General features: G+C 42.0%; 3 protein-coding genes, 2 long non-coding RNA genes and 1 pseudogene across 8 annotated transcripts; 4 read left to right on the forward strand and 2 right to left on the reverse strand.

Moving 5' to 3' along the window:
- Positions 1-3,362: 3,362 nt before the first annotated feature.
- Positions 3,363-29,055, forward strand: LOC123382616. The gene is made up of 3 exons (XR_006591246.1): positions 3,363-3,492; positions 13,819-13,878; positions 28,485-29,055. It is a non-coding gene; the product is annotated as an uncharacterized LOC123382616 (long non-coding RNA).
- Positions 29,056-60,163: 31,108 nt separating this feature from the next.
- On the forward strand, positions 60,164-200,051 carry SMG1 (SMG1 nonsense mediated mRNA decay associated PI3K related kinase). 4 transcript variants are annotated; one of them, XM_045047987.1, is made up of 65 exons: positions 60,164-60,317; positions 72,330-72,385; positions 121,839-121,896; positions 124,960-125,123; positions 126,794-126,949; positions 129,321-129,457; positions 130,401-130,459; positions 131,474-131,687; positions 134,555-134,680; positions 135,093-135,165; positions 136,067-136,164; positions 138,404-138,577; positions 140,276-140,500; positions 141,687-141,788; positions 142,636-142,905; positions 144,499-144,629; positions 144,768-144,929; positions 145,399-145,517; positions 146,243-146,330; positions 146,424-146,525; positions 147,002-147,142; positions 147,718-147,917; positions 148,564-148,760; positions 148,916-149,077; positions 149,823-149,977; positions 151,513-151,655; positions 151,801-152,002; positions 155,164-155,273; positions 155,961-156,108; positions 156,482-156,641; positions 157,740-157,860; positions 161,092-161,340; positions 161,656-161,940; positions 163,759-163,903; positions 164,036-164,174; positions 165,131-165,361; positions 165,464-165,641; positions 166,156-166,317; positions 166,858-167,075; positions 167,405-167,559; positions 168,984-169,206; positions 171,104-171,350; positions 171,754-171,983; positions 173,308-173,556; positions 174,057-174,195; positions 174,283-174,392; positions 174,513-174,731; positions 175,544-175,734; positions 176,929-177,101; positions 177,250-177,529; positions 177,995-178,267; positions 178,498-178,732; positions 178,997-179,223; positions 182,072-182,222; positions 182,321-182,510; positions 182,881-183,350; positions 185,939-186,076; positions 187,712-187,864; positions 188,844-189,023; positions 189,918-190,145; positions 190,799-191,010; positions 191,171-191,277; positions 192,352-192,531; positions 192,611-192,717; positions 195,508-200,051. In XM_045047987.1, the coding sequence occupies exons 3-65, from the start codon at positions 121,883-121,885 to the stop codon at positions 195,583-195,585; spliced, it is 10,905 nt and encodes a 3,634-aa protein (XP_044903922.1). In that variant the 5' UTR covers positions 60,164-60,317; positions 72,330-72,385; positions 121,839-121,882; the 3' UTR covers positions 195,586-200,051. The 4 variants fall into 4 exon arrangements, with proteins under 4 accessions (XP_044903922.1, XP_023102409.2, XP_023102410.2 ...); XM_023246642.2 differs by lacking the exons at positions 60,164-60,317; positions 72,330-72,385 and adding an exon at positions 96,976-97,456; XM_023246641.2 differs by lacking the exons at positions 60,164-60,317; positions 72,330-72,385; positions 121,839-121,896 and adding an exon at positions 96,975-97,456 and having other exon boundaries at positions 192,355-192,531.
- Positions 200,052-202,416: 2,365 nt separating this feature from the next.
- ARL6IP1 (ADP ribosylation factor like GTPase 6 interacting protein 1) lies at positions 202,417-211,009 on the forward strand. Its single transcript, XM_003998830.6, has 6 exons — positions 202,417-202,591; positions 204,997-205,130; positions 205,605-205,724; positions 208,032-208,149; positions 208,774-208,858; positions 209,253-211,009. The coding sequence occupies exons 1-6, from the start codon at positions 202,556-202,558 to the stop codon at positions 209,369-209,371; spliced, it is 612 nt and encodes a 203-aa protein (XP_003998879.2). The 5' UTR covers positions 202,417-202,555; the 3' UTR covers positions 209,372-211,009.
- Positions 206,907-212,839, reverse strand: LOC123382500. Its single transcript, XR_006590942.1, has 2 exons — positions 211,895-212,839; positions 206,907-208,976 (listed from the first exon to the last, which is right to left on the reverse strand). It is a non-coding gene; the product is annotated as an uncharacterized LOC123382500 (long non-coding RNA).
- Positions 212,840-216,639: 3,800 nt separating this feature from the next.
- RPS15A (ribosomal protein S15a) lies at positions 216,640-222,911 on the forward strand. Its single transcript, XM_003998831.4, has 5 exons — positions 216,640-216,788; positions 217,812-217,949; positions 218,536-218,615; positions 221,538-221,623; positions 222,774-222,911. The coding sequence occupies exons 2-5, from the start codon at positions 217,817-217,819 to the stop codon at positions 222,865-222,867; spliced, it is 393 nt and encodes a 130-aa protein (XP_003998880.1). The 5' UTR covers positions 216,640-216,788; positions 217,812-217,816; the 3' UTR covers positions 222,868-222,911.
- An 11,322-nt stretch (positions 222,912-234,233) lies between these two features.
- Positions 234,234-234,947, reverse strand: LOC101096692 (annotated as a pseudogene).
- Positions 234,948-254,667: the final 19,720 nt, after the last annotated feature.

The raw sequence follows: 254,667 nt of genomic DNA on the forward strand, positions 1-254,667 counted from the left end.
CTCGGTTCCTTACAAATGGCAAGTTTTGGCGAACTTAATGAGTTAATATTTGTGAAGCACTTCGAATGGTGTCCAGCATAGGGGGAGTGCTATTTGTTACAGTCTCAGTAGCTGGTAGGAAAATTCATCTTTATCTTTCTATATTTATATAAGAAATACATTAGTTTGCATAACATTTGACTACATTTATTTAGGTAAAATACAGTGATATTTCAGGATGAGACCGCACTATGCCCCTCCATCAAAGGTCATGCTCAAATAACAAAACATGCCCCACTAAGGTACCTTTCAGAGTGAGGGGTCTTACCCACAAAGGAGCCTCTGTTTTATTTAGTATCATCACAGATGATTGGATGTGGACTGGGACGGAGAAGCCCCTCCACACACTATGGGATAACAAATTTGAATCAGAATCCGAGAGAGGGCAGACACCAAGGTTGGGAGCTAGATACGAAATGCAGAGGGCAGGCTCAGTGGCATCCCAGCTGAAGGACACGGGAAGACAGAAACACCCACCACGGGCCACTAGGGGAATGACGTGGCCGGCTCAATGTGCCCCTTCTGCCCCGTGGCCCCACGACTCCTGGGTGAAGTCTATCATTTTCTCCACATTCTTAGTGTGATTGCATCTACACACTTACTGGTGTAGGGCACGGGCTCTGACTCAGAGCCTGGACGGCCGGGGTGCAGTGAGCGGGGGGTGGGGGGGTGGGAGGGGTGCTGATGTCCAGGTCCGGCCACCAGGTAAGACGCTTCCTCTGTGACTGCCACGTGGGGAAGCTGGCACTCCCTGTGGCGACTGTTGTGAGAACATCACACTCTTGGCACAGGAGTGACCGTGACAAAGGCAGCTGTGCTCACGGGCTGGGGCCGACATGGTAGCCTCTAGGCCAAAGGGATGGGTGCCCCCACTCTGCTCTGACGTCACTAGAGGAGCTCCTCAGGCTGGGTAAGTAACTGGCGTAAGCGAACTGGGCTGAAACCCAAAACGAGTGTTCCTTTTGCCTTGGGCTGAGTGGAGAAAGGGTGCGGGCAGTGGGAAGGAAAACAGGATTTGGAGGCAGGGACAAAGGAGCATATATTCTATATTCGTATATGAGCTAAGCTGTGTAGGGGCTCCTGGGTGGCTCAGCTGGTTAAGTATCACTTCCGCTCTGCTCTGGTCCCTGGTTGGTGAGTTGGAGCCCCGCGTGGGGCTCTGTGCTGTCAGCGCACAGCCTGCTTTGGGTCCTCCACCCCCTCTCTCTGCACCCCTCCCAACTCTCTCTCTCTCTCTCTCTCTCTCTCTCAAAAATAAATAAACATTAAAAAAATCTTTTAGAAAGCTAAGCTGTGTAACAAAGAGATCCCAAAATACAGTCATTTCTAGGTTTGTTCGTTTTTATTATTTATTATTTATTACGTTTATTGATTTCTTGCTTTTGTAAGAGTTCAGAGGTGAGTGGTCCAGCCTGGTAGAGCAACTCTGATTCACGCAGTCGTTCAGGGATGAAACCCCCTTCCATTTTGTTCCATGTAATGGCATTGCCAGACCCCATCCGCCATTCACCTAAGACAAAAGGAAAGACGAAAGGTACATGGCAAGAAATTTCCTTTAGAGCAAGTAATCCCGAGGTCCCCACGGCACCCCCCTCCCGGAGGGCCCCTGGTACCCTCCAACTACCACCAAGCCCACTACCTCTGGGCGTTGTTCCCATGGTGCCTTCGCTGAGACCAAAGCCATCCAGCCTGTCACAGACTCCTCCAAGCATCCCAGACCATGCATCCAAGACGGTCCCCTATGACTGTCCACTCATGAAACCAGTGACCTACATCACGAATACCCCAAGACAGGGCTCCAGCCTAATTCCAAAGCCTCGAAATTCTCCAGCAGGTATTCTAAGAGTTCCAAGGCCAAAAAGCCCAAGGTAAGTTCACATAAGCGCCGGGATTCCTCCAGGAATCTGGCCACGCAGCCCCTTAAAGCACCAAGCCCAGAACTTTTGAACTTAGTACCTCCTACCGCCTTGACCACTGCCCCCTCCCACCACAGTGGCTACAGGATCCCAGAGCCCCAGATACCCTTACACACCCCCAAGGTCACAGACATCTGTATCCCTGAGAACTGCCCAGCTGAGCTCAAGTTCATGGGTCAGTCGTGTGTACCCAGGAAGAGTCTGAACCTGACTGAGGGTCCTCCCGTACAGCCAGCCTCTTCAGTAGCCAAGAGCAAAATGGCAAGACCCAGCATAGGAGTGAGAAACCAGCTTCTGCACTGACCTGTGTCTCTTCAACCCAGACCCAGCAGCTCCAGACATTCCCCCAAACATCTGCCTATTCCAGAGGCCACATAAGTCACGGTCCCAGTGAATCCACGTTAGTCCCTGCCATTCAATAAACATCTGGCCACAGTTTCTGCCTCCTGTATTAACACCCAGAGCTGGGTGGTTTATGAACGACGCAAGGTCTAGCTCATCTAAAGGGGCATCATTCACGTCACAGAGGGGGCAGATTTGTATATCTGCAGTGACAATTTCCAGCAGATGACGGTAACACATCCTGAAGAAGGGGAGCATTTTTCTAATTTAATAAAGGCACCAAAAGGGCTAGTGGTGACCCTGCCAAACGTCTCCCTGCGTAGGAAGGCGAGGGAGGCCCCAAAGCGGATCTTCGGCAGAATGGGATAGTTCAGAGCTCAGCAGAATGGGGTTGAATCCCTACTCTGCCACTTAGACTGGCTGCCTAACCCAGACGAGTTTTTCTAACGTTCTCTGAGACTCAGTTTGCTCAAATATAAAATGGGGTAATAACGACACCTGCTTGTTGAGAGAGCAAAATGGGATATGCCATATAAAACACTTAACACAGTGCTTGGCTCATAGTAGGTGCTCAAAATGCCCTTGAAACAGTAACAGGAGGAAGAGAAAAGTGGATATTCGCTGCTTTATCTCTACAAGGCCCCACCACCCTCCTCCTCCTGGGAAATGCTCTTTGCCCTGCTCTTGTGGTGTGCTTGCTTGCTTTTTTTTTTCCAGCATTTCTGTTGCTGTTTTTAATGTTTATTTATTTTTGAGAGACACACGGACAGTGTGGGCTGGGGAGGGACAGAGAGAGAAGGAGACACAGAATCTGAAGCCGGCTCCAGAATGCAAGCTGTCAGCACGGAGCCGGAGCCGAGGTGGAACTCACAAACCATGAGGTCATGACCCGAGCTGAAGTCTGACCCTTAGCCAGCTGAGCCACCCAGGTGCCCCGCGGGGGGCTTTTGATGGGAGAGGCTCTCTCCTTTCAGGTGGGCTTCCTTGGACCTGATTGGCTTGGGGGTGTCACCTGACCTGAGCTGAACCAATCAGGACCCCTCTCTAACTTCTTCCATTTGGCACCCGAGGAGGTAAGGCTCAGGGCTCACACGGTTAAAGCTGAGCGTGAGTTGAGGGAGGTGATAGGTGCTGCGTGGAGTTCAACTACGTGAGGAAGATGGTCTGGAAAAATGAAGCCAAGGAGAGAGAAGCGGTGAGAAGGAAAGGAGGGATGGAGGGAGGAAAAGAGGGGGAGAGTGATCTGGTGGCATTTGAGTCCCTCATCCAGTGTTCCTGAAACCCAGAGAGACTTTCCCCACATTTATGTGACGATTTAGATCAATCTGTATAGCATGGCTCACGCTTGATTGCTTTGCCCTGTTGTGCAAGAACACTTCCCACCCACCTGATAAAAAATATACAGTTCTCGGGTTGGTTATCAAAGAACTCTAGGGTCTGGCTTCAACCTACCCCGCTAGCCTTGTCCCCCTCCCACCGTGTGCACCCCTGCTTGTTCACCCCTGGCCAACTGAATGTTCCTTGAACATGGCCCTTACTCTCCCACCCTTAATAAACTACAATAGTCTCTCTTCCCATCACTTCTGCTAGTGGATACTGGTCGTGCTGGCCCTCGGATCTCTAAATCCTTTTCTATCTGCTGCAACATCCCAATTTTTTCTAGGGGAGCCCTTTTCCCCCCACTACAGACAGACTCTGTAGTGTCCTCCTACAGTTCGCAGGTAAGGCGAACCTCACGCTCTCTCCCAGGCCTTAGAGTCTGAAGTCAAAGGACCTACCAACAACAGCAACACGGTTTGAACTGACAAGACTCTTGATTTGTTCCACCTGAGGATCCTTTCTGATTTTTTTTTTTTAATGATTCTTTAGGCTTCCTTATTTCTTTCTAACAAATGGCCTTTTTTCTGAAGTTAGCTAGAATCCCACAATGAAAGCACCTTCACATGGTACCTGCTGACATCTTACTCCACTTGGAGAAGACCCAGCACAAAGAGCTCCTAGGAGCGATCCCTCCTTTCAGACTGTGACTCAGAGATGACTTCTCTCTCCTTTTTCTCTTTCCCTCCCTCTCTTTGGCTCATGCCCCCCCCCCCCACCACCATCACCCTCTCCTTTGGTCACTCACAGATTCCCACCTTGGAAGGTGAGGCAGAAATTTCTAGTTGCCTACACAACATCCATTCCACCCCTTATTCCTTTCCAGAAAGCTCTGGTGACACCTGGAGAGCCAATGTGCCTGGCTAAAAAACTACACTTCCCAGCGTCCCTTTCAGGGAGCATTCTGGCCAATGAGATGGAAGTAGAAGTTGCTGGCTAGGGTTTCTGGTAACACTGTCCAGCAAAAGGGGCTGGCTCAGATGATAGTCTTGCTTTTGCGCCTGTCCCTTCCTGCCTGCCACTTGGCACGTGGATGGGAGAGCAGCGGCTGTGGCCGCCACCGGCCACCATGAGATGACCTTGAGACCGAAAGGCACATGCTTATGATGGTGGGGCAGAAAGTGAGAGGAACCTGGGTCCCTGCTGAAAATGCCAAGCTGTCTTTCCAACTCTGGACACCCACCTCCAGACATTTTTTTCATGTGAGAGACTGCGCTTTATCTTTATAAAGTATCATCAACCGGGCTTGCCCGTTTTATGCAGCTGAACCCAGTCCTGATTCAGAAGGTCAGTGAGGGCTGCACCTGGAAGAGGAATCGGCCTAGGATCAACGGCTGTACCACTGTTACCCAGTCACATTGTAGTGATAAAGAACAAAACACTAGCATGGAACTCAGGGACCTAGTCCCAGCTCTTTTTTTTTTAAGTTTATTAATTATTTATTTTGAGAGACAGAATCAGAGAGGGCGAGGGAGAACCCCAGCAGGCTCTACACTGTCAGCAAAAAACCCAGTGTGGGGCTCGAACCCATGAACCGTGAGGTCATGGCCTGAGCTGAAATCAGGGCTTAACTGACCGAGCTCCCCAGGCGCCCCAGTTCTGTCTTCTATATAAGAAAGTGTTGATATCCTTGCTGCTTACCTTCTAACAATCACCTGGCTCTTTGTAATTCTTTTGTTCCCCCATCAAGTAATGGTCCATCAGTCTCCCTCCTCTTTTGCAAACTCCCACAACCCAAGTGTCCCTTCCGTCCAGAAAAGTTCACCAAGACTCCTCCCCCACCCCCGCCAAAACCAAGCCAGCCTCCATGTAGATAGCTAGTATTCGCTGAGTGCTCATTATGTGACTGGCCCCATGCTATGTACTGTCCGTGCATCATCTCCTGTCCGTGCGCCCAGCAACCAGCCAGGTTTTCCTCAGGCAGAAACAGGTTCGTACTCAGCAGAGGTGGCATCTGAATTCACGTCCACTTGCCTCGTGTGGCTGTGCTCCTAACTGACCACTCTCTTCTGTTTGTGAGGAGGAAAGAAATGAAAACTCTTAGCTAGTAGGTGGCAGAGATGGCTAGCTGTCCCCCAATATCCACCCTCCCCTTCGTCTGTGGCAGTGGTTCTCAAGCAGGGACAATCTTGTTGTCTGGAGATGCGTCATTTGGGTTGTCACAGTGTGGAGGAGTGCTACTGGCATCTAGTGGGTGGAGGCCAGGGACACTGCTAATCACCCTGCAACACACAGAACAGCCTCCCCACACACACACACACACAACACAGAATTATCTGGCCCAAAATGCCAATGGCACCAAGGCTGAGGAACTCAACTCTGTAGGAGCAGGGTCACAATTTTTAGCTAAGCACAGGGCTGCCTAGAATAATGGCTGCCTGTGACCAAGTTCTGGCCAATGCGATACGAGTGACTTCTGTATCATGACTTCAAAGGAAGCAGTGTGCCCCTCCTTTTCCTCTTCTCCCCCTCCCTTATGTCTGGAATTTGGACATGCTGGTGGCCATCTTAGAACTTACAGATGGGGCAGCACCCAGGGAAGGCAGGCCAACAAGATGGGGGGACCCTGCACCCCCAGCCACCACACGAGCTGGGGACTTTTGCCTGAGAAAGACAAATTTTCATCTTGTTAGAGCCACAGTTATTTTTGAGTCCTGGATACAGCTGTCAACCCCTTGTGCTAACCAACACAATATGCTATTTCCAATTCTTCTGCATTCAGAGAACTTCTGGTCTCTGGGTAAAACCCTCTGGAGAGGCAGAGTATCTGCTTTGTTTTGATAGCAGACCCTGAAGGATGGGAAAGCTCACTTGAAAATTTTTTAAATGTTTATTTATTTTTAATTGTTTTTAATGTTATTTTTGAGAGAGAGAGAGAGAGAGAGAGAGAGAGAGAGCGAGCGAGCAGGGGAGGGGCAGAGGCAGAGAGAGAGGGAGACACAGAATCCGAAGCAGGCTCCAGGCCCTGAGCTGTCGGCACAGAGCCCGACTCAGGGCCTGAACTTAAAAACAGCAAGATCATGACCTGAGCCGAAGTCAGCCGCTCAACCGGCTAAGCCACCCCGGTGCCCCAAGAAGGCACCCTTTAACTGCAATGTCATCACTACCTCGTGGCATTTGCTTTGTTGGTAAATGCCCTCAAGTCACCTCCATCTGAGGACATTAGTTCCTCACGTTCCCAGACTGTGACTCAGCTCCATTATGTCTTCGCTCACAGGGCCTCAAGTGGTCTCTTGATGCACAAAAAACAGTCTCCCGAATACAGAGCAGGTGCACATTTCTGGAATTGTAATCTGTCGTCCTGGGGAGACTGCAGTGAAGGAGCCTCTGCTTATGGACTTACTGCCCCCACTGGACACCTCTGTTCCCTTGTTCTCCTGTCAACACGGAGACGGGGGCTGTGGCTGATCACCCAGATGTCATTATGATCTCCGCAGAGTCGTGTCACCCACACCGTTTGTTGAAATCCAGGGGTCACCTGGCATGTGTTTGGAACACATCAAGCACATTGAGAGGCACAGTGGAAAACAAGACTGGCCTCGTAGATACCTGGTTTCTTACTCCCAAACCTGCCTTCAGCTGTGTGATTCTATCTGTTGGCAAGTGACAACCTTCAACTGGCTTCTGCAAGAGAATAGGGAATTTACCGGCTCCTGTGACGAAGTCCAAAATCGAGACACAGCTGGGTGCAGGGACTGTGTTCACTATGTTTCTTTATCTTGCAAACTCGTTGCCTCACCGTCTGCTCTGCGTGCATAGCTGGACAGGACACACTTTGTTCTCCACAACCCAGTAACAGGCCTGAGTTCCCCGTCACCTCGCCTGGGCCTTCTGCCTCCTTTGTCCCCCTCACTCCTCAGGTGAACCCCTCCAAATGCACTTTTTGGGTACAAACCACCCAATCCAGAGTTTATACCTCAGCATCCTCCCTGATCCATTTCTCACACCCAGGCCACCATATACCTGCTCGCATCACCCCAGGGCCAGTGACAACCATCAGGGACAGCCCCAGAGTCCACTGAAGTTATCCAAACGTGCTTCCCCTGCCTCACCTGTTTTTCCTGCAGAAACCACAATAAAGGCTATTACCCACAGACCCTCCTCCCACCTCCACCTGGTGACCGACCCTGGTACTTCCCTGACTGTCCCCCCATCCTGCGACATGTACTTTCTCTTGAGGTCTGGGAGCATAACAAGTTATCTTTTTAACGGCAATCACCTCTTCTGTTGGCCTTGCCACATCTAAATACTAAGAAAACCGGGATGCAGACAGTGTCTTCAGGAAGTTCTCTGTCTCTCTCAGCCCTGTTTTGCTTGGTGCCGGCTTCATTCACAGACAAACTTTCCCTAAGAGGTGGCAGGGGTTTGCTAGCAGTCCCACTGCCCTTCTCCTTGGAGTTGGGTGGCCCCCATGGAAGGAGGGCTTCTCTTTCCACCAGCAGTCTTAGAGTTGATCGCTATTAGTGGGGCTTTGGGTGACATGCTAAGACTCTGTACCCAGTCCTAGTTGTGGTGGACAACTTCTGGCCAGTTGTGACACTATCTACCTGGACATAGCATCAGATCCCCCAGGTTAAGGGCTCATTCCCTCAAGACTGATCCTCACTGCCCCCTCCCCCCCAACCCAATTTCAGATGCCAATTACAAATCGATGTTGTCACCTGTACTTCTGACCAGTCAGCTAGGTTCCCGTGACCCCCTCCTTGGGTTCAGTGAATTTGCTGGAGAGGCTCCCTGAACTCAGGAAAGCATGTTAAATTTACTACATCACCGGTTTATGATAAAAGCATAGAATTCAGGAACAGCCAGATGGAAGAGATACCGAGGGCAAGACATGTGGGAAGGAGGGGGGGGTGGGGTGGTTTCCATGCTCTCTCAGTGCCCCAGCTCCCCAAACCACATGTTCTCCAACCCCAAAGCTCTCTGAACCCTTCCTTTTGGGTTTGTATGGAGGCTTCATTACACAGGCATGATTGATTAAATCATTGGCCCCTGGCCGCTGAACTCAGTCTCCAGCCTCTCTCCCCTCCCCAGAGATGGGGGTGAGAGAGAGGCGTGGGACTGAAATTTCCAAGGCTCTATTCACAAGATTGGCTCCCCTGGCAGCCTGCCCCCATCCTTAGCTGCTTTCCAAGGTCCCTCTTTAGCATAACAAAAGACACCTTTATCCCTCTCATCCCAGGAAAATCCAAGGGTTTTAGGAGCTGTGAGCCAGGAGCCTGTGGGTGAAAAACAAATATTTGTTGCTTATTATAAATCACAATATCACATATGTCCATCCTTGAACGAATCCCTGTGGTCAGACAGACAGGGTACTCTGTGTGATATAGGAGACTTCCAAGCCCTGGAGCTGGAGAGTGAGATCTATCCCCCCTGCCAAGAGTGGGAAGTCTACTTCTCAGAACAAAAGGGGGGTGCAGGGCAAGAGAAAACCCTGGGTGGTCCCTAACTTAGTCTGGGTTCCCTAGAAGCAGACCCCAGAGACAAGAATTTGATGCATGTCGTGTACTTGGAAGGTGATCCCGGGAAGCACCAGCAGACCCTGAGGAAGTGAGACAGGGAAGGGAAGGAAGCCAACTCCGGGTGCATTCAGGAGGGAGTTACTACTTAGGGCCCCTGGGGCCCAGCCCAGCCGGGAGACTGTACAGAACTCACCTAAAGGGTGAGGGAGTTGGGGGCATTAGTCCACCAGCCTCTATCTGTCACTGCTTGAGGCTGCCTCAAGGACACAAGTCCTCTAGCGCTTGCAGCTTGGCTAGAGTGCTCAGTGAGCAGATTCTTGGGGCCACAGAGTGGCCCAGACAGAAAAATCACAGGTGCTTTGCAGTAAGAAGCTGTGTGTGGGTCCGTACAGAATGATGAGAGCCCAGGATCTGTTACAGTCAGAGGCAAGGCATTTCCCCGTGCAGCACCTCCTAGAGTATTCTCACTGGTGAAATGAGATCATTGGACTACAGGCTCTCTCACTTCCCTCTCCGAGGGGAATCCTAAAGCTTTCGTCTCCAGGTCGGGTCGAGGCCACGTAAGGTGGCGGCTGAGTGTTCAGGCTCTGAGGTTGGATCGCCTGGTGTCTCAGCCAGGAAAACATGTGGCACACAGTACAAGGTTTATTTCAAACGAGTCTCGTGATGACGTGTTGCATCACACGCAGGACTGGCATCAGTAGGGAGCCGCACCACCCCGACGGGTACCAGAAGAGAGGCTGTGTCACCAGAGCTAGGCCGGTGGAGGGAGGGCCACTCGCCAGAGTCGTGGCTGTCCAGAACTGCAGCCAGGCGGGCAGCGGCGAGAAACAGCCTCGTCTCTTCCTGTCCTCCCAACCTCCCACCCGCTGAACCCAAAGGGAAACCAGAGAGCAAGGAAATAATAGGTCATGGAGGTCAGAGTCCCAGAGCACAGAACGGAGCAGAGGACAGCAATTGGATCCAAAGGGACAAAGGGAGAAAAATGTGCCCACCCAGATTCAACACTCAGCTCCTCTGTTTCCTAGCTGTGCAACTTTGGACCAGTTGCTGAACCTGGCTGAGCCTCAGTTTCCTCCCCTATAGAATGGTATCAATGTTAATATCTACCTCTGAGGGTTATTGGGAAGATTAACACCCATAAAAGCGCTTAAAACAGTGCTAGGTATTTTGTAAATGATCAACGGATATTAGCCATTATATTATCATATAATTATATGAGTTATTAATTGCCTCTGACTGCAGCTATTAGCATGTGATAGCCATGTGCCAAGTACATAATTGCTGTGAAGTTAAAACATGACAAAATGTGGGGTGCCTGGGTGGCTCAGTTGGTTGAGCGTCTGACTTTGGCTCAGGTCATGATCTCGTGGTTCACGGGTTCGAGCCCTGTGTTGGGCTCTGTGCTGACCGCTCAGAGCCTGGAGCCTGCTTCGTGGATTCTGTCTCCTTCTCTCTCTGAGCCTCTCCCGCTCGTACTCTGTCTCTCAAAAATAAATAAGACATTTTAAAAAATGTTTTTAAAAAACATAAAATGTGTTGAAGCATGGTGCCTGGGTGGCTCATTCGGTTAAGTGTCCGACTCTTGGTTTGAACTCACGTCATGGTTCATGGGTTCGAGCCCCACGTCAGGCACTGCGCTGACAGCACAGAGCCTGCTTGGGAGTCTCTCTCTCCCTGTCTCTCTCTCTCTCAAAACAAACTTTACAAAAGAAAAAAGAAAAACACGTGTTGAAGGGATTTGAAAATTTGAGTGTACTCCCAGATACTAAAGAGTATTCTTATTTGGCCTAAGAAGACTTAATGAAGAAAGAGACTGCAGACAGAGGGAAAAAAGGAAAGAAAAAGAAAGTGACCAGGGGCAGTGTGGGCAGCGCTCTTGATTTTTCCTTTCTCTGGGACATTCCTTCCACCTCCTGCCAAAAACTATCTCTTGCCTGTACTGCACCAAGAGAAATGTTACAGGAGCATAATATGCTCCTCGTTGTAGTGAAGTCAAGATAAATCTTTCCAGACGAATAGATAGTTATCTCTGGGAAGTGGCTGGGAGGAGTCTGGCGCTCATGAAGTTCTGCCAAAAGCTGTCAAGACCATGGGATCCCTTCCCTGTTATTCCGGAGATCTCAAGGTGCATGGCAGGTACCCCAGACTTGGGGGTGGGGTGGCGATCAGAGCCCCTTTCCTGAATGCTTGCCGAGGGCCAGGCACATAAAGTATTACCTCACTAACCCTTCCTGCAAAGCGTTACTGCGTCCCCCATTTTATAGATGAGGAAACTGAGGCTCAGAGGCTTCGAGGCGTTTTCCCAGGTCGCATAGCTAGTGAGTGGCTGGAACCAATGTCCGTCTAAGTCCAAAGCTCTTGCTCTTTCTGGGGCACCTGGACCTAATGCCAGCTCCACCTGGAATTACCCTGTAATTTCTTTCCTCTTTCATTTCGGGGAGGTCACTTGTACTCTCTGCCATCCATGGAGTGATGGAGCCGGTGGTAATCTCTCCTTCCAGCTCCACGTTCAAGGGCAGAGCCGCAGTGTCAGTGGCTTCAGCGGAAGTTCCTACCCAAGTATAACCAGACCATAATACGAACACCATGTGGCAGGATTTCTCACCATCAGCCTGCTTTATATTGTCCATGTTAAAAAAAAAAAAAAAATTTGCAGGGCAAAGTAAAAGTGCCAACCAGAACTGAACACAATCTGAACAGCTATCAGCTGTAGAATGGGTGGATAGATTGATTCCAGGGGCGCCCTGGTGGCTCAGTCAGTTGAGTGTCCGACTTCAGCTCAGGTCAGGTCATGATCTCACAGTTTGTGAGCTCAAGCCCCACCTTGGACTCCCTGCTGTCAGCACAGAGCCAGGTTCAGATCCTCTGTCTCCCTCTCTTCCTGTCCCTCCCCTGCTCGCGTGCGCTCTCTCAAAACTAAACATTAAAAGAAGAAAAATTATTTAAAGAATAAATTGATTCCATAATGGGTCTGGGTCTCACCTGGCCAAAGTCAAAGTGAGGCCGAGGTCTCCTCTGAAGCCGGGGTCCTCTTCCAGTGCTCACTGGTTGTTGACAGAGCTCACTTCATTACAGCTGTGGGACTGAGGCCTCAGCTCCTGGAGGCCTCTCACTGTTCCCTGCCCCACAGTCCTCTCCACACACGGCTGTTGGCTCCTTCAAGGCCAACTGGAGAGCATCGCTGAGGCTTTGAATTTCTTGATCTCTTGTGTCTCTGACCTCTAGACCTACATTCTAAGGGTTCAGGTGACTAAATCAGGCTCACTCAGGATAATCTCTCCTTTGGTAAACTGAACCTGTTAGAGACCTTAATTACATCCACAGCACCCTTTTACTTTGCCATATAATGTAACCGAATCGGCAGAGTGATGCCTCGCCATATTCCCGTGTCCCCCCTCCCGCACACTCCAGGGGAAGGGATTGGATAGGGAGGGCTCACCGTGGGCTCCATTTTGGAATCCTGCCTGCCACAATTCACTGAGCATTTACTATGTACCGGACTCTCTAACTGCTTTATGTGCAACCATTCACATCAACCCTATAAAGGAGTTGTAGGGTCCCTGTTGTACTGATGAGCAAGGTGAGGGGCCAAGAAGTTAGGTGACTGGTCACACAGCTCATGAGTGGCAGAGCTAGGGTTTGGACCCCCCGTCTGCCTCTGCCCCCCCTCTTTCTATGTGTGTCTGTGCATCTCTATGTGTATGTGCATGTCTATGTGTATGTGTGTGTGTTGCCTTGTGTGTGCCTTCCTCTGTTTCTTACACTTACACACTCATAGACATACACATACACATTCTCACAACACTTCCCCCAGTCCTTTCCTTCTCCACCTTTTTGGTAAACGTTTGCCTTCAGAGAGTCGTTTTGAAGGGTCCAAAGGGGATGGGGACGTTTGAGGAAAGGAAGAGACAGAGAGCATATAAAGCCCAACCTTAGGAACTGGTGTGATGACCGAGCATTTGCTGTGTCCTGTGCTAAGCTTTGCCCTTCACATCCGTCATCCCACTCCTCCTCCCCGCAACCCCACTTGACTGACAAGGAGAGGGCGCTCAGAGAGGTTAAGCTACTTGCCAAGGTCACACAGTAAGCAACCAGGATGGAGGCCCCCTCAGATTAGTCCAGCCAACGGCCAGCTTTCCCTGGCACCCCAGTGCCTCTCCTCAGGGCCCTCTGGCTTCTCTGCCATCATTGTGAGAGCTGCCAACGCAGCTCAAAACCTCAGCTCACCTGGAAAGAGAGCTGCAAGCAAGCAGAAGGCCCAGGCTCTCCCTGCCTCCCAGCCTCACGGCAAACTCGGCCCGGTTTGCATTCATGACAACATCGATCTTGTTCAAACCCCCGAGCCCATGAGCCCCACCACGTTGGTAGCCTCTGAGTCACTGCACACCGGCAGACGGTGCTAAACTAATTTCCCAGCATCTTTGGGAAGGATTTGGTTTCTGTCTCCCCAGCAAAGGGCCACGCAGACAGTGGCAGGAGACCAGCAGGACCCAGGGGCTCCCTTCTTGCTCTGGGGGAGGACTGACTGAGATGTGATAAGATCCTGATTAGCACAGTGGCTTGGACTTGGGTCCAAACTGAATTAAGGGATGGGACAGTCCAAACCAAATCACAGGGATGGTGCTAAAACATCCCTGGAAATGCAACCAGATAGAGAAAATTGTCATTATCTTTTACAGTGACTTACAAGGCTCTCGCTATGCATACAGATGACTGACTCTTCATTACAACCCTGTAAGGTAGGTACTATTTATTTTTACCATTTTACAGATGAGGAAACTGAGGCACAGAGCTCTAGGAACTTGTTCGAGGTCACAAACCTGGTAGGTGATAAAGCCAGACTTTTAACCTTGACCACCTGAGTCAACGGGCCACCACATCATTTGCCCGTCCAGGTGTCCACACATCTTGGTCGGTCCCTCCCTGGTGATAGCTTCCACAGAAGACAAGACAAGAAGTCAGTTAACATCTGTTCCTCTCTGGAATTGGTTTTGAATCGGTCCCCAGATGTGTAGTGATGCTGGGTTTCAGACCAGGCCCAGCCATCTTCCTGGTTCCCAACTTCCTGCTCCCTTGGCAAGGCTTGAGTTCCTACTTTGCACTTGCTAATTCCATCAACAGAGGCAACATGAAGTAATGCAAGAAGCCAGAGCAGAGGAGCCAAGTTCAAATCCTGGCTTTGTCAAGCCTATGACCTTGGACACGTCTCTCTCTCTCTCTCTCTCTCTCTCAGTCTACACACACACACACACACACACACACACACACACACACGTATAAGGCACACAGTCAGCCCTCAATCAATGCCAGTACCAAAAGTGACACAGCAGTAATTATTGCCAATTTAACCTGTTGGTTAAGCACACAGACTCCAGAGCCTATCTGGGTTCAAAGCTGTATAGCCCTTCAGGTTTGTCAGTTAACCTCAGAGATCTCACCCCTGTAAAGGGGGATACTGATAATACCCACCTTGTAATTAGTTAAAACCGATAAAGGTTTAAGACACCAGTATACACTAAATACACATAATATTTAAAATCATAATAACAGAAAGTCTACATGTCCATTTCAACCTTGACTTTGGCTTTGGCAATGGAAATTAAGATGCTGCCGGATGAACTACTTTTAACTAAATTCTATGACAACAAGGCACTTTGGGGCACCTGGGTGGCTCAGTTGGTTGAGCATCTGACTTCAGCTCAGGTCATGATCTCAGGGCCCATGGGTTCGAGCCCCACGTCAGGGTTTGTGCTGACAGTGCAGAGCCTGCTTCAGATTGTCTGTCTCTGTCTCTTTTTCCTCTCTTTGCCCATCCCCTGCTTGTGCTCACTCTCTCTCCCTCGCTCTCAAAAATAAATAAACGTGAAAAATTTTTTTAATCCTTTTTGACATTTATTTATTTTTGAGAGCAAAAGAGAGACACAGAGCATGAGCAGGGGAGGGGCAGAGAGAGGGGGAGACACAGAATCTGAAGCAGGCTCCAGGCTCTGAGCTGTCAGCATGGAGCCCGATGCGGGGCTCGAACTCACGAACTGCGAGACCATGACCTGAGCCGAAGTTGGTCGCTCAACCAACTGAGCCACCCAGGTGCCCCCAAAATTTTTTTAAAAGAACAGCAAAGCAATTAGTAATAGAGTGGATATTTTGAGTATAATTCAGTGACATTTAATATAAAATGGCCAATTTTATGTTGTGTGATTTACCACAATATTCTACCTATTCATTTGTTCATCCTAACAGTGTCACAAAATCTGGAATTTTTTAAAGGTTATTTATTTTTAAGTAATCTCTAGGTATAGACCCAATGTGGGACTCAAAACCCCAAGATCAAGAGTTACATGCTCTTCTGACTGAGCCAGCCACGTACCCCAGTCTGCACTATTTTGGACAGATGATAGGTGATCTGTGAGCTTCATATTATTTTTATTTATTTATTTATTTATTTATTTATTTATTTATTTATTTAGAGACAGGCAGGGGGAGAGAGCAGGGGAGGGGCAGAGAGAGGGAGAGAGAATCCCAAGCAGGCTGTGTACCATCAGCATGGAGCCCGATGTGGGGCTCAGTCTCACAACTGTGAGATCATGACCTGAGCCGAAATCAAGAGTTGGAGGCTCAAACGACTGAGCCACCCAGATGCCCCTGTGAGTTTCATATTATTGTCTTATACAAAGGATATTGCTATCCACACGGAGCTATTTGAACACGCAAGAGAGAACAGTTTTCCCAGCCTGCAGTCTTGTGAACGTGTCCTTTGGACTGACCGCAGAGCCGTAAGTAAATATGGCCAGAGAGAGCTCCGCTCTCGTCAGAACCAGGGCAAACCCAAAACGGCCTGACTGTTCATAACCCCCATCCATGCACCGTGGATGACCTGCGTCAGCAGCCATGGGAGTGGCCCTTTAGAAGCTGCCTGAATACATCTTTGAAATGATTTCTCCATGGTTCATGCTGCATCATAAATTTATAAAGTTAGACACGCCTTCTCCAAAATGTCAGTCTGGAAAGAACATGACAAGCACCGGCATTTTAAAACGCGGTTATCCAAAACGACCGAATAAAGGCTTTGGAAGAATGCCACTTGTCCCATGTGCCTTCTCTCCAGGTTAAGAGCTGCCGCATGGCTTTTGGCACTGAGAACCTCGGAGCCTCCGGCGTTAGAAAGCCGGCCGCTGCAGGGAAAGGCCAAGCGCCCTCTGTTCATCTTACTTGGCATCATTATATTTTGGCAGGGCTTCTCAGTGACTGCTCAGAAAGCCACTGGCAGTCTCTGGGTCTGGGCATTCGTGTGGCGGCAGGTGGGGATCAAACGTGCCCACTGCCACCACCTGACACCCCCGAAGCCCTTGCTGGAGCACATATGGCCTACAGGTACTTCGAACGTGACACTGGGTTTCAGAGTAAACGCTGGAGTCTGAGATCCACATAGGAAAACCTTAACATTTGGTTAAACTTTCTTTTTTAAAAAAAGCTTATACATAGCAAAGAACTGTGTCTGCCATTGCCTGAGATTTTGTTTAGTTTTGTTTTCGGAGCCGATCAAAGATTTTATTCCTTCCTCTTGGAGAAGGCCAAATCCCAGCTGAGCCCTGTTGATCCTTATCGTGCTCCTGGATCACATCCTTTTTGGATAATTGGCAACAGTGAGCTCAAATTCCAGCCTTCCTCCTGGGAGACTGGGAGCCTGTCACAGAAACATGTGGCCGTAAAAGTACTTTCTCGATTGTGTGGGGAATGCAGCCAGACTTCTCCATGAGACAGATCTTGGCCTTATCAGGTCACCCTATTGCAAATCCAGTTCTCGGCATCACTGGGAATAGCCTGGTTCCCCAGGAGTAAAGAAACTATATTTTCAGGGGCGCCTGGGTGGCTCAGTTGGTTAAGCATTGGACTCTTGGTTTCCAATCATATTTTGTGGGTTAGTAGACCTGCATCAGGCTCCACGCTGATGTGTGGAGCCTGCTTGGGATTCTTCTCTCTCCCTCTTTCTTTCTGCCCCCCCCCCCACTCATGCTGTCTCTCTCAAAATAAATAAATAAACTTAAAAAAACTTTCTTTTAAGAAGCTATATTTTCAAATGGAACCCAACAGGTCTGCAGCCAGAGGTAACCTGAGATGTTACTATTTTGTCTGTATCACCATAATTCCAATCTGCATACAACCAAGTGTTCTGGGATCAATCTTTCCTTTAATAATAGCATCAGCTACAGTGCTTTCAGCTGGAAGCATTGAAGCTGGCAGAAAACCCAATTTAACTGGCTTAAGCAATGATAAAAGTACAATCTCATCTAACAAGATGAAATCATAAACAAGGCAGCCTTGTACTGGCAGTTCTTGCCACTGCAATAAGGTAAGAAAAAGAAATAAAAGCATAAAGATCAGAAAGGAAGAAGTAAAACAATCTCTATTTGCAGATAACATGATTATTTATATAGAAGAGCCTAAAGAACTACAAAATAACTACTAGAACAAATGAGTTTAACAAGGTTGCAGAATAGGATCCATATACAAAATAATCATATAACAAGATGCCTGAATGGAGGGGGGGAGTGCCCTTAATTGTTCAACAATATCACCAAATACCTAAGTTATCTAGAGCTTTCCACATTGCCAGATGTAGTGTTGTTTCTTATGGTTGCACAATGACTGACACAGGTCCAAAAATCACAGCTCCACAAAGCAACATCCAAAGGCCAGAGCAAGAAAAGAGGACATATTTCTTCCTTGTGTCCATATATAAGATATGAAAACTTTCATAGAAGCCTAACCCCCTAGGCTTTCCTTCATTAGCCAGGATGGTATCACATGCCCATTTGTGAACCAGTCACTGGCCAAGGAAGCAGAATTACTGTGATTGGCTCGAAATAGTCAGGATTTACACTCCCCATTCAGTGGGGCTGAGAAGATGGCCAGATTCCTTAAAGCTCATGACCACAGGATACCTGAACAAAACCAGAATTTGGCTGAAAAGTAAAGAAAGGGAAATGTCCACCAGTAGCAACTAACAGTATCTTTCATGATATCCCGCACACAGTTTCCTATCATCAAGCCATTGGGGAGCTCAAAGCTGGTCATGAATAAGATCTTAGCTTCTGTCAACAGGGATGTCTGCTGCCTCTGGGTGACCTCCAGACCCCTGGCTTTCAATGCGACCAGCAAAATCCCTTTAGCTTATGTATTCCCTTTATTTATGTATCCTTGCATGATTTTTTAAAACCTTCTGTTTACAAATACATTTTGTAATTTTTAAAGGCAATTTCCCATTCTTTATCTAATCTCTCCATACAATGAACTCCAGAAGCCCCAAGAGATTAAATGATGTCCCTAAAGTCACCAGGAGCAGAGATACTATGGGGTATTGATGGCCTGCTATGCACCAGAATCTGTACTAGGCATTTAGCATGCATTGTCTTGTGTAATTCTCACTACTACCCAACAAGGTAGATTTTCTTACTATTCCTATTTTGTAAAGGAAGACTAAGGCACAGAGAGGTTAAGTAACTTATCTCTGGTCACACAGCTAGGGAATAGAAGACCCGGGATAGACCTCAGGTCTATCTAAACCCCAAACCCTATGCTCTTTAACTCCTAAATTAGATTTTTAGTTTTTTATTTTACAGAGAGTGTGCATGCATACATGCATGCCAGCAGGGGAGGGGCAGAGAGAGGGGGGGAAAGAGAATCCCAAGCAGGCCCCCCTTTGTGACACAGGACCCCAACACAGGGCTCAGTCCCACAAACTGTGAGATCATGACCTGAGCCAAAATCAAGAGTCAGTTAACCAACTGAGCCACCCAGGCGCCCCATAACTAGATTTTTTAAATCATCTTGTCCCAAATACCTATGTTCAGCTTGACTTAATTAAAGATTAACTCATCTAATATTTCCCTTGATGTTTCTTTCCATGTCAACACAAATAAGAATAGTTTTAAAAGGCAGAAACAATGGAATGAGGAAAAGAGAGGCTATCTTTCATTTCTTTAATCTGGCAAGCCCTCCTCTCACAAACTCTCCCTTCTCCCCATCCCCTCACCCCACCCTGCCACTAGCCCCAAAACCTGCAATTCACCACAGGCTTCCCATACCCACACGTACTATGCAGTCTTTGTCCATACTAGTGGCTCCAATACAGATAAATTCTGTGCCTTCCTAAATTTTCTTTTTTCCAGCCATAGGTCATTCCTTGAACCCAATTCTTGGTACTCTTTTTCTGGTCCGACACTCTGGGAACCTAGCTGTGTTGCCCTTCCCAGACCCTCAAGTCTGCCAAACCCCTGAGACCCCAATTCCAATAAGAATTCCTTTCCTGGGGGCACTTGGGTCGGCTGAGCATCTGACTTCGGCTCAGGTCATGATCTCACGGTTCGTGGGTTCGAGTCCCACATTGGGCTCTGTGCTGACAGCTCGGAGCTTGGAGCCTGCTTCAGATCCTCTGCCGCCTTCTTTCTCTGCCCCTCCCCCACTCGTGCTTGCTCTCTCCCCAAAACAAATAAACATTAAAAAAAAAAAAAGAATTCCCTCCCTGTCAGAGTGGAGAAACCAGCTGTATTATAGTCCATTCTTTGACATTCTCTGCTTAAACCTTTAGTCTGGGACTTGGCACCTCTGGAAAGAAAGATGAAAAAATGGCAAAAGAGGGTGCAGTTTGGAGATAAGAAAAGGCTGCATACAGTCAATATGTCTCTCCTTCTCCCCACGTGGAACCTCATTGCCTCCCTCCTCCTTTCTTAACTGCTCTCCCATCTCTGACTCACCCTTTAGCCAGCCCCACATGATCTTCCCCACACCCCCAAGCAGACCAGAGGCCAGGCCCCTGTAGCACCCATTTTTTACAAACTACTTCCTACCCTCCATTTCATTAAAAAGGATGATATAAAAATATTCCATGTGTACCATTTCCTATCTCTCTAGCATGATTTGAATTTCATTTTTCTAGGAGATGAGGAAGAACTCTCAATATCCCTCTTTTATTCTGATTGCCTTATAAATTGTAAGACTTAAAGCAACATAATTATATCATTTAGGGAAGGTTTTCAGGAAATTGACATGACAAGGAAATTGAAGAAAAAGAAAAAACCTGTTCATTTTTTATCTATTCAGTAAAAAATTGGAGAAAATAATACTCTGTCCCTACACCTGCCGGTTACCTCCAATAGATTCTTTTCAACACTATTTAGAAAGTAAATGACATTGGGGCACCTGGGTGGCTCAGTAGGTTAAATGTCCAACTCCTGGTTTCAGCTCAGGTCATGATCTCACGGTTCCATGAGTCTGATCCCTACATCGGGTTCCACAGGTGCGGAGCCTGCTTCAGATTCTCTCTCTCTCTCTCTCTCTCTCTCTCTCTCTCTCTCTCTCTCTCTCAAATAAGTAAATTTAAAAAAAAGAAAGTAAGTGATATCAATATGAAAAGTGGAAATTTATATCCTATATTCTTACTATTCTAATCAAAAGAGATAGTGCAGCAGGAAGTTTAAAGCCGTCAAGTCAGTGGGTGGCTCTCAGGCTGGACACAGTCCATAGACACTCTATATGGTGGGATTTTTTCAAAATTAATTTGCTGTATTTGGCTACCCTCATGGCTATTCCCAATTCCTTTCTCTCTTGCCAGTCATCCACTCTGGAGATTGGAAAAAGCCAAATCTTTGTATTGATGTGTCATTTCCTGAATTTGATCATTCTGTAGTTACATGGAAGAGGAAACTTGAACTAGGGAAATACACTCTGGAATGTGTAGAGATGAAGGGCATTCTGTTTGCAACTTATTTTTATTTGTTGTATATATACTTTTTTTAAGTAAGCTCTAGGCCCAGTGTGGTGCTCGAACTCACAACCCCGAGATCAGGAATCACACACACTACTGACTAAGCTAGCAAGGCATCCCTGTCCTTATGTTTTCAGTTGTTGATAGTAACTTGCAGCCGAAGGCATTCCTAATATGGTTGTTGTGCTCATTTTTTTTTTCTAACCTCCCAGCATTTAAACTCTCAAAAACAGGAATTCCAGGACATGTGCCCCAGAGGCTGCAACTTACGTAGCACACCTGGCATTTCAAATGGAGGTGGCAGTTGGAAGACATCAAGGGCAGTGGGACTGATAGGCTAGGGGAGCATTGCCCAATGTCCCACGGGCCGTGGTACCTACCAATGCTAGCCTTTTACTAGCTACCTCCTTGGGTACTACCTGTCTCTGTCCCAGCTGCTGGGGCTCTCATGGTTCTTGCCTGGTCTCCTGAGCCCAGCTCCCCACCTTTAGGTCAATTTTCGGAGCTAACTGGTATACCTTTCGCATTAACCCTTTGTCTGCTTAAGCCAACCAGAGAGAATTCTGTTAGCAGTTGATAACCCTGACTGGTATAATTGTACACATTTGAAAATCCAAAAATTCACATCAAATCCCACATTTCTGACTTGTCTTGAAAAGTCAGAAGATGATGCACTAGTGGGACTTAACTCCCAGGCAGGAACAATAGGCTGATGTTGATAGCAGCTACTACCCTCCTTTAAATGGCATATCTTGGTTACCTATCTGGCATTTGGGGGCTTGTGTCTTCCAATCATGGACACCCACATTAAAGGTTTTCTTTCCTTCATTTAAATCTTATCAGGAATATGCAGAACTATAATATCCAGTGAACCCATTTTAACTATGTCCAAATTTCAGGGACGTAGGTCAAGTTCAGTGACTAGATGTAGTAGGTACCAATAAAAATAGACTAGGTGGGTGAATAAAAGGATGCACAAAGGGTGACTGTAGCATCTGGAAGTATCCAGGCTGGAGAAAAGGACACTAAGTCAGTAAATAACCAAAGGGATATCAGGTGAAAGAATATGTGTTTTGGATTGACCCAAAAGTCAGAACTAGAATCATGGTGTGGAATTTATACAAAAGCGAATTTCTATTTAGACTAAGAAGGATTCAAATAATTTGAGCTGCTTATCAGGTGGCTGGAGTGCAAAATAAGACCCGTGGCTGGAGGCGGTCACGCAAAGACTGAATGGGTCTTGGGCAAGGATGTAGAAATCTCTGTGCTCTGTGGAGGGCAAAGTAGAACTTCTCAAAGTTGAATGTTCAAAGAAACCACCTGGGGATCCTGCTAATATATAAACTGTAATTTGGTAAGTCTGGAATGCAGCCCGAGGATTTGCATTTTTTTAAATTCGAGAATAACTGGGGGCTCCGGGGTGGCTCTTTCCGTTGATCATTATCAGACTTCTGCTCAGGTCATGATCTTGCGGTTTGTGAGTTCCAGTTTGGGCGCCCTCCTGTCAACATGGAGACTGCTTCTGATTCTCTGTCTCCATCTCTCTCTGCCCCTTCCGGTTCGCGCTGTCTCACAAATAAATAAACATTAAAAAAAAAGAATAGTTGACATACAATGTTACTTTAGTTTCAGGTGTAAGAGGTTCTGCATTTTTCTTTAATGTTTTTATTTGTAAGAGAGAGTGAGAGAGTGTACTTGAGAGGGACGGGGCAGGGGGGGGGAGAGACAGGATCCAAAGTGGGCTCTGTGCTAACAACAGAGAGCCCAATGCAGGGCTCGAACTCACAAACCAGGAGATCATGACCTGAGCCGAAGTGGGATGCTTAACCGCTGAGCTGCCCAGGCACCCCTAGAGGTTCTGCATTTTTAACACATTCTCAGGGAATGCTGATATTCCTGGTCCAAGGCCACACTTTCAGTAGCTGAGAGATTATCTCTGGGCCCTCTCAGGACTCTGACGTTCTGTGAACGTTCTATGAGGCTGTCTGTAAGCTCCCTACCAATAGGGACCATATCTGCCCTGTCTTTTGTTATATCCCCAATACCTAGCACAGAGCCTGACACATAGTAGGTGCTCAAGAAAAAGAGATATTAATGAGAAATACTACTCAGCAATAAAAAAAAATAACCAAATGACAGGGGCACCTGGGTGGCTCAGTTGGTTGAGCGTCCAACGTCCAACTTCAGCTCGGGTCATGATCTCACAGCTCATGAGTTTAAGCACTGAATGGGGCTTGCTGCTTCAGCCAGAGCCTGCTTCAGATCCTCTGTCCCACTGTCTCTCTGACCCTCCTCAGCTTGTGTTCTCTCAAGATTAAAAAAAAACAAAAAACAAATGACACATGCCAATCTCAAAGTATTATCTAATGTGTACGCTCACATGTATATGATATTCTTGAGAAGATAAAGCCATAGTGACACAGACCATATCATTGTTTGCCAGAAGTTAGGGATGGGGAGGGAGACAGAATGTAATTATAAAGGAAAAACAGCGGAATTTTCTGGGATGATAGAATTCCGTTCTGTATTCTGATTGTGGTGGTAGCTATAGAAATCTATACATATCGGGGCGCCTGGGTGGCTCAGTCGGTTAAGCGTCCGACTTCAGCTCAGGTCACGATCTCACGGTCCGTGAGTTCGAGCCCCACGTCGGGCTCTGTGCTGACAGCTCAGAGCCTGGAGCCTGTTTCAGATTCTGTGTCTCCCTCTCTCTGACCCTCCCCCATTCATGCTCTGTCTCTCTCTGTCTCAAAAATAAATAAACGTTAAAAAAAAAATTAAAAAAAAAAAAAGAAATCTATACATATGTTAAAATTCATTGATCTGTGGAGCGCGTGGGTGGCTCAGTAGGTTAAGTGTCATACTTCTGCTCAGGTCATGATCTCGCAACTCATGAGTTTGAGCCCCACATCAGGCTCTATGCTGACAGCTCAGAACCTGGATCCTGCTTCGGATTCTGTGTCTTCCTCTCTCTCTGCCCCTCCCCCACTTGTGCTCTCCTTCCAAAATAAATAAACACTGGGGCACCTGGATGGCTCAGTCAGTTGAGCATCTTCAGCTCAGGTCATGATCTCACGGTCCATGGGTTTGAGCCCTGCACCAGGCTCTATGCTGCCGGCTCAGAGCCTGGAACCTGCTTCAGATTCTGTGTCCCTCCTCTCTCTCTGCTGCTCCCCCACTCACATTCTGTCTCACTCTCTCTCTCAAAACTAAACATTAAAAAAAAAATTAAAAATAAATAAATGAACATTTAAAACTTTTGTTAAAAATCATTGATCTGCATACCAAACAAGGTCAATTTTACTGCATGATAGTTTTTTAAATAAAATAGATGTTAAAAAAATAATTATTGAAAATGACATTTTTTGAATCACATTAATTGAATAACTATCCTGGGCCAAGCCAGAGCCAGGTACTGAGGCTTCAAAGATGAAAAAGACAAAACCCTCCACTCCCAACATGTCTCCTTATTGTTGATAAAACTCTTCTGGGAAAATAATTATCCAAGAGTCATAAGTGACAAATGGAGGTGGAGAAAGGATCTAAGCCTTCATCAGTTTGTGATCATTATTGTTTATGCTGGGATTTAAGATGAGTGCTAATGACATTCCTTGCTTTTGATGGGCTTGGAAAAAATTCTAGGAATTCTGCTCAAATTTAGTAGCCTGTCCCCACTTAACAAGTCCACATGTTTGCCTCCAGACTTAACCTTGTAGATTGTCAAATCCATCCAAGGGGAAAGCCAATTTGCATAATCCAGTCTGGCTGCCAACTGACAGATGAAACAGATCCAGCCCAGAGCAGAGGGAATCTTGACTCAGAACTTGTAAAAATTCAAGTACAGAAGTCGAAAATGTAGAGACAGCCACTGCTACAGTTTGGTATTTATTCCTCCAGAGTTTTTTTCCTACGCACATGCTAACATCGGTCCATAAATTATTTGTTTTACAGCAGGTGATCCTACTAAGTAAACTGGTCCACCAATTGCTTGTGTTTTCATTTAACAATGTGGACAGTTTTCCATCCCAATAATAGAGGCAGACATTTTTTGTGGTCAGAGCTGCACTGATAGACTGTTATTGAAATACATCCTGTTTATTAACTTAGTCCTCTATTGACAGATATTCACATCCCTCCCAATTTCACGGTTACAAACTCTATCGGATGGGCTAGGATGGGCTGCTAAGTTAGGCTGCTGTAATTAATATTTCAAATCTTAGTAACTGAACACAAGAAAGATTTATTTCTTGCTCATGATGCATTTCCATTATTTCCAGCCACAGCCCTGCCCTGTGTCAGCTCTGCTCCAGGGGCCAGACTGATGGAGCAGCCATTATCTGAAATTTGCAGGACAGCATAGCATAGAGAGAAAAAAAAAAAAAAAAAAAAAAAAAAAAGAGGTGACAAGACATACACTGGCTTGAAGCGACTGACAGGAAGTGACACATGTGACCTGCTTACATTTTTTTTGTGAGGGCAGGGGGGACCAAACAAGTCCCATGACCAATCTTGGGTTCAAATGGCAGAGAAGTATAATCCTCCCACAGGGAAGGGAGTCAGATATTGGCAGGAAGTCAGCCTACCAATCAGCATCCTCCCACAAGCATCTGTATATTCTTGGGGGAGTTTTTCAGTAAGACAAATTCCTACACGTTGAATTGCTGGTCAAAACAAAGGCATACCACTATATGTGTTTGCTTGAATTGAACAATTAAGTAAATGGATAGTAATGGTGGAAACCAAGCTTCTCATTATTGGAGTAGGAGATTTCATTTTATTTTTTAATTTATATTTATTCATTTTGAGAGAGAGAGAGAGAGAGAGAGAGAGAGCGCAAGCGGTGAAGGGGCAGAGAAAGAGAGAGAGAGAATCCCAAGCAGATTCTGCACTGCCAGCACAGAGCCCATTGTGGGGCTCAAACCCATGAAACGAGAGGTTGTGACCTGAGCTGAAACCAAGAGTTGGACGCTTAACCGACTGAGCCACCCTTGTGTCCCTGGAGTAGGAGATTTTAAATAAACAAGCAGAGAAGTCTAGAATAATCCATGCGGCAATGGTTTACAATTGGAAAGATCATTGTGAACTCTCTCGTTGAGCTTAATATACGTTCAGATGGCGCCACGTAGAAATAGTTACTGATACACTGTATACACAGGTTAGTGAACAGGTACTTTGCTTTGTACTGTCTACCGAGGGGACCAACAGCAGGAACCCCTCAGTAGCAACAAGCACATTTGGTTCTCAGATCTCAGTCTTTAATACCATTCTCCAACCAAAGGACAGGTGGCTGATGCTAGAACAGGGCCAAGAAACATATGAGCCGAGCCTGGAGCACCTTGTAGTGCCAGAAAGTAAAAGGAAATAGTCACACAAAAAGTCACAAGGATGGGGTATGTCAAAGGGACACAGGAGCCACCTGAAGGAGCCTCAGTGGCCAAAGCTAAAATAACCTGAGGCTCAAAATAAATAAAGTATGTTTACCCAAAGTAAAGAAAGAAAGAGAAAGAAGAAAAAGAAAAAAGGCAAGTTCATACTGATATAAATAATTTCATAAATAAATAAATGGGGAGACTCAACAAGAGATTCTCCTGGGCAAGCGAATTCTGCATAATTTAGATATAGATACTTTGCCTGCAAGGAGGCAGAACAGAATGCTGCACTCTTCAAATGTGAATCACACATACTGACCTCCTTCCAGAGAACACAGTATGAAAAGGGAAGCAGCCACCCAGTAAGCCGTTCTTATTATCGTCTTTTACTAAATGAACCCCTTCCTGCATTCGGAACAGGTAAGAAATCTTCCTTCGAGGGGAGAAACAGTGTTGTGTTGTGCAGATCAGACATTTACTAGCTGTGGGATCCTGAGCAGACGTTTTATTTCTCTGAGCCTCACACAGTGCTGGGTGTGAAGTAGATGTTCAATTAATGCTCCATTCTATCGTGTGTAAGTAGACACATCAGAGAGCCTCGGAAGGGTGGCAGGCAGTGGGGTCAGCCATCAGTGCCACTGTCGTCTTGAGACAAACCATGACCAATGGGAAAACAAAGACTGAAACTTGTGAGTGGGTGAGTCAGTTGGGGGGCTTCTGTCGGCAAGTGAGAGAAAATCCAGCCGCCAGTGGCTGAAAAGTAAGAATTCCGGCAGCAGAAGCATCCAGGACCAGTTAGTTCAGTGGCTCAGCGAAGTCATCCAGTCCTTCTGTCTATCTGCTCGGCCACCCCCGCGTCTCCTCCTCTGATTAACCTGTGTTGTCACAACATGGCTGCCACAGTTCCAAGCATCGTGGGCTGGCAGGGACAGGTCCAGGGAGGAGGAACAGCAGCCTTTTCTTCTTTGTGTACCTCTTCTGAAAAGCAAAGAACCTTTCCCAGAAGCCGCCAGCAGACTCCCCTCATGTGCCCTTGGCCAGACCAGGCTCTTGCTAAGCCCAGGTTTAGACCAATCAGGATTTACTCTGAAAGCACATGGGGAGGGCTGGACACAGGGTAAAACCCAGGACTCAGGCTGCAGGAGAGTCTTCTCCAGCATGGCCTTCTGAATGCAAGCAAGAATTAAGAGGAAGCTTCCTGGGGTGTCTGGGTGGCTCAGTAGGTTAAGCGTTTGACTTCAACTCAGGTCCTGATCTCAACGTTTCATGAGTCGGAGCCCCGCATCAGGCTCTCTGCTGACAGCTCAGAGCCTGGAGCCTGCTTTGGATTCTGTCTCACTCTCTCAGCCCCTCCCCCACTTGTGCTCCGTCTCTCTCCTTCTCTCTCTCTCTCTCTCTCTCTCAAAACTAAATAAACATTTTAAAAAAGAGAGACAGAGAGAATGCTTCCTTTCGTACATAATTAGAAAAACATGTTAATAACCACGTTCCCATCACCACCACATAGAGCCCCAAAGCTAGATTTTCTCTGTAAGTCAGGCTGTATAAGGTCCTACCCAAAGGTAGACAGATGAAAAAGATTACCATTTCAAGACCCTCTAGTCTGAAGAGACTAAGATTCTAAAAGTTCCTCCGTCTCTGGCCTTGAATAAGTACTTGTTCTCCCTCTGAACTCCGGTGTCTTTGATTCTAAGATAAATGTGGTGCTGTGTCTAATTCCCTACTTCTTGAACTCACTATTTATAGATATTCCTTTTAAATGTACAGGTATAATCTCCTAATTATATTTTGTCATCAACATCATTACATTTATGAAACAAGCAGATAGCCGATTGATTAAGCATGCAGACTGTATGAATATAAATCCCAAATTTACGGTAAGTCCATCATCAGTGGCAGCATGACATTAAATAGGTTAATCACTTTAGACTTCCATTTCCTTGGCTATAAAATAATAACATTTACCTCCTAGAAGAATTATATGAGATGAGGCCTATGAGGTGTTGAAATGTGTCTGGCATATAATAAACCCTGGATAAATGTGAACCTTTGTATTTGTATTAGAATCCATACTGGCATCCATTCTCCTATTTGTATCTTCTCTTCTGCCATCATGTGGACACAAATCACAATGGTCAGGGGGCCCGTGGAGGACAGAATAAAGATGCCCACATCCTAATTCTCTGGAACTTGTGAATATGTTACCTTATAGGATGAAAGGGCTTTTGCACAGTAGCCTGAATCATCCAGGTGGGCCCAATCTAATCCCATGAGACCTCAAAGATGGCGGAGGAGGGATTCAACATGAGAGATTCAACTCACCAACACTGGCTTTGAAGATGGAGGCAGGAAACCAAGGAACGGGACAACTTCTAGAAGCTGAGAAACAGCCCTCAGCTTACAACCAAGAAGAAAGCTAGGGCTTTGGCCCTATAATCGCAAGGAACTGGCTTCTGCCAACTCAAATGAGCAGGAAGGTAACTCTCTCTTGGAACCTCAGAAAGGAACACAGCCCTGCTGACATCTTGATTTTAGCTCAGTGAGACCCATTTTTGGACTTCTGACCTACAGACCGGTAAGATAATAAATTTGTGGGGACTTTTTTTTTTAATGTGTAAAAAAACACATTCACAAAATTTACCATCTTAACCATTTTTAAGTGTGCAGTATAGTGGTGTTAACTATATATACATTGTCATGCAACAAATCTCTAGAACTTTTTCATTTTGCAAAACTGTAACTCTCCTCTTTGAACAGAAGCCTCCTCCCTCCTCATTTTCCCCTCCACCCAGCTCCTCCCCCCACCCCCACCATTCTACTTTCTGTTTCTAAAAAGCTGATTACTTTAGGGGCATCTGGCTGGCTCAGTCAGTGGAGCATGCGACTCTTGATCTCGGGGTTGTGGGTTCTAGCCCCACAACTGGGTGTAGAGATTTCTAAAAAATTTTTGAAATCTTAAAAAAAAAAAAAAAAGTGACCACCTTAGATACCTCATATAAGTGACATCATACACTCTTTATCCTTTTGTGACTGGCTTATTTCACTTAGCCTAATGTCCCCAAGGTTCATTCCTATTGTAGGTATGATGGGGTTGCTTCCTTTTTAAGACTGAATAATATTCCACTGCGTGTGTAGACCACATTTGGTTTATCCATTCATCACTTGACGGACATTTAGGTGGCCTCCACCCTTGGCTATTGTAAATAATGCTGCAATCAACATGGGTGTACAAATATCTCTTCAAGACCCTGTTTTTAATTATTTTGAACACATACCCACAATTGGGATTGCTGGATCATATGGTAATCCTATTTATAATTTTTTGAGGAATCTACATACTGTTTTCCATAGCAACTGTACCATAATTTGTGTTATTTTAAGCCACTAAACTTGTGATAATCCATTATGGCGGTGATAGGAAATATTGAACCTTTATTGATTTTCCTTTTTTTAAAACCTTTTGATGTATAACATACACACAGAAAAGTGCACCTACCGTAAGCTTACAGCTTTATCAATTTTCACAATTGGAGCACACCTGTATAACCAGCACCCAGATCAAGAAATAGAATTCTTCTACCTTCCGCCCCCACCCAGAACCTCCCTCATGCCCGAAAGGAGTCTGGAAACTGTCATTTCTGATTGCATTTTACAGAAGGGAGAATTGAGGCCCAGGAAGGTTGCAGGCAATACCATCACGTATCTATTTTTAAACTATGCACGTTTCGGGGCGCCTGGGTGGCTCCCTTGGTGGAGCATCTGACTTAGGCTCAGGTCATGATCTCGACTTGCAGGTTCAAGCCTTGTGTCTGGCTGTGTACTGACAGCTCAGAGCTTGGAGCTTTGGATTCTGTGTCTTCCTCTCTCTCTCTCTGCCCCTCCCCTGTTCTCTGTCTCTCAAAAAAATAAAATAAAACATTAAAACAATTTTTAATGAAGTATGCAGATTTCATAGGGGGCTTGGCTGGCTCAGTTGGTGGATCATGCGACTTCTGATCTCGGAGTTGTGAGAGCAAGCCCCATGATGGGTATAGAGATTACTTAAAAATAAGATCTTTTATTATTTATTTATTTATTTATTTTGAGAGAGGGAGTGCGCGTGCAAGGGGGAGTGACAGAGACAGAGGCAGAGAGAGGCTCCAGTGCTGTCAATGCACAGCCCAACGCAGGGTTTGATCCCAAGAACCAGGAGATCATGACCTGAGCCGAAATCAAGAGTTGGATGCTTAACGACTGAGCCACCTAGGCATCCCCGAAATGAAATATTGAAAAAAATAATAAAATAAATTAAGATAAAAATATGCACTTCAAATACTTGAGTACTTGAGTACTCTTCAAACATACCTAATAGAGGAGACTGTTGGAGGAAAATCATTCCCCTTCCAGGGAAATTCATGAACATTCCCATTTTTAAAGGAGTTTTAAAAGGATCCCCAAGAGGGGTTTTAATGCGCCATAAACAGAAATCATCCCACAAATTTGTGGGACCGTTTGTACAAAACCATTTTTACAAATACAAACCCACCCATGATCTCAATGAATGAGAACACAGGTTTTAGTTTTCAGCTATGGCCTAGCCTCTTGTGCCACCTGCCGGTGTATTGTGGGAACGTCGTCGCTGCGTCCTGTCGGCAGTCAGTGGTTCTTTTTCAAAATAAATACGTACTGAACACGCAAGCATCTTGCAGAGAAGGCAGACAGTCATACACGTATAACCAATGTAAAATTACAAGTGTAGTAAATTCAACGATGACAAGCGATTCTCTAACCTGGTTGTTCATCTTGTAAAAATCTTGTTAGACTAACCTTCAGGGAAAAAAAAACAAAAAACAAACAAACAAAAAAAACCCTCTCCCAGAGATTTGTGTCCATTGGCCTGGAATAGAATCCAAGAAATCTGTATTTTCTACCAGCATCCAGTAATACTTCTATAACTGTGGACACAGTAGATTGGTTTTGGAAGGGTTAGGCGTAAAAGGAACTTTTAAAGTAGAATTTGATTATAAATACACTGTGAATAAAAATCTGAGTAAAGCAAAGATGTTAGGTGGAAATCATCAGGGTAGAAGGGCAATTATAATTGGAGAAAGTGGTTTTGAGGGAGACAGAACTCAACAGAGAGTACAGGCTACAGGCAGAGAATGGAGTTTTAGGTGGGGAAGAGGAGGGAAAGAAAAAACAAGGGCGAGGAATTAGATCTTCAAAGAGACCCACAGCAGGCTATTCAGCCCCTACTACTGTAAATCACTGCATCATATATAAGGGCTCCAACAGATGGAAACATTAGCCACGCACCCCAGGAACATAGGGCCATGACAGGAAGTGAACTCCAGGATTACGGATTTGGGAAATGGTACAATATACCAAAGTCTGGCAACTTCCCCAAGACCACTGTAAACCCCACCAGGGCAGGGACCCCACATGCCATTTTCACCACTGTCTGCACACTTAGGTACTGCTAGAAAAAGCCCACGAGCAGCTGTGGAGCACACGCGAAAGTGCACAGGTACTGCTGTCCTCGTTGTTGTAGGAACAGGCACGTGAGCAAACTTTCTGACGCACTGATTGGTCCAAGGTGTGGTCATGTGACTGCAGATGATCCAATCAGCATTCTTCTTTAGTCTTTTGGAAGCCAAAGCTGTCACATATTTATTGAGTGCCTCCTTAGCACTTACCCTTGAAGGCTTCCTTCCAGCTTCAGCAGTCCGATGAGACTATAAAAACAAGTCCATTTTGAATTTCCCCACTTGAGAACAATTACGTTAAGCACTTCTTATATGCCAAGCAATATGCTGTATATATCATCTCTCAACAATCTTACAAGATAGGTAATTTCTTCTCCTCACTTTTCAAATGCAAAAAAACTAAGATTTTTTTAAAAAAATTTTTTTAATATTTGTTTATTACAGAGAGAGAGAGAGAGAGGGAGACACAGACTCCAAAGCAGGCTCCGGGCTCTGAGCTGTCAGGGGAGAGGCTGATGCAGGGCTCAAACCCACCAACCAAAAGATCATGACCTGAGCCGAAGCTGGATGCTTAACCGACTGAGCCACCCACGTGCCCTGAAAAAAACCTAAGATTTACCAGAAATAAAGCAGTTTGCCCAAACTCAAACAGCCAGGAAGCACCCAAGTTTGGAATCAGCTTAAGTTTCTTTGACTCCAGAGATCAAACTCTTAATTAATGGCTAAACTGATCTCATCTCCATGATTATGCTCTAAACTGAATTATGCCCAGTTCATCATGATTTCTTTGAAAATACCATTTCGAATGGCTACATCAGTTTCACCTTATGGATGTAGCAGTCAATTCCCAATTGTTAACTATTTCAGATATTCTCAATAGATGCTGTTATAAATGGCATTTTGTTCTAAATCTAAATCAGCAAACTATAGCTTAGTGAGCCAAATCCAATCTGCCATCTATTTTTGTAAATAAGGTTTTACTGGAACACAGCCACATGCATTCATTTACATATTGCCTATGGCTACTCTCTGCAGAATTGAGTGGTTGTGGCCGAGACCGTATGTCCTACAAACTTTTAAATATGTGCGATCCGGCTTTTTACAGAAAAGGTTTGCCAACGCATATTCTGAATATTTGTGTCACTGATTAAATTTTTAGGATAAACATAGAGAATAAGAATCAAGCTAAATTGTTTTCCAGAAGATGGGTTCTGAACAACATTGCCATTAGCAGTGTATTCCAAAGGGTCTATTTCCCATGTCTTACACTTTTGCCAGCACTGGAGGTTATGCAAATAGACATCAAGGTATTTCACTGTTCTAGGTACCAGAGAGACAGCAGTGACCAGAATACATAAGTTTTTGCCCTCAAGGAGCTTGCAATCTACTCAGGGGGTGGGGAGACATGATAAACCACCTGAAGAGTAAACCTATTATTTGTCAGATGGTAATAAGGTACTGTGATGAAAAGGACAGTGGCAGAAGGAAGGGTGATTCTGAGCAGAGTGGAGTGGAGTGGCTCCAAGGCTGCTTGCCACTTGTCCCTGATTAGATGATGTTGGGGCAGAGACCTGAAAGGAGGAGCATCCCAGGTGGAGGAAAAGGCAAATACAACGAACATGGTGTTTTCAGAATTCAGAAGGGAAGTAGCTATTTTTAACTCCACAGTACCATTGTGCTGTGGGCATAACTTCACAGAGCCTGTAAGTCAGAAGTCTTTTCTATTTGACTCTGAAGTCTTTCATATTTGTGCAATGGCAGCAGCAGCTGATTTGCTTAGAGATTAGGTTGTGCTAAAGCTAACACCAAAATTAGTTTTCATTTCCTAAGTAAACAGCAGCTGGCAGTACATTTGGGGGTGGAGAGCAGCCCAAATGAGCTGGGTAGAAGAGAAGAATCATCAGGGGGTTGGTATTTTCTGGAGAAGGAGAGGCATGTGTCAGTGGCTGAGGGGAAATACTCCCTGGGTGAGGTGTTGATTCTGAGCAGGGTGGAGTGGAGGGGCTTGTAAAGTATAACAAGCGAGAAGCGTCACTGTCATCTAAAATGCTTCCCTTGTTCTCGTCCCCTTTACTCTTTCAATCACCAAATCCTGTTATTTCTTCCTCAAAGACAGCACTTGATTTTGGAGCCTCATCTCTCGCTCTCGTCACCTCTGGACAGAGAGGGGTAGTTGTCCCTGAAAACTAATTTCACCTTCCTTCCTGAATGCATGGCCATCCAAACTAAAGACTACATTTCCCAGCCTCCTTTGCAGCCAGGGTGGTCATGTGACAGCACTCTGACCTATCAAATGTGATCAAAAATAACGTGCGTGGTTTCCAGGTTGTGCCCTGAAAGGAGAGGAGTATGCCTTCCACTGTCACCTTTCCCTTTTCTCTCTGGCTGGAATGTACACAAGCTGGCAGGAGCTAGAGCAGCTGTTTGGATAAGGTTGGAGCTGTGTTTGAGGGCTCAATGCAAAACAGGGAGATAGGAGGAGACTAGGTCCCCAGATCTCTCATCCCAGAATTCCAGCCCTAGACTCCCAACGCAGACTGGCATATGAGAGAGAAACAAACATCTTACTCTAACACGGTCCTCAGTGGCCACTTCAGCTTTAGCATTTCAATAGCAACGTGCCCAGACGGATGGGCACAGATACGCAAAGATACAAGGATATTTGCTGCTGCACTGTCATAATTAAAAAGAAGCAGTAGGGGCGCCTGGCTGGCTCAGTTGGCAGAACATGCAACTCTCGCTCTCCAGGTCGTGAGTTCAAGCTCCAATGTTGAACAGAGAGCTTACATAAAAAATTTAAAAATAAAAAAAGAAGTGTTTGAGGAGGAAGCAAAGCGCCAAACGGTACATGTAATGTGAGCCCATTTGGGAGGTGGAGGGGGAATGGCGACAGGCTTGCATATGCATAGGAAAATTCTGGAATTTTATGAAATACACGAGTGATCCCAAGTGAGATGTGTGAGCTGGTGAGAGGTGGAAACTGTTCATATTATGATATTCAAAACTACTTGAAATTATAACTGTAATCATAATTATATTATAATTATAATATGTCACGTTAGTTGACCTAGGCAGCCCTTCCTGCACCCCAAGTGGCACATGCTGAAATGGACTTTCCAGTTTAAGTGTGAATTAATTTGCGGATCCACCCGTAAATTAATTTGTGCAGCTCAAATGGAGCCTGTTCTTGGGACGGAGGGCAAGTGCCGAACCTTCCACACATGGCCACGAGAGGGCGCGCCAAAGTAGCCAAACCCACCAAGGAACCGGGAGGGCCCGCGGGAACCATCCCGAACAAAAAGCCATCTTGTTTTCAAAAGGCTGATAGGGGTCCCCACAGGGTGTTCACACTCGGTCTCTTCATAAGTAAATGACATAATTGCAATTTAATTTCTTCCGAATTGCATCAACAATTAAAGAGAAATTACTTCCTTCGCCCTTTCTATTTTTTTTGCAATAGACTCCTGGTAATTTTAGCAATTTAATGAAGTCCATTGTGGGGAAGCAATTGGATTTCAATGGCTTTCTCCCTGGAGCTCAACCCCTGGGTAGAAACTGCCTTCTCCATCTATTTTTGGTTTACTCTGAATCTCCCAACATCTTAATGCATCATTTTGCCTCTCTTGTCCAATAATAAATAACCTCCTTCCTCAGAACTAGGCATATAAATGTCTCTCTGTGGCCATCATGATTCATTTTTTCAAGTTCAAAAGGTAGAAAATAGAAAGCTTTTCTCTGGTTGGGCCCCTCCCTTCCTCCCTCCCGGTGCCTTCTACCATAATTGCTTCTTTGGTCATTTATTCTTTTGATCTCAGATCAACAAGCCTTTTAGCAATGCCCATTATGTACCAGGGAGGATAGAAATTTATAACACCTGGCCCACCTTTCATTCCTAATTCTAGGCCCTGGAAAAAAAAAGAGTGGGCCAAAAAACCCCTACCCTGTTTCACAATCACCAAAAGATAGAAACATCCAAATGTTCATTAACGAATGAATAAATGAAAGGTGGTTTATCCATAGAATGGAATATTATTCAGCCATACAAAGAAATGAAGTGCTGACACATACAACATAGTAAGTCTCAAAAACATGTCAAGAGACCAGACACATATTGGATGACTTCATTTATATGAAATGTCCAGAAGAGGCAAACCCACTGAGACAGAAAATAGATTAGTGGTTGCCAGGTCCGGGTTAGAGGGGATCATGGGGATTGACTGTTTAATGTCTTAGAACCAGAGAGAGAGAGATGATGCTTGCAAAATGATGTGAATGTCCTTTATGCCACTGAATTGTATGCTTTACAATGGTTCACTTGTGTGAATTTCACATCAATTGAAAAAAAGCCCTGCCCTTATAAGAGTTTGCATCCTATTGGGAATACATTGAAAATAAACCAATAGGCAAGTAGATAATATGTCACATGAACTTGAAGTCAGGTGGGAGAGACAGACAAGTCAAGAAATCATTCTATTCTAGTGTAAGCAGTGTCCCGGCAGACACATACTAGGGGAAGGAAGAAATTCCAGGTAACAATACTGTACTGCAGAAGTTCCCAACAGCCTCAGCTGGCACCCGGTGGTTGAGTCCCAGCCTTAGCTTATGCCTAGGTGGCCTTGGGCAAGTCTTGTATCTTCATTCATTCTCATGAGATACATTGAATCTACAGGGTTGCTGGATGCTTCTGAGTCACTCTGTTCTTTCTGCAAGTGTCTATCTGCCCTTTTTCTTTTCTTTCTTTTTTTTTTAAAGTTTGTTTATTTATTTTGAGAGAGACAGAGTCAGCACAAGTGGGGAAGGGGCAGAGAGAGAGAGGGAAAGAGAGAATCCCAAGCAGGGATTTGCTTTGCACTTTCAGCGCGGAGCCCAATGCAGGGCTCGAACTCATGAAACCATGAAATCATGACCTGAGCTGAAACCAAGAGTTGGATGCTTAACCAACTGCGCAACCCAGGTGCCCCACCTCTGCCCATTTTCAAAGTTTTACACGTTGTTTTAACCAGTCATAATTTGACAACTGTGTTGAGTGATGTTACTTTGGGACCCAGAAGTGCAGTGGGGTTTCCAAGAAATAATAGTGAGTCCTTTTTATCTGCAGGATGTAGAAAGAGAAAACAGAAGTGGATTTATCTTGAAAGCCTCATCTTCCTGATTTCTGTTGCTTTATGAGACTTGGGGGCATTGGTTTGAGTGACCTGACTATGAATCTCAAGCCACAGTGGATGCTGAGAAGCTAATGAAGAATCTTGGTCACGACGCACTAAATTGCATTCTCCCAGTCTTTAGTGACTCTGATGATGTTCATGCCTGCCCCCTTGCAATGTTGACTTCTGGTTTATTCCAGGGGGTGGGGATGACATAGCAAACAGTGGCTGCTTCTGCAGAAATTTTGTGGCCCTTGGGGGCCTCGGGGTAGTTTATATATAAGTATATATAAACATATGTTATATATACATTTAATTAGGGCCTACCCTAATGACTTCATTTTACCTAATGACCTCTTTCAAGGTCCAGTCTTCAAACACTGTCACATTCTAAGGCATTAGGGGTTAGGACTTCAACATACGAATTTTGAGGGGTTACAATTCAGCCATTAGCACTCTCTGTCATACATAAGCATCTGGTATTACTGAGTCCTCAAAATCCAACTCAAAAATATTTCAGACTCTCCCTCCTCACCTCTTTGTGGTCCAACCACCTTAGTCAGACAGTCTAGTCTCTGAATACAGCTGTCCCCAGATAGTGACCATCTCCTCCTCTTGGCCATGTCCCCAGTAATGATCAGAATGAAAGGAATACTGAAGTGACTTACTTTGAAAATTCAGAATCCCATCCTGACCATTTCCGGGCTTTTAGCAACTCTGGCTACCCCTTCCTGGAATGTATGGGTCTGGTTTCTCCAGAGAAACAGAAACAATGGGAAACAGAATAGTTTGTATTTATATAAAATATAAAATCATTGTATGTATATATGTGTGTATGTATATGTATGTGTGTGTATGTATATATATATATATATTTTTTTTATTTCTTGGTCTCCATAATTATATATAGAGAGAGACGGAGAGCCCCCATGGCCCCCCTTTAGGCTGTTGTTGTAGGGGGGCTCAGTGAGCAGGGGACTCAGTTCATTATCCTTGTGATCTAGGGCCATGTTAATCCAAAAAGAGAGTCCAGGTGGCTAAAGCACAAATGTGTGTGTGTGTATATATATATATATATTTTTTTTTATTTCTTGGTCTCCATAATTATATATAGAGAGAGACGGAGAGCCCCCATGGCCCCCCTTTAGGCTGTTGTTGTAGGGGGACTCAGTGAGCAGGGGACTCAGTTCATTATCCTTGTGATCTAGGGCCATGTTAATCCAAAAAGAGAGTCCAGGTGGCTAAAGCACAAGTGTGTGTGTGTGTGTGTGTGTGTGTGTGTGTGTGTGTGTGTGTGTATATATAATTATGGAAGCTAAGAAATCCAAGATCTGCTATAGGCAAGCCGGAGATCCAGAAGAGTGGATGGTGTAAGTTCCATTCCGAGTCTCAGCCCAAAGAGAGAAGACTGTGTTCCAGCTTGAAGTCAGTCAGGCAGAGAGAAAGAATTCTTACTTAATCATTTATTCTTTTTTTTTTTTTTTTTAATTTTTTTCAACGTTTATTTATTTTTGGGACAGAGAGAGACAGAGCATGAACGGGGGAGGGGCAGAGAGAGAGGGAGACACAGAATCGGAAACAGGCTCCAGGCTCCGAGCCATCGGCCCAGAGCCTGAGGCGGGGCTCGAACTCACGGACCGCGAGATCGTGACCTGGCTGAAGTCGGACGCTTAACCGACTGCGCCACCCAGGCGCCCCTTAATCATTTATTCTATTAGGATATTCAGTGGATTGGATGAGGCCCTCCCATACTGGGGAGGGTGATCAGCTTTACTCAGTCTACTGCTTCAGATGTTCAGATAATGTGGAAACACCCAATATATACACAGAATAATGTGTGACCAAATGTCTGGGCACCTCATGGCCCAGTCAAGTTTTCACATAAAATTAACCATCATGGGGTAGAAACCTGGCCAAAGAGGGCCAAGGAGGATCCAACTTAATTCTGCTTTAGCCCCCTGGACTCTCTTTTTGGATTAACATGGCCCTAGATCACAAGGATAATGAACTGAGTCCCCTGCTCACTGAGGTCCCTACAATAACAGCCTAAAGGGGGGCCATGGGAGTTCTCTGTAAGTTTTATAAAAATGCCCTTGTCCCTTTGCCAGCCTTTCAGACAAGAGGGCTTTGTGCGAGCAGGAGATGATTGGAAAAGGTGAGGTCACCAGAATGGACACACGGATTTTGTGGCAGTTGAGGAAGGGCAAAAATCTAGGCTGCTGGGGAGGAGGCACCTTGGACTCCCGGAGGTATGGAAAAAGAAAGGACGTTAACAATCCATTGTCTTTCAGAGCTACTTCTAGAGCTTTCCTTAGGAAAATGCCCTCCTTCCCAAACTGCTGCAAACGCCTTAAAATCTGTCTACTGGGTCTGCCATCCCCGGTGAGAAGATTCTGATAATGATTTTATCACTGTTCTCCTTAACCTTACTGAGAAGTCTGTTGCAAACAGCCAGGCTTGGTACCAGCTCCTGTACCTCCCCCACAAAACACCTGTCAGCCTCTTGTCTACCTCCATTCCCACAGCCATAGCTCAGTCACTGGGGGAATAGGGCAGAGAAATGTCCCAGCTGCTGGCATGAACAGAACAGGTTGGACTGAGTGCTCTCAGGCTGTGCCTCGACTATTCAAACTGTACTGGTGCCTTTAGGTCTACCAACTGGCCAGGAGAAGATGTTGGAGGCCCCGTCATCCTATGCCCTCCGACTGGTGTAGGTTCCATGTGTGATAGTTGTGGGAAACCCCAGTAGTAGTAAGCAACGCTCTTTCTGGGAGTGCCATGTGCACTTCTTATGTGGAAGCCAGGCATTAATTTGTCTCTCTCCTGAAAACTCCAGGACTTACACCATAAGGATGGTCATAAGAGGTGTTCAAGTATTGAGGAAATGCCACAAGTAGATCCTACAGCCTCCATAGATCTGCAGAGATCTGTCCAAAATGAGGCTGCCCTAAAATTCCCAGAGCAATGGCTGGCTCATTATTTTTCACACCCTGTGGGCAGTGATCCCTGCAGTGGAAGTCATCCAATTACAACAGGTGCTCTGAAACTTGTCCCTGCCTTTAGCTGGTGATCAAATGATACCACCTCATCCTTGGAAGACTTTCAGGTCCGTCTCAACTCACTGGCCAGAGTTGTTAGGGGTGATGTAAGCTCCCCAGGCTTCCTTTTTACAGGCCACAGGGGAATCTGTGCAATTGCTAATACATCCTGCTGTCTGGACCAATGCCTTCAGCCAAGAGGAAAGGTCAGTACAAAAATTTAAGGAGAAAGCCACCTGGCTATCTAAGGTGGATCCAGATGGGATTTGTTCATTTATGGGATTTGTTCAGCTGGCTGGGTCCAAGACCAATGGTGGGAGAATTGCCAAGGCCAATACTATTGCTTAGAGTCCTGTTGGCAGTAACCTTAAACAGTAACAGCATTTACATGCTGTTGGGGCAAGGTAAATGGGTTTGGTTCCAGCTTCTGTGGGTCAGATTAATCAAAATGGTCAATGGAATGGCATACTCATGGGAGAATTTACCAAAAGCCAAGATAGTATGGAAATGATGGGTGAACATCATTAGGAAACAATTCTCCATGGGTCTCTAGAGGTTCTGCCTATTTTTTGAACAGAGCTTTTCCAGATTGTTTTTTTAAGAATGTATAGCATGGGGCACCTGGGTGGCTCAGTCGATTAAGTGTCCAACTCTTAATTTTGGCTCAGGTCATGATCTTGTGGTTTGTGAGGTTGAGGCCCAGGTCAGGCTCCACACTGAGTGAGGATCCTGCACAGGATTCTCTCTCTCTCCCTCTGCCCCTCTCCCCGACTTGTGTGCTCTCTTCCCATCTCTCTCTCAAATTAAAAAACAAAACAAAACAAAACAAAAAAACATGTGCAACAAACAGCCTTGGAAGATAGAGGTAGTATCTCCTTCCAGAACAAAGGACAATTTTGTTTACTGTCCAATGTAGACGAGTAATGTCTCCCTCTGGGAAAAACCCAGGCAGGTTAATTGCCCATTATGAAAGATTTGGGGCCTAAGCTTAAGCTTCCTTTTCTGTAATGCATCTCATTGTGTATGCAGGCATCCCTTGTCCCTTTTGCACTGCCCTTTGGGACTGCGTCTTGGCGTGCGGGCACAAATGCTAGCTGCTAATGAGTAATAGACTTTTGTCTCTGATCTAGCAGTCTTGTGCCATCTGCTAGCATCCATGAAGACACGGCAGGCCATCGTGTTAACTCGCAGGTAGAATAAGGTCTCAGACCCTTCACAGTTCTTGACAAGTCCATCTAGCACATTTTTATTGAGAACCTATTTTCTAAGCACTTTTGCAAATGCTGTGTCTACAAAAATGAACAAAGCAAAGTATCTTCATGAAGCTTCTACTCCAGTGGGACAGAATGTGGGAAGGTAAATGGGGGCATCCTTTATGCAGGGCAGTTTAGCAGAATACATATAAAACCTTAAAAATGTGCCTGCCTCTTGGGGCTGCTGGGTGGTTCACAGTTAAGCTTCTGAGTCTTGATTTGGGCTGAGGTCATGACCTCACAGTTCGTGAGATCAAGCCCCGCATCGGGCTCTGCACAGGCAGCGGGGAGCCTGCCTGGGATTCTTTCTCTCCCTTTCTTTCTGCCCCTCCCTCACTCTCTCTCGCTCTCTCGAAATAAACATACATTTAAAAATAATGTGCTTACCACTTGAAAAATTATAAGAATTCATCCCAAGGAAAATATCAGACAAGTAATCAGAGATATGTGCCCCAGGATATTTACCACAGCACCATTTATGGAAGTGTTTTCTAAACTTCTCTTGTTCAAGCACTAAGTTTGTGGTCTTGTTCGATCCATGTGCCACCATACCATTTTGTTAGTCTTTTTAACTGACTCAAGATATTTAGTTAAATAAATTTTATCTTGAAATTAAACATTACATGACTATCAAAAAGGCTAGTTACATTGTTTCTGACTATATACAATACACATGCAAATATACATACTATGTATGCAAATAAATATATAAAATTTTTTTTAATTAAGTAGGCTCCACAACCCAACTTGGGGCTTGAACTCATAACTCTGACATCAAGAGTCACATGCTCTACCAACTGAGCCAGCCGTGTACCCCTAAATATATAACTATTTAAATATTTAATAAGTCATCAATATACTACTCAAAATCATATTGTATATCTCCAGTTATATGGATCCCATTATGAGAAGTTACGACTCTTTAACATTAAAAAAAATGGAAACAATGCCTACAGTTAAACAAATTTCAGTGTATTTGTATAAAATAAAAGAATGTTGGGGTGCCTAGGTGGCTCAGTTAAGCATCAGACTTTGGCTCAGGTCATGATCTCACGCTTTTTGGGTTCAATCCCCACATTGGGGTTTCTGCTGTCAGCACAGAGCCTGCTTCAGATCCTCTGTCCCCCTCCTGTCTTCCCCTTCCCCACTCATGTTTTCTCTCTCTCAAAAATAAATAAACATTAAAAATATATATTGGGGCACCTGGATGGCTCAGTTGGCTAACCGTCCAACTTTGGCTCAGGTCAGGACCTCACTGTTTGTGAGTTCGAGCCCTGCATCAGGCTCTGTGCTGACAGCTCAGAGCCTGGAGACTGCTTCGGATTCTGTGTCTCTCTCTTTTTCTCTACCACTCCCCTGCTCACACTCTGTCTCTCAAAAATGAATAAATGTTAAAAATATATATATACATATATTAAAAAATAAAATAAAGGAATGTTAGCAGACATTCCAAGTGATGATATAATGTATATTTCTTGCCATGGATAAGATATAAAAGGAAAATAAGGCAGATTCAAAATAATCTTATCCCACTCAAATATAAGGCTATATATTATACATATTACACATATTTATTTATATACATGTATAGGAAATATTCTAAAAGGATTAATTGTCTTTGATGAGAACCGTGCATAAAAAAATTTTTTTTATTTCACTAAAAAGAAGTTTAGTTTTTTTGTTGTTACTTTTAAGGCCAGAGAGAAGTAATTTATTACATTAAATGCTCTGGGAGAGAATATGATGGCTGTATTCATCTAAACATCAATTTTCCTATGATATTGGTTTTCCATAGATTGCCAAGTAATTGAATAGAGCTGGAAGAAGTGCTTTTTTTTTTTTAAGTTTTTCATTTATTTTTGAGAGTGAGAGTGTGAGTGGGGGAGGGACGGAGGGACAGAGAGAGAAGGGAAGCAGGCTCTGTGCTGACAGGAGCAAGCCCAATATAGGGTTCGAACTCACCAGCTGAGATCATGACCTGAGTTGATGTTCAACATTCAACCAACTGAGCCACACAGGTGCCCCCAAGAAATGCTCTGGAGAGATAACAAACTCAAACTCTGACATTAACAAGCCATGATGGATCAATGTACTCTCCAACCTCAAGTGTATAATAAATGGCTGAAAAAACTGCCAGGAGGAAGGGTCTGTGTCTTCATAAGTGACATCAGAAACCGCTTACAAAGTCACACAACATTCACGCTTGAAAAAAAAAACTGATAAAGTTACCTTTTTTCTCACCTGGACATTGGAAAGATGGAGACCCTGAGACTCACTCAGATCGGCTGAAATGTCCAAAGTCACACATTTGCGTTAGTGGTGGAGAGAAAGACCAGAATGCAGGTGTTTGGGGCCCCGTGAGTGATTTGTTATGAAATCATCATGATGGACATTGCCTTATGTTCAAATCTCCATCCTCTTACACCCTTGTACCCTGGCTGAGGCAACTTGGGTGAGTTAATTTAACTTTTCTGAGCCAAGATTTCCTCATCCTTTGACATGGGAATAATGCTTATTTCAGAGGATCTTTGTGAGATTTGAACAGTGTGGTTGCCTACCCTATGTCAGTTACCCCTTCTTCCTGAAAAGACCCTGATTTTGTTTGGAGCAGCAGTGGGCCTTTGAAGGGTATGTTCATTTCCATGATGCCCAAATGACATAGTTCCTGTCAATGACTGATAATCTGAAGAAAGCTTCTGGGAAAGCTTTTGCCTCATGGAATCAGGCCCAGTCCCTTCTTACTTCGTGTTTGTTCCTGCTGGCAATACAGAGAGAGGGCCGGAAATGGAGCAGCCATGTCACAATCCTGGAAACTTCTGCGTGAAGGCAGAATCCAGCATGCCGAAGGAGGCAGAGAGGAAAGAGGAAAGGCCTGGAGTGGCATTATGATTGAACATTTCACCAGCCACGGGCTGTCTGCTTTCAGACTCCCTGTTGGAGGAAAACATATAGCGTATTTGGCCAAGTCACAGAGGTATACTGGAAGATTGGCCCCAAGTATCTCCTGCTCCGTAGTAAAACTATCCATCCACACTAGCCTCATGGAAGGTGTCCTTCCTCTTGTGTTGACTTTGGTCTTCATCACGTGATTCGCATTGTCTAATGGGATATTGGCTGGTAAAATGCTAAGCAAGGCCTTAAAATAAATATGCTTGTGCATCTGGGCTTGCCGTCTTATGCCCCTAACCATCTCCACGAAAGGAACACAACTCAAGAAACCTGCAGATCTCAGGAGAGATGTGGGAAGTAAGACTTAAACCCATGGCTTGGTGCTAAATCCAACCGACCCCAGTCACCTTCAGCCAATTCACTGATGTGAATGAGCAAGAAAAAAACATAGCGGCTAGCATATGCCAGTGAGAGTCGATTGGGGGATTGGTCGTAATCTAGCAATATAGCTAAGGAATGCATCCATTATGGTCGCATATTGTTACTGGTACTTGAGAGAATGCTTAACAAATATAAACAAGTAACACAGGAAGAGTGCCTGGTACCTATTAGATACTCAATATCAATCACTTTCTTTTTACACTTCCACACAGTGTCATTTCTGGAAAAGGAAGACATTTCTTTGAGTGTTAGTTGGCCTTTGGTTCTGGTCTGTGCCTCTTTCAATAGGTTTTCATCTGGGATTCAATCATTTCCACTGGGTTGATCACATTATTCCAGGCTTCAAGAAAGAAATTAAAATCAGCCCTCAGCAGCATGGGCTATGGACTTAAAATTTAAAGAGCTGAGGTTTCTGGCATGGGATTAGGGTTAGATTTATGGAAATTATCAAAATACTGACTTTTTGCTCAGTCGTACAAAACAGTACCTCAAATCTGTCTGTGAACTTCCCCCTTTATTTTATTTGTACCTTTTATGTGTGTGCTGAGGCTATAATACAAGGCGACTGCTGTATAATGGGCTCTTGCTGCTTGTAAACGCCCAGGCCACACCACAGACATTGTTTGCATAGCAGGAGACATTGATCTCATGACACTGCCCAATTACAGTGACTGTGTGTATTATACTGACTGACCGAAGGAGCTAAAATTCCCTGGACTTCAGGGTTCTGTTCTTGGGCAGCTACCCTTTCAGAAGCTCAGGGGGTAAGGCTGTTGTGTTAGCGTAAGCTTACTTGCTAAATCAAGAGGGGGCTACAGCCTAGATTTGCCACTTAGTACGGACCAAGACCAGCGGTGTTGGCATGACCCAAGAACAAGTTAGAAATGCAGAGTCTCAGGCCTAGCCCCAGACCTAATGACTCAGAATCTAAATGTTAACAAGATCTCCAGGTGAGTCTTTTTTTCCTCGGTTTTGAAAATTGAGATCTAATTTGCATACTGTAAGTTTTCCTTTTTGAAATGTAAAATTCTGTGGTTTTTAGTATATTCAGAAAGATGTGCATCCATGACTACTATCTAGTTCCAGAACATTTTCATTAGCCCAAAACAAACATCATTCTCATTAACAGTCATACCCCTTTGCTCCCTCCCCCAGTTCCTGGCAACCTACTTCCTGTCTCGATAGATTTGCCTATTCTGGACATGTCACATACATAGACTCAAATATTCTATGGGGCACTGGGTGTCAGTTGGTTGAGCATCTGACTCTTGATTTCAGCTCAGGTCATGATCCCAAGGTCGTGGATCGAGCCCCATATCAGGCTCTGGGCTGACAGTGTGGAGCCTGCTTGGGATTCTCTCTTTCCCTCTCTCTCCACTCCCCACCCCACATCTCGGTGCAGCCACTCTGGAAAACAGTATGGAGGTTCCTCAAAACTCTAAAAAGAGAACTACCCGACGACCCAGCAATTGCACTACTAGGCACTTATCCATGGGATACAGGTGTGCTGTTTCGAAGGGACACATGCACCCCCATGTTTATAGTAGCACTGTCAACAATAGCCAAAGTATGGAAAGAGCCCAAGTGTCCATCAATGGATGAATGGATAAAGAGGATGTGGCATATACACACACACGCACACACACAATGGAGTATTACTCGGCAACCAAAAAGAATGAAATCTTGCCATTTGCAACTATGTGGATGGAACTAGAGGGTATTATGCTAAGTGAAAACAGTCAGGGAAAGACAAATATCATACGACTTCACTCATATGAGGAATTTAACATATAAAACAGATGAACATAAGGGAAGGGAAGCAAAAATAATATAAAAACAGGGAGGGGGACAAAACAGAAGAGACTCATAAATATGGAGAACAAACTGAGGGTTGCTGGAGGGGTTGTGGGAGGGGGGATGGGCTAAATGGATAAGGGGCACTAAGGAATCTACTCCTGAAATCATTGTTGCACTATATGCTAACTAATTTGGATGTAAATTTTTAAAAATGAAAAATAAAATTAAAAAAACATCCTATGGCTTTTTGTGTCTTGTTTCTATCACTTAGCCTAATCTTTTCAAAGTTCATCCATATTGTAGCATGTATTAATACTTCATTCTTTTTTATGGATGAGTATTATTTCATTGTATGGAGGTACCACATTTTGTTTATCCATTCATCACTTGAGAAACATTTGGGTTGTTTTCATATTTTGCCTATTAACTGCAATGAACATGTAAGTACAAGTTTTTATGTGGACATATGTTTCCATTTCTCTTGGGTATATACCTAGGAGTTTGCTAAGTCAAATGGTAACTTTATGTTTACTCTCTGTGAAACTGCCAGACTGTTCCTAAACTGGCTACACCATTTTGCGCTCCCACCAGCAGTATTTGAGGGTTTCAATTTCTCCACATCCTCAACACCTGTTATTGTACTTTTTTGTTGTTGTTAACTGTGGGAAAATACATATCACTATAGAAGTTACCATTTTAATCATCAAAAAGAATTGTTTAATGTTTATTTGTGGGAGAGAGAGAGAGAGAGAGAGAGAGAGAGAGAGCTCTAGCAGGGGAGGGGCACAGAGAGAGGGAGACAGAGAATCCAAAGCAGGCTTCAGGCTCTGAGCTGTCAGCACAGAGCCACTCGCAGGGCTTGAATTCATGACCCTTGAGATCATGACCTGAGCTAAAGTCAGACACTTAACTGACTGAGCCACCCAGGCGCCCTTATTTGTTTCATTTAGCACACTGAATTCCAATTTCACCCATGTTGCAGCATGTGTCAGAATTTCCTTCCTTATTGGGCACCTGGGTGGCTCAGTCGGTTAAGCGTCGGACTTCAGCTCAGGTCACGATCTCGCGGTCCGTGAGTTCGAGCCCTGCGTCGGGCTCTGGGCTGATGGCTCAGAGCCTGGAGCCTGCTTCCGATTCTGTGTCTCCCTCTCTCTCTGCCCCTCCCCCCGTTCATGCTCTGTCTCTCTCTGTCTCAAAAATAAATAAACGTTAAAAAATTTTTTTAATAAATAAAATAAAAATAAAATAAAATAAATAAAAAAGAATTTCCATCCTTATTAAGGCTGAATAGTCTGCATACACCACATTGTGTTCATGCATTCGTCTGTGGATGGATGCCTGGGCTGCATCCCTGGTTTAGCTATTGTGAATAATACTGCTTAGAACATGGGTGTAAAACTACCTTTTAGAGACCCTGCTCTCAATTCTTTGAAAGCATTGAAATTCAGAATTTCAGAAGTAGAATTTCTGGATCATATGATAAATTTATGTTTAATTTTTTTTTTTTTTTGAGAAACCTCCATACTGTGTTCCATAGCGACAAAACCAATTTACGTTCCCGCCATCAATACACGGTGTAATGTCCCTACGGCCTTGCCAACACTTGTTATTTTCTGTTTCCTTTGAGAATAGCCATTCTAATGTGTGGAAGGTGATATCTCATTGTGGTTTTAATTTGCATTTCCCTAATGATATTGAGCATCTTTTTGTGTGCTTAATGGCCATTTGAACATCTTCTTTGAAGAAATGTCTATCCAAGTCCTATGTTCTTTTTTTTTTTTTTTTTTTTAGTTTACTTATTTTTGAGAGAGACAGTGGCAGTGTGAGTGGGGAAAGCGCAGAGAGAGAGAGAGACAGAGACAGAGAATCCCAAGCAGGTTCCGTGCTAACAGCGTGGGGCTGGAACTCACAAACTGTGAGATCATGACCTGACCCGAAACTAGGAGTCGGATGCTTAACCAACTGAGCAACCCAGGCATCCCCGGTTTGTTCAGTTTTTAATGAGGTTGTTTGTTTTGTTGCTGTTGAGTTTCAGGAGTTCTCTGTATATTCTGGATATTAGTCCCTTGTCAGATACACGGTTTGCAGGGGCGCCGAGATGGCTCAGTCGATTCAGCGTATGACTCTTGATTTCGGCTCAGGTCATGATCTCACGGTTTGTGACATGTAGCCCCGCATCGGATCTGCACTGACAGTGCAGAGCCTGCTTGGGATTTTTCCTCTCCCTCTCTCTCTGCCCTTCCCTGGCGCTTTCTCTGTCTCTCTCAAAATAAATAAACTTGAAAAAAAAAAAAAAGATCTACGGTTTGCACATATTGTGAATTGCCTTCTCGTTCTGTTGACAGTGCCTTTTGATGCACAAATATTTTTTAATTTTTATGAAAACAATCCATTTATGTTTTCTTTTGTTGCCTGCACCTTTGGTGTCCTAGCAAAAAAACATAGCCAGATTCAATGTGGTGAAGGTTTTGCCCTATCTTTTCTGCTAAGAGTTTTATTGTGTTAGCTCTTGCATTTAAATCTTTGATTCTTTTTGTGCTAATTTTGCACATAGTGGTAAATGAGGATCCAGCTCCATTCTTTTACATGTGAATATTCTGTGTTCAGAGCCAGTGTAAAGTGCTCTGTTCTTATCCTTACGTAACCCTGACCTTATCCTTACCCCTTCAGTGGTCTTCCATGTACTACCACTTTTTTAATACTTTATTCATCATAGTTTTGTTTTGTTTTGTTTTTTAAGTAAGCTCTAGGCCCAATGTGGGGCTTAAACTCATGACCCCAAGATCAAGAGTCACATGCTCTACCCAGTGGACTAGCCAGGCACCCCTCTTCTTCATGCTCTTAAAAACCAAAAGTCAACCAAGCAAGTTGAAAGAGCAAACTGGCTTCATTCAATGAATCATGAATCAGAACACCCCTCAAACAAAGAGAAGCTCCAATGAGCTGTACAAATGGAAGTCTTTCATAGGCAGAAAAGGGAAATTTTCCAACCAAGAGTAGATGGTTTCAGGAAGGTCACCTTCTTTAGAGGGAAGGAGGCTTCTATCCTGCAGATTACCTCACTAACACTGACCCAGGTCATTCCATGTTGACTGGTTCAAGGTTACATTCCTGGGAGAGGCTGAAGCTGCAGTTAAGTTAGATATTAAGTCTTGCTTTGCTGACATGGGATTTAGCACAAGTGGCTCCATTTTGGGTCTGATGTCTTTTTTTTTTCTTTAACAATACTGATGGGATTTTAGAGTGATGGGGGTCTGGAGCCAATGGTCAAGAAAGAATTCTTGAAGACATCTTTGGTGCAAAAAGTGATTTTATTAAAGCACGGGGTCAGGACCCGTGGGCAGAAAGAGCTTCACTGGGGTCGTGAAGAGTGACTGGTTATATATTATGGAGTCGGGGGAGATAAAGTCTAGAGGAAGTTTCTTAAAGGGATTTTCATATACTAAACGAGATTCACAGACTGCTGGAGGCCTAGCTCTTGTCGAGCCAAGGCTACCCTTCCCTCCAGCAAAGCAGCAACATTAAGACAGTAGGGAGTTCCTGGATCTACCTTTCCCTCTTGTCTTTTCCCCCCACATCACTGTGGAGCGGAGGGTAATGTTGGGGCTATAGGTTTTTGGAGCTTAGTTTATTGATAAGATTGTCTTTTTCTTGTAATTTACCAAGATATTTGTAAACTGGTGGAGACTCAGTTCTTGTGAGTTCTAGCAGTTCAACCATTTAGTTTCTGTCCTTTCCTTTGTTCTTGGGCAGCCAGGAGTGCCTGAGTGACGTCAACACACATCCTACCTGGGAGGTGGAGGGGGCTGTGTTGTTACCTTGTGCTTGGCCTTCAGCTTGAGTTAGGCTCCCTCATCAATGTTATGCCCAGAATTCGTGATCCCCAAAGACCACTAGGGAGCCGAGTCTGATGTAAAAGCAAAAGAGCCTTTATTCGAGCTAGCTCGAGCTCAATCCCCTACCTGCACCGCCGCGGTGGTGAGATACCAGGGAGAGAGAGCGAGTTTCAAAAGGACAAAGGTTTTATTGGGGCCCAGGGGCAGTTGGTGAGGTAATGGCTATGGCCTCAGCCGATTGGCTGGGGAAGGGTCTGAGTCTTGTTAGGCAGGTGAGGGGGGGATTACTCAAGGGGAGGAGGTGTGGTCAAGGTGAAGGACACAGAACAAGATGGAGTCGGCCAGCGTAGGCCTGCCCTTTCAATCAATACCACTAATTACATTGAATTGTAATTGCCTATTTACTTATCTGTCTCCCCCACTAAACTACAAGCTCAATGAAAGCAGGAACCATGCATTTCTTGTCCCCTCCCCCCCCCCCACTGTATCTCCAGCACTTGACCCAGTCTCTGGAATAGAGTAGATAATCAGAAAATATGTATTAGTGTGATAGAATAAGAAATGTATTTGGGGCGTGCCTGGGTGGCTCAATCGGTTAATCATCCGATTTCAGGCTCAGGTCATGATCTTGCAGTTCATGGGTTCAAGCCCTGTGTCAGGCTCTGTGCTGGCAGCTCAGAGCCTGGAGCCTGCTTCAGATTCGGTGTCTCCTTCTCTCTCTGGCCCTCCCCTGCTCACACTCTGTCTCTCGAAAGAAAGAGAAAAAAGAAAGGAGGAAAGGAAAGGAGGAAAGGAAAGAAAGGAAAGGAGAAATGTATCTGATCTTTGTTCCAGGTTCCTTGCACAGAGCTCCAAATACTCTGGAATCTCCAGAGAGATAGGAGCATCCTTTGTTATTCATAACAAGCCCCTTTCATCAAATGTGAGTTTCTACTAATGAGGTGACAATGGATGGGGCCCTTTAATAACCTCAGGATGGGGCTGGTCATTCTAAAGACCTGAGCCTGTGATTAGAGGGTGGGAACCTCCCCTCCAGGGAGGGGAGAGGAGGGGGAGCTGGAGATCCAGCTGTATAAAAACTCTGGAACACAGAGTTCCAGAATTGGGTGAATTGCCAAGTTGGTGAACACATCAAGCTGCAGGGAGGGCGGTGCACCCAAGGAGGGCACGGACGCTGGCTCCATGCACCCTTCCTTCCATACGTTGCCTGTGCATCTCTTCACTGGTGTGTTCCTGATTTTTATCCTTTGTAATAAATTAATAAAAATAAGTGAAGTATATTCCTGAATGAAACATTCTAGCAAATTATTAAACTTCAGGAGGAAGTTGTGAGAACCCCCAAATTTGTAGCCAGTGGGTCACAAGTTGTGGGTGACTCAGAGCTTGTGCCTCACATCTAAGTTGGGGGCAGTCCTCATGAGGGGGCATAAGGCAAGCTAAAAGCCCGAGCTAACAACACCCTGCCCCGCCCCCCTCTGCCAAATGGGATCTGTGTGATATTCCTCAGGCGCTCCTGGCTGCCCCAGGACTAAGGAAAGAAAAATAAAACCAACAGTTAACTGATAAAGAGTCTCCATCAGTTTACAAATAGCTCAGTAAATTAAAGAAAAAGGCAATCTTATCAACAGCCTGGTCTCCAGGAACTCCCTACTTACTGTCTTAACGATAAAGCTTTGCTAGAGGGGAAAATAACCTTAGCTAGACAAGAGCTAGGCCTCCAGTATCCTGGGAGTCTTTAGCGTCTGAAAATCTCTTTAAGAAACTTCCTCTTGACTTTGCCTCCCCCTACTCTATCGTATATAACCAGCCCCTCTTCACAACCCCAGTACAGCTCTTTCTGCCCTCGGGTCCTGTCCCTGTGTTCTAATGAAATCACCTTTTGGCACCAAAGACACCTCAAGAATTCTTTCTTGGCCATCAGCTCCTTGACCCCTATCCCTCCAACCCCCCACCCCCATCAGTCCTGGGGCACCTGGCTGGCTCAGTCAGTAGAGCGTGCACCTCTTTTTTTAAAATTTATTTTATTTATTTATTTTTTATTTTTGAGAGAAAGTGTGTGAGTGGGGGAGGTGCAGAGAGACAGAGGGACAGAGAATCTGAAGTGGGTGGGCTCTTTGCTGTCACCAGGGAGCCTGACTTGGGGGCTTGAACTCAGGAACTGCGAGATCATGACCTGAACTGAAATCAAGAGCCATCCAGGCACCCTTAGAGCATGCAACTCTTGATCTTAGGGTTGTGGGTTCAAGCCCCACATTGGGTGTAAAGATTATTTAAAAATAAAATTTTAGGGGCGCCTGGGTGGCGCAGTCGGTTAAGCGTCCGACTTCAGCCAGGTCACGATCTCGCGGTCCGGGAGTTCGAGCCCCGCGTCAGGCTCTGGGCTGATGGCTCAGAGCCTGGAGCCTGTTTCCGATTCTGTGTCTCCCTCTCTCTCTGCCCCTCCCCTGTTCATGCTCTGTCTCTCTCTGTCCCAAAAATAAATAAAAAACGTTGAAAAAAAAAATTTTAAAAATAAATAAATAAAAAATAAAAATAAAATTTTAGGAGCATCTAGGTAGCTCAGTCTGTTTAGCATCCGAGTTTGCCTCAGGGTGTGATCTCCCAGTTTGTGAGTTTGAGCCCCGCATCGGGCTCTCTACTGTCAGCACAGAGCCTGCTTCAGATCCTCTGTCCCCCTCTCTGCCTGCCCCTCCCCTGCTCACTCTCTCAAAAATAAACATTAAAAAAAATAAAATCTTGGGGCGCCTGGGTGGCGCAGTCGCTTAAGCGTCCGACTTCAGCCAGGTCACGATCTCGCGGTCCGGGAGTTCGAGCCCCGCGTCAGGCTCTGGGCTGATGGCTCAGAGCCTGGAACCTGTTTCCGATTCTGTGTCTCCCTCTCTCTCTGCCCCTCCCCCGTTCATGCTCTGTCTCTCTCTGTCCCAAAAATAAATAAACGTTGAAAAAAAAAATAAAATAAATAAAATAAAATAAAATAAAATCTTAAAAAACAAGTGGGGACAGTCTTGTGGGATACAGCCCTTTAATTTGTGGGATCGGACACTTACTCCAGTTAGCATTAGAATTGAATTGTTGGACAGCCAGTTGGTATTGGAGAATCAGAGACCTGGTGTTGGGAAAAAAAAACTCCATGCAGCCAGCTATGTAGGGGATAACCAGTAAATACTAAGTATTTTTATAATCATTATTACCAGCCCCTTACTCCAACCAACCTTTGCAAACTGGCACAGAGATATGTGAGTATTTTCCATGTGTGTTTCCTTGTGCGCAGATTTTAAGCCAATTTAGACATTCATGTTTCTGATTAATGAGCTAGAGATAATGATTGAACCTGAGGCCAAATCTTAAGATGGCTCTTTGAACTTTTCTGAAATTGTCTACTTTAACACCTTCGGGAGGAAAATGCACCAGGGTGAGAACATCAAGGCAAAGAACTTCCTACCCATTTAGTGATCAAAATGTAAAGGATAAAAACCCATCTTAAGATTAAAGCAGTCTTCTGAATGTGGGAGAAGGAAACAGGAGATGGTTGGGGGGAGGGTGGCATTTGCAGCTGATTTAATTGAATATCTCCTTTTCATCCTTGGCTGCTAAGATTAATGTTGATTTTGAAGGCAGGATACAGTGGCTGGGAGAAAAATTCAGCATGAAGTTTGCTGGAAACAACTATAGAAACTGTAGAGAGATCAACTTAGATATCAACTGTAGAGAGATCAACTCAATTCAAGGCCAGACTAAGTCCTTCAGCCCCTTTAATCCCTTGAAAATATTGCTGCTGTAATGTCGTGTATCTTCCTGATGGGATGCACTCTGAGGGACAGGTCACCTATGAAGTGCTCTTGCCCCAAAACAGCCTGAATCGAGTCAAGGCTCTAGAAGTAACTTTCCAGTTTGCCAGAAAGACAGGGGAGAGAGTCAACACCAGGAAGGGGCCAGACACATTTGGAAGGTGGAACATCTTTCATGACAACTGACCTGATTATTTTAAAGGTAAATGTCAATCATTTCAGAAAGTTCATTGTTAGTGTAAAGAAACACTACTGATTTTTGTATGTTGATTTTCTATCCTGCAACTTTACTGAATTTGTCTGTTAATTCTAATCACTGTGTGTGTGTGTGTGTGTCTGTCTGTCTGTCTGTGGCGTGTTTAGGGCTTTCTTCCCATAAGATCATGTCATCTGGAAAAAGATAGTTTTGTTTCTTCCTTTCCAGTTTAGATGCCTTTTATTTCTTTTTTCATGTCTAATTTCTGTGGCCAGGACTTGCAGTACTGTGTTGAACAGAAATAGTAAGAGTAGGGGCACCTGGGTTGCTCAGTCAGTTAAGTGTCTGCCTTCAGCTCAGGCCATGATCTCACTGTTCATGAGTTCGAGCCCCGCGTCAGGCTCTGTGCTGACAGCTTGGATCCTGGAGCCTGCTTTGGATTCTGTGCCTCCCTCTCTCTCTGCCCTTCCCCTGATCATGCTCTGTCTCTGTCTCTCAAAAACAAATACACATTGAAAAAAGAAAGAAATAGTAAGAGTGGGCATCATTGTCTTGTTCTCAATCTTAGAAGAAAAGCTTCCAGTTTTCTAACATTAAGTATGATGTTACCTTTTCATACATGGTCTTTGTGGTGAGGTAAATTCCTTAAATACCTAATTTTTAAAAATTTTTTCCAATGTTTATTTATTTTTGAGAGACAGAGACAGAGTATGGGCTGAGGAGGGGCAGAGAGAGAGGGAGACACAGAATCGAAGCAGGCTCCAGGCCCTGAGCTGTCAGCACAGAGCCTGACCCGGGGCTTGAACCCACGAACCGTGAGATCATGACCTGTGCTGAAGTCGGACACTTAACCAGCTAAGCCACCCAGGCGCCCCATTAAATACCTAATTTGTTCATAGGTGTTTTATCATGAAAAGGTATATTGTATTTTATCAGATGCTTTTTCTGCATCAGTTGAGATACTCATGAGATTTTTATCTTCATTCTGTGAACGTGGTGTAGCTCATTGATTGATTTGGGTATGTTGAACTATCCTTGTATCCCAGGGATAAATCTGTCTTGTCAGGGTATATGATTCTTATAATGTGTTGTTGAATTTGGTTTGCTAATACCAGATGAGGATTTTTGAATCTATACTCATCAGGGATATTGGCCTGTAGTTTTCTTGTAATGTCTTTGTCCAGCTTTGGTATCAGTGATGCCAGCCTCATAAAATGAGTTTGGGAGTGTTCCTTTTTCTTCTACTTTTGGGGAAAGTTTAAAAAGGATTGGTATTAATTGTATAACCTAGATGAACTTGGAGGACATTATGCTAAGTGAAATCAGACACAGAAGAACAAATACTAGGTGTTTTCACTTCTATCAGAAATCCCAAACACTCAAACTCAGAAGCAGAGAGTAGAATGGTAGTTTCCAGGAGCTGGAAAAAAGGGGAATCCAGGAGGGTGTTGGTCTGAGGGAAGAGTTTCAGGTATGCAAGACAGAAAAGTCCCAGAGATCTATAATACAGCATGTAATGTATAGCACATACAGCTAATGATAGTGTATGATATCTGTATGATATTCTTTTTAAGGGGATAGCCCTATTTTTTGAATGTTTTTGAAAAATGTTTAATATTTATTTTTGGGGGAGAGAGAGAGAGAGAGAGCATAAGCAGGGGAGGGGCAGAGAGCGAGGGAGGCACAGAATCCAAAGCAGGCTGCAGGCTGTTAGCAAAGTCTGACATGGGGCTCAAATCCATGGACCACGAGATCATGACCTGAACCAAAGTCATGTGCTTAACTGACTGAACCACCCAGGCACCCCTATTTATTTATTTTTGAGAGAGAGAGTGGAGGAGGGGCAGAGAGAGAGGGAATGAGAGAACCCCAAGGCAGGCTTCACGCTGTCAGCACAGAGCCCAATGTAGAGCTTGATCTCTGGAACCATGAGATAGTGACCCCAGCCGAAATCTAGAGTCTGAGGCTTAGTTGACTGAGCCACCCAGCTGCCCCTGTATTATATCATTAAAAATTTGTTAAGAGGGTAGATCTTATGTTAAATGTTCTTATCACTAAATGAAGGAAGGAGAGAGGAAGCTTCTGGAGGTGGTGGTTACGTTTATGGCTCTAGTTATTTACGGGGACAGTTTCACAGATGTAAACTTACCTTCAAACTCGTCCAAATATATACGTTAAATAATTACAGTCTGTTTTGTGTCAAAAAATAAAAGTCCATGTCATTGAGAACGTAGATCAATGGTTGCCCGAGGCCAGGAGGAGAGAAACAGGAAGTTAATGTGTAACAGGTGCACGGTTTCAGTTCTGCAAGATGAAAAAGTTCTGGAGACAGAAGGTTGTGTTAGCTGCACAGTAAAGTAAATGGACTTGCTGCCGTTGAACTGCACAGTTTAAAATGATTAAGGTGGCAAAACTTGTGTGTGTTATACAATTTTTTTACATCAGTGTGAAAGAGGAGATGATGGAAAGAGATGAAAGGAGTTTTCTGGATAAAAAGAGAGTAAAGAGACAACAATACCTGCCACAGGTGAATTTTTCTCTCTCTCTCTCTCTCTCTCTCTCTCTCTCTCTCTCTCTCTCTCTCTCTGTCTTTGTGTTTATTTATTTTTTGAGAGAGAGAAAGTGCAAGCGGTGGAGAGCCAGAGAGGAGAGCCAGAATCCCAAGCAGGTTCCACACTGTCAGCGCAGCCCGATGTGGGGCTCGAACTCACAAGCTATGAGATCATGACCTGAGCTGAGATCAAGAGTCAGATGCTTAACTGACTGAGCCACCCAGGTGCCCCTACCACAGATGAATTTAAAAAAAAATTTTTTTTAATGTTTATTTATTTTTGAGACAGAGAGAGACAGAGCATGAGCAGAGGAGAGTAGAGAGAGAGAGAGGGAGACACAGAATCCGAAGCAGGCTCTAGGCTCTGAGCTGTCAGCACAGAGCCCGACATGGGGCCTGAACTCACAAGCTGTGAGATCATGACCTGAGCTGAAGTCGGACGCTCAACCGACTGAGCCACCCAGGTGCCCCCCACAGGTGACTTTTAATGGCATCCTGGTTTGAGGAAACGAAGCAGTCTTAAAGGCATTTTGAAGACACCCGGGGAGATTTGGAAGTGGATGGATACTGGAGACAGTAGAGAATTGTTGTTAATTCCCTTAGGTGGAATAATGCCCAGAGATGATGTAGGAGAATGTCTCTATTCCTACAACGTGAATGCTGAAGTATTTAGGGACCAAGTGTCCAGGATGCCTGCAACTTCCTTTCAAATGGTTCTGGGAAAAAAAAAAAAAAAAAAAAAAAAAACAAGTTCAGTAAAAACAAAAATAAATAAATGACAGCAAAAATGACAAAACATTAACAATTCAACCACTGCTACTCATTGTATCCTTTTTTGGAACTTCAGGGGTATCTGAAACTTTTCATAGGAGGATGATAGGATAAGATGATTATAATTCCTCTTCATCCTTTTTCTTACATGGTTCAAGATACCAATAAAACCAACAGTAAGGTGGTGGGAGGAGGGACGAATAGCTGAAGCACAGGGGATTTTTTCAGGCAATGAAACTATTCTGTGCGTATGATACCGAAAGGGTGTACGCATGCTGTTTTGCATTTGTTAAAACCCATAGGGCTGCACACTACAAGGAGTGAACCCTAATGTAAGTTTTGAACTTTTGTTAACAATAACACACTCACGTTGGGTTATCAGTTATAACAAAGGTCCCACACCAATGCAAATTGCTAATAAGAGAGGAAATGTAAGGGAAGAGAGAATATATGGGAACTCTCTGTACTTTCTGCTCATTTTTTTCTGTAAACCTGCTGTTTGTGTAAAGCTGCTCTACAAAATAAAGTCTAGGGGGGCGCCTGCGTGGCTTAATCGGTTGAGTGTCCAACTTCAGCTCAGGTCATGATCTCACAGGGTTCATGAGTTCGAGCCCTGCGTCAGGCTCTGTGCTGACAGTTCTGGAGCCTGCCTTGGATTCTGTGCTTCCCTCTCTCTCTGCCCCTCCTCTTCTCGCCCTCTGCTTCTGTCTCAAAAATAATAAACATCAGGGGCGCCTGGGTGGCGCAGTCGGTTAAGCGTCCGACTTCAGCCAGGTCACGATCTCGCGGTCTGTGAGTTCGAGCCCCGCGTCGGGCTCTGGGCTGATGGCTCAGAGCCTGGAGCCTGTTTCCGATTCTGTGTCTCCCTCTATCTCTGCCCCTCCCCCGTTCATGCTCTGTCTCTCTCTGTCCCAAAAATAAATAAACGTTGAAAAAAAAAATTAAAAAAAAAATAATAAACATTAAAAAAAATTTTTTTTTTTAAATCTAGGGGCAGCTGGTTGGCTCAGTTGGAAGAGCATGAGACTCTTGATCTTGGTGTTGTGGGTACAAGCCCCATGATGGGTACAGAGATTACTTAAATAAATAAACTTTTAAAATTTTTTTTAAAAATTAAAAGTAAATGGGGTGCCTGGGTGGCTCAGTCTGTTAAGTGTCCAAATTTGGCTCAGGTCATGATCTCGCTGTTTGTGGGTTTGAGCCCCACGTCGGGCTCTGTGCTGACAGCTCGGAGCCTGGAGCCTACTTCAGATTCCGTGTCTCCTCCTCTCTCTGCCCCTCCCCAGCTTGTGCTCTGTCTCTCTATGTCTCTCAAAAAATAAATAAATGCAAAAAAATTTTTAAAAAATTAAAAGTAAAGGCTTAATTGAAACAAGAAGAAAAATAAAGGTTTTTTTAATTTTTTTTAATGTTTATTTTTGAGACAGAGAGAGACAGAGCATGAATGGGGGAGAGTCAGAGAGAGAGGGAGACACAGAATCTGAAGCAGGCTCCAGGCTCTGAGCTGTCAGCACAGAGCCCAACGTAGGGCTCAAACTCACGAACCATGAGATCATGTCTGGAGCCGAAGTTGGACACTTAACCGACTGAGCCACCCAGGCGCCCCAAAAATAAAGTTTTAATAATAATCCGAGAAGTTAGCAGTCAGAAATGCATGCACTTGGGTACTGTATAATTATAAAATATGGGCCACAAATTTGGCTCTGAGCTTCACAGAAGCTAGGCAAAGAGGGAAACACATGATAAAAACATATTTACTTAATAGAAGGTAAGATGTTTTTTGGAAGGAGGGGAAGAAATAGGAAAGAAATCTCTCCCATGGGTCCTTAAAAAAAAACAAAACAAATAAAAGGTTATGTACCTGCTCATCCTTGATATTTTGCTAAAATTGACTCAAAAGCAAGTTTCAGGGCACTGGTTGTTTCAGTCAGTAGAGCCTGTGGTTCTTGGTCTTGGGGTCATGAGTTCGAGCCCCATGTTGGGTATAGAGATTACTTAAAACTTTTATGTATTTTTTTAATTTTTAAAAAATGTTTATTTGTTTTTCACACACACACACACACACACACACACACACACACACACACACACAGAAACTGAAGCAGGCTCCAGGCTCTGAGCTGTTGGCACAGAGCCTGATGTGAGGCTCGAACTCAGAAACCGTGAGATCACCACCTGAGCAGAAGTTGGATGCTCAACCAACTGAGCCACCCAGGTGCCCCAAAAATAAAATCTTAAAAAAAAAAAGTCAGGGGCACTTGGCTGGCTCAGTTCGTAGAGCATGAGATTCTTGATCTCAGGGTTGTAGTTCAAGCCCCGTGTTGGATGGTGGGGATCACTTAAAAAGAAAATCTTTAAAACTGGGAACATAATAATGGGGGGGAACCCCAGACAGCAAAAGGAATGTAAGAATGTATACAAAGTTCTCCTTTTTTCTATTTTCTCAGAATGCCACCATCGTTGCTTTTATCCACGTATCAAATACCAAATTCTTGTGGGGTGGGGGTGGGGGAGGGTATTCCCCTCTTTGGCTATTGGCCCTAAACTCTGTTGAGTAATCCAACCCTGATACAGCTCTTTTTTTTTTTTTTTTGCAAATATTCATTTGCTCAACAAATATTGACATTTTGGTATCTGTCATGTGCCAGGCATCACGTTTGGTTCTGAGACCACAAAGGTCAAAAGCAAAAATTCCAGACTTCACGGAATTTACACACTTGAGGGGAAGGAAGGAGACCGACCGGCACGTCTCATCCTAGTGTAATGAGCCCAGAGTGACCAGGTGTCCGGAGGGGATCGTGGCAACAGCACCGCGGCGGCTTCACGACTGAGGCAGTGAGTCAGTGAAGCTTGAAAAAGAGGAGCCACCTGCCAAGGCAAGGGGAGGGGGAGAGAATGCCCAGAGGAGGCAAAAGCGGGGACGGCAGGGAGGGCAGAGCGTAGACTTTGAGAACAGAAGCTGCCCTGGAGTTGAAGCTGGAAGGGTGGACCGGGACCGGGTCTGGGGGCTCCAGAAAGCCTCTTTCTAGAGTTTAGGCGCTAATGTGATGGTGACGGGAGGCTGCTGGGCAGGGAAGCCTCCCGGTCAGAAATGGGTTGTTTGGGAAAATGTCCCCTGGCTGTTTCCGAGGAGGCCAAGCTGAAGGCAGCTAGACCAGTTCTGAGCTATTGCTGCAACGAAGGAATGAGCCAGGAACGGAGCCAGAGGAAGGGGCGGCTTCGCTGGGCATTCTGGAGTAGAACCAGCAGGACTTACAGAGGGATTATAGGCTGGGGAGAACGAGAGGGAGGAGGTAGGTTGACTCCTACGTGCCACGCAGGGCCCTGGGGTGATCCTGGGTGTGGAAAGCAGGTGAAGGGCTTCCAGAGGAGGGAGGCGGTAACCAGTAGGTTTGGGAACGTTGGGGCCCAGGGCTTGCGGATGTCCGGTAGAGGTGGTGGGCTGGCCGCTGCAGGGGCAGGGCCAGAGTTCTAGAGAGAGCCTGTGGCTGTGCTGTGGGCCTGAGTGTCCAGCAGGGCACTGTGAAAGGGACACACTGGCCCTTCCTCAGCCCTGTGCATTCACACCATGGTCTGTGTGTCAGGCCCTGCCCGGGGCATGGAGGTTGTGCAAATGGACAAAGACTATCCAAAGGAGAACAAACAGATGCTCCTTACTCAGAGCTGTCTATATAGGCTATAGCAAGCGAGTCAGCCCCCATTATTTGTGTTTTGGCACAGACTCAAAGGCAGACAGAGGAGAGGGAAAGCTTTATTGTTAAAAAAAAAAAAAAAAGGTGGGGGCAGGGAGCGCTTTGCTGGCTCAGTGCATAGAGCATGTGACTCTTGATCTCAGGGTTGTCAGTCCAAGCCCCATATTGGGTGTCAAGCTTACTTAAAAAATAATAATTAGGGGCGCCTGGGTGGCGCAGTCGGTTAAGCGTCCGACTTCAGCCAGGTCACGATCTCGCGGTCTGTGAGTTCGAGCCCCGCGTCAGGCTCTGGGCTGATGGCTCGGAGCCTGGAGCCTGTTTCCGATTCTGTGTCTCCCTCTCTCTCTGCCCCTCCCCCGTTCATGCTCTGTCTCTCTCTGTCCCAAAAATAAATAAACGTTGAAAAAAAAATTAAAAAAAATAATAATTAAAAAAATTTTTTCATAAGTAAATGAAGGAAGGAAGGATCCAGCTGTGCCCCCAGTGGAGGCTGTTGGCATGGGGAAGTCAGAAGTGGGCTAACTAGAAGAAGGGCATGCCGTGTGATTGGTTAGGGGTACCCATTTGGCTTTCTCTAGCTGGTCCTAAGCTAGAAGCAGAGATAGGAATTAGGGAAGCTGTCAGTTACTAATCAAGCCCTGGCCTTTGGGGGACGGTTGTTCCAGGGGCTGTTGTTTGGCTCCCAGGCTGGTTACTGCAGACAATGGGTTGGTTTCCTGGGCTGCAGATTGAGGGTCAGAATTCTGTTTTTATATAAGGTCTGGCCAGTGTCTGTCTGTTCAGTCTCTCAAGGTGCCTCAGTCCTTGAGCTACAGTCCTGGCCCTCATGGCACTTGCGTTCCCGGAGGTGAGACCTGCGTGAAGCAAAAACAAGCAAATCTGTTATCAAGACCCTTCCACCCAGGGCTCAGTCCTTTTACTGTCCTTATCAACTGGTTCGTTTTTTTTTGAAGACACTCAGCAAGGTCTCAAAGGGTCTTGATACTAGAACTCTGACAGGTTTTCAAACCTGAAACACGTTTCAAAACATGTATGTAAATGTTCATCCCAGAGCTATATACAACAGTCCCAAAGGGAAACAGCCCAGATGTCTATCAATAGATGGAGGGATAAACAAAATGTGGGATATCAATACAATGAAATATTATTCAGGGGCGCCTGGTGGCTCAGGCGGTTGGGTGTGTTAGACTTTTGGTTTTGGCCCAGGTCATGATCTCATGGTTCGTGGGGTCGAGCCCCGTGTCGGGTTCTGTGCTGACAGCACAGAGCCTGCTTGGGATTCTCTCTCCCCCTCTCTGCCCCTCCCCCCCCCACTCTCTCTCTCTCTCTCTCTCTCTCTCTCTCTCTCTCTCTCTCTCTCTCAAGATAAATAACGTTAAAAAAAAAAAAGAACTATTATTCAGTCACAAAAAGGAACGAAATGCTGGTCCATGCTACAATACAACCATGGATGAACCTTGAAAACATTCTTTTGAGTGAAAGAAGGCAGACACAAAAAACTACACAATGTATGATTCCACTTAAATGAAATGTCCAGAATTGGCAAATTGATAGGTATAGAAAGTAGATTAGCTGTTGCCAGGGGCTGGGCTGAGGGGAACCATGGGAAGTGACTGCTTAATGGGTACCAGGTTTCTTTAGGGTGATGAAAAGCTCTGGGACTAGGTATTAGTTAGGGCTGCACAGCACGGTGAATGTCCTTCATGCCACACAATAGTACACTTTAAGGGTTTTTTTTTTTAAATGTTTATTTATTCTTTGAGAGAGAGAGAGAGAGAGAGAGAGACAGACAGACAGACAGACAGACAGAATCGGAAGCAGGCTCCAGGCTCCAAGCTGTCAGCACAGAGCCTGATGCAGGGCTCGAACTCACGGACCATAATATCATGACCTGAGCCGAAGTTGGTCACTCAAGGAACTGAGACACCCAGGCGCCCCTGTTTTTTTGTTTTTTTAAGTTTACTTATTTTTGAGACAGAGCTTGAGCAGGGAAGCAGCAGAGAGAGAGGGAGACAGACAGGTTCTGTGCTGTCAGTGCAGAGCCCTATGCGGGGCTCAAACCCACAAACCATAAGATCATGACCTGAGCCAAACTTGAATGCTCAACCGAGCCAACCAGGCGCCCCTAAAATGGCTAAAATGGTAAATGTAATGTTACGTATATTTTATATGCATGGTCAGTTCTGGAGATTTAATTAGTTTAAAAATACTTATAGGCAAGGATTTTATTTGGTCAACTTTGCTCAAACAGAAGAAAATTCATTAAAAATGTTTTTAAATGTTTATTTATTTTTGAGACAGAGAGAGAGTGTGTGTGCGGCGGTGGGGGAGGGGCAGAGAGAGAGGGAGACACAGAATCTGAAGCAGGCTCCAGGCTCTGAGCTGTTAGCACAGAGCCCAATGTGGGGCTTGAACTCACGAAACGTGAGATCATGACCTGAGCCAAAGTCAGATGTTTAACTGACTGACTGAGCCCCCCAGGTGCCCAAAATGCATTTTTTTTAAAGTGAAAATATCAGGGGCGCCTGGGTGGCTCAGTTGGTTAAGCGTCGGACTTCAGCTCAGGTCACGATCTCGCGGTCCGTGAGTTCGAGCCCTGCGTCGGGCTCTGGGCTGATGGCTCAGAGACTGGGGCCTTCTTCTGATTCTGTGTCTCCCTCTCTCTCTGCCCCTCCCCCGTTCATGCTCTGTCTCTCTCTGTCTCAAAAATAAATAAATGTTAAAAAAAATTTTTTTTTAAATTAAGTGAAAATATCAGCTCCTGGATATGGAATGAATTTCAAAAATGTAAAATATACAATACAGAAAAGACAGCTTTCACTCAGTATGGACAGTTCATTTTCTCAAGAAATCCTATTGTTATTTATGCTAACATAAATATTATTTCTAAGGTTATCTAGGGTTATTATTTCTAAGGCTTTTACATGATGACAAAGCCAATAGTTAGTAATTATGAGTATAAAGGTGATTTTGTATTTGGTCAATATCACAGTGTTCACATTTAAAAGATACCTAATGCAGAACAATGGCTCAGTTTGAATGATTGCAAAATGACTTTAATGACATAATAGTGTAACCGCTTTGAGGTAATAGCAATGAACTCTTTTTTGTTGTTGTTGTTGTTTAGGCAAATGACTCTGGTTCTTTTTCTGTTACTCATTGAAAAACAGTATCAATCTCACAAGGTGATGCCCAGTCTCACTTTCCTATGGGCTACAATTTATTCTCCACTTTCTAGGCACTGGGCTGTGGGCTATGCCTAGTGATCTAATCTACATCCTCACAATCCCCTGCTGGGTAGGATTTCTTTTCTGCATTTTACAGAGAGGTGGTATCATTTGCCCAGATTCTCTCACATAGTTAACACTGGATCCTAGCTTTCTTTCATTCTAAATCCTATTCTCTTAATTAACAGTCTTATTCTGTAAAGGGACAGATCGCACATATTTTAAAGCTTTTCAGACCATGCAATCTCTGCTGCAACTATGTACTTACTCTTCATGGTAACACAAAAGCAGCCACAGACACATAAACAAATGAGCACAGCCTTATTCTGTGCTACAATATGGGCGCCGAAATTGTATTGATTTCCTATGTGTCATGCAACATTATTCTTTTGCTTTTTTCCCCAGCAATTTAAAAATGTAAAAGCCATTCTTGGCTTGCAGGCCATACAAAAATAGACAGCAAGCCAGATCTAGCCTTATGGCTCTAGTTGGCTGACCTCCGCGTCTGATCTCTGCGGGGTCCCCGAATGCAGTGTGTACAGCAGAGGGCTAGATAATAAGGTGAATGGAACAGGCCGGGCAGTACGTTCGCAGTTAGTAGGGACTGTGACTAACAGAAGAGGCTGGGGCTTCCTAAAGGAAGCTCTCAGTCTGTTCTTAACTCTCATTGCCATGTGTGAACGCGGCCCAGTATTGCCAATCCTTGCATGTTTTCAGAGGAAGGAAGCTGGAAATTCATGTTTGTCTTTGCAGTCTCTCTGTTTCAATATTAGCGGTGAATTTAAATTTCTGAAAGAAGATAGTGTCCATCAAAGCACATCTTGGATCAGACATGGCCCACAGGGTCCCTTGTTTGTGACCTCTTCACTCCGGTTGTGTGGGTTCTCAACCCTGGCTATTCTTGGAATCACTTTGGACTAAAAAAAGCTTCAGAGAAATCACTTTGGACTAAAAACAAAAACAAAAACAAAAACTTACCCCCAGAGATCGGATTTACATGGTCTACAGTGGAGCATCTGCATATTTTTAAAGCACACCCAACCCCCTACCTCCCCTCCCCCCCATTGATTCTGAAGTGTAGCCACTACTTTCTCCTTCAGCCAATCAACACATGCAAATCCCTGGAGCCCTGTACATACACACCAAAGGAGGGCAGATTTCCAGCTGCTTTTGGTCCAAAAGCCAGTTCATTTATGGGGTTCCTGGGTGGCTCAGTCGGTCGAGCGTTCGACTTTGGCTTAGATCATGGTCTTGCGGTTCGTGGGTTCAAGCCCCTCATTGGGTTCGCTGCTATCAGCACAGAGCCCACTTTGGATCCTCAGTCTCCCGCTTTCTCTGCCCTTCCTCTGCTCTCTTTCTCTCTCTCAAAAATAAATAAAACATTAAAAAAAAAAAGTCTAATCATTTAACATATTCCTGTGCCTGCCCCAAAGCTATTGCTTCTAAACACTGGCCATAAGGGACTGGAGTCTTTCCCTGCTCATTAATCCTTCTACTTGTTAGAGAAAAATACCTCTTCTCATCAGGGCTGAGGAGCAAAATCATAATGACCATTTGCCAGAATGCAGAGGGAACCGGTCATGGGGCAGATTTGGGAATAGTCTGATGGCAATTTTTTCTGCACACTGCCCTGCTCTGTTTAGAATCCTGGGGTACTTGAATCCTGGCTGTGGTCAAGGGAGCCCCACGCACAGATGTAGGCCAGCTGCCTGACCCACTGGTCTGTGATAGCTTCTCCTGCTCTTTACGGTGGCCTACATGGTCTGGTCCATTGTATCAGTGAGGGTTCAACCCAGAATCACTATAGGTTATGGGATAAGAGATTCATTCTAGGAATTAGACCTCACAGAGCTGAAGGAGGAGTAAGGGAAGGAATGATTCAGGAGGGAAAGTAGGAGATCAAAGGAAGCACTGGCCAGTCGGTCTGAGCAGCCAAGCACATTTGGCCACCAAAATAGAACAGCCAAGGAAGGCTCTATGGCAGGTTGTGCCTCTGTGTTGCTGTTGCCACCAAGCATCTGGTGGTGGGACAGGGGCTGCTGTTGGTCAGGGCAAGAGCTGGATGTAGAGCGGAGGAGAGCAAAGGCCAGTGGAACCTGCAGGCATCTCTGTATCTTACCATCTACCACTGCATCCAACCACGATGACTTTCAGGGACGGTGCTGCTGCACCTGCTCTTGCCTCTTTCGGCCACATCGAACAGGGAAAAGGATTCTAGGAGACCTCTTTCCAACATAACCAAGTTGACCAGTACAAACCACTCATCCCTGCATTCCTCTCTTGCCTCTTCTGGCCATCAGCCTCTGTGATGGTTAATTTTGACCTGGGCCATGGGCTCTCCAGGTGGACATCTAGTTAAACATTACTCAGCGAATCTGTGAGGGTGTTTTTGGAAGAGATTAGCATTTGAATCGGTAGACTGAGTGAGGCAGATTGCCCTCCTCCAGGTTGGCGTTAGCCCAATGGGTTGAAGTCCGGAGTGGAAAAAGCCTTAGGAAGAGAGAATTCTCTACCCCTACCTGAGTGTAGAGCTGGGACATCTGTCTCCTCTTGAGATGGGGACTTATACCATGAGCATTCCTGATTCACGGGGCTTGCCACTGGCCCCATTTCACACCACTGGTTCCTTTGGTTCTAAGGCCTTCACGTTTGGACTCGAACTACACCACCAGCTCTTCTGGGCTTCCAACAGATTGTGGGATTTAGCCTTCATTATCGTGTGAGCCAGTGTCTTTCTCTGTCTCTCTTGTTGGTTTTCTTTCCCTGGAGAACCCTAAGAACTCTGTCTCCTACACAGCCCTTCTTTAAGTCCCCAGAAGTTGCCAAGTTCCTTCCTACCTCAAGGACCTTTCATTTCCAGCTGTAATGTTCTTCCCCCACCAGAACTCCTCACCTAGCTCCTTTTTTCTCATCCCCTAGGGCCCAGCTAAAGTCACTTCCCCTGGACTTCCCATGCAAGTTATCTTCCTGTTATTCTCTCATATCTACAACTTGGGGTTGTATCCATACAACAAAGAGACAAGGCTCGACACTCAGCTTGGGGTTATATATTTACTTGTAGTATTTCTTTCTTTTGCCAGCAATGAAGCTCTTTGAGGGCAAATGTTGTGTCTACTTTGTTCACCATTATAAACCCAGTGCCAGGTATGGAGTAGTTCCCAAACAGACCTGTGAAATGGACACAGTGGTTTTGTTTTTTTTAAGTACTCTCTACACCAAACATGGGGCTCAAACTCACCACCCCAAGATCAATAGTCGCATGCTCCACCTACTGAGCCATCCTGGTGCGCCTAAACGTAGTCATTTTCAAGGCCAGTGTTTGACAGTATTTTGGTGGAAAAAAATAAAAAATAAAAAAGATGGTCCCTTGCCTAATATGTGGCTTCATTCTACTATATAATTTATGGTATGTATATATATATATATATATATATATATATATATATATATCAAAACAAACCAAAACAAAAATTCTTAAAGCCTCTGCCAGAAGGCAAAAATTAACCTTACTGCCCATTAACCCTGTTGGGATTCCCCCATTGGTCTGGTAAAAACCATTAGAGGTGATAGCTAAAACTTTGTGATGGAATTAACCAACTAGCTCTCAGCAGGAGTTTTAATGGCCACCAGGGGAGGTCTAGAAAATTTCTGTGGCTTAATGGCCCACATACATTCACAGCTCTACATGTTTCTTCAGCGTCTACATTATTTTCTCTGTGAGAATGCTTTATCTGAACAGACTATTTTTCTTGAAAAAATATTTTTCCAAAAAAAATTCCAGATAGTTATAATCCCAGTGCAGAGTTTTCTACCGCAATCCATGAGCTAATGAAGGCAAATAAATTTGTGGAATCCCTGAGACATATAGGCACTTAATAAATGGTAGTTTCTTTCTCCAGGGTTATTTTTCTGTAAGGATTAAACAGACTTGCAACAGGTACTAAATAAGTCCTAAAAATCTAATGTATAGGATAGTGAATATAGACCACAATACTGTATCATAATCATCAAACTTGCGAAGAGACTAGATCTTAGTTATTCCCACCACTAAAAGGAAATAATTATAGGTCCTAATTGTCAGTATACAGTGGCAATCATATGACAATACAGGAATGTGTCAAATCAACATGTTATACACCTGAAATTTACACAATGTTATGTATAAAATTTATTTCAGTTTAAAAAAATGCTACTTAACTCAAACTACTGGTTATGAAAATGTCCCTGAAAGAAAAGAAAAAGGTAGGGGCGCCTGGGTGGCTCAGTCGGTTAAGTGTCAGACTCTTGATTTTGGCTCAAGTCATGATCTCATGGTTTGTGAGTTCAAGTCCTAAGTCAGGCTCGGTGTTGAAAGAGCAGAGCCTCCTTTGGATTCTCTCTCTGTCCCTCCCCTGCTTGCCTGTGCACTTGTGCTCTCTCTCTCTCTCTCAATAAATAAATAAAATAATAAAGTAATTTTAAAAAATAAAAAACAATTTTTTTTAAGAAAATGAATAGGTAAGTAAAGGAATGTATTTGGAGAAGATAAAAATGAATGTTTATTTTAAAGTTTATTTATTTATTTTGAGAGAGAGCGCATGGAGGGAGAGGGAGAGAGAGAATCCCAAGCAGGCTCAGTACCATCAGCACTGAGCGAGACTCAAACTGACAACTGAGAGATCATGACCTGAGTGGAAATCAAGAGTCAGTTGCTCAACCGACTGAGCTACCCAGGTGCCCCCAAAATGAGTATTTTTTAAAAAGCTGCTAGGCCTTACCTCTGCTTTGTCTTGAAGCTTAGTTGTAAATCTCTAGCATGTAATTTAATGTAAAAAAAAAAAGAATCAAAAACTGGAAAAAAAAATTAAAAGCTAGCAAAAACATTACATGGATTTGGAAAATAACTCTGGGGTAAGGAGCTCAACATTTTTAGGAACGGCCCTCGATGTGGAGCTGGCACCGCCTTCCTCTTCCTCCTCCTCTTCCTCCTCCTCCTCCCTCTCCTCCTCCTCCTTCTCTCCTCCTTCTCCTTCCCCTCCTCATCCTTCTCCTCCTCCTCCTTCTTCTCCTCCTCCTCCTTCTTCTCCTCCTCCTTCTCCTCATCCTCCTTCTCCTCCTTCTCCTCCTCTTCCTCCTCCTCCTCTTCCTCCTCCTCCCCTTCCTCCTCCTCCCCTCCTCCTTCTCCTCCTCCTCCTCCCCCTCCTTCTCCTCCTCTTCCTTCTTCTTTTTTAGTTTTTTTATGTATTTTGAAGGGAGTGGGGGAGGACAGAGAGAGAATCCCACCCAGACTCCATGCTGGCAGCAAGGAGCCTGAGCCACCCAGGTGCCCTGGGCATACTTCCATCTTGTTCCCATGAGAGAATGAATTCTTACTGCTCCCACCCCTTCTCAATGTTCCTATGGTCACAGCTGAGCTCTTCCACCCTTTGCCCAAGAAACAGAGCCACGAAAGCACCTCTGGAATGGAATCATGGGCTTTTACCAAAACAAGTGAGAATGTTCCACCACCATCCAGACTTGGTGGGAAATCTCCAGTTTGCCCAGGGCCAGGCATTCACCCTCACCATCAGCACCACCTCTCCAGGGATGAGGCCACCAGCGTCTATTCTACAGTGGCTACAACTGGCCTGAACTCTCGTAAAAGGAGCTGTCCACACAGAGTGAACCAGCTGGGGAACTGACGAGCCTTGGGGCATAAAGGTGGATCCTAGGCTGGGTGTAACTGGTTGACAATCCTCTCTGGGTGACAAGAGAAGGACAGCCAACATAGCTTCCAAGCACTGGTCATTCTTGCTTATTTAAGTACTTAAGTGAAGATCAGTTCCTCCCCACAGCACCCCTGTGTGTTCTCTCCCAGCCCACCAGCAGAATCAGCAGCACTTTGTTAGACATGCAAATTCTCAGGCCCCACCCACCGCAACTGAAACCCTGCAGGGTGGAGTCCTGCAATCTGTGTGTCTTAACAAACCCTGGGGGTGACCCTGAGATATACTAAAGCTTGCTCTAGTCTGGGGCAGTGCTTCTCCAACTGGGCATTGTACTAGAATCTCCTGAAGTTTTGAAAACTCTGAACGGCCAGGCTCCACCCATACATTTTAAATCAGAATCTGCCAAGGAGACCGAGATATCAGTAGTTCTCCGGGATCCGCTGGGGTGACTTGAATGGGCAGGCAGGTTTGAGAACCAGTGGTCAACTCTAGGGCCTGGAGGCCCAAGAGCGTGGTCTCCGGACCTGCAGCTTCAGCACCTGGGAGCTTATTAGAAATGCAGAGTCTCAGGCCCCAACCCAGAGCTGCTAAAGCTGTCTGCACTTTCACAAGATCCCGGGTGACTGGGAAGCACATAGAAATGTGACAAGCACTGACCTGGAGAACAGAAAACACATCTGAAGTGTTTCTGACTTATAGATCAATGATTTACCCAATTGGGTCCAAAGGTTGTTGCTTTTGTTTTTCTGGTTCTCTGGTGACCCTCCCTCTCCCCCATCAGTGGATGCCCTGGTTGGGGGAGGGGAGAACAACCCGGAGAGAGGAATTAAATTCAATGAGCACCTCAAGGGGGCCCTGCAGAATGAGTAAGGAAGGAAGAAACGTTTTAATTAACATTTGGATGTGTTCTGGAGGTATACAGTTCACTAGATTATTAAGCACCACATTATGTAATAACTGCTCCCAGGAGGCCTCCCCATGAGCCAGCTGGTTCTTACTCTCCCACCCTCCAGTTTCTTATTTCATTCATTTCTCACCATCGCACCAGATCACTACTGAATGATGTAGAAAGTGAAACCATGGCTGGCTCAGAACTGGAATAAATATTAACCCAGATTTATTATTTCTCTTTTTTTTAAGTTTATTTATTTTGAGAGAGAGGAAAAGAATCCTGAGCAGGCTCTGAACTGCCAGTGCAGAGCCCAATATGAAGCTTGAATCCACAAACCGTGAGATCATGACTCGAGCCAAAACCAAGAATTGGACGCTCAACCGACTGAGTCACCCAGGCACCCCTATTATTTCTTTAAACAATGTGAAAAGAGAGTTTCAGATCAGAATGGGCCAGCTTTGGGGTTCCTGGCTGGCTCATTCGGAAGTGTATGTGACTCTTGATCTTGGAGTCATGAATTCGAACCCCACAGTGGGTATAGAGATTACTTAAAAAAACATTGCTTTTTTCAGGAGCAAACTTTAAAAACATTTTTTTAAAAAAGGTTGACTTTAGGGGCGCCTGGGTGGCGCAGTCGGTTAAGCGTCCGACTTCGGCTCAGGTCACGATCTTGCGGTCCGCGAGTTCGAGCCCCGCGTCGGGCTCTGGGCTGATGGCTCAGAGCCTGGAGCCTGCTTCCGATTCTGTGTTTCCCTCTCTCTCTGCCCCTCCCCCATTCATGCTGTGTCTCTCTCTGTCTCAAAAATAAATAAACGTTAAAAAAAAATTTTTTTAAAAAGGTTGACTTTGTGACCAAGTGCAATAGAAAGTTTACTGTAATTTTTTTAACTGACAAGATTTTTGAAATTAACCCAATTTACATTTTTAGTCTTTTTCCTCGTCTTGAGAATTAGCCTTGGCTGTACACTCATCTCTGTGTGTATGTGTTTATGCACAGTCAGGACAAACACAGATTTTTAGGCTGCCTGTGCTTCCTGGGCAGCAGGGTGTGGCAAGAGGCTGGGAGTGAGGATGCTTGGACCCCCTTCTAGCAAGTCACTTTGCTGTGCAGGACCTGGCTTTATCACTTCCATAAAGGAGTGTGACAGTTGAGGTTACAAATTCAAATGGCTTCAGAAGCCTAGGTGGAAATCTAAACAGAGTTTAGGGCATCACCTCCTCAGCCCTTTTCTCCTTGTTGACCTGTGGGAACGTGAGTTCAGTATTGTCAATTTCAAGAGAAGCAAAAAAAAAAAAAAAAAAAAAAATCTGGATTGTTGTCTTCAATTTCCCAATTTTTGAATGTTGGAAGCTCATATAACTTGATTTTGTTTTGTTTTGTGTTTTGCAGAAATTGGAAACCACTCAAAACATTTCTGAGGCCATCGACCACCTGAGGCCAGCCAGGTAATGACCTGTAGACTAAATGATATCCCAGGACTCTTAGAATTCCATGTTACCCCTTTAATGAATCTGTTGTTTTTGGGTAGTCATATCCGTGTCTCTAGTTCATTCTGTCAATAAATATTTGAGCACCCATTATAAGCCCGAAACCATAGTTGGTTAAAAAAAAAGAAGAATGACATAGGGTTTCTACCTTTAGGTAAAGAAATGGGAGAGCTCAGTGAGATGCACCGTATAGAGTAAGGCTTCCTGAATAATTACGCTTGTTGAAAAGTCTAAGGAAAGGCAGACCCAGTTCTCCAGCAAGACACGCAATCTCTCTGAGGCTAGATATTTTCATTCTTTCTTTTATGTTTATTTATTTCTGAGACAGAGAGAGAGCATGAATGGGGGAGGGGCAGAGAGAGAGGGAGACACAGAATGAGATGCAGGCTCCAGGCTCTGAGCTGTCCGCACAGAGCCAGATGAGGGCCTCCAACCCGTGAACTGTGAGATCGTGACCTGAGCTGAAGTCGGACGCTTACCCGACTGAGCCACCCAGGCCTCCCCACAATTGCAATTTTTTTTTTTAAAAAAGCAGAAAACAGCACTGATGCGATGTAAATGCATCAGAGAAGCTCTTTCAGGTCGTTTCCACCAATGATGACACAAAGCCTTTTGCTCCTTGTGAGCTGTGCTTGAATTCTCAGGCAGGTTTAATTAGAATACCAAGAGCCAGAGTTGCATACTTGATGATTTTGAAGGGGGCTTATACGGATGTTTAAGGGTCTTTAACATAGATGATTCTTGGTTTTTTAAATTTGTCTAATTGCACTTCAACATGTAGAACTTTCCTTTTTTCCTGAGACAATTATTTCTAGCACTGATTTCACACTTACCCTTAAAGCATCATCTTTAGGCTGATGACTCTCAAAATTGCATTTCAGGCCACATTCTTACATATCCAGCTCCCAGCCTGGCATTTCTCCCTGGAGATCTCATACACATCTTGGATTTAACAGGCTCAAAACAGAACTTTTGACCCAAATTTGCCTCCTCCCAAGCCTTTCCTATACCAATAAATCACACACTGGTTGCTCAGGTCAAACGTTGGGAAATATCTTAATTTTTTTATATCACCCCCCACATCCTATCCCTCATGGAGGCCTATGTGCCTTGGCTCCAATATCCCATAGCATTATATATATTTTAAAGTTTATTTATTTATTTTGTGAGAGAGAGAAAGAGGGAGAGAGAGAGCGCGCGTGCACGTGGGTGCAAACAGCGGAGGGGCAGAAGCAGAGAATCCCACGCAGCACGCAGGCTTTGTGCAGCAAGCACAGAGCCCCATGAGGGGCTCCATCCTTCAAACCATGAGATCAGGACCTGAGCCACAATCAAGAGTGGGATGCTTAACCGACTGAGCCATCCAGGCCCCCCAATATCCCACAGCATCGTAGGCAAAGTGTAATCACTTCTTACCATGTGCACACGATAGGTCAGTTCAAGTCACTATCACATCTACTCCAACAGCCTGCGAACTATCTTCCTACTTCTCCCACTTCTATCCTTACACAGCAGCCAGAGTGATCTGAAAGCACAAACTCCCTTCCTCACAACCCTCCAAAGGCTTTCCGTCGCCGGTGAATAGAACCCAGACGTATTACAATGCCCCACAAAGCTCTGTGGGATCTTGTGTCTGCCTGTTTTCCCCCAGACTGGCCTTACTTTTATCTGTCAAATATGCCAGGCTTGTAGCAACTGAGGGCCCTAGCCAGAAAGTTCTTCTCATCGCCTCTCTCTTCTCATCACTGTCTCCTCCTCAGAAAGGCCTTCCTTGACCATCTCTGGCAGACACTTCTCCACCCTTGTCCACAGAAATGGAACCGCTTATTTTTAGCTGTACCCGTAATGGCCCGGCTTCCCTTGATGATTTATGACCATATGACTAAGTTCTGGCCAATGCAATCCAAGCAGAAATACAATGTGGCAGTTTCCAGGAGCCATCCTTAAAAAAAATCATTGGCACATAGCCTTCCCCCGCCCCCCCCCCCTTTTATTCATTCTACTGGCTGGAATGTGACATGATGGCTAGAGCTGGAGCAGCTGATGAGCTAACCCTAGAAATGGAGGCTGTATGCAGATCAATAAAATAGAAGTCTGGATCCCTGAGGACTTGTTGGAGCAGCACTGCCTTCACAGAACTGGATAACTTGCTTCTGGACTTCTCCTTGAGGGAGATACAAACTTTTATCTTGTTTAATCCATTGTTATCTCCTTGAGAGAGAAACAGACTTTTATCTTGTTGAATCCGTTGTTATTTTTGGATCCTGTTACCAACTTACTTCCAATTGATGTTGGAGTCTCTGGCCAAGGCAGGCTTCTTTCATATTTATCCATATTCTTTTCTTTAAAGCACTTAGCATCTGAAATTGCCCTATATATTTACTTATGCCTCTATTTATGTTTTTATTATCTATCTTCCCCCTTCTGTATTGTAAACTTCTTGAAACCTGCTATATCCCTTCCCCCTTGGAAGAGTGTCACATAGGTTCTTAGTAAATACTTGTGGGATAAAATCAGTGAATGAACACCTACTATGTGCCAGGGAGGAAAGATACAAAGATGATTAACACATGTTTCCTGTGTCCCTTATCTGAGAAACTTCACCATCTAATAGGAAAATAACTCTCTAGTCAGTCATTCTCATTAGATTCATCTAAAACAGTGGTTCTTGGGGCGCCTGCATGGCTCAGTTGGTTGAGTGTCTGACTTCGGCTCAGGTTATGATCTCACAGTTCATGAGTTTGTGCTCCGTGTCAGGCTCTGTGCTGACAGCTTAGAGCCTGGAGCCCGCTTCCAATTCTGTGTCTCCCTCACTTTGCCCCTCCCCTGCTTACGCTCTGTCTCTCTCTCTCTCAAAAATAAATAAACATTAAAAAAGATTGATATAAGATGAAACGGTGGTTCTCAGCCAGAGGCAATTTTGTCCCCCAAAGGACATTTGTGAATATCTGGAAATATTTTGATTACAAAATATTTTATTTATTTGTTTACTTATTTTTGTAATCAAAATATTTTGATTACAAGCTGGGGGCTGCTCTGGCATCTAGTAAGTGGGCGCACAGGACACTGCTAACCACCCTGTGAGGCACACGACAGCCCTCGCCTAGATAATTAGCTGGCCTCAAATGCCAATAGTGCTGACGTTGATGGACCATGACCTAGCAAAGGTCAATGCCAATTAGATTTTTCAGAAAACAAGTTGTTTGGGCTGCATGAGAGTAGAAGCCATGGGGTGTGGGAAACACATGCCATGTGGCCTCTTTGGTGTTATTAGTGACAGTGTGGAATTAAGCCCCAAGTAGAGGTTGGCTGAGTTGTCACATTCTGCAAATCTCTCCATGGAGAGGCCAACCCCAGCTGTCAACTTTTTTTTACTGGTCACAGGGCCCACATTGTGAGGACACTATAAACTCAGAGCAGGTAAAATTATGTCCAGAACTCTAGAGTTCCACGCCAGCGAAGCTCTTTGAACAGTATCATCATTAACATAAAGAACTCCGGCATGAATTTTCACTTCGCCTGATTTTCTCTGGAAGGCTGAGAGACCTCTGGAGATCTAGTGCTCTTTGTTGTAATACATCTCTTCTCTCTAATGGGTGAAACAAGTGTATCCACATTCATGGTCTTTCTACAAAATGTTATTTTCTGATGCAAGTAAACAAATGATAGATGAGAGTAGACTAAAGGGCCGGAGATAATGGAAGTGATAGTTCTGGGCCACTTCATATCTTAACCATTTATATATTTTTTAAGCTTTCCAATTTGTTAGACATCGATGCATGCGGTGACCTGGCACAGTGGACTGAATCTCCCTGAGCCCCAGGTTCCTCGTCAGCAGACTCAGGGGTTGGATCAGACCATGACTTAGTTGTCTTCCACTCTAAGTAACCACAACGATATCTATCACCTGTTACCGCCAGATAACTGATGGCTACCAATGCCTGTGTTTGAAGAAGTAAATTTTAAAATAAAGGAAAGACTATGGTGATTACTAGCATCAATGTTTACCACCACCCTCACTGCCCCCCCTCACCCTGTTTTCAAAAATAAAACATCACTGAGGCACCTGGGTGGCTCAGTCAGATAAGCATCTGACTTTGGCTCAGGTCATGATCTCATGGTTCTTGGGTTCAAGCTCCACATCGGGCTCCACACTCTTTCCCTCTGTCTCTCTCTCTGCTCCTACCCCACTCACACTTTCTTTCTTTCAAAAATAAATAAACTTAAAAAAAAATCAGCAGAGTCCTTAGAACAGTATTTCCTAAAATAAATTTATCAGAACGTAGGTCCTGAAAACGGGAACTCTATGTCAAAAAAACTGGGAAGCATACTAGAAGAGTAACAGTGAATCACTTTAATTTTTTTTTTTAATGTTTACTTACTTTTTGAGAGAGTGAGAGACAGAGCGTGAGCAGGGGAGGGGCAGAGAGAAAGGGAGACACAGAACCCGAAGCAGGCTCCAGGCTCTGAGCTGTCAGCACAGAGCCCGACACAGGGCTTGAACTCATGAACTGTGAGATCATGACCTGAGCCGAAGTCGGCCGCTTAACCTATGACTGAGCCACCCAGGCACGCCTCACTTTAATTTTTTTTTAAGTTTATTTATTTATTTTGAGAGAGAGAGAGAGAGCACAAGCAACAAGCAGGGGAGGGGTAGAGAGAAGAAGAGACAGAATCCCAAGCAGGCTCCTCACCATCATCTCAGAGTCGGATGTGGGCCTCAAACTCATGAACTGTGAGATCATGACCTGATCCGAGATCAAGAGTCATAACCTTTGGAAGCCTAGGTGGCTCTGTCGGTTAAGCGTCTGACTCTTTGTTTCTGCTCAGGTCACGATCGCTTGGTTTGTGCATTGGAGTCCCACACTGTCAGTGTGGAGCCTGCTTAAGATTCTCTCTCCCCCCTCTCTCTCTGCCCCTCCCCCCTCACTCTTTCTGTCTCTTTCTCAAAAATAAATAAACTTAAAAAAATTATAAAAAGAGTCAGAAGCTTAACTGACTGAGCCACCCAGGCACCCCTTAATTTTTTATAAACTCAGTGTTTTCACTTATTAGACTGGAGAATTCACTTTTTCTTGAATATTTCTTAGCATCCTACAGCACTGGTGTTCCTTGAAACACTTTGGAGACCCTGCCTTTGTGTATGATGATCTTACCCTTTGCTCTGTACCCACTTCAGGAGAGAATGATGGTAACCACTAGGAAAAAAATGTCAAGGAAGACAGACAACATGTTTCCCAACATCCCTGGCCTTGAATAAAAACATGAGAATTCCCATATACTTCATATCAGGCAACAATAACATACTCAGACACACTATTAATGAAATCCATGTATTGACCTCATTTTATTGTTATATAGCCTGCGATACAGAGAGAGAGAGAAATTTAAACTTGTGCCTCTCTGCTTTATTTACTCAGTCAACCCTATTCCCTAAATGATTCTATTACAGAGGTGACAAATAATTTTCTCATGACAACTTTGATCAGTGGGAAGTAGCTGCCTAGAGCTCTGTATTGAAAATGATAATAAGACCTTCAGTGGGTTTGGAGGGAGCATATGCTGTGATTGATTCTTAATGTCTGTCTTGGATATAGTCTTGTGATTGATTATTGATGTCTGTTGTGGGTTTAGACTAGCAGAATGCATTGGTTTCTTGTGTGTGTTTCCCCACCCCAAATCAGAAATTTCTATTATTTTTAATTTTTAACTTATGTTATTTTTTTTTAATTAAAGATTTTATTTTAAGTAATCTCTACACCCAGTGTGGGTCTCCAACTCACAACCTTGAGATCAAGAGTCTCAGGGGCGCCTGGGTGGCGCAGTCGGTTAAGCGTCCGACTTCAGCCAGGTCACGATCTCACGGTCCGTGAGTTCGAGCCCCGCGTCGGGCTCTGGGCTGATGGCTCAGAGCCTGGAGCCTGTTTCCGATTCTGTGTCTCCCTCTCTCTCTGCCCCTCCCCCGTTCATGCTCTGTCTCTCTCTGTCCCCAAAATAAATAAACGTTGAAAAAAAAGAGTCTCATGCCCTGCCAACTGAGCCAGCTAGATACCCCCAAAGTCAAAACTTTTACAAACTGCTCATATTGGTTTGATTGGGAAATTAAGACTTGATGCACTTACATGACAAAATGAGTGGTATAATTCCATAGGGTCAGAAAACTGAGAAGTTCCTTAAGTTCTTAGGTAAAAATAAATTATATGTAAGAGTTAATATGGGCCTTGAAGGGTAGAAAGGTTAGGTCTTATGAGGATACCTTGGGAGATAATTCTTAGCAGAAACTATAATGAACTAACCAATGACCATGGGATAGCTTGTATCTCTAGAGCTGCCCAGATACCGTGTCATCCCTTAGACAGTGCTCAATAAAGGATACATTCTTATCCTTTATCTAGCACAGCAGTGTCCAACAGAAACATGATTTGATCTACATATATAATTTTCAGCTTTCTAGTAGCCACCTTTAAAAAAGGAAAGATAAATGAAATTAATTTTAATAGTATATTTGATTTAACCCAATATAGGTAAAATAGTATCACTTCATATAATCAATATAAAAATTATTAAAAAGATATTTTACACTCTAGTTTTGGCAATAAGTCTTTGAAAGCTGGTAAATATTTTACTTACAGTATATCTCAGTGGGAACCAGCCACATTTCAAGTGCTCGATAGCCACAAGTGGCCAGTGGCTACCATATTGGAAACTATCAATCTAAACTACCACCACCACCACCCCTTTTTTTAAGTAAGCTCTAGGCCCAACATGGGCCTTGAACTCACAACTCAGAGATCAAGAGTCACATGCTCTGTAAATTGAGCCAGGCAGGTACCTCTAAGCTACCACTCTTATTTACATGTTCTTTCTTCCAAAGAGTTTGAATATAGGTAATTAGGTTTCAAAAGTTTTCCCAAACTCTGTTCTGATGGATACAACTGGTGCCAGCAATATTTTTTAATCTAAAAATTATTTCTGAAAATAATTTTCTTCTATTTCAGGCTTTTTGCCTGAAAATAATTTTCTTTCTACGTAAGAAAAATCTGTAGAGGCACCTGGCTGGTTAAGTCAGAAGAACATGCAACTCTTGATCTTGGGGTCATGAGTTTGAGACCCACGTTGGGTGTAGAGGTTACTTAAAAATAAATAAATACATACCTACATAGGAGAAATGGGCAGGAGGATGCGTTAAATGGGTGATGGGGATTGAGGATGGCACATGTTTTGTTTGTTTTAAAAAAATTTTTTTCTTAACATTTTATTTGTTTTTGAGACAGGGAGAGACAGCATGAACAGGGGAGGGTCAGAGAGAGGGAGACACAGAATCTGAAACAGGTTCCAGGCTCTGAGCTGTCAGCACAGAGCCTGATGCGGGGCTTGAACCCAAGGACTGTGAGATCATGACCTGAGTCGAAGTCGGATGCTCAACCGACTGAGCCATCCAGGTGCCCCAGTATATACAGCACATCTTTATCCATTCATCTATTGACAGCCACGTGGGTTGATTCCATAACATGGCTATTATAAATAATGCTGCAGGGGCACCTGGATGGCTCAGTCAGTTCAGCGTCACAACTTCGGCTCAGGTAATGATCTTGTGCCTCGTGAGTTCGAGTACCACATCAGGCTCTCTGCTGTCAGGGTGGAGCCTGCTTGTGGTCCTCTGTCTGTCTCTCTCTGCACCTCCCTCGCTTGCACTCTCTCTCTCACTCTCAAAAATAAGTAAACATTTTTTAAAAAGATTTAATAATGCTGCAATAAACACAGGAGGGGGGCATATATCTTTTTGAATTAGTGTTTTCGTATTCCTTGGGTAAATGCTCAGTAGTGAAATTACTGGATCATATGGCAATTCTATTTTTAACTTTTTGAGGAACCTCCATACTGTTTTCCACAGTGACTGCACCAGTTTGCATTCCCACCAGTAGTGTGTGAGGGTTATTTTTTCTCCACATCCTCTCTTTTATTTTATTTTCATTTTTTAATTAAAAAAAATGTGTGTGTGTGAGAGAGAGAGAGGGCCATTTAAGTGCCGTCAGGGACAAATAGCCTACAATTTCACTCATGTGGAATTTAAGAAACAAAACAAACAGATAAAATAAGAGACAAACCAACCCCCCCCCAAAAAAAAACCCAAAAAACAGACTCTTAACTGTAGAGAGCAAACTAATGGTTACCAGAGGGGAGGTGAGTAGGGGGATGGGTGAAACGGGTGAAGGAGGTTAAGAGTAACACTTGCCATGAGGAGCACTGAGTCACGTATCAAGTTATTGAATCACTATATTGTACCCCTGAAACTAATATAACGCTGCGTGTTAACTGTAGTAGAATTAAAGTAAGGTAAAATAAAAGTTTCTATTATGCAAGATGAAAAAAAATCATAATCAAGAAAATCAAAAATAAAAGAGATTGTTATTTTCGTTCCCTGTTGACATTAGGAAGGCAGAGCTATTAAATAGACAGTAGTGCTAGTTCCCACGACTTGTTCTTTCTCTCTCTCTTTCATTTTTTAAATTGTGCTAAAACATACATACCATAAAATTTATCATTTATATGTGTAGTCATGGCATCAAGTTCATTTGTGTCGTTGTGCTACCATCACCACCATGGAACCTTTTCATCCTCCCGTGACATAATCCACCCATTAAATAATAACTCCCCAACTCTCCTTCCTACCCTACCCACCCCTGACGTCCACCATTCTACTTTTGGTCTCTATGAATTTAACTACTCTAGGTACCTCATATGAGTGGGGTCACACAGTATTCATCCTTTTGTGTATGGCTTCTTTCACTTGGCATAATGTCTTCAAGTTTCATCTATATTATGGCTCATGTCAGAATTTCCTTCCTTGTTGTTATTTTTTCTTTCTTTCCTTCCTTTTTGAGTCTGAATAATATTCCACTGCATGTATATACATATATACATACATATGTTATATATGTATGTAGAAACATATATAAACTAAATGGTAGTTTATCCATTCACCCATCAATGGACACTTGGGTGTCCATTTGGACCTTTTGCTATTGTGAATAATGCTGCTCTGAACACAGGTGTGCACATGATCTGTTTGACTCCCCACTTTCAACTCTTTCCGGTATATGCCCAGAAGTAGAATTGCCAAATCATATGATACTTCTGCTTTTTCATTGGTCAAGTCACTCCCACGCTGTTTTCCATGGCGGCTGCTGTACTGTACCGTACTGCACACCCGCCCACAACGCACAAGGGTTCTGATTTCTCCATATCCTCACCAACACTTGTTATTCTCTGCTTGTTTGTTATTTACTTATCATCACCATCCTACTGGGCAGAAAGTGGTATCTTACTGTGTTTGTTTGTTTGTTTGTTTGTTTGTTTGTTTGTTTGTTTGTTTCAAGTAGGCTCCGCACCCAATGTGGGGCTTAAACTCATGACCTTGAGGTCAAGAGTCACATGCTCTACCAGCTGAGCCAGCCAGGAGCCCCTGGGGGTTCGTTTTGAACTTATGTAATGATTAGAGATGATGACCATCTTTGCACGTGCATTTCTTCTTTGGAGAAATGTCTATTCAAGTCCTTTGCTCGTTTTTTAAATTGAGTTGCTTGTTCTTTTGTCATGGTTGAAATGTAGGAGTTCTTCATGTATTCTGGATATTGACCCATTTTTAGATATATATGATTTGCAAATATTTTCTCCCATTCTATGGGTTTCACTTTCACTCTGTCGATAGTCTCTTTTGTTTAATCAAAATAATTGTTTTTAACATTTATGAGAGACAGAAATCAGGAGCAGGGGAGGGGCAGAGAGAGAGGGAGACACAGAATCTGAAGCAGGCTCTAGGCTCGAGCTGTCAGCACAGAGCCCGGTGCGTGGCTCGAAGTCAAGAGCTGGGAGATCATGACCTGAGCCGAAGGTGGAGGCTTAACCGACTGAGCCACCCAGGCGCCCCTGTCGACAATGTCTTTTGATGCACAGAAGTTCTTAATTTTGTAGTAGGTAGTCCAACTTAATCTACTTTTCCTTTCATTGCCTCTACTTTTGGTATTAGATTAAATTGGGAACTTTTGATAAAGAGATCAGGGTCTTCCTAGTCAATGAACTCTGCCACATATTTGAAAAGTTAAACCAACAGAGGGATCCTTCATGTTTTAATCTACTGACCCCTTTCATAAAGTCTAAGTGTTTTTTTCTGGAAAAGACTGTGAAATCTTTCTTTCTTTTCATATTTTAATGTTTGTTTATTTTTGAGAGAGAGACAGAGAGAGAGAGACAGAGCATGAGCAGGGGAGGGGTAGAGAGGGAGACACCGAATCCGAAGCAGGCTCCAGGCTCTGAGCTGTCAGCACAGAGCCTGCTGGAGGGCTCAAACTCACGAAATGTGAGATCATGACCTGAGCCGAAGTCGGACTCTTAACTGACTGAGTTACCCAGGCGCCCCTCTTTCTCTTTTTCAAGTAGATTTCATGCCCAGCATGGAGCCCAATGTGAGGCTTGAACTCGAACCCTGAGATCAAGACCTGAGCTGAGATCGAGAGTCTGATGCTTAACTGACTGAGCCACCCAGGCGCCCTTATAAAATCTTTCTAACGCATGTTCTCAATACTGTTTCCAAATAGCTTTCTGAAAGTTTGCTTATTTATGAGGACAACCTCTTCTTCCTGTGCTGAGCCTGGGACTTTGTCCTCAGCCATTCCCCACTCCTCCCCTACTCTGCTCTGCCATGCAAGACACTGATCCCTGAAGGCTGCATTTCCTAGGCTTTCGCGTGAGCTGACTCCTGGCGGGTTCAACCAATGACAGTCACTGGCACGAGACTGGAGGGCAGGAGGAGGAGAGAGGCCAGGGCATTTCTCCCCTTCTCTGCCTCTGCCCCTGAATCACCTTTGTGACTCCAGTGCCCAGCGGAAAGACCTGGCCCACATCTTCCATCAGGTGTGACCAGGGCTGTGGGCTCTGGCAGCACCTTTTGTTTTTTCAGCTCCAAGAGTGGTAGTGGCTTGTGCTGAAGTGATTGCCTCACTGTATCAGTCAGGTGCTTTTGGGAAACATATGGTAAAATCAGTCAAGGAAATAGGAAGAAAATTTAATAAAGGAACTATCTACAGAGGGGTGGGAAGAGTTCTGTTGAACTAACAAAGGAGACGCAGTAACCCAGGGCTAGTAACAGCCAGGAGCCTCTCTCACCATTGGGCCCTGGAAAAGACAGGTGGACGAAGACAGCGATGTGTAAGGAACTGTGGCCTTCAGTAGAGGGATGCAGTCACCTCTAGGTGAGCTGCAGGGACAAACCTGGAGGAATAAACATCCACATATCACTCTCCTCCCGCTCTCCCATCTGGTGGTGGCTCCTATTGGCAGAAGACAAGGACAAGGATTCTGCCATTGCAGTCCATACAGGTCAACCTCTGGGGCCCAGAGCAGGGTGGAGAAGGATGGAGAGCAGATCTACACAGACAAATGGAAGGAGCAGGTACCCCATCCTCACACGTTGTCCCCTGTTTAGGCTTCCCAGCAGCCAAGGAACACATTCCTATCGTCTGTGTGTGGAAAATGGACTGTGCATGGGGCACCGGTGTGGCTCAGTCAGTTAAGTGTCTGCCTTTGGCTCAGGGCATGATCTCACAGTGTGTGAGTTTGAACCCCATGTTGGATGGGCTCTGTGCGGACAGCTCAGAGCCTGGAGCCTGCTTTAGATTCCGTGGCCTCCCTCTCTCTCTGCCCCTGCTCCACTCATACTCTGTCTCTCACTCTCAAAAATAAACATTAAATATTTTTTAAAATAATATAAGAAGATGGACTATGCTGTGATTATTATTGTTATTACTTTGCCATAATATGTCTTTAAGAAAGAGGGTGCTATACCAGGGATAGGCATGCTGTAGCCTGTGGACCAAATATAGCCAGCTGCCTGTCATTGTAATTAGATTTTTATTGAAGCACGGCTCACTCATTCGTTGACATTATTTGTGGCTGCTTTTCCACTACTGTGGCAATGTTGAGTAGTTTCAACAGAGATCACATGGCCTGCACAGCCTGAAATATTTACTCTCTGGCCTTTTATACAAAAAGTTTGCTGACCCCTGTGCCATGCCCATTGTACCAGGAAGAACTGGTTACATAATTTTTAGGTCTTACTGCAAAATGAAAACGCAGAGCCCCTTCTTCAAAATCCTTGACGTATTTCAAGATGGCGGCAAACTTAAGGCTTCTCTAAGTGTGGGGTCACGTGGTACTGCACAGATGACACGCTACATGTGTATACGTACAGAATGCTTTCTAGCTGAATACGATGGCTATAGTAATCCATTTATCTCATTATTCATGGAGGTTTGAGGAGCAAGAGACATGGAATTTGGACTTTAACTACAGTAGGCACAGGAAGGCATCCTGTGTTCCAGGGATACAGAGATCTACCAGAAGAGGAGAATTGTTTGAGAAAGAGTTTTTGCAATGTAACAGTTTTTCAAATAGAGAAAAGTTAAGAAACTAGAGAATATAACAAAGAGACATTATTTTAACATAATGCCCTGAGCATCTGGGCAACATGCCCTGAGCATCTGGGTGGCTCAGTCGGTTGGGCATCTGACTTTAGCTTAGGTCATGATCTCACGGTTTGTGGGTTCAAGACCTGCATTGGGCTCCGTGCTGACAGCTCAGAGCCTGGAGCCTGCTTTGGAGTCTGTGTCTCCTTCTCAATCTGTCCCTCCCCCACTCATGCTGTGTCTCTCTTTCTCAGAAAAGAATAAACATTAAAAAAAAATTGTTTTTAGCTGCTACTATCCTTCTGGGGTACCTGCCACTAGTTTTTCCAGATGAATATATATCAAGAAAAAAAAAATTAAAGCCTGGTTCTCCAAAACATACTTCACTGGTAAGAGTGACTAGGTGTTTAGAATTTTACGCATCATGAAATCATCATTTCATGATACATTATAATGTAGTCAGAAAAATGGTACTCCTTATATGCCCCTTAGGTGGTTTTTAGGTAGGGGTGTTTTTGGCATCAGGTACCCCAGTTTCTGCCACTTATCAAACTGTGTGGCCTGAGGCAGGTAACTCACTGCATTTTTTGAGTGCAGTTTCTTCCTATGAAAAAAAGGATTTGATAATATTTACCTCCTAGCAGGGCACCTGGGTGGCTCAGTTGGTTGGGCACCCTTGATTTCAGCTCAGGTCACGATCCCAGGGTCGTGGGATTGAGCCCTGTGTCAGGCTTTATGTTGAGTGTGGAACCTGCTTAAGATTCTCTCTCTCTCCCTCTGCCCCTCTCCCACACTCACGTTCTCTCTCTCTAAAATAAAATAAAATAAAATAACCTCAAAGAGCTTGAGAAATAGTGGTGGTTAGAAATAAATATAGGGGCAGCTGGTGGCTCAGTCAGTTAAGCGTCCCACTTTGGCTCAGGTCATGATCTTACCGTTTGTGGGTTCGTGCCCTGCATCAGACTCTCTGCTGTCAGCACAGAGCCCACTTCAGATCTTCTGTCCCCCTCTTTCTCTGCCCCTCCCCTGCTTGTTCTCTCTCTCAAAAATAAATATAAGGGGGGCCTGGGTGGCTCATTCCGTTAAGCATCCGATTCTTGGTTTCAGCTTAGGTCATGGTCTCACAGTTTTGTGGGTTCGAGCCCCATATTGGGCTCTGTGCTTGCAGTATGGAGCCTGTTTGGGATTCTCTCTCTCTCCCTCTCTCTCTGTCCTTCCCTCACTCACACTGGCTCTGTTTCTCTCAAAATAAATAAAAATTAAATATATATATACATATAAAAAGAAATAAATATAATTAGGGTGAGTGTTCATTATTATTTTAACAAAATGGCAGAAAAGGTGGGTTCTGTTTTAAAATGGTAGCACAGGGCCAGGCTTTCTCGTTTGCTAGCTCTCTTCTCTCCCTGGTATTTGCTGAGAATAAACACTTCCCAAACACTCACTGATGATTTGGAGATTAAGCTATTATTTTTCTACATCCTATTATTTTCGAATTTGCTTCCTTTACCAAAGGTGATGTAATACTCGGCCATCTGCTTCCCCTTCATCCAAAAGCCACCTGAAATCATGCTTTTTCTGAGAAGCTTCTTCCAGGGCTCAGCAGGAAGGGTCCCCTAAGAGGTGGTATGCTTGGGGGACAGTCCAAACGCCATGCCAGCAGTGTGACCTTCAAATCATCCGAATCATTTTGTGGAAGCACAAAAGACCTTCCAGAACAAGCCTTCATTTGCTTCCTTGGCATAGGACGAAGGGATTGTTTCTGTTATGACACATACAGCTGTCCACTAACGAGGATGAAAAATTCTATTTCAGAGGTGCTCTGGAAGGAAATATTTATCCCTGTCTTACTTGGTAGGCAATTTAACTCTTACATTTTTTTTTTTTTAATTAGAGAGAGAGAGTGAAAGCTGGGAAGAGGGTCAAAGGGAGAGAGAGCGAGAGCGAGAGCGAGAGAAGAGAGAGAGAATCCCAAGCAGGCTCCACATCCAGTATGGAGCCTGACTAGGGGTTCCATCTCACAATCCCAGGATCATGACTTGAGTCAAAATGAAGAGTTGGATGCCTAACCAATTGAGCACCCAGGCGCCCCTGCAATTTAACTCTTTAACTTAAATGAATTAAACTTTGGGGCGCCTGGGTGGCGCAGTCGGTTAAGCGTCCGACTTCAGCCAGGTCACGATCTCGCGGTCCATGAGTTCGAGCCCCGCGTCAAGCTCTGGGCTGATGGCTCAGAGCCTGGAGCCTGTCTCCGATTCTGTGTCTCCCTCTCTCTCTGCCCCTCCCTCGTTCATGCTCTGTCTCTCTCTGTCCCAAAAATAAATAAATGTTGAAAAAAAATTAAAAAAAAAAATGAATTAAACTTATGAGACCTGGGGCACCTGGCTGGCACAGTCAGTGGAGAATGTGACTCTTGATGTCAAGGTTGTAAGTTCGAGCCCCAGGTTGGGTGTAGAGATTACTTAAAAATAAAATTTCAAAAAAAAAAAAAAGCAAAACAGGGCGCCTGGGTGGCTCCATCGGTTGAGCATCTGACTTCAGCTCAGGTCATGATCTCACAATTGATGAATTCAAGCCTCGCGTCCAGCTCTGTGCTGACAGCTCGGAGCCTGGAGCCTGCTTTGGATTCTGTGTCTCCCTCGCTCTCTGCCCCTCCCCCACTAGTGATCTGTCTCTGTCTCAAAAAATAAATAAGTAAACATTAGAAAAAAAAAAACAAAAAAAAAAACGACTGTGATACCTGATTGTTTTTAAGAAAATGGACTCTTCGTACAAGTTGACAGAATGAGTTGATTGTTGGCTGAAGTCAGTCAGAGGGGCAGCATGGAGACAGGCAACCACATGTGGGTTTAAATTTCAACCCTGTTCACCAGCGATGTCACCTTTGGCAACTCATGTCCTTTATAGGCCTCTGCCTATAACCAGAGCACTGAGCTAGTTATGTAAAGCCCTCAGCACTGTGACTGGCAAGTAGTTAGAGCCCAACAAATGTTAGTTACTGTTACTATGAATGGTATATCATGACCATCATCGTCAGATTTGGGTAACTTCCAAGCAGTGACAACAAAAACTCCAGGAGCCACTCTCCTTTACCCTGACTTTAACCTCCATCTGCCCACCTCCTCTTCCTGTCCCCAGCCCACATTAATATCCTTTCTCTCTTTTTTTTTTTAACGTTTTATTTATTTTTGAGACAGGGAGAGACAGAGCATGAACGGGGGAGGGTCAGAGAGAGAGGGAGACACAGAATCTGAAACAGGCTCCAGGTTCTGAGCAGTCAGCACAGAGCCCGATGCGGGGCTCGAACTCAAGGACAGTGAGATTGTGACCTGAGCCGAAGTCGGACGCTTGCTTAACCGACTGAGCCACCCAGGTGCCCCAATATCCTTTCTCTTTAACTCGATCTTGGTGGGCCCTGACTTTAGGCAAGATATTTAAGAAGGCTTTTGCCGGTGAGGAACTCAGGGAAAGACTCAGGGATCAAAACACAAGGAAGAAACCCAGGGCTAGACTGCTAGGAACGCCTACTAGAGGCCAGAGAGAGGGCCACCTGGGTGGCTCAGTCGCTTGGACGCTTGGGCATCCAGTGTTTGATTTCTGCTCAGGTCGTGATCTCCTGGGGATTCTCCGTCTCCCATTCTCGCTGCCCTGCCCTTGTTTTCTCATTCTCATTCCCTCTCTCTCTAAAATAAATAAACATTTGAAAAAAATGCCAGAGAGAAAGGAAGATGCAGTATCTCTGGCCCAACTGCACTTGTCAACGAACATTCAAAATAAAAAGTTTTGCCCCCGTTCAACCCAATTCTTCAGAAAGAAAGACATTGACATACACAGGATAGCCTTTTAAAATGTTAAAGAAAGAAACATACACAGGATAGCCTTTTAAAATGTTAAATGATAACTGTACCGACAATAGATGGCAATGACTTAGAGTTGGAAATTTTTTTACATAATCTGCATTTTATTGACATATATCCTTGATATTGCTGTAATCTTCGGAAGCAAAGGAGCGGGTTCCTTTAGTAGTGGCTGTGCAAATCCTTGGGCACCTGCAGGGCCACACTGGAGGATCTCACCCTGTGTTTTCTCCACTTTATAAGTCACAAATAGCTTTGGCTGGGCATCATCGTCCTCCCATTTAATTGTTTGGAGAATGCGTGAGCCACTGGGCAGCACGGCTTGTGCCCTGATTCATAGAAGCTTGGCCCTTGCCTCAAGCTGAGGCAGCCTGAGTGAAGATTTCAAATGTGTCATGAGTTTCCCAGCCAAATTCCTCCAAGCACCGACTTGAAAACTCAAAAATAGCCCTTAGTGAGGGAGCCTGACCTGTGACAAAGACTTCCTAGCTGGGAGCACGTATAAGAGGGCTGAGGGTTTTCTTTTTTTAAAATCTGCTTTAATGTCTCTATGCTGGGAATTTGCTTTTAAGAGTGTGTTTGAAAAATCACTCTTGTACTTGAGTCTACTGTTTGAGAATGGGGTTCCTCAATTCTTGTGCCTGATTGGGGTTAATCCTGTGCCAGATCTAAGGATCAAAGGAAACAAAAGAGAGAGAGAGCCTTGCCTTTTATTTACTCAGGATATAAATTGAAGTATCTATCTAGGAAATGTGGAAGATCTATCTAGAAAAATCCCAGTGGTTGAGGACTCTGGGTTTGGTCTATGTTTAAATTCTGATGCCAGGGTCTTTTAGAAGCTAAAGGCTCAGGTCAACTCAGTTTTTGAGGTTCTGATTTAAGAAATATAAGAATGTAGGGGCTCCTGGGTGGTGCAGTCGGTTAAGCGTCCGACTTCAGCCAGGTCACGATCTCGCAGTCTGTGAGTTCGAGCCCTGCGTCAGGCTCTGGGCTGATGGCTCAGAGGCTGGAGTCTGTTTCCGATTCTGTGTCTCCCTCTCTCTCTGCCCCTCCCCCGTTCATGCTCTGTCTCTCTCTGTCCCAAAAATAAATAAACGTTGAAAAAAAATATTAAAGAAATATAAGAATGTATAAGAAATAGCAAATAGGGCACAAAACTTATGGTCTATTTTAAGAGTTCTGTTTTTACAACTGAACACTTTTAACACAAGGGGAAAAACAACAATGCAATATAATTACTTATTCACCAGGTAATAATTATCATTTATTAGGAAGGATTCATGCATAAGCCCTACAGGGGTGTGGACTAGCAAGGTGCACTATTTTATTTTATGTATTTATTTTTTGTAAAGGTGCACAATTTTATTTAAATTAAAAAAATTTTTTTAATGTTTATTTGTTTTTGAGAGAGAGAGAAAGAGAGAGAGAGAGAGAGAGAGAGAGAGCGCGCGCGCGCGCGCGCGCGCGCGCGCGCGCGAGCGAGTGGGGGAGGGGCAGAGCTCGAGGGAGACACAGACTCCCAAGCAGGCTCCAGGCTCTGAGCTGTCAGCACAGAGCCCGTCGCAGGGCTCAAACCCACAAGCTGTGAGATCATGACCTAAGCCAAAGTCAGACCTGAGCCTCAACTGACTGAGCCACCCAGGTGCCCCATGGGTGCACAATTTTATTTTATTTTATTATTTTTTTTTAATTTTTTTTTTAATTTTTTTTTCAACGTTTATTTATTTTTGGGGGGGACAGAGAGAGACAGAGCATGAATGGGGGAGGGGCAGAGAGAGAGGGAGACACAGAATCGGAGACAGGCTCCAGGCTCTGAGCCATCAGCCCAGAGCCTGACGCGGGGCTCGAACTCCCGGACCGCGAGATCGTGACCTGGCTGAAGTCGGACGCTTAACCGACTGCGCCACCCAGGCGCCCCAGGGTGCACAATTTTAAAATCCGGACTTCTTTCCCATCAGTGTTTCTCCAGGACTCTGTGTATAACCTCATTAGGCAATAACATTCAAGATCTAAATCTGAGGCCTATGATGAATGTGAGGTCAGGACCATCTGTCTCTTCTGTCCCTGCATGTCATAGTCCTTGCCTGTTACCAGCTGTGTGACCTTAGGCAGGCTGCTCAGTTCCTGCTGGCATCGGAGATACTGACATCCTAGGGTGGTTCTGGAGAATTCCATGAAGTAACCTACACAGAGCATTCAGCTCAGTGACTGGCATTAGTAAATGCTCAATAAACATTAACCAGAGTTGGTCACTATTATTAGTGCTAAGACCCTATACCTCGGCCAGAGTTTATTTAATTGGTTTGTGTGTGTCACTGCCACACCCTGGGAGTATCCATTCTTTGTCCATTTGTTCAACACATATTTACAGAATCCCTACTTTTAACTTTGTAAAGAATTTTGTTTTACAACTACCATGTCTGTATTCTAATTAGGAAGCTAGCAATAGGAAAAAAAATCACCCATGATCCCATGATCACAGGACATCGATATTAAGTACATTTGATACATTTTCTTCTTAGGTCTTTTCTCCTTCCTTTTTTCTCTGCATTGGGATCCTTGCTGACAGAGTGGAGCCTGCTTGGATTCTCTCTCTCTCTCTGACCCTCCCTCATGTGTGTGCTCTCTCTCTCAAAATAAATAACATAAATTAAAAAAAAAAAAAAGAATTCTTGGGGCGCCTGGGTGGCTCAGTTGGTTGGGCGTCCGACTTCGGCTCAGGTCATGACCTCACGGTTTGTGAGTTTGAGCCCTGCGTGGGGCTCTGTGCTGTCAGTTTGGAGCCTGGAGCCTGCTTCAGATTCTGTGTCTCCCTGTCTCTCTGCCCCTCCCCCACTCACGCTCTCTATCAAAAAATGAATAAACGTTTAAAAAAAATTAAAAAGAAAGAATTCTTCATATCTAGGGGCTCCTGGGTGACTCAGTCAGTGGAGTGTCTAACTCTTAATTTGGAGGTCATGATCACAGGGTCATGGGATCGAGCCCTGTGTCCAGATCTGCACTGAGTATGGAGCCTGCTTGGGTTTCTCTCTCTCCTCTCTCTCTGCCCCTCCTCTGCTCCTTTTAACTATCTCTCTCTCTCTCTCAAAACAAGTAAATAAAACATATAAAAAAAGACAAACGACAACAACCACAACTATTTTTTGAGTGTTTACTGGGCCAGGTGCTGTGCTATGTGCTGAGGATCGAGGGGGAAGAGACGGACAGGTGTGGACTCTGCTTTCACAGACAGAGCTCCTATTCTAAAAGTGAGACAGATAATAAATTGTACAAAGAAACCCAATACTGGCAGATGGTGATGGGTGCTACCAAGAAAAGAAATAGGGTGTGTGACAGAATGTTCCTAAATAGGACATTGGCTAGGTTTTTGGGCAGGGAGGTCAGGGAAAACCTCTCAAGAGAATGGAGATGGACCATGGAAAACAGTGCCAGGACTAAGATGAGGCAAATGAAGTGCCTAGACCCCCCAAATTTAGGGAGGCATTCACTTGCTGGTCTATGCCTGTGCAATGTTAGTGTTTGCATGACCTTAAGAGTGAATGCCTCCTGAAACTTGGTACCCCAGGTGCTTTCCTCACCTTACCCACATCTCAACTCTGATGGGAACAAGTGTAGGAATGGCATTACAGGCAGAGGGAACAGCAAGCACAAAAGCCCAGAGTCTGGAGAGGCTCAGTGTGCTTTGCGAACAGAGAATCAGTCCCGATGACCTGAGTGGAAGGGGAGAAGTGCTAATGGAACCATGAAGCTTAGCCACCGAAAGAAACAAGATGACATTTTTTGAAAGTTTGAGAGTTGATCACATTTGGTCTATTTTTTTTGAAATATCCAAGTAGTTGCCATGGGAAAAACTGGGCTTTCACTTCTTTTCCTCCAGTGGTTTAGAATTGTTTTTATAGCAGCACCTGGCTGGTTCAGGTGGTTAAGTGTCTGACTCTTGATCTCAGCTGAGGTCATGATCTCTCAGTTCATGGGATCAAGCCCAACATAAGGCTCTGTGCTGACAGTAGGGAGCCTGCTTGAAGTTCTCCCTCCCCCTCTCTCAAAATAAATAAACTTAAAAAAAAAAACTTGAAATGCTTAAAATTTCCCATAAAAAAAAGAAAATTGTTTTTTATAGCTCACATATGCTGGGAGGCAAGGTTGGGTGTAGGGGGACACCAATAACTTTGTCAGGGCTTGAAAGTGGTGTTTCTTAGTCTTGGTTGCACATTAGAATCCCCTGCAGAAGCCTCAAAAAAAGAAAAAATACTGATTCCTGGGGACCCTCGGGTGGCTCAGTTGGTAGAGCATACAACTCTTAATCTGAAGGTTGTGAATTTGAGCCCCACATCGGGCACAGAGATTACTTTAAAAAAATACTGATGCCTGGGCTGACACTGAGAGATTCTGATTTAATTGGTCCAGGGTGCAGCCTAGGTGTGGGGAGTTTACTATGAAGGCAAAATTGATACCCACCATTAGGAACTTGTTCCAGGTACAAGCTGCCGTAGGGTGTCTGCAATGTAGGAGAAATCAGCTTTTAGGCTCATAGTTTTAATCTTAAGAAGTATAGGAAGCCATTAATGGATTTTAAGTAGGATGGTGAAATGATCTGATTTTTATTTAAAAAGAAAATCACTGGAGGGGGCACCTGGATGGCTCAGTTGGTTAAGCGTCTGACCCTTGATTTCGGCTCAGGTTGGGATCTCATAGTTCGTGAGATTGAGCCCAGAGTCCAAGCCTGCTTGGGATTCTCTCTTCCTCTGTCTTTGCCCCTCCCTTGCTCTCTCTCGCATGAGTGTGTTCTCTCTCTCTCTCAAAATAAATAAACCAAAAAAAAAAAAAAATCGCTGGAACACCTGGCTGGCTCAGTTGGTAGAGCATGTGACTCCTGATCTTGGGGTTGTAAGTTCAGGCCCCATGTCGTGTGTAGGGATTACTTAAAAATGAAATCTTAAAAAAAGAAAGAAAGAAAGAAAGAAAGAAACCACTTTAGCTGCAGCATGGGAAATTTCCTGAAGATAGATTCCCAGAAGAGGAATTACTGGGGGAAAGGTATTAACAATTTTAAATCTTTGTATACATACTCTTAAATTGCTTTCCAGGAAGTTGCTGCCAAATGACACTTACCCTGACCGTCTGTGTCCTCACACCACCCCTTTGCCAACACTGAGTGCTTTTGAGGGTTAATTATTTCTATAGGAGAAGTACAAAAAAAATGACAAACAAGAAGCAGTTGATGGAGCGACTGGGGGCAACCTAGGACAGCTACTTCCTTTTTTCTCCTTCTTCATTGATCAAATATTATCCACATAGCCATGTGCCTCAGAGAAGTTGTAGAAATCAGTAGATCTGATTTCTAGCTAACATTTATTGATTGTTAACTGTGCGGCAGGCACCGTGCCAAGCCCTTTACATGTGAGATCTCAATTAATTCTCTCAATAGTCTTAGGAAGTCAGTACTATTATCTCTATTTTAGAGACGAGACACTGGGGCACTGTGACAGTCAGGACCTTGTTGATACTCCCTCAGTTTCAAGCAGAGGAGTTGGAATCTGAACCCAGAGCCCATCCTCGAATTACTCTGCTGTTGTTCTGTAATTTGAAAAGTTTAAAGGGCCCTGACATTTTTCCTAGGGGTCTAAGGTTCTAGTTATTGTGCTGCAAATCATTTTGGAATCTAACATAATTTGGTTACTGTACCGTTGTTACAATAAACTATTTAAGGAAGTAAAAATGATTAATTGGCCCCATCAGCCATTTGCTCATGGATCGGAGGGGAGGAGAGCACTAACTCATTGGAGCATAAAAAGTACAAGAACTGGGGGCACGTGGGTGGCTCAATCGGTAAGCGTCCGACTTCAGCTCAGGTCAGGATCTCAGGGTTCATGAGTTCAAGCCCCGCATCGGGCTCTGTACTGACAGCTCAGAGCCTGCAGCCTGCTTCAGATTCTGTGTCTCCCTCTCTCTCTGCTCCTCCCCCACTCACACTTTGTCTCTCTCTCAAAAATAAACATTAAAAATTTTTTTTAAAAAAGTGCAAGAACTGAGGAAAGCAGGTCCAAGGAATCTCAGAACTTACAATTAAGAAAAGGCTTTGGGAGAGGGGCCTTTCTGGTCAGATTGATAGGTCTGGAGAGAGAGGAAATTGAGCAAAAATAACTATTTCAGTCATTTCTAAGAATAGATGTATCTTTCTGACTCCTACTCCTGGAGTTCCTTTAGGACAGAGATGGAGTCTTGATTACTGTCCTGACCCCAAATACCTAGTTAGTAGATGCTCAATAAATTTTGCTGAATGTTGAACGAAAGAATAAATCAGAATTAGGCTGTATAATATTCAAAAGTCATATGAGGACAATGTATTCATTATTGCTTATGTAATTAAACAGTAATTACAAACAAATAGAACCCAAATACCTTGTGGCAAGAATAATAGTCTCCCAGAGATGACCATACTGAGTGAGGGGACCCTAATCTTGGGACCTTATTGAAGAGGGACTTTTTCTCTCAGGAGAATAGGAAAGAGAGAAGGATAAACAGGGAAGAAAGGACACCTCTCATAGGGCCTCTTATTCCAAACAGGTAGAACACTGCCTCATATCCTCTTGTCAGCAAGAGGGAGGTAGGCTGGTATGGGCAAATTTTGGGGTGGAGTGTGTACCTGAGCTATATCCCTCTTGATGTAGGTCTTGTTCATTTTTTTTGAACACACTTCGTGACCTTGGCTTGGGTCTGACCTAGTGGGAATTTCTGTGTTGAGTCAAATATCAGCCCCAGTTCCGAGGTTCAGAGGTTTCTCCCTCCCTTCCTCCCTTCCTCCCTTCCTCCCCTCCTTCCTTCCTTCTTCCTCTCTCTCTCTCTCTGTCTTTCAAATTTAGTTATTTTGAGAGAGAGAGAGAGAGCACACATGCACGGGGTGGAGGGAGGAGTGGGGGGGGGCAGAGGCAGAAGGTAAGAGAGAGTCCCAACGAATTTTTCATCTTTTAGATCTGGCAGGATCATACCTTAGTGAGGGGTTGGTGGGCATAATAAGCAAGGACCCCAAGGTTGAGGAGGTGTGGGTGTGGAAATACCTAAGTCTTATGATCTTCAAGAACTTTAGGTAACCATTTTTTTTTTAAATTTTTTTTTTAACGTTTATTTATTTTTGAGACAGAGAGAGACAGAGCATGAACAGGGGAGGGCCAGAGAGAGAGGGAGACACAGAATCTGAAACAGGCTCCAGGCTCTGAGCTATCAGCACAGAGCCCGACGCGGGGCTTGAACTCACATACCGCGAGATCGTGACCTGAGCCGAAGTCGGACGCTTAACCGACTGAGCCACCCAGGCGCCCCTTAGGTAACCATTTTTAATTACACAGGTAGTATGTAAAAACTGACTTCTTGCAACATAAAATAGGCTAAGACTCTCTGTGTAAATGTGAAGACCCTTTTGACTATCGTCCCCAAAGGTAATTCCCCTGTAACCTGTTTGATGTGCATCTTGTTCGGCTTTTCTCTATGCATCTGCACCACAGCATGTGTCAGATGCTTTCGTGAAATCTTTCCGGGGGGACTGTGGGCAGGGGAAAGTGCTCAGGTGTGTAACCCTCTCCCTACCAGCCAGGTTTTTCTGGTGGGGAAGGTGGGCAAATGTTACACAGTGAGAGGATTTGAAAGCACAGTTCACATTGCAGGGGACAGGCATTGCGGGGGGGGGGCGGAAGGGGATTCCCTTTTCTCCCTCTACTTAGTTTAGTTTTTTACACCGGGAAGAGATGGTCAAGGTGAAAGGACTCCATGGGCACATTTCCGGAGGGGGCTGGGTAGGGGACTATCCACCCGCTCTTTATTTTTACTTTTTACCGAATAGGGTGGGGAAAGTGAGCCCACGTGAGCCTAAGGGCACGCCCGCCAGTGTGTGCGTGTGCGCGCGCGGAGACACCCCGGGTCCTTGATTGGATGTCTGTTTACACCTGACTGCCCAGCCCTCGGGGGGTCTAATGCTTTCTGGAGAGTGTTTGGGAGGGTGTGTGTTTGAGGGTGGTGGCGGAGATTCCCCTCTCCCATGATCCCCCGCGGCGGGGCCGGGACCTTGGCACGGTCCGCAGGGAGTGGAAGCTAGTCCGGAGCGCGGGAGGGCGATCCGCTCGCCGCGCCCGCCCGGCTCCGCCCCCTGTAGCCGGCCCCGCCCCTCTCCCCTGGCCTGGCGGGCGCCGACACCGCCCCTCGCTCCCAGCATGCCGTGCGGCAGCGGCGGCGCGGCGGGCGGAGCCGGGAGGCGGGGAAGCCGTGGCTGTGTGAGCGTGAGCAGCCGCCGCCACCGCCTCCTCCTCGTCGTCCTCTTCCTCCTGGGTCCCGGCGTCGCGGGCCGCGCTCGGCCCTGGAAGAAACGTCGCCTCCCCTTCCTCCGCCTCCCCCTCGCGGCGTTGCTCCCGCCTCCTCGTCCTGCGCTGCGGGCTCAGGCGGAACCCGGAACGGCCGTCCGCCTCCCCCGCCCTCCGCCGCCTCCTCCTCCTCCTCCTCCTCCTTCTTCTTCTCTTCGGCTTCCTCCTCAACCCCAGGCGGGAGCGGAGTGTCGGCGGCGGTCGGTTCGGGCGGCGACTCGCGCTTCTTTGGGCGGCGGCGCTTGGCCATGTCGTGTCGGGGAAGGTAATGAGCCGCAGAGCCCCGGGGTCTCGGCTGAGCAGCGGCGGCGGCGGCGGCACCAAGTACCCACGGAGCTGGAATGACTGGCAACCCAGGTGGGTGAGCCGGCGCCTAGCCCGCCGCCCCGACCCCGGGCCCCGCCTCGGGCGGGCCGAGGCCTAGGGCCATCCGGCTGGGAGGCGCGGCCTAGGCCCTCCACCCCCCCAGGAACCGAGCGCGGCTTCCTGGGTCCCCTCCCGCCCCTGCTCGGGGAGGAAGGCCTCTGGGAGGCGAGGCCTAAATGTCTCCCTGCCACCGCATTTCAGCCCCAGGGCTGGGGCTGAGACCAGGGCGCCCAACGAAGGCACTGGCCTAGGAGTTGGGTCAAGGAGGGTGAAGAAAGGGGCATGGTGGTGGTGGGGGACTCTGGTTACCACCCACCAAGTTGGAATTGGAGTTGGGGAATCCTGGGAGTCCAGGACCCTCTGTGTTACCCACTCACTCCCTTGGTCCCTTACACTCTCAGCACCCACGTAAAAGAGCTTCTTAACTGTGATTCTCTTCTGTGAGCCCCCCACGTGTTAATATTTCAAAAAACAAAACCCCCAAACACTCCAAGGCCTTATTGTGACTTTAGGCAGGGCAGTTGTGGGGCGTGAAATGAGATTGTGACTGTGTTAATGAGGCTGACCCACCCCGGTCCTGGGAAATGAAGTTTTCCCCAAGTGCAGGGGCAGTTCCCCTGGTGGAGAGCAATTCATACTTGGACTGTTGAGCAGGCACTAAGAGGAGTAGAGAATTTTCTCTTGCATGGAGGGCATTTGATCTCAGACTGCTTTGGGGCCTTTTTGGAATTGAACATATTAGGAGCATCACCTCTTTACATATATATATATATATATATATATATATATATATATATATATATATATATATATATATATATATATATACAGTTTTTGTGTCTTTCTGATTAATCATGGGGCACTTGTGCCTAATTTAGGTGTGAGTGCCTAAAAGAACTCCCTAAATGTATATAAGGTTTTAGGGTTAGTGGATTCATGGAGTTTTCATACTTTGAAGCGCACTTGAATTATGATTGTCCTGAAACTGGCGAAATACGTGTTAAGACACTTGGGATGACTTCCTTCCTCGTGGTTATATGTAACTTCAGTAGTGCTGGAAATAATAATTTGTTCAGATGTTAGAATGTAACATTTTAAGAGGATGGAAAAGTCTTTTGGATGAGGGGTGGTACACCTCTTACTCTGTTTAATATATCTTCCCAAACCCTGTGTCTGTTGAGAACATTTGTGTGTAAGGTTAATGCCTGACTCTTGAATTGAGATGTTAAATAGTTTTAAAAAAATTGAAAAGTACAGCTTTACTTGTCCTTTACCACTTAGGGTTTGTGAGTGCTTTATGTACTATCAACTGACTAGTTTAAGTAAATTGATAGTAATTAAATTATCTGTAATTGGCATTCTTAGTTTTGTACTTTCATTGAAATGTGTGAAGTAGTTTTTGTTTTCGAATCTAGTAAATTAGATGATTAAATGAGCTTGAATTTGACATTTGACAGCCTTAGATGGTAGATTTCCCATTATTTTTCAGTATTGTGGTCAGCATATGTAAAGTATAAAAAAGCATCCCTTTAGAGGACTAAATAAAGTGCTCACGAATAGTCCTAGAGCTTTTGGAAAAGAATAACTTGTAACTTTTAATTCTAAATAAATGGAGAAGCAGAGTTGCAGCCCCCTGCTGGGGTCAGTTGACTGCATTTGACAGATATGAGGCAGAGTGGGTTATATATTTATGGAATATGTATGTGGGTTATTAATATTGTCCATCTTCTTTTATGTGTTCTGTTTCATGGCTGTGGTGTGCTTGTTGGGGGGACGGTGGTAGCTTTCTGTGAAGCTAGGCTCTGTAACCAAGTCTCAGAACTTTATGCCTAGGTAGAGGATACTGTGAGATGTAGTTGGTTACACAGAGTAACAGTTGGTTAGGATGTTGGAAATACCTAACTTTTTTTGTAGAAGAGGGAACAGAGAAGGACGGACAGTACCCCATAGCAGAACTTGATTTATCTGTGGGGTTGCCATAGTTGTTTTGTTAAAAAGTAAAGAACCTTGTTTGTCAATCATAAATTTTCATAAGTTTGTGGTGGGTTATTCTGTCTCCTCTTCAGAAAGGTGACAGATTCCAGTTAACTGACAAATGGAACTTCATCTTCCTCTTTGTTTAAATGGAGATTTATTTTTCTAAACATTTTCAAATGTAGGCAGATTCCTTATGGTTCATGTGAATTATTTTGGTTTTTAAAAAAATTATTTGTCTTTCTATACCATTACTTGTCTGATTTTGTTTTTCTTAGATTTAGACTTTTGAACAAGTGGGATTTAAAACAATTCTTGGGGTGCCTGGGTGGCTCAGTCAGTTGAGCGTCTGACTTCGGTTCAGGTCAGGTTCAGGTCGTGATCTCGCGGTCGTGAGTTGGAACCCCGCGTGGGGCTCTGTGCTGACAGCTCAGAGCCTGGAGCCTGGAGCCTGCTTCAGATTCTGTGTCTCCCTCTCTTTCTCCCCTTCCTGTTCACGCTCTTGTCTGTTGTCTGTCTGTCTGTCTCTCTCAAAAATAAAGGGTAAAAAAAAAAATTAAAGCAATTCTTGTTGGTTTCTTTTCGTGTTAGTTTGTCAGTCTGGAAACCGACTGTTGAGTCAGTCATGGCCACACGTGATACTTCGCACATACTGACAGGAAGTGTTCCAGGTGGCTGAATAGACTAGTGTCATATGGCAACAGAACAAGCCCATCTTTGCTAGAAGCATACCTTTAGCAGAAAGCATTCATATAGCACTGGTTGATAGTCTTCCTCTTCATTCACTCTAGTGTCAATTAAGATTTATGAATGATTAGGCAAATGAGTAGTTTTATCATTGCCACTAGCCAAAGTATGTCCTTTTCTTGACTTTGTTTTGGAATATGATCTTCCAGTTGTACCAATCAAGATAGAGATCAGAATGACTTGTTTTAAAAATTAAATGTATAATTATTATACACTTTAATACTCCAAAATGGCATGACTAATTTGACATTGGAGTCAAAGATCAGTTCAAACAAGAGGAAGCATTCAGGTAAAGAGAAAACAAGATTTTGCTTCTGTACTTTGGAATCTTAGGACTTTATTTAACAGATTTACAATGGGTATCTTACAGTGCCCAAACTTGTCATCTTTCTACACTTCTCTAATGATGAAACTGTATCTTAAAAATAGCTTCCATTTTTGGTAGAATGTAGACAGATTAAAGTTCTCAAAAGTACAAATACCTTTATCCTCCATTGTCACAGACCAAAAAATAGGAAGAGTGCTGTGAAGATAGAAAAGTCAGAAACTGGGGCGCCTGGGTGGCGCAGTTGGTTAAGCGTCCGACTTCAGCCAGGTCACGATCTCACGGTCCGTGAGTTCGAGCCCCGCGTCAGGCTCTGGGCTGATGGCTCGGAGCCTGGAGCCTGTTTCCGATTCTGTGTCTCCCTCTCTCCCTGCCCCTCCCCTGTTCATGCTCTGTCTCTGTCCCAAAAATAAATAAACGTTGGGAAAAAAAAAATTAAAAAAAAAAAGAAAAGTCAGAAACTGGTATGTCTGGCATTGTGAGAAGCTGGATTTTTGAAACCAGAGTTGTCTATTTATTGTTGTTGTTTTTAATGTTTATTTATTAAGAGGTGGCACAAGCAAGGGTCAGAGAGGGAAACAAGATCCAAAGCAGGTTCTGTGCTGATAGCACAGAGCCCCGTGTGGGGCTTGAGCTCATCAACCAGGAGATCATGAGTTGAAGTCTGATGCTCAACTGACTGAGCCACCCAGGTGGTTCTGTCTGTTTAGCTTTTTATGAGTCTGTATACTATTTGATGTCCATAGGTACATGATATAGTGAAATACATAAAGGAAAAATTAAGTGGAGTTACGTATTTTATAACTAAAGATAGAGCTTTAGTTTAATAGAATGTAACGATTACCAATTCTGTACTGCAGATTTTCGAGTACGCTATGGAGGTTTATCAGGTAACTGTGTATGGGTGTTTAATTTGTGGGGAGAGTTTGTTTTTTCCATTATAAAATAAACCATATGCTTTATGAAACATTGGCAGTTATGTCTTTAAATTGAACCTCTTTTACCTCTTCTGTTTTGGTTCCTTTCTAGTTGGGAGTATAACTGGAGCGCATGTTAGTAGCAGGAGATTATGTAATATTCTAATTCAATGAAAATATTTGCTTTTAGGAAATATTGATCCTTTAGGGATTTTTATGACTGATAGAGCCACTATCTTTAAGGAGGTTATAGGTTAATATGGGAGAAAAGACTTTGAAATGGTGAAGTATTATATGGTTATGAAGTGGTATATAATTTTTGATTTAATTATTTTTATGTGTAATTAATAGGGTTTAAAACCTGGAGAGTCAGGATGTAAAGCTATACAGATGAATAGGGGGCAGTGGGGCCGTGAAATTGATTTGTACTTTTTTGACAGTAATTGGGGAGGGGTCTCAAAAAAGAAAGTAAAATAAGCAAGTGGTCCTTGGTAAAATATTTCCAGTTTGATGAGAAGGATGGGGTACTTTTGAGTGATACAGATGAGATATAGCTCAAGAGCTATATTGGAGCTGTATGGTGGGCCTTGAATCCATACCTTACAGAGACTGCTAAGGACCTGAATATTTTGTTTATAAATCATTATTTAAATTCATACAGAAGTATTCAGCCCAGTATGTGGGAATTTCCATAAGCAAAAGCCCCTCATGTGTTTTCTGGTGTTGATTATGATCACTACAGTGATACTTATCTACTCACACTTCAGTTTAGGTTAGGACACTTAGATGGAATGTTCATACACAGAAAATGGAGTGTGGTCTGTGGTGTCTTGTGAACAGTTAATTCTCACAATCTTTTTTTTTTCTCCCCTGTATTCCTTACACTATTCCTTTTATTCTGGTGACTTAATGAGTAAGTCAGAACTGCAAACCTGTATCTCCTACTCTCTTTCACCCATTTTGCCTATTCCCCCACCCTGCTCGCCTTTGGCAACCATCAATTTGTTACCTGTATTTATGGGTCTGTTTCTGCTTTTTGTTTGTTGGTTTATCTGAATTCTCACAACTTTTAGATTTGAGATTTCTTGCCTTCACTGCCTGGCATATAGTAGACGCTTGCTTACTTGCCTTTCTTACTCTAATCACCTAAAATAAATCCCTGGGGTTCTTTTCAGTGGCCCTTGCTTTATGGATTCACACAAGTAGTCATTTGGTTGGTGTCTCTTCTTATTTTGGTTACCTGTCTTTGGCTTTTGAAAGTTTTTCATTTTTTTTTTTTCATTTTTTTTTCAACATTTATTTATTTTTGGGACAGAGAGAGACAGAGCATGAACGGGGGAGGGGCAGAGAGAGAGGGAGACACAGAATCGGAAACAGGCTCCAGGCTCTGAGCCATCAGCCCAGAGCCCGACACGGGGCTCGAACTCACAGACCGCGAGATTGTGACCTGGCTGAAGTCCGACGCTTAACTGACTGCGCCACCCAGGCGCCCCCTTGAAAGTTTTTCAGAACCCATTTTATTTTGGGGGCTACAAAATAAAACATCCCCTTTTGTGTAGAGGCGGAACAGTAAAGATTACAGACATTTTTTGGTTTAATTTCCATGTGAAATACTCAAGCTTATTACATTTTATTTTATTTTTTTTAATGTAGAGTGTAACCTATTCTTATTGAGACGTTTGTATTTTTATAGTGTTAGTTTTCCTCCACTTGTATTAGTTGATTGTACTTTTTGAATACTTTTTTATACTGGACTGTTATTTTTTTAGATGAAATTTACTTATGTATAGATCTTATGTTCCATAAATTTTGACAAAATGTATATACCTGGGTAACCATGACCCCACTTAGGATACAGATAAGCATTGACTTTTCAGATGGATTACACTCCTCCCCGCCCCTCAAAACAAAACACATACACACAAACAAAAAACACCACACTGGCAGAGTGTATGGGTAGATCTTGCCTTAAAATTTGCTGTAGAAAGGAAATCTTTGAATATTCTTAGGACTTATTACCAATTTATAGTTTCTGTGGATTGGTAATCTTGTCATGTTCTTTTCTGTTCTTTTTCTTTTGCTATACACATATTTTCTTGGGATATCTAAAGATCCTGTGTAAAAACAGGGGGAGGCTCCCTTGTTAACTTTTTTAGGCATCTTAGGACACTTGAGAGCTCTTGGTTGAGTTTAGTCCTATCAGCTACAGGTTCATGGACTTTTCTCTACCATCTTGATACCTATTGTTGCTTTCTTTTTCATGCTTTTCCCCAGTCTAAACCTTGTACTTCCTTTAACCCCCCTGCCTGGCTACCTCTGCCCTCTGTGATCCCTCTTCTGTTACAACAGGTCTACAGTGAAAGCCAACTGCTTATCACTTCAGTGATTGATCTCTTAAGTCCTTGAGGGCTGAGCCTGTCTTTTTCTCCCCTTTCTGTGTCTTACTTGCCCTAAAGCACTCCTGAAGTTCATTTCTGCCTTAGGGCCTTTGCATGTACTGTTCTTGCTGTGTAGCTACTGCATAGATTGCTCTTCTCAGAGTACGGTGACCTGGATGCCCTTCTGTTGTCCCAGCCTAAATGTCACCCCCTCACTGAGAAGCAGCTTTCTCTGACATTTCATCTGGGGTTTTCTTCATAGCACTTAACAACTATCTGAAAGTTTCATGTGTGTCTTCCTCCAAAAAACAGCCTTCATATGTGCATGCGTTTTGTATAATGGTTCGACCTCTGCGTCCCTTTTAATTTACCTGCTAGTTAATAGTATACACTCTAGAGGCACCTGGCTGGCTCAGTTGATAGAGCATGCAACTCTTGATCTCAGCATCGTGAGTTCAAGCCCTACGTTGAGTTTAGAGCTTATTTAAAAAAAAAAAAGTATACACTCTATATTTGAGTGTTCTTCCTCAAGTAAATACATGAAAATGAAATTCTGCAAGTTTGTTTTTGTGTTTAGTGTTAACTCTAGCTTACAACACAGAAGCTATGAGAGGCATTTTGAAGGGAACTGTTCCTGGTATAGCAGCCTGGTTAGCCTGAGGCAGCAGTAAATTAAGCTGATTGAACGGGTTTAAAGAGACAGTGTTCTAGTAGACTGAGATGGCCAGATCTTTTACAGAAGGAAGAATATGTTCATTTAAGAAAGAATATGAATATCCATCTTGAAAAAATACCTTGCTCACATATTTGAAGTTCTTTTACAGGGGCATCAGGGTGGCTCAGTCAGCTAAGTGTCTGATTTCGGCTCAAGGTTTGTGGGTTCAAGCCCGGTGTCAGGCTCTGTGCTGATGACTTCAGATTCTGCGTTTCCCTTTCTTTCTCTGCCCCCCCCCCCACCTTAGTGGTCGCGTGTGTGTGCGTGTCTCTCTCTCTCTCTCTCTCTCTCTCTCTCTCTCTCTGTCTCTGTCTCTCAAAAATAAACATTAAAAAATATTTTTAAAAAAGTTCTTTTACACCTTGACATTTTATCCCGTATCTATTGTATCTATTTGGACATTATTTAAACAATCTGATCACTGAAAAGTTAAGCACTGGGTTGTGCCTTCTGTCATTCCAGTAGAATACCTGAGTCCTTGTGTGCCTGCTGATTGGGGAATGACTGAAATCAAAATTTTCCAGAATCAGGGGTACCTGGCTGGCTCAGTCAGTAGAGCATATGACTCTTGATCTCGGGGTCCTGAGTTCGACCCCCCACTTTGGTATAGAGCTTATGTAAAAAAAAATTTTTTTCCCCCAGAATCAACAGATTTCCCAACATGGTAAATTACTTCTTTCATATTAATTTTCACACCCTTTCAAAGAAGGGAATTGTATTCTTGTTGGAAATCATTTTTTTGGAGCTTAATTTGCTATTCATATTACATAGTATGTTTAGGATCTCATGTTTATTATTTAAAAACCTCTTAAAGGCTTTTTGTGTTCATTTAAAAGACGTTTTTTCAGAGAGGTTTCTGGTGTCAGAATTATTTTTTTTCTTTTTTGGTATGGAACTACCTCAGTTATTTTTTGTTTACAAGAAGCACTACTTTAAACACATTTTTTTAAATGTTTATTTTGAGAGAGGGAGAGAGCGTTTGGGAACGCAAGCAGGGGAGGGGCAGAGAGAGGGAAAGATAGAATCTCAAGCAGGCTGTGTGCTGTCGGTCAGCAGAGTTTGACTGGTCAGATGGAGCTTAACTGATGGAGCCACTCAGCGCCCCCCCCCCCCACTACATTTTTCCCTTATACATTATTTTAGCATCTTAAGGAACCTCAGGAGTGCTCTTATGGTTCACAAGAAATTGTTAATGGCTCTGCAGTGGCCTGCGATAATTATGTACTCATGTATTTGTCTGCAAGTTTTCAACAAATATTCTTTTGGGGCACCTGGGTGGCTCTGGTAAGTGTCCAACTCTTGATTGCGGCTTAGGTTGTAATATTGAAGTTGGTGAGTTCGAGGCCCTGTGTTGGGCTCTGTGCTGACAGTGCAGAACCTGCTTGGCATTCTCTGTCTCCCTTTTCCGCCCCTCCCCTGTGCAAGCACGTGCTTTCTCACTCTCTCTCAAAATAAACAAAAAAAATTTTTTTTAATTAAAAAATGTTTAATTTAGTATTTATTAGATCTTTATTTTTGGTAGCATCCAAAATACTTAATACCTTTCCTGTTGAATAGGGAGAAGCCTCCACTAATACATATACTGACAAATATTCATTTTTTCCTCCATGTATAACAGCATTGGCACCATTTTTTTTTTTTACTGAAGCTCTTTGAATTTAATTTTTCCTTTTTATTTGACTTTGTTCATTGAAAATTTGTTTTTACTACCTTCTCTTTAGCGTTTTAATCTTCTATTTATTTATTTATTGAGAGTGAGAGACCATGTGTGCCTGTGGGGGAGGGGCAAAGGGAGAGGGAGAGAGAATCCAGTGGGCTCAATGACCAGCTTGGAGCCCAAGCTCGATTTGGGAAACCTTGAGATCATGACCTGAACCCACATCAAGAGTTGGATACTTAACTGACTGAGCCACCCAGTTGCCCCTAATCCTGATTTGAAAAGATGGGTGTGTTTATGTGTGTGTGTGTGTGTTTGAACAAATTTGAAATGTGATCTTGGCATATTTAGTTCTTTGAAGCAACCCATGAACAACTCTTGGTGTTCAGCCTCTTGAAGGTTTCCCTAGTTTATATTCCTGATAATATGACCGCTGGAATTCCTCATCTGAAGTGTAATGCTTTATTTTCAGACTCCTTGTTTTGATTGGACATTCAGATTCATTCAGATTCATTGCCCTAATGACAAGATTCTATGCTGGCTTTCTGAGATTTGCCAGAATTCAGACGGAAAAACCTATTAATTTTAGGAAAGATGTCAAATTTTTGTCCTCTATAGAATGGGACTGTGATTAGGTTAGATTCTGATTAAAAAATCCCAAAGATGATAACCAGTATCACATTTGGTGCAGTTAAATTAATATATATATTCAATTGAAAACATCCTGGATTTTCTGTCCTCAAAAGATCGCTTTTCTTGCCTGTCCTATTCTTTGGGTACACATGAAGAAAAATGAAAATGTAGCAGGTTTCCCAACAACAGGATTATGAAACTTGATCCAGTGTTTCTTCTTCAGTCAGGTTTAAAGGACCCTACCTGGGCATCCAGCTGCCTCAGTCGGTAGAGCATGAGCCTCTTGATCTCAGGGTTGAGTTTGAGCCACACGTTAAGGGTAGAGTTTACTTTAAAAAAAAAAAGAAAAAAGGAATCTACCGTAAGATACACTTCGTATTGGGGCGCCTGGGTGGCTCAGTGGGTTGAGCATCCGACTTTGGCTCAGGTCATGATCTCACAGTTTGTGGGTTCAAGCAGGCTCTGTGCGGCGCTTGAACTCATGAACTGTGAGATCATGACCTGAGCTGAAATCAAGAGTCAGGAGGCTTTAACCTACTGAGCCACCCAGGTGTCCCAGGAAGCTTTTGTTTAAGTGGCCTGTCTTGTGGAGTTACTGTAATACTAGTATTCCGTTTTTACTGTTCTTATTAGGATATAAAAATTACACCAGTAGTGCTGTTTTCCCCACTTTGAGTTCATTTAAAAATCTGGTTTCTGTCTTAGTGTAATTGCATTGGAGAAGTTAGAAATAGAACTAGGGTGTTTTATGTTCCTCTCTCAGGTGTATTTATTTTTAAGAATATGTGCATTTTTAGTATTGATCCTTCACAAATATTTATCTTAGGAGAGGCTGGTGTCATGAAAATAACAGTGGACTAAAAACGGGTAGACAAAAGTCCTTTGTACTGACACTACCCAGCTGTTGCCCTGAAGAGGTAATTCTTGCCTTCCCTAAGATGTAGGGTTGTGAAGGTTAAAGTTTGGAAAATTACTTTCAAAATTATTGAAGTGATACACAAATGCTGTTTATGTTGCCATGTCTGATTCAAATCTGGAATTTTAAAGATCCTCCTTTTTTACCTCTTCCTCAGAAAGTTTCAGGATTCACTACACACTTGCACACACGCACTAGTTCAGTTTTCTCTTCTAGTACTTTGTATGCATGTGTGTAGTCATTCTAAGAATTTCATAAGGAGTATTTTATGAAATAACACTTTATTTCATAAAATAAATATGGGATTTATTTTCTATTTACGTGGGAATGGGATATATGAATGGGAGCACATGTCATTGTTAAATTTCTATTAGATGTGGCATATATGATGTTTGATATTATTTATATGAAATATTGTGATATATAACTGATATCTATTAAATTGGTGGTTATGCAGTTAATTGCTCTTCAGTATAATAGTGGTTCTCTTGCTACATTTTTTAGTATGCTGCCATAATCTAAGCCTATGTCAAGTTGGCTAATGAGGAATTTGACTATGAATCTGCATAATTGTCTAGTTTTTCTCTGTGTCTTACTATTCACACTTTAAGAACTTGATACCTGTTAAAATTATGAGCCAGGGGAAAAAATCTCCTCTTTGTAACTATTTGCATAAATTAGAGGGCAGGTGCCAATGGAATTAAATAAAGAAAGGTAGATTAAAAGGTAGTTTGTACCTTGCCTAACTTTTATTATACAGCTGGAATTTGAAGAACTAATTCTTTAAGAACACCAGTTGAATGCTGCGTTGCTCTCCCTTTCTCCCACCATCTAGTATTAATTTTTTTTATACGTTTATTTATTTATTTTGGGTGAGCGGTGGGCGGGGTCGGGGATAACAGAGAAAGAGGGAGAATCCCAAGCAGGGATTGAACTCATGAAAATGTGAGATTGTGACCTGAGCCGAAATCAAGAGATGCTTAACTGACTGAGCCACCCAGGCATTGCAGGTATTAATGCTTTGTTTATTTATTTATTAAAAACTTTTTTTGATTATTTTTGAGAGAGAAAGAGACAGTACGAGCAGGGTAGGGGCAGAGAGAGAGAGAGAGAGAGACAGACAGACGGAATCTGAAACAGGCTCCAGGCTCTGAGCTGTCAGCACAGAGCCAATGCGAAGCTTGAACCCACTAACTGTGAGATAATGACCTGAGCCAAAGTCAGAAGCTTACCAAGTGAGTCACCCAGGCGCCCTGGTTAATGTTTTAAAGGGGGTAGGGAGGATGGATCGTGGAATCATGGCAAGGATATATTCTGCCAGTGTAACAGTTTGGAGTACATTAAAAAAATAAATAAACCACATGTACCTTCTAAACAAAGATAGGAATAAATTTTATATCATTGTGAGACATATACATTATTATGCTATCCTGAGTTTTTACTATTTTAAATTATGGTGCGATAAATTTACTTAAAATGAGTAAATGCATCTTCTACAGAACTTCATATTTAGAAACATTGATTTTTCTCCTTTGTTGTAAAAGGGAATTATGAAAGTTTTTTATTTTAAAAACACTTAAACTGATTAATGTGTGTCTAGTGTAAAATCTAATGAGAAAAAGTCGCTTAAGTGATCATTTTGAACTGTTTCATAGTTTTCTTAAACTTAAGAGTAAATAGTTTTCTTTTTTAAGGTCTTATATCTTTTTGAGTAATCTCTACACCCTGTGTGGGGCTCAAACCCACAACCCAGAGATAGCGTGGCACATTCCACCAGCTGAGCCATCCAGGTGCCCCAAGGCTAAATACTTTTAAATACCTCAATATATTTCTTGCTACTACTGAGCACAGTGGGAGCATTGTTTCCTAGCACTTGATTGCTGCTTCTACTATGTTTCCGTAACTACCACAACTGTCTTCCTTTAATAAATTTTCCTATAGTTAGAAGAATAGTGTGATTATTCTGAAAAGTATCTTTCTTTCCCAGCTACTTGATTTAGGGGACTATATTTTTTGAGATTTGTCTATCGAATCTTTTTATTTATATTCAAGGATAGGAAGTAGTTATTTCAAGATCGCCTCTAAAGCAGAAGTCCCAGTACTTAAGTAGAGAGTTTATCGTACATATTTACCCCTGATTACACGTAGTATGTTTCTTTACTGTTGCACCCCAGGATATCTCAGGAGATCGGTCTTGTAGGTGTTATTGGAGATGTTGAGAGGAATCAGAGTCCATTTAAAATTTGCTACTTGTATTGGGGTGCCTGACTGGCCCAGTCTGTAGAGCTTCCTACTCCTCATCTCAGGGGCATGGGTTCAAGCCCCCACATTGGGCATGGGGCCCTACTAAAAAAATCTACTTGTTGTCTTCGTATAATGTTGGTAAAGTTAGACATAGAACCAAGGTGTTTTAAATTCTCTTCTAAGGTTTTTTTTTTTTTTTTTTTTTTTTTTATGTACATTTATTTTTTAAGAGGGTTGGGGCAGGGGTCATGTGTATAATATGAGAATGCTCTAAAAGTATTTCTGTTAATAACTTCCTCTTTGTTAAGAATCACGGGTGTGGAATATGAAACTCAGTAAGTGCCTTTTCCATATTTACCATCATATTTAAGATATGTTACTAAGGGGTACATGGAATATTGCTCTTCTGATACTCTAAAACCTTGACTGTGCCCAAGATTTGTAGGGTGTATCATACCATTAGGCAGTAGTGCCTAACTTGGTAATAGTTTTTTTTAACTATGTCTAAATTGCATAACATTTTCTTAATGTGTTACAAGTAATTTTTGGCAACCACATCATTTTTCTTGACCAGTGTCACCTGTAAAAAAAAAAAAAAAGGTGGTAATGATGTTTATCTTTTACACAGTACATTTATTTTTAAAAGACACCACAGTGCTTTTTAGAATTATCTTTAAAGGGAAAATTTTAAATATGTAGTTGTTGGAGAATCTCACAAGCATGTCAATCCCTTGATGGGATGTGCTTGAATCTTTTAGCTAGAGGAATTTTATCTGAATAACTCTATAGTCAGTATTTGCCTATTCTCAGGACTTTTTAAAGATGGTCGCACACATTTTTATATTAATAAAACACTGCCTTTTTCTTGATTGTAGAGTCCCATTCTGGTTTCCAGACTCTTCCTTTTAGGATTTCTATAGTATTTAACACTTAGTGATTCTTCTCTAACCTTCTCTGTCTTAATGGGCTGTATGTTTGGCATTTAACTGGAGAGCCCTGGGGGTGTGGGTGAAGAGGTGGACATGTTTCTTTGTAGACTTTCAGTTTTTTTGTCCTTCCTCTGCTAGGGAGGTCATGGAGTGAGAGATTTCCTTTCAATGTTGGCAATTTCCCAGGCTGAATGGGATGTTTCTAAAGTACTTCCAGGACTTGCTGACAAAAGGGGAGGATAAGCGATACAAATGGGAGCTGAAGCAGGGTTTCTTTTTAAGGCAGTCAGCCAGCGTTGGTTAAAAATAAAGGCCAAGAGAAAGTGAGTTAAATTAACTTGGTGCGTTAGATTCATGAGCCTTTAGGTGAGCTATTATTTAGCATAAACAAAGTTATTTCTGTTAAATACTGAACCCTAAATTCACATTTGTATTGGAGGTTCAAAGCATACCAGATTTTATAACTGCCACTATTCTTTAATACCTGGTTAGGTATGAATTTATGCCAGATGAGGTAAAGAACCTTAGAATACTTAAATTAGCAGTGGATTTCTCATGTTTTTGTCTCAGCCGATGATTTTCTGATTTTATCAGCCTTAGTGGTTTGACTCTTTAATTTTTTCCTGCTTTCTCAGTGGTCAGTTAATAAGAATTTAGCCACAATTCTGAATGGTATCAAAATGGGTAGACACTAAAATATTAAGAATTTATGGTGCATTTCCTTCCTTCCTTCCTTCCTTCCTTCCTTCCTTCCTTCCTTCCTTCCTTCCTTCCTTCCTTGTGCATTTCATTCTTAAAAAAATAGAGTGCTATAGGGGCTATCTCAGGTATTTCTCAGGCATTGATAAAGAATGAAATTGCTATTTTGTTAGAAATTTAGAAACTTTTTTTTTAACTAATGTAGGTAACATTTGTCTTTTACTGATATAAATGCTGTTGTTTCTTTCTGTACCTTGGCTAGGTTAATCCTTTCTGAGCTCTAAGTTCCTGTTCTTAGACCTGATTAATTAATTCAGACACTAACAGTCTTTGGTTTCTTTGGAAAGCACAGTGACTTAAAGCTGGTGCCATATTTTGCTTTTCTATTTAGATTGGCTAAATATGGGTAGGCAATATAAGACCTGAAATACTAAAGTATTAAGAATAAATCAACAGTCTTTTCCTTACCTTCTGTGCCTTCACTGTAAAGAACTGTTGCCTTTAAAGTCCGATTTATTGGGGTGATTGGGTGACTCAGTCGGTTAAGCATCTGATTCTTGGTTTTCGGCTCAGGTCTTGATCTCATGGGTCATGGGTTGGAGCCTCATGTCTGGCTCTGGGCTGACAGTGTGGATCCTACTTGGGATTTATCTCTTTCTCTTCTGTGCCCTTCCCCCACTTGTGCACTCGCTCTCTCTCAAACAACAACAAAAAATAATAATAAATCAATGTTAAAATAAAGGCAGATTTGGGGCACCCGGGTGGCTCAGTTGGTTAAGCATCCGACTTTGGCTCAGGTCCTGGTCTCACTGTTCGTGGGTTCGAGCCCTGTCTTGGGCTCTATGCTGACAGAGCCTGGAGACTGCTTTGGATTCTGTGTCTCCCTCTTTCTCTGTCCCTCCTTCCACTTGTGCTCTCTCTCTCTCCCTCTCAAAAATAGAATAACACATTAAAAAAAATTTTTTTTAAATAAAAAAATAAAGTCAGATTTATTGAGGTGCCTGGGTGGCTCAGTCGGTTGAACGTCCGAGTCTTGATTTCAGCTCAAGTCATGATCATAGGGTCATGATATTGAGCCCCACATTAGGCTCTGCACTGAGTATGGAGCCTGCATAAGATTTTCTCTCTCCCTCTGCCCCATCCCCTGCTTGTGTACTTTCTTTGTTTCAAAAAAAAAAAAAAAAAAGATTTATTGAGGTACAATTTACAAGCTGTATAGTTCTTTGAGTTTTGATAAATACATGTAATATTGTAAACGTGTCCACCATAGTTAAGCTATAGAATCGTTCCATCATCCTGCAACATTTCCTTGTGCCCTTGTCAGGCCTGCTTTCTGTCCTTGCTAACTAACCTCTGGTCTGTTTCTTCTTATAATTTTATCTTTTCAGGAATGCCATATATTTTTTTTAAAGGTTTTTAAATTATTATTATTATTCTTAAGTCATCTCTACACACAACGTGGTGCTCAAATTCACAACCCTAAGATCAAGAGTTGCATGGTTCAGTGACTGAGCCAGCCAGGTACCCCAAGAATGTCATAAATTTAAAAAAAAATTGTGGTAAAATGGACATAAAGTTTACCATTTTACAGTCCAGTGTGCTGAGTACAGTTGACCTAACACCCCTACACACACACACACACACACACACACACACACACACACACACGAAAATCTGCATATAACTTCCCTGAAACTTAACTACTAATAGGCAGCTGTTGACTGAAAGCCTCATAATAACATAGTCAATTAACATATCTTGTGTGTTTTGTGTATTACTGTATTCTTACAATAAAATAAGCTAGGGAAAAGAAAATATTAAAATCATAAGGAAGGCATTTATAGTACTGTACTGTATGTATTGAAAAAAAATCCACATGTAAGTGGACTGGTGCAGTTCAAACCCGTGTTGTTTAAGAGCCAACTGTACATTCATGACACTGTGCAACGATCACTACTGTCTAGTTCCAGAACTTTTCATCACCCCAAACAGAACCCCGGTACCCTTTAAGCAGTCACTTCCCATTCTGCCCTCCTCTTAGCTCCTCGCAACCACACATCTACTTTGTGGATTTGCCTAGTCTGGGTATTTTATATAAACGTAATCATACAATATGTAGCCTTTTGTTCTGGCCTCTTAGCATAATGTTTCAGGGTTCATCGGTGTTGTGGTAGGTGTCAGTACTTCATTCCTTTTTATGGAATCTTTTCTTTTTTTGTAAGTTTATTTATTTTGAGAGAGAGTGAGCAGGGAAAGGGCAGAGAGAGAGGGAGGTAGAGAATCCCAAGCAGGTCAGCATGGAGCTGGATGAAGGCCTCAGTCCTGTGACCCGTGAGATTGTGACCTGAGCTGAAATCAAGAGTCGGATGCTTAACCCTCTGAGCCACCCAGGCGCTCCCTTTTTATGGAATCTCATGTGGAATTTATAATCTTCCACTGTCTGCATATACTGTGGGTTGGTTGTTTTTTTTTTTTTTAATGTTTATTTTTGAAAGAGAGGCAGAGCGCTACTGGGAGAGGGGCGCTTAACCACTGAGCCACCCAGGCACCCCTATACCATGTTTTTTAAATCCATCCTTTGAAGGACTTTTGGGTTTCCACCTTCCTTTAGGTTATTGTGAATAGTGTTGTGGTGAACATTCATGTACAAGTTTTTGTGAGAAGATCTGTTTTCAGCTCTTAGGGTATATGTCTAAGAGTGGATTTGTTGGGTCAAAAGGTAATTTTTTGTTTAACTTCTTGAGGAATTGCCAAATTGTTTTCTAAAGTGGTTGTACCATTTTACACTCCCATCATTTATGTATGAGGGTTCCATTTTTTCAATATGTTTGCAACACGAGTTATTTATTTTTTTAAATTATGGTTAGCCTAGTGGGTGTGATTTCTTAATTGTGGTTTTGACTTACATGTTCTTAATCACTAATGATGTTGAGCAATTTTTCATGTGCTTTTTGGCTATCTTTATCTTTGGAAAAATAGTTATTCAAAATTTTAGCCCATTTAAAAATTGGATTGTTTGTGTTGTTGTTTAGTTATAAGAATTTTTTATATATTTTGTTATAGTATATACATTTTTAATGTTTATTCTTAAGAGAGAGACCACGAGCAGGGAAAGGCAGAGAGAGAGAGGGAGACACAGAATCTGAAGCAGGCTTCAGGCTTTGAGCTGTCAGCACAGAGCCCAACACAGGGCTCAAACCCACGAACTGTGATATCATGACCTGATCTGAAGTTGGACGCTCAACCAACTGAGCCACTGAACCACCCCAAGAATTTTTTATGTATTTTGGATATTAGCCTTTGATGAGATACATGATTGCAAACAATTTTGCTAATTTTGTGAGTTGTCTTTTCACTCTCTTGATAGTGTCCTTTCATGTGACAAAAATAAATAAGGTGTTAAAAGCGCATATTAAGTAGGTAAAAAAATTCAGAATTCATTTACCTATATGGCTGAAGCAAGCCCGAATCTATTTTTGGTGGCTTTTTGTGTTTATAAGTTTCTCTTAAGATCATATGCATGGATCAGATTTTAGTTATGGAAGTTTAACTTAAGATATAAATTTTTACTTAATTTAAATAATTGTAATGGAGTTTGAACCAAGGTATTCATCTAGTCTGTACTCCTTTGCCGCAACCACTATATTTTTCTCTTTTCCCTATGAAAGTTTGTGGTATAAGATAGTACCCTCTGCTCACATCTCAAACAAGCAATCAAATTGAAGCTAGTATGTAACTACTAAGTGCAAACTAATGTGGTGCACACTTTGAGAGTTTGAAGAAGGAGTTGAATATTGGGATTGTTTCTGAAATCACAGAGCATATTATACTCCTAATGGGAACTTCTACTGACTTTACAGTTCTTTTCTTTCTAGATTATAAATTCTTACAGGGTTGGAACCGTCTTAGTTTGCCTTTTAGAGTCATTAGCTCTTAGTTAATGCTCTTGTACTAAATGATCAAGAAAATACTGATTTTAATAGAATGCTCTGGAGAGGAAGTATGGGTTGAAGAAAAGTTAGTGTTGGTTTAGGTTAGGGAACTGTATTCCACGGTTGAGAGAAGGGCCTCAGTTATGACAGCAATCGTTTAGTCAACAGGTAATTTATATGCCATCTAGGCAGTGGGAATATATGATAAGCAACACGGACAGTCCCCTGCCCTTCTGGTATTTTCAGTCTCCTGGCAGAATACATTTAAATACACTTCTCAAAAGGAACTATTAGGTTCTCTGGTAGCACTTATATAGCAGGGACTATTAGCCAGACTTAGGGGAATCAGAAACTTTTCAAAGTAAAGCTGAGGCTTGGAGGATAAAGATAAATTGGTTAGTGTCACCAAGGGGTGAGGACAAAGCTGTTCCAGGCAGACTGGCTGAGCAAGGTGATTTTTTTTTTCCCTCTGGCTGTGAAAGATTAGGATGGATGGACATGGAGTATAAAAGGGGTGGTTGGTAGAGATATAGCTAAAAAGGGAAGTAAGGTACATAGGATAAGGGCAGCGAGAAGATATCAGATTTGTGTTTTATAACAATAATGTTGGAATGTGGAGGTGGGATGGAGATGAGCATTGGAAGTGGGAGACATACTGTCTGGCTGATCAAATAGTGCCATTTATTAGAAAATAGTGGTTAGATGATGGTACCATTTATTAAAATGAGGATTCCAGGAGGAAAGGAGATAGTTGTATTTGAGGCATTAGAACATTGAGATTGTTTTTTTTAAATATATTTTTTAAAATGTTTATTTTATTTTTTGATAGCTCAAGCAAGGGAGGGGGAGAGAGACAGAGACAGAGGTTATGAAGCAGGCTGTCTGCTGACAACAGTGAGCCTGATGCGAGGCATGAACTCACAAACCACAAGATCACAACCTGAGCCTAAGTCAGATGCTTAACCGACTGAGCCACCTAGATGCCCCGAGATTGTTTTTTAAACAGTTGGGTACATGGGGCACCTGGATGGCTCAGTCACTTGAGCATCTGACTTCGGCTCAGGTCATGATCTCGAGGTCTGTGAGCTCGAGCCCCACATCTGGTTCTGTGCTGACAGCTCAGAGCCTGGAGCCTGCTTCAGATTCTCTGTCTCCCTCTCTCTCTGCCCCTCCCCTGTTCATGCTCTGTCTCTCTCTCTCTGTCAAAAATAAATAAACATTAAAAAAAAATTTTTAAAAGTTGAGTACATAGATCTAGATCTCAGTGTGGACATCAGTGATGGAGGCCTTGTCAAACACTGGTAAATATTGCCATCGGTATGGATTGAGTGAGAGAACACAAAGTGAGATGAATAGAGGGCCTAAGGTCAGGCTTTGAGAAACCTTAAGATTTAGTGGCTTGGTAGAGAAGGCTGAACAAGCCCTCAGAGGTTCCTAAGAAAGTAGAACCAGGTAGGAAGAAATAGAGAGTATAATGTCCCATAAGCCAAAGGAAGAGAAGAATCTGGTTACTTTGAATTCTTGGGATCTGAGTGCCCAGGGTTATTGTAGGAATTTTAAAAAGAAGTTTTCATTCAGCCCACCTCTTCTCTGCAAGACACCTTTCTGGGGGCCACAACCTGCTTAACTCCACTTAGCAGCCCTGTGAAAGCCTCTGAGGAGTAAGATAAAGCCTGAGCTATCTTGGGTTTAGCATCCTGGAGGTCATAGTTGGTTTGGCCAAAAGTGATGGGGCAGAAGTTGAATCATTGTGGGTTGAGGTGCCAGTAGAGGTGAAGAAACAGGGTGGGAAATAGAGACAACTCTTAGTTTGCAGAAAGTGAAGGCAGATTGTTTGGTGGTGTCAGGTGGGATGGATGGAGCTTTTCTGTTTGTTTTGTATTATTTGTTAAACATATTTTTGTATTTTTAAGTGAGAGACATTAGAAAATTTTACATGTGTCGAGAGAAGATTCCATTGTTCAGTGGGAAAGGTAGATTCCACAGGATAAAGGGTATTTGCAGAGTTACGAGAAGGTGGAAGTAGATGGATCCTAATCAAGGCCTAGAGTTGGGTGTCGATGTGTTATGGTATCTTTTTTTCTTGGTGAAGTAAAGTGTGTGTGCACGCGCGCGCGTGTGTGTGTAGGAGGTTTAGGAGAGCAATTTGGAATCCAAAGGGAATGGGGAGGTCTGGAAAGTGCACATAGAGAATGGGAGATGAACATCAGAGGACCTGGGAGTGTGGTGATGACTTAGGAATGATGGGTAATTGATAACTGGGTTATTCAGGGTTGGGGTTTTAGCAGATCGGTGTGAGGAAAATATTAAGGGAGGTTAAGGTGACTGGCAAGAGTGTTGTTGAAATGATAGACCATGCTTCTCCAGTGCACTTGGAACGTTCTCCAGAATAGACCATATACTGGGACACAAATCAGCCCTAAGTAAGTACAAAAATATCGAGATCATACCGTGCATATTTTCAGACCACAGCACTATGAAACTTGAAATCACAAGAAAAAATTTGGAAAGGTAACCAATACTTGGAGACTGAAGACATCCTACTAAAGAATGAATGGACCAAGAAAGAAGTTAAAGAGGAAATTAAAAAGTATTTAGAAGTCAATGAAAATGGTAACGCCACAACCCAAAACCTCTGGGACACAGCAAAGGTGGTCATAAGAGGAAAGTATATAGCAATCCAGACCTTCCTAAAGAAGGAAGAAAGATCTCAGATATACAACCTAACCTTATGCCTTAAGGAGCTGGAAAAAGAACAGTAAATAAAACTCAAAACCAGCAGAAGACAGGAGATAATAAAGATTAGAGCAGAAATTAATGCTATTAAAACCAAAAAAACAGAACAGATTAATGAAACCAGAAGCTGGTTCTTTGAAAGAATTAACAAAATTGATGAACCACTGGCCAGTTTGATCAAAAAGAAAAAGGAAAGGACCCAAATAAATAACATCAAGAATGAAAGAAGAGAGATCACAACCAACACAGCAGAAATAAAAACAATAATAAGTGAAATGATAGACCATGAAATCTAAGGTGAAAGAAGGAAGTGAAGGAGGAAGAAAGTATTTGGACTAGGAGAAAGTAGAAAGTCAGTGGAATTAAAGTTGCGTAAAAAATCTTGAGAGAGGTATTGAGAAAGAGTGTGAATAAACAATTGTCCAAAGTAAGTCATCAGGGGATGTTGAGCAAGATGATCTGAAAAGAGATTATGGGATTTTAGAGACAAATAGGCCACAGGTGGCAGCTCCTACTTTGGTAGGAACAGTTTCATTGGAGTGCTCAGGGGGGAACCCAGGTTACAGTGAATTGAAAAGTGAATGAAGATAAGGAAGATAAATTTTTCTCAAGAGTTTTAGCTGTGAAGAGTCCAGACAATTAGGAGAAAGGAAATTAAGATTTTTTTTTTTTAATGTAGGCTCCCCGCCCTGATGTGGGACTTGAACATCCCACAAGATCTAGAGTTTAACATCCCTAAGGTCTAGAGTTGCATGCTCTACTGAGGGAGCTAGCCAGATGCCCCAAGATTTTGATTTTTGTTGTTGTTAAAAGAAAGACTTGAGGATGCTCATGTGTTGGTGATATGATGAGCAGTAGGAAAGTGGGAGTCCACAGCATACCTCAGAAAATAGGGGGAATGTGTGGATCCAGAAGGTTACTGTAGATAGGATGTTTACTTGTTCATTATGTGAGGGTGATGGGAAGAAAGGCTGTGTGTGAAGATATGGGTGAATTTGTGGATTTACTGGAAGGAAGTTGGCAAGAACTGATGGAGTGCTGAAGAACTTGAAAGTTTGTACAGAGTTTGAGGTCTTGGTCTGCCTTTTACCAGATGTGCAACTTTCGGTCAGTTATGGAACCTTAGTTACCTCATCTGTAAGAGGGGAACTTACTCTCTTTAGTAATGAGTTAATCATAACAATAAGATTATGTTAAAGATTAAATGAAATACTAGATACATGCAAACTGCTGATCTAAGTTGCCTACCAGATGTGGTAGGAGCTCAAAACTGTTAGCCCTTGCTATTGAGAGTGCTGTAGAATGGCTTGTATTTTGCATGAAGCAGGAATCTGCAAAGTTGTGTATTGGAAGAGCTCTGGGGAAAGGAGGAAGGTGCAGGAAGCTTGAAAACTGTTTGGGGAAGGAGAGAACCCTGATTAGGGAAACATGGGCAGTGTTGAAGACCTAGTTGTCGTCTGGGAACTACCTGGGGGTGCTCTGTTGATCAGTCTTTACACTGAGGATAATTGTGCCCATGAAGCAAAGGATAAAATCTGATGTGCCCTTTTAGAGTTGCTTTGTCCCTTCTGGCTAATTTGGTTAGAGGTCTGTCAATAGAGGGTGTTTGAGATGACTTGTAGGGAAATTATGCTGAAGTCAAATCTTTACTATGTTTTCTTAAGATGGTATTAAAAAACAAAATTCACAATCTAGGATTTTGGGTTACAGTATATTCAGTGATTTTAAATACAGATGCAGAGTGAGAAGGAGCAATGTCCATAAGACCACTCTTACTTCTGATACCATTTCCAAGTTCATGGGTCCCAAAGGCTACTCTTAGGTTGGTTAAGTCACCAGAAGGACTACTGAACTCACTGAAAGCTGTTATACTCATGGTTACAGTTTATTACAGGTGAAAGATTCAGTATTAAAATCAACTACTGCCTATACATCAGTCCAGGAAAGTTACGAATGTGGACCTTCCAATTGTCCTTTCCTTGTGGAGTTGTGAGCACAGTATTACTTTCTTGGTGTTGATGTGTGACAGATAGTATGCAGAGTATTACCAACCATGGAAGCTCACGCCAGCATTGGTGTCTAGAGTTTTTTATTTGGACTCCATACATAATCAGTTGCTCACATGCAGAAAATTAGTTTCCAGACCTTCTGGAGGTTGAGTGATCCATGTGACTCAAAGCCCCCTCACCCTCATAAGTCACATTGTTATACTTTCTGGTGTGTCCCAAAGCCTCCAGGTGAACAAGGACACTTTTACTAGGCACGACATTCTGAGACTTTAGAGATTACCTTCCAGAGGCTGAGGGAAAAGGCCAGACCTGTATTGGGCAAAGTGAAATTATTTATAATTTTACAAAAATAAATATATTTTTATATTTTGAGTCTTCAGTGGCTATTTAGTTGAGAGTTTGGTGATTAAAAATGAGTAACAAAGAATTCATTAATAGATAATTAAGATTTGGTGTTATAGATAATATAAGAAATTCTATTAACTGTTAATATTTCAGTGTTGCCAAACTGAAGTCAACTCATAATTTCGGCATGCTGGTTCAGTTCTGTTTTTACTAAGTTTGAATTATTTTATCTTGTGGGAAGAGTTTCAAAGAATGAAGTCGTGAGCCTCCCAAATGAATTTTGTAGCCATTGACATATTTTAGAGCATAGTTTCACCTTGTCTTGTATCCCTCATGAAAGCATGTCTGAATCCAGGTGAGTAACAGGCATCATAGGGATAACCTTGAATTTATTTGTAAAAGATAAATCATTTTCAAGTGTATTAACTTTTACTAACGATGAACTCCCAGCATATTGTACAGCTACTTTATGACAGTGACACTATCTTTGTGCACCATTGCTTTAGGGAATAAACGCATTCCCACCTCATTGGCTTAAGTGCAAATCTCATTTCCTGGTTGATATCCATTACAAATTAGATCTCACTGTGAGAGCAAAATCCCTCCATAAGCCTACTTAAAAACAACTTGAAGCAATATGATGCTTATTCCAGTGGCACCACTAGGTGTGGTGTTTGCATCAAGTCATTTTGGGGTGCTTTTGGGAAATGCTTCATGATAGGGAATTCCCTGACTTCATACTTTTGAGAGTGGTGCTTTTTCCCCCCTCCCTTTGGTTGCTTTTTAGTGCTTACAAGAACTGGATAAGACCACATGTAGCCAGGAGATACTGTCCCCTAGCACATGCTGGATTGTTGATGTGAGGTCTGAGGATGTGCGTCATTCAAAATGAATGACCTCTCAGATTTATTACTTTTTCTGTATGTTGAGAATAGTTAACTAAATGAGCGGTAACGAGATTTGCATGTGATTTGTATGTTATAGTTAACATTTAAATTCTCTTATGTAACTAAAAAGTTTTTGGTATCCACCTTAAGCTTCTCTGTCTTCTAAGGCATAGAGCGGCTTTCCATCTCAGTTTTTGCTTCAGCATATGAACCCTAGAGGGCCATAGTACAACTAAAAGCACCTAACCCATGAGTGATATTTGCTTCATGTTTGAACAACAAATGTTTTAACCCACTGTCTTCACTAATATTGTAACTACTGTCTTACAGATTGACTTGATGCAAAACATCACAAAGGCTCCATATTATACAGTATGCGATTTTTGAGGTATGAGCTTTAGAAACTTACCTCTCATGTGGCATGTACATCAGGCTTTAACTTCAGTTTAATGATTTGGGGGAAATTTATGCATTTCTTTTTTTTTTTCTCTCTCTCTCTCTCTCTCCATAATATTTTTAGAGTATTAAAGGGGCTGTGGAGGTATTTTTGGATCCTTGCTAGTATGATTCTTAGTTTTAACAGATACATTTTCTCTTATCACTAAACTGAGACACTAATGCTGGCAGATGATAGCTTTTTCAGCTCTTATAACTGGCTTAACATTTATGCCTGCCTCTTTGAATTCAAATCTGTATTTTATGCCTTTGATTGCTTCATTTTAAGTGCTCATTTCCGTTCGTTAACAGTTTTCTATTTATTGGACTGGGTGGTCTTGTTGGTGCTAACAGCCGGATACTGACTTTTTTTTGAGACCTAAGCAGTCTAGATATTAAAAAATGGAGATTTCATATAAATGCTGAGCCATTTTGTGCTTTGGGGTTCAAACTACCTATAACTTGAATTCTGGTTGGAAATGTTTTAATCAGTTTGTATTAAAAGAACTTGGCAACTAGTGAGTTTTTAGACAGTTCTGAGACAGTAGTTCCACCCCAGTGAATATCTTTGTTCTTTTCTGAAAACCCAGACTCCCAGTGGGGGATGGGGGTGGGATACTTGGTGTTCATAACTCATGGGATTTTAAAACCTGTATTTCTAATAAATTGGGAAGTTTTGTTGGTAGCAGATTGGTTAATTTGTTCCATGAAGAATTTAAAATCGGCTGCTATATATTGGATGTGAAAGCTTGTTTAATTGTATTCCTGTGCTCTTGAACTAATGTATGATTTGTTTGTTAGACTGGAAATCTTGTGTTTATTTAGTGTTATGGTCTTAATAACCTTGAGCATTCCCTGCAAGCTAAGCATGTCTTACGAATCCATTATCTTATTTAAGCCTCACAACAACTTTATGCATTAGATAGGTATTATCTCCATTTTATGCAAGAAACAGTTGAGGCTTAGAGACTAAGTACCTTGTGCACAGTCCCACTTACCTTTTCAGTGTGGAGCTGGGATTTGAGCCCAGATCTTTTTTTTAATTCATGTTCTCTGCTGCCTTATGTTTACTGCTATGTCACCAGAAAAGTGATACACATACTTAACTCTTAATGGTAAAAGTAGTATATGTAATATATAAACATAATTTAAGCAGGAAATTCAGATATTTAAATATTGGTAGATTTTTGTTATCTTGCTAACATCTTACTTTTCCAGGTTGTGCTAGGTGCCATGTGTATAGACGAGTTCAAAATCTGTCCGAAAAGCTCTTAAGCTCTCTTTTATTTTTCAATTCCCTTTCAGAAATTTATGGTATGTAATGGTTTATTATAGGTACGCACTCAGTGTGCTATTTTTAGAAACACGGGGGATGCCATTACATTCGTTTTAAAAAGCTCTCATGCTCCATTTTGTGTTAATGGTATTTGAATGCTTACAGATTTAGTATGCTTAGAAAAAAAATCCTCATACATTTTTTTTCTTGAAATTCCATAAATTTTATTTTTCCACACCTTGGAAGTACTGAGCCTTGTCGACAAGTGAACCCTGAATGTTTGAAGAAGATACTCCATTATGGAGCCTTAGTTATTGTAGTAGGCTAAGGTTATGAAATTTTATCACGTTTCAGATTAACAGACTTTAGGAATAATTTAGATTTGTGTCACTTATCCAAGTTTCATTGGACCTATTGTTTGCATTCTGTATTAACAGTGGTTTAAATATAGATCAGGGTGTTTAAGCTTATTCAGAGTTGCATGATTAGTATTTTTATGGGTGAGGGTGGAGAAAAGATGATAAATTGAAATATATACACAAACACTGAAGTCACTCTTATATATGAGGGAAGAGCCATGGGGGTTGAGAAATAGGTTAGTTACTGCTCTTGGGCAGTATCCTTAAGTTTCCCAAATAATTGTGGGTTCAGAAGGTGTTTTTAGTACATATCATAAAAGTGATTATTTGTAAGGAAGTTACTCCTTTCTGAAGTAGTATCAATAGGACAGGAGCTTCTTTCTTGGTATTGTCATATGCTGTTGTAGAGTAGTGTGGTCTTATTTCTTGATGCTTTAGGATTGATGGCTGGAGGAATAAGGCTCATGAGAAATCATGAAACACAGCTCCCTGCTTTACAGATGAGGACACTGAGGCATAGAGCTGATCCTCACGTAAGGATAAGGACTACTCTTACCCTGGCCTGCACTACTTGTTTATTAATGTCTAAGTATCAGCGATTATTCTAGACAGTACTTGACTTTTAAGTAGATTATGGACTGCAGCCTTCTAATTCAGCTTCATTGGATTACTGATACCTTATTTTTATTTTTCTCACTCTTTATAATTTTAATAGGTAGTCTCTAGAGTTTAGGAGTCTTCAGTGAAGTCTCCAGTATGTTAAAATAATCTTATTTTCTGGGTAATGTTTTCTTATATCCTATCGAGCTTGCCTTCAAATATCATTCTATAATTACTTTCCCACCAAATAATCAAGTTAGGAATTCAGGGGAGAGAGAGAGGGAATGTCACATTGCCCTTGCCTGATATATTGCCTGTGCTTTTTATTTTTACGACTGGGAAGATGGTAATTTTCCCACTGATTAACCATTCCTAGGAGGAGAGCTTAGGAAGAATTCCTTTTATCACATCATGTGAAGAGAATCGTGGACCAGGGTAACCAACTGTCTTAGTTTGCCTTGAACTGAGGGGATTCCTCAGACACGAGATTTCACTGCTAAAATCGTTAACTTTCAAGCACAGCAGGATGAGTTGGTCACTCTAATCCTGGTAGTTATGTGTGTGTCTGAATGGGTCTATAAAATGGAAGGGGCTGAAAGCTAGCATTTCATTCATTGATAATCCTTTCCCCGTTGAAAGATTCATTTGAAATTGGAGTGCTTATTTATAATAGTAATGAAAAAAATTAGAATGGTAGGAGAGTCTTGAATGAAAAGATGTATGATTTGGGCTATTAAAATATTTGTTTAAAGTTTAATCTCATGCTCTTCTCTCTTTACAGAACTGACAGTGCATCAGCCGACCCAGATACATTAAAATATTCTTCATCCAGAGATAGGGGTGGGCCTTCTTCTTATGGACTGCAACCTTCCAATTCAGCTGTGGTGTCTCGGCAAAGGCACGATGATACCAGAGTTCACACTGACATTCAGAATGACGAAAAGGGTATATATGCTTTCTTACTGTTAGAGGCATGTTTTTTTTTGTTTGTTTGGTTTTTAACCTACCAGCCTTCCTCTTGCTCCCTCTTTCCCTCTTTCTTTCTCCCCTACTTTTTTCTTTTAATATGTTTAAAATAAAAATATTGGGGCACCTGAGTGGCTCAGTCAGTTTGGCATGCAACTTCAGCTCAGGTCATGATCTCACAGCTTGTGGGTTCAAGCCCCGTGTCAGGCTCTGTGCTGACAGCTCAGAGCCTAGAGCCTGCTTCTTGGATTCTGTGTCTCCCTCTCTCTGCCCCTCCCCCACTCACGCTCAGTCTCTCTCAAAAAGAAATGAAACATCAAAAAAAATTTTTTTTAAATATAAATATTTTTACAGTGCTTTTTTTGAAACTTCATAATAAATTTACCCCTTTCATTTAGAAAAATTTAAATGTGGGGCACCTGGGTGGCTCAGTCGGTTAAGCGTCTGACTTTGGCTCAGGGCATGATCTCGTGGTTCATGGGTTTGAGCCCTGCATCAGGCTCTGTGCTGACAGCTCAGAGCCTTGAGCCTGCTTCAGATTGTGTCTCCTTCTCTCTCTGCCCCTCCTCCACTTGTGCTCTGTCTCTCTCTCTCAAAAATAAACAAACATTTAAAACAAAAAAAGAAAAAATTTAAATGTTCTTTTCGTACATTAAAACAATTTTTTTAAATGGTTTATTTTTGAGAGAGAGAGAGAACAAAGAGAGGAAGGGCAGAAGGAGAGGGAGACACAGAATCCAAGAAGCAGGCTCCAGGCTCTGAGCTGTCAGCGCGCAGAGCCTGACATGGGGCTTGAACTTGTGAACCAAAAGATCATGACCTGAGCTGAAGTCAGATGCTTCACTGACTGAGCCACCAGGGCCACCCCCCCCTTTTTTAATTTTTTTAAATTCTTTTCATACATTAGAATACACATAACGTGGTTTCCTTGCTGCCCAAAATACACTATTATCATAAAGGCTGAGGTTTCCTGACTAGTCTGTCCTCTAAACTTCTAAAAGTTTTTTTTGGTAATTTTTATAGAGAGAGCACATGCACATGAGTCAGGAGGGGCAAAGGGAGCGTGAGAGAGAATTTTAAGTAGACTCCATGCCCATTGCTGAGTCTGACACTGGGCTTGATCTCACAACCATGAGATCACGACCTGAGCCAATACCAAGAATCAGATGCTCAGCCGACTAACTCACCCAGGTGCCCCTGAAAAGTTTTTTTTTTTTTTTTTTAATTTTTAATGTTTATTTTTGGGAAAGAGAATGTGAGCGGGGGAGGGGCAGAGAGAAAGGGAGACACAGAATCTGAAGCAGGCTCCAGGCTCTGAGCTGTCAGTACAGATCCTGATGTGGGGCTCAAACTCACAAACTGTGAGATCATGACCTGAGCTGAAGTCGGACGCTTAACCGACTGAGCCACCCGGGTGCCCCTAAAAAGTTTTAAAGTGCAAAATCTGACTTTGGTTTTCATTTCTCTTCTTCCTTGGGTGCACAGAATGAAACCAAAAGGACTTCAAGGCAGGCAGCACAGGGGGAGAGTAGGAGAAACAGAGGCTGGTTGAGCTGCTTGCAGAGGGGTTGTAAGATCCTGGACTATCGGGAATTGATTGAGTAAAACAAAGAGCCCTATTAAAATAATGTAAATATTGCTGGTTGTAGGTGGCTACAGTGTCAATGGAGGATCTGGGGAAAATACTTATGGTCGGAAGTCGTTGGGGCAAGAGCTGAGAGTTAACAATGTGACCAGCCCTGAGTTCACCAGTATTCAGCATGGCAGTCGTGCGTTAGCCATCAAAGACATGAGGAAATCACAGGGTAAGATTGGGCAAACTGGGGACCAGTCACAAATGCCTCCACAAATCTCCTCTTTTTCCTGGCCACCTTATTTCTTACTAATGTTTTGCACATACATGAGTTGGTTAGTTTACTTCAAGTTGAAAAACATGTATAGGTGATAATTGTTGGCATTCTTTTGTGAACTGTTTCTTAGACTAAATTCTCATAGGAAAGGTTTTAATACTTTTTAGACTACACTTTCCAGAGAATTCTCTTAAGATTAGAATACTAGCTAAGATCTAAAGAAGGGATTTTCCTGATTATAGTAGATGATGAATGTATGGTGTGTGATGGGCTCTTACAAGTCCTTTAACTCTAGGGTCTGTAGGCAATATGGTTATAAAAGGAGTGGGCACTTTTCTAAAGTTAAATAAATGGATCCCACCTTCTGCCTTGTAACACAGCCCCGCTGAATAGGTAAAGTGCCTTGAATGATGATTACAGGTAATGATGATCATTATTTTTCTAGAAGAAATTTATTTTTTTTTTTTTAATTTTTTTTTTTTCAACATTTATTTATTTTTGGGATAGAGAGAGACAGAGCATGAACGGGGGAGGGGCAGAGAGAGGGAGACACAGAATCGGAAACAGGCTCCAGGCTCTGAGCCATCAGCCCAGAGCCCGACGCGGGGCTCGAACTCACGGATTGCGAGATCGTGACCTGGCTGAAGTCGGACGCTTAACCGACTGCGCCACCCAGGCGCCCCTAGAAGAAGTTTATTTTGTTGGTAAAGCTAAGCATGAAATTTTTGAAGTTTCTGACGTAAAAACTTTGTTGGATATAGTCACTCTTAGGTCCTTTAGTTATGACCATTTGTTTCCATGGGGTGTGTGTATGTGTGTGTGTTGTGTGTATCTTGGCAAGTATCTTTATGCATACAGCTTGTGTGTGTGTGTATGGCTTTTAAAAAATGATTTATTTTGGATAAATTTTCAGATGTGGACCCACTAGTCAAAGGGTGTGCTGATTTTTAAAAAGTGTTTGATGTCCTTGACCTTGGTATGCTAGAAGCTAGAAGGTGACCCCAAAGCTAATTTAATTTAGTCCAGTTCTTTCTCCTCGCAGGCTCAGAGTTAAGTAACTTGGCCAGTGGCAGAGTTGTAAATGGAGCTTAGTTTTCTTGGCTTTTAACCTAATGACATTTTCAGTGTCCATTTTTACTGAACTACTCACTGGGCCAGGGGTCTTAAAAAAATCCTATCCTTCTCTCAGATAATTAGTTTTATTATTGAAAATTTTTCATGCCTTAGAAATGAAACTATCAGAGCCTTTAATTTAGTTTGTTTTGACTGTACATTGGTTAATCAATAACCAATGCACAGCTGAAAATTTAAAAAGAAAAATTTAGTACTTAAATGTATTTTATTGGCAGTAACCAGCGTTGTTTGAGCTTTCTTATTTGTTCTTGTCATTAAAAAAGGGAAGAGAAGTTCTGGTTTGCCACTTCCCTAGTAGCAGCATGCCATGCACGTGGTAGCTGGTGATTAGACATTTGTTGAACTGAATGTGTGATTGCAGTTCACAAAAACTTTGTCTTAGGAAAATGATGATAATGTGACCAAGAGAATTCCCTCCACTGGTTACCAAGTGAGAAATGGAAGCATATAGCCTCCTTCTGCCCGGTCGAGACTTTATCCGTAATCTGTAGAAGTCTCTTACCTGTACTTATGCTGGATGTTGAAGAGTTTGGAATAGATCTGAAGAAAGCAATTTCTAATCCTCTTTTCTCTCTCAGCTGGTCCTCTGGAATGAGGTGTTTGCTTAGGTTTATCTTTTGAGGGTCTGCTTTGTACCCAGCACTCTGATGGAATTTGGTTTATAGTGACAAATAAAAGTGTGATGGGACCTGCATTCAGTTGAACTTTTATTGTTCAGTGTACTGTGATTTTTGACGTACTTTGAAATATTTGGGCTGGAGGGTTTCTGTTTGTCTCTTGTTCACGTTAACGTTTTTGTGAACCTTAATCACACGTTCAGTTCAACAAATGTCTGATCACCAGCTACCATGTACAAGGCATGCCGCTGCTAGGGAAGTGGCAAACCAGAACTTCTCTTCCCTTTTTTTTTTTTTTTTAATTTTTTTTTAACGTTTATTTATTTTTGAGACAGAGAGAGACAGAGCATGAACAGGGGAGGGGCAGAGAGAGAGGGAGACACAGAATCGGAAACAGGCTCCAGGCTCTGAGCTGTCAGCATAGAGCCCGACGCGGGGCTCGAACTCACGGACCGCGAGATCGTGACCTGAGCCGAAGTCGGACGCTCAACCGACCGAGCCACCCAGGCGCCCCTTCTCTTCTCTTTTTTAATGACAAGGGATGCTCACTGAGAAACAAATGCTTATTTTCACAGAGCGATCGATGTCTTATTCTGATGAGTCTCGACTGTCGAATCTTCTTCGGAGGATCACCCGGGAAGATGACAGAGACCGAAGACTGGCTACTGTAAAGCAGTTGAAAGAATTTATTCAGCAACCAGAAAATAAGTTGGTGAGTACAGTATAGAAATGTTGATAACTTTGTGTTTCCATAATAAAGTAGATAATGCTACCTGGAGTGGTTTAAGAAGGGAAAAGATTTGCTTCTAAGGAGAAAATGGCAGGGATTCCTTATTCCTGGTTGACTTGGCCTGTGTTATGGTGATCGAGAACTTAATGACCCTGCTGTGTAATTTACCTGCCATTGTTGGATCTACATTGGTATCTTCTGCAATAAAGTGCTTTTAATGTTTAGTCCATTTATTTTGTTGCCCTCAGAATTGTTTTTCTGTATGCTAGGACAGACCGTCTCTTTGTTTTTCATATGTGAAGTTGGGGTGGAGGTTACATATTATATTCATGGGTAGGTATGCCCTAGTGGCCAGGGCTAAATAAATGGAAAAACTCTTGAAAGAAAAACGTTCAGGAGCAGTTACAAATACACTCTGAGTAATTCTCCTAATGTGAAATTAAGAACTTGATGTGGAGCAGGAAAAGATTAATGAGAACGGCATGGTGAGTCAAATAATATTTGGTTCAAATAAGTTTTCTGCCTCCCCCCCATTTTATTATGAGACATTTCAAATATATGGCAAATTGAAATTGAATATCATATGTCTGCCATCTAAATTCTGTCATTAATGTGTGTCATATGTGACATGTTGCTTTGTCATTTATCTTTTCACCTCTCCATCTGTCACTTTTTTTTTTTTGAGCATAAGTAAAAAAAGCTTTTTGAGTTTATTTTTTCATTGATGATCATGGTGGTACATAGGAACGGATACATTTCAGAATCTGAATGGAAATTTGTAACACTCCTGATAATTGGGGACTGGGAATAATAAGAAAAGGAAGGTGTGCTGTTTGATTAGAATTTGGAGGGGAACATGAGTAAAAAGTATACAGTGTTACTGAAAGTATAGGAATTCAAATTTTTTATAAATTTTTTTTTAAAGGTACTAGTTAAACAATTGGATAATATCTTGGCTGCTGTACATGATGTGCTTAATGAAAGGTAAGTAACTATGGGTAATTTGAAGTTTTTAAAATGCACTTTTAGAAATTATTTAAAAATATACAAGAAGATAAACTCATTGGTGGCTTCATTTATGAATATCTACTTAATGTTTCATTGTGTTGCCATCTTTATCGGTGTTAAAGCATTTATATGTTAATTTCCATTGAGTATGAATGGAATCCACTTGAAAAGAAATGCCATTCTTTTTTTTTTTTTTTTCCCCTAATTTGTCAACTTGACTGAGTAATTGAGCATTGACTTGTGGAATGACGTAGACTCTTAATGCTGGCATGAATGAATGCAATTACCTTTTGTAAACTAGAGAATTTTGAAACTGCTTAGAGAATAGAGGTGAAAGGGAGCTTCCTTCTTTGGGCAACAGTGCATTCACACCATCTGTTCTACGAGGCTACTGGGGTTCTCCACAAAGGTGTGCAGTCTATTCTTCGTATGGTGATTCCCAAAGAATTGCAGTGTTGGAAAGCACCAAAAACTCATCTCAGCAGGTCACGAACCTTACTGCTTTTTGATGGTTTCATTTTATATAGTTATTAATATACTTAAATCAGTGCTGTTATCCTTTTAAGTTTGTTGCGTTTTTTAACTGTTACCATTTCCTATCTTATAGTCCTTACCTACTGAACACTACATTGTATATAGTTATTTGTAGTATGTTTTATCTGATCCTTTGTTGCTGCCCTTTTCTGTGAATCATTTAATGTAGTTTGAGATGGAATTTGAAGGCTGAATTTTAGTATCTCTGGCCCTTTCCTTACTGTTTGTAAATAATTGATCCTGCAAAAGAAAATCTAATGTCTAACAAAGATGCTTTTGGGCACTGGGATAGAATAGAGAACACATTTAAAGATAAAATTTCAACCTTTTATGTAGTTTGAATAGAAAAATTTGAAAAATCATTGAAGACATTCTTTTGTAAAATGTGTCATTCTTGTCATCTTTGAAATGTTAAGCCTTTTGTGTGTTTTGTTTTGTTTGCATTGAAATAAACAGTAGCAAATTGCTTCAGGAGTTGAGACAGGAGGGAGCTTGCTGTCTTGGCCTTCTTTGTGCTTCTCTGAGCTATGAGGCTGAGAAGATCTTCAAATGGATTTTTAGCAAATTTAGCTCATCTACAAAAGATGAAGTTAAACTCCTCTACTTATGTGCCACCTACAAAGCATTAGAGACTGTAGGAGAAAAGAAAGCCTTTTCATCTGTAATGCAGGTAAGAATGAAGGGGAAAACCGATGTACTGAGGAAGAAAATTTTTTAACAACTTCCCAACAATGTTTTTGGAGGGAAGCTTGGAGAAGGGAAACTTAGAAAAGGGGTTATTTACTGGTAGTAAATATGATATGAGTAACATTTCTCTTTCTGAGTTTGAGTGAAGGATACACATTAAAGGTAGATTTAAAATAAGTTAGGGGCACCTGGCTGGCTTGTCGGAAGAGCATATGACTCTTGATCTCGGGGTTGTGAGTTCGAGCCCCATGTTGGGGGTAGAGATTACTGAAATAAAAAACTTAAAAAAAGTTGGGTTTTTTTTTGTTTTTTTTTTTTAATCTTTTAGCATGTTTGAAGCTTTCCTTTGAATTTGCTTAGTAACAGAATCATTTGCTGATATGAAAATAGAGACTTGATGAGGAAGCTGGATAGGAGGACACTCAATGGTTTTTGAGGGAGACAAACTGAACAGCAGCACTCACTCTAGGACTTTTTAGGTTTGATAATGTGCCAAAAATTCTTACTCCAGGTGATATACAATAAATTTGTATAAATGAAAACCAAAACTACTTAGTTTTATTTCACTTTGGTGTATCTGAATATATTAAAAGATCACTCTCAATTTAATTTTGAGCAAAATTACAAGCAATTAAATTTTTGTTGACTAATCATGTTTTTAAAAATTAGAGTTTGGTATGGTTTGAGAATATCAGTTAACTTTTATTTATATGCGCTCTTTACAATTCATGATATGCTTTATTTTACTAAAGTCACTTTCAAAAATAGTTACATTCTGGGGCACCTGGGTGGCTCACTCGGTTAAGTGTCTGACTCTTGATTTTAGCTCAGGTCATGATCTCACAGCACAGAGCTTGACAGCATGGAGCCTGCTTGGGATTCTCTCCTTCTCTGCCCCTCCCCTATTAATGTGCTGTCTGTCTCTGTCTCTCTCAAAAATAAACTTAAAAAAAAAAAGATTATAACTATTTTTTTAAGTTTATTTATTTATTTTGAGAGAGAGTGTGAGGGTGCGCGGACGAGCGCGAGTGGGATGGACTGAGAGGGAGAGAGAGAATCAATCCCAAGCAGGCTCCAGGCTGTCAGCAAGGAGCCCAACTCAGGGCTTGATCCCACAAACATGAGATTGACCTGAGCCAAAACCAAGAGTTGGACACTCAACCAGCCGAGCTACCCAGGTGCCCCTGTTTTGAAAATTTTCAAATCCATGGGAAAACGTGGACCAGTATAATACCCATATGTCCTTTATCTAGATTTGTTACTTACTAACATTTTGCTACATTTGTTTTATTTCTGCACACACAGGAGCGCATACTTTTTTGTTGAACCGTTTGAAAATAAATTACACGCTTCACGATAGTTCACCCTCAACATGCATCTTATAAGAATAAGGCTATTCTCTTATGTAACAACAAAATTATTATTATACCTAAGAAAATTTTATTACAGAATGCAGTCCAAATTTAAACTTCTGCCGTTAAGATACCTTTTACAGCTTTTGTCTTACCTGACCCAGGATTCCATCAGGACCCGTGTATTGTTTGGTAGCGTGCCTCTGTACTCTCACTCAATTAGAATGGCTTACATCTTTTTGTTCTTATTTTTGGAATGTTCTACTTTGTGTGTTTGATTGCTCTTTCCTGACTTTAAACATTTTGGTCATGAGTCCTTCATGGGTTCATCCTTACTCTTGCAACCCACCACCAGCAGGCACATAACTGCAGATTGTCTTACTGTCAGAGGGAAAGAGTGTTCACCTGGTTGAGGTGATGACCACCAGAGTCTTCCCATTGTGGAGGCTTGTTTTTCTCCCTTTGTAATTGGTCAGTAATTTGGGCATGATACCTTGACACCTTCTGAATATCCTTTTTTTTAGTATATTTCACTCAGTGATTTTGGCACCCATTCGTATTCTTTACCCATATAGATTCTAACTGCAAAATGTTAGGTGCTTTTCCAATTCTAGCATTTTTTCTATAGTTGCAACCTCATTTTTTTTTTTTTTTTTTTTTTTTTTTTTTTGGTAAAGAAGAGCTTTTCTTTTTAGGAAAAAAAATGGTTTCTGACAGCTGCAAGATAATTGTATCAGTGGTCTGCCTTACATTTGTTTAAAAAATAGAACGGTATATAGTGGTGACATGAGCCCACATGTCTGTCATTCATGTGTTGGGGCCATGTTAATCTCTGTGTCTTTCAAATTTGAAGCAAGCGCTGATATCTTTTTTTTTTTTTAATTTTTTTTTTCAACGTTTATTTATTTTTGGGACAGAGAGAGACAGAGCATGAACAGGGGAGGGGCAGAGAGAGAGGGAGACACAGAATCGGAAACAGGCTCCAGGCTCCGAGCCATCAGCCCAGAGCCCGACGCGGGGCTCGAACTCACGGACTGCGAGATCGTGACCTGGCTGAAGTCGGACGCTTAACCGACTGCGCCACCCAGGCGCCCCCAAGTGCTAATATCTTAAAGCATAAATTACATAAAATTTGCTATGGATTTTGAATTGGAGAGTAATTGTAGTACTTTAAGGAAAAGTTTTCCAAGCACATCTTAGTTTTATACTTGAAATATAATCAAGTCCATGGTATTAAGCAGAGCACTTAGGAATAATGTGAATGGACGTTACTTAGGAAATATTTTAAGAGACATTAAATACGATGAAACAGTACTTATTTTCAGCCTAATCTTAGTGGAATGAAATGCTTTCAACTTTATTTGGAGCTAAAACTGTGAACTTTGTTTTCTTTGGTACTATAGTCAATTTTAGATAAAGTTACTAATAAATAATGAACCCAGTATGCTTGTTTTCTCTGTGTTTTGAATACTCATGATTTAAAACTTTTATTTTTTAGCTTGTAATGACCAGCCTACAGTCCATTCTTGAAAACGTGGATACACCAGAATTACTTTGCAAATGTGTCAAGTGCATTCTTTTGGTGGCTCGATGTTACCCTCATATTTTCAGCACTAATTTTAGGGTGAGTTCCCTGACCCTCTCTGTTTAGGTGATGATGTGAAGGGTTGGTTGTATGTATAGGGACCTTGGGAATCAGAGAAAACAAAGCTTCTGATTGTTAAAGTGTAATCAGTGATACTAGAGGGTCTAGGATAGAATGGTCCAGTAATAACTATTTTTGTAAATACTATCTGTACTTTCTGACATTAATGCCTTAAAATATTTAAAGAAAAAAAATACTTCCTCAAGGTCATAAACAAAGTTCCATTATTCTCTTGCCCTGCCCCCCCCCCCCCAAGTTTATATAATGTCAAATAGGTCGAACACAGACACTTTTGCTAGGATTGCTTACTCTGAAATTCTGAAATGGTCCACAGGAGGGATAGCAGTTAGACCTTAAAATGATTAGCCCTTTTCTCTGTGTCTCCACACAGGATACAGTTGATATATTAGTTGGATGGCATATAGATCATACTCAGAAACCTTCACTTACACAGCAGGTGTCTGGTAAGTTATTCAGCATATACCAATCATTTAAGTATTGTGGGAAGGAGCTCTGGTTCCTCAGAGTCCAGCTGTTAATAGTATTTCTTTCCTAATGTAAGAAAAAGAATTGCTTCCCAGAAATATTTTGGTTATTATAAATGAACATTGCTTGTTAGCAAAATCTGTCCTTTCAAAGCAAGATTGTGTACTTAGTAGTTCGTAGGGGAGGGTAGAGATAGGTTGTAATTGCACCTGTGAGAAATTGAAAGGACTTCGCCCTAGTCACTTGGGGTGGGTGCTGGTAGGAGGTGGTGTTGCAGGGGCAGTACTCCTAAGTGTAGAATGAAATCCTGGATATTTGTGACCTGTTTTTCTGGATCCGTTTGGAGAACTCTAAATGATAAAGACAAATTTTTTCATTTGTTTTGAGTTAAATGAATGACTAGCACAATTCGTTTGGACATTTTGGCTTGTTTCAGGTGCTAATGGTTTCTTTCTCTTAGCTTAATTGGTGCCATAACCTGCTGAACATAGGATATGACACTGAGAGTGGGTCTGACCCATTTCCACTGGGGAGATGAGTGGACACCTTTGGTGGGTGGTTGTGGCTCTGGAGTAGAAAGCCAGGCTGGTGGTAGATTGTGGCATTTTACTCTAAGCCACGTGTATAGTGACAATATGAAAAATAAGGACGCAGATAACACATTTTAATTTCTGGAGACTGTTCATTTTTGCAGCGTTAAAAGACATTGGTAATCATGATCAGCTTATTTAACAGTTAACAGTCCTAATTTTATGAAATAAGGTATTTTTTAAGGATATACAACCTGAAAGTCCTAACTTTTAAAACAAGGCTTTTAAGATACTATTTTTAACTTGGATTTTTTGTTTTTCTTTTTCAAAATTTTTGTATGTTTCTTAGGATGGTTGCAGAGTTTAGAGCCATTTTGGGTGGCTGATCTTGCATTTTCTACCACCCTTCTTGGTCAGTTTCTAGAGGATATGGAGGCATATGCTGAGGTGAGTATATAGAAACCTGAGTTATTTCCTAAGATTTCAGTTAAGAACAAGACAGAAATCTTAAACAGTGCTAGATTGATTGATTTATTGATTGATTTTGAAGTTTATTTATTTATTTTGAGAGAGAGAGAGAGAGAATCTCAAGCACGCTCCACACTGTCAGTACAAAGACTGAGTGAGGGGCTCGAATCCACAAGCCGTGAGATCGTGACCTGAGCCAAAATCAGAGGTCAGATGCTCAACCGACTGACCCATTCAGACACACGTAGATTTATTTTTAAAATAATTCAGACCACTTGACGTTTGAATAGAAATTACAAGACAGTTAAAATATTTTAATTTTTTTTTTTAGATGTGTGTTTTTGTTTTTTAATTTTTAAAGAGTGTGAGCCAGGGAGAAGGGCAGAGGGGAGAGAGAGAGAGATAGGATCTCAAGCAGGCTTCATACTCAGTGTGGAGCCCAAAGTGGGGCTTGATCCCATAACTCTGGGATCATGACCTGAATCAAAATCAAGAGTCAGATGCTCAGCCAACAGAGCCACCCACGTGTCCCTTACATGGTGTTTTTAAGTTACCAGCTGCATTACCGGAAAGACTGAAAGAAAAATAGCAGGACTTATTTTGCAAAACTTGAAATAATTCTGGTTGCTAGTAGTTTTCTGAAGACATTTTCTGTAGTTCATTTTTATTTTCTGTTACTAAAAGTATTAAAAGTAAAGTGAATTGATATTGTATACAAGCCTCTAAAGACTTTTCTTTCACATACACTGAGGATCTTGGGTCATGCTTTGGAGGATAAGCCTTGGCTTCAGCACTCTGCAGTTGTATAAGTGCAGTGCGTCCACTTTAAGGGTCCTGCTCAAGTCTCTGTTATTGGGTCTTGGGTTTCCTGGCCCACTGCTCATGACTTAAATCGGCCATGTCCTGTGTGAACCTCTGTGTTTCTTCTCTACTCAGAACTGCCATGATTCTTGTGTGGTGTTTGAGGCTCCCATAATGATTCAGCTTTGTCTTTGCTATTTTGAGCCTTTCAGAGAAGAATGAAGGGAGTATTTTGCTTGTATGTGTTTCTTTGCCTCCACACTTAGAATATCTTTGTTCCTGGCCTGCCTTTAAAGCTGATCTGTATCAGTGAAGCTGCCCATTTTAGTTTGTAACAGTTCTCTCCCCCCCCAACCCCCCTCTGGTATTTATAAGATCTCATTCCCTTCAATTATTTCGGTGCCTAATTATATGTAGGTGTATGTGGGTTCTAGTATCCTATTTTTTGCCTATCTTTTTCTTTGAGTATATCTTCTCTCCTTAACTAGATTTGTAAACCAGATTTTATAATTTTTTAACACTTCACTTCCCTTCGCTCTTTGTGTGCATGGTGTTCATGTAGGGATACTTACTGTTGAGTTGAGTGGCTCAAAGAATACCTGGAGTAAGATTTTGGCAGAAACCAATTCTGGAATGGCAAAAGTTTCTGGCTTCATTTATACCTGTATGTAACAGAGTATATGTACTAGAATTAATTTTTCCTCAATACCTATCTGAGTTGGTATGAGAAGTTATTTCCTTAATCTGTTGAAGTTATTTTGGCTTATTTAAATATTGGCTTGTTAATTCAAGAAGTCAAATTCATTTTTACATTTAGATTCATGTTTCTTTTTCTGGTTTCTGATAGGCTAAAATTACTTTATTTGTAAAAATCTATTACAAAATTAATTGACTTAAAAATTGGGAGTTTTTTGGGGCACCTGGGCGGCTCAGTCAGTTGGGTGTCTGACTCTTGATTTTGGCTCACGTCATGATCTCATGGTTTGTGGGATTGAGCCCTACGTCAGGTTCTGAGCTGACAGTGCAGAGCCTGCTTGGAATTCTCTCTCTTTCTGTCTCAATGAATAAACCTTTAAAATAAACTTTTAAAAATGGGAGTTTTTTGGTTTTTTTTTGAACAATGTCCTACTTTAAACATTTAAAAAACATTTTTTTTTAATGTTTATTTTTGAGAGAGAGAGCCAGAGCATGAACAGGAGAGGGGCCGAGAGAGAGAGAGACAGACAGACAGACAGACAGACAGAATCCAAAGCAGGCTCCAGGCTCTGAGCTGTCAACACAGAGCCCAACTCAGGGCTCAAACCCACGAACTGTGAGATCACGACCTGAGCCAAAGGTGGATGCTCAACTGACTGAGCCACCAAGGCGCCCTGAACAATGTCCTACTTAAATAAGAGTGCTGTGATTTCACATCTAGGACCTCAGCCATGTGGCCTCTGGGGAGTCGGTGGATGAAGATGTTCCTCCTCCGTCTGTGTCCTTACCAAAGCTGGCAGCTCTTCTCCGGGTGTTCAGTACTGTAGTGAGGAGCATTGGGGAACGCTTCAGCCCAATTAGAGGTCCTCCAATTACTGAGGCATATGTAACAGATGTAAGTGTCTTTAGGACTTTTAAGTATCATTCAAAAATAAAATGGTTGTGTATTGTAAATGTTTCTCTTTAACTTGTGAACTGTGTTATTAACTCTTCATTTATTTAGTATGTAGGTACATATGTGGCTGCTTTCTTAAATCACCAGGAAAGTAGGGAATCCTGTTGTATCCCTCTTCTTTCCCCACCCCCATATGAGACGAAGGCTACACTGCATTTTAAAATGTGCAAAGTTTTATCTCATGAGATCCTTCATAAATGCATTATTCTTGTTCTTTTAATATTCTTTTAAAATCTTTCATAAAATTAATAATTTTGCTTTTCAACTACTGAGTTTAGTTTTTCAGCATAATAAGAATAGTACATTACAGAGAAATCCTCAAAAAGTAATTTTTTCTGAGCATGGCAGAATGAAACAACTTGATAGCCTGACATCAAAGGTTATAAAGTTATAAGAAGTTAAATACATAGTAGTGTGAGATCAGTTATAAGAGGCAGTGTGATTGCCCCTCTTCACCAGCCCCAAACGTGAGCTGCACTGTATTAGTCTAGGGAGTGGCTCTGTCTGATAGAAATGAGAAGGGAAACTGTCACTGGCTGTGCTTGAATAAGAAGGGAGAAACATGCATGGTGTAGTCATAAAAGGTTAAATGATTAAAATTTTATTGTTAGGATAAAACTCTCATGTTTATTTACTTCTGTTGAATACGTTGCTAGATAAAATAGGATATTAATTGTATATGTAATTTTTGGTAAGTTAATTGTGTATTTGAGCAGAAATGTCAGATCTTGAAGATAATTAAAACCAGCATTTTGATAGTTTAAACCTGAACAAGATGATTTAATATCTTCAGGCTTGATTGTTAGTGTTGAAATAAGGGCAATAAACTCAGATATATAACAAAAGGATAGAACAGTCCTTTCCCAGGGTAGTTATATATTTAATATATTCTTTTATGAAGGTCTTTTATGAAGGTCTTCTAGGCCTTTTTAACCTATAGGTTGAAGCCTGGATGTAGTGATTATTGAATATTACAGAAAAATATACTGTGTCAATTTGTTGGCTTTTTCTTAACTTACTTTTATTAGAAATTTAGTACATTAATAGTGATGCTTATTGTTTAGTGGGGTTTTTGGTTGGAAGTTACATGATTTTCATAATCCTCAAATAGGTATTGTATGTTATGAATGAGAGTTTTGTTTCCAAAGAGGCCATCAGTACATGAACTTTCATAAGCTAAGGTGACTAGGATGTTTAGTTTTAAAAGATTGATTACCAAAAGCCTAAGTGCTTTAATGGAGAAAGATTACTTTCATGGCTGGTTTATTCCCATGTTAATACTGTTACTGTTCTCAGTACTGGTGTATTTCATGAATATAAAAATTCTGAGCTTCAGCCATTTGGTCACTTTAGGTGGGGGAGGGAGGGTGATAGAAATTGGGTATGAAAGAAATAGAGGATGGCAAATTCCATTTTCTGTCACAGTAGTACTTTAGAATTTTTTAGGCAAGATCATTGTGTGTATTTTACTAAAGATACCCTTGTTATTCAGCCACTGAGAGCTAGAATATTAAGAGACTACTGACAAGGCAGGCAGTTAATTTTCAGTTCAAACTGCATTAAATAGAAACTATTTTTTTTTACTCTGTGGAAGCATGTGAATTTTTTTAAAAAGCTGCTTGTTCTCCCCATTTGCAGGTTCTGTACAGAGTAATGAGATGTGTGACGGCTGCAAACCAAGTGTTTTTTTCTGAGGCTGTGTTGACAGCTGCTAATGAGTGTGTTGGTGTTTTGCTCGGCAGCTTGGATCCTAGCATGACTATACATTGTGACATGGTCATTACATATGGATTAGATCAACTGGAGAATTGCCAGACATGCGGTACAGATTATATCATCTCAGTCTTGAATTTACTCACATTGGTATGTGAATTCTTGTTTGTTGCTTTTTAATATGTTTGTTCATTCAGGCCCTTAAATTAGTGTAGAAGTGAAGGCCTTGGTTGTTGTTCTTTTAAGAGTGCGTTAATTAGTCGTATTTACATAATCTAGTTTGCTTTTGCTCTGTTATCTGTTTACTTTTAGTGTTTGATCTTAATATAGCTTTTTTCCCTGTCTCTCTTTTTTTGGATGAAACATTGTCCTTCACATAAGACTATCGAGTACACATGATAAATACTGTATCGGTACTTGATAGCTGTTTTGAAAGACCTTGTTCTGTTTTGTTTCCCAAATCAAACTTGTTTTATAGTGTTTATTCTTTCCTTAACCATAAATATTTCCCCTCCTCTCCGTCTTTTATTATGGACATTTTGAAGGGTATTAAAAAAATAGAATAGCATAATGAATCTTTGTATTATTTCTATAATTAGAAACACATGGTCCATCTGGTTTCCTCTAGGCCTCTGACTCTCTGTCTTCCTTGCTGTGCTTCCATCCCCAACTGAATTGTTTTAAAGCAAATTGTAGCTGATATTCTGCTGAATATTTCTGCCAATTGCCAATGTAAAAAAATGCCCATATTTAAGTGTAGATACATGTATCCTATTTAAGTGTCTCAACATTTAAATGTTACAATGTTAAGGACTTAAAATATAGTTTAGATATATTACTTTTTTAATTAATATTTTTCAGAATAGTTTTTAAGGTTTTAGAGAAAAATTGAGCGTTAAGTACAGAGTTCCCATACTCTCTACCACAATAGTTCCCCTCATTATTAACTAATCTTGTTTAGTGATACATTTATTACAATTGATGAACCAAATTGACAGGTTATTAAGTGAGGTCCATAGTTTACCTTAGGGTTCACTCTTTGGATTATACATTCTAAGGTTTTGACAAATGAATAATGCCACCATTATAGTATCATACTAAATGGTTTTCCTGCCTACAGATCCCTTGTACTCTACCAATTCATCCCTCCCGAATCCTGGTAACCACTGATATTTTTACTGTATACATAGTTTAGCCTTTTCCACGAGGTCTTATCATTGGAATCAGTGTGTAGCTGTTTCAGATTGGCTTCTTTCTGTTAGCATTTTGCATTTAAAAATGGTTTCTTGTCCTTTTGTGTCTTGATAGCTCACTTCTTTTTGTTTTATTCTTTTAGATTGTTGAACAGATAAATACAAAACTGCCATCGTCATTTGTAGAAAAACTGTTTATACCATCATCTAAACTACTATTTTTGCGTTATCATAAAGAAAAGGAGGTAAGTGATGACCTGATAAGAACTTCTGGTAACTTAGGTCATTGAAGAGTTGACCTAAGTTGCCTATTAGGCTACATAAATGAAATTGAGTGAACTAAATACTGGATTTAAAATACAATGATTACAATGATGCCTTTAACTTAGTATTTGTTGATTGTCAGACTGATGGGCAGCTATTTTTTTCATATTTCCGTAATTTGTTTTTATCAAGTTTTATTAAAATTTCATAAAACAAGCAGCTATCTTTTTAAAGTTATAAGTTCAGAAGTACTGTGTATGTCATAAATTTAACTATTAGCTTTTCAGCTGACTCCCAGTCAGAACCGCAACAGATTTTCCAAGTAGTTGTTGAAAAACCAATTTTAACAAATTGCTCTTTTTGTGTGTGTTTTGATACTTTTATGAACTCTTAATTTAGAGGACCCTTTCTCTCTAATAAGGTTTTGAAAATGTTTAAAATTTATTTAGTTTGAGAGAGCATGCATGAGCGCATGCCATGCACGTATGTTTGGGGAAGGGCAGAGAGAGAGAGAGAGAGAGAGAGAGAGAATCCCAAGCTGGCTCTGCACCATCAGCGCAGAGCCCGACACAGGGCGGGAGCCCACCCTCTGAGCTGAAGTCAAGAGTTGGACGCTTAACTGACTAAACCACCCAGGCGCCTCTGAAAATTTTTATAAACTTTTTGATGCATGTAGGTTCCTTAAGGTTGGATTTTTAAAGAAATTAAGGTCTCTGATGTTCTGGAAAGTGAATTTCTTGGTCTTCAAATTGATTTGTATCATCACATTAGGCAGCTAGTAATTTTATTTTCCATTTAGTTATCACTCTCCTGCATTCTCTTTTGAAGGTTGTTGCAGTAGCCCATGCTGTTTATCAAGCAGTGCTTAGCCTGAAGAACATTCCTGTTTTGGAGACTGCCTATAAATTAATTCTGGGGGAAATGACTTGTGCCCTAAACAATCTGCTACATAGTCTACAACTTCCTGATGCCTGTTCTGAAATAAAACACGAGGCTTTTAAAAATCATGTATTCAATGTAGACAATGCCAAATTTGTAGTTATATTTGACCTCAGTGCCCTGACTACAATTGGAAATGCCAAAAACTCGCTAATTGGGGTGAGTCTTTACTTGTAGTGGCTTTGTTTTAATCTCATTTAAGTCTCTTGTCATTGCATGTTTATTTCATTTACTGTTATCATGTCGGTGTGTCTCTGGAGTCAGTGTAGAACAAAGTGCCATATTTAGGACATGCCTGGATAATTAAAATTGACAGGAATATTTTCTTGTCGTTAGATTTCGTTTTCTTCTTCCTTTCCTTGACAGCCTTTGAAAAGATTTTTTTCACATTTGTTTTATTTTTAGGAAAATGTCTTTTATGAATTTCTGTTGACTCTAGCTTACCTATAAAAAATTTGTCAACATTTTCTACAGCTCAAATTTCTGTAGTTCTTTTAATACACAGCTCCTTCTTCCCTGCTTTACTCCTTCTGTTCACTAAAGCTAGTGCTTACAGATGGTTTAACTTTTTGACTGCCTACTTTTCTCTAGGAATACTCATATATTCTTTCTTTTGGGGAAAAGAATAAAGATAACTTTCCTTTAAGAAATTTGAAGTGACCTTGCTTTTTTTATAATTATTGCTGATATGTATATTTTCCCCTTCTGTTAGACCTTGAGGGATTGAAAAACATTGCTTCTAATAAAAAATAATAGGATATAATTAAGAGATAAAGTTTCCTAAGAGGGAAGAGAGGGAAAAGCCAACATTGGATGTTTATACTTGCATGCTCTCGTGACCAGATTGCCTTGTGTCGCTCCGCGTGTAGCTCCTCTTTTCACTGCTCCTTACGGCAGATGTTGGAAGGAGACAGTAAACTCTACTCGGACCCTAACCTTTCATTGTTGAGCACTTCTTACTGTATATAGATTTGAGGAGGTTTTTGTCTTGCACTCTGGAAACAGTATGGGGAAGGGACAGTCAGGTGGAATGGAGTATGTTGGCCGTGGAAGGAAAAGGGAAAGATGGAAAAGGCTTAGAGTGGTACCTTAGGAGGTACCTTTTTTCTCATTGGACAGGGCACCTTGCCATTTGCAGCAGATGGAAAATTGAGGAGAGGCAGTCTAGTCTAGTATGCTAAAGGGGACCGAGTGCTTTGTTTAGATCAGGAATTAGTAGACTTTGGCCCGTGAGCCAAGTACAGCTCAATACCTATTTTTGTTTTTCTTTTTAAAAAACAATGTTCATTGACATTTAATTCACATACCACTTAACATTCCCACTTAAATTCACATTCCCACTTAAATTCAAGGATTTATAGTATGTATAAAAATAGCATAGTATTGTATGTATATATATACTATATTTACTGTAGTAAATGTGGTATGTAGTAAATATGGTATGTAGAAAAAGTTTCTGTAAGGAAACTTTTCTGGAAACAGCCACTCTGATTTATGTTTTTGTCCATGGCTGTTTTCTCACCGCCCTGGCAGAGTTGAAGAGGTGACCATTGTAACAGAGGTATCACCTGACCTGCAAAGTCTAAAATACTTACTTTCTTCACAAAAAGTGAATGCTGACCCCAGGTTTAATGCACTAGATTGTTTCTGGATTTAAATCTGTGGTTTTAGACTTTAAAAATGTGTGCACATATTTTGAAGGACAGCGTGTCTTGGAGAAAACAAACATTTACTCTCTTTTTACGTCATCAGATGTGGGCACTGTCTCCAACTGTCTTTGCCCTCCTGAGTAAGAATCTGATGATTGTGCACGGTGACTTGGCTGTTCACTTCCCTGCCATTCAGTATGCAGTGCTCTACACGTTGTATTCTCATTGTACCAGGTACTGTGCTGTACGGATACTTAAAATAATTTCTTTTTAATTTTTATGAGGGAAGATGGGCACTTGAAAGTGTTGACTTTGGAACTGCTTTTTTTAAAAAAATGAGAGATGAAAGATGATTTTTCTTTTGTCTTCCAGGCACGATCACTTTATATCTAGTAGTCTTAGTTCTTCGTCCCCGTCTTTGTTTGATGGAGCTGTGATTAGTACTGTAACTACAGCTACAAAAAAACATTTCTCAATTATATTAAATCTCCTGGGAATATTGCTTAAGAAAGATAATCTTAACCAGGACACAAGGTAACTAAGTGCTAATTTCATAATATGAGGTGTTCTTAACTTTCATTAACTTAGCTACATAATTTGAGGATAAGAAATCCAGCCTTAAGGCAGTGGGGTAGAGCAGCCTCTTCGTTACGACACACTTGAAAATACAGCTTTATTATTTAATCCAGGATTTCTTGTTCTTTCCTGAAAGAATTGAATGAAACCTCCCTGCCTGCAGTTGTGTAGAAGAATGTACCTATACAGATTTTTTATATTCTGTGCTACACCTTCTGGTTTGGGGAGATTTTCTTAAAAGGCATTCAACTTTTTGACAAAGGAATTTCTATAGTTTGAATTTTTGTTTTCTGTTGCTTGAGATAGTTAAAAAGCCAAAAGCAAACCAATGTAAGAAGAATAGATTATTTTAAAGCTTTTCTTTCTCTCTTTCTCTCTTTCTCTCTTTCTCTTTAATGTAAAATCAGTTGTATATTTTGTGTTTCAGGAAACTGTTAATGACGTGGGCTTTGGAAGTGGCTGTTTTAATGAAGAAGTCTGAAACATATGCACCTTTATTCTCTCTTCCATCTTTCCATAAATTTTGTAAAGGCCTTTTAGCCAACAGTAAGATTCTGTGATTTTTAAAGATTTTGTTAATCTACACTTGAAAGGGGTCTTTAGTAAAATGAGAGAAAGATAGTCACTTGAACATTTTCATAACATGAAATGTATAATTCCCATCTCGGGGCAGATGCATAATCTGTCTTAGCTTTTGTTATTTTTTTTAATGTTTGTTTATTTTTGAGAGAGAGAGAGAGAGAGAGAGAGAGGCAGTGTGTGCATGCGTGCATGTGGGCAGGGAGGGACAGAGAGCGAGAGAGACATAGAATTGGAAGGAGACTCTCGGCCCCAAGCTGTCAGCACAGAGCCTGACGCAGGGCTTGAACACACAAACTGTGAGATCATGACCTGAGCCAAAGTCGGAACCTTAACCGACTGAGCCAGCCAGGTGCCCCAAATTTTGGTATTCTTAATACATGAAAAATAAATTGTTTTTAAGTGGTTGTCACATTTTTAATCTTACAAAAATATTTATACATTCCATATACTTTTGAAATTTCCTTCAGAAAAAGGTTTGGGTGAAGACTAGTAACTTTAAGTGGGTTTTATTGAACGTATCGTTTTCCCAGCTGTTACTGCCAGTGATGGTTCTAGGCAGGAGCAGTGCCTAGTCCGTAGTGTGGGTGCTCACTATTTGTTGAACGAGTGAGTGTGTTCAGGAAGTTATGATGTAATGGCATGTGATTTCTTGTGGCAAACTGAAAGTATCTTTTAATTCCTGTTAATAGCTCTTGTTGAAGACATGAATATCTGTCTGCAAGCCTGCAGCAGTCTACATGCTTTGTCGTCTTCCTTGCCAGATGATCTTCTACAGCGGTATGGACTAAAGCTTCTATCTTCTGACCCTGGTCCTAGTACCTTGGAACTGTTGCTGCACTTCTTTCTGTTACCTGTTTGGTTTTTTTGTAGGTGTGTTGATGTTTGCCGTGTTCAGCTTGTCCACAGTGGAACTCGCATTCGACAAGCATTTGGAAAGCTGTTGAAGTCAATTCCTTTAGATGTTGTCTTGAGGTATAACAGTTGTGTTAGAACAAACACATCCCTTCCCACTATGTTTTAACTGCCTAGTAGTCCTTCAGTTTAAGAAACGACAAATTGCCTATTAGTGAATCAGTGTCACATCTTGTGTGGCACTTCTCAGTGACTGAAGACATGTCAAAGGATCAAATTGTCCAGGTCTAGAAGAAAGAAACAAAGTTTAATATTTTTTATAAACTTAGAAGCTTATGGTAATAAGTACCGAATAATTTATATAATAGGGTGCCAAAATGTGTTTCTTAGTAGTTGAGTTACTTGAAAAACTCAACTGTAATCTTTATTTTTTACTAGGTTGATTTTGAAACTGTAATATTTCAGTGTCTGTTTTGAAGTCTGTTTTATTTTTTTACTTCTGCATTTAGTTGGCAAGGAAATAGCCCGTTTACAGTATGAACTAGCCTGTTCACTAAAACATTTTGTGTAACAGTGACTTTATTTTCTGTCTACAGCAATAACAATCACACAGAAATTCAAGAAATTTCTTTAGCATTAAGAAGTCACATGAGTAAAGCACCGAGTAACACATTCCACCCACAAGATTTCTCTGATGTTATTAGTTTTATTTTATATGGGAATTCTCATAGAACAGGGTAAGATTTTCTTTGACTCTTTCATCTGGGAAAAGCAACTTAAATGTCCTTGAATATCTTGACCCTACACCCATTTTTGGAGAGAATATGTCAGGAGTGGCAGAATAGAAAGTGATATCTTCTCAAATGGGTTATTTTAGTTTCCAGCAGTAGGAAGAATTGCTTCGAAGATAGCATCTGAAGAAACAAAAATGGGCTTTAAAATTGAGTGATGAAATATGTTTGACAGTTAACTATTCTGACTGAGTCATTAATGCTTGAGGAGAGGCCTGGGGACATAGTCATTCTGCAGGTGCTGAGTTGCAGTGAATGTTTTATCCTGATAGCCAAATTCTCATGGGCCATTTACCGTAATAATCCTTCCACATCGTACCCCATCCTGTTTTAACTGTAAAAGACCTCCTCAGCATGAAAGGTAGGGATATAATGCTTCTCAGTGTTAAGGGTTTTGCCTTTTGAACTAGGAAAAATTGTAGTCCCCTACGCCTGTTCCCCTTGCAAATTTTTTTATTTTTTATTTTTTTTTATTTAATGAAGTTGTCATTGTCTGTTAAATATGAAACTACTTTTCCCAGGAAGGACAATTGGTTAGAAAGATTGTTCTATAGCTGCCAGAGACTGGATAAGCGTGACCAATCAACAATTCCCCGAAATCTTCTAAAGACAGATGCCGTCCTTTGGCAGTGGGCTATTTGGGAAGCAGCACAGTTCACTGTGCTTTCTAAGTTGAGAACCCCACTGGGCAGAGCTCAGGATACGTTCCAGACAATTGAAGGTAAGTGGCTTTGTGCTTTTTCAAACTTGGTGATAGAAGTACCTTTAAACCCTATGTTAAGAAATGATGGGGGCTCCTGGGTGGCTCAGTCAGTTAAGTGTCATAGGCTTGATAGCGGATCTGGTCATGATCTCATGGTTTGTGGGACCAGGCCCCTCTTTGCACTCTGTACTTGTAGCGTGGAGCCTACTTTGGATTCTCTCTCTCCCTCTCTTTCTGCCCTTCCCACTTGCGTGTGCTCGCTCGCGCTCTCTCTCTCTCTCTCTCTCTCTCTCTCTCTCTCTCTCTCAAAATAAATAGCCTTTAAAAACAAAAGGGTTTCTTATCTTTGTTCAGAGATTTGAGGTTATATGCTTTTTTTATTCCTCAATAATTGATCAGTCTTTCAGATAATATTTGCTAAAATAACCTTTCATTGAATAATTGTGTTGACAACAGCATGGATGTCTTTTTTTGTTAAAAAAACTAGGGGATTTGTGTTAAAACGTTTTTCCCCCTAAAATAAAAGACCTTTAATGTTGTGAATTTTGTTTTTAAATGGTAGGTTAGAGAGGATGCTTGACAAATAGGAATTTGTGAAATTATCTCTAACTTCTAGAATCTTTAGAGATGTCTTTTAAATATGGAATTCTGTCTTTGCTTTAAGGTATCATTAGAAGTCTCGCGGCTCACACGTTAAACCCCGATCAAGATGTTAGTCAATGGACAACTGCAGACAATGATGAAGGCCACAGTAGCAACCAGCTTAGACTTGTTCTTCTTCTGCAGTATCTGGAAAATCTGGAGAAGTTAATGTATAATGCATATGAGGGGTGCGCTAACGCATTAACGTCACCTCCCAAGGTTGGTTCCAGTGGGTTGAGTGTTGCTTTGTAGCAGTTTCATGGTCAAGCCTGGCAGTGTGTGCAGAGCTGAAATCCCAGTAGTCTTGTGTATTTGAGACGTCTGTACCTAAAATTTTAACCAACCGTGAGCTCTTCTTTTTCTTTATTCTAAAGGTCATTAGGACTTTTTTCTATACCAATCGCCAAACTTGTCAAGACTGGCTGACGCGGATCCGACTCTCCATTATGAGGGTTGGGTTGTTGGCAGGCCAGCCTGCTGTGACAGTGAGGCATGGCTTTGACTTGCTTACAGAAATGAAGACAAATCTATCTCAGGTAAAGTGTATCTGGAGTTAATTTTAAATCTGTTGATTAGAAAAAGTTGAGTTTAATTCCTTGGTTGTGATTTAATCTATGAATGAAATAAGTTAAAATTTCTGTTCCAAGTCACTATTCATATTTTGTGCTTAGAACATGTCAAATGTTTAAGGGCTTGGAACTTTAAAGGTAGTTCTAAGAAACTTGTAGAAGAAATAGTTCTCGTAATCATTTTTAGTAACTATAATGTACAGGAGAGTGCAGGTAGTAGTTTTTTAATGTATGCAGAAGTGTATATAATAATGTTATAATGAATGGGAAGAGTGCTCGTTTATAAATGGGTTCAATAAACAATTGGAATCCAAAAATAACAAATGTTTCTTAATTCGATAATAGCAGTAGGCAATATTCAGACATAAAATTAATCATACTTTAGTTCATGGTTATTTATATTTGACTTTTGCTTTATATTTACTGCATATGTTACTCCTACAGATAGCACAGTTTAAATTTGGGTAACTTTTTTTTACTTTGTAAAGCCTGACACCATCTGCTGTTAAGCTTGTGTCAGTTACCTTTTGTAGCCACAGTATATGTGAAATTTCAAGAATTCTAAGCTAATAATGTAATGTTGTAAAAATAATTGTTAAATACACGTGCTTTTAAATGGGCTTCGGTTGTGAACAATGGTTGTAAATTTAGTAGATGCTTGAATTTTAATGGTATTGAGGTCTGTGGTTAATTGTTCTGAATGAACTTCCAGGGGAATGAATTGGAAGTAACCATCATGATGGTGGTAGAAGCTCTGTGTGAGCTGCATTGTCCTGAAGCCATACAGGGAATTGCTGTCTGGTCATCCTCCATTGCTGGCAAGAATCTTCTCTGGATTAATTCAGTGGCCCAGCAGGCAGAAGGGAGGTAAGTTGGAAGGTAGGAAATAGGTAATGGGATATCTTTACATTTAAACCCTCTGTATTCCTGGATAACATTGTAGTTAAATGTTAAAACAGCTTTGTTCAATTTCAGCAATTGAAACTCGCTGTGAATCACTTTACTAGGAGTCATCTTTAGTCTGTTCTTTAACAGCAAAACTTAGATGCCTTTCTTACTTACAGATTAGTAAGAAATCCTCCTTAAAATAAGATCTGCCAATTACTTGCGTCATAATTGATAACCTTTCTTGTCAGAGTCTGGTACAAACTGTCCTTCATGGCTAGAGGGCTTGCTCATTAGCCTTGTGCACTCATTCTCTAGGTAAATGAATATGTATTGCAGCAGACTGTGTATATTTATGTCCGTTTTCCCAAGTCTGGAAAATGTGGGAAAAATAGAAGAACTCATAATTACATCTGCTAGGGATAACTGTTAGTTTTGGTGTACGTGCCTCTGTAGTTCTTTTTTCTTTTATATACAGTCTTCTCCCCATGTTTCTCAGAAATGGCTGTGTTTCTGCTACTCACATCATTTTGTTTTTTCTATTCACTAACCTTTAAAAAAATATTTTGGCATGTTAAATATTCTACAATGTTATTTTTAATGACGCAGTTGTATTTTTTGTGAGTGCACCATAATTTAACTTTCCTTATTCTTGGACAGTAAGGTTGTTTCTGATGTTTTTTACTAATCTTAATGTACCATGGCACTTAATTCTTCATAGTAAGCTATAGCTTATAAATTTGTTTCTTTTCTTTGAATTCATTTCCTGCAAGTTGATTTACTAGAAGAAAGGCTACAGACCTTAAGGCTTATGATACATACTGTTGCAAAGTTATTGTACAGAAAAGAGATTCCATTTTATATCCTTAATGATAGAGTAACCCCTTCCCTTTGCTGTTGTGAATAGTGAGGGTCACTGAGAAACAACCCCCCTGCCACCATCATCAGTGAAGATAATTTGTTTTAATTTATGTTTTTAGTAATGATTAATATAACTTTCCCCTTAAGTTCTATTGACCATATGTGATTTTTAAAAACAAGAGATTTTGTCTTCGTGGCCTCTCATATTTTCCTATACTGATATGTCAAGTATAGGAAATCCTGCTATACTGATAGAGCAGGATTGTTGATGCGGTCTAATTTCTTGATTTATAATTTGTTTTTAATGTTTATGGTGTTTTTTCATACCTGGAAGTTTTAAATTACACCATTAGTATCTGTTACTTTATGAATTCTTTTTTAAAACTTGTTCTTCTACTTAGCCTTGGCATATAATGAGATCAGATACTTAATATTTTCTGTTATTTTATACTGCCTTTAAAAAAACTTTAATAGTGTGTACATTTATTTTCATTTGTTGTGAGGAAAAAATCTAATTTCGTGCACCCCACCCCACACAAAATAATTAATTCGTTATCTCTGCTCAGTTTGAGTGATTAATTTTTTTTTTTTAGTTTTTTTGGAAATGAAGTCTGTGGCTAATTTAAAAGTAAGGACTGTTTGAATTTGCATTGAAGGTTTGAGAAGGCCTCTGTGGAGTACCAGGAGCACCTGTGTGCCATGACAGGTGTCGATTGCTGCGTCTCCAGCTTTGACAAATCCGTTCTCACGTTGGCCAACGCTGGGCGAAACAGTGCCAGCCCCAAACATTCTCTGAATGGTGAGCGTCCAGGATTTAAATAAAAAGTCGTATACGCTCAGATAGTTTGTATTAATGATCCTGTTGTATAGTTTAGATTTCTCTGCTCATTAAAATATTTATAACTTCCCTGGATCTCTCTGTTTTATAAAATACATTTACTCAGGTGAATCCAGGAAAACTGTGCTATCCAAATCAACGGACTCTTCCCCTGAGGTTATAAATTATTTGGGAAATAAAGCTTGTGAGTGTTACATTTCCATTGCGGACTGGGCTGCCGTGCAGGACTGGCAGAATGCTATCCACGACCTGAAAAAGAGTACCAGCAGCACTTCTCTCAACCTAAAGGCTGATTTCAACTACATAAAGTAAGGACTGTTTTTCAGCTAAATAAATTTTCAGCAACCTTAAAGTCTGCCTCTGTGGCAGAAAAATATTAAGATTGGTACCATCTACTACTGCAGCATGTTTGAAGTTCTAGTAATACTGCTGTTCAAAAAATGACTACAACGAGAAACCAGCATTAGATGTGAGGAAGATACTCATACGGTGGAAAACAGACTTGTTAACTGTTGAAACGGTCATTTGATCTTCATTCTCAGAGCTTATGGTTTTAAAATCAAAAGGAGTGAAAGCAAATTTGTTACTGCTTTAGGAAGGGTCACGTTTGATGACTTTTCACGGTTGGTGGGCTCAAGCCCCACGTCAGGCTCTGTTCTGACAGCTTGGAGCCCGGAGCCTGCTTTGGATTCTGTGTCCCCCTCTCTGTCTACCCCTTCCCTGCTCATGCTCTGTCTCAAAAATAAGGAAACATTAGAAAAAAATGAACTTCTCAAAAATATTCTTGAGAGGACAGAGTTTATGAACATTTATAAAATCAGCTCCCTTTCTTTTCATCTCCATATTTCTCTGTGCATTTATTAATCCCTTAATTCAAAATGTAGGTACTGGGAGCCCCTGGCTGGCTGTGTCAGTAGAGCATGCAGTTCTTGATCTCAGGGTCATGAGTTCGAGTCCCATATTGGGTGTAGATATTATTTAAATAAATATTAAAATTAAAAAACAAAAACCAAAATATATGTACTGAATTTCTTAAATCAAAATTTGTGTACCCCCAAGAGGTTGGGACACAGGAGTCGTTAGCTGTCCTTCCCATTGTGGAGCTCAGCTTCTAGGGAGCAAATGGGTTAATGGGTAATTTTTCCATTGAGCATGTACTATGTGCCAGGCAATGGGGTGTAGCACCTCATGAGACATGAATTCCGACTCTTGAGGAGTTCCCTTCTAGAGGGACACACAGGCAGATAGACAAGGTTGGGAATGCCATCAGCATGACATTTGGGCGAAGACTTAAGGAAACAGATCTGATGAAAGAATAATGTGCTTTGAGTGTTCTGGAAATGGCCCAGAAAGTGGCCCAGAGGCCACTATTATTGAAGCAGAGTCAATAATAGGAGATCAGGATAGAGGGTAGATGGGGAACTGGGAGAAGGACTTTGACTCCCAGTAATATGGAAAATCTTAGGTGAGATTTGAACAGGAGAGGCATGTCGTGATTTGACTTAGTCATTCCCCCTGCTGTTGGGAAGAGACTGGAGGTGGACGACAGGGGTGGCAGCATGTAGACCATTTATCTGTGGGACAAAGGTGGAGGGAGGACAGACACTGTTAGTTGAAGCAGGAGCACACAGAACCAGGAGGTGTTTTTACGGTGTATATGAAACATGCGGAGGAGAGTAGTAAGCAGTTAAGAATTGGATTTGGAACAAAGGAGAAAAGTCTAAGCTGGAGAGTGATTTGGGGGTTCATTAGCATATAGGTGACAGTAAAAGACATTTTTTTTCTCTTCACACTTTATACTCCAGAGCCTTTGTAAGCCACGAAATCACAGATTAAGCTCTGGAGAAGGGTGAGTGAAAAGGAAAGAAGGCCAAGGTCAGAATCCTTACGAGCATCTTTGTTCCAGGAAGGGAGAGGAAGCCACCGATAAAAACAGAAAGACACTGAGGAGAGAAAAGTCCAAGATGGAGGAGAAGCAGACTGGAATAGTCAGTCTTGTCAGAAGCTCCAGAGATGACAAGCAAGAAGAGCTTTGTAGAGAGAGATCACGAGAAGCAGCTGGGTTGAGTAGTACTATTGAGTGGTGGAGAAAGTTGAAAATCGAAAGCTTTAGTTAGGTTACTTGGGTGGTGAGTTTTTCCTGAAGTCAAGGAGAGGAGGAGGCTGTGGCTGGAGGAGAATGTTGCGTAGTTACCTGAAATATTGGAGAGTTTTAGTGTTCTTTCAAGTTCACGGGAAAGAGTGACAGGAAAGCAGAGGTTTAAGAAACAGGATAAATAACATTGAAGGATCAACTGGGCTCTACTTTTTTTATGCCTCAAGGAGAGCAGCGGAAGTTGGATATAGACTGTTTTGGGAGTGGATAGATGGTGGATTAGAGGTAAGGGGAGAGGAAATGAAAGGGTAGAGGATAGATGGTTGGGCTTTTTGTTTTATGTCTTTTTTTTTTTTTTCGAGGAGTCCATCATTAGCTGACAGTGTGAGGGCATTGTAGAGTATAGTGGGGAGGGACACGGGAACCTGCCCCTGGAGAGGACTCAGATCCAGTAGTGGCCGGAATGATCAGGGTGCTGTCACCAAACCTCGACAGTTCTTCAGTTACAGCTTACGTGAGAAGCTGGCATTTACCTTAATCCAGGCTTGGAGCTTATACAGTAGAGGCAGGTGCAGTTATTGATGTCATATTTCCAGTGCTGGCTTCAAGCTGAGTTGTAAGGCAGGTGACACAGTGAGAGGGACAGGAAAAGATGAGAGATTAATAGAATAGAAAGAGATGAGAAACTAAGTCATCTTCTTGGTTGGAAATCAGCTGTAGTAGGAATGGGAACAGAGTGAGTGATCTGAAAGTAGCCGGAAGGAGCTAGGAGAAGGCCTCTCCTCACATGGATGCTGCAGGACTAAAGGGGTTTCAGAGGTGCCACCATTTTCAGATAAGGTGAGGAGATGGAAAGGAAGAATTCTCTGAAAGAAGAGAAACAGGTTCCGTGAGACACGTTGGAGAAGGGAGAGAGGGAGGATGGCCAGCAGTGAAAGGAGGCAGGACGAGGATGGAGTCCTGAGATAGTAGGATAGGAGCCCTCCAGGGGCTTAGGCTTTAGGTAGGGAATGGGGTCGCGTAGGGAACTGAGAAGTAGCTTGGGGAGAATCAGATGTTGCCATTGCCCTGCAGCGGTCTGTCAGTTTGTTGGATGGGCCCGGAGGATAACAGACTACAAAAAGAGGACAGGTGAGCGTGCTAAACTGAATGTCTATAGTTGTGGCTTTCCGGTTTGCCACTCCAATTTTAGTGCTAATTAAGTTGGTAGTCCCATCTTCAAAATAGAAATAAAATGATGGCCTGCGTAGAAGGAACTTCACCAAAAGAATGCTGTGTAACTGGGCTTTTTCCAGAATTTGTTCTGCCTTTCTTTTGAATGATTGCACAGGCTGGATAGGGTGTGATGTAAGCTAACTGATGTTTTAATTACAGATCACTAAGCAGTTTTGAATCTGGAGAATTTGTTGAATGTACTGAGCAGTTAGAATTGTTACCAGGAGAAAATGTCAATCTACTTGCTGGAGGATCAAAAGAGAAAATAGGTATTTGAGATAATAATCTTAAAATTAGGTATTTTATGGACAAGTTGCCCAAAATATTTGGCTTAGTATTTTACTGGAAAAACGGGAGGTTTTTGTACATTTATTTTGGGGCAGAGTCCCATGCGAAGGAACATATGTAGGGCTGTTTTACTTACATTTGATTTGGCAAATGGAAACAGTTTAATTAAAGTTAATCTAACTTAAAAAGACTGTCATAAGACTTGGAGATTTATCTGGCCACGTTTGAAAAAGTTCAGTGTTTAAGCTAAATATTTTTCTTAGCGTCTTAATGTGGTTCGTTAATTTCTTTACCCCAACTGGCACATTCTGTAAAATACTACACTAAAATTAGTATTGTGAGTACTTTGTGTGTTAGCATTGCTTTGCCGAATTCAGTAAGGTTTGCAAAATAGGTGTAGATTTGCCCCTTTAAAATGTAGCGTATGTTGGTTTATTGATTTTCGAACTTGGGAAATCAGCTGATTCGGGTGGGTGTGAGATGTAATTTGAATGCAGACTGTGACTTTTATATAGCTCTCAGAAATGCTTCATCATAGTGTTCAGCTGGCTGAGCTTAAATACGAAAGAATGTATTCATCAGTGATAAATTTTTAATACTGTTAAAATGTCTTATCATTCTTAACACGTTAAAAACAACTTAACAGAATTTATTTAACTTCTCTGTAGATATGAAAAAACTGCTTCCTAACATGTTAAGCCCAGATCCAAAGGAACTTCAGAAATCGATTGAGGTTCAGTTGTTGCGAAGTTCTGTTTGTTTGGCAACTGCTTTAAACCATATAGAACAAGACCAGAAGTGGCAGTCCATAACTGAGTAAGTTTAATCCGAAGGAGGTTAATGTGCGCTATGTGTACCATATGGTGAATGTACGTACTTGGCGATGAATCACTTAACAGTTCACTACAATGCTAGTTAGTCATGATAGCTTCGTTTTCCTTGTAGAAGTCGCGTGAAACGTGAGTGCCCCTTGCCAGCATATATAGAGGTTGAAACTAAATAAACTGTAGAAATCCGCAGAAGCATGTCTTGACTTGCTTGTGTCATTTTACTAAAGGGCAGACAGCTCTTCTTCCTTTCCCCTCTTTGGATGCCACTGTGGTAGCATCTTATCAAACTGCCTTATCTCTTCAGTGATTACCGGCTGGAAAATCTCATTTGTTAATTAACAGTATATATTTTGTTTCAGAAATGTGGTAAAGTACTTGAAGCAAACCTCCCGCATAGCTATTGGACCCCTGAGACTTTCTACTTTAACGGTTTCACAGTCTCTGCCAGTTCTAAGTACCTTACAGCTGTATTGCTCTTCTGCTCTGGAGAACACAGTTTCTAACAGACTTTCCACAGAGGTGTGTATGTGTGTATTTTTATCAGGATATTTTTGTGAACATTAATAGGCATTTGTGTAGAAAAAGATTTCTTTGAAAAAAATTTTTTTTTAATTTTTAAAATAGTATTTGTAGCATTTGTTGGACAAGGTAGTAAATACAGAAATCCAAAATGCCATTTTCAGGCACATTTTCATTTGAGAAGTGTATGAGGCAGACGGAGGAAGTAAAGATAGAGAGTTTTTTTTTTTTTTTTTAATTTTTTTTTTTCAACGTTTATTTATTTTTGGGACAGAGAGAGACAGAGCATGAACGGGCGAGGGGCAGAGAGAGAGGGAGACACAGAATCGGAAACAGGCTCCAGGCTCTGAGCCATCAGCCCAGAGCCCGACGCGGGGCTCGAACTCACGGACCACGAGATCGTGACCTGGCTGAAGTCGGACGCTTAACCGACTGCGCCACCCAGGCGCCCCAAAGATAGAGAGTTTTAAGGACAGCAAATTGCTTAATTTTTTCCTTTGCTTTGTTTGTTTGTTTTTGGAAGAAGAGAGTGTATGTAAATATATTTCCGTTTGACAGGTGTTACAAATTTTAGATTTGATTAGCGAAGATACCCGCAAGGTGCCTGGCTGGCTAGGTGGTAGAGCATGCAACTTTTGATCTCGGGGTCTTGAGTTCAAGCTCCATGTTGGATGAAGAACATACTTAAAAAAAAAAAAAAAAGACACCCCATCCTTCTCCCAGATAGGGGACAGTTTAACCAAAGATGGGCCCTTCCCAAGGGAATTAGAATCTTTGAAAATCTGCTAATAAAGTAGTAGTTTTATGTTTCTCTGTAATCTAACTTCTGTTTTATAGTTAATATGCTTGTGTTTATTTTTATAAAAATATGCTTTATTGATAAATTGGACTTGATTTTTTCTTTCTTTTTAAGGCAAAGCAAAGATGTATCTTAGACTGTCTCTTTTCTTCTTGTGATTAGAAGATAAAATGAAGAAAGGGGGGAGTTGAATAGACAAGTAGAGCTGAGTGGCTCGTTTAAGGGGATGCAGGTTAACTCGGTCTACAAACATGCATGGAGTCTGTTTGCCTTAAGTAGTTTTGGTTTTTCTCTGGCAGGATTGTCTTATTCCACTCTTCAGTGAAGCTCTGCGTTCATGTAAACAGCATGATGTGAGGCCGTGGATGCAGGCCTTAAGATATACCATGTACCAGAGTCAGTTGTTGGAGAAGATAAAAGGTAATTAGCTTGGATTTTTTAAATAGCTTTGATTGAGATATAATTTACACATTTGGCATGTACAGATCCATGAGTTTTGACAGATCTTTACCACCAGTTCGTTCAAGATCTAGAACACTCATATCACCGCAAAAAGTTTTTCTTATGCCTCTACCCAGTCGCCTCTCCCATGTGTCCTGTCCTGGGCAAGTGCTGATTTGTTTCCTGTCACTGTAGATTAGACCTGTCTTAACTAAAGTTTTGTATAAATGGGATCATACAACTCTGTTGTGTCTGGGTTCTTTTCGGCACTTTATTTTCAAGGTTCACCTGTGTTGCGTGTATCAGTAGTGTGATCCTTTGTGTTGTTGAGTAGTGACCATTTGATGGATGCACCATAATTTATCTGGTTCTTTGGATAGATCCTGGAGTTGTTTTAAAATGTGGGCTATTATGTGTAGAGCCGCAGTGAAATTCATGTACAGGTCTCTGGGTGGACATATATTTGTGTTTCTCTTGAGTAAATGCCTGTTAGTGAAATTGTTGGGTCGTAATGGTTCAACGTTAAAAATAAGTTGGCGAGTTCTTAGAACGTGTTTGTACATTTTACATTTCTTCTTGTGTCTCTATCTTTGGTGGTGTTGGTCTTTAATTTTAGTCACCTGGCACCAGTGTATAGTAGTATTTCATTGCGGTTTTGTTTGCATTTTCCTGATGATTAATGAGATTGAGCCTCTTCATTTGCATAGTGACCACTGTGTATCTTACTTTTTATTTTTATTTATTTATTTTTTAAATTTTTTTATATGAAATTTATTGGCAAATTGGTTTCCATACAACACCCAGTGCTCATCCCAAATGTATCTTACTTTTTAAAGTGTTTAAATCTTGTCCGTTTTTAGTCAAGTCATAAACTTGTTTATTTGTTCTGGATATGAATTCTTTGTCAGATATAATGGACTGTGGATGTTAAGTTTTAAACACTCCAAATGAGTTGACAATTAGTATTTGTATAAATATTAGTAGATCTCATTTTTAAGAAAGAAACGTCTCTTATGTTAAAAGGGTGTTAGCAATTTATTGCTTGAAAATGGAAAAGTTGCCAGAATTCTGTAGAATTGTAGTTGAAAATTGCGGTAGCTAAGATTACTGAATACATTTGAGTATTAAATTTCAGGGGGACCTGGGTGGCTCATTCAGTTAAGCTCCCAACTCTTGATTTTGGCTCAGGCCATGATCTCACGGTTTGTGAGATCAAGCCCCGTGTCAGGGCTCTACACTGACAGCACAAAGCTTGCTTGGGATTCTCTCTCTCCCTTTCTCTCTTTGCCTCCCCACTGGCACGCCCACGTGCGCTTTCTTTCTCGCCCTCTCTCAAAATAAATAAACATTAAAAAAAATAATAATTTCAAGTAAGGTAATGTTGGGGTGTGGACTCGCATTGCAGAGTGATTACTGGGAACTGTGACTCTCCTGGACTCTCAGTGCTGTATATATTTGGGTTGGATCGTTAGCCCAACTTTTGCAAATGGAAGGACCTTAGGGCAAGTCATTAAACTTCTGAGTCACATTCCCTTTCAGTTCTGGGTATTGCCTTGCTGAGGAGATTCTTGTAAGGATTATGGGAGATGAGATAAGGCATATAAAAGCCCTGATGCAGAGCATGGCATATAGTAGGACTACAAATACCATCTTCTTTCTCATCCTTCCCATATTGAACAAGTTTTAAAATTGGGAATAAAAAGTCAGTAACTCAGCGGTTATATTTGAGACAAAACTCCACTCCGCCTTGCCTTTTTTTCTTTGGCAAGTGTGCTTTGTGCCAGGTATTGTGCTCGAAGTTGGGATGTAATGGTGACCAAGACTGTTTTCTGCATTCCTAAGACCAAAGGGATTCTAGAGTCTAGCAGGGAAAACTTACGTCGTACAAGGAACAGCAGTGGTGTGCTGAATGGAAGTCCACGTACATGGTGCTGAAAGAACATAAAACAAGAGCACCGATTTAAACCTAAGAATCAGTCGGAAAAGGATTTGGGGAAGAAGTAACATTTAATCTGATACCCGAGGGAGGTAGAGATGAGAAGGAAGGTGGTGGGCCATTTGGCTGGAAAAAACATGGGAAGGCCAGTGGCAATAATGAAAGATTCTTAGGTGACTCAGTTTGCCTAAGGGAGAATGGGAAGAGAGGAAGCTGAAGGAGACTGAGATTGGAATGAAATGTAAGGCATCAGTGCCTTTCAAGGCAAATTCAGGAGTTGGGATTTTGTCTGGGCAGTGGGAAGCCTTCAGAGGGACGTTAAGTGTTCAGATTTATCTTTGTATAAGATGACTTCAGTTGCAGGTTGGAGAATGGACTAGAAGAGGAGAAGACTGGGGGCAGAGGGACCCATTAGGCTAAAGTCCCTGCTAAAGGTAACCAAGGTAGTGTGATAGGGATAGACAAAAAGTAGATGTGATAGCAGGGCTGAAAGTGAAGTCCTGTGACGGCTGCCAGGCATCTGCTCAGGTAGCCAGGTTGATTATGTTCCTCAAGAAAGGAAAAACAGGAGAAGGAAGTAGAGTGTTTGGAGGGTGGCAGGAAATGGATTTAACTTGACACAGTTTGAAGTACCCTTGAAATGCCTGACTGTAGGTGAACTGGTAGGCAGGTGGGACTCAGATGTCAGGTCTGGGCTCAAGATGAAGACTCCACAGTCATCAGCATTTGCATGGTAATTGAAACTACAGAAGCAAATGATATTGTCCAGGGAGAATATGCAGAGTAAGAAGAGTAGAAAGCCTAGGATCGACCCCTAGGAATATCAGTTTTAATGGATGGGTAGTAGAGAGGAAGGAGACTGAGGGTTCATCAGAAAGGTAGGAGTAAACTCGGAGAGAATGGCGTGATAAAAGGGCAGAGGGTACTTCTACATGAAGGAGGATGGTCTAGCTTTACCGTCACTTCCCACCCTTTGGCCTGAGCCCTTTACTAAAAAGATCTGGAAACTGAAAAGCCGATCTCTTAGAGTGAATCATTTTTACTTTTGTCAGCTTCATTGTATGCATTTATTCCAATAAACATTTATTGTCTGTTGTGTGCCAAGCACCATGCTAGCTGCTAGGGATTTAAAGACGGTGAAAAATGAGTTATCTTGATTTAAGGAGGTGGTAGGGAAGGGAAAATAAATAGTTGGGGAAGAATTTTTGGCCATGTTTCCGTGCAGTCTGCGACTAGACCCATCAAGGACTAATGAAACGTTTTCTTCTCTCCAGAACAAACAGTTCCAATTAGAAGCCATCTGATGGAATTAGGTCTAACAGCAGCAAAATTTGCTAGAAAACGAGGGAATGTGTCACTTGCAACAAGACTGCTGGCACAGTGTAGTGAGGTTCAGCTGGGAAAGACTACCACTGCTCAGGATTTAGTCCAGCATTTTAAAAAACTATCAACTCAAGGTCAAGTGGATGAAAAATGGGGGCCTGAACTTGACATTGAAAAAACCAAATTGCTGTATACAGCAGGTTAGTAAAATGAACTGTGGTTAGTATATGACAAAATAAAAATCATGTGTATGAATGTTAATGTGTATGATGTAAGGCAATAAAAGTTGGGTTTTTTTCAGCTGTGGCACAACATTTGTGTCCTGAATAATAAATTACCTGTAATTGACTTATCTCTATAATTTGGGGCTTTTAAAAGAGGTAATTTTGGTGTATTCAAGTAAGAAATGTTTCTGGAGATCATTGATTACCACTGAATTTACATTGTCACTTTACCCTGAAATACTGTTAATCGTTTGCATATAAAGCTAAGGTCTGATTTTTGGTTTTCTGTAGGCCAGTCAACACACGCAATGGAAATGTTGAGTTCTTGTGCCATATCTTTCTGCAAGTCTGCCAAAGCTGAATATGCGGTTGCCAAGTCCATTCTGACACTAGCTAAATGGATCCAGGCAGAATGGAAAGAAATTTCAGGGCAGCTGAAACAGGTTTATAGAGCTCAGCAACAGCAAAACTTCACAGGTCTTTCTACTTTGTCTAAAAACATACTCGCTTTAATAGAACTGCCATCTGTTAATACGATGGAAGAAGAATATCCTCGGATAGAGAGCGAATCTACAGGTAGGATATCTTTATTTTATTAGCTTTAAAATATTAATTTTAGGGGCGCCTGGGTGGCTCAGTCAGTTAAGCGTCCGACTTTGGCTCAGGTCATGATCTCGTGTTTCATGAGTTTGAGCCCCGCATTGGGCTCTGTGCTGACAGCTCAGAGCCTGGAGCCTGCTTTGGATTCTCCCCTGCTTGTGCTGTCTCTCTGTCCCTCAAAAAATGAATGAATGTTAAATTTTTTTAAATATTAATTTTAGAAGTTCTTTCTCCCTGCTTTAAAGTTTACAATATTATACTGGCTGTAATTTGCCACAGAAATTGTTTCTATGGAAATTTAGTGTATTTTACTGCCTGGAAGTAAGTAAAACACATTTCTGTAGTATCTAATGCTACCGTGCAAGTCACTTAAAACTCTGCCCACCAGGCCTTCCCTAACCACGGTGCTTTTATGCACTTAGATGTTTTTGCTGGCAAGACGGCCCTGCCCCAGAAAGCTAAATGTCACCACACACTAGAAGGAGCAACAAAGACAGATAATAGTAGCCTGTGGTCTCCTTGGGTGATAGAGCACAGAAACTACTGAAAGATGAAAGTTTCACATTTTGACACTAGTGCTAATAATAGGGTACTTGACAAATAGGGTAGTTAATTCAGTGTTAGAGAGCCTGTTATGGTAGGTACCGTTGTCCATGTTTTACAGAGTGGGAGATAATTAACCTCTTTGCCAAAGCATGAGAATATACTTTCACTATTGTTGTTATGAAGCATAGGACTTTGATTTCTTACATTGGTCTTATGAAATCATTCTCATCTGTATATTATATAGTCTTGATATAAGGGATATGTCTGGTGACTATTATAAATCTTACATTGGCATATGACATTCTAGCAGGTGATTTCTTTACTTCTGAACTGTGGATAAAGACATTTACCTCATGAATTTCTGATTGAATGAGATTGTATACTTATCACCTATGTATTACTTTTCCCAGAATGCTTTAGCTTAATCTAATCACAAGGAAGTAACCAGTCATATCCATAATTCAAGACGTTGCACAACACATCTGACACCTGAACTGTTTTTTTTTTTCCAGTATATGAAGTTTATTGTCAAATTGGTTTCCATACAACACCCAGTGCTCATATCAAAAGGTGCCCTCCTCAATACCCATCACCCACCCTCCCCTCCCTCCCACCCCCCATCAACCCTCAGTTTGTTCTCAGTTTTTAAGAGTCTCTTATGCTTTGGCTCTCTTCCACTCTAACCTCTTTTTTTTTTTTTTTCCTTCCCCTCCCCCATGGGTTACTATTAAGTTTCTCAGGATCCACATAAGAGTGAAAACATATGGTATCTGTCTTTCTCTGTATGGGTTATTTCACTTAGCATAACACTCTCTAGTTCCATCCATGTTGCTACAAAGGGCCATATTTCACTCTTTCTCATTGCCACGTAGTACTCCATTGTGTATATAAACCACAATTTTTTTATACATTCGTCAGTTGATGGGCATTTAGGCTCTTTGCATAATTTACACCTGAACTGTTTTTATTTAAAGTGTCATGAAAGATATTTATATGGTTTACAGGGTGATAATTTAAGCCGACTTGGGAAGCTGAGTGGTTGATTTCAGTTTATTAGCCTTTTCAAAAAGCATAGTAGGAAATGTGTTCCTTTGTCAAATTTTGCATTGTAATATTCTGGAACTTACTGATAGCTTACAGATAATAAAACCCCAAAATGTTAATGGGAGTGCCATTAGAAATTTATGAATGTAGCATTGCTGAGTTCTTTCATTATTTTTATTTTTATTTTTTTGTCCATCATGGCAGTGCATATTGGAGTTGGAGAGCCTGACTTCATTTTGGGACAGTTGTATCACCTATCTTCAGTACAGGCACCTGAAGTAGCCAAATCCTGGGCAGCATTGGCTAGTTGGGCTTATAGGTGGGGCAGAAAGGTAGTTGACAATGCCAGGTACGTATGTCAAAATGTGTAACTTAGCTAATGCATTGCAAAATAGAGACAGAAAATGTCTGCTGACAGGTTTTGGTAACTTGACATGGCATGTTTTGATAGCTGCAACTAGTGACTTGTTTATTTTTATAGTCAGGGAGAAGGTGTTCGTCTGCTGCCTAGAGAAAAATCTGAAGTTCAGAATCTGCTTCCAGACACTATAACTGAGGAAGAAAAAGAGAGGATTTATGGTATTCTTGGACAGGCTGTCTGTCGGCCAGCGGGGATTCAGGCAAGGAAAATATGATGTAGTGTTGGGAGAAATGGTGTCAGGATCACTGTTTTAATTCATTGATTTGGAGGAGGTTGATCATATATATACTTGATTAAATATTGAATAGGGTTTAGGCAGTTTTTGTTACAAATCAGAACTTTGAGTTTTAAAATGAAAGTGAGTTATGATACTTTTCTAAGAAAAATGTAATTTCTTGAGAAATCATTTCTTTAAGGTCCTGTTATTAAAATAGGTGAAGTTTGCTTTATGGGAATGAAATTTCTCTTTTAGGTGTTTTGATCAGAAATTAGGTTCTTAACACTAGCTTGGGACCTTTTTAAACTACACGAGGGCCTGCATACCACCCCAGATAGCTGAGTGGGACATGTGCGCACGTATTTAAGCTTACTAGGTGATTGATTGTACTTCACAGCCAGAGTTGAAACCTAGTGAACTAAACGAGCTGTAGGATTTATTCCCTCTCTGCTCAGAGTTCTGTCAATTCTAGAATGTCACAACTACTGAGTAGATACAGACTTTAAAAGTTGGGATTTTATTTGCTAACCTAACCTCGTCTTGCTCTGGACTTCAGCATGTATCGCTGTCTGCCAGAGCTGGTGTTCTGTACATGCCCAGTACTATGAAGAGAGCAGGGTCTGTTGTGAGTGAATTCTGTGAACATTTAGCCTCAACCTTCTGAACAGATTATGTTTAATGTTCTGCCGGCAGAACATCACATTATAATTTGGAAGCGTTTAAGGTGCAAAACACCGGAGTCGTCTTCATTAGCTACGTTAGTAAAACATCATACAGAGGAGTGTATTGATACTGGTTTAGCATGTGTAGAATTAAGTGTGAAGTAATTGAATTTTTCATCAACGAGAAAAATGCTTTTGTAGAATAGGAAAATCATATACCTTTTTTCCCCTTTTCAGTTTGTGTTCAATAGCATTTTATGCCCAAATTTTCTTCAGGATGAAGATATAACGCTTCAGATAACAGAAGGTGAAGATAACGAGGAAGACGACATGGTTGATGTTATCTGGCGTCAGTTAATATCAAGCTGCCCGTGGCTTTCAGAACTTGATGAAAGTGCAACAGAAGGAGTTATTAAAGTGTGGAGGAAAGTTGTAGATCGAATCTTCAGCCTGTACAAGCTGTCTTGCAGTGCATATTTTACCTTCCTTAAACTCAACGCTGGGCAGGTAGGTAGCACCCTGTTCTGTTCTGAGAAAGTGTTTTTGACGTCTCTCACCTAGCAGACGAAAACGGTATTCTTGTTTCTGCCTTTCATCTTTTGCCCTTAGATTCCCTTAGATGAAGACGACCCTAGGCTACACTTAAGTCACAGAGCAGAGCAGAGCACTGATGATGTGATTGTGATGGCCACCCTGCGCCTGCTCAGATTGCTCGTGAAACATGCCGGCGAGCTTAGGCAGTATCTGGAACGTGGCTTGGAAACAACACCTACTGCTCCATGGAGAGGTAAGGGTCTAAATAAAATGTTTCAGGAAAATTATTTCTGGGTAGGAGATAGAAGACAATTTAAAAAATGGTAGTTCCTTCATGTTTATTATTCGAATGTGTTACAGAGTAGCTACACTAGTGATAGAATATGTGACCTGTACGTTACATGTTCTTGTCTCCCACCTTTCAGAGAACTAGAAGGCTGAGAGGCAGGAGCTTTATGCATGCAAGATGAATTTTGGAGATCCTGGTGAAAATAACTTTTAAAAAAATTTTATATGCCGGGTGTTAAAAAATGATCTGTGTCTGTCTTTTACAGGCATTCTTAGAAAATACATTTGGCCAGAACATTGTTGAATTGCTCTGTACCCTAACCAAACGTGCAAATCAGGAGTTCTTTGTTATTAATACAGAGAGGAATTTGAGGCTCTTAGAACTGATGCTGACATATGTCAGGTTTTACACGTTTGCATCTACTGTGTTGACAGTTTTTAATAACTTTAAAGTATCTTTCTTTCTTCTTATCCTGAAGGAATTATTCCACAGCTTTTCTCACGCTTAAACCATCCTGAAGTATATGTGCGCCAGAGTATTTGCAACCTCCTCTGCCGAGTGGCTCAAGATTCCCCACATCTCATACTGTACCCTGCAATAGTGGGCACCATATCACTTAGTACTGAATCACAGGCTTCAGGTATGGAGTATTAAAACACTGCTACTGTGCTCTAAATAGAAAGTCTTTTGCAAGGAATGTCTGTTAGGTAAACTTTTTGAGCTTTATGTTACAGCGTTGGGGAGTTCGTACTTTTTTTGAGAATAAATAATAATAATAATAATTACGGTTTATTGAGATAGTAACTGCTGAGTCCCACAGTGGGGCATGTTCTTTACATGCGACCTTCAGCCTTACAGTAACCCATTCAGGCTTGGAGAAATCAGGTTCCCTGATGAGCTGAGTAAATGGTGGATAAGGAGGAAACCAAGCTCAGAGGGCTCTGGCTGTGAGAAAGCTTTGTGTGCTGAGGCTCATTTATTTATTTTTTCATTTATCTTCTATTTGCTTATAATATTAATAAATACAAGGCAGAAGATCCATGATTTTTGGCCACTTTAATGCACAGAAGGCAAATTAAAGTGAGTGCCCTTGGAGTCAAATAGATTACTGATGTTTTTCTTAACATATGTGCATAGGAGAAACTTCCAAAGTGTACCTTATTCTTGCATTTTCTCATAGGAAATAAGTTTTCCTCTGCAATTCCAACTTTACTTGGCAATATTCAAGGAGAAGAATTGCTGGTTTCTGAATGTGAGGGAGGAAGTCCTCCTGCCTCTCAGGATAGCAACAAGGATGAACCTAAAAGTGGATTAAATGAAGACCAGGCCATGATGCAGGATTGCTACAGCAAAATTGTCGATAAACTGTCCTCTGCAAACCCAACCATGGTGTTACAGGTACAGAAAAGCACAATTCATATGTTTTAAAACAGCTTTTATTATATCCTCTCCCTCCCCATAAAACAACCTAGAACCCATCCATAAACACTGTCATGGAAACAGTATTTGAAGAACAAAAAAACCTTTAGAGTTTTTACTCTAAATGAGCTTTTACAAGTCAGTACCGGTTTTATAAATCAGTACTGATAGAATCACTAATCAAGGTTCTCTGCTCGTAGAATGAATCAAAGATGCACACAGTGAACTTGTAATTCCTAGTGTTTGCAGAACTGTGCTAGGTGTGTGGACTTGTAGCTGAGCGTATTTGGATGTACCATGTGTCGCAGGTTCAGATGCTTGTGGCTGAGCTGCGCAGGGTCACTGTTCTCTGGGATGAGCTCTGGTTGGGAGTTCTGTTACAGCAACATATGTATGTCCTGAGACGAATCCAGCAGCTGGAAGATGAGGTGAAGAGAGTCCAGAACAACAACACCTTACGCAAGTACGTTTTCATACGCTTTTACTCTGAAAACAAATTTGCTCCCTGCCCCCCTCCCCGCTTGTAACGTAGAATACACAAGACATAAAGTTTGTTATTTTAACCAGTTTTAAGTGTAATTCAGTCACAGTAAGCGTGTGTCCAGTGTTGTGCAACTATCACTCCTGTTCATTTCCAGAACTTATTCATCCCAAACATAAGCTCTGTACTCATTACACACTAACCTTCCATGGCTCCTTAACCCTAGCCCCTCTTTACCACTATTCTACTTTTTGTCTCTGAATTTGACTCCTCCGAGTACCTCATGTAAGTGGAATCAAAGGTATTTGTCCTTTTGTGCCTGGCGTGTTTCACTTCGCATGTTTGGAGGTTCATCCATGTTGTGGCATATGTGAGAATTTCCTTTTATCGCCAAATAATATTCCATTGTATGGATATACCTCATTTAGTTCATGCCATCATCTCTCTGGACATTTGGGTTGCTTTTTGGTGAACATCAGTGTGCAAGTATCTGTTGGACTCCGTTTTCAGTTATTTTGTGTATGATCCAATGGATTTGCCTGGGTCATACTGTTACTCTATGTTTGAATTACAGAGGAACCACCAGAGGAAATGGTGCTGTTTTCCTGCATCAGTTTACATTCCTGCCACAAGTGCTCAAGAGTTCCAGTTTCTCTGCATACTTGCCAATATTTGTCATTTCTTGTTTTTTTATATAGTAGCCATCCTGATGGGTGTGAAGTGGTATCTGCTTGTGGTTTTGACTCGCATCTCCCTAACGACCAGTGATGTTGAGCCTCTTTTCATGTGCCTTTTGATCATTTGAATAGCTTCTTTGGAGAAATGTCTATTCAAATCTTTTGCTCAGTTTTGAATTTGGGTTGTTGGGAATTTTTTTTGTCATTTTAGGAGTTCTCTCTGTAATTCTCAATATTAACCCCCTTTCACATGTATGATTTGCAAATATTTTCTCCCCTTTTGCGCGTTCTTTTCAGTCTCTTAATAGTATCTTTTGATGCACGTAAGTGGAGTTTGATATAGTAGCCCGGTTTTTCTGTTTTGCCTTTTGTTGAGAAATTGTTGCCAAATCCAGCGGCCAGAAGCCTTTCCTCTACATTTTTTTTACCTAAGAGTTTTAAAGTCTTAGCTCTTAAGGTCTTTGATCCATTTTGAGTTATTTTTTCGCATGTCGTATAAGGAAGGTAAGGGTCTGGCTTCATTCTTTTGCAAGTGGATGTCCAGTTTTCCCAGTACCAGTTGTTGAAAAAAGCTTCCTCTTTCATGTGCTGGATATTTTACAGTGCTGTGTTAGTAAGTTATTTTGCCAGTATTTTATTTATTTAGCTTACTCTCTGATAGTATTTCCCTGCACTTGATGCATTTAAACTGTTCCATGTTTGTAAAACTCTTTATGCCTCCCTGGCCAGAGAAGAGAAAATTGCTATCATGCGGGAAAAGCACACGGCTTTGATGAAGCCCATTGTGTTCGCTTTGGAGCATGTGAGGAGCATCACCGCGGCCCCTGCGGAGACACCTCATGAAAAGTGGTTTCAGGATAACTATGGTGAAGCAATTGAAAATGCTCTTGAAAAACTGAAGACACCCTCCAATCCCGCAAAGCCTGGAAGCAGCTGGATTCCCTTTAAAGAGGTACAGAAAAATCTCAAGAATGCTACTAGGATGGGAAATTCCGTATGAGATACAGAATTTAAATATGGGGACACTCCTTACTTGCAATGTGAGAGAAGACTTTTGTAGGCCCCTAGAAGGCAACCTATGACCAGTTGCTTATAAGGAATGTGGAGAAAGAAAGGTGTTTTCTTTATTTTGAGAATTTGGCGGTGAGTGGGCCTAGGGCAGCAAACTTTTATCTGTAGAGGGTTCACACTAAGGAAGAATATACTGTAAAAAATTAACCAAGGAAGAGGTCTGGCCTCGAACTAAATATTGATTGCTTGCTTTATTGTCTTCATAAAGATTATAAAATTTAATCTTGTACCTATATAGTTTTCTTTGGGGTGGGTATTGAATATTCCTCTCTTTTTTTGTTATTAAATATTTATAACAGACAAAATGTTCACATGGAACAACATCAATTTTTATAAGTAACTGTTTTGAAATCGGTTCTGCATAGGCTACTTGGGGATGATTAGCGTTTTTAAATATTTGAGAATCCTGTCTTTTATGTTTTGGTCCCCTTCATTGTGTATTTTCTTTGACCTGGTACAGCAACAGCACCATTATTTTAGGAGAACATTTATCATGTTGTAGCTTTTTCTTTCTTTCATTCTCTCTTTCTCTATCCCTTACCTTACTCCTAATTTCCTTACTTAACTTTAGCAATGAGAAAACTATTAAAAGATAGTGTAGAAAGAAAGTCCACCTGACTTTAATGAGTAAGTGCAATCTAGAGGAAACTAGAGTACATGCTAAATTCATAGGACGTAAGCTAGAAGCACAAGGCTAGAGGGCTAACATGAAGACTGAAGTTCATTGTGTGTGTGGCCCAGCCAAACTTGTTTGCTTGTGTTCCATTAGCAGTTCCTTGCTTCGGTGTCTCCTTGTCAATAAATTAACCAAGAAAACCAGAGGAAGAGATAGGAAGAATACTTTAAAAAATAGTTTTTATTTACTGATGCATTTCTAAAGGATGTTTTTAACTTAATATAAATGAGGTTATATACGGTATACCAGTATGTATGTATGTATATGTGTGTATGTGTGTGTGTGTGTACATGGTGTATGTGTGTGTGTATGCATGTATGTTTTTATTACTTCCATAATTGATAGATTAGCGTTGGGTTTTTTTTTTTTCTTTTTTTTTAATGGTCCATCCATATTTTGTATGCAGGTGAACATTGATCTAATATGGGAAAATGCCACAGTGTACCCATTGTCCTGTCATGGATACTTGGGGTGTTCCCAGTTGTATTTTTCCTTTTATGGAACAAAGCTCGCTAAGGATTGATTACACATTTTTCACATGAAAGCAGAATCCAGAGTTCATTAATTCAGGTGCACATTATTGAGTTAGCTGCAAGCAGGGATACACCTACATATGCTATTCACTCCCTGCAAATTATTAGAGGGGGTTGTGGTGTTATTCTACATACTTTAAGTGGTCAGAGCTCTAACAGTGTATCTATTTGATAGCCAACAGCTGTCAGTTACATCTGCTCTATTGTGAGGACTTAATTGATTTGTTTTGGCACTGATCAAACATAGCTTAACAGTGGGGGGATTAGCTTGTTAGAAGCTCTGAATTTTGCTGCTGAATTAGTGCTTTCTTTCCATCTGCTGGGATTTCATTGCTTGTTCGGACAGAGAAGTTGGTCTGAACAAAGTAAAAATCACCTAGGTCACATCCGCACACCACTGTTTCCCTTCTCAGGATGGCCCAAATACATAACGTCAAATAAGTATAGGCACTACAATAAGAAGTATCTGTGTTGGTATGTTAAGTTTACTTTTATGCCAGTTGAATGTGGAAGAAAATAAGTGCTATAATGATAACATGAACTTGTTTTTCCCCATCTCCTAAATATAGATAATGCTGAGTTTGCAACAGAGAGCACAGAAACGTGCAAGTTACATCTTGCGTCTTGAAGAAATCAGCCCCTGGCTGGCTGCCATGACTAACACTGAAATTGCTCTTCCTGGAGAGGTGTCAGCTAGAGACACTGTCACAATCCACAGTGTGGGCGGAACCATCACCATCTTACCTACCAAAACCAAGCCAAAGAAACTTCTCTTTCTGGGGTCAGATGGGAAAAGCTATCCTTACCTTTTCAAAGGTGGGATTTAAAAGAAGAGCATTAATCTGATTAATCTGATTTTGTGTGTGAAATGTGATGGGAGAGGATTGTTTCAGGTGAATAGCCTGGCCGTGATTTTGAATAGCAGTGGTTGGAGGCTGTGTAGTAAGATTTTTCCATTTCCTACTGTCTCTTTGCTTAAGAACTTATATAAGCAGAAATGAGGTGCGGCTAATAATGCTAGTGTCTTAATACCTTGTGACTAAATGGAATGTTCTCTAATGCTGTCATTGTGCTTCTTTGGCTCTCAGTTTTTGACTGCCTCTGTTAACTGAGAAGGAACACAAAAGTGTGTGTTTGTAAGCCCCCATGCCCCTCCACCCCATTGCACTTTACACCCATGTGGTCACCACTCTAGCTACTTTAACTTTTGTTTCCATAGGATTGGAAGATTTACATCTGGATGAGAGAATAATGCAATTCCTGTCTATTGTGAATACCATGTTTGCTACAATCAATCGCCAGGAAACGCCCCGTTTCCATGCCCGACACTATTCTGTAACGCCGCTAGGAACACGATCAGGACTAATCCAGTGGGTGGATGGAGCCACACCTTTATTTGGTCTTTACAAACGATGGCAACAACGGGAGGCCGCCTTACAAGCACAGAAGGTTGATTAAAACTCAAATATGCATATACTTTTATTTGAATATACATAAAAAAGCATATTAGTCTCTTTCTTGTTCTGTGTGAAATGCTTACAGGCTACTGTTCTTGAGTGTTTTGGAAAGTTTATATGTTACAGAATAGATTTAAGGTATCTGGGAAAGTGTTTCTGAGGCACATTTTATAAAAACTTAAGAGGAAGAAATGGTGACATTTGACAGTCTGGTTCTAGACAAATACAGGGGGGAGCAGGTAGGATGGTAGTATGGTCATTAATCACTCAGTAAGTTGATATTTAACATCTTGATGCTTTTTTTATTGGGCTTACTAGGGTCTTTTAAGTTAAACTTATAATAAGAAACAGCTTGGAAACCCAGGTTCTTTTAAGTTAAGGATGTAAATAATAAACAACTTTATATTTAGGGTTAATTATGTGATTTTGTGACTGGGAAATTTATGATTTTGATTTAGACTAGGGATTCAATTTAGCATTAATTGTAGCTAAGTACCTGAGTGTTGAGTATACGCCAGGAACAGTACCAAGTGCTACAGACATACAAGGTAAGTTTTCTAGTCTGAACTTCAGGATTCCGTATCTAGCCAAAACAATCTAATTAGGTTAGGTATAGGAAGGAACAAGAGTTTGAAAGGAGTCAAGTTTAAAAAATAAGCATAGAAGACTACAGAACAATTATTGGGGGGTAGATTAGCGATGGGAATTAGGGACTACCTAAATATTTGTCTGAATGTTGTTAAATGACTTGATCAGTGAAGAATGAAATTTGTGCATTCATTAATGATAGATTTGAAGTTTATTTTGAGAGAGGGAGTAAGAGCGCACACGTGTGGGGGAGGGGCAGAGACAGGGAGAAAGAGAGAATCCCAAGCAGGCTCCAGACTGTCAGCACAGCGTCTCACATGGGGCTTGAACTCAAAAACCGCGAGATCATGACCTGAGCCAAAGAAATCAAAAGTAGGATGCTTAACCTACTGAGTCACTCAGGCATTCCAAATTAACGACGAATTTTAAATAGAATTGTATGTTACAAAGAAGAATGTAAATTGGATGTTGAGTTTGAATTGAACCTCGAGAAAATAGAACAGTAGACCAAGTTTCCAATAAAGTCATAGTAGTTAATTAAGAAAAAGATGTGTAGATTGTAAGAAAGATGGAACTTCCAGAAGAATTACCTGTTAGGTGTGTATAAATTGGCTAGATAGATGGAGAATGCCACTCAAAAATCAGTTTTTAACATACTACTTTATATTCCAAGTAACGTTTGTTTAAATAAAGTTAATTTTTTTTCTTAAAAAAAATTTTTTTTTAAGGCCCAAGATTCCTACCAAACTCCTCAGAATCCGGGAATTGTACCTCGTCCTAGTGAACTTTATTATAGTAAAATTGGCCCTGCTTTAAAAGCAGTTGGACTTAGTTTGGATGTGTCCCGACGAGATTGGCCTCTTCATGTAATGAAGGCGGTATTAGAAGAGTTAATGGAGGCCACCCCCCCAAATCTCCTTGCTAAAGAGCTTTGGTCATCTTGTACCACCCCTGACGAATGGTGGAGAGTCACACAGGTATGTGTTTTGTTTGCGACTGTAATCAATATTGCTGTTTCTTTGGCCTGTTTCCTATCTTGTGTGTGTTGTTCACCGTCCTTCTCTTCCCCCTTGTCTCCCTCCAGACGTGGAAATTCGAGAACTGTATTTGAATCTTATGTGCACTTATTTTTATGAGGCGTGGCCATGACTGTGTGTGGGCAGAACAGAGGGGATTATGGATGGAACGAAAGAATAAAAATTTGAGAAAAGGAAAAACTAGGGAGACTGAAAATAGTTTGATTTTAAAATCCAGCATTCTGATACTGAGCATGACCAACAAGGACCACAGTGTTGTGTGCTGCTGCTCAGCGCAGAGCCTCCGTGACCGCTCGTACAGCCCCGAGGAGTGCCAGCTAGTTAGAAATGAGGGAGCGGGGTTATGGTGTTGGGAATTTGGAAGCGTCCAGTCTGTGTTGGAAGGAGATTTGCTGATGGTGTTACAGCCTGCTCTCCCCACCCTTTACCCTCTTGTTTAGTCTTACGCCAGATCTACTGCAGTCATGTCTATGGTCGGATACATAATTGGCCTTGGAGACAGACATCTGGATAACGTTCTCATAGATATGACGACTGGAGAGGTGGTTCACATAGACTACAACGTTTGCTTTGAAAAAGGTAAAATCAAATTGGACTTTTTACATTTACGTGTGGGTCAGATGTTTTTGGTGAAAGGACAAAAATAGAACCATTTGTCTTTTCAAGGTAAAAGCCTTAGAGTTCCTGAGAAGGTCCCTTTCCGAATGACACAGAACATTGAAACGGCACTGGGTGTAACTGGAGTAGAAGGTGTTTTTAGGCTTTCATGCGAGCAGGTACGCTGTTTCTCTCCACCTTTTCACGTACCTGTTAACTTAACAGATCTTGTGGAATGAAAGACTGCATTTCAGTGAGGAAACTGGGGGAAAGCCTGATTGAAACTTCTCTGAAAACAGGTTCTACACATTATGCGGCGTGGCAGAGAGACTCTGCTGACTTTGCTGGAGGCCTTTGTGTATGACCCTCTGGTGGACTGGACGGCCGGGGGCGAGGCCGGGTTTGCTGGCGCTGTGTACGGTGGAGGCGGCCAGCAGGCCGAGAGCAAGCAGAGCAAGAGAGAGATGGAGCGAGAGATCACCCGCAGCCTCTTTTCTTCCAGAGTAGCTGAAATTAAGGTGAGGGCGGTGACAGTCACCGTCTTTTATTAGTGTTAACATGTCCATCAAAAAGTGGGTGAAACTCTGTTGATTTAGTTATTTTCATAGGAATAGTATTTTTTTTTTAATGTTTATTTTTTCAGCGGGGGGGGGGCAGAGAGCGAGGGAGACACAGAATCTGAAGCAGGCCCTAGGCTCCGAGCTGTTGGCACAGAGCCCGACTTGGGACTCGAACCCACGAGCCGCGGGATCCTGACCTGAGCTAAAGTCAGACGTGTAACCAACTGAGCCACCCACGTGCCTCTAAAGCTATCTTTAAAAAAATTTTTTTTGGAGGACTGTCATGTACAACATTGAAAGGGCAGCAAAATAGGGCGATTTGATGTCTTATTAGTAGGAAATGCTGCCAACACATTTGTGTTGTGCATAAAGGCACATGATCACACTCCCGTTTGTTGGAGATGGGTTCATGAATTGAAAAAAATTAGACCTTTTTTATACACTGCAGTGTGTTTACCAGTGACTATTTTAGGTGTTCTTTAATTAGATAGCCTCCCGTCAGTCTTAATCTTAGTATTGTGGTAGCCAGTGATGCCAACACTGTTTTGTGTGCCTTGGTGGTAACTACATGCTATTGTGGGATTTGAGTCCCCGTTTACTACAGCTGTGTGAACTTGAACGCCCTGCTTATCTTTATTTGTAAAATGCAGGTGATACCATCACCCTGTCAGGGACAGAGTGTTCATCTAACACGTTCCTTCTGGCACGTGTCATGCTGTCTCACAATTGACCCTGTAAGAATCTTTGTAATCATAATTATCTTTCTACAGGTGAACTGGTTTAAGAACAGGGATGAGATGCTGGTTGTGCTTCCCAAGCTGGACAGCAGCTTAGATGAATACCTAAGCTTGCAAGAGCAACTGACAGATGTGGAAAAACTGCAGGGCAAACTGCTAGAAGAAATAGAGTTTCTAGAAGGAGCGGAAGGAGTGGACCATCCTTCTCACACTCTGCAACACAGGTTTAAAAGTGTTGAACTCTTGTTTCTTTAAAAAAAAAAAAAAGGTTTTTTTAATGTTTATGTATTTTAGAGAGAGGGAGGGAGGGAAGGAGGGAGAGGGAGAAACAGCACGAGAGAGGGAGGGACAAAGAGAGAGGGAGACAAAGAATATGAAGTGGGCTCCAGGCTCCAAGCTGTCAGCACAGAACCCGTGAACTGTGAGATCATGAACTGAGAGCCCAAGTCAGATGTTTAAATTTTTTTTTTTTTCTCTCAACGTTTATTTATTTTTGGGACAGAGAGAGACAGAGCATGAACGGGCGAGGGGCAGAGAGAGAGGGAGGCACAGAATCGGAAACAGGCTCCAGGCTCTGAGCCATCAGCCCAGAGCCCGACGCGGGGCTCGAACTCCCAGACCGCGAGATCGTGACCTGGCTGAAGTCGGACGCTTAGCCGACTGCGCCACCCAGGCGCCCCCCAAGTCAGATGTTTAACTGACAGCCACCTAGGAGCCCCAAGCTCTTGTTTCTTAATATTTGCCATGAAGGAGAATTTTCACATTTGTGTAAACATTGTCAACCTGAATTAGAATTATTACAGCAGTTTACATAAATGATAAAAATACTCCCAAGGACTGCAATTTCAAAATGTTAACGCACAAAAATTCATTTAAATTTTCTGCTTTTTTATATTCACATGTTTGAGCATGTAACTATGGGAGATGGGTGGGTATAGTGGTTAGAATATGAACTTGGATTCAGGCAAACCTGGGTTTTCTCTCTACAGTCTGTGTCTGAGTCCTTATTCAGTAGTACAGTGGCAGGTATGTTATCCACTTTGCTGAGGTAAGCATTAAACTAGAATGATCTAAGTGAATGAACCTCGTACAGAGTAGGTAGGTGCTCAGTAAGCGGTAAATATGCAGATGCAACACATTGCACGAGTCTGTGAGATTCAGAAGATCTGTCAACCTTCTTGTCTTTTATGCTGAAGAGAACTCAAAACCTGGAAGGTATGGTAGAATTTTATTTAGAATGTTGTGAGTATAGTTGAGAGAGTTACGGGAAAAATCAGAGAAGTAAGGTATTACGTTTGAGCACTGCCCTCAGGATTGAAAAGGGAGCTTACTAGGCAGTCCCAAGTATGAGCAAAATCAAGGTTATGAAAGTACGTAGAAGAAAGAACCAATTAAAAAATGTTTTCCCTTCCTATTAGGTATTCTGAGCACACTCAACTACAGACTCAGCAAAGGGCTGTTCAGGAAGCAATCCAGGTGAAGCTCAATGAATTTGAACAGTGGATAACACATTATCAGGCTGCGTTCAATAATTTAGAAGCAACACAGCTTGCAAGTTTGCTTCAGGAGATCAGCACACAAATGGACCTTGGTATGGGTTTTGATTTATTTTAGATACACACGTGAGCCTGTGAATCTGGGGTTGTTTTGTTATGTGTGGGGTTCTGCTTTGTGCTCCTTGCAGTGACTGCTGGGTGGGAATAGTTGCACTGGTATTAATAGTCCTCTTTCACCAAAAGGTCCTCCGAGCTATGTGCCAGCGACAGCCTTTCTACAGAATGCCGGCCAGGCCCACTTGATCAGCCAGTGCGAGCAGCTGGAGGGGGAGGTGGGCGCCCTTCTCCAGCAGCGGCGCTCCGTGCTCCGGGGCTGCCTGGAGCAGCTGCATCACTATGCGACCGTGGCTCTGCAGTACCCCAAGGCCATATTTCAGAAACATCGGATTGAACAGTGGAAGACCTGGATGGAAGAGCTCATCTGTAACATCACAGTAGAGCGCTGTCAAGAGCTCTACAGGAAGTGAGTTGGTCATGCTTCATTTGCTTAACTTCTCCTGCGATTGGAAGCAAAGCTGTGTTCAAATGATTATCATTATGTGTGCATGATATTTCATTTTTTCTGCGAGAATGGGTTGATGGATGGGGTTTTAAACGGAGTCACTTTTTTCTTGGTTTGAGGAGAATCTGAGCTCATGCTTTCCCTCCTAAGACAGTGTGGTTTTCCTCATTAAATAAAGTGGATCCCAGTGTCAGAGTCTCTTTAGCCACTGACTGGGATCTGGGTCAAGAGAGCTAAACTCAAACATTGATCTGTCCCTCATTAACGAGTCATCATGGAAAGTTACTTCAGTTCCTAAGACTTGGCTGTAAAAATGGAAATCACGATTTCTCCTGTTTAAGGTTTGAGGATCATATGCGATACCCCATGTCGCCCTGGGTCCAGTGTGGTTGTGTTGTAAACAAGCGCCTCTCTCTGGTTTTATAGATACGAAATGCAGTATGCCCCCCAGCCCCCCCCAACAGTGTGTCAGTTCATCACTGCCACCGAAATGACTCTGCAGCGGTACGCAGCCGACATCAACAGCAGGCTTATTAGGCAAGTGGAACGCTTGAAACAGGAAGCTGTCACTGTGCCTGTCTGTGAAGATCAGTTGAAAGAAATTGAACGTTGTATTAAAGTTTTTCTTCACGAGAATGGAGAAGAAGGATCTTTGAGTCTAGCGAGTGTTATTATTTCGGCCCTTTGTACCCTCACAAGGTGAGTCAGCCAGCCTCCTGTGGAGACTGTTTCGTTGTCTTGAAAACATTGATGTTTATTTGCGATTTCACTGGTTTTTTGTTTAATCCCCAACTTAAGGTATTCTGTACTGTCCTGGGTCTTGCTTGACGTCACAACTGCTTTACTTCCTTTCCAGTGTTGAGGCATTCGCTTTTGTGAGTGAGGGTAGCTGGGTCGGTTTCACTGTACAGATATTTAATTGAGTTTAGGCGGAACCTGATGATGGAAGGTGCAGCTTCAAGCGCGGGAGAGCAGCTGGTGGATCTGACCTCTCGGGACGGAGCCTGGTTCCTGGAGGAGCTCTGCAGCATGAGCGGGAACGTCACGTGCCTGGTGCAGTTACTGAAGCAGTGCCACCTGGTGCCGCAGGACTTAGACATCCCGAACCCCCTGGAAGCTTCTGAGGCGGTTCACCTGGCCAACGGAGTATACACCTCCCTTCAGGTGAGCACTTTTAAGTTAGCTTAAAGTTGATGAATTTGTTTTAGATCAGTTGAACACCGTACTTCTTACATCTTTGGTTCAGAAAGGCAATTTGACTTCTCCCCTTTTAATCCTGCTTCATTGGTCACTTAAAGATCACTGAGAGGTTTGTGGCCATATGTTGGTTATAGTTGCATAAGTTCTTAATATATGGCATTAAGCCTGTAAATGTATAACTTATCTAAACTCAGAAAACATTAAAATATATTTCTCACATATTTATAGGAATTAAATTCAAATTTCCGGCAAATCATATTTCCAGAAGCACTGAGATGTTTGATGAAAGGAGAGTACACATTAGAAAGTATGCTTCATGAGCTGGACAGTCTTATTGAGCAGACCACTGATGGCGTTCCCCTGCAGACTCTAGTTGAATCTCTTCAGGCCTACTTAAGAAATGCAGCTATGGGACTTGAGGAAGAAACACATGCTCATTACATCGATGTAGCCAGGCAAGTGAATGCTAGCTGTGCAGTTTTCTTGGGAAAGAGATGGGGAAGCCAGATAAAGGGGTTCTGAGCTCTTACTCTACTCTGAGTTCAGTTTTAATTTTACAGCAGATACAATTACTTGCAAATGCTTACTTATCTTTAAAAAACTTTTATTTGGGAATAACTACAGGTTCTCAGGAAGTCGTAAAAACCGTGTGCAGGGACATCTCGCTCACGCTTCATCCCTCCTGCGGCATTAGCATCTTGCCTACTGATGGGCTGTGGCAGCACCGCGAAAGGGATGTTGCCGCGGTCAGCGGGGCTTTCTGAGGTTTCACCAGTTACTCACGCGCTTGTTTGTGTGTGTGTAGCTCCGTGCCGTTCTAACACATACACGACGCGTGCGTGGGTGGTGTTTCCCCATGTGAATACACACGGAGTGGAGTATAGTATTTTTTAAGCCAGCCCTCAGAACTCCATGAAATCACATGCGCCAGTTTAGTTAGCTAATGGAGTATACGGCTCACTTCAGGTGAAGGCTTTTAAATTTGCTTAAATTTTATTAAGTTTGTTTTAGATACTGAACGCTGTGTTTTTCATCTCATAAATCCAGAAAAACAGTTTGACCTTGGAACCTGTAAAGGTTGGGTGGTTCCTCCAGCCATGCACTATCCCCATGGTTTAAGTCCCTTTATCTCTGGTGACTCAAGACCTCTTTCTTTGGCATTCTCGTGTCCAGCTGACCCCAGAAAGTATAATTGAGAGAGTTGAAATGGATTCACCTGCCGTGCTTCCTCCATGAGAAAATTCAAAGATTAAAGAAAGTAGAATAGTAGAATGAACCTTTGTTTTACCACCTTTGGGTATTATCTGCATCTGTTTAAGTTGTTTATTTGTTTAAATTGTACTGCCCTGGGACGCCTGGGTGGCTCAGTCAGCTAAGGGTCCAACTTTGGCTCAGGTCATGATCTCGCAGTTGGTGGGTTCGAGCTCCGAGTGATGCTCTGTGCTGCTGGCTTGGAGCCCAGAGCCTGCTTTGGATTCTGTGTGTCCCTCTTTCTCTGCCCCTCCCCTGCTCTCTCTCTCTTTCTCAGAACTAAATAAACGTTAAAAAAAAATTTTTTTTTTAATTGTACTACCCCAATTAGTTTGAAGCAGGTATCTTTTCATTCTTAAATACTGTAGGAAGTATATGTATCTAAAATATAAACTTACTTTTCTTAAAAAAATTTTTTTTAATGTTTGTTTTTGCGAGAGAGGGAGACCCAGAATCTGAAGCAGGCTCCAGGCTCTGAGCTGTCAGCACAGAACCCCAATGCAAGGCTTGAACTCACAAACTGTGAGATCATGAACTGAGCTGAAGTTGGACGCTGAACCAACCGACCCACTCAGGAGGCCCTAAACTTATTTTTCTTAATCATGGTGCTACTTGACCTAAAATGTTAACAATAATTTTTAGTGTTTTCTGCACTCACAGTTTTCCTGTTTTATGTTTACTTGTAGTTACTTCACCATACAATAAAAAAAAGAGTGTAATTATTATAAATGTCAGCTAGACGATGGTTTAGATTATTTGCCTAACATCTTTATCATTTAATTTTTAGCATTATTTCAAATGTGAAATGTAGATCAGTACACCTTTCTTTCTCACTGTATTTCAGCCCTCATTTATCTCCCTTTAATATCTAATTCAGATTTCCCTTACCTCAAATGGATGATTGTCCACTGTTTTGTATGAGTTGGGTGACTATCTTCATGCTTGGTTCTGTTACAGCTTAAATTTGTACCTTGTTTTGGAGAAACTTTCATCATCTTAAGGAAAATTTTATAGCATGATGTAGCTCTTTTTTCCATTAGAAATTGCTCTGGTTAGAGAAAGACAGATACCGTATGTTTTCATTCTTATGTGGATCCTGAGAACCTTAACAGAAACCCATGGGGGAGGGAAAGGAAAAAAAAAAAAAAGAGGTTAGAGTGGGAGAGAGCCAAACCCTAAGAGACTCTTGAAAACTGAGAACAAACTGAGGGTTGATGGGGGGGTGGGAGGGAGGGAAGGGTGGGTGATGGGTATTGAGGAGGGCACCTTTTGGGATGAGCACTGGGTGTTGTATGGAAACCAATTTGACAATAAATTTCGTATATTAAAAAAAAAGAAGAAATTGCTCTGGTTAGCCTAGTTTTTAAATTCTCTTAATAGTTTTGTAGCAGTTTCTGTGTGATAAAGTTGACAATCTAGTTAACATTAGTGACATAAACTGATACTAGTTGTAGGTACTAGGAGTGCTGTTTTTGATTTTTTTTATATAAAAATTTCGGAATAGTGTCTTGATCCATAAGCCACTTTGTAAGTCTTAAGTTAACAATGATGAGCAGGGTGAATTTCTGAAAACCTATGCTCAGACTATGCATTATTCAAAACCAAGCTTGCCAAAGATGGCAGGCATCTGAGTTTACTGCCTGTAGTTGGCTCGGTCATGTGACAGTAGTGTGAACATCCTGGACAATTTTTGCTAAGTCCTCCAACTTCAGAATTTTGTGATTCTTGACAGTTATTGGGAGGCTATATTATTTTACATTCTTTGTATAAAATGAGACTGTAATATCTTAAAAAGTTCTTTTAAAAATTGTTATAATTCAAGTTTGCATTAAATTTAATCACATGATCAATTACTAATACTGAATTGGAATCATTAACTTCACATTATGGTGGACACCACATGCCGTTTTACCGTGAACACTCTTCACGCAACAAGATTTGTTTTCTAGATTACATATTAACCGGCTCTGACACTTGTTGACCTTCTGTGTGTTCTCTCTCAAACTTACTACTCTTCAGGTAGGATTTTAATTCCCTTTTCTTTTTCTCTAGAATACTTCACGCTCAATATGGTGAATTAATCCAACCAAGAAATGGTTCAGTTGATGAAACACCAAAAATGTCAGCTGGTCAGATGCTGTTGGTAGCATTTGATGGCATGTTTGCCCAAGTGGAAACTGCTTTTGGTTTACTAATTGAAAAGGTAAATATTGACTTTATGAATAAATAATGCAAGTGTAGTAAAGTAGTTGTTCACAGTACAAAGAGTGGAGAAATGAACTTTTCTTCTTTTTTACATAGTTAAACAAGATGGAAATTCCCATAGCTTGGCGAAAGATTGACATTATAAGGGAAGCTAGGAGCACCCAAGTCAATTTTTTTGATGATGATAATCACCGGCAGGTGCTAGAAGAAATTTTCTTTCTAAAAAGACTACAGACAATTAAGGAGTTCTTCAGGCTCTGTGGTACCTTTTCTAAAACTTTGTCAGGTAATACTTCACATTTAAACGTGTTGGATTTAGTTGTGTAGAATTTAGTTGTGTAGGATGGGGTAGGCTTAATTTAATTGTATGTTCATTAAGTCTTTTTTTATTTTTTTATGTTTATTTAGTTCTTAGGGAGACAGAGTGTGAGCTGGGGGAGGGGCAGAGAGAGAGGGAGACACAGAATCTGAAACAGGCTCAGCTCAGAGTCTGACGGGGACTCGAACTTACGAGCTGTGAGATCACAACCTGAGCTGAAGTCAGACGCCCGATCGACTGAGCCACCCAGGCTCCCCAAGTCTTGTTTTTAAATAAGCAGTACTGTCACCTTATTTTGCTTTGCATGAAATACTTTAAGAAGATTTTCTTTTTTTAGGATCAAGTTCACTTGAAGATCAGAATACTGTAAATGGGCCTGTTCAGATGGTCAATGTGAAAACCCTTTTTAGAAACTCTTGTTTCAGTGAAGACCAGATGGCCAAACCTATAAAGGCATTCACGGCTGACTTCGTGAGGCAGCTCTTGATTGGACTTCCCAACCAAGCCTTAGGACTCACCCTCTGCAGTTTTATCAGTGCTCTAGGTGTAGACATTATTGCTCAAGTAGAGGCGAAGGATTTTGGTGCTGAAAGCAAAGTTTCTGTTGATGATCTTTGTAAGAAAGCAGTGGAGCACAACATCCAGATCGGAAAGTTCTCTCAGTTGGTCATGAACAGGGCAACTGTGTTAGCGAGTTCCTACGACACTGCCTGGAAGAAGCATGATTTGGTGCGCAGGCTGGAAACCAGTATTTCTTCTTGTAAGACAAGCCTGCAGCGTGTTCAGCTGCATATTGCCATGTTTCAAGTAAGTATTTTTTGAGTGTGGTTTTCCCCAATGTAGGAATTTGAAAATCTGGGGAGATTAATATAAAACAATATAAGGGGGAAAAAATATAAACATCCTGAATTGTGCCAGCTTGCAGCAAACCCAGCTTTTTGGAATTTTGGTGTTTCTTTCCTGTTATTCCTTGTCTGTGTTCCGTGTAGTGGAGAGTGTTTTGTGTTTACACTTTGTGACCTTTGAATTCATTTCCATCAGCGTTGTGTGTTTGGTATTGTCTGTGTCATTAAGTATTGCTTGTAAATATAATTTCTAATTGTTGAATTTATTCGTTATGTGAATGTGCCTCCTATATGATTTAACGTGTAATTAAGATGATTTCTAAGGTGACTTCTGTTCTGTTTCCCTGATGCTCTCTTGATGTGTTACCAACTTTGTGCATGAATCTGTCATCATTTGGAAATTGTTTTTTTGAGAAGCCGGTTTTTGTCCTTGATTAGTTAGGGGGCCAGTATGATAGCACAGGCTTTGGGGGTGAGATGGATTTGGATTCAGGTATATGAATCTGAGTTTAACTTCCCTAAGGTGGGGACAGTACCTCTCACAAAGGTTCAGGACCATGAGGGTTAAAAATGTTCTAGGGGCACCTGGGTGGCTCAGTTGATCAGGCATCTGACTCTTGGTGTCCGCTCAGGTCACGATCTCGTGTTTTGTGAGTTCAAGCCCCACATTGGGCTCTGCACTGGGGTGGGCTTGGGGAGGTGCGCGGAGCCTGCTTGCGATTCTCGCTCTCAAAAATAAATAAACTTTAAAAAATCCGCCGCTCCCCCCTCTCCCCCAATTGATGTTCTATATGGAATGTTGGGTGGCTCAGTCATTTGAGTCTGACTCTTCCTTTCAGTTCAGGTCATGATGTCACGGATCGTGAGATGGAGCCCTGAATAGGCTGTCAGTGCAGAACCTGCTTGGATTTTCTCTCCACCCCCCCCCCCCCCTCAAAATAGATAAATAAACTTAAAAAAAAAAAATGATGTTTGGGACAGTTGGGTGGCTCAGGCATCTGATTTGGTTCAGGTCCTGATCTCGTGATTCGTGGGGTTGAGCCCTGTGTTGGGCTCTGTGCTGACAGCTCAGAGCCTGGAGCCTGCTCCGGATTCTGTGTCTCCCTGCCCCTCTCTCTGCCCCTCTACCATTCATGCTCTCTGTTTTTTCTTTCCTTTTCCTTTTCCTTTTCCTTTTCCTTTTCCTTTTCCTTTCCTTTTTCTTTCTCTCTTTCCTTTTTCTTTCTCTCTTTCCTTTTTCTTTCTCTCTCTCTTTCTCTTTCTCTTTCTCTCTCAAAAATAAACGTTAAAGGGGTACCTGGGTGGTTCAGCCGGTTAAGCATCCCACTTCTGCTTGGGTCATCATCTCACAGCTTGTGGGTTTGAGCCCCGCACTGTGCTCTTTTGGCTTCTGTGTCTTCCTCTCTCTCTGCCCCTTCCCTCTACTTTCATGCGTGCACTCGTGTGCGCTCTCTCTCAAAAAATAAACATTAAAAGTAAATGTTAAAAAAAAGTTATGTTCTGTTTAAGACACTAAGCACAGTATAAATTGTAGCTATTCCCCCACCCTCACCCCCACCCCCGCCAATACAGGCTTCAATATTATCAGTAGCTTCAAACAGGTTATATAACTCATAGAGTAATATTTGGGGACTGCCATTTTCTTGGGGTCTGTTTTGGTACAGACAGTGGTTTTTTGGAATCATTTATGTTGAAGCTGCTTCCCAGTGGTGGAATTGGTGGTTATAGCCCAGTGTGAGGAACCAGTGTATTTCCTTCTCTTTGCGGTTTTATCAATAGCTGTTTTTCTTAGCTCATGAATTAAGAAAACTAATTTATTCAGATTTTGAAGTTGTTTTCATTACGTATTAATAGTCTTTCCAACACGGAGGTTTTAAAATTTTTTCTTCTAAAAAGTGTGATGTTGAAAGTTTCATTATTTGATACGTTTTAGTTTATTTCCTTAAAAATTGACAGCCGTATGGAAAACATAAAAAAGCCTTTCAGTTTTGTTCATCTGAACAGCTGTCCATCATTTTAATAAAAGCGCAGTGTATTACTTTTAAATTATAGCCCAGTTGGCCTTCTGGGGTCACCCTTGAAATGGAAGGCGCTTGACCCTCTGTCAGCAACTGCCTGCCCCTTTCTTCTCCGGAGAAGTCTTTGTTCTGTGACTCCTGCCATCATTTCTTTTAATCACTTCTGTAGCCTTATGCTGGACAACCCCTCCCCACCCCCCAGTACCCGTTCTGATCTCTTAACTGGAGATGTCTTTTGGGGGAGGTTGTATACTAAACTTTTTTACAGACTTGGAAATATCTTCAGAATTATTACTTAGATGTTGCATTTCACTGATTGAAGAAATTTATCAGCCATTCTCTACATTAGGAAACCTTTCACCTGGTTGTGATCATTTTGTAATTTTGCACTTAGAGTTCTCTGCCTGCCTCGCTTTGCTGCAGCTGTTTTTTTTTTTTTTCCTTTCCCCCAGTCCTAATTCATACCTCCCATCTCTTTATCTAAAGGTTTTTTTTCCTGCTGATTTTATTACATTGCTTTTTCTTTGAACAGTGGCAGCATGAAGACCTCCTTATCAATAGACCACAAGCCGTGTCAGTCACACCTCCCCCTCGGTCTGCCATCCTAACCAGCATGAAAAAGAAACTCCATACTCTGAGCCAAATTGAAACTTCAATTGCAACAGTTCAGGTGTGTTCGGTCAGACCTTACTTGCAGCACATTGACTTTGAGAGAGCACCTGCACCGTGGTGACGTGTCGGTGCTCCGTGGTTCAGTGTATCTGCCCGTCTGTCCTTGGCTTCTGAGCTACAGGGGCACACTACTTTTCACTTTTACGGGTGATTTATCTTTTTTCCTTACCCTCCAAGGTAACCAAATCTACTCCCGCTACTAAGCTGTGTATTTTGAGCCAGGAATAGAGACATACTAAATATTTCAGGTTTTTAATGGATTTGATGATCACTCTGCCTTTGTGCATTAAGGGAACTCTGGTGATTAGAAAAATGTGTCTTCTGAAATGTACATAAGCAGTTCCATCTGGCTTACTGTTCAGACCTAAAAAACTTAGGCAGTTCTTATCCCTGTTGTATAATTAAAGGTATTTAAAGGCGATAGAATGTTTTCCTTTTATTATTGACTGTATTTCTTTGTCATTTCTGCTTAATATTTAGTCTCACCTCCCTTTTTTAAATAAGAGAAACAGTTCTTGATTATGTTTATATACGTATCTTTGTATTGTGTATTCTTATATCATGTACGTAGTAGTAACTGATGTCTTCCTGTTCATTTTATAAATTAATGTGAGTACAAAATCTAGTGTAGTCACTTCTATAATTTTTACATATTTAATGAAACTTTCTGGAGCTCACTTCTTTGAAGATCAAAGTACCTTTTCTCTGTAGCATACTAGGCCTAGTTTTCAACTGTGGAGAGCCTTTCTCACTTGAGAGGTGTGTTTGTGTGAGAGAAAGAACGGGAGAGAAGTGCAGGAAAGACAAAGGATGGGAACCCTTTGCCTGAAGTGGTGAATAAATAGTGAAATAATTTTGTTACATAAAACCTTCTTTATCATGGTAATCTGGATACATTTTTACTATCTTCCATAAGCTTCTGAGTTTCTGAGAATTAGATTTTCATCTTTCACAACCAAAAGTATAAATGGATTTTTTGAATTAAGCTTTCTATTTTAATTCTAGGTGGTTACCGTACAGTGTTACATTAGTTTTAGGTGTACAATATAGTGATTCACTAATGCGCTACATTACTCAGCGCCCATCATGATAAGGGTACTCTTCAGTCCCCATCATCCATTTCTCCCCTCTTCCCACTGACCTCCCCTCTCGTAGCCACCAGTTCTCTATAGTTAAGAGTCTGTTTCTTAGTTTGTCTCTCTCTCCCTCTCTCTTTTTCTTCACTTGTTTTGTTTCTCAAATTCCATATATGAGTGAAACCTTATATTTGTCTTTTTCTGACTTATTTCACTTAGTATTATACTCTGTGGCTCCATCCATGTTGTTGCAAGCGATAAATGGATTTTCTTCTAGATAGCACATAAAGTGCATTAGGAATTGGATGTAGCAGGTGTTTGATTTTAAAGACTACTTTATTTAAAAAGGAAAAATTTTAAGACAAACCGAAAGCCAGTTCTTCCCAGACACGTTGAACCTGTTGAAAGTGAAATCGAGATTAATTCCACAAGGTGTTTGTTAAAAATGTTTTCTGAATGATGCATGTGCTTCTTTTGAATCTCCCTGGTATTGATATAAAATGCCCAGTAGGAATTGGAGAGTGTCAGATATTCACTGAGATTGCTGGCTTTTACAGGAGAAACTAGCAGCACTTGAAGCAAGTATTGAACAGCGACTCAAGTGGGCAGGCGGTGCTAACCCTGCACTGGCACCTGTACTGCAGGATTTTGAAGCAACAATAGCCGAAAGAAGAAATCTTGTCCTTAAAGAGAGCCAAAGAGCAAGCCAGGTATTGTGACCCGTGCGTGCCATCTTTGTTTTCAGTTACATGATGATACAGCTGATTGGAAGTTACGTGTGGGATAACTAGGGGTAGCTTGAGAACCCACCCTCAAGTTGACAGTACTGGGAAGAGGGACCTGGTAGGCCTTGGTGGGAAGGGCATCGCATCCATCCTTTAGGCTGAGCTCACAGCCAGTTATTTTCCTGGACCTTTACTGCCTCCCAGCTAAATATAAAGTAGATTCAGCCTCTGTTGGAAAATAGGGAGTTGAATTCCATATTTGTCTAAGGTTCTCTTTATGCAGCTTAGGTGACCCAAAGATTTGATACTGTTCTTTCAGCATGGCAATAAAATGTCTTTATGATCTTGAATTCTGCCAGAGGTTGTGGATTAAGTTGGTTACTTTGGGGGGTGGAGAATGGAAACAAACTATTAGGTATGTCCAGTCAGGTAGATAATTAGACTAAATCAATGACATGTTTCAGTACGTCCTTAAAAGAACTATTTGCATAATCACAATAGTATTATCATACCTTAAAAGATGTACGTAATGTCGTCAAATAGCCAGTTAGTATTCTGTGATCTTTACTGTGAAGTTAGGCAAGAGGAGAAGCAGAAGGGCAACATTCCAAATTGAAATTTGGACATAGCACAAATAAGCTGCCCCTGAATATGATGATAGTTCTCTTACGGAATAAATTTTCTGTGTGAAAGCAGTTGTACAGCAGATACTTTTACCCAATTGTACTTAGGTGCTTTTAACCATCTCAGACCTAATAACATCAACCAAAAAAAAAGTGCATTTATTCATAGCCTTTCTCAGGCTTACTTCTGTTTTGTCCCAGAAGAGTCAAACATTCATACCATTTTCAGGACCAGTTTGGTCCTGAATTCTGGAAATGAATAGGCAATATTTTTTCATGTCAATTAAAATTGCATTCCCCCCTTATTGTGGTGGTTCCATTCCTCTTTTGCCTCTTCACAGGTCACTTTCCTCTGCAGCAATATCATTCATTTTGAAAGTTTACGAACTAGAACTGCAGAAGCCTTAAACCTGGATGCTGCGTTATTTGAACTAATCAAACGATGCCAGCAAATGTGTTCATTTGCATCACAGTTTAACAGTTCGGTCTCTGAGTTAGAGCTTCGTTTATTACAGAGAGTGGTGAGTCTTGAATCTTGGTGGGGTGGGTAAAGAGACTTGTTGATGAAAATGATAAGGCCAGTGTTATGTGCTCAAACTCCATTTAATATATTCACTCGGTTTACATTTATGCAGTGTGTATACTACATATATGATGTTGTTATGAGGGATATAACAATGGTTAAATCTTGCTCTTAGCTCTCAAGGAACCTATTAATTATAAATACAATGAATTAAAAAGTGAGCCTGGGTGGCTCAGTCTGTTAAGCGTCCAACTTCAGCTCAGGTCCTGATCTCACAGTTCGTGAGTTCAAGCCTTGTGTCAGGTTCTGTGCTGACAGCTCAGAGCCCGGAGCCCACTTCACATTCTGTGTCTCCCTGTTTCTCTTTGTCAAAAATAAATAAAATATTAAAAAATTATTTTAATGTATTTGTATTAAAAAAAGTGAAAAGGGTTCTCAGAGCCACAGTTGGAAGTTCTGTGGAGTTTCAGAGGGAGGAGAAATACAACGTATAGCAAATGACTTAAATGTACTGAAAATACGGTAGCAGACGGGGCTAGTGGAAGGTGAATGCTGGACAGGAGGGCTAAGTCCAAAAATAGCAAATTGATACATTTGATGTTTATAGTTTATGAGAAGACTTTAATTAGGAAGCTCTCGTGGCCTTTGAAAGCATGATTTACATTGGGTTTAGCATTCTAGATTCGGATCATCTTTGTTATTCTAGATACATTTGTTATGTCTTAAACTATTTCCATTTCTTAAACTATTGTGTAGGTCATTAGTACATGACTTGGCAAATGAGTTTGTGTCACTTTGAGTTACTAGTACCTTTTAATGGTGATGATGAAGGAAAGAATCTTCCATTATTTATTCCATCTAATGCTTAAAATCAAATGTTTATTCTGTTTAGGACACCAGTCTTGAACATCCTATTGGCAGCTCTGAATGGCTTTTGTCAGCACACAAACAACTGACTCAGGATATGTCTACTCAGAGGGCAATTCAGACAGAGAAAGAGCAACAGATAGAAACGGTCTGTGAAACAATTCAGAATCTGGTTGATAATATAAAAACTGTGCTCACTGGTCATAACCGGCAACTTGGAGATGTCAAACACCTCCTAAAAGCAATGGCCAAGGTAAGACTGATATGAGTGACACCCAGTCAGATGTCTCTTTTCATAAAATTACAAGTAGTCGTATTTGGGAAAATAACGATATAAACAAAAACAACTTCTTGGTTCACATCTTCCAATTTGTAATGGAGTTAATTTGTGTTTTTATCACCTTTTTTTTTTCTAAAGCAGGTAGTCGTATTCTGATTTTGTACCCAGAGAAACTGGGGGTTAAAGAAATGGATTAACCCAGAGTCCTATAACTTAACAACAAAGCTGAAACTTGAATATAGTCTCCAGGTGTTTAGATCTCCAATGTCTCGTCCTCCTCCCCAGCCTTATCCCTAAGCTCGTTCACCTCCAAAATGAATGAAATGTAGTCTCTTCCTTTCAGTATCCTACGTAATTTCCATAGTAAGGAAACTCAGCCCCACAAAAAAGCTAAATAACTTCATCATTACAAAACAATGAATCATTTAACTTGGGGATTTATTTTAACTTTGACTTTTTGTTTTGTACTGGAAACCAGATTCCTGTAGAAAAGGAGTTAATTATGGTAAACAAATTAAACACTTGCTGGAAAAACACATATTACTTGTTATTCAAAATGTGACTGTCTTATGAGTTACTATTGAGACCAGTACCATTTCTGTCAGTCATTAACATGTGGATTCCAGGATGAAGAAGCTGCCCTGGCAGACGGCGAGGATGTCCCTTATGAGAGCAGTGTCAGGCAGTTCCTAGGTGAATACAAATCATGGCAAGACAACATTCAGACGGTGCTGTTCACATTAGTCCAAGCTATGGGTCAGGTTCGAAGTCAAGAACACGTTGAAATGCTCCAGGAAATAACTCCCACCTTGAAAGAACTGAAAACACAGAGTCAGAGGTAAGGATGCCTTCTGGCCTAGATTTCAAATGGAAGCAAAAATCTGGTAGAGTAAGTTTTGCTTATTTAATTCATTTAAATTTTTTCAGTTTTGTTCAGATTTATAAGTAGCTACCTGGTGAAGCATTTCATAAATAAGCCATTTTATTTTGTATTTCAGTATCTATAATAATTTAGTGGGTTTTGCATCACCCTTAGTCACCGATGCAACAAATGAATGTTCGAGTCCAACGTCAGCTGCTACTTATCAGCCATCCTTTGCTGCAGGTATGACTTTTCCACTTCAGAAAAGACCTGAAACTTCATCTGTTCCTAATCTTATTTTTTTAATTTATTTTTAAAGTTTATTTGTTTATTTTGAGAGAGAGAGCACGAGCACAATTGAGTGGGGGAGGGACAGAGGGGAGGGAGAGAGAGAATCCCAAGCAGGTTCCCTGCTGTTAGCGCAGAGCCCGACATGGGGCTTGATCCCACAAACCGTGAGATGATGACCTGAGCTGATTTCCAGAGTCAGATGCTTAACCAACTGAGCCACCCAGGTGCTCCCCTCCCCCTTTTAAGTTTTGGCTTAAGTTTAAAAGTGCTTCTGTGAGAGAGTAAAAATACCTTGTGTTTAAATCTTCTTCAGATAATTTATGAATGGGGCGCCAGGGTGACTCAGTTGGTTCAACGTCCTGCTTCAGCTCAGGTCATGATCTTGCGGTTCGTGAGTTTGAGCCTTGTATTTGGCTCTCTGCCCCTCCCCGCTCACGCTGTCTCTCTCACGAATAAATAAACTTAAAAAAAAATAACACATGAATATAAAATAAATACTTGTCAGAGAAATTATAAAAAGAAAAATTTGTAGTTTCATTCCAATTAGAGGTCAGTCCGTTAATATATTTGTTGTTATACTTGTAGTTACGTATGCATAGTACATGCACAAATTGTGATCATTCTGTGAATGCAATTTTTGTTGTCTTTTCCCACTTAATACTAAATTGGTAATTTCCTCGCCACCAAATGATCTTTTAACAAGTGACTTCATGCCCAAATTTAATATGCCATTCTGTGTCTTTACCATATTAACCTTATATCGTTGGACAGTTCATACGTTTCTAGTATTTTGGTGCCACAACAAGCATCACTGTACAAATTCGTTTCTGAATGTCTAGCTCTTTAGGCTGTATTTTTCAGAGGACAGTATCTATTTGAAGGGATAAGGATTTTAAGGTTCTAAAATCATACTCACCTTTGTGGCTATATATGTGTAGTTGATGGTTGAGAGAGCCCTGCCCTGCTCTTTGTCTCCCTCCTTCTTCTGTTTACATGTGAATTGAGCTACCTACTCTTTCCCTGTAGCAGTCCGGAGCAACACTGGCCAGAAGACTCAGCCTGATGTGATGTCACAGAACGCTAGAAAGCTGATTCAGAAAAATCTTGCCACATCAGCCGATACTCCACCAAGCACCATTCCAGGAACTGGCAAGAGTGTTGCTTGTAGTCCTAAAAAGGCTGTCAGAGACCCTAAAACTGGGAAGGGTAAGTTAGTAAGAATAAGGGTGCCTTAGATACTTGTACAAAGTTGTGGTTTGACTTCTATGTTTCCATTGCTTTGTAGCTGTGCAAGAGAGAAACTCATATGCAGTGAGTGTGTGGAAGAGAGTGAAAGCCAAGCTAGAGGGCCGAGATGTTGATCCAAATAGGAGGATGTCAGTTGCTGAACAGGTGACCTTTTAAAAATTATTTATTTATTACTTTAATTATTTTTATTATTTTTTTAAAAGTTTTATTTAAGTAATCTCTGCACCCCATGTGGGGCTCGAACTTGTGACCTCAAGATCAGGAATCACATGCTCTTCTGACTGAGCCAGCCAGGTGCCCCCAGGTGACCATTTTTAAACTTGATCTACACATTTTCATGCTGCTGAAACAGTACAGGTTAAAAGATAAACTCACCCATATTCTTGGAGGTTCATCAAGAAATGAGGAACGGGAATTTATTTTCGGGATTCCGAAGATTTTGAGTAACATAACTCTGGAGTTGTCAAACATTCACCATTTTATTCTGACTACCCTGTTAGCATGTTCCTTTCTCCCCAGTCCCTCTTTTAGCAGAAATTAGAAGTGTGACTTGACCCTCTCTCCTCCACGAGAACACAGTTAATCTGCATTTTAAAGAGGACTGTCTGAAGGTTTCCAATGAAATGAGGGTGATGTTTGGGTGCGGGAATAGTATCTATAAAGTGTTTGGGGGTGTCAGTTTGTCTGAAGTCATTACTCTGAAATTTTCTCATTAGTGTTATTAAAATTATATATTTGAGAATGAATTCCCCTCTAGCTGTTTATTTTGAAAAATTAATTTTCTTAATGTTTATTTTTGAGAGCATGTATGCTCAAGAGAGAATGCGAGCAGGGGAGGGGCAGAGAGAGAGAGAGAGAGAGGGAGACACAGAATCTGAAGCAGGCTCCAGGGTCTGAGCTGTCAGCACAGAGCCCGATGCGGGCCTCAAACTCATGAACCGCAAGATCATGACCTGAGTCGAAAGCTTAACCAACTTGAGCCACCCAGTTGCCCCATATATTGAAGTATTTAGGCATGAAGTGTTACTAGGTATTATTATGTATTATTAAAAAATTAATAAATACTTCAATATATGTCTCCTAGACAAAACATTAACTCAGGAAACTTACCATTGATGCTAACATTGGTTGTTACCTAACATTCAGTCCATACTCGGATTTCTCCAGTTATCCCCGGATGGCCTTTATTGTTTAGCCCTTCTCTCTTGAACCGCCTGCTCTGCCCCCAACAAGATCTAGTCAAGGCTCATCTTCATTTCATATACTTGTTCTATTTTTTTTTTTCAACGTTTATTTATTTTTGGGACAGAGAGAGACAGAGCATGAACGGGGGAGGGGCAGAGAGAGAGGGAGACACAGAATCGGAAACAGGCTCCAGGCTCGGAGCCATCAGCCCAGAGCCCGACGCGGGGCTCGAACTCACGGACCGCGAGATCGTGACCTGGCTGAAGTCGGACGCTTAACCGACTGCGCCACCTAGGCGCCCCTACTTGTTCTATTTTTTAGTTGTCTTCAACGTCTAGAACAGTTTCTGATCGTTTTCTTTTCCTCTTTTTCTTTTATGACATTGACCTTTTTGATGTGTCCAGACCAGTCATTTTGTAGAATGTGCCTCACTTTTTATTTGTCTGATATTTTCCTCATAATTAAATTCAGAATCAACATTTTTGTCAGGAATGCTATGTCGCTGATGTGTCTTTCTCAGAATTTTACATTAAGGGACACCGGTCAGTGTGCCATCTTTTGTGTTACTAAGTTAGGTCATTTGGTCAATGGTAGTGTGTTCTCCTGAATTCTCCTTTACAAATGTACCTTTTCTTCTGTGGGTTGAAAATATGAGACTATGATTACCCTGTTTTCAATGTTTTGACATCCACAATTCAGTTTTAACATCAGCACTAAAAGTTTTTTTTAATTTTAAATGCTGCTGCACTACTGTGTAGAAACTTAAACTCTTCTTGGTCAAGAGGTACTTCCTTAGAAATTACCAAGTTTGTTAAAAAAAAAAAATCCATGGACAGGGGTGCCTGGGTGGCTCAGTCTTAGGTTAAGTGTCCGATTCTTGGTTTTGGCTGAGGTCATGATCTCACCATTTGTGTTTTGAGCCCTGTGTAGGGCTGTGTGCCGACAGTGTGGAGCCTGCTTGGGATTGATTCATCCCCCCCGCCCCCTACACATGTTCACTCTCTCTTTCAAAATAAATAAACTTAAAAAAACCATGGACGATATGGAGTCAGAGGGGTATCTTTGCTTCCGAAGCTTTCTGGTAGGTTAATAGCTTGTGTACTTTCGCGACTGCCTATCTTCGCTCTCTGTCCATTTGTTTGAAGGATCTTTGGCTATTGTGCTTTTTATTCTGATAGTTACTAAATTTTATATAAAAGAGAGTTAAGGGACTTAGAGGAGTGGGGTAAGTGTAGAGATCTTTGTGCACGGCTTTTGGTATAAGTCATCATTCAGCAGCCCTATATTGAGCATTTAATATACAATTGGATCCTCTGGATTCTCTGGATACAGAGATAATTATATCTCTTACTATAAAAGAAAATTTAGCTGAGTCAGAATCAAGGTATTTGTTGAGTACCCAACTGTATTGCAGAATGTGCCAGGCACTTTCTTATACGCTGCCTAAGCATTTACCTAGTGACTTCATGTGTTTAACCCCAGGAGCACCTGTGGGGTCAGTGGGGGCTCTCTTCATCTAAGGATTGACAAGCTTCAAAGGGATTTTTGATTTTCCCAAGACACACCTCTTGTAAACTCTGGGATTATGAGGGAAGCTCAGGTTACTTAACCTCTCCACCATAGCAATGACATGTCCTGTGGGCAATTAATTTGGGTGATTAGAAACTTACTTTTAAACAATTCTTAGAACTCATATATGTCCTTTGAAGTTTTAAATGGTTTAAAATATTATCCTGCCTACTTTTACAGGTTGACTATGTCATTAAGGAAGCAACTAATCTAGATAACTTGGCTCAGCTGTATGAAGGTTGGACAGCCTGGGTATGAATGGCAAGACAGTAGATGAGTCTGGTTAAGCGAGGTCAGACATCCACCAGAATCAACTCAGCCTCAGGCATCCAAAGCCACACCACAGTCGGTGGTGATGCAACTGGGGGCTTACTCTGAGGAAACCTAGGAAATCTCGGGGCGCTAGGAAGTGAATCCTGCAGGACAGCTGCACTCAGGGATACGCCCAACACCATGGCCTGCAACCCCAGGGTCAAGGGTGAAAGAAAGAAAGCTCACCGCCTGAACATGGAGATTGTCTTTCTGCCACAGAACAGCTGCAAACGTGTCAGGAGGTTAGCTGCAGAAAGAAATCGGGATGCCGCGGAGCACAGAGTGATTTGGAACTCCATTCCACCTGACCCTGTGTGTACAATCCAGGAAAAAACAAACCCCGCTCAGAAACAGAGAAGACTGGGGCCGCGAAGAAATCACAGCCAAGGAAGATTTGATGCATTCAGATTCTCGTGTAACACTTGTTGCTTGGCAACAGTACTGGTTGGGTTGACCAGTAGGCACAAAAAGGCTATGCGATAAGAATTTCAGAAATGGACTGGAAATGGAGAGCTATGTAACAGATACACTACATTGGAAGAACTTACTTCTGAAATGAAGGGGAAAAAAAAACTACCCATCGTCCTGTCCTCCTCCCCCAACCCCACACCATCTACCCATCCTCCTTTTACCTGATCTAGTAGATTAGCCATCTTTCAAATTTACTTTTATTTCAATCCTTACATTTCATATACTTCCGTCTCGATGCTGTTAACAACCTATTTGGAGTGATAAACAGGAATTTCTCCAAAACCACTGATAACATGGAAAATTCAAGGATTGTTTAAAGGTCTGATGATCACATACAAAATGTAATCCTGGTTATTTAAGTCATTTCTGTGATTCTATCATGTACAGTTTCCAGAATTGTTACTGTGCATTCAAAAGTAATGAATCTAACAGACATTTGATTTAATGTACACTCCCCTTTGCTTATAGTGTGCATTTTTGGGGAGGTCATTCAAATTTTCCCTCTTCTGTGATTGCTGTAGTTTCTTTCATAGAAAGTAGCTAATCCAATGTAATCTTTTACCTTTTTAAAAACCAGGATAGAGTACCCATTAGAGTTTTACATTGTTGATGACAGATTAACAATAAAGTGATGTTCTGGTGGAGGTAGAGTGAAATGTTTTTTAATTCAGTTTTCTCATTTGATACTTTTAATTTACAAAGTGTAAATTAAAAGTGCTTTGGTTTACCTGGCATTTTAGGACATGTACATGAAACATCAGCAAATAAGAACCACCGCCATCGTTTATTAAGTTCAGTTATTAATCTGTGAAGTCCTTTACTTTTTGCACAATTTTAATAGTTTGCTGTGAATTCATGATCAAGGTTTCCTTAAATTTAGTGTTGCATTTCAGTACTGTAAGCTGAATTGTTGATCCACAATAAAACACAGACTAGGATAGGATTCTTAAAATCACGTATCAACACAAAATAGAACACAAAATCTTGATTGAATACATTTTTCCTGCATTTTAGAGATTAGGACTGTGATCATTTCTGGTCGCCGGTCTTCACAGACAAACTTGAAGGGTATTAAGGAAAAATTCCACGTAGCTCTGGCCTTTTCTGTATTCTGATTGCCACCTTAATCTATAATCCTTAGGTACCCGTGAGAGAATGCATCTCAGGATCAGTGCTTTTTTTAATACTTAGGCAAGTATTGCAAGCAAGGTGGTATTTTCAAATACCCATGTGTCCAATAGCCAGTTAAGGAACCTAGTGCATCAAATTTTATTTTCTTCATTCATTTGGACCTTATTTTCACAATCGAAACAACCTATCTGGAATAATGATGCCATATTGTGTTTTGCACGCTGCTTTATTTCCTCGAGGCTCTGTGGGAGCTGCCGCGTCCATCACCTGATTACCTCTGCTCTCTCAAAAGTAAAGTCTTTCCGGCGACATTCTTTGTTGTCACAAGGGAAAACTTTTATCACAGTGATAAAACAAGGTCACACTAGTTTGTCCCGACAGAAATTGCTTTTTTTTTAGGTAAGGAAGGTAAAGGAAATAGGTGGGTTTTATTGCCTGAGAATTTCAGGCTTCAGAGGTACCTGGCACCTTATCCGAGCAAAAACAAAACAGCTTTATATCAGAAACATGTGCCTCTGATAAATTATCCATCGCTTTTATTTTAAAATGGTCCCTCTGAGAAGAAATAGTGTGGCATCATACATGTTTGGTTGTGGGGCAGATGTGACCGATGACTTCAAAGCTTGCTCTTTACTGCACTCTGCATAATAAGACCCTGATCTGTACAGTTTGCCTTCGTCTGGGAAGTCTTTCTGTAAGCAGCCTTGGCTTTTTGAACCGTTGGAAGCAAACTCAGCAGATGTAATCCGTGGTGAAAGGCCCTAGTGATGGAGCAGACTGAGAAGCCAGCGCAATACTGGGGGGATTGTTTTGTAAGATAAAGTTGAGAGTGCGGTAGTTGTGAAGTCACATGTCTTTGCTGATACAGAATACCTGTGGACAACCAGGGATCTGCTCCTCTCTTTTCCTTTCTCTCCAAGATTCAGGGGGTATACAATAACCTACAACCTCTTCTTCCATTCAAAGTACCCTTGGAAATTGAAGTTGATCGTAAGTGTTTTGTTGTCTTTGATTTTCTAAAATTGCCTGAATTTTAGTTGATATCTCTACAGAGCTGTGGAGGCTTAGTGGTTTACGGAGCTGTGTGTATTTCTCGTTTAGTCTTTCTTCGCTGTGTCTTGCAGGATCTCATTCTCTCTGGTCATGAGTTAACATAGTTTGCTAGGATTATTGAGATTCTTTTGCGTCTGGCACTTGTGGTGAGTGTTTTTGAGATACGTGAGATTTCTCTGTGTGAACTGATAATCAAGCTCTTGATCTGCTTCCCTAATTTTTTTTTTTTTTTTTTAAGAGCCCAAACCCCAAGTTCAGGGTGAGGGTTTGTAATACAAAGAAAAACTTTCGTAACTTCTGCCCTTAACACTTGCCACTATGAAGCTTAGTGTGTAGTTTTTCTTAATACTGTCCGTGTTTGGTGTCTTCTGCATTGTTTTTGTTTTTTAATTGTGGTTGTTCTGACGTGTGAAATTTAAGGAAAGAGCCATTAAAAAATGCCGAGCAGGGCAATGCAAGTACAGCCAAAAATATTAGAGTTGATGTGCAATCTTAGGTCCTTTTAAATCTGGGGTATTATAGGCAGTACTTTAAATTGAAAAGTCTTCCTGGCCTATTATCCTCCACATATTTGTAATTATTCTGGGGGCTTACTTGTTTTGGCAGTATTAAAATCAAAGGGGCTGGTTCTTCTTTTACCTAATTCTTTTCATATGAAAGGAAGCACCTACAATTAGCCTGTTAGACCGATTCATATACATCAAAAATCAGCAAATGCTTTACTGTTAGCGCACATACCTTTGTTTTACATAAGATTAGATGAATGTGAAAAACAGTGACCTTCCATGCTCTATCATCGTGGGCTTGTAAAATGTAATTTAGAGCTAGGACTTTCCCCCCTTAAATCAGGGAGGTAGACTATAGTAATGTAAGGGTCACTTAAAGAAGGTAGATTTTGTTTTCAATGTATGGGTTGTATTAGAAATTTTCCTCCTGTGGGGAAAAGCTAGCTTAGGGTTACACGTTTTTCCAAACATTGCAGAAGGGGGAGTCCCCTGTATTATGAACCCCTCAGGATTTGTTGCACTTTTCCTGCTTTTTAGGCCTGAGTAACATCACCACCATCCCTTATTTACAAAAAGGCAAATGGACTCCCAATTGAGAAGCTTTACAGGTTAAGGGTTAGTTGTACAACATGAACCAACTCAGAGTCCCTTGCTTTCTGCGGGAAATTGGGCTTACTAGGGAAAAGCTGTTTGTTGTGCTAATGTAAAAATGTCATACAATTAGTTTGATTTTTGAAGATGGTAAACTTAAGGAATTGCATGTTCTCCTGAAATGCAGGCTTGTAGAATGTTTTTCTTTCAAAACAGGCTGATTTTTTTTTCTTTTCTCTGCCTGACAGTCCAAGTTTCAGCTCCTGTTTAAAGTTGTTGTGTCAGTTATTTTCCTGTTTTAAATTTCTCTTATATTTCCACCTGTAATGTCAGTGGCAACATCATACTTCATTTGTTAATTTACTTTACCCTTATAAGAGCAAATTGAGTTTAAATGAATCTTCCTTGTCCTAGTAACATTGTATAAATAAAGTGGCTTCTCTGTACAAAAGGTTGTAATGCCTCCTGATGGATATAATTTTGTGATTGTATTTAAGATTAAAAGTTGAATAAATCACACCAGCTTCCTGAAAATGTTCATAATGCATCTTTTGGAAAACAAAAATACATGCCTACTTTGTGCATATTTGCATTAACACAGCAAAGATTGTATGAAATACCTGTTTTTCAGAAAATAAAGTCTTAAAGAAAGACATAGCATTTAAGCTCTGGATTTATTGGTTGAAGTAAGTTTCAGAAAGCTTACTTTTTCAGTATGGTTAGAGGTTTTGGTTTTGTTTTTTAAAGATTTTGTTTTTAAGTAATCTCTATATCCAGCGTGGGGCTTGAATTTAACCCTGAGGTCAAGAGTCACATTCTCTGCCTGAGCCAGGTGGGTGGACCTCAAAGTAATTTTTTAATCGTCAAAGTATATTTTTGAGCAGCAGCTAAAATTTTACTTCTGTGGGTAAGTTCTAGTATCAAGGTATAATTTAATCAGCTTGTCATTATTTAAAAACAAAACTATAGCACATTTTTAATATGTATATTCCCTGGGGTATGAAAGCTCATAGAATGAAAATGTCTGGCTTGTTTCAGTATCTGGAAATGAGATTGCATTTTGTTCTTGCCAGTTCATTTTAAGAGGATTTATGTGAACCGTGTCATCATTGGGCACATCCTATTTTTGTTGTATAAAAGATCACATCCTATTTTTGTTGTATAAAAACAAAGGGCAAAAGAAAGCCCTTGAGGGTAGGTGTTTTTTAATGATTAGGCCAACTGGAAGTTTACAGAAAGACCTTACAGCAGGGCTTCTGTGCTGTGAAGCTGCCAATAGGTCTGGGACCTCATTCCTTGAGTAACAAAAGTAACTGGGGACTGGGGCAACCTGTGCTGTTGGAGGTGCTTCCGTTTTTTTCACCTACCTCAGTTTCGCAAGCTGGTGTTGAAGTTGTACATAGGGAACTTGGCTGAATCAGACGCATTTTGTAGCAGAGGGTGATTTCCCAGAGTAGAAGTGTCATTTTTAAAGCATAATAATTCTGTGGCTTCTCCTTTGGATGCGGATGTTACCGTGTCTAGATCAATATTTTGCACACAGTGCTAAATATATTCACTAATTATGTGGCTACTGATAGGGACCTTTTAATGTCCTTTTGAAGAGGTAGGCAAGGGCCTGCTCCTCAAACTTCATAGCTTAAAATCTCCCCAAATGGGATCTCTATCAGCCGGCTCCATCTTACCCACAAAACCGATCCCCACTCCAACATTCCGCAAAGTGGCACATATATTTAAGAGTCCCCCTTCCTTTGTAAACGGTTACTTCCCCCCAAGTATTTATACCTCATCCAGATCCTCCCCCCCCCCCCCCCGCCCTCCCCCCACCTCTCCCGCCCCAAAGATTTGTGGTAATTCACACCCTTCCATGAAATTCACAATGCTCCTTTCCCCACTGGCTTGTTCTCTCACATCTCTTTATGCCTTCCCTGAACGCTTAGGAACCTGGTAGTTATTTAAGTAATACTTTTAAAATAAATTTAAACTTGTGGCATAATACAGGTGATTATAAAAGGATAAAAGGTTGTAAGTTAAAAGCTACGGTAAAGTTTCCTGAAACCTATCTGACCAGGTCCACATCTGGCATAGTTTTGTTCCTATTAATAAAAAATCAAGCACTTAATGCATTTTGCAATCCTGCAGAGAAAAGAGGTGGAAGTTATTTATCTAGTAAGTAGAGTATCTATCTAGTAGTTCATCTAGTTCTTAAATTGCTTATGAATTCCACTGCTTAGCAGACGGTTTATTTAACATCTTTCCTTGGCATGACCCTTGATGGAGAAGGAGTTCCTGGTTCCCTAAGTAACTGAAACGCCCTGCCCCACAAAGGATTTTCCTGAAGACCCAGTAAGCCAACTTCGTAACTTGGTGCATTTTTCACAAGTTTGAGAACTAAACCCAGAATCCGCCCCCTCCCCTCGTCCTTCCTCCATCAAGCTATAGGCCTTACTCTTAACTGATGGGAAAAACTGCTACAAATTTACATAAACAGCTCTTTTACTTGTGCTCAAAATCTCCTGGGGCGGGCACGAGTCTCCGAGACTCAGGGGCCTGGGTGGGGCGGCCAGAGCAGGGATTAGAAGACAGGGCCGTGCAGGGCCACAGCGAGGGCGACGGGCACCGGGCCTCTAAATCACAGCGAGGTTAGTGTCACGCGCCCGCCTCCGCCCTCCGCCCCCCGCCTGATAATGCAAGTCCAACTTCTTCAAGGACTAAAATTCCAGCAAGGCCCCTTAGCTGCTTTGAACTCCAGTAGGGGGGGGTCCGAGAGCGACCACGGCGGCCACACCCGCTCCGTCCGCTGACAGACCGAGCAGGAGGATGCGGCAGTTCAACCGCTACCCAAAGGCCTGGGCGGGGCGTCATGCGGCTCCTGGGCGCTGGTTGGTCATTCCTTGTCCCCGCCCCCTCGGCCCTGCGCCGCCTCGGTGTCCTTTGACCTCGATTTCAAGCCATGCGCTGAGCAGCGGTTGGTCCGGCTACCCTTAAACTTGAGTTGAATCCACCCAATGAGGAGCGGGCCTTGCGGGGACTGTCGGGAAAGGGGGCTGGCCTATATAAGTGGCCTGCGGGGCGTACCCTCGCGTTGGGGTCGCCGTGCAGGGCTCTGCGGAAGACTCGTTGGGAGAGTGGGCTGTGTTCGCTAAGGCAGCGCCTCAGGGACGATGGCGGAGGGAGACAATCGCAGCACCAACCTGCTGGTGAGTCGAGGGGGAGCCGAGCAGGGCCTCCGGACATCGGTTGGCTTCGCCAGGCGGTGCTGCGGCCTCGTTCCTATGCCCTGTAGCGGGCCCCGCCCTCCTCTCCCGGTTCCCGGGCGCAGACGACGCCGCCTGCCCCTTGGGCCTCTTAGGTAGCTCCAGTGTGGCGGTCGCTAGATGTATCGACCCCTAACATCCCGGGGAGGGTACGCGACGGGGGGAGGAGGGCGCGTGATCAGGCACCGCGAGTGATCACCGCGAATAGGGGATGAAGAGGAAGTGGGAGTAGGAGGGCTTTGATAAACCTGGGGTGCAGCCTGGGACAGAGGGCCGCGAGTGGCCTGTCGAGAGCTTCTCAGTCCCAGGTCCCCAGTCGTATCTGGGTTTCGTTCTTTTCTCCGCCCCCCACCCCCCCAATACTTGGGCAGAGGTGGAGGGTCAAGGGGCTGCTGGCGAGAATTTATTAGAGCTGGCACAGCTTAAACCGCAAGGAGGCTCTGAGCTCACCGCGGGGAACCGGGACTAGGAGACCAGCAAGGTGGATAGTGGGAGGACCTGGCTTTCGTCTGGAGTTTGTAAGGGGTGTGTGTGTGTCACAGGACGACCTTAGAATAAGCAGGGGTCCGAAGGAACTGCAGTGACGTTATCACAGGCGGACAGAGTCAACCTCACTACAAGTTTCACGGCATGATCTGGCAAAAACAAACAAAAAAACACGGGAGAAATCCTTGCTTCGTCTCCGTCGCTTTTCCCCAAGGAAAGACCGGACACACACCACGACCACAATGAATAGAGGAACCAAAGAATTTAGTGTTTGACGATTGATTTTTCCAAGAGCCCAGATGCTAACTAATTAAATGACTTTGCAGAGCAGTTTTGATTGTGCACGATTTTCATCTTGCGTTGGTTTTTAGAAATGCATGACCTACTCCTTTAAACGCACACACTTCTCAATAGTTGGCATAGTTAGCCCCAGCCAGGTTCCATTTAAGAGGATTGATTGAAGCACAAAGAAATTGCCCAGATTCACACAGCTTACTGAAACGACAGATCCTGCTTGACCTGGAGCTTAACTGTTCTTTCCAGCAGAGCAGCGTAACTTGAGAACAAGGCCTTGCATTTCCTCAATTCAGATCTCTTAACCTCTGCGTATCTGATAGTGTAACAATACCATCCTTTTAGCTTGTTGGGAGGATGAATTAAAGCATAAGTATATAAAATACTTGAGTTTGTGGCACATAGTAATCCCGTGTTTAACTGTGTTAAGCAGGATATACAAAGTCAGAAATGTGAAAGTCACCTAAGTGATGAGTGTGGCACAGATAGCATGTTTATTATGATTAGGCTGCATTTGCATCTTTCCCTGTGATAACATTTATAAGAACATGTGGGTTTCTTGTTTCATTTATTTTTCCTGTACCAAAACCAGTTTAAGGGCTTTTTACCACATTAGCTTATCCTAAAAGCCTACTTCGCAGAGAAATTTGAAGTCTCACCAGATGTCCTGGTAAGTGTAAGAAGCACTCCGTGTATTGAGATATATTGAGCTTAAGATGCCTCATGTAATTTGGTGAAAGTAGTTTGACTTAATTGTGCAAATGATGCCAGCATCGAAATGATTCCATTACACAAAGCTATTTTAAAAATTGAATGCTGTTCAGGGAGAGGCTTTCCTAATGGCTTTAGAAGTAGGGGTATAAATCAGTGAAATGACAAAACAACAGATCTGTTCTAACCACCCGAAAAATGAGTGAACTTAATGTGATTTAATTTTATATTTTGAGGGCTGCCACTTAGTAGTCCATGACTTTGAGAAAGCTAGTTACCATTCTGAGCCCACTTTCTTTAATTGTTAAATGAGTCTAATTATCCCCACCTTGAGGGGCTTTATAGGAATTATGTCACATTCTTTATGAAAAGAGTAGCCCAGTGCCTGGACTTGGAAGTTGACCACTGAACGATAGGTGGGGTTTGTTTGTTTTTTTACTCGTAATTAATTTCTGTCTTTGATACCAAAATGGCAGAGTGTTTTAGAAACTGATTTTTTTTTTTTTTAATTTTTTTTTTCAACGTTTATTTATTTTTGGGACAGAGACAGAGCATGAATGGGGGAGGGGCAGAGAGAGAGGGAGACACAGAATCGGAAACAGGCTCCAGGCTCTGAGCCATCAGCCCAGAGCCTGACGCGGGGCTCGAACTCACGGACCGCGAGATCGTGACCTGGCTGAAGTCGGACGCTTAACCGACTGCGCCACCCAGGCGCCCCTAGAAACTGATTTAAGATAATGATTTGGTTAAGAGCTGTTTTACATTCTTGGTGCCTTAAAAATAATTTACCTCTTAAGGAAGCACAGAGATGCCGAAAGCAGTAAAATGATCACTTTACACGTTGATCTTCTCTGCAGGCCGCAGAGACTGCAAGTCTGGAAGAGCAGCTTCAAGGATGGGGAGAAGTGATGCTGATGGCTGATAAAGTCCTCAGATGGGAAAGAGCCTGGTTTCCACCTGCCATCATGGGTGTGGTTTCTTTGGTGTTTCTGTAAGTGAGCTCTTAAATTAATATGGATTGTACTTGTTATTAATAAGGGCTCAGGTAATACCCGGCCTCCATTTTTGAAAGTGCCTTAAGTCTTTTGTATTGTGTAATCTGTAAAGAATGCGTTTTCTTAAAGCACTTCCCCTAGTTTTCAGAATTTATAGTACTTATGTAAGCTCGGTCACCTAATGCAGTTGAAAAAATCAGTGGCGCTCACCCTTTTTGGTCTTAGGATCCTTTACACTCCTAAAAGGTATTGAGGGCCCCAGGGAGCTTTTGTCTCGATATTCACATTAACCATTGCAGCTATGATGTCATGTATTCTGAGGCTTCTCGGAAAACCACTTGTGAGAAACTTAGAAGGAAGAGGGCAGATAACATCTTTAAGACTCAAAGGATTAAATGAATAAATGTCTTCAACTAGGAATAATAATGACTGTGTTTTTCTAACCTTCATTATTATTATTTTTTAAACAGGACTATCTACTATCTAGATCCATCTGTTCTGTCTGGTGTTTCCTGTTTTGTTATGTTTTTGTGCTTGGCTGACTACCTTGTTCCCATTCTGGCTCCTAGAATTTTTGGCTCCAATAAATGGTAGGTGGCTTAATGACTTGGCAGTCTAATTTCTGTGAAGTTACTGAACCTGGTGGCTGTGATTACTATGCAGCGAGAATTGTCTAATCATCAGATACCTAGAGGTTAGGATTGTTGCTTTTACGTGAAGAATTTCTTAGGTGATGCATATAAATCATGAATTTTCAGTATTTACAGTTCCATAGTTCCTTTATGGGCTAGCATTTATTTTGGCTTTTTTTTTTTTTTCTTTATAGACCTTTTATTAAAGTGATATTTTTTGAGGTAATGTTTTCTCAAATACTGCAGAACTCATAATGAACTTTCTGTAGAAATTGTTTACATTTTACATTCATTTTCTTTGATATTTAAGATAGTATATTTCGCAAGCTATTTTTGAAAGAATACGGAAATAGTAACAGATTTTTTTGTCCATTTATGTAATGAATGTCTGCTGTTAGGCACTGTTCTAAGTGCTGTGAAATATTTTGACTTTTAAGATTGATCTTGTGTTTAAGGTTGATACTGAGGCAGTGTAGTGGTAGTTAGCTAAATGCATAGCAAGTGCTTCAGAACAGATTCATTCAAATATTCTAACTTCCTTCTGATCCAAAAAATAACAAAACTAGATGGAGTAGATTTTTTGTTTGTTTTTTTGGTCCTAGTTGCTGTTCTTCCTTGGTTGTTTATTTTAATTTGATTAGTAGTCTACATGTGCCTTTAGTTTTTTGTTCAATTATAATAACAAAGTATAATACCAAATTATTTTATAATTTTATAAATTATATAATTTTTATATATAACTATAAATTAAAAATATTTTTTATAATTATATAATTTATAAATTATAATTCTGTAAAATTAAGACTTTTTAAATTAATATGCCTTATGGATCTTTAAGAATAAATTTGGACATTTTAGGGGAATATGCTTAAGTTATGGGATAATTAAGCATGTTTGTTTAAAGATGTTTCCCCTATAGCAGAATGGATTAGTGGTAGAAAATGTCCTTTGAATTGTTTTTCACATGTAACAATGCATTGCTGCTGTGTTTTGGGCAAGTTTGTAACCATGTAATGTAACAACTTAACAAAGGACATCATCCTCTGACCTTGAGTTTATTAGTCAGATGACATTCTAATCTGCTAATTCATAACTCTGGGAGAAAATTTTTCAGAAGTAAACAGTGAACGTTTCATGGTAATCAGTATGTGGCTCAGTCCACAACAATTTTATTTTTTGATCTAAATGGAGAAGGAAGAACACTGTTTCATAGCCACAATTCAGCCTTGACCATGGGCAGCATGTAAGGTCCAGCTGCTGACAAGGAGTCTCAGGGCTCATCAGGAGCCCTTCTGCTGTATCTGTCACTGCAGTTTTACAGGGACAAGAACTAGAGGAGAGAAAGGTACATATCTGCCCAATGAGGGTCTACAGCAGCCATCATATCTGTGTAGCAAAGACAATACAAGGGTGAACTTTTTTTTTTTTTTAATCATAATTCAAAAAAACAAAAAAGGGCTTTCTTGGAGGATCTTTTTGTATTTTTATTTTATTTCTATTTTCCCTCCCTGGGACTAAATTTATAAAGAATTTGGACTTGAGCTGTTGGTTGCTACCTTGGCATCAAGTGGGCATGAAGCCCAGTATTATGCTTGGAATGTAGTTATCATCTTACTGGAATGCTCAGATACAGCTGTTGGGCAGAAACTTAACGTCCTCCTCAAAACAGTGAGACCCTGATGGGCTACAACCCAGGATTCATTAGAATCTGAAAAATAATACAGGAATAGAGAAATTAGTTTATACTGATTATAACATGGCCCATAGTAGCCTTGAGTCTTTTGTTACTATAATTAAATGTGGCTTTAGAACCAGGGATTACCATGGCTTTGTGCATACACGTGTCTTTTTTTTTTTTTTTAACATTTATTTATTTTCGAGAAAGAGAGAGGCCATGAGCAGGGGAGGAGCAGAGATAGAGAGGGAGACAGAGAATCTGAAGTAGGCTCTAGGCTCCAAGCTGTCAGCACAGAGCCCGACGCGGGGCTCGAACTCACAAACTGGGAGATCATGACCTGAGCTGAAGTCAGAGGCTCAACTGACTGAGCCACCCAGGCGCCCCTACACGTGCCTTTATGTAAAAACTCATTCCTGTGCTATACAAGGGGTCTTAATAGTACAGAAACTTTTTCACGTTCATAAGAGAATGGTGAATTGTTTTTTATTTAGACTTTCTTTAGGGGATAGCTTTTTAAATTTGAGAGGATGATATTTTCTGTTTACTATAAAGATTTGCTTATAGTGAAGGGGAAAATTTTTTTGTAGGACCACTGAGCAACAGCAAAGATTCCATGAAATTTGTAGCAATCTAGTAAAAACTCGACGCAGAGCTGTGGGCTGGTGGAAACGCCTCTTTACACTAAAGGAAGAAAAGCCTAAAATGGTACTTTTTTTGTTTTGACTTATTTAAGTAGAGCAAAATTTTAAGTTCGAGTCCATTTTTATTCATTGTAGCCTAATGATGGCCTTTTTGTTTTAATAGCTGTAGTTTGATATTTATTATTCGTTGGTTTGACTCCTCCAACTACATTTGTAAATGTTTATCTGTATGAATTAGATTGAATTATTGGAAGTTAAAATTATATTTTGCATTTAACTTTGTACTCTAGCAGAGCAAAATGTTTCTTCTATGCTTACTAATATAAAAGTAAAAGACAAATACTTAAAAAGCATTTATTCTCTTATCTCTTAGCTTCACATGAGGTTACTATGTGAATTATTAATTGTAAAAGTATAATTGATTTTAAACTAATTTATATAATGACAGTAATTCTAGAAGGGAATGTGTATAAATTCTATAAAGTAGACCTAATGGAATTTCCTATGGGTTTTTATATAATACATAAAACCCAATATGTAAGATATATATAATCCTTAGATACAAAGTCTTTTAAGAAAAGTTGTAACAAGTACTGGATTATTTTCTAACCTTTGAAACAGGGTCCTACAGTTAGGCTTCTGGGTCTGTTTCTAGGGGTTGATAACTTCTCGTTGTTTTCATTGTTAGTACTTCATGACCATGATCGTTTCTCTTGCTGCGGTTGCGTGGGTGGGACAGCAAGTCCACAACCTGCTGCTCACCTACCTGATAGGTAAGTCTCTGAGGAGGGGCTGTAGACATATTCTGGCCGTAGAGGTCTGAGTGGGACTTTGTAAAGTAGTATCTGTGTGCTTGTCGAGTTGGAAGGTACCGATGGAGGAACTGCCAGTCTAGAAAGAGAATTAAAACCTACAGCCTTGCTTTCTGGGAGTTTGTGGTCTTCGAGTAAGTTAAGACATACTAACCAAGGTAGAAAGTGGTGTGGAAGAGGTAAAAATAAGCAGCGTTCATTATCTGAGGTTGGGGGGTGTGACAGAAGTTTCAGGGGATCAATACCAGTGAAAGTAATGGAGTGTCTGATAGTCTGGGAGACTAACTTCTATAAAATGTAATCACCTGTAGGAAGTTAATTAATGCCTCCTTAATTTTGTTTGTTTATTTTTAAGTGACTTTCTTACTGTTGCTTCCTGGATTGAACCAGCACGGAATCATTTTGAAGTACATTGGAATGGCCAAAAGGGAGATAAATAAGCTTCTCAAACAAAAAGAAAAGAAAAATGAATAATGCGTCTGCTTTACTGAGTGTAATGAATGGCATACACCTTGTCCTTGGGAACAGTTTCTCTTAATGCTGTCTGGATTCTGAAATGTTACAGAAGTAGCTCCTTGCTCTCCCTCTTTCTGCCCTTAGTTAGTAGAAATTCAGCCTTGCCAAGTAAGGCTTTATGCATAGTGTCTTCATGTGAAGTGTAGCTGAATGCATTCTCATCACTTGGCCTTATGTGGACAGTTCATTCGTGAGTACGACTTGTTTTGATTTTTCTCACCCAGGTTCATTGAATTCTTACTTTTAGGCAACTTCCTTTAAAAATACGTAGTGGTGAACTTCACCTTTTAGTATACTTAACTGTGACGTTGGATAATTGTTCCTGTTGATCTTCGCTTTAGCTAGATACAAGGTAGTGGTCTGTGGCTACAGGAAGCTGGTTCTACTGTCTGCTTCCACAGTCTGCTTAAACTGTCTGGCTCCATGAATACAGAGACCAAGTTTCCCGCTTCTGATGAAGAGACCAATTAAGATTCATTCCTCACACTGTTTCTGTACTGTGGGAGAAGATCCTTCTGGAATCAAATGAAACCAATTCCATGCCCTAGTATGTGTTGGTTTCTGCCTCGTGCAAAACTTAGCAATTTGTAAGAAACACTGATCCTTCTTCCCAAATGGGGAGTATGACAGGCTTAGAGCTCTTCTCTCCTTGCTCTGAGACTTTGAGTTAGTAGATCCTTAAAGGCTTTTTAACAGCAGGCTTCTAAAAGTTTGTGTTAAGTATTTTTAGCATATTTTTAATTTCAGATTTTCCAGCTGACTGAACCTAAGTATATAATAGGTTAAGACTCAGGTCTATGACCTTCACTCCGACACCAGCCAATAAAGGACAGAAGTCTTCCTATATGTAGTCAAGATTTCATTTCAGTAGAAAATAAATCTTATCCCTACTAATTTTTCAAGACCAGACTAAGCCTTTTAAAGGTAAGCCTCAAGATTCTCATTTGAAGGTAATTGGGGGCTGCTTTGGTCCCCTTAGATTGGGCATACGAGGTGGTGACTATGCTGGCATCTGACTTTTTCCCTAGTTATTTCTGTGAAGAATGCAGGGGCTGTCGGGGAGAGCAGACTTTTGGCGACGATAGGTGGCCTCTGGTCTACAGAGATTTTGTAACTCCTTGGAAAGTGTAGAATCATCCTCCCTCTCGGTAGCTAGAAATTTAGAATAGTTGAAAACTGTAGGAATTGAAACTCTGAGGGCTGAAAATGTGACATTTGGGAACAGTTCTTAAACTCTGATTAAGTAGCTGTAATATAGTTTTGTGAATTTATTGCACTGATGCTGTAAAACCTGGACCTTGTGGTATATCTGTCCCTAAATAAGTGTTGTTTTCTCCCCTTCAATATTACTGTAAACAATGGCAACCATTGTAGCATAATGTTTGATTTTTTTTTTTTTTTTTAAATGTTCCATATGAAACCTACAAACTACCTTAATTTTTACATGTGTTTTCCATTGTAGATAAGCCTGTCTTGCTGTCTGGATTTTTTTGTGTATATGTGTTCTACCAATTAACTACTTTTGCAGTTTTAATCTTGTATTATTTCTTCTACTTGGTTTTGTGTAAAAGGGGAACAATAAAGCTGGAATCCCTCCTTGTGTCTTGCTTTCTTTATACCTTAGCCATTAAGGTGTTGACAGGATGTGTGAATCCAGTTACTGAACTACCCTGAGTGATCATTACATGCCTACTCTTGAAGAACAAAATGAAATAAAAGGTGTAAATTAATTGATTCAGCAAAACTTCAGGCACCGTGCTAGATGGAAAAGGAGATACAACGGAAAGCCATGGCCAAAGATGAAGTATGAGAGGGCCATGCTGGAAGAACAGGCAGGGAGCCGTGCAGGCTGGAGAGAAAGTGCCTGTTATGGTTACTTCTGCAGGACCCAGCTCAGAGTTGCATGACGTACTCGCTTATTGGTGGATGACTTCTGTCTGTACTTTGAACTCTAATCATGAAAAGTTTTACTGGCACCTGGGTGGCTCGCTCAGTTAAGCATCTGACTCTTGATTTTGGCTGAGGTCACCATCTCGTGGTTGTAAGATCGAGTCCTGCTCCGTTCTGAGTGTGGAGCCTGCTTAGGACTTGCTCTCTCTCCTGCTTCTGCGCCTTCCCCTTCCCTGCGCTGGCTCTCTCTCTCTCAAAATATAGTAAAAAAAAAAAAAAAAAAAAAAAATTTTTAATTGAGGAAGGAGTGCCTGCCTGGCTCAGTCAGTACAGCATGCAACTCTTGATCTTGGGGTTGTGAGTTTGAGCCCATTGGGCATAGAGTTTACTTAAAAGGATTAAATTGTTTGATCAGTGGGCCTCATTGTCTATACTTGGTCTTAGGAACAGATTCGATATCAAATTCTGAGCCCTCTAACCATTGCTCCCCACCCCCCACCAAAAAGTTTGGCTCCTTCTTAGAGCCTTCTGTGGGTTTGGTGATCTCCAGAAAAGGAAAATCTTAGTCATGGTAGGTCTGCCCATGGTCACCTGAGTTTTGAAATGCTGGTGTTCTTCCATCCAGCTGTGATTCATTCTCAGGCCAGCTTGGCTACCCCTGAGCCGGCTCGGGCTCCAGCAAAAGTCCTTTTTTGATGCCGGCCTTGACACCATCTCCAGTGAAGTTCCCATCATCCTGGAGTTCACAGGACACCGGAGGCTGTTTGGAGTTGGTCGGGTGAAGAAGAGTTAAGGGGTGTGCCTGGCTGGCTCAGTTGGTAGAGCATGTGACTTGACCTCAGGGTTGTGAGTTCAAGCACCACATTGGGCATGGTGCCTGTCTAAAAAAAGGCACTTTTAAGTGCCCTGTTTACAGGACAAAAAAAGGGGGATTTGTGAGTGTTGAGGAGAGTTGATTTTTACCAGTATTTTATCTTCCACATGTTGATTTTTTTTTTTTTTTTCAAAAAGTTGGCCACTTAACCGACTGAGCCACCCAGGCGCCCCCATGTGTTAACATTTTAACAACTCAGATCACAATCCTCTTCAAAGACCTCTCAGCAAGCAGGTTCCAGTTTGCCTACAGCATATATGACAAGCTTGTGAGGCAATTTACACATGGCCCTCGTCTTGTTGCCATATGCCTCCAACTTATTTCTCAGTTTCAGCCCAGGCATTCTGAGGTTTCTGTCTTTATATGATTCCATTACTTCCTAGTTCTTGGAGCTGTTATAAGCCTAGAATATCTATTGCCCCACAGGTCTTCAAGTTTTGACATCAGGTAGACCTAGGCTGAAACCACATCAAGTAATTTAATAGCTTAGACAAGTAACCACTTTTTTGTTTTGGCATTTATCGGTTGGTGGATTGATTTGTTTGTGCAAGTGGGGGTGAGGGGGAGAACGGGGCAGAGGGAGAGACAGAGAATCTCAAGCAGGCTCCACCCTCAGCAGGGAGCCCAATGCAGGGCTCAATCCCACAACCCGGGGAGCATGACCTGAGCCAAGATCAAGAGTTCTGTGCTCAACCAACTGAGTCACCCAGGCGCCCTGCTTTGACTTTTTATTTTTTTTTTTAATTTTTTTTTTCAACGTTTATTTATTTTTGGGACAGAGAGAGACAGAGCATGAACAGGGAAGGGGCAGAGAGAGAGGGAGACACAGAATCGGAAACAGGCTCCAGGCTCTGAGCCATCAGCCCAGAGCCCGACGCGGGGCTTGAACTCACGGACCGTGAGATCGTGACCTGGCTGAAGTCGGACGCTTAACCGACTGCGCCACCCAGGCGCCCCTGCTTTGACTTTTTAAATTAAGTTAATTTGGGGACGCCTGGGTAGCTCAGTCTGTTAAGCGTCTGACTGTTGATTTCGGCCCAGGTCGTGATCTCACTGTTTGTGAGTTGGAGCCCCACATCAGGCTCTGTGCTGACAGTGCAGAGCCTGCTTCGGATGCTCTCTCTCTCCCTCCCTCTCTGCCCTTCCTCTGCTCTCTCTCTCTCTTTCAAAATAAATAAATAAAAACGTTATTAAAAAAATAAAGTCAATTTCAGATTGAATTTCATTTTCTCATTTGTGAAATGAGGGTAAAAGTACAGATCTCATAGGGGCATTATACAACCGCATTTGTTTTGAGGATTCCATGAGTTAATTTACTGGAAGCACACAGTGGTCGTCACGAATTGGTAGTGTTGGTACCCTTCATGACACAGGTCAAATGGCACCTCTGTGAAATCTTCAACTTCCCAGGCCACCTCTGCATTCCCACAGCACTTCATCAGCATCCATTAAAGCACACTGCTCACTATTATATTGTTACTTAGAGGTTTGTTTTCCCTGCTGGGATCTGAACCTCTTAAGGTCAGAAACGTATTTTCGTCCTCTCTCCATCTCATACAAGTCCTGGCACACAGAAGACACTCATTAGATGTTTGCTGAATGAATGAGTGAAATGTATTAAGAGATAGTGGTGGTACTATTTTTCTGTTTATGGGAAGGTTCTTGAAGGAAAGTGTTTTGTTTTGTTTTTTTTAACGTTTATTCATTTTTGAGAGACAGAGAGCGAGCGGGAAGGAGCAGAGACAGCAGGAGACACAGAATCCGAAGCAGGCTCTGGGGCTCAAACTCAGATTGTGAGATCATGACCTGAGCTGAAGTTGGACACCCAACCGACTGAGCCACCTAGGCGCCCCGAAAGTGGGTTTAACTCCCCACTGTTGTTAATGCCTCAATTAAGGTGAACTGCACATTTTTAGTAAACTAGACATGTAAGTGTACAGAGAACCAGTTCATCAAAGTAATTTTCATTAAGGGAAACCAGGGTGGTTCAGTCGGTTAAGCGTTCAACTCTTGATTTTAGCTCAGGTCGTGATCTCACGGTTGGTGGGTTGGTGGGGGCGGGGCATCAGGGTGATTCTCTGCCTGGGATTCTCTCTCCCTCTCTCTGCCACTCCCACAGAGAGAGCACACTCTCTCTCAAACTAAAACAAAACAAAACAAAACAAAAAAAAACAGCTAATGGTCCTTTTGTAATGGAAATTAAACCCAGAGAATTCTGTATCCTGGAGCTGTGCAAACTGAGAGTTTTGCTTTCCTCAAGGTTCACTTAGGTCATGTCTACAGCCAGCAGGGGGCTCAAACTCCCAACCCTGAGATCAAGAGTCACATGCTCTACTGGCTGAGCCAGCCAGGAGCCCCTCAGGGTTCACTTAGGATTTGAGAAGAATTAGGAGCAAGGTGGGCTGAGAGACTACTGTTGATTGAGCGCTCACTCTGTCAGGTTTTGTGTTTATTCTTCTTACTGAAGTGTAGTTGATACACAATGTTGTTAGTTTGAGGTGTACAACATAGTGAACTGAAAATTCTGTACATGACGCAATGCTCACTACAGTAAGTATAGTTACCATCTGTCACCACGTGACATTCCTATAGTGTGTTAATCTTTTTTATATGGATTATTTCATCTATCCTCATAGCAACTTCAAGTGATTAGGAGCATCATTCCCATTTTACACATGGGCAGACTGATTTATTCACCAAATATGTATCAAGAGCCTACTGTGTGCCAGATAATTTTTCTAGGAGCTGTGAGGACAGCAGCGAACACAACTGACCAAATCCCTCCTTTCTTGGAACTTAATGGAGACAGTTAAATACACTTCCAATATTCCAAGTGCTATGGAGAAAATTTTAAGCCAGGCAATGGAGTTAGGAGGAATGGGGAGAAGGCTCCATGAGTGTGTGTGTGTGTGTGTGTGTGTGTGTGTGTGTGTGAATAGAGTCTGGGAAAGCCAGCGAGCCAGCTTCCTGGCAAACTGGAAAAATGTTGAAGTTAGAGGGAAAGGCAAATGCAAAGGCCCTGAGGTGGAGTACGCTTGGGGTGTTTCTTTGAAGAAACAAGCTAGGGAAGAATGGTGGGGAATGAGGTCTGTTGTGCCAGGGCCAGAAGGCAGGTGTGCACATCACGGAGGACCTTGTAAGCTTTTGTAAGGAATTTGCATTTTGCTGAGGGTGATGGGAGCCAGTGTGTGATCTGATTTAGGTTTTAAAGAGGTCATTCTGGCTACCTGTGGGAAAAACAGGGGTGAGTAAAAGGGAGGTCAAGGGTGAAAGCAGCGACCTAAGGAGGCTATTGCAAATACGCGGGACTGGGACTTATACACTGAGTGGGGCACCTGGGGGGCTCATTCTCCATTAAGCGGCTTGCTTCCACCTAGGTCATGATCTCCCGTTCCCCAGTTCGAGCCCCACATCGGGCTCTGTGCTGACGGCTCCGAGCCTGGAGTCGCCTTCGGATTCTAATCTTCCTCTCTCTCTGCCCCTCCGCCACTAGTGCTCTGTTTCTCTCTCTCAAAAATAAATAAACATTAAAAAAAAATACATTGAGCATTTACTACATGCCAGACACTGTGCAAGCCCTTTGCCCCATTATCTCATCCGACCTTTGCAATAACTTTCTAGAGTTAAGTATTATTATCCCTCCCCGCCCCGCCACCTATTTAGGGAAGGTTCAGAGAAAATACGAAGACTTATCAAAACTAGTTCTTGTCCGGGTGCAGAACTGTTGATAAAAACTACTGGTTCAGAATCCTGAGTACTTTTTTTTTTTTTTTTTGAAACGTTTGTGGCTTTCATCCAAACTGTGTATCCTGTAAGTTTTAGAAAGAAACGTTTGGAGCTCCAGTAAATAATTTCTAAGAATTAGGGAGCACTAACTTAAAAATATATTTTTGACTTTGAAAAAATAATCTAGGGGCACCTGGATGGCTCAATCGGTTGAGTGCCTGACTTCGGCTCAGGTCATGACCTCACAGTTTGTGGGTTCGGGCCTCGCGTCGGGCTCTGTGCTGAGAGTTCAGAGCCTGGAACCTGCTTCGGATTCTGTGTCTCCCTCTCTCTATGCCCCTCCCCCACTCTTACTCTGTCTCTCTGTCTCTGTCTCGAAAATAAATGTTAAAAAATTTTTCCAAAAAAAAAAAAAGGAAAAATAATCTATACACAGGTGTGGAAAAACAAACCACAATTGTATATAGAGAAAAGCAAGTCTTTCATCCCAGTTCCTCAGGCCCTCGTCAGAGGCAGTTATCGATTTGCGTGGCTCCTTTCAGAGATACTGTAAATACACAAATGTAAAAATCTATTCTAAATGGTGAACAGTTATTACAACAAAAATTAGCAAATACCTCAGCCATCTTCAGTTCAGTTTTTTACAGAGTAAGGGCTAGAAAGGTGTCAACCTCGATCCTTCCCACCCCGGCCTCACCTGGAGAGGTCGATTCCATCGATTCTCTGCTTCTCACCCCTGAAGAGGCTCCGCCCCTTCACCCGCCTTCTTCCAGTAGGCAATACTTTTTTTTGGCCCTCCTTTAAAAGTCTCGCGATAGGCCACCCGCTTCCCATAACTCCGTGCGCTCGCCCCTCCCGTCCTCTTTCCGCCATCTTTCCGCGCCGGTGAGTACTTCTCCCTGAAGGATCCAACATCATCCGTTGGCTATCTCTGCCATCCTGCAGTCTGAGCCTCAACTTCGGTGTTCTCTGATGGTGCCAGGGCCTTCTTGGGCGGAGGATGCTGCGCTTGCGAGGGTTTGGGCAGGAGTAGAGGAGAGTCATGCCCGTCCGCTCCACGCTCTGCATTTTGGGGATCCCGGTTTGAGAAACGCAGGCCGCAGCTCTGGCGGGAACGGAGCAATCGGCCGACGGGAGAGGCGGTAGACCCAGCGTGGTCGGCGGCTCCAGGACCTCCCTTAGTGGCTGGGGTAGCGCCTTGGCTCCGGGCGGCGGGAAGCATCGGGGACGGTGGCCGACGTGGGCCGAGCTGGCGTCCCATTCCTTCAGCCGCGCTGTAAGCTTAGGAGGGTGAGGCCACTCAGCCGGGAAAAATTGCCTTCTGCCTGGGCTGGCAGTTTGCTGGGAGCTAGCCTAGATCTTCTGGGCTCCGGGATTTCCCTTGATACTTTGTGGAACTTGAGGAAGCAGGTTGGATTCCTACTGTTGGAGCTTGAAGCATGCTTTGGGCTCCATCCTCAGTTTTCACATTAGAGTATCGGGCAGTTCGTGCACGTTAAGATAGAGTCGTGTCCGGTGCACTTAAAAAGTTCTACTTGTCACTGGTACGATTGCTGCCGGGGCACAACTTTGGGTGGCACACGTACCGACCTTTTTTAGTTAGTGTTAGTGAAAGCTAAGTATCTTTTGGACAAGGCTGACATCGAATTTGTTGGTTAAAGGGCAGTGTTAATAGTCCAATTGCTGTTGGATTTCAAAAGTTTGGAAGACCTGCCTGGTGATTCGCAGGTCCCGTTCTCAATAGCTGAGCGACCGTAGCTGATATTGCGCGGGGGAACCTGTCTGCTTAGAGATAGGACAGTTTAATGATAGAGGCAGAAGGAAAAGGATGTGTTTGCAGTGGAATGATTGGGAGCCTTTTGATGTTGAGAATGCCGGTAAAACCCCTGTTTTTCCTTCCCTGAACAGCCATAATGGTGCGCATGAATGTCCTGGCAGATGCTCTCAAGAGCATTAACAATGCTGAAAAGAGAGGCAAACGCCAGGTGCTTATTAGGCCATGCTCCAAAGTCATCGTGCGATTTCTGACTGTGATGATGAAGCATGGTAAGTGTGTTTTAGGTTTTCATGTAAGGTTACTGAAGGAATCCATTCTGTAGACATTAGTTGTGCAGGACAGGACTGGGAAGATGGGGGAGCTAGGTGTAGGTTATACTTGGAAACGCATGCAATGCAGTGGGGCTGTGGAAGGGGTAGTTGGGACAGATAAGCTATTCAGGAAGCGCTGAGTAAGTTAGGACTGTTGAAAAGAGGAGGAAGTTTGTGACTGTTGCTCTGTTAGTAGTTTGGGAGCTAAAATGGCCTTTCTTGTGTAATAGCTGCTGCTGCAACTGGTCGTTCAGCATATCCTGAGCTCTTCCAAGAGTTTGGGATGGAAAGGAAAATTGTTGCGGGTCTTGGGCACACAGTAGCTTAATGGGAGGCAAGGGGAAAATAATCCCCGTTAGAATTGCAGGGTGGGTTGTTTTGGGGTGTTGGCGGCTGGAAAAGTTTTGATTCAGAGCAACGGTCTTTTCCTAAACCATGTAAACAAGCAGTCACTTGAGGTGATGTGAGAGGAAAGTAGGCAAACAGTGGGAATCCTAGAGCATAAGCATTTAGGTCTGTTAAGTTGATAACTTCTTTTCTGTAGGTTACATTGGCGAATTTGAAATCATCGATGATCACAGAGCTGGGAAAATTGTTGTGAACCTCACAGGCAGGTTAAACAAGGTAAGAGTTGATTATCTTCCACATAGAAGAACTTTAAGCATTTCCAAACATGGTGTTAAACATGTTGTAATTGGCCTTATAAAACTGAATTAGTGGTGTGCTTGTTCCACCTAGTTAGGTTAAAAAAATTAAGAATTGATTGAAATCATTAATTTTTATGTCACATTTTGATTGATTTTTTTTTTTTTCTCTAGGGTTGTATTTGCTCTAGAATTGTTAGTTGACCTAATGTTTGTGGTGTATGGGGGCTGTCTGAAGGGAGATGCCACAGGGTGGGGGTGCATTGAACTCCTGATGGTACTGGTGTTTCAATATGGTACGCGCTGCCCACCCAGTGGCTTGAACTTGTGCCGAAGGAAGGTCTAATCCTATCTGTAAATAACTTTGTTCTTCGTCTCTCTTGGTGATAATGTTGTGTTTTTTGAACAGGATTGGGTTCTCTAACAATATTAATAAGTACATTTTTACTGGCGTGGGCTGTATGGGTGTCTTTGAGTTTTGTGCTCCATTTCATTTTGGGTTGTCAGCATAACCTGTTGGATATATTTGATCTGATGTGGCTTAACTTATTGCATGTGTTAAGGGGCAGGTATCTTTAACAAGTTAGGGTCCCTGAATTGCTACTCTACTTTTTGTGTTCAGGTTTCTAGCTTTCAGATTTGCAAGGAGCTTGACATCCTGTGGTCCAACACAGATGAGGGGAAAACAGGTAGAGAAATGAGTCGTTAGTGGCAGGGCCCAAATTGATTGGTAAGGTTATTCCCTGGTCCAACAATTTGTTTTATAAAGTTGCTTCCTTGTCTAGTGAACTTGCTTCGTGTGTGGATACCTACCTAATGTTGGATGAAAACTACTGAATGTGAAGCCTTCATGAGAGATTAGAAGAGTTTTCAAGTTAATTTTGAGACTGTTCTAGTTGTTAGCCAGTAGACTCCAGCCAAAATAGAATTTGGATTCACTACTCATTGTCACTCAGACCCTCACAAAGTGTTTTTGAAGTAGAAGAGGGTATGTTTTCCTACTCTTAGGAATTAGGAAGCTGACTTAGGCCCAAGGTACCCTCATCTCGCACTGCCCAACAGTGGCAGAGCTGGCTCCAGAATGTAGTTGACAGTGCATTATAAAACTGTCCCACAGAATGACTTGAAGTTTAAAGAACAAAGACAAAAACCTCTTAGAAGTGCTGTGCACCCAATTCCTCTCGAATATTCACTATACATAAAACTTGATAAGTAAGTTTGAACAGTATTTCCCAAGTGGAACTCCTTTGTGGCATTCTTGTTCTGTGGTAGCTTGAAAAATGGTGGCAGTTGAGCTTTCTGACCTTAGCTTTCTAACCTTGGTGGGGCAAAACAAACGTCAGTTTTCAGTTTTTCTCAACTTCAGTTTTCCTCCCTTGTAGGACACCGTTGCCTCAGTTTCCTTCATGCAAGAGATGGATGTACCCTTACTGTGGAAGTTTAATGGGGCTGAGAAGTAAGGTAGTGTTTAGAAATTAGATTGAAATTCCGGTTTTGGTCACATCCTAAGATCTGTCTGGTTTAGGAGAGGTTTAATTCTTTTAGCTGAAAGAGATTTTGCTGCTGGAATAAATAGAAGCCTGCGTGTGGTCGAGTGGAGGCCTCACAAGTCTACCGTTACAGCTTGCTTGGAGGAAGAACTGTTTTGCCCTTTTCCTGTGTCTGTATTCCTATTATCCATTGTGGGGTTGCTCTTGACAGTTGACACCGTAGCTGACAAGATCTTGATGAAAAGGAAAACCTGAGTGGGTCTCCTGGCTTGGGGCATTTGGGCCTCAGAGGCCTGTTTTCAGTTTCTTTGGGTTCAGATCTGCTTGTGGAAGTGTAACTGTTGTAAAAATTTGAGTAAGTTCTAACCTCATAGTGTCCTTTAGCTTCCTGTTAGGCATTTTGGAGTCGCAAGACTCCTGTGTGGATGTGCACACAGCTCTCTTAGCCCTCTGGAGTTCTACTTGAATGGTACTAATCCTTAGTGTTCTCACATGATCATCTCTGGTGTATAAATATCAGGAACCTTTCTGCATTGATATTTACAAGTGTGTTAGTGATTTGTAGGGTAGAGATGTGAGGGGGGCATATGTAGCTCTAATCAAGGAGATTTTTGATCCCCTCATGTTTTACTTTCTAAACCCAGTTGATCTAGTCAGGGATCTTGAATGAGCCTACAGTAAGCACAAACAGTCTGCTAGTGGATGTTTGAACTTTTCTTGTGTTTTAGGATTTGCATGTAATTGAACGATTAAATGTTTAGTGCTCTTGGCGAGCTCTCACACCGGAAGGTGATTGTTGCTGTGTCCCAGTAGCAAACAGGGCAGGTAACTGTAAGGAACAAACGTCAGTTTTTCTTTCTGTTCTTTCTGGCTTCCACCCATTTTGCTAGATTAGTTGATTGTAAATGTATCCTGGTAGTTCATTGATGTGGAACAGCAGTTCTTAGATTTCAGTTTTGTGTCTGAAATTTTTTTAAGTTCTAATATTTTGCACTTTTAGCTCATAGGTGAAGAATTGGTGACCCTACATCTTCATTTCAGCCTTACTATGTGAAAAAAAATTTTTTTGAGTACAATTTTGTCTAAGTCTTAGTCTCTTATCTCTTTAAAATCTGGTTATTTGTTTTGGGACAACTAGCCAATAGGGATGTACGCAGTTGACCTGATCTTGCCGTATATTGCCTTGTGTTCTGCCTCTTCTGTTTACTTTTTAAATAACTTTTTCCAGACATAGTTGTAATTCAGTGTATTTTTGAAATGATGTGGATGTTAAAGATTGCACAGAATAGTTACCCAATAAATGCTGAGTTGGTTGGTTTATATGACTATTTAGATACAAATTCCATTTGTGTTAATAATTTTTTTCTGGTATTGGTGAGATGTGAACGGTGTTTTCTGTTATGCTTTTACAGTGTGGAGTGATCAGCCCCAGGTTTGATGTACAACTCAAAGATCTAGAAAAATGGCAGAATAATCTGCTCCCATCCCGCCAGTTTGGGTGAGTTGACTTTCCTCATATGAAAGAAATTAATGCTAAGGATTGCTGTGGTGCACTTGGACCACTAGAGTGGAGGTTTTTTTGTTTTTGTTAGAGTAGTAATTGTCTCCATCCCCAATCGTCCCGACTCAAGGATTAGCTCTCTTGCGTTGCCATATTTCATGTGCTAAGTGACAGTGTGTCCCCTTTAATATCTGCTCTTTTGACTCCATACATATAGTTCATTTATATTATGTTCACTGTGATCTTGTTCTATGGCTAGAATCACTTCTGAACCCTAGGCCTCTGGGGAAACTCAATTTCTTCATCCTTTTAAAGAGAAGGAGTTCAAATCCTTGCTTTCCTGCTTTAAAGCTGTGAGGCCTTGCATAACTCCTAGCCTTGGTTTTGTCATCTGTAAAAATGATAATTGTTCTCTTCATTTACATTATCAACTGATTTGATTCTGGCAAAATACTTTCAGGCTCTGACATGATCCTGTAAGCGCTTAGCTGTTTGTGGTTAAGAATGTAAGCACCCCCAGTCATATGTTTGGTGATGTGGTTGGATTTATTCCCACTTCATGGTTACTGTTTTCCATATATAGTGTCATGAGTTATTTCTGATTATAATTATGGTGCTAATTTTAATGCCTCACAGTTTACTTTGATTCCCATAGTAACCCTTGAGGTAGCCAGGCCAAGTAGGATTTCCATTGTCCAGATGACTGTCTCTACAATAGGTTGCCTGTGATCATATAGTAAGTGGCAGAAACAACTCAGTCAAGTTTATGTCAACGCTTTATTGCTTTAAACTGTCTCCTTCCCTGAGAACAGAAAGTGACAGTTTGAAATTAAGGGAGTTCAGTTTTTGTTTGCAGTTAGGTTTAATAGCATTGTGTCTTGGTGTTAGCTGAGGGCAAGGCTGTAGGAGTGTGTTGTGTAGCTAAGGTTTTTGGATTTGGGTCTTTGGTTCCAGGAGCCATGCTTGCACTTGCTGGCCCAAATAGGCAGCCTTAGTCTCTGCACCCTATTAAGGGAAGGCGTCTTAAGCACTGATGAATGTTGGTCTTTTTCTGTACCACAAAGCGGCTCTATGTTGAACTATTTTTAGGAAAAACTCACCAACATGTTTTTTTGTTTTTTGTTTTTTTTTTTTTAACTTTCCATAGTTTCATTGTACTGACAACCTCAGCTGGCATCATGGACCATGAAGAAGCAAGACGAAAACACACAGGAGGGAAAATCCTGGGATTCTTTTTCTAGGGATGTAATACGTTCATACAAATAAAATGCCTCACTGGACTCTAGTGCTTCCCTCGGTCGTTTTGAACTTTACAGCAGAGTAGCAAGAGCGTCACTGTGCAGCCTTTGTTAATTGGGGAATGCTGTTTCCCTGAAGTGCATAAGAAAGTCTTGCCTTGTGATAACTCACACCATCATGCTCATGGCTCGTCAGAGGAGGTTGTATCTAGCCCTGGATCGCTGAATCTGGGTTGGGGTCCAGGTGGTGAAGCTTTCCCTTTCTGGAGTCTTATGTTAACCCTCGAAGGAGTGATGCCTTTCCTGATGTTAGCTTGACAACACTCATTTCATGCACTGTTCTTAACTGTCCTAAAAATACGAGATGGCTACAATTAACTGTAAGTGCCTATGAGGAAGCAGGCAGGAAGCAGACCACTAGAGCCCACAGCTCGCTAAGATTTATCTCCGAGTAAATTTGGATGGCATGTCAGTAACATATTAGCAGTATGTGTTTGTAAAATGTCAGAAAAATGAAACCTTTTAAAAACTAGTTTTATGGTAAACCTGTCACAGATGTATTCCTGGAATTGAGAAAAATTAGTTTGCTGGACCATGTCACATGGGGAATGCTTATAAATAGCTCAACCATCAAAGAGTGTAGGATGGCTTCTGTGAAGTACACCAGGGCTCCACGCCCCATTTCTAAGCAGTGCTGTCCAGTAACATAACAAAAGCCACATATGTAATTTAACCTTGCAGTAGCTGTATTAAGACAAGTGAAGAGAAACTGAATTTTTTTAATAACCTGTATGTTCAAACTTAAAATTTTAACATGCAATTGATATGAAATGGAGTTTTACTCTTTGTAATAAGTCTCTGAAATTATGTATACTGTACGTTTATTTACACTCACAGCACATTTTAATTGGGACCAGCCCCCTAACATAGCCACATGTGACTGGTGTTCCCTGTTGGACAGCACAGGCTAGATCTTGATTCTTGGAAGTTCTGTGGGTCTGGCTAAGGAGAAAGGAAGCTTGGAAGAGAGCCCAGATGGATCATTGTGCACCTGGCTAGCTGCATTTGCCAGGCAGGGGAGTAGAATGAATGGGGCAGATCACAGCCTCAAGAATTAATTGTCTTCTACTCCTGTGAGCCAAAGTTGAAAAAGTCTGATTGCCAGCCTGATTTCAAGAAGTCTACTAGGTCCAGTAGGATGTAGGGTGCTAAGAGCTTGTTGGAAGGGTGTAGGTTTGGGTTTGATTTTTTTTTTTTTTTTTTTTTTTTTTTTTTTTTTCAGAAAAGGGTGCTTTTTCACTGTTTGATTGTTCTAGTAACTCCTGTAAGACTACTTTCTGACTTCCTGGTAGGTCAAGCAGTTTTCAACACTCAAGTAGTAGGGATGTTCACTTATCACTCCCCTGGTTGTAAGGTGATGTCTGGCAAATGACAACTTCTGTAGGTCTCCCTGTTAGGTAAAAAGAGAAACTACCTCAAGGGATGCTAACAGCGCACTTGAAACAGCTTGGGGCCAGGGCATGGCCAGCATTCAGTAATGTAACTTTCTTTTTTTTTTAATTAAAAAAAATTTTTTTAATGTTTATTTCTGAGAGAGGGAGACAGCATGAGTGGGGGAGGGGCAGAGAGAGAGGGAGACACAGGATCTGAAGCAGGCTCCAGGCTCTGAGCTGTCAGTACAGAGCCCGACACAGGGCTCGAACTCAGACTGTGAGATCATGACCTGAGCTGAAGTCCGACCTGAGACGCTCAACTGACCGAGCCACCCAGGCGCCCCAGTAATGTAACTTTCTGAAAGGAGGAGATCCTGTAAGAAGATGTGGGAACTAGCTAGGAATGCCAAGACTGACCCTGATTAGTAGGCCCCACTTAATCTTAGAAGAAAGCAAGATGACAGGCATGTCTGGATTTCGGGCCTATGATGTGCTTAGGGGTTTAGCAAACCAGAATTGAAGTGTGCTTTTCCACTAAGCCATGATGTCCTCATCTGCATAATGGGAATAGTGGAAAAACTACTTGAAAGTTGGGGGAAAGATGACGTTATGTAAAACAGTTAATTAGCGCTTGGCAGTCCTATATGTAGTTGTATTTCTCAGGTGAAGTGAGTCCGGAAGAATCTTAAAAGAGCTGATTGATTATTTCTCTTAATGCCAAGATTGTGAGCTCTAGGAAGACCGGTCGTGTTTTGTTTACTGTTGTATCTCCCCCTAGACTGATGCTTTGGCACAGTGGATGCCTCTGAAAGTGCATCTTGATTGAATGAATCATCCTCTTGGGCACTGATTCTAAGTACTAAAATAGAACAAAATGGTTCCATTTGTTGTCAACATGTAGTGGGGATCTTCTGTCCTTTGAAGTGGTCATGGGTAGAAAGAAATATAGGTGCTAAGGTAGGGAAAATTGAGTGGCCAGTTGATGGTTTTAATGGCAACAGTTCCCTTGTGTTGATGAGGAAGCAGATGGTTTTAGCCCATATTTCTGAGATCCAGTAAATAGAGTAATAACATGATCTGAGAGCTGGTTGGCCTGAACTAGACTCCGAGGTTTGAGGATCTGGAGACCACTTAGGTTCCTGCTGACAGGATAGCTTACTGCTCAGAGGTGTGGTGTGAACACAGCTTTTCCTCCCAACCTGCCGTTCCCACAGGCAGGCAGAGACCAGGAGGTAAGTGGGCTGCCAGCATCTTGATCATCTGAGCCTACCAGATGCATTTTGAGTCTGTTTTTTAAAAGGGGCCTCAGCACCTATCCAGATCCTGGATTTTTAACCTAAAACCTATAGACCGATGACAGACGACCTTTATGAAAACAACATGCACAATTGATACTCGTGCATTTGTTTTTGGAGAGACATTCCATAGAGCCTTTGATCAGAGGCTGAAAGAAATTTAGGAAGGTTAAAGAATCACACTACCAAAGACCTCATCTTAGGACATCTGTGTCCATGGTCAGTGTGTGCTGTGTTCTCATTTACAGGCTGGTTGACCTTACCTTTGAGTAATGTGGGTTCACTCTGGCAATGGTGCCAGATAGAGGAGCTCTAAGTTCTTAGGGTAAGAATGTCTGTCTTGGTCAAGTCAGCATCTGAGAGATGGCTTCACTGCAGGCTAAGAAGTTTGCTTCCCACTCCTGACCCCAAAGAAAGCAAGCTCTGGGAGATCCCAAATTTGGTTCTCACTTGATTCCTAATTCCTAAATTAACCACCCCAAATGGCCCTCCCCTCTGAACCTTGGTTAAGGCTCACCCCACCTGGAATGTCTTTTTCCTGTTCTCTGGAGATGTTCCTAGGAGCCAGCTTAAATGTCTCTTCTGCCATAAGTCTTCCTCCAGAAGAATATGTGCTGTTACACTTTTCTCCTAAAGATAAGAATGCATTAATAAGTAGGTTTCTTTGCTCCTAAAAATAAGAATGCCTGTTGAATGTTTACTATGTGCCAGGCACAGAATTTAGCTTTACATATACCATCTCATTTAATTTCAGCAATTCTTCCAAATGACTACTATTACTGGCTCTCGTTTTTCAGCTGCAAAATGAAGCGCAAGAGTTGTGAAGCCATGTGTTCAAGATGCTATGAAATGGCAAAGTCAGCATTTAAATGTACAGACTTTCCTGGCCCTTAACCATGTTCTGTCATGCTTTCTTGTCTTCACCGTACCTAGGGCTTATGAGATACTTAACATGTCTAGGTGTTTGGGGTACAAGGGTACAAGCATCTGGTCCCCACCCTCATTGCTCATTGGACCCTTTTCATCTGTAATAGACCGACCTCTCCATGGGGGGGGTGGGGGAAGTCTGTTACTCATCTCTATAACCAGCAGCTAGACTATCAAAGGGGATATTGACATGTTTAAAAAAAGTCCTTTCTGACTCTTCATGGCTGTGTGGGACAGCATGCTTTTTTTTTTTTCTTCGAAGTTTGAGAGAGAGTGTGCAAGTGGGAGAGGGGCAGAGGGAGAGAGAATCCTAAGCAGGCTCTGTACTGTCAGTGCAGAGCTTGGTGTGAGCTCAGTCTCAGCCATGAGATCATGACCTGAGCGGATATTAAGAGTTGGGCGCTTAACCAACTGAGCCACCCAGGCACCCTGGAGAGCATGCTTTTTTTTTTTTTTTTTTTTTTTTGTCAAATTGGTTTCCATACAACACCCAGTGCTCATCCCAAAAGGTGCCCTCCTCAATACCCATCACCCACCCTCCCCTCCCTCCCACCCCCCCTCAACCCTCAGTTTGTTCTCAGTTTTTAAGAGTCTCTTGAAAGCATGCTTTTTAAAGTGGAATCCTGTCCAGCACCCGTGCTGTGCTGTGTTGAGTCCACAGATTTCCATTGACCCAAGAATTGGGAGTAGAGTGGGATGTGGGCGGGATTCAGTGTAGGGTTGTTGTCCTGGCATTCAGGTCCCCCCTTTTATGTTTAAGTGATTTAACGGGCAATGGAATTGAAGACCATACAGAAGATAAACCAAAGGAGGCAATTAAAACAAAAACCATGCTTAAACAAATGGACTTTGGAATCAAATGCTGGCCTCAGTGTGACCTTGGGCTGTTTGCCTTGCCTATGTATCAGTTTCCACATCTTTAATATAGGGATAATAGTAATACTTCTGTGATGGTTGTGAAGATTAAATATAATGCTTGTGAAATGCTGGAGTGATAATTAGAGCTATTTGCAAAATACCCTGGTTCTTCCCCTGCTGGGCACATGCACTTTCCATGTGACCATTTCTGGCCAGTGAATTTGCTGTGAGAAGAAGTGCTGTCTGTACCTTCCAAACTGGAGCATTTAGTGGCTGGTGTGAGACCTTTGTGCCTGTTTTCTTTCTGCCATGGTGATGGGTGCTGTGCAAGAAGTAGCTGCTTCATTACTCCAGGCCTCAGTGGTGGTGACTGTCCAGAAGCTCCAACCATCTACCAGTGGGAGTGTAGGAAGAACAAGAAATCATCTGATGATTTGGTTTGTTACATATCTACTGATATAAGTGTTTAGACCAATCTCTGAGATTTATTAAGGGTTTATGTACTAAATTACAAAAAGGAATAGGATGGAATGTAGAATAACAAAAGCAATTCTTTGGGGGGGGGTGTATGGAGACTATAGCACTCTCGGTTCTGAATGTAGTTTTTGTTTCATCAACTACCTCTGTCCCCCTCCAGGTGTCCATGTGGGTCTTAAATACCCCATCCCCCAGCCCTCTGACACAGATATTCAGTCCCTGGAGGGAGCACCTACTGCAAATCAGGTTGAAGATACCTTAAGATATTTTGAACTTGGGAGATGTGTAGTTTGTCTCTCTAAAATGGTGGAAATTATAAGGTGAAAACATTGAGTGCTCCTGGTTCTCATTATTTCTGCCACATGAAAAAGGTTACTTTGGGCAAAAAGGATGGTCTATGAATGAGCAGCACAGATAAGCTAGATCAAGTCTTTGTGTGGTTGAGTCTGGGCTCTCCCTGAGATGCTGCTACATCCCTTCCCACGTTTGTATTTTGTGAGCACCGAATAACATTCTCCTCTTTTACTTAAAAAGAAGTACTTGTTTGAGCTGAAAGCTACTAGTTTGGGCTAAATTTTAGTCATTCATTTGCATACTAATACAGTCCTACTTCCAGCTCTTTCCCTGTTGTGTTCTGGGACTTTATGGGGTTCGATCTTGCCCTTCCTCAAATGAGGGATGGGAAATTGGTTCTCCCTCCTTTATCAGTTAGTGTTCCTCAGTTGCAAAAAACCTCTCAAGCTAGTCTAATTTATTGAAGGATATAAAATAACTTGTGGAATCTCTGGAAGGGCCAGAGAATTCGTTTGGCCTTTGCATCTAGGCATGGATTTTCCATTTTACCTCTGGCCCATTCTTTGGAGAACTGTAGCTGCTTCTGGACACACAGCTCCCTCTGTGACCCCGTTTTCCTAACATGCTCCTGAGTTCTTTGCTGTTTCTAGAAGCTTGAGGTTTCTCTGTTACCTTTACTAGAATACCCTTGGTACCATGGACACTTTGGGTTGGATAATTCTTTGTTGGGGTGGGGAAGTCCTGTCTTGTGCAGTGTAGGATGTTTAGCAACATACTTGGCCTCTCCACACTGGATGCCACTTGAGACAACCAGAAATGTCTCCAGGCATTGTCACATCCCCCAGGTTGAGAAGCAGTGCTCTATAGGTCAAAAGTTAATAACCCAAATGCAAACAGACAGTGCCAGAGCAAAGTTCAGAAGTAGGCCTGTGTGCCATTCATCTATATAAAAGTTGTAGTTCAGGCTATCAAGCTGTTTAATAAAAAAGGTTCTGTCCTCCTACCTTGACAACTTCATAACACCAACCCCCCAAACAAATCTTTTTATGTGATAAAGTTGACAAAATATCAAAACAATTTGATTGTTGGATATATTTGAGTAAGTTGATGGGCCAGCAATATTTGGGTGAGAAATAAAATGAAGACCTTTGTGACTTACAAACTCTTATATATTTATTTCTTAAAGATTATTTCACTTGCCTTCATTTCCATAAAATCACTAAATAGGTTGTTATAATAAATTTTTTTGTGTAATTTGTGTTCTATTGGCAGTAATGACTCAAAGGACAAAATATAATTTTCAAAATTTACAATTTCAGAATATAAAAAAGTTTGAATTTATTTTCAGAGAAAATGTAAATGAAGGTTAATGTAAAAAAAAATTAAAAATTTAAATGTTCAGAAACATCAGCTAAGGTTTTCTAAAATATTCAAAAGTATTTATTAAAATTATAGGGCAAGGGCACCTGGGTGGCTCAGTTGGTTAACCATCTGACTCTTGTTGTCGGCTCAGGTCATGATTTCATGGTTGTGTGAGATCGAACCCCGTTTCGGGCTCTGTACTGATGGTGTGGAGCCTACTTGTGTGATTCTCTCTCTCCCTCTATCCCTCCCCTGCTCGCGCTCTCTGTCTCTCTCTCTGTGTCTGCCCCTCCCCTGCTTGTGCACTGTCTCCCAAAAGAAATAAACATTGAAAAAATTTTTTATTACAGGGCAAAATACAAAGTGTTATATAAGTAATAGGTATCAAAGTTTTAAAGCAAAGTTGTATAAAGCTGAAATTTTTAAATAATATTTTCAAAACAATCTTATGTAATTTTGTTACACAAGTTTTTGTAGTTCTAGTATTCAGTGTCTGTAGTTGCTAATGTAAAGAACTGGTGTCACTTCACACATCTTGTGTCTAGATCTCATGCATACAAATTAGAGAGTGATATAAATTGTTTAAATTGCAGAATGTTCCTTGGCTACAGTAAGCTGAGGACAGCTGAGAACATGAAGAGAAACAGAAAAATGGATGCTCAGCATTGCTGTTATGTTAGAATCTAATGCATGCATGCCACTCGAGAAGTTAATTAAGTTAATTAATCTGTCATTTCTCTTACCTAAGTGCATTTTCAGTACTTCCTTCTCATCCTCTGAAGCACTTTGTGTCTACGACATTGGCAGAGGCTGGAATCCACAAACCTTTGTGACCTTTAGATACAGTCGCCTTTTGTTGAGAGATTTTAGGGCAAGAGGTGAAGCGATCATTCCTTGGGGCCTGAACAGTGGTAGTTATGCAATGGGATGTTGAGGATTACAGATCATGCAGAGCCAGTGCCGAGCACATGATCCTGAGTGACAAGAGCACCCTCTGTTCCTTCATATGTTATTTTTTTTTTATGTATTTCTGAGATACGGGGCCAATCTTGGTAGGATCTAAGTGCACTACTGGCTGGAAGGAACCTGGGGAAACAAGTCCCTGGCCTCTACCCTGGGGATCTTTAGACTCCATACAGGAATTTTCTCCAAACACAGAGTGCTCGAAAGGTGCTGGGGAACCAAACATGTAGAATAGAGAAATCCAGGGCTGCGTCCCTCTCCCAGTACAACTAATGAACTGGCAAAAACTGTCAGAATCAGCTTTTGAAGAACCCGGAAATCTAGTCAAAAACTGAAAACAAGGGAAAGCTTGAAGAGGGAAACTGCTGCTTTATGGTGAGAGTGCTGTGGCATTTTAAAATGGCCATAGGAAGGGTGCCCAAATGTCTGGTGCTGGTTGCTAGTGCCAGAAGAAGCAATCTAGAACTTATTCTCAAGGAGTGTGGCTGTGGGTATCCAGCTGTCTGGATGGTGCCTCTCTCAAGAACAGGTGGAAAGGCTTCCTATTTCTTCACTCAGGGCATCCCCAGGGCTGTCATGGCTTTCCAGGTGGCTTTTGCTGAAAGCATTTAAAGGCACAGGTACTGGCCTCAGTGGCCTGGAACAACACCTGGGACAAGTAATAGACCAAGAAGCCTGGGAAAGAAGAGATTGGGACAGACCTATGTGGGAATAGAGCTTTTGGAAGCTTCTGTGTATGCCTGGGAATCAAGAAAGCCATGTGCAGACTAAGAGTGAGACACACATACTTGGCAAAGGCCTAAGAAGACTCGAAGCTTTCATGTCTTGCTGGCCTTTGGGCTCTGTGCGAGGAGGGAGTGAAGCTAAGGCAGAGTTGTAAGCAGCCAGAATAAACGTTCAAGGAATTAGCCCTGACATGGTTCCATTTTGCAAAGATACAGGAGAGTATTTTTTTCTTTCCTTAAAAAAATTCTTTCTTTTGTTTGCTGCAGGCATTTAAGGTAACTGTAAGATACCAGCTATCTTATCCGAATAAGCTAAAGGAATGCAGAGTTCAGTGGTAAAGAGCACAGACCTCAGTACAAATAGTTGAGAAAGTCTGTAAGCAAGCTAACACCAGCAACTCGCAATAGGCAATGGTAAACCCTGGGAGGAAGGAAAATCTGACTTCTAGAGTTGCTACATAAAATAGAAACTGTCCATGAGGCAGCCTAGATTTTGGACTTACTAGGCAAAGACTTTAAACTGTCTTAAATATGCTCAAAGAGCTCAGGGAAACCAGGAGAACAATGTCTGAGCATATAGAGAATATCAATAAAGAGGCAGGAATTTTAAAAAGGCACCAAATACGAATTTTGGAGCTGAAGAGTATAACTGAAAGGAAAAACTCATTCACTAGGGAGGCTCAGTAGCAGATTTGTGCAGGCAGAAGAAGGAATCCGTGAACTTAAAGGTAGGTCAATTGAAATTATTCAGTCTGAGAAGCAGAAGGAGAAAAGAATGAAGAAAAATGGCCAGAGCTTGAGACCTGTGGTACACCATCAAGAATACTAACATCTGTGTGAATGGGAGTCCCAGAAGGAGTAAAGACAATCAGATCAGTAGAATAGAATGAGAGTCTAGAGACACACACACAGATACCATACATCTATGGCCAATTAATTTTGACAAGGGTACTAAAGCCATTTAATGGAGAAAGAATAGTCTCTTCAAAAAGTTATGCCGGACAACTGGGTATTCATGTGCAAAGAAAGTCGGACCTTGAGGAACACCTGGGTGGCTCAGTCAGTTAAGCGTCTGACTTCAGCTCAGGTCATGATCTCACGGTTTGAGTTTGAGCCCCACATTGGGGCTTGGACCTTGAACTCACATCATATACAAAAATGAATTCAAAATGAATCAAAGATCTAAAGGTAAGAGCTAAAATGAAAGAAAACTCTTGGAAGAAAATACGGTAAGTTTTCATGACTTTGACTTTGGCAATGGATTTTTAGATATGACCCCAAAAGCACAGGCAGCAGTAACAACAACAAAATAGATACATGGGACAATATCACAATTTAAAACTTTTCTGCATCAAAGGACACTGTCAAGAAAGTGAAAAGACCTCTTACAGAATGGGAAAAAATACTGCAGACTCATGTATCTGATTAGCACGTAGTGTCCAGAATATATAATGGACTCTTATAGCTCAACAACAAAAAGACTAGGTGATTAAAAAATGGGCAGAGGATTTGAATACACATTTCTGTGAAAGAGATATACAAATGGCCAACAAGCACATGAAACAAGATGCTCAGCATCGTTAACTGTGAGGGAAATGCCAGTCCAAACACGACAAGATACCACTTCACAATAGGATGGCTATAAAGAAAGAAAAAAAGCAACAGGTGTCGGTGAGAATCTGAGGAAATTGGAACCCTCAGACAATGCTGGTGGGAATATGCAATGGTGCAGCCACTGTGGGAAGCAGTTTGGAAATTGCTCAACAAGTTAAAATCCGAATTACTGTATGCCCCAGCAATCACTCTAATGTACATACTCTGAGGTATATTTTTTGTATATATACAAAGGATTGGAAACATGTATTTAAACAAATGCTTGTATAAAATGTTCATACACTGTTGGCAATAGAGCCAACTTGTGGGAACAACTCAAATGTCCGTGGCATGATAAACAATCTGAAGTGATAGCGGACTATCACTTCTGCCATAAAAAGGAAGGAAGCGCTGATACAGGCTGTAATGTGGATGAACCTCAAAAACATGCCAAGTGAGAGAAGCCAGACACAAAAGGTCATATATTGTATTGGTGCACGTATATGAATCATCCAGAATAGGTAAATCTGGGAAGAGGGGGGAACGGGATGCCTGCTTAATGGGTATGGTATTTCATTCGTGGATATGAATATGTTTTGGAACATGGAAGGGGTGATGGTTTTACAACTTTGTGAATGTGCTAAACGCCACTGAATTGTACGCTTTAAAATGGTTAATTTTATGTTCTGTGAATTTTACCTCAATGAAAAAATAAAAAGAGGTGCTACACAGCCTGAAAATGTGATGGATGTCTACCACCCTGCCTCGAACAGCAGTGAGGTCTGTGCTGTTTTTGGAAGTGGCGTTTTTTACAGGTATATTTGGGGTTCCCTCTTAGTGGGATTTAAACGTGTCTTCGTATGTCTGATAAGTGGGGGTGGGGCGGTGAGACCGTCAGAGGCCTAGGAAAGAACCACATGGCCCTGTTAATCCAAGAAAAGGGGTGTTTCTGAGTTTGGCCTTGTCATTCGGTGCAGTCTGTGTTGGGGACATTCCCAGATCTGTTCCTGGACAGAAGGGTTGAATGTAAACTTTGCAAGTCTGTTATTCTAAAATTCATAAGCCCCATTTGGGAGCCGTCTCACAGAGTATAAGACACAGAAGAGGAGACAGTCATTCTCTCCCAGGTTGCTGTGGAACTTACCCATGAAGGTCCTCAGGACATTGGAGGCAGCCCCTCGTGGAACAGATGCTTCCTCATGGAGCAGGGCTCCTTTGTGACCCCACGTAAGGCAGCACCTGGGGACCCCCAGAAATACTTCAGAGCACTTTGCAGAAAGTGTAGACCCCCGGGAGCCAGTAGGGCACTGGGCCAGTGAAATGATGAGTTATTGTTATTTCAGGGTACATGGACATTACATCCTGAGGTGACAAGAAGTGTTTGTTGTATTACAGGGATTATTTTAAATGGGGCAGAAACCGCTCCTGTCAGCACACATGGAATCTTGAACTTGGTACAGTGCCTTGCACAGTGAAGGCCCTCAAGAAACCTATTTTTTTGGCTGTCCTGAATTGTCTATTAGGTCATTATTTTACAAACATTACTCATATTAACAGGGATGGTGGAGCTGGGGAGTACTGCGTCTTCTCCATGGCCTCTGCGAGAAACCAGTAGTGTGGTGGGACTTGTGACCCTTTCCAAGGCCATGGCTCTTGAGGCCTGCGGCTTGCTGTCAGTCCTCCCAGCTCCCTGTGCTTGTGGGCTGGTTTGGTGATCCACTGGGAGTCAGGATTTCCTCTGATCACTTTACGGAACGGATCAGTGAGGATAACAACTTCATGGAATCTTCGCCAACCCGGTAAAAGGACTCCGGACTCTCAGAGCCCCACATTGGCATCCGGCTTGTACCTCTGCAACAGAATGAAGGCTTCAGGCAAACTTTAGCTGGTTAACCCCATGATGGACGGGCTTGCCGTAGGTCACACTATTAGGAACTGGGCCATCACGCTGCACAGAGGTCCGATACATGACATGACCTTGCTTGGCCTTGTACCCCAGTCTGCGCGCTTTTACCGGGTTGTGTTGTGGCGGGGGGGGGCGGTGGGCAAGGAGAGCAGAGCTGGCAATACTGCCTGCAGCACAGCCTGAGAAGAAAGCGCGTTACGCCCGACTGCTTCTTCCTCTGTATCTGCTGGATGTGCTTCTAAGCACCCATTTTGGGCTTATCCTGGAGCTGATGGCTTATGCTTCCGCCAGAAGGAAAGCAAGAAGCATTTTTTGAGGGGCGCCTGGGTGGCTCAGTTGGTTAAGTGACTTCGGCTCAGGTCATGATCTCTCGGTTCGTGCGTTCAAGCCCCGCATCGCTAGCAGCACGGAGACTGGGACTCTCACTCTAGCCTCTCTGCCCCTTACCCACTTGTGCTTTCTCTCTCTCAAAATAAATGAATAAACTTAAAAAATTTTAAATATATATTTTTTATTTTTTTAATTTTACTTTTTATTTATATTTTAAAATATAATTTACTGTCAAGTTAGCTAACATGCAGTGTATACAGTGTGCTCTTGGTTTCGGGGGTGGAGTCCCGTGATTCATCGCTTACGTACAATACCCAGTGCTCATCCCAACAGGTGCCCTCAATGCCTGTCACCCATTTTCCCCTCTCCCCTGCACCTACCCCCCTTCAACCCTGTTTATTCTCTATATTTAAGAGTCTCTTATGAGTTTTCCTCCCTCTCTGTTTGAAACTTTTTTCCCCTTCTCTTCCCCCATGGTCTTCTGTTAAGTTTCTCAGGTTCCACATACGAGTGAAAATATGATGTCTGTCTTTCTCTGACTGACTTATTTCAGTTAGCATAATACCCTCCAGTTCCATCCACGTTGTTGCAAATGGCAGGATTTCATTCTTTCTCATCGCCAAGTAATATTCTCTTGTATACATAAAACACATCTTTATCCATACATCCGTTGATGGACTTTTGGGCTCTTTCTGTGATTTGGCTGTTGTTGAAAGCACTGCTATAAACTTTGGGCTACATGTGCACCTATGCATCAGCGCTCCTGTATCCCTTGGGTAAATTCCTAGCAGGGCTATTGCTGGGTCATAGGTAGTTCTATTTTTAATTTTTTGAGGAACCTCCACACTGTTTTCCAGAGTGGCAGCACCAGTTTGCATTCCCACCAACAGTGCAAAAGAGTTCCCCTTTCTCCACATCCTCACCAACATCTATTGTTTCCTGAGTTGTTAATTTTAGCCACTCTGACTGGTGTGAGGTGGTATCTCAATGTGGCCTAATGATGAGTGATGTTGATCATCTTTTCCTGTGTCTGTTGACCATCTGGATGTCTTCTTTGGAAAAATGTCTTCTCATGTCTTCTGCCCATTTCTTCACTGGTTATTTGTTTTTTGGGTATTGAGTTTGGTAAGTTCTTTATAGATTTTGGATACTAACCCTTTATCTGATATGTCGTTTGCAAATATCTTCTCCATTCCACCGGTTGCCTTTTGGTTTTGTTGTTTCCTTTGCAGTACAGAAGGTTTTTATCTTGATGAGGTCTCAATAGTTGATTTTTGCTTTTATTTCCCTTGCCGTCAGAGACGTGTCAAGTAAGAAGTTGCTGCGGCTGAGGTCAAAGAGGTTATTGCTTATTTTCTCCTCTAGGGTTTTGATGGCTTCCTGTCTCACATTTAGGTCTTTCATCTATTTTGAGTTTATTTTTGTGTATGGTGTAAGGAAGTGGTCCAGGTTCATTTTTCTGCCTGTCATTGTCCAAGTCTCCCAGCACCGTTTGCTAAAAAGACTGTCTTTTTTTCCATTAAATATTCTTTCCTGCTTTGTGAAAGATTAGTTGGCCATATATTTGTGGGTCCAATTCTGGGTTCTCTGTTCTATTCCATTGACCTATGTGTCTGTTTTTGTGCCAATACCATACTGTCTTAATGATTACAGCTTTGTAGTAGAGGCTAACGTCTGGGATTGTGATCCCTCCCACTTTGGTTTTCTTTTTCAACATTACTTTGGCTATTCAGGGTCTTTTGTGGTTCCATATAAATTTTAGGATTGTTTGTTCTAGCTTGGAGAAGAATGCTGGTGCAATTTTGATTGGGATTGCATTGAATGTGTAGATAGCTTTGGGTAGTATTGACATTTTAACAATATTTGTTCTTCCAACCCATGAGCATGAAATGTTTTACCATATTTTTGTGTCTCCTTCAATTTCTTTCATAAGTTTTCAGCATGCAGATCTTTTACATCTTTGGTTAGGCTTATTCCTAGGTATTTTATGGTTCTCCATGCAATTGTAAATGGGATCTCTTTCTTGATTTCTCTTTCTGTTGCTTCATTATTGGTGTATAGAAATGGAACGGATAAGGACTATTTTTTTGAATAAGGAAATTCTATTATATTGTGTAAGGTCTTTTTAACAGCCAGCATTTCTTTTTTTCTCCTTTGTGGAGGGGAACATGAGGAATGGCATAGAAGAAAAATGAACCCAAAGTCTTGAATCACCAGCCAACATTTTCTTCTTTCCTTCCTGCACTAAAGATAAAGGCCTCTTTTGGGTCTGTGAGGATGGGAATGTGTTTAGAACAAGTGTATACATGTGTGGTGACACTGAGGAGTGGTGCCTGATGTGTTCTGTCTGGCTGTTAAAGTAATAACATGGGCCAGTTTGAATGGGGCTGCACGTCGGTATCCTCTTAGTAAAGAGTACAGTATGGCACAGGGAGAACTGCGGAGAGCCCCCGAGGGTGCGCAGCGTCAGCCAGGCAGGTTGTGGTGTGGGCAGGGGTGTGGGTGCCCAGGGAGAGGAAGTTTGTTTCCACCTGTGCTTCCAGCAGATTGCTCTCAAAGCAGAGAGAAGATGTAGTGTCCCCACTTCCTGAGGCATCCAAAGGGCAGGCTTGTAGAATGTAACTTAGCTGCTACGTGAGTGGGAATGTTGGGGAGGGCAGGACTTGACAGCCTGACAGTGGGACAGACCTGTGGGGGAACAGCTTAGCCTTTTTACCTTCGAGCTTTGGTTCTCTTGCCTGTGAAAAGGCATGACGATGATGATAGCCATACTTGTAATCTACGTACTCTGTTCCAGACACTGTGTAGTAACTCATCTAATTTTCATGTATTATGGGGTAGTTACTATTATTATACACAGTTTTTTTCTTTCTAGTTAAAAAAAAAATGATTATTTTGAGAGAGAGAGAGAGAGAAAGCGTGTGTGCATGTGAGCCGTGGAGGGGCAGAGAGGGAGAGAGAGAACCCCAAGCAGGCTCCAAGATGTCAGCATAGAACCCAACGGGGGGCTCGATCCTGTAAACCTTGAGATCATGACCTGAGCTGAAATCCTGATGCTTAACCGACTGAGCCACTCAGGCACCCCTTGTTTCAAGTTTGTATTTAAATTCCAGTCCATTAACATATAGGATAATATTTGTTTCAGGTATTACACACATTTTATAGGTGGAGGCACAGAAAAGGCAAGACACTTGGTCATCTAGTTAGTATCTGGTGGAGGCAGATACAGAGCTTGGCCACTATCTTAACCACCACACTGGCTTCATGGGCTCATTGTAAGGGTTAAATGAGTGGACATAGGAAGTGCTTAGTATAGAGTCTGGAACAGATGAGTGTTCAGAAAATCCTAACAGTTGTTAGAATCAGAACCCAAACATGCATGTGAGGCTTTCTCCAGCTCTCATGCCCACCACTTCTAAAGGAGAGTGGGGAAAGCCATGTTTTGCAACTACCTGTTGAACTGGAGGATCTTAGAACAAACACGAACATCTTTGTTTTTGTGAAGGGAGCATTTGCTCAAGCCTTTCCTCATTCCGCCCCAGCCCCAATTGGGTGAGTTGACCTTACCCTCTGCCCCTCAGTCCCTGTGTTTCGTCCCCACTGGAGCATTTGTGTAAGTGCCTGGTCAAGAGCCAGGCTCTTCTGTTAGCCCTTAAAGGATCTGAGAGGTTCACAGGAGAACATACAGGATGTGTAGCTGGTTCTCTGCACATGATTCCAAGGGGCTCTCCAGTAGAGACTGGGAAATGTGGGCAGCCCCCTCCTCAACCCATTCTGCAAGTCTGCTTGTTAGAGCAAAATCCAGATGTCAGAGATTTTGATTTTCTTTGTTTCTTTCCCATGAAATAGAATGTGGGTCTGCCGTTGGAGGGAAGAATCTAGTGATTCATATTTTCTGCTTATTTGGATCCTGGCTGAATGGGAATTTGCATTACTGAATGTCTGGCTTTTTCCCTGGGAATCAAAATAAGTTTCCTATTCACTTATTAAGCAAATTTCACAGCTAAATAATCCTCTTATTTTTACAAGTGGGATTTTCCTTGGTGGAGGGTGTCTGGATTCTCTCAGTAGTTGATCCCTCTCACGTCTTCCCTTTCCACTGTCCTTGTTTGTCTGTGCAGGCTGTTAAGCTTTCATTCTTGGATTAGGAGCCTCTAAATGGCAGTTTGGGAGCCTTTGACCTTGCAAACCAGGGGTGAATTCTTGAATTCTATCCACCAACTGTGGGATGAGAGTTTAGGCCTCCTCTTTGTTCTTCCATTTATCAGCTTTGGACAAGGTCAGATAAGCCACATCTTTAGCAGAGCTTAGTTGGGCCTGGAGTCAGTGAACAAAAAATATGAAGGGAACAGAGCAGTGTGTATAGTCCAGTGTGCTCTGCCTGGGCTAATCAGGAAAAACAAGCAAACAAACAAGAAACCTCTGCTGCCTTTGAGATGGCATTTAAACCAGGCTTGTTGAAAGGCCATGTCTGGGAAGCCCACAGATTAGGTTCATTTAATTCTCTTTCCATTCTGTCCCATCAGAATGTAGGCTTCTTGAGGGCAACTCAGCCAGCTATCCTTCTTTTCCTTCATTTCTCCTCTTATGCCATCATCTATGCAACGTGATCATTTGATATATGTTCCTGAGGCCCTGACAGTCACTGTTGTTCTCTTCTCTTTGTTTCCATGAGTTTGACTTTTTTTTTTTTTTTTTTTTGGTTTCACATATAAGTGATACCATACAGAGTTTATCTTTCTCTGTCTGGCTTACCACAATGCTCTCCAGGTTCACGCGTACTCTTGTGTATGATAGCATTTTCTTCTTTTTAATGGCTAAATTGTATTCCATTATTTATACATACATATTGCATTTTAAAAATCCATTCATCCGTTGATGGATACTTATGTTGTTTCCGTATCTTGGCTACTGTGAATAATGGTGCAGTGAATGTGGGAGCGTAGATACCTTTTCCAGATAATGATTTCCTTTCCTTTGGATATATAGCCAGAAGTGGGATTGCTAGATCATATAAGTTCTACTTTTAATTTTTTGAGAAACCTCCATACCATTTTCCATAATGATTGTACTAGTTTAAGTCTTGCTAATAGTGTACAAGGTTACACTTTCCTCCGTGTTCTCACCAACATTTGTCCTCTTTTCTGTTTTTTTTTAACTTGTTTTATTTTTTATTTTTTAAAATTTACATCCAAATTAGTTAGCATTAGTGCAACAATGATTTCAGGAGTAGATTCCTTAGGGCCCCTGACCCATTTAGCCCATTCCCCCTCCCAAAACCCCTCCCATAACCCTCAATTTGGTCTCCATATTTATGAGTCTCTTTTGTTTTGTCCCCCTCCCTGTTTTTATATTATTTTTGTTTCCCTTCCCTTACGTTCATCTCTTTTGTCTCTTACAGTCCTCATATGAGTGAAGTCATACGATTTTTGTCTTTCTCTGACTAATTTCAGTTAGCATAATACCCTCCAGTTCCATCCACATAGCTGCAAATGGCAAGATTTCATTCTTTTTGATTGCTGAATAATACTCCATTGTATATATATACCACATCTTCTTTATCCATTCATCCATTGATGGACATTTGGGCTCTTTCCATACTTTGGCTATTGTTGATAGTGCTGCTATAAACATGGGGGTGCATGTGTCCTTTCGAAACAGCACACCTGTATTCCGTGGATAAATGTCTAGTAGTGCCATTGCTGGGTCGTAGGGTAGTTCTGTTTTTAGTTTTTTGAGGAACCTCCATACTGTTTTCTAGAGTGGCTGCACCAGCTTGCATTCCCATTCTTTTCTCTTTTTGATAACAGCAGCCATTCTGACAGGTGTGAGGTGATATCTCAGTGTGATTTTGATTTGCATTTCCCTGGTGATGAGTGAATGTGATGTTGAACACATTTTCACATACCTGTTGGCTATTTGTATGTCTCCTTTGAAAACTGTCTATGTAGAAAAAAATGTCTATATAGATCCTTTGCCCATTTTAAAATCAGATTGTTTTTTTTCTATTGAGTTTATGAGCTCCTTATATATTTTAGATGTTAACCCCTTATCAGATAGAATAGTTTGCGAATATTTTCTCCCATTCTTTAGATTGCCTTTCCATTTGTTGATTGTTTCCTTTGCTGTGCAGAAGCTGTTTAGTTAGATGTAGTTCCGCTTGTTTGTTTTTGCTTTTTTTGCTTATGTCTTTGGTGTCATAGCCAAGAAAATCACTGCCAAGACTAATGTCAAGGAGATTTTTCGGTATATTTTCATCAAGGAGTTTAACAGTTTTAGGGCTTACATTTAAGTCTTTAAATCATTTCAAGTTAATTTTTGTGAGTAAAGAGTCCAGTTTCATTCTTCTGCATGTAGCTACCCAGTTTTCCCCAAACCCTCTCCCATTGTGTGTTCTTGGGCACCATTGTCAAAGATTAGTTGACTGTATATGTGGGCTCTTTATTCTTTTCCATTGATCTTGTGTTTGTTTTAAGGCCAGCACCATTCTATTTTGATAGCTTTGCATTAGAGTTTGAAATTGGGAAGTGTGATGCCTCCAGCTTTGCTATTTTTCAAGATTGCTTTAGCTATTCAGGATCTTCTGTGGTTCTCTACACATTTTTGAATTTTTTTTTTTTTTCTGTGAAAAGCATCTTTGGAGTTTTGATAGAGATTTCATCAAATCTTTAGATTGCTTTGGGTAGTATGGACATTTTTTTTTTTTTTTTTGATATTTTGACAATATTAAATCTTCCAATCCATGAACATGGGATACCTTTCCATTAATTTGTGACTTCTTCACTTTCTTTCATTATTGTCTTATAATTTTCCGTGTCACTGGTCTTTCACCTCCTTGGTGGAATATATTCCTGAGTATGTTATTATTTTGCTGCTATTGTAAATGAGATTGCTTTCTTAATTTCTCTTTCAAATAGTTTGTTGTTAGGGTATAGAATGCAATTGATTTTTGTGTATTGATTTTGTATCCTGTAACTTTTACTGAATTCATTTATTCTAACAGGTTTTTGGTGAGTTTTTAGGGTTATCTATATATTATATCATGTTATCTGCAGACAGAGACAATTTTTTTTGTTTCTGATTTGGATGACTTTTATTTCTTCTTGTCTAATTGCTCTGGCTGCAACTTCCAGTACTATATTGAATAGGAGTCATGAGAGTGGCATCCTTGTTTCATTCCTAACCTTAGAGGAAAAGCTTTTGAGTATGATATTAGCTGTAGACTTGTCATATATAGCCTTTATTATGTTGATGTACATTTCTTCTATACCCAATCTGTTGAGAGTTTTTATCATGAAAGAATGTTGAATGCTTTTAATACATCTATTGAGGTGATCATATGATTTTTTTTCTTCATTCTGTTAATGTGGTATATCTCATTTATTAACCTGTGTATGTTGAACCATCCTTGCAGGCTAGGGATGCATCCACTTGATCGTAGTGTATGATCCTTGTAATGTGCTGTTGAATTTGATTTGCTTATATTTCAATGAGGATTTTTGCATCTATTCTTATCAGGGATATTGGTGTGTGATTTTCTTTTCTTGTGGTGTCCTTGTCTGGTTTTGGTATCAGGGTCATGCTGGCCTTGAAAATAATTTTGAAAGTATTTCCTTCTCTTCAACTTTTTGGAAGAGTTTAAGGAGAATTGGTGTTAATTCTCTAAGTTCCTGGTAGAATTTGCTATTGAAGCCATCTGGGCCTGAACTTTTCTTTGGTGAGAGATTTTTGATTACTGGTCAGTCTCCTTACTACTGACAGATCTGTTCAGATTTTCTATTTCTTCATGGTTCAGTTGTGGTAGATTGTGTATTTCTAGGAATGTATCTATTTCTTCTAGTTTACCCCGTTTTTTGGCATATAAATGTTCATGGTAGTCTCTTTGATCCCTTCTATTTCTGTGTTACCGTCTCTTTCATTTATGACTTTATTTATTTGATTTATCTCTTGCTTTTTCTTAATCTTCTTTTTCTAGTTGTTTGAGTTGTAAACTTGTTTGAGGTTGTTCCTTTTTCTTAATGTAGGCGTTTAATCGGAACTGCTTTTGTTGAATCCCGTAAGTTTTGGTATGTTGCATTTCCATTTTTGTTTCACGATTTTTTTTCTTTTCTTTTTTTTAAGTTTGTTTGTTTGATTTATTTATTTATTTATTTATTTATTTATTTATTTATTTATTTATTTATTTATTTATATAATCTCTACATCCAACTCACAACCCTAAGATCAGGATCAACATGCTCCTCTGGCTGAGCCAGCCAGGCACCCCATAAGTTTAGTTTTTATAATTTCTTTTTTTAATTTAGAAACTTTTAAAAAGTAATCTCTATATCCAGTGTGGGACTTGAACTCATGACTGCATGAGTTACACTCATGATCAAGAGTCACCTACTTGGGGCACCTGGGTGGCTCAGTTGGTTAAGCATCCGACTTCAGCTCAGGTCATGATCTCACAGTCTGTGAGTTTTTTTTTTTTTTTTTTTTTTAATTTTTGTTTTCAACGTTTATTTATTTTTGGGACAGAGAGAGGCAGAGCATGAACGGGGGAGGGGCAGAGAGAGAGGGAGACACAGAATCGGAAACAGGCTCCAGGCTCTGAGCCATCAGCCCAGAGCCCGACGCGGGGCTCGAACTCACGGACCGCAAGATCGTGACCTGGCTGAAGTCGGACGCTCAACCGACTGCGTCACCCAGGCGCCCTTCACAGTCTGTGAGTTTGAGCCTCGCATCAGGCTCTGTGCTGACAACTCAGGCTCTGGAGCCTGCTTCAGATTCTGTGTGTGTGTCTCTCTCTCTCTGACCCTTCCCCGCTCATGCTCTGTCACTCTCTGTCTCAAAAATGAATAAAAACATTAAAAAAAAAAAAAAAAGAGCCACCTACTCTCCTGACTGAGCCAGCTAGGCATCCTATTTCAAGATGTTTCTTGACTTTCCTTTTAGTTTCTTTTTTGACCCATTGCTTGTTTAGGAGTGTTTTTTAATTCCACATATTTGTTAATTTTCCAGCTTTCTCACTTTTATTGATTTCTGTTTTCATACCATTACGGTTGGAAGAGATACTTGATTTGATTTCAGTCTTCTTAAATATGTTAAGACTTGTTTTGTGACCTAACATTTGATCTCTCCAGGAGAGATCTGCCCTTGAGAAGAATGTGTATTCTGTTGATGTTGGATGGAATGCTCCCTAGATGTCCGTTACATCCATTTGGCCTAAAATGTAGTTGAAGTCCAATATTTCTTTTTTGATTTTCTGTCTAGATGATCTATTCGTTGTTGCAAATGGAGAATTGATACCCTCTACTACTATTATTGCATTGCTGTCTATTTCTGTCTTCAGATATGTTGCTATTTGCTTAATGTATTTAGGTGCTGTGATGTTAAATGCATATCTTTTTATACTTGTTATATCTTCTTAATGAACTGACCTCTTGGTAATTATACAGTGACCTATTTTTTACTTAAAAGTCTACTTTGTCTGATATAACTACCTTTGCTCTCTTTTAGTTTCCATTTGCATGGAATATCTTTTTCCATTTCTTCCATTTCAACTTACATGTGTCCGTGAGGCTACAGTAAATTCCTTGTAGGCAGCATATATTGGGTCTTTTTTTTTTTTTTTTAATCCATTTAGCTACTCTATTCCTTTTGATTGGATAATCTAGCCCATTTACATTTAGTTTTTAAAAGTTTTTTTTTTTTTTTTAATGTTTGTTTATTTTTGAGAGAGAGCAGCATGAACAGGGGGCAGGGAGAGAGAGAGAGAGAGGGAGACACAGAATCTGAAGCAGTCTCCAGGCTCTGAGCTGTCAGCACAGAGCCTGATGTGGGGCTCAAACCCACAAGACACAAGATTATGACCCGAACAGAAGTTGTACACTTAACCCAGTGAGCCACCCAGACACCCCAATTTACATTTAAAGTAATTGTTGATATACAAGGACTTACTATTGCAATCTTATTTTCTTTTTCATTATTATTATTGTCATCATTATTTTTGTACTTCTGTTGTTCCTTTCTTCCTCTGCTGCTTGTCTTTCTTTGTGAATTGATGATTTTAGCATAGTGGTATGCTTTGATTCCTTTCTCTTTTTCTGTTTTGTACCTACTATAGGTTTTTTCCTTTGTGAGTACCGTAAGGTTTATATGATACACTTGTAACCATCTTATACTTATAACTGCCTATTTTAAGCTAGTAACAACTTACACTTTGATTGCATATGAAAACTATCACTCTTCCACTTTTATTTTTTAATTTAATTTTTTTAACGTTTATTCATTTTCGAGAGACAGAGACAGAGCGCGAATGGGGGAGGGGCAGAGAGAGAGAGAGAGAGAGAGAGAGAGAGAGACAGAATCTGAAGCAGGCTCCAGGCTCTAAGCTGTCAGCATAGAGCCCGACACAGGGCTCGAACTCACGGAGTAGACCACGAGATCATGACCTGCACCAAAGTCAGATGTTTAACCGACTGAGCCCACCGCTTTTATTTTTTGATGTCACAAGTTACTTCTTTCTATATTGTGTACCTATTAACCAATTATTGTAACTATAGTTATTTTTAACTGGATACCAAGGAATCTAGGCCACCCAGACATTCAAGCTACTCACTCTTGGTGCTTCATGGGGAAGTTGGTGCACATGAAGTAGAGAGCCTGACCAATTTTCATAGGCAAATTATCTCGGAATCTATTTTGTTTGTTAGATAGCCAGTATTTTGTAATGGAAGGTTGCCCATTATTAACCACCTCAAGTGCCTCTGTTGCTCACATTGAGCTTGCAGAACTGAATTATTGTTGAGTCCCTGGAATTGGGATTGTTGAGAGGCCCCCGCCTGATGGAAGCTGCCTCAGTGCTTTGCTAGCCCTCTGTTAAGCTGGGAACCACCTAGCTTTGGTGGCCAGGGGGCTGAGGTCAGAGCCAGCAGGCAGGGCTGCTGTGGTGGAGCATTTATGTTGTCTGTGTATTCCAACATTTGTCAGAACCAGTATGAGAGATCAGAGTCTGTGCTCTTCAGTAGAAATATAATGCCAGCCTTATGTGTAGATTAAAATCTTCTGATCACTCTGTTTAGAAAAGTAAAAAGACCAAGAGAAATGAAAACATGTCTCCACAAAATCTTGTGCATCACTGTTCATAGCAGCATTACTCAAAATAGCCAAAATATGGAGGGAACTCAAATGTTTATCAACTGATAAAGATGTGGTCTATCCATACATTGGAACATTATTTGGCAATAAAAAGAAGCAAAGCACTGACACCTGGTATAAAATGATATTAGTGCAAACATGCTAAGTGAAAGGAGCCAGACACAAAAGACCGTATATTATATGATTCCATTTCTATGAAATATCCAGAACAGGCAAATCCATAGAGACAGGAAGTAGAATAGTTAAGGCCAAGGGCTGAGGGAAATAGGAAATGGGGGGTGACTGCTAATGGGTAACTGGTTTCTTTTTAAGGTGATGAAAATGTTCTAAGAGGGGCAGGTGGGTGGCTCAGTGGGTTAAGTGGTTAAGTATCTGACTCTTGGTTTCCACTCAGACCATGATCTCACCATTTGTGAGTTTGAGCCCCGCCTCAGGCTCCTCACTGACAGTGTGGAACCTGCTTGGGATTCTCTCTCTCTCCCTCTCTCTCTCCCTCTCCCCCACTCATGCTCTGTCTCTCTCTCTCAAAATAAATAAATAAAACTTAAAAATAATTTTTTTAAATTAAAAAAAGATGTTCTAAGATCGATTGTGGTGATGGTTGCACAACTTTGTGAATATACTAAAAATGAGTGAGTTACACACTTTAAGTGGGTGAATTATATGGTATGTGAAGTATATATCAACAAAACTGTTTAAAAAGAAAAAAAACAGGTAAAGTTAACTTTACTGATACGTTTTCTGTAACTCAAAATGTTCAAAATAGTATCATTTGAATATGTAATCAATGTAAAACATTAATGAGAGATTTCACATTCTATTTGGTAAAAACAATCTTTGAAATCTGGTGTGTATTTTACAGTTATGGTCCACCACTTTGGATTAGCCACATATCAAGGGCTCAGTAGCCACATTCAGTCAGTGGCTTCCATGCTGTATGGACTTCTAGGTTGTTCTTAGCTTTCTACCTGCAAAAGTCTCTCTCCGTCTTCCTTCCCCTCCTCCTTTACAAACCCAAACAGGCCTGGGTTCACATCACTTTTTGGCACTTACTAGGAGTATAACTTTGAGGCTATTATTTAATCTTTCTGAATGAGTTTTCCTTTGTGTGAAAGGGCCATAATTACAGAGGGGTTGTGTTCAGGGTTAATCGAGATACTCAGTATAAATTTAGAATGGTGGTTGGCATACAGTGCTCAATCTGTTAGTTGTTATTTTTTCCTTAACCTCGCAAGGCAGGACAGCCTATATACTTAGGTGGGAAAGACTTGGAACCAGAGAACTTGGGCTGAAACCCTGGTCTTGTCACATACAAGCTGGCTCGTGGGGGAGCCTGTTACATCGGCAGACCTGTCACACCCACAGCTCCTTCATGGAGTTCTTTACTCTGAGTCACCATACTCTGCAGCTTAGGACCCAGGATACAGCTGATTGTACCGGAGTGGACACCCACCCTGAGGGCAGACAACATCTAGGCTGGTTGGAGGACTGGGAAATCCAACCCACAGGGATGCTAGGGACCAACTGAACGGTTCAGATTCTTTCTTTTGCAGAATTTGAATATGAGGCATAGAGGAAAGACCAGTGTCAATATTGGAGGCAGAAGCACAAGACGCGCAGAAGGACGGTTCTAAGTAGAAGCCTTAAGTCAACCTAAGCTATGGTGGGGAGAAGCCATGGATTAGCAGGAATTCTGAGTCAGCAGAAATTGCGAAGGAGGGCACAGTGGGGACAGCAGAGGAGTAGGCCAAGACCCAGAGGTGTTGAGTCACCATGATAGTGGGGCCCCAGAGTACTGGCCTAGGATGCCCCTGATGAGGGGCATCCAAGCGTTCTGCCACTGAGTTACCGAGCTGCCGTCAGGTGACTTGTGCTCCTGCTGTAACCCAAAGTTTTGCCAGCCTCTAGGAGCCCTGGTTGGGTGGCTAAGACTTTGGTCTTCCCAGTCTCCTAATGAAACCCAAGAATGTTTCTCTTCCTTGCAACCTACAAGAACCTGACATGACAACACCAGCAATATCACAACTCCTCTGAGGCTGTTTCCTCACCTGTGAAGTGGGGACAGCTGTGGCCTTTGGGTTCAGCATTCCTTCCTTGGGGGCAGTGACTTTTATCTGACACTTTGCAGTTCTGGGCTTGCTAGTCATGGGACTCCACCTTCAAGGTGGCCACATAATCCAGGCCAATCCGGACAGACTCTGCATTGCAGGGATGTGTCTGTCTTCCTTCCTTCCTTCCTTCCTTCCTTCCTTCCTTCCTTCCTTCCTTCCTCTCTTCCTTTTCTCTTTTCTTTTCTTTCAATATTTATTTATTTTTGCGAGAGAGAGAGAGAGAGAGAGAGAGAGAGAGAGAGAGAGAGAGACACACATATAGAGTGCAAGTGGTGGAGGGGTAGAGAGAGGGAGACCCAGAATCTGAAACAGGCTTCAGGCTCTGAGCTCTCAGCACAGAGCCTGACGTGGGGCTCGAACCCATGAACCATGAGATCATGACCTGAGCTGAAGTTGCATGCTTAACCGACTGAGCCACCCAGGCACCCCTCCCCTTTTTAAAATAATAATGCTAACTGGACACCCATCTTTCCGGGTTGTTTTTAAGTGAAATAAGTGACTCCTAGGGAGACAGGCCTTCCTGCCCCTGGTTGTTCATCTCTCCTGCCCTTTCCTGTTCTATCTGACCTGTCTGCACTCCCTGCCTAACATCTCTGGGCCCAGTGTGCCTGAAATAGTCCAGTGTTTTTCTTCTTTGAAGGAGTATTCTAAGCCTAAGCCAACCCCCAGTTACCAGAGGCTTTACCAAGTCCTTGCCAAGTGCCTTTTCAGGCTTCAGTTTCTCTTCATAATTTAAGAATATGTGATGACTCCTTGAGATTTAAATCAAACGGGGCTCCTCTCTGCAGTACCACACAGTCCCCGTAGGTGGCAGCATGTCATCGCAGATGTCCCAGAACGTCGGTTCTGGCGCTGGAGAGGAGACTGGAGGGGGCGCGTGAGATGCTGGCATAGAGCACTTGCTCTCAGTAGGGGAGAGGAGGGTGCAGGAGGCGGGAGGAAGGAAAGTGGACTTTTACTGGCCTCGAGGCAAAAGAGAGCTGGTTTGAGGTTTGGAGGGCCGGAGTAGTTGGTGCACCCAGTCCCTCCACCCATCTGCCTATCCATCCTCCAACACTTATTTTTGGGCACCTCTGCCAGGCTCTGGAGATGCTGCCATGAACAAGACAGACACAGGCAGTCTCTCTCCTCACCGCCTTGGAAACATCCTCCCCCGCCCCTGCCTCCGCCAAAGCCTTTATGTAGCATGCCCCTTTGCCTTCTGGGCTTGTTTTCTCATCTGCAAAACGGGATAATAAACCACGTACCTCACAGGGTGAGCCCCACCTCACCCTCCACAGGAACTGAAAAGACTGCCCACCTCTGCAGTCATGGGCTGAGGGCTCAGTGTCCTTCTGTATCGAGGGAAACACCTGCAGTCTCCACTACTTCTGCAAAGTCTAGTTAAGCCTTGAACTTGAAGGAATTGGCCAGGCCTGTGAGAAACCCCAGAAACTGCAGATTTGAATTTGATGGTTTGCGTCTATTTTAGGTTTCAGTGAAGAAATATTTCCTTTCTTTTTTTAAGCTTATTTATTTATTTTGAAAGACAGAGAGAGAGAGAGCCAGGGAGGGACAGAGGGAAAGGGGAGAAAGAATGCCAACGAGGTTCTGTGCTGTCAGCGCAGAGACTGATGTGGGGCTTAAACTCACGAACTGTGAGACCATGATCTGAGCCAAAATCAAGAGTTGGATGCTTAACTAACAGCCATGCAGGAGTCCTCAGTGAAGAAATATTTCTAAGGAAAGAAGTTGGAAACATTATACTACTGATATAGATCATCTATGCATATACATATATACATACCCACATATATATATACACACTGATCTATACACACAATTTATCATATGTGCTGGTACACATATGTGTACATATCCATATATACACAACACTGATATATATCACATATGCTGACATACATGTATACATATACATACACATGCACACACATATGCTCTGTGTATACATGCTAATGTGCTGGTATTCATATACACATATGTGTATACACACATTGATATATAATATACACACTATATACACATAGGTGCTGATCTGTATACACACATATATGCTTATATATACATACATATATGTGTATACACATGTATACGTATTGATTTATATCATGCAGACATATATGCACCCTGGTATGTATCATATTCACATATATACACACTGATATGTATCTTATATTCTGATATACATGTATATGCATACATACATAAACATACGGATATATGTATACTGATACACATGTACACACATATTCACGCTGATGTATAACATATATACACACACATCCACATGAGAACAATTGGTAGGGCCTTTTACTGAGTGTCAAGGTTGCTTTTAGATGCTTGTAACCCTTTGGACCTGTCTGTAGTGTTCCTATTACTAGCATTTCCAATATTATTACCCTATTTCTGTTATTATATCTTGCTCTTTCACTTCTTAATGTAAACCAGATATCATCTGGGGACCTTTTTGTGCCTGTGATCTCAATAAGATTCCCCAGAATGTCCCTTCTTCCACCCCCCCCACCTCTGTCCCATTTCTGACAAGGTCTCCAGGGCCTTTCTGGGATTTCTGCTAACTCCTGGCTTTTTGTGTCCCTGAGACTTTGTTTCCTAGTGGGATGCCTCTGACTTGCAGCATATAACATTCTTTTTTATTTTTATTTTTTTTCAACAGCAATAACAACCACCAAAACTTTATTAACACAACTCACACTAGGCCTCTGTGAGTTTAGCAGACTCTCAGGAAGCTCATGGGAGGCGTCCTGGGAGGGATCACATGTCAGCCACCTGACTCCCTCATGCTTCTCATTGTTCGGAGCTTTGCCCACCATCTCGCACTTCCTCCCGTTTGCTGATTTGCCCCCAGCCACCACATCCTTCTCCATCTGGTATGCCAGCCCTAGCCCTGGAGGACTGGGGGTTCTTTGAAGCTGGGGTGTCATCCGGCAGCATACCCCTTGGAAACTCATGTGGGTGATTAAATGTACATACTGTGTAGTCAGATGTTTCACCTGAGAAAGTAGGAAAATGGGGGAGAAAAACATTAAGAGTGGCTTTGATCGCTTTTGAGTTTGTGATACCAAGTCAAATGTCCACAGACCTAGGGCTGGCATTGAGGGGAGAGGACAGGCTGTGTGTGGGGTGCAGATTCAGGAGTCTGTCATCATGGTTAGCAGGCATCTGGAGACTTGAGAATAGATTCGTCTCTTAGAAAGCCAGTGCCCTCTGACACCCAGGACCTGGCACATGGCTTGTCTGCCTGTGCCTTCCTCCCTATGGAGGGCTTTCTGCAGGCCCTTAGGCTGGATTAGATGATGATGCACAGGAGGTCCAAGACCTCAGGCAAATGTGCTTTCTTTTCTTAGACATGTCTGAGGCAGGATGGCTTGAGGACCAAGCATCTCAATGACAATATCATTTTGCTTCTCTTCTCAGTGAATTGACTTAGAGCTTGTGCTAAGAGACCCTGCCTGCAGGTGCTGGAGCCTGTTAGGAACAAGGCAGAGTAGGGCAGGTAAAGAGTATTTCTCTTCGCTTGGCCTGAAATCTAGGGAATCTAGGAATTGTGTGGTCTGACTTGGGGCACTCAAGGGGGTCTTTCATGGCCTGTTGGAGTATCGAGACCCAGCTGTGAATGCAGAGCAGTGGCTTGAAAGGACAGGCTCGGGGCGCCTGGGTAGCTCAGTCGTTAAGTGTCTGACTTTGGTGCGGGTCATGATCTCGTGGTTCATGAGTTCAAGCCCCACATCAGGTGAGCTCAAGTTCTGCTTTAGGTGAGCTCGAGATCTGCATTGGGTGAGCATGAGCCCCGCTTCGGGTGAGCCCTGCTTCTCTGTCACTCTGTCTCTCTCTCTCTCTCTTATTTTCTCTCTGTCCCCCCCTCACATATGCCCCTGTTCTCTCTCCTTAAAAAAAAAAAAAAGGAAAGGACAGACTTAGAGAGGTGAAGTGACTTGCCTGAGGCCACACAATTTATTGGGTCAGAACTGAGATTTGATCCTGGGCGTGTCTGACTTGGTGCTGGACTCTTTTCAGTATAGGATTCATCCAGTCCCACACACCTATTCTAGAAGGAAGAAGGTGGTGAAGTGTGTGCTACGGGAGAGGGGCTTGTTGGCTAGGACTCCAAGCTGGTGCTGGATCCCATGGGGCCTTGGGGTGAGGAAGTGGCAGGGGACACCCTGAAATTGAAATGCAGGCTGCAGCCTCAAGGAGAGAGGAGCTAACAGTAAGAAGGCCCTGGTCAAGGGCACTCAGCTGCTGGCCTGTATGAAAGGGCTGAAGGGGTAGGTGGGAGAAGGGGAGGGGCACTCAGCCAGGAGCACAGGAAGTTCTAGGTTTTGGTTTGAAGTTGGAAAATACCAGCGGTTCCTACTTGCACTAAAACCAGGAAGAGATAGGTTTTTCTTCATAAAATAGAGCTGAGTGGAGAGTTTGCAAAGGAAGCAGTGATCTGCAGACTGGGGCCAGAAGTCACCAAACTAATGTGGTAATCTGCAGAGCAGCGTCTCAAAGCTTATTTGGAGTAGATCACAGCCCAAAGCTATTCCAAATGGGGACCTCCCAGAGGAGCCACCAGGATGCAAGAGGAAGAGTTAGATGCTGGGCAAAACCTAAAAGAAAGAGAGAAAAGCAGAACTCCAGTGTGACAATAGGAAAGCCCATCATAGCCATCATTACTGTTGTCATCATTACCAACAGCAGCCACTAGAGTGATTTTCTAAGCATCCAGTGACTTCGCACCTCCTTCAGGGTCAAAGCCATATCTTCTCACTGGCCTAAAAGGCCCCCTGCCCTTTGGCTTGGCATTGCTTCTCTGACCTCTCACAACCTATTATTCTCCCCTCCTTCCGTCTTCCTGGCCGCCAGTGTTGCTCCAACACACCAGGCTCCCTCCTGCCTTAGGACATTTGCCTGTGCTCTCTCCCCTCTGCCTGGAATGCTCTTCCCAGGCGTCCTAATGACATCCTCCCTCACTTTCTGCAGGCTTTCTCAAAGATCCCCCTCTCAACAAGACTGTCCTTGATGACATGTCTAAATTTGCAAAGCTCCTTCTCCCTCCTCCACTCCTCTCCATGAATGGGTAGGGAATCCCTATCCACTTCTGCATCTAAAAGTTTCCCCACAGGACTTCTTGCCGTATTCATGCTATGTGTTTCTGTTTCTTGTGTATTTCTTTTTTTTTTTTTTTAACGTTTATTTGTTATTGAAAGAGAGAGTCAGAGCATGATCAGTGGAGGGGCAGAGGGAGACACAGAATTCGAAGCAGGCTCCAGACTCAGAGCTGTCAGCACAGAGCCCGACGTGGGGCTTGAACTCACAAACTACGAGATCATGACCTGAGCCGAAGTCAGATGCTTAACTGACTGAGCCACCCAGGCGCCCTGTGTTTTGTGTATTTCTGTGCACATGAATGTAAGCTCTCTGAGGGCATGGGATTCTGGAACAGTGCCTGGCACAGAGCAGGCACTCAGTGTTTGTTCCTTTTTTTTTTTAATTAAAAAAATTTTTTTTAATGTTTAGTTATTTTCGAAAGAGAGAGAGAGAGAGAACACGATTGGAGGAGGGCAGAGAGAAGAGGGAGACACTGAATCCAAAGCAGAATCCAGGGTCTGAGCTGTCAGCACAGAGCCCAACATGGGGCTTGAACCCATGAACTGTGAGGTCATGATCCTGAGCCAAAGTCAGATGCTCAACCAACGGAGCCATCCAGGCGCCCCACTCAGTATTTGTTCTTGAACGAGGGAGTCACAGATGAAGGTTCATGCTTTGGAGCTGTGGGCTAAAGCAACATGTCTAACATGGCTGATGCTTGAGAGTTCTGTTCCGAGGGGTCTGGCTTTGAGGGTCCCCAGGACCCAGAGTGTGAAACTCTACTCCTTGGACAACATCTGGGACCAATACCTGATTGACAGGGGGTGGGGGAGGTTGGGACTCAGCTTCAAACTAATTCTAGCCCTGTGGAAATCACCTATGACTCACCACTAACAGGGTAAACAGAACTTCTTTTTAAAATTTTTTTAATTTTTAAATTTTATTGGAGAAAGAGAGCATGTGAGCAGGGGAGAGGAACACAGAGAGAGAGGCAGAGGGAGAGAGAGAGAATCTTAAGCAGCCTCCATGACACATGGCTCAGTCCCTCAGCCCTGGGATCATGACCTGAGCTGAAATCAGGAGTTATACACTCAACTCACTGAGCCACCCAGGACCCCCCAGAACTGCTGCTTTTATCACTAATGAGAATATTCTAGTCCCTACAAACAAACAGCTCACAATTTATTCACTGGGAAGAAAGAAAGGTATGTGGAAAGAAGGAGGCACTATCAGAGGGAGGAGTGTCAAGATGTTAAAGTTGAGTTACTCAGAATAATTGATTTACAATGCTCC

Source organism: Felis catus, chromosome E3, assembly GCF_018350175.1.
Source record: "Felis catus isolate Fca126 chromosome E3, F.catus_Fca126_mat1.0, whole genome shotgun sequence".
Classification (NCBI taxonomy): Eukaryota; Metazoa; Chordata; class Mammalia; order Carnivora; family Felidae; genus Felis; species Felis catus.

What these genes read in the sequence shown, in the direction of transcription:
- ARL6IP1 (XM_003998830.6), top strand. Translation starts at nt 202,556, where the DNA reads ATGGCGGAGGGAGACAATCGCAGCACCAACCTGCTG. An exon ending in GTGGTTTCTTTGGTGTTTCT is followed by an intron (nt 205,131 to 205,604) that starts GTAAGTGAGCTC and finishes TTTTTTAAACAG; the next exon opens with GACTATCTACTATCTAGATC. An exon ending in GCTGCTCACCTACCTGATAG is followed by an intron (nt 208,859 to 209,252) that starts GTAAGTCTCTGA and finishes TTTATTTTTAAG; the next exon opens with TGACTTTCTTACTGTTGCTT.
- SMG1 (XM_023246640.2), top strand. Translation starts at nt 97,368, where the DNA reads ATGAGCCGCAGAGCCCCGGGGTCTCGGCTGAGCAGCGGCGGCGGCGGC. An exon ending in GTCGGCCAGCGGGGATTCAG is followed by an intron (nt 164,175 to 165,130) that starts GCAAGGAAAATA and finishes AATTTTCTTCAG; the next exon opens with GATGAAGATATAACGCTTCA. An exon ending in ACCCAACCATGGTGTTACAG is followed by an intron (nt 167,076 to 167,404) that starts GTACAGAAAAGC and finishes CATGTGTCGCAG; the next exon opens with GTTCAGATGCTTGTGGCTGA.
- RPS15A (XM_003998831.4), top strand. Translation starts at nt 217,817, where the DNA reads ATGGTGCGCATGAATGTCCTGGCAGATGCTCTCAAGAGCATTAACAAT. An exon ending in TCACAGGCAGGTTAAACAAG is followed by an intron (nt 218,616 to 221,537) that starts GTAAGAGTTGAT and finishes ATGCTTTTACAG; the next exon opens with TGTGGAGTGATCAGCCCCAG. An exon ending in CTCCCATCCCGCCAGTTTGG is followed by an intron (nt 221,624 to 222,773) that starts GTGAGTTGACTT and finishes AACTTTCCATAG; the next exon opens with TTTCATTGTACTGACAACCT.